Here is a 288,358-nt window from a genome sequence, read left to right as displayed (position 1 = left end):
AATATTATGGAACTGCATCAGGGAGGAATACTATGGTGTGAATACAATGGTATTGTCTTTTTAAACTCCTATACAATTCCTGGGCATACTTTGATAGTTTTTCTGGCTAACCACCTATCTTATAAATCAGCAGGAGGCTTGGAAAGCAGGAGGGTAGGAGGGTGGAAAGGTTTCTTCCTCCCTAAATTTATATATACTCAGCTATTCTTTACTAGTGTCATTCTGAACAACTTAGTGATTTATGGCGGGAGTTCTATAAAACTTTTTGTAAACGCCCTGTATCTCTCCCTCAAAAAAAAAAAAACAACTACCTAAAAACCACACTAAAAATTGAACAACAGTTCCAGAAATTAGGTTCAGACCCCAAAATGACATATAAGTTACCTCTTTTTTTCCCCTCTTTAAACATCTGTGCAGTCATTATTCCTTACCTTCAGGCAGGTAAGGGAAATGCAATGCCTCACTCCATGGGTCAATAGAACAAAAACAGCAAAAAAATTTCTACTGAAGTGGGAAAGTGGCTCCAAAAAAATTTTGGTACCTGTCATAATTCTGCATGTTTCTGCACAGTCTCTCTCACTGAAGACATCTTAGGCTGTCTGTTATGCCTGCTCTCATAGGGACAAATGATGAAAAAGAAAGCATGCACATCACTTCATCAAAGCCACATCACTTCATCAAGCAGGCTTTGAGTACTAAGCCAAATTAAATATTTGTTCACATGCCCTAAAGAGTATTTTGGACCTCTGCCTTTCATTGCTGGAAAGGCTAAAAGGCTTGTCCTTCTTCTAGCCCCCTTCTCAGAAAGGAGGCACTGATAATACACTGGTATAATCCATCCTCTCTCCAAGGATTAGGTCCGATTCTTTCCTCTTCCACAGCAGCAAGGCAAAAGGAACAGAATCCAAAGGCCCTACTGGAGTTACCTTTCTTGCTTTCCATGCCTCTTTCAGACACAGATGGGCTTCTCAGCTGGGTCACTGCCCTTTGTCTACTTTCCTTTCTCACCCCCACAAAAAAAAAAAAAAAAAAACAAAGAAAAAAAAAGGAGGCAGCTGAAATTTAAGTACAAGGGGGGGAAAATGCACTGTTGGTAAAAGTGGAAAGGAAATGACACTGTCTTTCTTTCATAATTATACCAATTCTAACAGATTAAAGCAGGTGCCACTGCAACACAACACTCATTCCATCTAAAGTATTATCAGTGCTTTTCAAGGGGGGAACCAAAAAAAAACAAAAGAGGGAAAAAAATACACTTTTTCAATTTCTGGGCATTTAGCCCAAACAGTCCTCAGTGTTATTGTAATGTGAGTAATAAATAATTATTCCCTCTCCACTGACTAAGAAAATGATTGTTCCCATTTCACAGTTGAAAAAGAAGAAATAAATGACTTCCCATGTCTCTTCAAAAATCTCCTTGAGCCTGTCAAGTGCTGCAGCCACAAGATCTCTTTACTTTAAAAAAAAAAGACTAGTGGCTTTCCTAGTTCCTTCAGAAATAGGGCATGCTACAGAAGGAAGCCACTGAAGAAAACATGACTATTTTCTGCAAGAAATTGTTCCTAGCAAGCACAAAAAGGGCTTGCAAGTTTGCACTTTTGATACACAGAGCAAAGATGCCTCATAGTAGAACAGCAGAATCTCTCTTGTAGTGCTCCATGACTGGGAATTTAAAAGACATGGGAGTAGGAGCATTCCATTACACATGAAGTAGCACTACATGTCTGAGCTTCTTCACTGTAAAAGCAAAGGCAGGTTTGGAGCCCAAAACCTAAACCTTCTTCCCTGTATAAACTACAGTCTAAAGTCAGCAGCTAATTCAGATTTAGAGTACTGTGGGTATTGAAGCAGCTGGGAGCCAACACGAGGGAGTGGGTGAACCAGCCAGAAGATAATGTTGAGAAGCAGCGATTAGTCTGGAAGCAGGGTTAAAATACCCTTAAATAACACCTTTCAAAGGCACTTAGTACATAGAAGCTCAAAGTGAGGTTGAAAAGAATTTAAATGCATCAGATTTAGCACATAATAACTTGTGCCTTTTTTTTTTTTTTTACTGCATTTTGGGTCCACCTCCTCAGAGGAAAATAAGAGACTAATAATACTGCCAATGTGACATATCCCACAGCAACAGAAAAGAACATACTGGGAACAGCTTGTCTGGGCACATCATGGGCAGTAGAGGAGGTCATGTTGTACACCATGTTCCCAGTTTTGGCCACATCCCCAGTAACCAACACACTCCACAGGCTCTGTGCTTCTCTTCTTCAATCAACATTTGATGTTCCTTACCTATTTCAACCTGGTGCCTGCAATGCAAGCAACAACTGTCTCATTGAAATACCACTGCCAAGCTCAGCGTGGCAGAAAGCAACAGAACCCTCCCAAGTGGCTCCCACTCACCTGTGCCTGCTGCATTAAGTATCCCAGCAAGCACCATCTCCAAACCTGACATGCAGCAGGACATGCTCCACTACAACCCTGACCTGTTTGTTCTACCTTTCTCAAGCCAGAGCTGTGGAATACAAAATTGTAGACACAATATTTTGAGAAACAGCTTAATGGAAGTTATCAAGGGATGTGAATCCAACTTTATAAACAGAGCCATGTACCAATTTGAGTTCAAGTCCAATTCCCAGAATGACATTATCTGTGCGGTGTTAATTCTTTATTATTCAAAAGATTGCTAACTGTTCATATGTGCACAAATGTGTTCATGCTTCATTCATTCCAAGTCAATAATAATGGATTCTTAGTATTGATTATACATGAGCCTTTTTGTCCCATCATAATGAAATTTTAATGTTGATGGTCCCCAAACTATTATTTCAACCTAATAACAGTGAGACTTGACAATTACCTCACTCTGAAAATTGCAGATAGAACTAATAAGGTCATCCTTAATAACTTTTTGTTTACCTGACATTTGGTAATTTTATAGTTATTATGTATTATTTTAAAGTCAGAGGAGTGTTTTACAAAGAAATGTTGTCTCCCCATGGAATAAAAAATGATTCTGCCAGGAGGAAGCCTTTTCCTTGCCTACTCCATGACCCTCAGTGCAGCATTCCTGCCATTACCTGAGCCACTCAGATAAAGGGGAAAGGACTACAACTCCATGGCCACAGCTCAAAAACATGATTATAAAAGGGAACTAAAAAGATTGAGAACCTTTAAATCTGAAAGTATTATCTGTAAGAAGAAAAAAATAACAAACTTAACAACAAAACCTTAATTTAAAACTCAGCAAGGACAGGATAGTGAGTTATATGGGTTTATCCTGTTCCAGTGAACTGCAGCATCACACTCTCACTGTGCATACAGAATTATCATGAGAATAGCCTCCAGTGTCATCAGCAGCCTCACAGTTTCAATGCAATTGACTGACAGCTCCACAGCACCCTTCTCATCACCAGACCACAACCAGGGAGTAGTAGGTTAGGTGCCCAAATGGATCTCTTCCCATTATCTGATGCTGCTCACTACCTGGCCTATCACCTTACTCCATTCCTGCCATGTTAGCAGCAGTCTCCCAACATCAGTCCGCTGCCATAAGATCCCCTCTGTCATAGCAGTTGGAGGACCCTGAGACCAAACCTCCACTTAAGCTAAAAGCACTTCTCCCTCCAACAGTGTGCTGTTTCTGATGGGTTTGACTACTATTTTTTTTAATGGCTGCAGAAGCACCATCAGACACAGGCAGTAGGCAAGGTGCTGTCTCCCTTGAGGCACTAACACAGTACCTCTCCACACAAACCTCTAAAGACAGCATTGCCCAGGGCAGGTAGCTCCCCTCAGACAGCTTCGGGGAGCTGGGCTTCCCTCCCAAGAGGGAGAGTAACAAGCAGTGGTCTTGTGGGTACACATCATATGGGTAGAAGCTTTCAACTGAGTGAAACTATCAGCAAAAAGAGCACTGCCTAAGGTTTCAGCAGTGAATGTGAGCTGGCAAAACAGCTGACAGCCTCAGAAGGAGAGTGCAGGAAGAGAAGCAGCAGCTGTAAAGCTCCCAGTCCAACCAGGCATATATATATGGAGCAAACAAACAAATAGGATTTGAACTGATGTTATTAGAGTAAATTCATGTGTAAGCACCCTTCAAGTTATTAGACTATGTGTATAAGCATAGTGACAATGTCATCTTAAGTACCTGCCCAGGACTGGGTTTCCACAAACCAGCCCAGCCCTCTCACTTCTGTGACACCTTGTTTCAGTACAAAATAAGCACTTGTGTGTATGGACCTATCTACACAGCAAGGAAAAGCAAAAACTCCTGAGGAGTCTTTCAATCTGAGAAAGAAGTTGTATGCAGAAAACAGTTTTCTCCTTGTTAGTGTTCCTGTGCTGATGGCAGTTTGGCTAAATCAGGGAACAAGGCTATAAAATCATTTCAGGAATGATGAGGCATCTTGGCAAGAAAGCTGGCAAGCATTGCAAGGTAGTTGAGCAGGATTCCCTAGTTCTGGATGTCTTCCAAGTAAATGGCCACACTTTCTTGTAGGAGACAGCCACACCTGATATCTTTACCATGGCACTTGCACAATTGCCTGGCATTACCCAACTGCTCAAGATGGGTGGGGAGCAGGAGGCCTCATTAAAAACCACTTCTAATAAATACCATTTCTGTCGCAGGAGACCAGAAAAGAAAAAGCCACAGTAAGCATCAAAAAGAGATCTCAGGGCTAAAACCATCATCTGGAGAAGAGGAGGCTCAGGGGTGACCTCATTGCCCTCTACAACTACCTGAAAGGTGGTTGTAGCCAGGAAGAGGTTGGCCTCTTCTCCCAGGCAACCAGCGCCAGGGGAGGTTTAGACTCGAGGTGAGGAGGAAGTTCTCCACCGAGCAAGTCATTCATCATTGGAATGTGCTGCCCAGGGAGGTGGTTGAGTCATCGTCCCTGAAGGCGCTCAAGAGGAGATGGGGCATGGCACTTGGTGCCATGGTCTAGTCATGGGGTCTGTGTTGATAGGTTGGACTCGATGATCCTCGAGGTCCTTTCCAACCTAAGTTATACTGTGATCCAATCTCATGCACAGTGGCTTGATTAACTAGTTTTTTTAGTACTATAAAAATCTGAAATATGACAGTGGTACAAAGGCTGGGAAGAGCTATTTGCAATTGTCACAATCTGCTTCACTTACTGCATTCCTCAGACATACTGAAATAGTTAGGGCTTGGTTTTACCATAACATTCAGCCCAAGGCAGGCAGTTTTGCACACTTAAAGATTGTATCTCAAAGGGGTGAAAGAGGTACCGAGTCCTTAGCTGGGCTTTTGGAACAGGAGCATCCATGTTTACTGCTTTAATACATGCTCCTGGTTGTGCAAATGGAAAGGCAGGGTTTACATTTCCCTAAATTCTAATTTTTTTATTGCTTTATTTTGACTTCTCTTGCACACTGCTTCTTTCATGAAACCTAGGCATTAAACCATGTGATGACATTGTACCGATTCGTTCTGCACAGCAATCCCTACCAACACTGTGATAGGATGCCATACTGCTCAAAAATCTCCCAGGCATGTCTCAAATATGAGGTGCATGCTCCTGAAGACAAGAGGCGTAGCCTTTATACCCCTCACTCTATGTTGCTAGATATGGAAATTAGTGTTTTAGTTATGATTACCCCCACTTCTTCAACTCATACCTTCCTATATCTTTCCAGGCTTCGCCACTGTTGCTCATGAACTCAAACCCACCTGTTTCCTAAAGATAAGGATGTGAGGCTTCGTCTAATATTAAAAAGAATAAACAAGCAAACAAAACCTACACAAAACAAACCAAGGCCCCAGAAATACCCCCAAATAAAGAAAGATAACTCCTACACCATGCAGCAGAAATCTTAAATTTGTTTTAAAGCAGCAAATAAATTTTTCCCATACAGGGAATACTCTGGCTTTCATGAAACGTTCTTTTCTGCTGGAGAACCTCAAATTAAAAGACTGGAAGCAAGGGGTCTAAGTACTGAAACCCTTATTACAAACCTGCAAATGACTTTGCACTGAACCTGGAGTAATGTATGGGGTAAGAATTAAGAGATTGGGGGGGCTGAAGGGGGAGCAGGGAGAGGGAGGGAAGAGTTACAAATTAAATACTGTCTCAACTTCCTCAGGAAAAATGAGTTTTGTTGAACTCAAAGGGGAAAATAATCTACACAGAGCAAGGTTTTCCAGAAATCTGCCTAAGAAATTAGAATCAAAATTCTCAGACTGAAACAAAAAGCACTGAAAATGTAGTTTTCCAGAATATATTTCATTATCTCAAACACAAAGTTAAAACTAAATGAGCTTGCTCAATTCTGATCTCACTGCAAGCTGTGAGGTCGGCAATATACATAAATCACAGCAAGGCCTCTTGCTATGATTTTCAACATCACTAAGTCACAAAAATCCTTACAGTCATATATTGGTGTCCAGGTGTCTGAACTCTCTTTCTTACCTAAGTAATTTTAGAACATTTGTGCTGCAAGCTTCATTTTGTTGTTGGTTTTGAAAGCTATTTGGGATAGCAGGAAAGTCATTCCATGCAGAAGTACATATACTGAGACCCCATTTATGATACTTGAGTGATCAATGGATGAATAAAAGTGAAGAGAGAGAACTCGTTAATTACTACCATTAGCAGAACAAACAGAAAGAAGGAAATGCCACCATTCAAACAATACCAATGCCATATAAGACAGAAAAATCACTTCCTACAGCAACCATTTAACAAGTCAATGCCAAGACACGCATGCGTAGTACGCTCCTTATAGAAACCAGAGTACACCACACCAAATCTACTCCAACTGCAATGAGAGTGAAGTGCCTCAGAAGTAGCCTAATCAATAGCTCTGCTTTTCTACAAGCACACGCTCTGCTAAGGCAGACTTCTAAGTAATAAATAGATACTTAATGCACTGCATTAAAGGTAAATACAGCCACATTAATAAGCGCACTTATTCTCTCCTTAAAGATAAAATGCAATGATAAAAAAACTGCACACATTTAAAACTCAGGAGAACAAGTTCTCATCACAACAATTACACAAAGGCAAGTTCTTATTAAAGTCCCTAATTAGAGGCTCAGATATTCCTGTATCAAAGTAATGAAGTAGTTTCCTTTTCCTAAAAGCTGCCCAAAGTTTCAGCTACAGGAAAAATTTTTGCCTTTTTCATTACATACAGTTTATAAAAGTTACCAAATTATCTTAGATATCAACAGAAGTCCAACCTGCCACAGATGTACACCACCCCACTGCCTGCCCTGTGTCTGCTCACGCTGTATCCTCTCAGAGCTTTGCAACATCTGCCCTAGTGAGCCCCAAACACGAGAACTTCCTTTACATTTGAACATCCACATTCACATCTCCTACAATGAAACAAAATTGATGCCTCTTTCTGCCCCCATCCCCCATTCCCCCCCCCCAAAAAAAAGTGTGCACACTCACATGCCTCTCAGGCATGCTATTACTTGTACCTCATTTTAAAACTCCCCTACAACATCTGAAGGTCTCAGTGCCACCTGTTACTCACAAATTTAAGAAACAAACTTTGGTCCCTCAGATTTTCTGGACATCTGTTTTCACTGCTGGCCTTTGAAGACACCTCTCCCTCTGGCAGTGGGAAGTCAGTCTTAACAACTCTCCTATACCCTTCCATCCTGTCACAGCCCTTCTAATGTTTTATCAACACCTCTAGCATTATTGACACCCTTCAGGAGGAACAGCCGCACAGATATTATCAAGTATATCAATATTATGATATATAAAACAGTCCTCAGTTCCACAAAAGCACTATTAGTGCACAACAATTTGCTTTCCAACTGCCCTTGATCCTCAACATTCCAAGAACTTAGTTTCCTTCTTGGGAAGGTGTGAAGACAACCTTTTTGTGTTGTAACCTAAGTAACTACAGCACCTGCTTTCTACCAGATCTTTCAATTATTCCGTTAGAGAACAATTAATGTGTTAATACTAGGGATTAGCAGTGCTGAAAAAATCTGATATTAGTGGTACTAGGAGAGAATGATGCTCAGCTTTCAGCCCACCTTCTGCAGCACAGTTTCTGGCTCCCAAGTTGTGACATCACGGTAGAACTGTCCATTGGTTTACTTAACAGTTGGTTTGCTATGTTGTATTTTAGTTATTTTGAGAGAAGTATTGTGAAAGGATAACAGAAGGACATGGCAATAAAACAAAGCCTAACAATTAACAATGACAAAAAAGATGAGGCAACTACTGGTGGCCCCAAAGGAGGGCAAAATATTAAGCCGACATGAAAAAGCATCAGATCTATGGATGAAATGCTTTTAAGAAGTTTGGATAAGAGAGATGTTAAGACACTAAGGTGCAAAAAGTAACAGAATAACAAAAGAGGAAGATCCAAGATACTGGGTTGAAAAGGGAAAAAAAAATAATGGCAGGCAGTAAGCATTTAGAAGAATTTGGGGGGGGAAGGGAAGGAAAGAAGAATAAAAGAAAGGAGCCCATGGGAAAAATAAGAAAGAATCCATTTCCTTGTGGGTGAGTGGTTAGATAAACAAGTCAGACTTTGTCATTAAAGCATAAATATTAAAATGAAAGAATGTCTTAGGGCTCACACAATGGACTGGAATGTTCAATTTCTAGATCTGCCACAAACCTGCATGACCTTGGTCAAATCACACTCTAACATTCAGCTCCTGTCTTGGAAAATGAAGATGCTAATGCTTCCTTTCCAATTTACATTTAAATCATAAGACAGCTGTTGAAGTATATTCACATTCCATCACAGCAGCAGCTGTTGCACATGATTCCTTTTAGGTGGGATGTTTTTGGAAGAAACAGCAACTACCCAGACAGTGAGAAGAGATTCCAAGCAAGCCCAGGAAGACAGAACACTAAATATATGGCTTAAAGATGTCCAGGGAAAAGAAAAAAGGAGAGGTGGGGAGGTGAATGACACAATGGAACGAGTGCTATTTTAACAGAAGGGGAAAAGACACACTGCCAAACACTGACCTCCCAAAAGCAAGTAACAAACCCACATACCAGCTACTACAGAGAGTTGTTATATGATGTCCCCTCCAAATGAACTTCTGCCAGACTTGTGTTTCCTTGGAAGCTACTTTTAGACGAGGCAAAGGTTGACACCTGACTGCGGTGTTTTATTTATACTGAGACATAACCTTAACGGGAACTGACAGGTAATAGAGATGCACATCTACATCCCTTCACTCCTATCAAAGCACCAGTTCCACTAGCCTCCCAAGTTAAAGGATCCTCATTCCTCTCAGGTATATCCCTCCATTCAGCACAAGCAAGTTTGCTGTTCTAATACATTTTATGAGCTTGCGAAAGCACATTCTTTAAATCTGGACAAATCCACCTCCACTCAGCACACCATTAACATAGCCCTGCTTGCTGTAAAGCCTTGCTAGCTATTAAAGAAGATTCTAAGCAAAAGAAATCAGACTCAGGAAGAACAGGTATCAACCTGCCTGTATTACTCCCAAACTGGCTGACAGTGTTATTTGCCAGCACAAATTATCTCTGAGTAGTTCTGCACATCTGCAATTTTTAGTACCCACTTCTCCCCCCACCCCCTTCATCCTTATTCCCATTAGGAATAGCCCAGATTCTTTAATTGACAAGAGACTGCCCACAGTTTGACATTTTTATGTTAAACTAACAGTCACATTACTTTTTCATTTTTAAAAGGTACTATTCCTGATCAGCGCCAACACACATATTATAGAGTGCCTTTCAAAGATGGCATTTAAATATTGCTAATGGAATTTCTTTGTAATCAGTCCCAGAGAGTTTAACTCTATCACACAGCAAAGCCTTTCTAGCATCTGCCAGCGACTCAAATACCAGAAGATTCGTAACTAACTCTCACTTCAGTTTTTGTAAACACGATAAAACAAGAAAGTGACTTTTGAAAAGAAAGCTTGTGAGTGGTGCACTGGTAAATCTCAGCTGGAGATGAGAAGTGTTTGGGGAACCTCTGAAGCTTTTTCTGAACATGGCAATTAAAACAACAATTATGCAAGGATCTCAAACCCATTTGGATTTCTTCTCTGTTGTCAGGCTCTTTACTTTGTTGACAGAGATAACTCTATTATTAACCTTGCAACAGATGCATACTGCAGCACTAACAAAAGTGGTTTTCAGGCTTATGTTCTTTTCCTCTTACTTTTCAAAAATAATCTTCTTATTACCCACTATTGAAGTGAACATGTTATTGAAATAAATTCTGGACAAGGACAGGTTGGTGGGTTTATTATAGCAAACAGCCAACCAGCTTCATTTAATCTGCTTTTACTCAAGAAGAGACGAATATTTTTAACATTTCAAGAATCTGTTGGCCTAGTTTGCATAAAATAGGAAACTGTTGGCTTCTTTTGGGGCAAACATTGCTCTAGGGGGTCACAGACCAGTGCCACATAGTTGGCTGTACTCAAGTCTGCAAGCACAGGCTTCAGCATTCCCCTAGTTAATTCTGTCACACATTTGAGTCCAACATGATGGCATTCAACAAGTCCAAGTGCCGGGTGCTGCACTTTGGTCACAACAACCCCATGCAGTGCTACAGCCTGGGGTCAGGGTGGCTGGAGAGCTGCCAAACAGAAAGGCACCTGGGGGTACTGATTGACAGCTGGCTGAATATGAGCCAGCAGTGTGCCCAGGTGGCCAAGAAGGCCAATGGCATCCTGGCCTGCATCAAGAAGAGTGTGGCCAGCAGGAGCAGGGAAGTCATTGTACCCCTGTATTCAGCACTGGTTAGGCCACACCTTGAGTACCATGTCCAGCTCTGGGGCCCCCAATTTAAGAAGGACATTGAGACTCTTGAACATGTCCAGAGAAGGGCAACGAGGCTGGTGAGAGGCCTCGAGCACAAGCCCTACGACGAGAGGCTGAGGGAGCTGGGAATGTTTAGCCTGGAGAAGAGGAGGCTCAGGAGAGACCTTATTGCTGTCTACAGCTACCTGAAGGGTGGTTGTAGCCAGGAGGGAGTTGGTCTCTTCTCCCAGGCAACCAGCACCAGAACAGAACACAGTCTCAAGCTGCACCAGGGGATGTTTAGACTCGAAGTGAAGAGAAGGTTCTTCACTGAGAGAGTTGTTAGGCATTGGAATGGGCTGCCCAGGAAGGTGGTGGATTCACCGTCTCTGGAGGTGTTCAAGAGGGGATTGGACATGGCACTTGGTGCCAAGGTTTAGTAGACCTGACGTCTTGGGTGAAAGGTTGGACTTGATGATCTTTGAGGTCTTTTCCAACCTTAGTGATTCTATGATTTCTCAACCTACTTTGATAAATATTGGTGAATTTGACCTTCTCCCCACCTGTGCAGCAGACAGCAAATCCACTGTCAGTGCAAAATGCAAGTTTTAAATCTAGGGCAAATTTATACATTTACTTCTTTCCAATAGTTTTGTATGAAAGTCAAACTGCCTTACAAAGAAATTCCCACACTGAAGTCAGAACTATCTTCTTGTGACTGAAAGTTGAACCTCACTCTGCACAGAGTGCATCCTCACAAACCAGATGAGCTGTCCCTGTCCTTTGCCTGTAGTAACTACACTAGGGAAAGGGGAAGAAACTGATCTATTGGGAAATTTTCTTACAATGCCTTGCAAGCTGTGTGGATTCAACAATATCCCGCCCCTAGGAAAAGCTATCACATCCAACGCAACTTCAGGGCGTTTTTTCTACACTGAAGTCTTATCCTCTTCTTCTTATTTAACATTGACTCAGTAGAACATGCCATACCAGTGGTGAATAGTGTGTACAGGATTCACTGACCTAAGTCTCCCCACTTCCCAAAACAAAGACTAATTTCATAGTGATCATTGAAAGATCATTAATGTAAATAAGTGTTCTTAATTTTCTATGAACCTCTTATGACCCCTTAAGGAATCTGGTTGCAGCTTCATGTATTTATCCTCTATGCTTCCCCCCCCCCCCCAAACACTCTCACTGACTTGATACTTAGAGTGGGAAATCTTCACCAAGAACAATCTCTTGCTAAACACAAACAGCATCCTGCAGCAACTGATGAGCCAGAATGCTACTGGTGTTTCTGCAGTTCTCATTTTTCTCCTCATCACTTCAGCCACATCTCACTGCTTTCAACATTGTCCCGTTTTGTTCTACAGGATCCTGCAGGTTATGCTTTACAGAGATAACATGAGCCAGTGGCAACACTGTCTATAATCTCCTCGCACTTGACAGTAGAGTTTATCAAGTCACAACCCCAGATAGCCAAACAGGTCAGACTCCACAGGCACTGGGAGGCAGACAGCCAGCAAGTATGTAACATTTAATTCCTTTCGAAATACATTTGAAATTCACTGCAGTCCAGTTCTCAGGACTGACCACAGCATCTAAAGATTTCACAAGCACCAACTGAAGTCAGCCTCTTCCTTCAGCCAGTAGTTTTTGGTGTTGCATCTCTCAGCTACATCTGGAAGGCTCCCCGAGAGACGAACCATTAGCCAGCACAAAGCCATTCTCCAAAATGAACATAGTCCTCTCTGGGATCATCTCATGCTTGAAGCATCCGCACTTCCTAAGACTTAAAGAACATCTTCTGAATTTCACTGAAGCTTTTTCTGTGCTAAACCAAGTTCACTCCAGAGTAACTTTTCCTCTTTTGTTTTATTTTCCTTCTGTCTGCCTCTGCAGAATTGGGCTTGCAGTAAAGGAAGAGTTATGCAAAACTAAAATATATATACGCAGTAACTATGACTAAAGTTCTGATATACCAGTTGATCTAAAATTTCAGTAACAGACAACACACAACCAATCCCTTAGAGGCAAAGGAATCAGAGAGTACAGAGAGCTGACAAGGTTTTCTGACACGCATCAAGTTACAGATGGGTGACAATGATAAAGTAAACTCAAAACCAAAGAGTAAAATTGGTTTTCACCAGAACTGATCACTTTTCAAGCTGTTAGTTTTCCTGGCAACCCTAGTTGGCTTTGAATAATCAGGAATTCTTCTCCTACTCAATGAGTTATCCATCAGATTATTCAGATGTGCTTGAAATTCCATAAAACAAATTTATTTGTATCTGAGGAGCATTTTGGGTCAACTGAAAACACCACCATTATTAGAGCTACATGCTACCTGAGGGAGAACACAGAATTAACAAACAACAAAAATCACAACTCAGGTGAACAGAGATGCATCCTTTGCTAAAGCAGGGCTATGCCATTTCTTTTGCCACATGGATTTACCTCAGTCACATGAGGACAAATAAAATTTCCCAATAGCCAGAAGATAGTCAGAGCCTGACTGAAAGCCCACAGAACCCCTAGAAGTGTTAAGAACCTACAGCTAAACTGCTCCCTGGCTAGCACTGTCATATTAGTTCCCGAAATACTGCCAATATTGTGTCATTCCCACAGGAAAACTAATGGAAAGCTATTCAAAATGAGAATCCTTCCTGCAGGTGGGAAGGTATTTCTTCAATCTCAGGGTTAATTGCATCTTGGCTGTGACCTGGAGCACCCTTGTTATTTAAGTCTACAGCCTCCCAGGAGAATAGAAATCATGCTAAGTTATAGTGCATTTATACCTCTGGAAAATGACTGCTAGATGCTAGCATTGAAACTATTGTGCTCTTATTTGTGACATAAAGAGCACTTGAAAACAAGTTTCTTTCTTTTTCAAGCACAAAAAGATTGTTCACTGACTCACTTCAGCCCTTTTCCTCCCCTCACAATTTTCCCTGAGTTACAAGGCTTTTCAAACACTTAGAACCAGAAGTCATGATTTTCTTCTTTTAACAATAAAATGACAGCTCCCAGAGCCAGGGGCCACATCCTGCTCTCAGTTACATCCAGAGATCACTGAAGTTGTGCCAGGTTTCTTCAGCTGCACTTGTGAAACCGAGTGCAGAGCCTATATACATGGAAAGACTAAGCCCTCTCAATATAATGGACCACCCACGCTTTAATTATTATTAATAATTCTTCATTGATTCTTTTGCTGATAGAAGCTGTTGGGCAGGGCCTTCACAGCATGAATGAAGAAGGGGAAAAGTAATGGAAATTAAATTATAGCCTTCAACCAGGCAGAGATACCTGTGCTGATATTATTCATGGACTCCAAAGTAACCTTGTGGTGAAAGATAGGAAATGTGTTTCAGCTTACACAACCTGCAACTTCATGTAAAACCCAAGGTGATACTTTTCCCTCCTCTGTTTCTATTGCAGTAACCAGCCTCCACATTTTGTAGTTTACACATCATAATCAACAACCTAAGCTCAGCTGTTTCTTCACTTCTACTCAGAGGACTCACTGTATCCTTCAGCATTTTACTATTTAGTTACAAAAAGCATTTCTAGCCCACCTGATTGCAAAGCTAGACTCATATCTTTAAATGTCTCACCAAATCTGCTGGCAGAGCCCAGGAAAACAATCATTTCTAGCAAGTTACTCCACTCTCCCAGTCAGCCTGAACCAAGGTTAGGATGTTAATGTCAAAACCTAATTGCAACCACTTTACAGCAGCCACTACTGAAAAGTCTCTTGCAGGTCCTGCCGAGTCAGCAGGGTCCTGCTGTGCCAAACACCACACTGAAATGGACCTTCCCTGCAGTGCTCGCAGCGCACGGGGCCTGTAGGAACGAGCCCCACACTCTGCAATGATATCTACTTTATATGCTAATTCTGTCACAACAGCCAGCTGGGAGAGAAACTGTGGTCTGGGTTCTAACTCCAGCCACTTTCCAGAAAGAATTTAAGCAAGAACAAAAAGTACACAATACAGCAAGACTTGCTGGTTGCCAGCTCAGTGAACCAAAGCAAATCTATGTCATAGTAATTATATTTATACTGTAAATCTAGGCAATAGCTCTTCAGGTGGTATAAATTGGCATTATCTCATTACAATCAAGAAAGCCTTATTGATTTACGTGAGCTAAGGCTCTTGTATGAATTTCCTATCAGTTACCAACCTAAAGCTACCTCCAGACCTGAATCGACCCATGAAGAGTACACTTCTGGAATGTCTATAATTTCTCTTCACTGTGTAATTTTTATTACTAAGTGGTGAAAGTTTGGCCTATGGCATTCAATTTATGATGACAAAAATGTGTGCTAGGAACAGGTGACCATAACTTCACGTCTCTTCACAGCACCAGCCTTAAAACAGTAAATTACACGATCTCAGGCAAGGCTGTATCAATGGTTCCTAATTAAATGTTTCATATTCCTGAAACTTCAACATGTCCATAAGTTTTCCTTGACAGCAGAGCTTTATTTACAAGCCTGAAGCTGACATTTTATCTGTTTTGACAAAACAATGGAATTCATATGCTCCCATGCAAGCAGGCAGTAACCTGTCAGAAACTGTCTTTTTCATTCTTCTAGCTGAGACCTGAAATCAAGTCAAATGGACATTGGGCATTCCATAAGCCATATCTAAATTATTAAGCTACTAGAATAGGAAATTCTTCACAGAGTTGTTTGCCATTGGAATGTGCTGTCCAGGGAGGTGGTGGAGTCACTTTCCCTGGAGGTATTCAAGAGGGGATTGGACGTGGCACTTGGATCCAATGGTTTAGTAATCATGAGGTGTTGGGTGATAGGTTGGACTTGATGATCTTTGAGGTCTTTTCCAACTTTATTGATTCTATGCCACCAGCACCTGAAAAATGTCTTCTCAAGTCAAAAATCTCACCAGGCTAAGCTCATGAGCCACAGGAAGTTTTCTGGTACTTCAAGTAGCATGTTAGATGTGCAACTTTTCCGGGTGGCTCATTTGCTGCACACACAGAACTTTTGCATGTATCAACAGATTATTTTCTCTCCTAAAAATACACCCTGAAATATTCACTTTAAATGCATATAATACCAGACTGTGTACATGTACCCAGGGCAGAAGACATCCTTCTACTTTAGTGTACCCTGCTAATCACATACCATCTGGTAATATATTATGTATTCAAAGATACACATAATATATCAAAACACATACTGTGGGCCTATTATGGTGTGAGGAAAGAAGGAATATATCAGATGTATTCACACAAGTGTAAATAACTTCTCATCCAAAAGAGCAGAACAGCTTTAAGGTACAATGACATTTTGAAAGATCTGCATTATATCTAGAAATGAGATTTTCAATTTTTTTTTCTTAATGAGTCTGAGCACTCAGTGAGGCATTAATTAAAGACTTCATCTGATACCTATAAAAGTAATTAGAAAGACCTGCTGACTTCACCCAGCTCTGAATCAGGCCAAGTAGTACATTAATTGAGGGTGAGTTTACATCTGCAGCAAGCTGAAATTAGTTCTCAGGACAGTAAATCGTGGTTTCATGCATTAAATACTAATGTACAGTTCATTTTACTTCTTGAAAGATCTAAGTTAAAAAGCATGCATTTCAAAGCTACCCAATACTTAATGCTGTACTACTTAGAAACAGAAAAGCTTTACTGTACTGGTAGATTTCAACTACATGCATAAGCAGGCAGTGGTCTTGACAGACAAATGTAGAAGTTAAATTATTTTATAGATAAGGAATTAAAAGCAGTATCAGTTGGCCTATTCCTAAGAGGGGGACAGGACCCACAAACAAAACCCCCCAAACAAACAAAAAACAGTTGTGATTTTTTTTCCAACTCTGCTCTACAGTAAATACATTTAACTGCTGACTCCTTTGAGATGCTCACAGTGGGGCTGGACAGACACTCAATTCTCTTTCACTGCTGTACCTTCTGCTGATCCCAGCAGATCTTCATTAATATGCAAAGGGCAGTATTTATTCAGCTGTGCAGGATTTTGTTTTCAATTGCATTTTCATTGTCACTTGTTCTATGTCTTATTCAAAGAGGCCGTTTCATGCTTACATAAAAATACAGCATAACAACTTAGAAAAGTCACGTAGGAGTCCAATAGCATAGAGCAGAGCGGAAGCTGTTTGAAGGTCTTTTTAAGCAAGGAATACTGAAGTGAGCAACTCCAGGGGCATCTAAGGGACAAGAGGAAATGGGCCCTTTCCCACTGAAATCTCAGATTTCGGTTTGCATTTCTTCTGACTCTGCAGCTTGCTCTGACATTCTTTGGCACAGATAATAACAAAAGATCCCCAAAGAAACCACATTTACTTCTGTAAGGGAGACAGAAGTATTGGCAAGGATAGAGACGTGCATCACTAAGTTCTGGCCACAGAAATCAGTGTGTAAGAAACATACAGCACACTGGAAAACTATTTCCCAGGCATTAACTTTTGCTGCCTTGTTAGGAGACAACATTTTTAGAACAAACTATATTACTAGTGCCCAATCTAGTTTAAGTGTCCTCCTTGGACAGTTGAGAGAGGGTTGACTTTTAGTAATGTCTAAGAAGTCCCCAGATCTCAGTCCCTTTTCTGATTTCTCATGCTGGCCTTCAAGCATTTTAAAATCACTGTCACTTTAAACAACACAGGCCTATTCCTTTTACATTGCAGCTAATTACTTATAGCAGAGTTAACCCATTTCATCTGCACACCAACAATCCATGCAAATGCTGCCTGCAATTCCAATATCAGGGGTTAGAGATCACTGGTTAGACAATCGTCATATTGTTGTAAAGAATAGAAGAGATCAGAAAGCACAGCCATCCTGCTTTATTTGGGTGACATAGTGGACTGATCCAACTGTATCCATTTATACCACCCTTTTGCATCTATCCCTTTTCATAGGTTCAGTTTCACATAACCTTTGGGTGATAGGGATGCAGTTTCATTAACAGACTAACCTTTGAACGGACATAACCAGCAGGTATTCGATTTTCAAGGAAGGCACTGCACTACTGCAGTAGTTATTTCCTTCTTCTCCCCCTTTCCAACCCCATTTGCCTTCTTACCTGCCCACCATCTGCAGATTCAGTTGTTCAGAGATCAAGTTTTGATTCCTGTATATGCCAGATTTCAGCATCTCTAACTACAAGCAAAACACTCCTACACTCTGCAGGTTGCTGGCTTTCTCGGTAATTACTGTTCCATCATTGTCCCTAAGGGGGAAAAAAAAAGTCTGCTCTTGCCCCATTACCAGCTGTCTTCTGATATTACTGTAACTCCTGTCTCCCTCGAGGTATTCTTGCTACTGTTGACCCTGTATTTTCTGATATAATTTGTGATCTTTTTCATATCAAAAAGATCACAGACATGAATTCGTACATACAGCTCACTCATCTTTAGCACAGGTCTCTAACTTGTGCTCAGGCTGCCAAAGCCTGAAGTCTGTTTCTACCCTCCAGACTCCTCTATATGCTGCATATCCTCCACAAATCTTTGCCAAAACCAATTTTTCCTGTAACTTCAGCCTTATTGTCACATTTTAAAATATGCAATGCATTGTGCTCAAAGCATGCAGCATCCTTTCTGGAGCAAAATGGAGCACAGATGTTCTTTGAATTCAGTTTTTTCATTAGCTCCATTCCTGATTCCTCACCCTTGGGAAAAAAAAAAGTTTGTTACCTCTGATCTAAGGTAAGAAATGCAGTCAATTTCTTTTTAATTTAAAGGCACTCTTTCCCTGCATTCAGTTTTCTATTATCCCCACAGTTCATTCTTAGAAAACTGCCACCATGCTAGGGATGGTGGAGCCCAAAACCTGACAATAGTCCTGTCTTGGTAGCACTGTATGACAGCAAACACCAGTGTAAGAGTGCCAGTCATGCAGCAGGCTATTTACAGCAGGGGAGCCTCATAAAAGCCCAAATGTTTTTCTATTTTCCATTTTGGGAATAGATCAGACACAGCTATATTTGATATCCTAAATTAAAATCTACCCTTAGCTAAGGTCAAACAGTCTTTCAATCTCATCTCTCCACTAATAATCAACACAGGCACTCAGTCCATCTTAAGCCTTCTACATCAGCAAACTCCATTAGTGTGCAGGCCCTGGGCACAAGGGCAAATTTTTATCACTAGTGCAATTAGAACATCGCACTCATTATTTCAGGAGTTTATTTTCCTGGTGCACAAATGTTAATAACCCTGTCTTGTGCTAACTATCTTTAGTCGTCTTCTCTGGTCCTCCCTCATAGGCTTCCTTGGACACTAGCCACATATTTTCACAATCACAGACTTTCAAGCCTGGCCTAGTGAGACAGGGAGGTGAAGAAGTGGGGAAGGGAATGAAACAAGATTGGTTTTCACTAAGCACGTTGCACCAGGCACTTCATCTCACAGTGTCATGTCTTCATATTGCAGGCATATCACAGCACACTCTGCTATACATTGTTTCATTCATATATATGAGAAAGTCGCTTCTAAGCACAATGCAGTGGGAAGGCGGTTGACTGGCCTAAAGGCACTGTTTGTTTTACTGTGATTTCTACTGATGGACACAAAATGCAGACTCAATCTTGTGTATTTTGAAGTATATTATTTAGTACAAGAGGTTTTGCATATAGCTAAAAGAGAGTAAGAGGGGGATGCAGTAGTTTCTCTTTAAGATACTATACCCCTACCTTTCTTGAAACCATTTATTCCTTGTGAAAAGGAGCATGTCTCTCAGTCATGTGCTGTGCACAAGCATGTGATTTGGTCACCCAGGCTTTAAAGAGTTGTTCCTGCAAGTTTTTTTTCACTGAGGTCAAAGTTTTAGGCCAATTATTACAATATCATTAAAGCTCAGGTTTTAAGATTGGTTTAAAGGAAATAAAGAGCAAGGTATCCACTGACTCCCAGCAGTATCATTTTTTCTTGTCCCTTTGGAAAAGCAAGTGAACTTGGTCATATTAAGCTGGTGGACTAACTTTCATGGAACCTTTGTATTTTCAAGGATTTATTAAGCAGCTTTGCTTTCCTATTCACAGTGAACACAGGTCTCCCAAATTCACTGATCAAAACAGAGTGGTACTGGTTAGAGAGAGCTGCCCAATTCATAAACAGCCCAGTATTTAAAACAGCTCAAATAAGGGATTTACACTAGAGAGTTGCTTCAAGACTGAAAGGTAAATGCAATGTAGGTATGAAGCTATGCAAGTGTTACCAAAAACTGAAAGGAGCAAAGTTGGAGAAGATCCTGGATGTGGAAGAGTCTGCAAATATCTCCACATAAGAAAAGGAAGCAAATGGTCATTCTTGTGGGGAGGTGTCAGAATCAGTGTCTACTGTCCAATGATGCACAACAACAAGAAATTGGGTGCCTATATATTTACATGAAATGTCTTGCATGGTGAAACCCTGATCTTGACCACAACCTCCAGATACTGCAAAGATAATGGCTGATACCTCTGAAAGGATTAGCAGCAGACTCAATTTTTTCAGTATAAAGAAAAATGCAGCACCTTATTCTAAGTTATGCAGGTTTATTTCCTGCAAAATTGTAATACTACTTCAAAAGCCAGACATATTTCCCAACTATGAGCCATATTTTCTAAGAGCTAATTAAACTGCTCTAGGACTGCAGGCTGCCTAATGCCAAGAAAACAAGGAAATAGCAACCATGATGGTAAGAGTGTCATACCAAATGCTGATGTAGTAATACCCATACAGAAGTCCACCCCATTTTTCAGCTGCAATACACAAGCACTGCATATAGATTCTTCACTCAGTGCAACCAGTATGCAGTTAGTCCAATTATTTGAGAACTCAGGCCCTTATCTGTATGCAAACTGCTTTTGTTGTGAGTGTTTCTTCATGTTCTCCCTCTCTTCTTAATTAACAGAAAACAGTTATGAATATTAAAGAAGAAATTAGCAACAGTGTAAATAATTTCTGGGTGTTTGTTGATTCCAAATTTAGTTTTTAATTAACCCCCACTGGTTTAGAAAAAAATGTTGAGAAAAAGATATCCTTTCAAAATTTCCCTTGTGTTTAAAAAGGGAAAAGAAAGAAGGTAAGGCCATAAAATGGAAGTTTGGCATTACAGACACCAGCATCATATAAGGATGTTATTCTGACATTATTTCTCCTACATGTAACTTGGTTTCAACAGAACAACCCTGAGACTGCCTCCTTCGTTTAACAAGTGAAGTCAGAGGGTCTGGTCAAATACTATGTACCTACGATAACACAGGTCCATTTTCTACAGAGTTAGAAGCATCCAACTCTGATCCTGTTAGATAAAACCAGCACATAAGAATTGGCCAGCTTCAGAGATCAGCTGAATCCCACATTCTTATCACTGAGCACAGCTAATACCACATATTTTTGAGAAAGATGCTAAAAGCCCTGATGCAGCCATTACAGAATCAACCACTTCATGTCCCTTTGTCATCCAAGTCCTATGGCCTTGAGGATTTTTGTATAATTATTCTCACAGCAATTCTGTATGTCCTCGCTAAGCATTTAAACATCTAATCTTACAGCAGACCTGACCAATCTATCCTCCCTCAACCCTCATAGGCAAGGGAAGGGAAGAAGGGACTCTTCTGGAAAGGAAATTCCTTAGCAATTTTTTAATGGGCCATTTTCCCAGTGTTTTGGCATTAATCTAATGTGAAACTGCATGCCTTGAAGTGAATCACTACCACATAGGCAGGCAATCATCTTCATATTATAATCAGCAAGAGCAATTTACCTCCATTTTACACTTCTTGTAAAGATAAAATGAAGGAAACATTCCCTACTATGGCTCTATGTGCAGCAAGCTCTGTTGAGTCAGTGGGAGTTCTGCATGTGAGACAACCCAAAGACACATATTCCAAGAAATTTAAAGATGCCTCAGGAAAGCTTTAAATTGAACTTCCCAGTGCATGCAATGGGGTAGATCATCTTCTCCCTTGTGCATAACACCCATTAGCGTTAATTTGAGTTATCCATGTTCACTGAGAGGAGAACATGGCCTGGTGCTGCTGAAGGAATTCCTTGCTTTCTCACCAACACCGCTTTATCCCCTCTGCTTCCTCACAGAGCTGCTGTGCACACATGTACTAGAGAAGTGTTCCATGTTCTGTGTTTAGCCTGAAAGCTGCACTACAGGCAGAGATTTCTAATACAGAAACCAAAAAGGTACCTTCAGAGCAACTGAGAGACACTAACGTGCCTCTGTAAAAGCTGAATGACAATATAGTTCCATAAAGAAGATAGAGAAAAAGAGATTATGTATGAAATACAATTTTTGGGTACAAATGCTGTGGTCTTATTTAGAAGAAATACAATCAAGACTAAACCCCTATGAAGACAGCAATCAATGAAAACCCCATAACTCCAAGAAAATTACGACTCACACTGAACCTACTTTGCTGCTTGCATAAGGCAACACTGGAAGCCTATTTCATAACAACCAAAGTGGAGAGGGGCACAGAAGAACAGTCTTCCATGGGGACATAGCCCCACCCAATACTTGAAGTACACCACAGGGACTCCAGTCACCTCATCACAACACAGGAAAGAACCAAAAGCTGGGGCCAGGCCTGGCAGAGGGCATTCACCATGACATTTAGCAGTCTGACAACTCTATCATAAACAGAACACACCTTCTCTCGTACTCAAAAGCCCCTGCACAGTGAAGTGGATGTTCTAAATAGAAGCACCGCATACACGGTGGCTTCAAGCCTTTGCCATTTTCATTGGGATTCACTGATTGACAAAAGCTACAGGTTTGGCCCAGGAAAATAGCACAAGCTCTTCTGTACCAGCACTGGCAGCTGGAAAAGAGAGGGTGGGATCAGGAGGACAGATACTCACATACGTTGGTTTGGTCTCGCACACAAATCTCACCACCAGCAGCACAACTTTACCCTGCCACAGACCTGGCTGATCATGCCTGCTCAGGAGTTAGGCAGGCAGCAAGAACTTGGTGGCAGATGCTCAGCATAACAAGCCTATCCATGGCCAAATAACAGATGAAGTACGTTAAGTCACCTTCCCACCCAGGCTGGTCTTCATGCTAGCTAGGCCATTAGCAATCTTCAATCCCTACACATTAGAAGTTAATCCTGCCTCAGGCAGCATTAACTTACACATTAGTTCTTTTATGTAATATCTACAGTGCTGGAAAAGAGTCATCAGGTACAAATATTTTCCCACATGACTCCTGTCACTTACCCAATTACTACATTCTCTACTCTCTTTTGAAGTGATCTTTAATATGTAGCTTTACCTCGTGAGGCTGGAATTACCTTGGCGATATACCACAAAGGTGCTTTTTCTCCTGTGCACAAACACTTGGATCCCAGTTTTGGGGTATGTCCACCAACACTCACTTGGTGACACACGGGGAAGAGAGCAATGTGACACACCAAGGCCAAACAGCAAAAACTTTGGAGATTCTTATGAAAACCCCTCCATGCAGTTTGCTATTAGCAATGGGGTCACCACAAAGGTGCTATGTATTTGCAAAAACATGCCCAGATCAAAGCATCCTGAATTTCAGGACAAGTGATGATTTATTAAAAAATGCATACTAAGTGCCTAATTTATAAACTATTTATAACCCAGCGAGGCAACAGAAGCTGTACTGTTTTACTCACAGGCTCTCCATGCACAAACTGAAAAACAAGTATTTTAAGAACAAGCTGGATGGATTTTCAACTTTTGTTCTGGTTCTATATGCACAAGTTCTTCTGTACTTATGAATAATAAATACTTTTCCCCCCAGATGATCATAAGGAGATTACATATCTTTCTCTGCCCAAAAAAACAAACCACCAACCAAAAAAAAACCCCATATCTATTTCATAAAGATACTGTCATAAAATAGTTAGCCCAACAGCCTGTTAAATTGTACATTCAGATAACACTTACAGAAATATCACAGGACAAAAAGCATTTATATAAATTAATGCAAGATAGTCACCAGAATAAGAAAGCCAAAATTGTTGTAAATAGGCTTCTGAAACTGTTTCACAGGGAAGTCACTAATGAAATCCTTGGAGAGACTAGGCAACCATTAGTTCAACAATTCAATTCAGGATCTTTTTTCCTTTTCTTTCCTCCCCCTTTTCCCCCCTTTTCACATTTTCAGATGCTCCCCGAGGTGCCTGTGCTCTGAAAGTACCTTTATGGTAAGACAAGTTCAAACACAACTTAAAAGAAAATGTATTTTATGTCATTTTGATAGGGTGAGGTTGTCACCTTATTGTTCAGCAACATCCCCAGCAGATCAACTACTAAAGAACCAAGCAGGTGTCAAGCTGAAACAAAGCTATCTAAATCAAGGTGATAAAGCCTCTTTAGGCTAAGGCACTGCTTCCCTCTTTAGTGAAAGTCTCCTGACCTGGCCATCCACATATTGGAAGTTTGTAAACTCCTTTTTCCATGCAACCTAATCCCCACCTAAACAGGGTACCTCCATCCAAGGCTTATTCCTGTAAAAACTTTGGTTCTCTTCCCCCAAGGCCATTTGACATGCTGCTCTTTTTACTTCAACACAATCAAAGCCCAAAACAAGGACACCAGAGGAGAATATGCCACTAGACCACAGCACAAGGGCAAGACCCTTCCTGCGTGTGCAATTGCTCAGTCACCAAGGGCTTCAAGTTCCTTCATCATCAAGGCTGCCACCACTCCTCTCAGCAGGCCATTGCACATTCTGCTTGACCTAAAGGACAGAATTTCTCCTGTGCCTCTGCAGTTTCATTTCTTTATTTTTACCTGGCTCATGAGCAGACCAGTTGGTATTTCAACCGAGAATAACAGAATCAAGCACCTCACGTAACTCTTCACTGTGATCTACGCACTGCCGAAAGGTAACAGTATCCCACAGCAAGACAAGTACAGTCCATCCATCCTACAAAGTGCTCAGAGCCTCCATTATCACTGGGATAATCTACTGCACTTCTAGCTTAAGAGTACTGTCACGTGTTGATACCTTGCAATTTGATGGGATTTCTGTTCATTAGTAGTAATAAAAGAAGCACTTTTTGTGCATTAAATTATTCTAAGTGGCAGGAAGAAAACCCCACCTTTCTTAAGATGAGCACATGCACAGCTGCATTTTGTTTCTCGTGCAGTTGGGATCACCCCTCTCAGGACATTAATATTGTATTAGAGGATGTAGATTGCTTTTTCATTCTTAATTGGTACTTAAATAACATTCTCTCTAGTGAAAATACTGATGGATTTGGTGTTCAAATGAACTTATTCATTGTAACTGCAAATATCCTGAATACTAAATAGCTTAAAATAACTTGTCATAATAAAGAGATAGGTTGACTATACCTGGGGGGTGGGGGGGGCAAGTACAGTTAAAATTCTGGTTTCATAGCTGTTTTGTAATACCTCTAAATAAGTAATATTACAAAGAAAACCTGAAATGAGTCTGCCATAATTGTGCTCCATTCTTGTGCACTGCCAGCTTTAAGAGGTCAAAAATTATGCAACTGCTGAAGAAAATGGTGATAAAATTATGTTCATTACAGTTTCTTTCCCATTTCTGAGTCTTTTCAGACTCAGTAGTTTCCCTGCATCCACGAGACCTAGTGTGTGGGTTTCTTTAAAAAAATAATGATTGTGTAACAATAGGAAAGGGCAGGAAATTCTGACCTGAATCACATTACCTAAGATAAAAAAAAAAAGAAAGAAAAATAAATAATACTTGGTTAAAATTGGGAGTTGGTTACACTTCTACTTTTTTCCTCCCTTAGTTGAGAGTGTGTTCATCAGCCGCTACAAGTGTGCATGATGGATGCTACCAGGTGTTACAACAACAAAAATTACATGCACACAAAAGGTTCTCATGACTGGCAGCATACAGAGCAAGATTTTCTTCCCCTCTTTAGTGTGCTTCAGCAATCTTCAAAACAGAAAAGGGACAGCACATCTGCATCAGAGGCTGTAAACATTGCTATACCAAGTAACCTGCGTGAAGCTTAACAGCAGTACCAACACAGAAACTACAGAGAAACTGGAAAACCACATGGTTGACATCAGGTCTGAATAAAATACACTGAGAAATATCAACACAGACACTCTCAAACCTGAGCAAAAGAAGGAACATTCAAAACTTACCTGTAGGTGAGCTCTTCTGGCTGGCAGGGGTCTGAGTTTCCTGCAAACGCTGGGGGGCCGCAAGCAGAGACAAAGTTGAAACTGTCCAGGTGAATACAGGCAACTTCAGGGCTGCAGCCTGGGCTCCTGCCACACTCAGGCCCCTTTTCTGGGCAAATTCTCTCGCTCTTCCATATTCCTGCATATCTCTACTGACCAAGCCCAGCCAAGGAGAAGGTCTAAGGATGATGGCTGAGCAGCTCAAGGAGTAAGAGAGCCCACTAATGCCTCTTCATGGGTTGCACAAGGAGCCCAGACTAACCAGGGCAGCTCCCAGCACACCACCCCACAAACAGTCACTGATGACAATTGGCTTCAGCTGACTCCCGCACTCAGGTGTGTTTGTTAGCACTTCACAGTGCTGGTCTAGGGAGGAGAAGCAGGATTAATGCATCTTCATCTAAATGCTATTTATCAGCACAAAAGACAAAGCATGTGATTTATTGTAGGTTCTCTGGAGGTAAAAGTGAAAGGGTAAAAATAAAGATGGCTGAGCAGCTCAAGGAATAAGAGAGCCCACTAATGCCTCTTTGTGAGCTGTGCAAGGAGCCCAGAATAACCAGGGCAGCTCCCAGCACACCAAGACACAGTCTCTGGTGACAATTGGCTTCAGCTGGCTCCCACACTCAGGTGTACTTGTTAGCATTTCACAGTGCTGGGCTAGGGAGGAGAAGCAGGATTAATGCATCTTCATCTAAATACTATTTATCAGCACAAAAGACAAAGCATGTGATTTATTGTAGGTTCTCTGAAGGTGAAAGCGAAAAGGTAAAAATAAAGTTCATTAACATACTACAAGTTTATGGTCCTTAGTATTTCTGCTCAACTCATTTGTCCAATAGAAGCATATATGCTCTTCATGTCACAGCTCTTGAGAGTTTAAAAAACTTTTGTCTGCTTTATTCAAGGTCTACTAAAGCAGAACCAAATGGGTAAAACAATCTACATTTTCTACTCATTAATGATTTGGTTTTCTCAATGTAAAGAGGCTTTAAAACAAATCCAAGTCTGAAAGCCCAGCTTTCTAATGGAGTACCCAAAACTGAAGGTTTGACATTTGAAAGCATAGGCTATATGTCAGTACTTTTTATCTTCATTTTGCAGAAATGAGTTTATTCTTAATGTGACTCCATGTTAGGTTTTATTTATTCATTCCCAATTCTGCTCAGCGGCATTGTTGATTGTTTCATCAGAAGTGGTCACAACTCAGGAGAAGAGGGTTTAGGGAAGTCAATTAACATCACTGTAGAGCAGAGCCCAAGAGAGGAATGGACATATGGCTAAGGATGATGTGCAATTTGCCATTTTTTTATTTCTTAGTAGATAGAGTGAGCCAGAGGACATTCTTGGTTGCATTAAGGTGAAAGACCAACTATAGAGCTTTACTAATCTGGCCCCAGTTAAAATGTGTAGATGTTTTCCATGTCAGGTAACCTAACCCCTTGAAAATATACAGGAATGAGATATTTTTTTTTAAGGGATTCTTTTGCTCTTTATACATTTGTTAGAGTGGGAGAAGCACTGGGAGGCTGAATTTGGGCTGTTTAATGTTAGATACAAAAATGTCCTAAGAGGGTATCAAATTCATATCATTGCACCACCACAAGTTAGACCCATGTTGATTTCCCCCTATGAATCTAGTCAATTTTTATAGCTGCTTCAGAGCAGTCGAGTTCTGCTAATACTAATGGATCCTCAGCTCTAGCATGCAGGTAATACCTGCCAGGGTTTCCTTCTTGAATGAATTTAAAGAGAAGTGTGCTCACAAGTACAGGCTTTACAGGGTACTGGCACAGGTCAGCATCCCATTCTGCAGACCAGTGTGTTGGCCTTCTGGTCATTCAAGTCCACACATGACAGGTCTCACATGGCTCCATCTTGCCATGAGGAGTCAAAAGCAAGCAAGTAGACACTTATCAATTCCTCATAAGTCCTGAGTACAGAAAATGGTATGCACTGCAGGAGCAGTCAACTTCCATTTAAACACCATCGTGGTTTGATTTTTTTAACACATAGAAGCAGAATCAAGGAAGGAAATGAGTACAAAGAAAGCCAAACACATGCAGGTTCAGCTCAGAGCAACCTGAGGACTTTTCACCAGTGAAATGGAAGTAGACTAAATAGCAAGCAGGGCCTATACACAGTAGGTGTGGGGCAGGTATCTGTAGCTATGAAATAATTGTGTTGGCAGTGGGATATCCCTTTTCCATTTTTCCACAGATGTAAGCTGTCACCACTTGAATTTCATTAATTCTATGCAGTGCTTTTTTAAGTCCACATAGGCAGTGCTGTTCTCTTCCTTCTAGTGGAGCTTTTTTAACCAGCCAACCAATCTCATTTTTTACATATGCACTCTCTTACTCTCTTCCTCATAATTCTAACAAAGACAAAACAAACATTTGAAAAAAAAAAAAAAAGAAGTTTTGACCTTTCTGGATTTTTTACACTCTCTTTATCTTTATGAAGTTGTCCCTTCTCATGAGGGCCACCCATTGATCAAGAAGCTACAACAGCAACCGCAAGATAAGACATGACAGTGATTCTGGCAGCTGGAATGAGAAATGAATCTGTCTGTCTCTAGCTGGCCAATTCAAAACCAGGTTAACAGTACCTGAAATTCATCACTATCTAATGTCTTTGTGAGATGAGACTGATGTCAGTTTAATTTAATAGGCCAGGCTGAAAAATGCGACAGTTCAATAATTGATTCATGAGTGGATTAGACATCACAGCCTCAGGGGTGGCAACATCCACCAAAGAGTGGGGACAATGGCCAGGGCAGTGACAGCCTTAGTTGCCTCATTTTGGTTCAGCCTCCAAGTCTGCCAGGCACCCCAGCCTGCACCCACACCACTGCAGAAGTGAGCAGAAGGGTCCATCTCTGAACACACCTTGGAAATAAAAGCACAGCAAACATTACCTATTAGGAGAGCAAGGGGGAACTGGTGCTGGAGATGTCTGCACTGTATACCCTGCTGGGAATAAGCCAAAGACTACAAGGTACAGAGCTGTCAGCCAGGTGCTTTCGGCAAGGGCTGAAATACACTGAATAAATAAAGGGAGAAAAGGGAGATGAGAGTCCTTTTATCTCTCAAAGATGTTCTTGCTGACTTTCCTCATTCAGGATAGGTGCAATCTTCTTTCCTTACTGGATACTTGTAACAGCAGTCACCCTTGTGCTGCTCTTTGCTCTCTGTTCTTTCACCCCAGTTTCCTTTTGTTTGATAGCACGTAGTGATGCATCATCTTTTCAAGTATGTTTCTCAGTTAATTCTAGGAATCCTGCAACAACTCCATAATGCTTCAACAGACAGCCTCACTTCGATTATGACTGCCCTACCCTTGTATTTTTATAGATAACTGGCAAACCAGTTACTTGTGGGGAGGAATCAGGGGGTTTTTTAGCCACCATCTTTTATCTACAGACTCTGAATTGTGATACAGTAATGTTTGCACAATACTTTTCTGAGTGTCATGCAAATTCTAAGTGTAGGCTGCACTTCACAGTATCCACACAAAAGATAAAGTCACTTTTAGCACATATTTTAGTTAAAACTTAATTCAGATTTTGCCAGAAAACAGTAATTATTAGGATCAGCACTGCATCATTTATAGTGCTCCTTCAGATGCTTAATTGGGACAGAAAAGCATAGTAACTCAAACAGCTGGAATTCTAGAGCTGACTGTTGTAGAGCTTTTAGCACTCTAGGAGGTCCCACAACAAACTTCCACCTTTGGAAAGCAGATATTTTTGATGGAAAAGGAGAAGAAGCTTCAGGAATCTTACAGTACCAGCTGTTTTTAAAAGGTCCTATCCAAACCTCAGTTAAACCAAACAAGACAAACTCAGGAAGAGGATTCTCACTTGAACTCACTTCCAGCAAAGCCATGGTCTCATGCAAACCTCAATTCTCCTCACAAGAATTCTTTCCCACCACAGTGGTTTCTCAGCACTCCTTAACAAACAGCAGCTGCCTTGACCAGAGTATCTTGGAGCATCCTGTTCTGATGCCAAAGATCCCTCCTTAACCTGTCATTGCTGGTGCCATCAAAAAAAGTATAATAGCATTTTTTTACTTAATCTTCAGAGGACATAAACATGTTTTTACATTATAAATATGACCATAATATGTTGATGAGAGACTGAGAGCAGAAGCAGAAGAAATTCATGAGCTTATTCTGCTTTTTATTAAAGTAAGAGATCAAAAGTAATCAAACTTGGACATGCTTGAAACATAGAGGTCCAGTGTTTTCAAGCTAACAGTAAGTATTAAAGTGATCCACAACCATTATAAAAAAAAATCTATTCTCTTTTTAAAGGGACATTATCTCAGTTGCTTTTCTCCCTGGAAACAAAGCTGGGGTTAGACTCAAATACGGATTAAGCTTTAATATCTAGACAATGCATAAACAATGTTCATTAACCCCTCCAACTAGAATGAAACAGAGTATACAATATGTGAATTACTCAACAGAAATTTCTAAATCTACAAACCCAGAATCCTTGCTGATGACAACACAGAAACCATACAGTAGGTGTAGCTACAAAACAATAAACTAGTTTGCTTCACAAAGCAGGAGTTAAGCAGTGCTGCCCTTTCAATTTCCATCACTCTGTTACAAAAAAAAATTAGGATATACCTGCATGCCCATGAATGAAGAGTTGCTGTAGCTGGACATGGATTTACTGCCATAATCTAGACATAGTATTTTGAAGTCGTTGGCCACCACAACTATTACTATGATTTTACTGGCCTCAGTAATCTGTAATCTGGCCTCAGGCTCAAACCAGCTCAAGGCTCAACAAGTGCTCTGTAAACTCACAGAAGATGACAGCTGCAACTCTTACTCCCCAGAGCTTACAGTGTTAAGGCTAGCTAGGCAACATCATGAGTTTTTATGGTTTTTAGACTCCAGCAATCTACTGTTCTTTTTAAACCTGCTGGCTGCTGCCTCGATGCACCCTCCTTTTTATATTTGTTTTGTTTTCTTAGTGCACTTTTAGAGCACTTTTTTCCAAGAACATGTGAGGTTCTTCCTAATAAACTTGTTGCTCAAAGGAAACCAGTCTGTTGCTTAAAAAGCACAAAAGTTCACTTGAGAAGTGAACTCTAAAATTCATCTCATGGTGATCCACCTTCCCTTTAAACTGTAAGGGACAGATTCTCACCTGTCAGCATTTCACTGAAGTCCTTGTTATAAACCATCAGAGCATCAAGGTTAGGGTTTGCCTTGAGTCACTTTGTCTCTAAGATGAAAATATAGACTGAATACAGCTCAAGTAAGAGCATTTTTGTACCTGTAATGGTAAATAAAAATATTCCTGCTTGACAATATTTTGTCACAGTCTCAAGCTGCGTCAGGGGAGGTTTAGACTCGAGGTGAGGAGGAAGTTCTTCACCGAGCGAGTCATTCGGCATTGGAACCGGTTGCCCAGAGAGGTGGTTGAGTCATCGACCCTGGAGGCGTTCAAGGGGAGATTGGACGTGGCACTTGGTGCCATGGTCTAATCATGGGGTCTGTGTTGATAGGTTGGACTGGATGATCCTCGAGGTCCTTTCCAACCTAAGTGATACTGTGATACTGTCAATAACAATAAGAGATTTTTGTCTGCTCTCTTATATGTACACGCTGCTTATCTGCTGAGCAAAGTAACAATCCAGCAATGGTATGTGGTTACAGAAGATGTGCAATCTAAATAATGCCAGGTAGAAAGTACAGATAAAGAGACTTCTCAGGGTGCTTCTCTCCATTTTCCATGAGTACACATGTACACCTTGGCAGTGCTCAGGATTAAGAAAACCAAACACTCACAGAGATTTTTAAATTCCAACTTATCAGCAAGACCAATCCTCTCTCATAATAACCAAGTACTTTATGCATTGCAGTGCACACCCAGAGGTCTACTCAGGCAACAAGGACCTTTTTCTGGTGCACATGATGTCAAACATCTCCACTTTCTTTCATATGTATTTAAGCACTAAAATTAATTTCAATAATACTTCTGCTAACAGTGACAATACAGGGAATACACTTCAGACAGGAAATCTGAGAAAAAAAATAACACAGAGGGAAAGTTAAAAAAAATGTATTTTACAAAGCCAAAGCAGTAAGATATGGTGTGAGGATGTATCTCTATCTCTTTATGCAGCCCTTCGGTAAAGGAAATATTTCCTGGTGCCTTGGCCCTGACAATGGCCCCATCTTGTGTCACAGCTATTTTTAAAGCAGGCTTTACACAGTAAATAAGGATGGAGGTAGGAAAGAGAGGGGGGAAAAAAATCCACCAGACTCCTCTTAGGAAAATAAGACTTAATTAAAAAGTCTGCCATTTCTCTGCACTTAATTAGGGCTAACACAGCTGTTAATAAGTTTCTGATTGATAGTAAACCTGATGTCTGCACAGAAAGCTACTTACTTGGTTCAAAGATGCTGATAGCTTCATACAGAAAAAAAGATTCTGTTTTGTAATTGTGCATAATGTTAATATTTGAAACATCCTTAAGGGTGATTGTACCTATTAAAATTTCATATGTGAAATGAGAAATAAATGAATTGGTGTTGCATTTTTAAAGGATCAGATTACTGTTGATTAAAGCTTTGTCTACACTTGAGATTTCCCAGTAGAACAGCTCTACTGGTGGTTGCAATAATAGGAGGACAAGCAGAGATTGGTTGCCAGCAACCACTATTTAAATTACAGTGTCATACAGACCTGATCTGTAATGGGTTATACAAGACTATGGTTATAATGTGGCTGAAACAAGGAATACTGCCAGCCTAGCTACTCCTACTGTGTGTACTAGAAAAAAATGGAACCAAAGCCGGTATAGATCCAGTTGAAAAGATGGTGTTTATCCATGAAGTTGAGGCATGGGTCAGAGTATTTATCCACAATATGGCCAGCTGAATACTACCACAAATTCTCACCATACCTGTGAAGTTATATATTAAGCAATAATAACTTAAGGGGAAGATGAAGTGGAAGGACAGAGCAAGAGAGGTAAAGATAAGTAAAATTATTTTCAAGTAGAGAAAGGAAGCATTTTAGGATGGTAAACTTCACAGAAATAGGAGAAACAAGAAAGAGACCTCTAGAATAAAAGGAGAAATAAGAAATTCCCATGCAATTTTAAATTTAAAAATAATTTTTCAATAGCACTCCTCAATGTAGCAAATACAGTGAAGAGACTAAAGTAAGCTCTGAGGGTTGAAAGGGAAACACAGAGAAAAGCTACATCAAAAGGAGAAACAAGAAAGAGATTTGTGGAAGAAGAAAAGAAATCTTTTGACAAATGAAAAAAAAAATCAACAAGAAAATGTAGGTATTGAAAAGGAGTGAGAAAAAGGCATTCTTTAAAAAAGTGGATAAGGAAGAAAAAGGAAAAATGCACAGAGCTTATTGTAAGAGCTCCGTTTTGTTTAACAAGAGGTTTAACACTAGGAGTCAGTGGCATAATGAAAGTTTCTTCTCCAGCTTTTGGAAAGATGATGCTCTACTCTTCTGCAGCTCTTGCACAAGCAATCTGGCAACATCACCTTCAAGATACAGCCAGCCTGTATTGTAATTCCTCAGCCCTTCTTCCCCTGACATGACTCAACTTTGGTCAGAAGGTAGGTTACAAGCCATGGATCCGACAGGCTGCTGCCCTCTTTTATATGAGCCTCACAGCCCTTCAAGTTTACATCATCAAAATGCACTGGTTGCATTGCATGCAAAGACAATACCATTGCAAGACAGCACTGAACATACATGAGATTTACACAGGATAACACAGGGCATACACCAGATCTGTGGCAAAAGCATGAGGAGATGTGGAAACAGAAATGTACCAGAAGAACAGAACAGTATCAATAATAAATCCAGGGATGCAGAGGAAAGGAGAATGATATCCGAACAGGTGAGATCAAAGTCTGTTGATGAGCCAGCCTCAAAAGGGGTACTCCAACCAATACACCTTAAGATCAACAGAGCTGGGAAATTCTTTAATACCTCAGGATAAGAGAATGCACCCACAACAGGTAAATAGCTCACTCTCTAAAAGTAAATTATACTTACTATGTTCTTCTAGTGCTGCAAAAATGACACAACCCTTTGATGTGAAGTACTGCATTTTCAAGCTTCCTTGGTTCAAAAGAGCAGCAGTGGTGGAAAATGTCAGCACATCTGCTGGGCTTCTGAAAACTGCATCTGTGTTACAGAAAAGTGTGTCTGATAACAGAGTACCAGCACCCTCAATACTGTGCCTCATCAGGGAAAGAAGATTACCACTATGCAACTATGGTGATCAGGTAGGACTGCTGCAAGGTGGGCTAATGATGCAGCCACTGTTTGAATAGTGAGTCCAGACATGCCCTTCAAATGGCAGCCTCACTAAATGAAAAGAATGAGCAGTGTGGGTTAATAGCTGAGGAGATAGTTATTTAGGCCACAATCTGACCTAACATTTTGTGTCATGAGACCTAGAAAGCAGTCTGGACTTTATAAAAGATTTGAACCACATCAAATAGAAACAGTGTGACTATTAGAGCTTATATGTGCAGTAGACTTTGCTACTCTGTAAGTGCACAACAAAAAGAGAAAGGACAACTTCCTCTTAAAGTGAAATTCTTACTGAATTGGCAGACAAGTGTAGAAATCTGTCTCCTTATTCTCGCTGCATTTTGTAGAACACACCTTTTGTGCTCAGCTCAACCAACTTGACATTGATCTGAGACAAAAAAACACAACTAGAAGATTAATACTCCCCAAAATGTGGCTGATTATACAGACAGCTATGTTCTTCAGTGAGAGTGATCTATTACCCTTTTAATATCATACAATATCAAAAAGCTCTTGGTTTACTGTAAATAAAATCTCTCCAAGTTTTCACATATGTACAGAGATTTTGGCCCTGTAACAAAACACTTCAAAGCTAAATAAAATTAAGGCTGTAATGACTGCAAGAGGAAATTCAAGATTATTGTGGAGATCAGAAGATATTTAAGTAGGTAGTGTCTCCTCAGACTGATAGTCTCAATGGACTTGCTTGAATAAACCATAACACAGAATGCATATATACGCAGGGAAATGTTTCCAACCAACCAGGAGTGTATATATTTAGCTCACACAGGTACCACAGTGTCAGTCTACTGGAAAGACCTGTCCTTAGAGAATGGTTTTGGAACAGTAAATCACATTGCAGTTTACACACATGTATCATAAACCCAAGTGTAATAGTAGCTCATCCTTCTGAAAATGAAGACTGATTAACTTGTAAAAGCCATTATCCTAACACCTGTGTTGTTTAAAGGATTTAATCGACACCCCAGAAATTCAGCAGTGAGAGCCACAGCAGTTCCATTGTACTAAAAAATATATTTCCTATTCGCCAAGCTTAAAATAAGTTCTGCTTAAAAATAAGCAGTTGACAGCAACCTAAAATAGCAGTAACAAATTCCATAGACTGAAGCACTTGTGCTATAATGCCTCAAGCAAATTTATAAGCAATTTCCTAGAATGTTCTCAGAGTGTAAAGCATGCAGTTATCAGGAATCCCTATTACAGATTCTGCCTTCATTTTTCCCCCTAAATGTTTGTGACAAAAGTAAAGGAAGTAAATGCAAGTAAAACACAGCAAAATGGATATGTGAAAGCAAACTGCCTTCCTGGTATGGTGCCTATTAGTAAAGAACAAATAAATTACACACATTTCTAGACAGTTCTGTAATTTATACTCTGACAAAAATACTACCAGTGGATGTCTTCTTACAGGTTAGGAGTTCACAATGTTGTTAAATTTTCCTCAGAGCTAAAGGAAAGTTAAACCTTTCTGATTAAAGGGTTCAGGAGAATAAAGAGGCAAACACTTCAGGATGCATTTGTCTATCTTTATATAGTCTGCTCATATGGGGGCAAGCAATATTTGTTTACTCTTAAGTTGTTCAGAACTGATGGATGTTCTATGATTTCTTTTTGGTCTAAAGGTGTTTTCCAAGTACTGGTCATCTCTTTTGCCAGCACAACCCTGCAAGCACTGATGCTACTACTCTCCTTACTGCAGTCAGGAGAGAAGCAGATGATCTTTTCCCCAGAACTCCTTCAAGTATGAATCTCAAAAATGTGCAAGGTAGTTTTAGGTCTTTGCACAAAACTAACAAAAAAGAAAACCCAAAGAGCTAGAGAACTGCACTGAGATTCTTTTCATTTCTCCTGCTTCTCCCAGTTTCTCTATCCATCAGTACTTGTCTATGTTACTGAGCAAATGAACATGCCTAGACAGCACTCCCATTTAACTTAGCCTCATCCAGAATGGGTAGTGCAACAATCTGTGAGTCCAGAAGGAATGGTTTTCCTTAAACTGCTCAGGCTGCTGTACTCGCAGCTCATGCTGAATGATCTGAAATAATTTTTGCTTTGACTCCTCTGGCCATTTGGTAAAGCTAGCAATTATGTATTTCAAAGTTTGGAGAGAAAGGCAGGTGCATGATCTATGCAAAGTTCATAGGCAACTCTGAAAATTAGAGTTGTCCTTCTGTTTATTTTTAAGGGATAATATTTTGTAGTAACAGTACCATCCGCTGATGCTCTTAGAGCTCTTCACTAACAGCAGGGACATTTTTTTTCTAGTATTAATTAATGATATATAATTACTAGATTTTTACAGAATGGCAAACTGTGTCACAAAAAAAATACAATTCTAATGGGCCTTTTCTGGGGTCACACGGTGGATCTGGAGGAAAGAGTCACTCATATCCATCAGAAAGGTAAGTTTCAGCTTTGCCAAACAACCTCATCTGTTGCAAAAGGACATTTACATCAGCAATTCTGACAACTGTGGACATGATTGATGACACACATTTTAACTGCCTCTTTTACATCAACAATTATGTAGTTAAATGCATGGTGTGCAGTGAATTGCACCCACAAAATCAAAGGCTGAGTTTAGGCCTTTTGGAAAGATCTAGGCCTTACGGAGTGCAAGTTAATTGCATACCACGTGAAAAGGGGAGTTTATTTCCTGACAGTTTTAAAGAAAATAGGACCATTTAAGTTAATTATCTGGGTTGGCTCATTTGAACACCTGTTGGGTTTAATTCAGTAGCACCTGGTGCCAACTGTGAGTAAGAGGAGTGGACAGACTACATTGTTTCTGTTTCTTTTGTTTCCATTTAAACCTTTTTTCTGATCAATTTTCAGGAAGCAAACTTTAGCAAGATTCAAGATAAAATGCAGAGATCCCCAACTACATATGGAATTATTTTTTTTAAAGCATTCTTTCCATGAACACATCTAACATGCAAAGTTTTAAGTCTAACAAGCACCTTTATTCTGTTAATCTCAGTGGCACATACACCAATTTAAAAACACCGAGGAGAAGGACAGGTTGAAGTGATAATTTTCAAGAGCTGCTAAAAGCATTAGTCTGAAATATTTTATGTTTAATTCTAGGGTCAAAAGTGTGGCTACCATATTGGAGGGGGGGAAAAGAGATTTTTAGGCAATACCAGTAAACTGAAAGCAGGAAAAACAAGTAATCTTGATTCATTAGAATCCAATAAGCATTCTACCGAAACAGTTAAAGTGTTATAGAGGTAAACAGGAGGATCTTCAAATTAGGTATGATACACAGTAAATGGAAGAACAAAACATCTGGAAATACTAAAAATGTTTCTGATACCATGGGGAAAGTTGACAGAGCCAGAAAAAAGCTTTGATGTACACTGAGAGGTCGTAGAGTTTAAAAACAAACCCAGCGTAACTGCAGATAAGGCCAAAAGGAGCAACTGTCTTGCCTGTACAGAAAATAGATCTGAGACTGATCCACAGAAACAGAAAATCTAAACATAGGATAACCAAGGTGGAATAAACTTACAAAGGACAGTGATTAACTGACCTAGCACAAGCTTTTGCTTCTAGGCATGTTTATACCGTAGATCAAGGCTGGGTCTCATGCATCTTTAGCAAGAAGTCTGATCATTAGACTACCATGCTTAAAGCTTGTATCTCTGCCAGTTACTAAAAGAAAAGTGTGATTTTTACTGCACTCTGTCAGGAAACTGTCTGGTTTAGCTGTAACTTGACTCTGAAATGCTCAGTACTGCCAAGGGATAGAGGTCTAGGTGCACAAAAATATTGAGTTCCAGATAGCTGAGGAAATTTACAATGAGAATAAAAAAGATGGCTTTGTTAAAGCTAGAACTCTAACCACATTTCTTCTCAGAATCGCTGGCATTCTTAGGCCTCTCTGGATCACATTTGTCAAGCCCTCACATAACATTGGAAACAAGCTTAAATGATTTTCAGAACAGGAACACACATATATGTTCTGCTGGACCAACGGATTAAGTTAGGAAGGAGAGGATTTGGGCTATAGGTATTTTGTTTGCTTGTAAAAGTCAATTTGCTCCCAGAAGAAACAAGAAACTTCATACTCTGTAGAAATAAATTTCATATTTAATGTCTTGCTTTTATTCTTCAGTCAAGCATACTCATGTACCTGTAAATTTCACCAAAACCCACAGCAGTAATATAGAATTCTAAACAAGAGCTCACCTCCAATGAGCTTTCAAAAACTCTTCAAGAGGTAAAAAAACCACAAACAAAAACTTTAGAGAAGACAAGAAAATAAACCAACCTCGCTACGTGGAAGAAAAACACCAACTTCTGTTAAATCAGACTTAAGGAAATGCCAAATTCTTCTAGTGGGTAGTGAAGAAAAAGAGGCAGAGTATTCTTAAAGTATTTTGCAATCCATATATAGTATTAAGTAGAAAAATGAGATGGAATAGAGCATGTTTCTAAAATCTAGCTGAAAGTAATTCAAAATTACAGTATCAACCTATCTTGGTGAGACCTCACCTGGAGTGCTGCACCCAGTTCTGGAGCCCCTATTACAAGAGGGATATGGAGGTGCTGGAACATGTCCAGAGAAGGGCCACGAGGATGATCAGAGGGCTGGAGCACCTCTCCTATGAGGACAGACTGAAGGAGTTGGGGGTGTTCAGTCTGCAGAAGAGAAGGCTCCCAGGTGACCTAATTGTGGCCTTCCAGGATCTGAAGGGGGCCTACAGGAAGGCTGGGGAGGGACTTCTCAGGATCTCAGGTAGTGCTAGGACTAGGGGGAATGGAATGAAGCTGGAGGTAGGGAGATTCAGGCTGGATGTGAGGAGGAGGCTCTTCACCATGAGAGTGGTGAAGCCCTGGAATGGGTTGTCCAGGGAGGTGGTTGAGGCCCCGTCCCTGGGGGTGTTTAAGAGCAGGCTGGATGAGGCTCTGTCCAGGCTGATCTAGTGTGGGGTGTCCCTGCCCATGGCAGGGGGTTTGGAACTAGATGATCCTTGTGGTCCCTTCCAACCCTGACTGATGCTATGATCTTAGAAACGTTCTGTTATCCTGGCTGCTTTTTTGCTCTTACTTTTTAGCAGCTGTAAGGAGTTAAATGCGTCTGGAAAAGTTTTAACCGGTATAAAGATCAGTGTTATCAAAACTAGTAACAGAACTGCATTAATTAGTACTTCTGGTAAATAATTAATCATCAGCCCTTTGCATAGCCCCCAGCCAAAATTATCTATGGTCTCAAACTGACAACACATAAACCTCCAGAGGTATACACCAACTTGATACGAGCTTGAGGTCGTTTGCTTAGCTGGAAGTACACGGCAACTTTTAAATTAGAATTTTTATTGTTAAAGTATTGTTCTAGAATATAAAATTGCTGCACCTACGTTTGAAATGCCAGTTTGAATCATACAGAATGACTTGTGACTTCATAAATTTTTGGTACAGATGGTAGGGATTTCCTGGTGGGAGACCATGGTGCCAAATGCATTTATTCCTATGCAGAAGCTCATGTGTCACGTGGCACCAAGGGGTTAATTTTTTGACACGCAGAATTCTCTACATGATAATGCACTTTCATGTTCCCCATCTGGATATTGTAAAATCACAAAGGCTGTGAAGGCACAAGCATGAAGAAGAAACTGGTGTCCTGATTTTCAGTGGTACTGAGTATCTACAACTTCCACTGAAGTAAGATGGGAGCCACAGGTGCTCAGGAGTTCTGAAAACCAGGCCATATCAGCACATCCTCACTAGGATTTGTTAAAGAGCTTTGCATAGGGTCACTGATCACTTTAAGCTCCTGTTTCTTTTCTTTCTTCTCTAAAAACTCCAGGTTTTTACTAGAAATGGGGAAAAAAAAACCACCCAACCATTTAACTGCTACTTTGAATGCTGCAATATGTAATACAGATGAAAGCCATAAGCAGCACAGGAGAATGCAAATAAGACAGGTGGGGGCTTCAAATGAAACGTGCAAATGAAAGGTAGAATGTACACAACAAGAAGGGAGACTCTCCTTTACAGCCTGCCTACTGAAGCTGGGGAATTCTTTGCCACGAGTACCTTTTTATATGACTTCAAAAATATTTGGGCAGAAGTCAACTGATCTTTATTGCCATTACTTTCTTGTGGTTCAGGAAACCCTGAGCAAGTGACTTTATGTACTAAATAAGAGGTGGAATATAAGGTGAAGAAATGGTACCTCCTCAAGACTCAATGTTATCCACTGGGTGTCAGCTAATTTCTTAGCTGTGATTTGGTGAGCAGAATCAACTTTCAGAAGTAGTCTCAATACTTGTTTTGCTAGGAAAAAAAAAACCCACAACTTGATACATCTCATTTCTGCTAACAGCTCAACACATTTTCCACTGAGTGCTTTAATTCAGCAGAGAATATTTCCCTTCCAATGCCATGCAATTAGTTTATGATATCATTTATGTCAATTTATTATTTAACATCAGTTTTGCTTTTCAGAAAATCCATACTAAAACACACCAAAAAAAATTTATAGATATAATAAAATAAAATGCTCCATTTGTGGAATTCATTGCAAGACAGTCAGCATTTATTTTGTGAGAGCATTGTGTACTTACCAGCCTCACTATCTGTTTCCCAGACTACATTTTTAAAGCCCAGGTCTCCCTTTCCTATTAGTTCAAAAAGCTTTTCTTCTAAGCTTGCTGTAGAAGGTGTAAGAAAATTAGGGTCAGTGAACAGATACCTACTCTTTTTCACTGGTGAGGCAAAAACTATGTATTATAGGATCACTGTAAAATCAAAAAGTTCACAGGCCTGGGAAAGCTTCAGAAGAACTCTACAAAAGTGACTCAAGTTCTGAAAAATGTGCCTCAGAGATTTGAAGGGAAAAGGTCTTGAGGTTAAAAGGTGATTTAATCTTGGTCACTAAGTATCCACATAAGGAAAATATCATTGATATTATAGCTTTTTTTTAAAGTAGCAGGCAAGGATTTAACAAGATAGTACTGAAGTAGAAGCTAGGAAAATAATACAACTGAAAATGTAATGTTTTGCTGTTCTGTAACTCGCTTGGCTATCTGAAAGCTAACCTGTTGTCACCACATGCACTATTTCCATCACAGAAATGGTAACTTCATGGTTACCATTTCTTTGATTTCATGTCAAAGTAATATTTTCCAATACATAAGTCAAAAATTCTGTCCTAACAGCCACTACATATCAGTAATAGGAACCATCGTTAACTTCTCTTCCACTGATTTTAGCCTTGTTTCATACATGAAGTCAGTTTAGTCTGCATGTGACCCTAGAGTCCCTACTGCTGCTCAAAATGCTATAAACTGAGTTCCAAATTCTTACAATCTATGAAGTATGTTCGACTCTCAGCCTAAAGTGCTATTCTTAATTGAATAACAGTAAATTAAAACAAGTGTGATGCACGGAGAAAGTAAGTAATGCATAACACACTTACTGCTAAAAAAGATGTATTTTTCAGATTAAAAGCATAGTAGAAAATACTGTGACAAAACAAAACATAATGTTGACATTTTCACTTTATTTCCTAGGATCAAGCTGTATATTCTTTAGCTGCCTACTGTGAACATTGCCTAATTTGGCCTTATCTAAACTCAGGTATCAGTAGAAATAGGATAATAAAAAAGCAAAGATCGGAGAAATGCCAGAAAAATTTTAAGACATACCCACAAGTGTACATTTCAGAGTAGATAGCTTCATAAAATATGCCTTGTCTGCATTCTTGCCCTGTATCTCTTTATATATTTCTTGGGTTTTTTGAGTATATATAGAGTCTGAATATCTATACATTCAGTTTACTCTTTCTGTTTCCTTTATGCCAGTTGTATTCTTAACAATGTGGTGGTATTGTTCTGTATTAACTGCATTCTGTATTAACTGCATTCTGTATTAACTGTATTCTGTATTAACTGCATTCCTAAAATGAAAGACTGGGACAGGTTGCCCAGGAAAGTGATTGAATAACCATCCCTAGATGTATTTAAAAGCCATCTAAATATGGTGCTGAAGGATATGGCACAATAGTGGCTCCGGTAGAGTTAGATAATGGTTGAACCTGTTGATCTTGAAGGTTTTTTCTAACCATAGTGATTGTGTGATATTGTGATCCAAACCCAGTGTTTAGACTTGCTTTATATTTGGTTTCTGTGCCTATTACAGTTTACCAGCAGAAGTAGTAACCAGAAACATCAAGTATAAATATTTATTAGACAATATACTTTGAAAGTAACTATTGCTCTACCTTCCATTGATCACACAAGGAATGAAAAAGAAAAAACTATCATAGGATCTGTTTTCAATCCAAAGTACTAAATCAGATTACCTTTCTAATACCTTTACATCAACAATTGACATGCAAAAGTTACATAGGAAATACTTTCAAGAAAGTAATACACCAATGTGTGGCCTTTTAAAACAGAAAAATAAGGGGCTAGCTTTAACAAATAAATGATTTACATGAAATTGAGGGTTTAATTCTATTATGTAAGCACAGTAGTAGCTACTGAAAATGTAATTGGCACATCGTAATGAAGGATACTTGCCACTTTATATCAAAGTAAAATAATCTGTAGTTTCATTCACATGCCTGTAATTATTTCTTTTTTGAGGTATTTTTGTCAATTTCCCCCAAAACTTTTATTCTCAAAATATCTTGCAAAGAATTGCTATTTTCTTTTATCATTCAATTCTCCTTCCCAATCTCCCTCGGGACTTAAATCCACATGGAACTCAATTTAAAGAACAGAAAATGGGAAGAGTGCATTCATTTCAGGACACAAAACTGTAAGTATTGGCTGGTGACAATGCCTATTATTCTGTTATGCACAGATAGGACTACATTCTCTCCGAACTAAGGCAGTGACAGTCAACAGATAACTTCTGCCAAAGAAATCAAGTTAAGTAGGTAAAACATATCCCATGGAACCCTGAATAATCTGTAAAGATATTGTCTGTGTCTTTAGAAAGAAGCAAAAAATTACTGCATCTTCTTAATAGGTTTCTTATTGCTGCAATGCAGAAGGTAATTTATTAGGCATCCTCGACTTCTTTAGTTGCACAAAGGTTTTTGAAATTATTGTAAGGACCAGAGTGTCTAAGCACACTTGGAAAAATGAGCAAGAAATTCAACAGTGTATATTGTACAGGAAAAAAAGACCCTGACCCTTTTCTATTAGGAAGCAGCATATGGGCCATGCTCTCAGTGTGACAGGCAGCAGGCCTCCTGCTAGTCTACTCTTCCAATGTGCTAACAGACTTTTGTATTTCAATGGATTTTCTTTTTGTTCATTACTATTGTGTATGCTTCTATTAGTATATGTTAAAATAGGAATGAAATGGAAAGTACGAAGTACACTTCAGTTAAATTATATAGGAAAATCCATCAGGCCACCATTGCCCCATTATGCAGAGGCAACCCTGTGCATTAACATTCATGAAAACAGAGTTCATGAGTCACCTCAGGGCTTATGCTCCCCATATACGTAGAGACTGAGCCTGTTGTAGCAATAATACCCTTGGTACCAAGATGGAGCATGCCATCTGCACTGCAGAAAGAGCTCTGGCAGCTTGTGAATTACCATGGAGGCATTAGCTGCAGCCTGGAAGGGTCAAAGTTGAGATGGGAACAATAATGTCTCTAACAGTATCTGTAAGGCCATTATAGGAGCACAAGGTATTGTTCAGGGTGGGAAGAAAAGTAATCTGTAAAAAACAGAATTAAAATCAGAAGATGATCTTATGGCTTTTGTATTACTATTTTCAAATTAAGCAATAAAAAGGAGTGGGAATTGTATTCTATTAATTCATACACGGTATTTTCATTCTTGTGCAGTCAACACAAGGGGTGAATTAATGTTACTTTGTTCTGACACTGTTGTGATTACAAAATGCTAATTTGAAAAAATATTTATACTGCTAATTAAAGAAGAAGGTCAGAAGTTTTAAGCTCTGGCTGCAATCAACACAGTGCACTGTTCTGAATTTTACAAGTTCTGAGCTGTGAGTTGTGCTGATTGCAGGCACTGCTCTGGATTCTTATTAGCCAGTCAAATCATCCAATTTCTACCAACTATTTTATAATCTATTCTATTGTATTATGGTGTGCAAATCCCACTGCCAGGATGCAAACATTAATATCATCAAGCACAACAATAAAACTCATTCTATATCAGCATAAAAAGTACACATGGATTTTAGAAATATAAAAAATAAAGGGATTAAAGCTATGAACAGTTCATCATGTTGACAGAAGAAGAGAAGTGAGCTAATTGTGTAGAAATGAAACTGGGGAAACAAAACAAAGTGGGGAAAAAACAAACAAACAAAGAAAATCCAGAAAAGAGTAGGTTATGAAACTGCCTGCCTGTGTCTGCATGCTCCTGCACAAAGTTGCAAAAGAACTCAGCTGTATGAAACAAAACTAAAACAATCACAGACCAGAAATGTAAACACAAATGAAATAGCACATGGCAATGTTCTAAAACGTTGGCATTAATGAATCTTCTGGGGGGAACAGAATAGAAAGACTGAAAAGTAGGGGAAAACCCCAGGCAAATACATTTAGAAAGGAAAAAAACCAACAAAACCAACCTCAACACACAATGAGACATTTCAGTTGCATCACATGAAGAGTAATTTATGTGCTTTGATACAATTTATTCATAATTACTGGGTTATCTTGATAATGTCTATATTATTGAGGCAGCATAGCCAGGATAAGATTTTTCAGAAGGAGTTGTTATTTTGTAACTAAGACAAATGTTATAAATTCTGAAATACTTCAATAAAAATGGAAGTCTTATAATTGGAGGTAGGACTGAATTCCTTCCTCTAGTAACAGAACACCAATAAACTTTCAAAAGACACAAGCAATCTGTACAGGGAGATCTGGCAGCTCTCGAACATCTCAGTCACCAAGTCACTACAAGCGGAGGTGGGGAAGAAGAGCCCTTCCCCTGACTGCACCATTTGTGCAATCCATTTGAGCATTTGACCAGCATTTGACCTGTAAATCAATAACATGGTTCTCATGTAAAGATCCAGCCAACATGTGAAAAAGAGAAACCTAAACTCTCAGTTTAGTTTTAGGGTGTTTCCCTGTAAGATTCAACAATATTCCATTCTTTTCAGATTGTGAAGTGGTTCATAAATAAATACTCAATTCCTAACACTGCATTGTATCTTTTTCCTCTATTTGCCATGGAAATTTGTAATGTTTACAAGAAATTATAAGACTTAAGTCCTTTGTGAAGTTTTAGCACAGGCTTATTTTTGAGTGCAAAATTGTAAGTGCTTGTATTGTAAATGGGTCTGTACATTTTATATTACTTCTACAAGCTACTTACAGCATGTACATAATGACACCTATGCTCCAAATGTCACACTGTTGGCTCCTAGTTGTAGGCAGTGATAACTTCAGGGGCTGCCAACCAAGCAGAAAAAATAGTATTAATAATAGAAAAAAAAAAGAAAATAAAACTTTTAAATGCTTAAACACAAAGCATGAAGAATGTGCTGATGTGGTATAATTTATTCCCATATGGAAAGAGGAACCAACAGCAGATGTTTAAATGAATAATGTACAGACCTTAACAATTCATGCTGATGTGTCCTCACTTTTATCATTTAGCTGTAAAGGCGTGGTGACATTGTGACATTAGCTGTGTGATTAAACTTAGTATTCTGTTTCTCCCCAATAATTTGTTAAAGCAGTATTCATAGCACATTGACTTCAAGTATTTCAAGACACCTTATAAACTTTCCTTTTCCTCCAAGATAAAAGTGTAATACATGAAGGAGTGGGGGTTTTGTAAACCACAAGAGCCTCTGTTTGCACATATGAGCTAGAATACATCCTATGATGAGCAGAATCAGTGCTAAAAGACTCTAAACAACCATTTTCAAACCTACATTAAAAAGTTACAAATTATAATCTATTCACTAATCACTTTATAATATATATATATATATATAATATATATATATATAATATATATATATAATATAATAATAATGTGTCTGAAAAATGCCTCTTTGGGGCCAACTTGGTGACATTTTATCTATCGTATCATGGGAGATGTGGTTGTGAGATCAGAGCAAAACCTATGGCTTTCACTTTCAGAACCAAAGGAGACTACATACTCGGTGCTAGTAAGGAACAAATGATAACAAACTTCATGAAACACTAGAGGAGATTGACAGAGACTATTTTACCTGGGGGGGGATCCCACCAAACGAAGAAGCTTGTTTAATCTTCATCACAGGCAGGTTTTTAGGTGGGTACCACGCAACTTCTTATGTCAAGGAACTTAAAATGTTTAAATTAACAGTTTGATAATACCATGACTGGTAAAAGAAGACTTTAAAGTAGATTCTTACCCCTAATATTACCAACCCAGTCAAAAACTACAGTATCATCTTATTTTCAATCAACCATTTCAAAGACATTTTAAACCAGCAGTAATTTATGCTGTTGCTATCCTGGAAAAACTTACAAACTTCTAACTTTATCTCTTTCTATGCATATGCTACACAAATCAAAATGACCAAATTGGGAAACTGCTATTGTATTTATAGGGTTTCTTTTTCAAATTAATAAAGCAGTCTGGCTAAATAATGAATTTCCACCTCTTGCACACAAGAAAGAGGCATGTAAAATATGGAAATAAGAACAATAGGAAAAAATAAGATAAAAGGCAAAATTAGAAACAAAATGTGAGGAGCAACTAGCAAGGGATGTAAAGGAAAATTAAATGATCTGTAAGTGTATGAGTAGTAGGAAGATAACAAATAAGGAGGCTGGTATCATGTTCCACCAAGAATGCAATTGATAGATGATGCTCAGAAGGCAAATGTGTTTTATATCTTCTTACATCAATCTTAACCAAAATGTCAACTGCAAGCAGTGGATAGCACCATCAATACCAATGACAAAGGGGCAAGGCCTCATTTTTTTTTCTTTACAGAGGTCAGCAAATATTTAGGATGTTTTAAAATCAGCTCTCACCAATAAAATTCATTCTAGAGTGCTTTCAAAACTGACAGGACTTTTCATAGTTATTAGTTCAAGAACTATTAGGAGAAGGCAGGTAAAATACTTGAAAACTGAAAAAAACCCCATCATGGTATCTATTTGAAAGAGGTTGGGAAAGCTGGCATCAAAGAGCTGCAGATGTGTCCCATTAATTTTAATTGCCAGGAAAATACTGGAAATAATAAGCACCTAGAAGAAAACAAAAAGGTAAGTAACAGCCATTATGCACCTGTCAGGAGCAAATCTCCATGAAGCACAGGCTGACAGGCTTCGAGGTTAGAGGAGGAAGACTAAGTATCACATCTGTCTAGTTAAGTAAGGCTTTTGATATCCTTTCATGTAACTTTTTCATAATAACACCTACATTAAAATATCACAGGAACAATGCACATATGCTTATAAGAAAAGCTTCTCACAGAAAGCAGTTGTAACTTGCTTAGTGTCAAAGTGGAAAGTTGCATCAAGGAATGTTTTGTAGGTTCCTGACCTAGGCTTAATACTCAATACAGGCTTACAACCTGTATGATCCGAGGGAGAGCACACTTCTTAGATCTGAACAAAGCAGCAAGCCAAGAAGGACTGCAGATATATGGAAAGACAAGCTTAGAATACAGCACATGGAGAAGTGCTGGTCAGGCAGCTCGAGGACTGTTGTGACTCACAAACTGGACATGAGTTTATGGGCAAGGCAAGGTTAGGATAAACCTGTCACTTGGGTACAAAAGCCCTTTCTGCATGCATGCCAAGGAGGCTGAAGCCAACACTCCTCCCTTTGTCACCCCCTGCCTTTTCTGAGGAGGCTGAGGCCAACACCCTCCCCTTGTCTGGGTTAGAAGCCTATTCAAATATGCCAGGTGGCATATGGCCTCATTCCTAGCCCTTCTTTTATGTAGACTTCACAGTCCTTAAATAAATTGCAAAAAGATGGTTATTACTAGTGTTTTATACACAAGCCTAAGGTCTGCAGTACATAGAAAACAATCCTTCCCCTCAGCCCAACACTGGTGAGGTTTCCACTGTATGTTGTGCTCTGTTTTGTATAATCCCATTTTGACATAAATAGGTACTACATGGAGCATGGCAAGACAATCACAAAGATCTGAAATGTAGGACAAGCCTGAGAAAATCCCTCCTATTTAGACTAAAGAACAAGAGAGCAAGGGAGTAGTGACATTATATTGCTGAAAATAGGAAAGTGGCTCTCTGTTCTTCAAAACAGATAATGTCTTTCTTTCCAATCTGAAAGCATAAAGCGCAGTTCCATCCTTCCACTTGGCCCCACACACAGACTCCCACCACCTTCAACTCAAACAGTTATGTGGTGGCAGTTGAGTTAACTGAAAATTTATATTGAAAAAAAGTTATTAGATCATGGCCTGGAGTCGCCATCGCTGGAGGTGTTCAGGAGGAGACTTGACAGGGTGCTTGGTTGCATAGTTTAGTTGGTTGGGTGGTGTTGGATGATTGGTTGGACATGATGATCTTGAAGGTCTCTTCCAACCTGGTCTGGTCTGGTCTATTCTATTCTATTCTATTCTATTCTATTCTATTCTATTCTATTCTATTCTATTCTATTCTATTCTATTCTATTCTAGTTTAAGCTGGTTGTCAAACTGAAGGTTTAGGGGAGACAGGAGGAAAAATTTCTAGGAGGATAATGAAGCATCAGAATAGAGTGGCCAGGAAGATTACAGAGTCTCCATTACTGGAGGTCTTTAAGTACATTTTACCCAAGTATTCATTAGAAATTACTTAAGTATAGCTGCTTCTTTCCCTGGACAGAGAAATAAATCAAATTACTCAAGGTCCTTTCCAGTGTTGAGACTTTCTGTTTCTGTCATGATTAGTAACTCAGAAAGTAATATCATCCCACTCACTTAAAGAAGTATTTAATACTACAAGTATTTAATCAATCACAATGTCAGGACTAATTATCTTCCCTCAAAACTATTTCTTTTTTGCTTCAGTTTGTTATAGGCAAGCTGCAAAATGTGTTGCTGGAAGTATATGATGGAGCAAAAGAACTTCATAGAATGATACATTGGGTAATGAAGTGAATTATACTCTAGCATGCAATACAGAGAAAGGGATACAAATCTTTATATCATGGAATGCAAAGCATTTGTTGCTTTCATAGGCAAAGGAAAAAAAAACCCTGAAAAGGGCTGCCTTTGGGCAGGTTACATCATAATTACCTGCTTTTGTGGCTTTTTCAACACCTTCCATTTCAATATCAAATAATCAGTGGCATACACTGGGATAGGACACATTATTTGGATGGAAATTTTCAAAGAAATAAGTTTTATAGAATTTAATTCTACCCCTTAGCAACAGATTTCTGCACTGCGGATTTCTACCCTCATAAGTTACTAAGTAGCATGTACTCCTCGGTGTCTGGAATGCTTCTCAGCATGGAGTTTTCTACCCCAGATAATACTTCCATGATCCAGTAATTCAGTTTCATAGTTTCATTCAGGGTTGGAAGGGACCACAAGGATCATCTAGTTCCAACCCCCCTGCCATGGGCAGGGACACCACACACTAGATCAGGCTGGACAGAGCCTCATCCAGCCTGCTCTTAAACACCCCCAGGGACGGGGCCTCGACCACCTCCCTGGACAACCCATTCCAGGCTTTCACCACTCTCATGGTGAAGAACCTCCTCCTCACATCTAGCCTGAATCTCCCCACCTCCAGCTTCATTCCATTCCCCCTAGTCCTATCACTACCTGAGATCCTGAGAAGTCCTTCCCCAGCCTTCCTGTAGGCCCCTTTCAGATACTGGAAGGCCACAATTAGGTCACCTGGGAGCCTTCTCTTCTGCAGACTGAACAGCCCCAATTTCTTCAGTCTGTCCTCATAGGAGAGGTGCTCCAGCCCTCTGATCATCCTTGTGGCCCTTCTCTGGACATCTTCCAGCACCTCCACATCCCTCTTGTAATAGGGGCTCCAGAACTGGACACAGTACTCCAGGTGAGGTCTCACCAGGGCTGAGTAGAGGGGGAGGATCACCTCCCTCGACCTGCTAGCCACACTTCTCCTGATGCAGCCCAGGATCTGATTGGCTTTGCGGGCTGCAAGAGCACACTGAGAGCTCATGTTGAGCTTTTTGTCCACCAGCACCCCCAAGTCTCTCTCCTCAGGGCTACTTTCCAGCCAGTCACTGCCCAGCCTGCATTTGTGCCTGGGATTGCCTCGACCCAGCTGCAGGACCCTGCACTTGCTCTTATTGAACCTCATGAGGTTGGCTTGTGCCCACCTCTCCAGCCTGTCAAGGTCCCTCTGGATGGCCTCCCTTCCCTCCAGCATGTCTGCTGCACCACACAGCTTGGTGTCATCAGCAAATTTGCTGAGGGTGCACTCAATGCCACTGTCCATGTCCCCCACAAAGATGTTGAATAAGACAGGTCCCAGGACTGATCCCTGAGGGACTCCGCTTGTCACTGGCCTCCACTGGGACATGGAGCCATTGACAGCCACTCTTTGGGTGCGGCCATCAAGTTCTACAAGGTTATTTTAGAAGGTGCTTACATTTTCACAATAACTGCTACTAAACCAGCCAATCAGCAATGGATAATTAACGTTTAATGTATTAAGCATCAAAGAGAACTTTCCCAAAGAAGATGTAAGCATATGGCATGTTGTGTTTCAGTAGAAAATATGTATTAATATCAAAAGACTCCTATAATGCAGTTGTATTTAAATCAAGAAACAGTCTAAATAGGCTTCTTTTTGTTTCTAAGTTACTAACAGATTTACATTAAATTCACGATATTCCTGGTTTAAAAGTGAATTACATCTCACGGTACCTCCTGTCTTCCTATGACTAATAGCTTGGGACTATGTTAATTTAGATCTAGATGAACAAGGTGTGTTTACTTTAAAGGTTTTAATTTTTTTTTTAATTAATCTATAAGTATACTTTACATTTTCAGAAAGCCTTTTTCAGCCATGCCACTTACCTTATAAAACTATTTTTTTTTCCCTTAATAACACCATTTAGTAGCTCATTTCAAAAGCTGCTAATAGATATCAAAGTCAAGTTTCCCAGTAATACCTGGATATTAAAATCAGTTCTTCAGGCAGAACTGCTACAATTGTCATCCTGCCTTTATGCTTAATTTCATTTCATTTGCTTCATCGATGTCACTGCTTTTAACGAAAATGTTTTCCGGTTTTAGATCTCCGTTAACAGTATCTGCCAAGAGAGAGCAAGAAATAAAATGTTGCAGTGAAGATATTCTGACAGAAATGTTTAAAACTCTTTTGACTGAGTAATTTCTTTGAGCAGTTCCAGTAAAATTTACTCTGAACTACTGGAAGCCTAATCAAAAGCACCCTTCCCATTTCAGCCCAGGTAGCAGTATAAGTATTTTCAAATCTCATTCCTCACTACAATCCTGTAATAAAGGAAGAAGTTCTTATTGGTTCAATCTTACCTTTAGTGTCTAGGTGTACTGTATGATCATGATTCACTCTGTAAGATGTTTGCCTCCTGTTCAAGAAGCTTCATAGCAGAACTTCCACCTGTAGTTGTTGATGGCAAATGCATTTTACAAACATTGCAGCATTTCTCTAACCTGCTAAACAAGCCAACATTTAAAACAATTTCTTACTGACAGTTTGACAAGTTTAGAGTATCAAGAGGAAAAAAACACCTGAAGTTTTGCATGAGAAGTTGTGAGTTTCACCATGCAGCCACAAAACTAGGCATGAAATTATATGGCTGCGTTCTTATGAATGTGTGTGACTTACGAATGTGACATAATTCTGTTCCTAATTTATATCTTACTGAAATTTAAAACAACAGCAACACAAAAAAAGCCACTGTTAACTGCACATATTCTTTGATATATTCTTAGTTTGTAATCTAATACAAAAACACCTTTTCAGTTATTCTTCATGAAGGAATAAGGAATGCAAAATTAAGTGATCAGAGAACAGAGTACAAGTATGTCAAAAACCTATGCTGCCTCTAGTTTCTGCTACAGGGATGATGACTAAGACACAAAATAACACTTGAAAAATGAGAGCAAACATATCCATATATCTGAAAAGATAAATTCTGGATAAATTCTACCATCTTTGTGCTCAAACAGAGATTGGAAATAGAAGAATCATCAGATAATGAGAAAACTAAGAATAATTTACAGAAATTCACCCATCTACACAATATTTGCCTTTTTTTTTGCTGTTAACTGTTTTGCTGGTGAATTTATTGCTGTGTTTTACCACCCCAAAGTTGCCTTGGTTTAGTTTCCTTCCCCAAAAAAAAGAGAGATTTCATAAAGCAACAGATAATCATTAAAAAAATAACTGCAGCTTCAGAACACTTTTAGCATAATATATTTACTGTCCATTAATTTAAACTAAATTTTGCAATCAAACATTTCAAAGATGTTTTGCATCTCCTCCTTTTCCACATCACAGATATCACTAATTTGGGATGGGAGTTACTATGCCTCCATGCACTTGAATATAAAGCAATGTGTCTGTAGAAATGCTGCTTGAAAGGGAATCCATTTATGTTAATACTCAAAATAATGGATTTTATTCTGAAATTTGTTTCAGTGCTTCTTTCAATTTTCTTCTCAGATGTACATATAATACAAACTCCTCCAACAAAAGCTTTTAAAGTTTTCAACTGAACAATTTTAAAAGCCTACAATATTAAGGAAGGGATTATGACACAAGATAAATACATCTCTGTCGCCGCGTTAACTACTGCAGGAATGATAGGTAAAGAGAGTCTGTACATCAATAAGAACAAACCTCAGAGAAATTAAAGGCAATCAGCTTCAAATGCTATTCTGTCTGATTTTTTTCACCTACTATCATTAACATAGTATTACCATCTCCACTATTATATAGCTGAGGAGTACCATATTTGAAAGACATCAGGGCTACAAGTGGGTGGTAGAAAACTAGAAAATTGCAAAGCCTGGCTCCTGAAACAAAAGTTTCATTTCTCAATATATGATGAACATGCAAATGTCATCATCTGCAACTGAATGTGTGCATTCCCAGTATTTTTATCAAGCTAGTAGCACTTAAAACTATTCAACAGAGCTATTCAAGCATGTGACCTCAGAGGTCAGTTCCTCAGGAGTTGAGTCAAGAAATAGTCCAAATTCAAGGGTTGGATTAACTAATTGGGTATCACCTGATTATGGCTGAGATGGATTTAGTAGAGTTTTACTTATTTCAACTATATTGTTTTCCCTACACAGTTACCCAGACCTAAATCCTTAGTCTAATTTACACCTTTCAAGCCCATAAACATCATCTAACACATTAGGCTGCTTGCAAGACTAATAAGCTCTTTCGAGCATGTGTTTCTTCATCAGTTTATGCAATGGTAGAAAGATAGATCTGCTGGGAATGCAAACAAGCCTTCTGCAATAATTGATTCAATCTTAAAAATTAAGGCATAATGGCACTAAATGAGTATCACCAGAAACCACCACACCATTTCAAAATAGGATGTAAGACATCCTATTTGTTATATTACCTTGAGGTAAAACAATAGTTCTTAAAAAATAATGCATTTTTTTAAGTTCACTGTTTTAAGTTAATTTGTTCAACACGTCTCCCTATCAATGGATGCTTTTAAACAGTGAAAAGCCTCTGCTGTGTAATTCCTGTCACACCTACTTGATGTAACCACCACTGTCTTTTCATGAGTTTCTTGGAAACCAGAGCTTACTGTGACCACTGAAAGTAACATCAAGTTATCTTTAGGAGCAAGAGTTCAAAAACATTCCCTGTAGAAGAGATTTTCCTCCATTGTATAACACTTTAGAGGATTCATTTGAAAATACCATCCTTGCTTTACTTAAGAGAAATGATCAATAGTAGCTGTAGAATATGGGGGTGTGTGGTATGTGGAATCTCTAAAATATATACCAGGAAATGATAGGTCAAATTCTAGTTTGATTACATCCCCTATGAATGCTGGATCCTTCAAAAGGTGAGGCTACTCATTAACCTTCCTGTCACTGCCTGCTTGGCTGGATGCTTCTAAGGCGCCTCCAAAAGACATTTGGACTTTGTCGCAAAAACTACAACCTTGCTTGGTTCAAATGAGGCTGAGCACCTGGTGCATTTTGTGGTCACCCCTTCACTGCTTTCAGACATCTTTTCAGTCATCTACAGGCTCTGCTCAAATTAAAGAAAATCATAGAGACTGGCAGAAACATGTCCACTGCTTGAAGAAATTGAATAAACCTGAGAGATGAAGGGGCTGGTGGAACGCAAAAGCCTCGTATTCTAACTACAGCTGTCTGCCACACTTAATGAGGAAGTAGATTGGCATAACATAGCATACCGGTTTGGAGAGCAGATCTGCAAGAACAAAACGTAGTCAGGAGTGATATTTTAGCTTGTCTATCTACAGAATGCTGGTTGCATTCAGAGATGGGGGGGGGGGGGGAGGGAGGAATCAAACCCTCACAATATTTTTTCCACAAGATAGAACAAATCTGTAATAGACTTTTTCCTTCAAAGGAAACGGTATACAACTCATTTTTAGAGGATTTCAAAATACTTTGTTAAAACTAGGAAGTTGTTGATCTGGAGTGTCAAATAAAAATTAACTTTTGCTTCTAACTGGTGTCGTGTGAGGACATACTTCAGCAGTACTGCCAAGAGAGTGGTAATGAAAGCAAGTATTTCAGGGTACTCTTGTAATTCCCCTGGAGAACTACTGATTTTTCACATGGTTTCTCAAAGTCTGCTTTTGTCAAGAAAGAAGCAGTGAAAAAAGGCTCAGAGGGAGTTAAAATGCACTGAAGAAGGCAAATTTATCAAAACACTATCAGGCAAGAAGACTGGAACTCAGTTCCTTCTTAGTGGAGAACTGAGAAGAGGCAATACCTTAAACTGTTAGGGGATTAACCAGGGAGCTATTTACTACCTTTAACTCTTGGAAAACTATCTAGTTGAAGATCCCTCCCCACTTTCTGAAAGAGAGCTCTTCTTGCATTCCAGATGGTTGGTGTGCATGAGGCACTGAAACTACCTTTAACTACTGATATTGGTTCACCTGCTGCAGGACAAGAACAGAGTGCCTATGCTTATAGTCATCCCTCACTGAGGTACTGCAGCCCTGCTCAGCTTTAAAAGGCAACATCCTTCATCTCAGGCAGTTTGGGGATTCAGTTTACAGAGACTACAAGGGTGATGGCATTTTAGTAGACCAAGAGAGATAAACAAGCTAAAGGAAGGATCCAAAGTTTTGGCTCAAGCCAAAAGTGTACAATTCATGTCTCTGCAGGAAATGAGGATCAAATTTTCAGTAGGCATTCTGCAAATCTCCTCTGATCCAACACTTCTGATGCACCTCAGACAAACTCAGGTGTCATTTGAACTTCCTTAAGGTTTTCAGTTCCTCTCTATCCCCTTCACAGATCTAGGACTTTTGGTTTTGAATGACAGATGGCTTATTAGAAAACAATAGTACAAAATCCTTATATGTAGGCAAAAACTACTTAAGAGAACATTCTTTTCTGATGTAGTGCTTTTATAATAAGAGGGAACTTCTAATCTCACTCGATAGCCTACATTCTGTAATTTACATGAAATGTGATTAATGCTCTATTTCCATATTTAAGCCTTTGACATATTAGTACTCTTATTCCTACCATCTAAGACATGTTTAACTGTAATATGATCAAATTATTACAATCTTTGATTCTCTGAAACTTACCAGGAATAAAAAATAAAATCAACCAAAGTGTGGTAGCTAGAACAAAGAAGAGATAAGCTTTGATGATAGGTTGAAGTATTTTTCTTCACTTGAAGTTCTGCTTTCACACAAGTCCTCAACTGCCCCACTTGTGTCAGAAAGAAAAATTGCTCAAAAGTAATCTCACATCTCTCAATTCAAATTGGTTTTCCAGCGCAGTCTGCCCAGGTGGTTGCTGAGCTACAAATACTGAGAGCACCCAAAGCATTTCTGTATGGGTGCTGTCACCCTGGGGAGCCTGAGCAGCAGGCTGCTGTGCCCTGCACAGCCAGCACATGAGCTGTAGTTATTAAAACATGTGTCTCTGACCTTCATTGATCAGCACATTTTATTCAAATTTTAAAACACTTAAAAGGGAGATTTTGAGAACCACAAGTAACAAACAGGCAGAGGATTCCCATTAATGGTAAAATAAGGGAGAGAAAAAGCACATTAGGCTCAGCATCAAATTAAGTGTACTTATCAAATTGAAAAATACAAACAAACAAACACCACACTACTGAGGGGTCTGTTGTGGAGAGCCTGGCTTCTGAAAAGCAAGTTTCCACTGTTAAGAAGGTCTTCACTAAATAGGAAACATTCGTGCCTGTGCCACTGAAGACATCTGTGCTATAAAATCTGCTGTGAACAAGCTACATTTCTGTTCTGTACAATTGCCTTAGTCCCTGCTTTGAAGATAGATCTCCCATTGGCAGTATCAGAGTGGAAAAAAATGACTGCAGGATTAGATCCCACATGTCAATGGGTTTTATTTACGGACACTCACCAAGAAAGTGTTCTAGCACTTGTCCAATTACTCCATCCATCCACAGACACTTAAATATATTCACATTGGTTTCAAACTGACTATAAAGTCAGTGTGAAAGCTCATGAATAAAGAGAAAATCTAGTCACAGGCTGCAGGAATCTTAAAGTAACTCTGGCTGTAAGACAATGAAAAGTCAATTAGTGTGTGCATTTAGCGCAGCGACCTGGAGTCATCAGTACAAACACACAGACAGATACATGACAATTTTCACAACTGGTCACCACAAATGCTGTTTGAATGAGAAAGCTGTCAAGAAAGAGATGGGAGAAGCCATTCAACGCTTTTCCATGGTGACTTCTGAATATCATATAATGGAACCATAAATGCAAAGAAATAAATGCAGATCTCATCTCTCTTGAAAAGTTTGTTGTAATTCCCATGAAGTCAATGAAGTTACTCTGCATTTACACTCAGGTCAGTGGGATCAGAATCAAACCCTAAGTGATTAAAATCAACAGAGCACATCATCTGCTAATACCACTGCCCAAAAAATTGCAATAAGCCTCAGGCACACTATTATCGGGTTACACAATTTCACTGTCAGGTTGATGAGTTTGAAAAGTTACTACAAACTGACTGTGGTGGATTTAATTTTCACTGGCAAAGGATCCTTTCTTTCAATTAAAAAGACAAGACCGTGTCATTTAACCAAAGTTAAAACTAAGTTTCATTCTTCACTCATAAAGTGCCACAAAGAAACCTTCTTGCCTTCTATCTTACTGGAAGAATTATTATTATCTGCCACTGCAATGTGAAGAGCAGCAAAGTTTGATTTCACTTAAGCAGGGCCTACGGTGCTTACCATGCAAGATCACCAGAGATCACAAGTCTGTAGGTGCCACCACCGCAGATGGAATAATGCCGTGAAGTGATTCTCCAACTGGCAGAAACAGTGCCCACAAATGTATCAACTTCTCACTAACAGGAAGGTGTAAAATCAGATTCGCATCCTTCCACAGACAGAAGCTTGTCTCAGTAAAGACTAATGAGATTACAAGCATTCTGGCTCAGGAAACGTCTAAGATATAAAGCAAGGTGATGTGTTACGGTATGAGCTCAGTACTCCTAGAAATCTGACAAAGATCTTTCCTTAATTACACCAACATTGAAAATTTATGTTGTTAACCTTTTCATATTTTACTTGCAATTTCCTTTCCATAATCTTCCTAAACCCTTGCTCTGTGCCTTTCAGAGTGTTCAGTTAATTTCTCTGAGTTAGTAAAGTAGACACAAAACTTTGCAGCTTTCTAGCTAAAACAAACAAACAAACAAACAAAATCAGCAAACATGCAAACTTCTGTAATTTGGAAGACTCTTTTTTTAGATTACTTGCAGTTACTTGTTAGTAAAATTTGACAAGCCAGAGGTCAAATTGGTAGTTGTTGGCAAAAGGAGTCCACAAGCACAGACAAAAGGGTCTTAATCTTTCACAACTCTGATTCAAGATTTCTGGCTGCTTTTCTGCAGTCACAGTTGTCTTTCTCCAAGTTTGGCAAGAATACAGGGTGAATGTTCACACTCATCAAGTGCCAAGGCAGCCTGTGAAGCTTCAAAATCAGAACTGGAAGTCTTGTCAGCAAAAGTAATTTATTCTGACTCCATCCAAAACTGGACCAGCCTGTGAGGCCAAATTTAGTAGCCACTACTGACCACTACATTTCAGACTATCAGAGAAGTTTACCAGTATACCAAACATACAGCTAAGCCCAAGGGACTGGAAAACAACTAATAAAATACATGGAGAAATCACAATGTTTGGCAGCCAAGAACAAGAAAACAAGAGTTCAGACTAGCAAAACGCAATTAGTTGTTGCCTGCTGAGTTGTGTTTTAAATTCTTTCCTCTACTCAGTAACTAGAATGCCCAACCTGAAGCTGTGACTGGATAAGGCCTCAGTATTAGCATCCACATCTCAGGCAATTCTGTTTGACATTGTAATGTTCACAGCATTTGTTAATTATCAGCCTAAAAATCAAAACCAACCAAACAAACAAAGAACATTCCATTAACTATTTTGTTTCTAGCAACAAAATAATTAATATCTTCAAATAAGCTGGTCTGTGCTAAGTGCATGATTGCACATGCAGCATGAGTGCCGTTACATTTCACTTACATACTGTTCCCACAGTTTTTGAGATTTTTTTTGAAAGTGCTGTGTTCTCTGTGTGGCACTGCACAGCCATAGACTGCTTGAGGATTAGCTTACTGGGACTAAGACATCAGAGACTGTTGATGCAATTTATTAGGTCCAGTTCTAACATATTCTGGAGATGTGCACAACACTGGCTGCTGATAATTTTCATTTCCTCCTCTTCTGAAAGACTGTATCACCTTTAATAATAAGAAAACATAAGCTTCTCCTCGATCTTTTACTGCTAGATTTTTAAAGAACAACTTTTCAGCTTGTTCCCCAACAAGTCAGTACAGCTCTGTAATACCATTTTGGCTGCTGAAATGGGAGCTGCCCAGGTGGAATTTTATTTAAAGTACACCACAACATAGGAGACAAATCCTTAACTTCAAAGTACTAAAAATGGCTTTGTCCAAAATAATCAGATGCAAAGAAAGGCCTAAAGCTCAGGTAGGATGAAATCTAGCCAGGGAAATCAAGGGGAACAGTAAAAATTTCTATATGTATATTAATGGTAAAAAGAAGACTAGGGGAGGTGTGGGTCCCCTCAGAAAGGAAGCAGGTGAGCTGGTGACGAGTGACATGGAGAAGGCTGAGGTTCTCAATGACTACTTTACCTCAGTCTTCACTGGCAAGGGCTCCAGCCACACTCCCAGAATAATGGAAGGTAATGGCAGGGACTGGAAGAAGGAACTGCCTGTTGTGAGTGAACCATCTGAATAACCTGAAAGGATTCAAGTCCACGGGACCCAATGATATAGACCTACAGGTGCTGAGGGAGCTGGTGGATGAGGTTGCTAAACATCTCTCTATTATATTCCAAAAGTCCTGGCAGTCCAGAGAGGTCTCCACTGACTGGACAATGGGAAATATAACCCCCATTTTCAAGAATGGAAAAAGGGGTGACACAGGGAACTATAGGCCAGTCAGTGTCACCTCTGTGCCCAGTAAGATCATGGAGCAGATCCTCCTGGAGGCACTGCTGAGGCAGAAGAATAACAAAGACATGATTTGGTACAATCAGTATGACTTCACCAAGGGCAAATCCTGCCTGACAAACCTGGTGGCCTTCTATGACAAGGTCACAACATTAATAGATGAAGGCCAAGCAACTGATGTCATTTACCTGGACCTGAGTAAAGCCTTTGACACTGTCCTGCGCCACATCCTGGTCTCCAGGCTGGTGCAGAATGAATTCCATGGATGGACCATTCAGTGGATACAGAACTATCTTGACGACCACACCAAAAGGATGGCTGTGAATGGATCCATGTCCAAGTAGAGGCCAGTGATAAGTGGAGTCCCTCAGGGATCAGTACTGGGACCAGTCTTTAATATCTTTGTTGGTGACATGGACAGTGGCATTGAGTGCACCCTCAGCAAGTTCACCAACAACACCAAGATGTGTGGTGCAGCTGACAGGCTGGAGGGAAGGGATCCGAGAGGGACCTTGACAGGCTGCACAGCTGGGCCCAAGCCAACCTCATGAGGTTCAACGAGACCAGGTGCAAGGTCCTGTATCTGGGTCAGAGCAATCCCAGGCACCAATATAGGCTGGGCAGCGACTGGCTTGAGAGCAGCCCTGAAGAAATGGACCCTGGGGGTGCTGGTGGATGAGAAGCTCAACATGAGCCACCAGTGTGCACTTGCAGCCCAGAAAGTCAATCACACCCTGCATCAAGAGAAGCATAGCCAGCAGGATAAGGGAGGTGGTTCTCCCCCTCTACTCCATTCTAGTGAGACCCCACCTGGAGTAGTGCATCCAGTTCTGGAGCCCCTATTACAGGAAGGATCTGGACATGCTGGAGGGTGTCCAGAGAAGGGCCACAAGGATGATTAGAGGGCTGGAGCACCTCTCCTATGAAGACAGACTGGGAGAGTTGGGGCTGTTCAGTCTGGAGAAGAGAAGGCTCTGAGAAGACCTTATTGTGGCCTTCCAGTATCTTAAGGGGGCCTACAAGAAAGCTGGGGAGGGACTTTATAGGGTGTCAGGTAGTGATAGGTCTAGGGGGAATGGAACAAAAATAGAAATGGGTAGTTTCAGATTGGATGTTAGGAAGAAGTTCTTCCCCATGAGGGTGGTGAGACACAGGAACAGGTGGCCCAGGGAGGTGGTAGAAACCTCATCCCTGGAGGTTTTTAAGGCCAGGCTGGATGTAGCTCTGAGCAATGTAATCTAATATGAGGTGTCCCTGCTCATGGCAGGGGGGTTGGAACTAGATGATCCTTGATGTCCCTTCCAACCCTAACAATTCTATGATTCATGCAAGAAATATGGCTGACTGTATGTACACATAATTTCACTGATAAACGCACTCCAAAAAAAAACCTTTTTATCACTTATTTCAATGTAGTCTTTGATGTGTATGTTTATGTTGCTATACATTTAAAAAAAAAAAGAATCCTAAATTACTTTTTTATCTTTCATTTTGTTCAAATGTTTCACAACTTAAGCCTATCATATTACAAGGCTCTTCAGGAGACTTAAATAGTATTAAAATACTATCTTCAATTTGAAGGGCAAAATACCTGGAAAATTAAGGTCGCATAATGTTACAAAACCTAATGGAGTATGGATTTCTGCTTAAAGTACTTCAACCAGAAACTTCAGTAATCTTAAATCTGCCTCTCCCAGACATAATAAGTTTTCTAAAGTTTGAATGGATTTCAGAGCATCTTCTGTATACCCTGTGGTTTCTGAGCAGGGTGCAAAGCATTAAGTTCAGTTGCCATAGGAAAGGCAAACCTTTCAAGACAAAGGTACTTTCACAGGACTTCATTAGTGTTTAAATATACACACTCACCATAGCACTAACAAGTGGAGGGGTTACAAGGCAGAGCTCAGCATGCTTAGAACATGTGCACAACCACATACAAAAAGCTGTATCTAACAGTTATTTACCTTGTCTTCTTGGATGTTTCTAATGAATTCATCTGGAATCTTTCTCCTGAAGCACTTCATAGACCCCTCTCACTCTGAGCAAGCTGTGCAAACAGTATATATGAAAACTGCACGGTGGTCCAATTGCATTTACTTAGATAATTTATACAGAATTACTGAACAGAAAATCCAAAAATAATTGTAAGCATCTAAGAAAATACATGTTCAAATTCTAGCAACCAGTCACAAATGCATAGAATCTGGTAAACAAGTTGTTTTGCTAGTCTACTGCATCATTTATTTCACCCACAAGGTGGCATCTTTATTCTACCTATTCTTTCTTTAGTAACCTATATAGGAGCAACTTAATCTTTATTAAAAATACCCTAACTTCAGATGAAAACTGGAGGCCACTAGCAAAGACATGTTAGAATTTATATTCAGAAATCCTGAATATTTCTTCCTCTAAGATCAAGCATTTACTGATTTTACTGGATAGGAATCCATTTACAAGTCATGGCATCCAGTTCAGCATTTTTTTCCAATTCAGTTTACCTACTACATATAAAAGACAAATTGCTTTAGACACGATTGCAGAAAATCTCTTGGTATTCTGTGTGCTAATACTTGGTATTCTCAGCATTAAAGCTTCAAAATTGAAAACTATAAACGGGTATAAAGCTAGCTTAACCTGTAAAACTTTGCTTACTGATACTGATTGAAACAGTTGTTATTCAATGCTTACACACAGAGATAATGAGTTTTCAAAGTTATATAAAGTTTATCATCATATTACCTGCCAAAAAGGTATCCTGTGCTGCATGAAGTTACATACTATTACCTATATTACATAGGCAAGCAGCTATATCCTGTCCTTAAATGATAAAACTGCAGGTAATTACAGATTTTAGTGTCTGTGAAAATTCATTGAAGGTAGTAATAATTAAAAAATAATTATAAATAAGGTACAAAAAAAAACCAAAACCCTAACCTTATATAATAGTGAAGCAGGCTTTAATTATATTTACAAGAGGAAAAAGCTAAGCAATATAACACACCTTTCTCCCTAGAAGTTCTGTTAACCCTGCTGTCTTTGATTGCTGTTCTTTTGTGTTTGGTTTTCTGCCATAATCAAATGCATGTATTCCTTAATTCCATACTTTGTGATAGTGATCTGCAAAGGTACCAATTTTTCTTCTATATTAAATGAAAAGGTTTGCAGGAACACAGAGTTGTGTGGACACAAACAAAGGCTAAGCTTAATACTTTATATAAAAGAATTCAAAATGTCAACTATAATTGCAAAGACTGGCTGCCAAAGATTGGAAAGGGGGAAAGGGTACAGAAAGCCATCCCTAGGATCTTCCTGAATATATCGTATTCATGCATTTTACTTAGACCTTTCTTGAAAATAAAAACTCAGTGGCACTAAATTAAACACCACTCTTTTTTATATTGCCATCAACATGCAATTTGGACAGTCATAAACTCCAGAAATCTATCAAACTCGAAGAATGCAAGCAGGAGAATGCAAATTATTTTACTGACTTGAAATGTCAAGAGCAAAAGTTAATTCTTCCAGTTACTTTACTTGCTCCTCCAATACCACTTGCTTTATTCCTTCTTAAAGGTTGCCTACCATTGAGTTTAATGCTTGTCACCGGTTGGGGCTGTCCCCTTAAGAAAGGGAACATGGTGGACGGAAGTTGATAAACGAAAAGAAGGATCTAAACTAATTTCATTGGTAAAGTGGGAGGAAGCACCTTCTGAACTGGGAGTGCAAGAGGGTATAGTGGGCATTCCAGCACTCTATCTTCAGTCTTGCTTCCGCTTCTCCTTCGGGCAGCAGCTTGCAGCTCCTGGGCTTTCGGCCAAGGCTTTGGCCTTGAACTGATAAAGGCCTGTATTAACTGCTTTCCAATTAACACAAACTGCTTCTAACCTTTTTTTCTCTTTCCCTCTCTTCTAACCTACTCTGGGGAAAGGGGGGAGAGAGGGGAGAGCGGAGGTGGGAAACCCCCTCAGCAGAGGGGGGAACTCTCATTTCTGTGTTACTCTGTTGTATATCTTTGTATATATTGTAAATATTGTAAATTTGTATATATTTCCCCTGCATATCCTATACTGCTTTGTAAATATACAGCTCCACTGCTTTGCTAATTCAGCTGTGAGGTTTTTTTTCCCTTTCCCTTCAAATTTTCTTTCCCTTTACTTTACAAGGGGGAAGGGAGGAAGCTTCTTGGCCTTACCCTTCCAACCCTACCACAATGCTCCTGTTCCAAACATCTTCAGTCTGAAGTTTTTCAAGTAATAACACAATTCCAGAAATGTTGCAGACTGCTGTATAAAGAATATTAATTTGCTTCCATAGTTAAAAAACTAATCTAAGTGAAATAAGATATGCTTGGGGAAAGAGTGACCTCTTACATAAATAATGAGGCAATGAAATAGCCTCCAGTAAACTGGATACACCTGTTGTGATGGTTTATTAAAGAGTAGTTCTAATATAATTTCCTGCTTTCCCTCTGAACTTCAGTCTTGGCCAAGAGTAGATGAAGAGATAAATCATCTCAAAGAAAACCTAAATGTAGCATTTCTACACCTACATCCTAACAACAGGAGAAATCAGACAAGTTCAAATCAAGACATTTCTTTTCCCCCTCCTCAGCCTGCCAAACACCATATACAACATCTCTCTTGCTTGGAATTATATTCAAGAATCATAAAACCCACAAGTTTGCAATTTGTCTGAGTGTCTATTCATACCTAAAGGCATCACAAACACCCTCACCAGCAATTTTAATAAATAACCATCTTGATTTTATAAAGAAATGAGACTTTGTTCCCCCAGTCAGGATGGCTCTTTAAAGTAGATACAAAGCAATAAACATTTTTTTTTATATTTTCTATGTGTACACAATGGAAGCTACTTATATGATGAAAAGAAAGATAATAGATAAAACATTTCATTATATTAATCCATTTCAATGAAACAACAATATGACAAAACACGGGTTTGGAAAGAGAACATCATTTGCTCTATGCAAATATTTTGGCTAACAACATGTAGGAATCCATGTATGTTGAGTGTTCAAGAAGCTTAAATAACAAAGAAGACTGTTCCAATATAAACTGTGTATTTATGGTATTTGCCAATTAAGTATGTTCAAAATAAGTAGAGAAAAGCAGAATGACTTCAGCCAGCTGTTCCTTTCACCAATACTTCCCTACACAACTAGTAGACTGCAAATGGTTACTATTTAGAGGATGTGTTTGCTCTGGAAGAGTAGCAAACCACACATTCTTTCAAGAGCAATTATACGTGAGTAGAGTTTAACATTCATGCCATGTGATGTTCTGGAACGTGTCCAGAGAAAGGCCACAAGGATGATCAGAGGGCTGGAGCACCTCTCCTATGAGGACAGACTGAAGGAGTTGGGGCTGTTCAGTCTGCAGAAGAGAAGGCTCCAAGGTGACCTAATTGTGGCCTTCCAGTATCTGAAGGGGGCCTACAGGAAAGCTGGGGAGGGACTTCTCAGGATCTCAGTGAGTGATAGGACTAGGGGGAATGGAATGAAGCTGGAGGTGGGGAGATTCAGGCTAGATGTGAGGAGGAGGTTCTTCACCATGAGAGTGGTGAAACCCTGGAATGTGTTGTCCAGGGAGGTGGTCGAGGCCCCGTCCCTGGGGGTGTTTAAGAGCAGGCTGGATGAGGCTCTGTCCAGCCTGATCTAGTGTGGGGTGTCCCTGCCCATGGCAGGGGGGTTGGAACTAGATGATCCTTGTGGTCCCTTCCAACCCTGAATGAAACTATGAAACTATATCTGCAAAATACAGAAGTGTTTTTCAGTTGTGAGGCCACTTGGGAGCAAAGTCCCACTCTTTCAACTCTCAGTTAAAGCATTGATAGAAGAAACAAGACATGCAGGTGTGCATATGATATGTCACACTATGTTACTGCAGTTCTATGAGAGTCTAAATTTATTAAACGTAGAATTTGAATATTTTTCTTTTCATTTCAGTATTTATTATCACTGCACCTGACCAGTGCCAGGCACCGCTTCTGTAGTTTTTTTTATGAGTTAAGAAGTTAAAAGCATTTGGTATATGGCAACCTAATGGACATAAAATTAAGAACTGTATCCACTATAAAAGTTGAAGCTTTAATGATAATGTTGTATATATATAGAAAATAATAAAATTAACAAATGATGTCATAAAGAGTATCTGAATATCTTCAGGAGAAAAAGCTGAATCTAATGAAAGATTGGGTTGTATTTCTTGGGGTAATGGCTTATCATTCAAAACCCAGGAGCAACTAATGGGCCATAGGCAAATTTTCTGAAAGCTTAGAGGATATATTACACCTTCAGACATGCAAACACAATTTTCCCATTTATGCTCCTAGCTTGTCAGAAATTATGAAACAATAAACATTGAAAACATTTAGAATTCCCACTAGTTCTGGTCATAATTTTCCTCTTCAAATTACTGCTGACAATGAATCTGTTCCTACGTCACCAAACTGAAGTTTTGCATTATGATGATGGGAACTACAATTGTTCTCCACCACAAACAGTCTTAACCTGCTTATATCATTACTGCCATCACAAATGGTCATGACAAGTCTGAATTTCAGGCACTATCCCACAGAAATCTAAGAGGCTGCTCTCCAAAATACAGTTAAGGGGATGAACACATTTACAAATCCAATGTGATAGAAATTACAGAGAACTTGCAAACAAAATCTTTCGGGTTTGAGAGATCATGTTTTCTCAAGCATCCCAAAAAACTGTAATTTATACCCTGAGATGTTTCAGCAAAAAGAAACATATTAGAAGAAAATACAGGACCTCTTCCTTCTTCTAGCAGAAGTGAGTGAGAGTTATTTATTTGAATATAGAATTAGAATAGAACAGAACAGAATAGAATAGAACAGAATAGAACAGAACAGAATAGAACAGAACAGGACAGAATAGAACAGAACAGAACAGGACAGAACAGGACAGAACAGGACAGAACAGGACAGAACAGGACAGAATAGAATAGAACAGAACAGAACAGAACAGAACAGAGCAGAACAGGTTGGAAGAGACCTTTGAGATCATCGTGTCCAACCTGTCATCCAACACTATGCCTTGAAATACCAAATTATTAAATACTAAAATCACCAGTATTTAGTGAGATTGTGCTGCAGCTCAGTCTATGTTTAGGCCAAATAAACACTTGGCTTATATTGGTATGTTAGCACACAAATGTTTTCCGGTGTCAGAAAAGACAAAACTGTCAAAGGAGATTTTGCAGAACACAAAAGTATACTTGTCCAGCATTCCAGGTTGTTCCACAGTGTACTTGGCACAGCAGGCTGGAATTACACTAATACAAGAGTCAACATCAGGAATCTCAGGAACCTGTAATCTCAGCAAACTTCTCATTCATCTACTGATCCCCCAAAAGTTTGCAATTTACTTTAAAAGAAGAAATGTTATTGCCACTATTCAGATAAACAATACTCTGCTGTGCAGCCAGCAGTATTTATAGAAATATGAATCATGAAAAAGTGACACAACAGAAGTTATTTGGAAGTGATTGTTATTTGCTGGTTTTATACACAGGTGGGTACTCTGTTGCAAAAAAGGATCTACAGCAATCAAGAGAGAGGCCTGTCCTTTAAAAGCTCTTTGCATAAGAAATGGTAGTGGGGAAAACTCCATGCCCCATACCACTCCTGCCTTAACCATCTTACTCTACTGTGTATCAGCAAAGCTGCCACGAGCAGATGCTAACACTGTAATTAATTCTTGGGACCCTTTTGTTTTACTGTAGGGAAGGAACGTGAAATAGTTGGGTGAACTAAATTGAGCATCAAGCACATTCAGTTTGCTGATGGCAAATTGATTTTTTCACAGCAGGCTATCAGTACAATTTCAGACAAGCATTTCATTAAGATACAAGATACATAAATCCTTATAACTTTGAACTACCTTCAGCACAACACCAGGATCAAAGAGCAATCAAATCTCTAAGACTATTCTTAAACTTAAAAGAAAAAATAAATGGACACTTGACATCATGGTCTCCAGAGTAAAATTCAAAAAAATAATAAATAGAGAGCTTACTTGTACAACATTTACACTTACTAACACCACCACTGGCATGAACTCTTGCAGTGTCCATCTGAATTTCACAGCATTTTCTTTCAAATATTTTAAACACCCGATGTTGCTTCTAAATGAAATTCCACACAACCCCTGCTTCATTTTTTTCCAAATGGCTTGTCACAGCAGGGCTCCTCTGACAATTAGCTACAGAGGAGAGCTGGCTAAACAGCACAACAGAATATGGAGAAATATTCTCCCAGGTGTGTGACAAGCAGGTAGGTTGTTCCTCTGCACCCTTTATGACATTTGTCATGAGGATGGAAGCAATAATAAAGAAATACCAAGAAAGAGAACTCTGAGAAATGCTACTCACACAGTCCAAAGCCTACCAATTTTCTCCAGCTCATCCCACTGAAAGGTCTTACACAACCCATAGCACCACCTGATTCAAAGCAGGAGGCTGGAAGTATGCTATAAGGATAAAAGAGAAGTGGGATTGAACCAAGGAATGAAGAAAAAGGGATTGTCCAAACCTGATATTGACTTTGCTACATTTAAGTCAAGGGTCAAACATGTTAATTATTTGGTTAGGTTCTAATTTATGTTCAGCAGTGACTGAAGTTGTTACAGATTAACAAAACTTCAAAGTAACAAACAGTTCATGATGAGTCCCTGTTCAAGACCCAAAAAAATGTCAGTATTCCCTCTACATTTCTAGGTTCAGTTCAATTAGCTGTACTTACATAAAAACCAGTGGAAAAAATGCTGCCTTGTTTGCTGTTTCCTTCTAACCTTTCAGACAGGGTTACTGGGCCTCTACTTAATGAGAATTTTTAGTTGAAAGCTCAGCCTTTAAATGCTTTCCAGCTTGCTGACAGAAATGATGCTGAACTCTGTACAGCAACAGGAACTACCAATTTATCTTCCTCCTCTTTTCACTCCTGTTGGATACTACAAGCCTTCTCTCCTCCAGTCCTACACATCTCATGTAGTCTTGTATCATGTGTGCCAAAATTTCCTTTTCTATTCCCATCAAGCACTTCCTATTCCCCTCTGGCACTCCCTATTCTGCTTTCTCCATCTCTTTTGAGATGCATCTTCACAAATTCCAGACAGTCTTTTCCATGATATTTTTTTCTCAACTCCTTCCTTAGCTATCTCTGAACAAATTTTTCATAGTTCTTCATTGCTATTCATTCTCTTTCATCTTCTTGATATCCTCCCTTTGCCTCTAGCAGAAAGGGTGTGATACCCAAGGTATCCAAATTCCAATCCCAGTGGGGGATACCACAAGTACGGGGCCATCTTTTCTGTGCCAGTCTAAACTCAAATCTGGAAAGATTTAGTAGAGTTCCCAGCCTCATGACAAAACTTGTGACCAATAGCAGACACATTTAAAATGACCAGTCAGTAAAGAATATATTCACCAACCTGTACTGGCAGAGTTGAATTCAGCTGTGAAATAAACATACAGAACATTCTTACACATAAAACAGTATCACAGTATCACCAAGGTTGGAAGAGACCTCAAAGATCATCAAGTCCAACCTGTCACCACAGACCTCATGACTAGACCATGGCACCAAGTGCCACGTCCAATCTCCGCTTGAACACCTCCAGGGACGGTGATTCAGGACCACCTCCCTGGGCAGTCCATTTCAATGATGAATGACTCTCTCAGTGAAGAACTTTCTCCTCACCTCCAGCCTAAACTTCCCCTGGTGCAGCTTGAGACTGTGTCCTCTTGTTCTGGTGCTGGTTGCTAGAGAGAAGAGACCAACCCCTTCTGGGCTATAACCACCTTTCAGGTAGTTGTAGAGAGCAATGAGGTCTTCCCTGAGCCTCCTCTTCTCCAGGCTAAACAATCCCAGCTCCCTCAGCCTCTCCTCATAGGGCTTGTGCTCAAGGCCTCTCACCAGCCTTGTTGCCCTTCTCTGGACATATTCAAGTGTCTCGATGTCCTTCCTTAACTGAGGGGCCCAGAATTGGACACAGAAGTAACTTAAGTATTTAGGGTAAGTGACCTGAATTCGGTAGATTCAGTATTCCTAAGGCTGGAAGGGACCTCAAAGATCATCGAGTCCAACCTGTCACCACAGACCTCATGACTAGAGGAGGGAGGACACTGCTGCTCACTGCAGGCTTGAACTCACCACCTTCCCATTAAGGGTCTTATGTACTACCAACTGAGCCACTTGAGGTTAGTGAGCCACTTGAGGTTAGTTAAGCCACTTGAGGTTAGTTGAGGTTAGTTAGAATTAGAACAGAGTATCAGATTCCAACTTCATTTTTATAATTGCAGGAATTTTAGTGTGGTTTTTTTTTTTCCACAGGAAAAAAACCAAAAAAAGGTTAATAATTAGTTAACTAAGAGATTTAGATTGCATGTTTGGCTCATTTTAGCTCAAGCCAATTACTCTGTGTATTTCAGCGTTGTGGGTTTGTTTTTTTTTTAATGCAAATCTGATGCACAAATTATGTCAGTATGGAAAAAAATTCATTATTTTTTTCATCTGAAGGATTTCAGTGAAATATCTTACTGCCTGTGAAAACTCCAAGGACAAATGCAACTAATAAATCACAACCAGAGTTTCCTCAGTTCTGTTACACTTGCTTAATATGATGAAACAAAACGTTACTTTTTTTAATTGGTTGTTCCTTGTTGCTTTCTGTACAGGGCTGCTTTCCCTGAGAGATTTCAAATGATAAGTAACTGAAAATTAGGAAGAGAATTAGTCCATTATTCTGTAGCAATGACACAATGATTAATTATATTAGTTTACTGCCCCTTCTGCTTTCAAACCCTGCAGTCATAAAATGAGTTTTGTTCAGTATTCCAGAAGGGATATGAGAATTAAAATTTATACAATTTAACAAATTCCTGCAGGAAAACCAGACTTATCTCAGATAGTAGATGAATGGATCCTCTAATTTACAATAATATGCAGATGGCAAACCCCTTACTGAGTAACGCACAGATAAGAAAGCTTCCCAAATGGTTCAGAAAAAGAGACTGTGGGGAGACATGGGTGGAAATAGATCAGGCAAGTCTGAGCTTGTGTCCTCCTGGAAAGTGCTCATAAACTTTTTACTGTATTTCTAACTGTACCTAATGATTGTACTTTTTTCTACCTCATTCTTTTAAAAACACCTTGTATTTTAAACACCCAGAGTGTTTTCTAAGCCCTACTGAACATGAAACGAATTAATGGCTACTAGGGGAGGCAGACAGAAGTTTGAAATCACTGCCATATCGATACAAATCCTCCCATCTTTGATGTCTCTGGTAAACAACTTACTTTGGAGAGAGTATTTTTGAGCAACAATGTTCCTGCCACATTTTCAATGTTGGAAAACATTCAAAGGCAATCCTTCTTTCTCACTATATGCCTTTTGAACTACATTATTACATAGATCAATTTTTTTGCTTTTAGTTACCTAGGTTTTTTTTTTTCTCTCTCTTCAGAATTATGAATAATATCAGAGTTATGGAAAATGTGTATATATATATATGTATATATATATATACACCACAAAACAGCACTGGCAACAGAAGCAAGACTCTGTACCTAACCTTTGTGACTTAACTCTGACAGAGACACTGTTCACCATTTTTAGAGTATCAAAACAAACTGAGTGCAAAGCACTACTTCTGTGGTTAAATGAATGACACAGAACAAACCAAAACTGCTATGTGAAGAACACAAGGGCTTTATAGGATCAGGGTCTGCATAATTATGGGTAGATTTGATCAAAGAATTTGAATGTTTGTACAGCAATACAATCAGGGCATAGCTAATTTATTGGGAACAAGAGGGGGGGGAAAAAAAAAAGTAGCAGTAAAGTTGAAGGGTATATTTATAGCCTGATTTAGTAAATGGCAGCTAGCAGACATGTGAGGAAGCTATCACCTGGACAAGGACCAAAACACTCTCTTACTTGAATTATTTAAAGGATGATGCACTTAATTTGGAGGGAGTGTAGAGAAAATTGAAGTCCTAACTCTCACAGTGCATTTTAACCTCCAAGCTCTGGCTCAGCCTTCCCCCACCACAGGGCCCAAGAGTGGCCATCCCCCACCCCATGTTGCCCTGTGAGACCCCCCATGTCCAGGCTTTTGTCAGAGGTGCAGTAGCACCCAGAAGTGCTGGGTGCATGAGCTGTTTTGAGTGGGCCCAGTAACCCAGTAATTAGTAGTTAGCAAATGCCTTATGTCCTGTTCACTGGAATTGCTATTGAGCAGGCAGCAGAGGGACCCACACCCAGCAACCCATGCCCACCTCTAGGCTTCTGCTCATGCCATGGTTTGTGGCAACCTTAACTCAGTTGTGGGGTTTTCATTACTATTTAACTTGTTCCTTCATCTAATATTGGAGGTTTCTGTAACTTAGGGAGCTGCTGCTTGCCCCTCACTAATGCTGAAATTCAGAGTGCTCCCCTGAAGGCTCCCACATGGAGGTTTGCTGCTGCCCAACCACATTTCATCACCACAGCCCAGGCTGTAGCTGGGCTATGGCTGTCCTGTCATCCAGCCCAGCCCTGGACCAGTCCTGCCTGCCTATTATATGTGCACAGTCACCTGCTGTCCCACTGGCATGTTCCATTTATCACTGTAACTTTTGGGTGGTTCTTTGTGCAACTGAACACAGGTGACTATAAAGGAGCAATGACAATTCTGAATAGCTAGGGGAAAAAAAGAAAACTACTATATTAACTTATGGGACTTAAGCAGATGCAAGAGCCAGCTCACACAGCCATCCAGCAGTCACTTCAGGAAGAAGCAGGAAGTCTTCATACAGGGTGGGTGATAATAAAAATCCATAATGTAGTCTAATGCAGAGCTGGTTCTGCCATGTTGTCCCTGGCCAGCTCTCTGACTGGCTAACCGCCTTTTGGGGCTAGAGCAGGATTGCTCTTCTGAAGAAATTGCACATATACAATGTGCAAAGTCCTTTTTATAATCTGTCTATTCAGATCTTAGAGGATTTAACATAACTTTTTCCAGCCCTTCTGGTGGTTGCTCTCAGCCTGCTTGTGCTGTAATTTACCTTCATCATGTCAGGTTCAGCTGACCAGGCTTGTTCACCGGCTCATACAGGTCCATCATTTGTTTATTCCCCTGGAAGCCTGTTCAGAAAAGACACACTGAATTGTCTTCCATTGAAAGGTTCAAGTTCAAACTGTCTGCATACCTTGCCAGGAAAAGGCCAACAAAAGTAAATATTCCTGTCAAATAAAGAGTATCAGTTAATAAAAGAACAAGCATTCAGTATTATGATGACAACAGTAAGGCTAAAAGACAAAAGACATCAAAGCTTCACATAGAAAATGATACTTTCTCACGTTAACGTTTCATTTTTTTAGTTCAAAACGTTAAGTAGAAGAGCCACGTATGAAGAAAGGAACCACTGTGAAAGCTGCTGTGCTCCTCTCAGTCAGTACAAGAGAATCTTGACCTTCATGCCACAATATTAAGCTGAAGTTCTTGAAAGGTGTCATTGTTTCAAAAGCCACATGCTTTTTCAAGGCTGAGAAATGCCTGTTAAACACTGGGTTGAAACCCCAGAGGTCACATTACATTTGACATGTGACATCTAAACTTCTTTATCTGAAAGGGGAATTTTAGGAAGCTATCACTCCTCTCTGCTACTTAGCTGTGCTTTGAAAATAATCCAGCATGAGTGTGTACTAATGGAAACTGGATGGGAAAGCTTTAGATAAGGCTTTAGATATCCTTGCTATGTATCTAAATATTTATCTTGTGATGTGTGAGTGTACCTGCTTCTCTCCTTAGGGCCTGCAGAAAGTTATTTTTTTTCTCAGATAGGCATGGTATTAAATACACAGTAGTTTAAATGGCTTCAGCTATGTCTCCCCCCAACAGCAACACCAGAAGAAACAGTTACCAGAGATGTAACATGATGCCTTTTATCAGAGTAGCATAATTCTAGAAAGACCCCACAGTACAGATTCACAGATTTGTTTACCACCTTCACAATACACAGCACTATAGGCTTATCAGGTGCCTTTAACTAATTGCCATGATAGTGACAATGTGATGTTAAGAGTTCACTGACAAGGGAAAGCATTATTTGGAGAGAGACACACAGCAGTAAATGTTTATTTCAATTTTTGTTAGACACCTGACTTCTCAGATCTTGCAAAGTGCTCCACTTGTATTAATCTCTAAATGCAGGTTCATTCGGGGGTGGAGGGAAACTGTCATAGCGAAGGGCAGAACACAAGAATGTGAAAATCTTGGCCAACTCCTGCGTTAATAGTGCCATCTCCTAGCGACTGGGATCCTTTAGCTCCATCTACTGGTACCAGCTACCTGCAGCAGCCTGCAGTGGGCCCGCCGGGAGCCTACACTCACCTGGACACACCGCACACCATGCAGGGGCAGCTACAGGTAGAATCGCAAGTTTAACGAGATTCTCTCCGGGAAGTTGCTGCTGCCAGCTCAGAAGATGCCCTGTAAAGTGACAACACTGCCCGGTCACAATGTGCTACCCTCTCACACAGTGGAAACTGCCTCGTTCCTAGCCCTCCACAGAGCATTCACTGATTTACCACAGGTGGAGAATGTGGTCAGTCACATGGCAACCGACCACTGCAGTAAGGCTTACTGGTGCATCTTCTCAACCCGAATTCAGTTTACAGCTATCTACCATGCTCTCTTTATATCCAAGAGTTTGATGCAAGTGTGCACATTTTCATGAAAGGCTGTGGGTTTGTCTATTGATAGTAACTATTTAGCTGGCTACAGCTTTATTAGCAAAGTGACCATTCTGTCTTTTCTGTAATTGCTGCTTAAGAGGTAGAGACATTTTGGGGAAACTCTGCTGGTTTGGCACTATCTGTATAAATATAAAGTCCCTTTACAAACCTTTTCAGCTTGGTTTTCTTACATATTTGATTTCAAGCAATATCTTTTTCTAGGTAAAAAGAGAGTGTGGGGAAATTAATTTCCCTCCTTCTCCATAATACCAGATTGAGAGAGATCTATTAAGGGATGTATAAGCACTGACTGTTTCCTATTGGATACTTAAGGGAAACAGATGGGTGCAATTACAATTTTATGGACATCTTACCTAAAATGCTTGTACTCAGATGCCACATCATGGTTTGATTCTTGGTTATAAAGAAATATATAAATCTTTGTAAAGTTCTGTACAGATTTTAAATTGAAGGGGAACATGCAGCTTTGTAGCTACCGCTCCAGAAAAGAAATCGCATTCAAACTAGAAGGCACAAGGCTACTGGAACCTCCAGAAACTAAAGGAGCATGCTCGTTGTTTAAAACAGCTAAAACCATGCTGCAAATCAGCAGAGGGAGCCAAGTGCCTTGTTTTAGAAAGCGCCAGCTCTGCTTGCTACCCTACAGCCTGGCAGCCTGCCTGCCAAAGCTTTATGCTGCTTTACCACAGGGCGGTGGATCTCCCATTACTGGAGATGAGTAGGTTTCTTCACTGTATCATTTGGTCTAAAGAGAATATTGGGAAAAGTTGAGCTTTGCTGCACTGTTAAATTTTACTGACCCATCACCACCTCTGGAAGTAACCAGTAATTAAATGCTTTTGAGGAACCTAAGAAAACACCCATTGAGTTGCAATACCTAACTGGAGGATAAATAAAAGAGTTCTCTTCATCTTCTTCCACCCCTTTACAACTGTGTAAGCATTTTATCTCTTCATATGGGAGGCAGAAACAGTTTTGCTCAAATCAGTGAGACAGCTATACATAGAACTTAACTTCCCTAACAAAACCAGCAATAACAATACTGCAGTGTCACCCTCGTAGTATTGCCCTTTTGTGTTTACTCACCTTTAATTCCTTTAAAGGAATTCTTCTTTCATATCCATACGATGAGACAGTGTAAAACAACAGAGATAACAAAAGGCTGCAGTTTTGACAGGAAAAGTAAAATTAACACAAAAGTCAATGTGATTTTGGATAACTAGTTCCAGAACCACTCGTTTGATATTTTTTCCACAGGAATTATATGAAAACATGTACAAGGTTAAAAGACACAGTCCTTTTGCCCCCTTTTCCTCATGAGATCTATTCCTCTGCTTCTCATCCTTCATAATGGAGAGTTTGAAGGCTAAAATATCTCTGAGTGACCTCAGTTAGATCAATCAGTCTTCAATGAATTTACACTGGCACTCCTGAGGGAACAATTTGATTAGCTAATCATTTCATTACTAACTGCTGAATTAATAATGCAGGAGAAGTTCCCTCAAAATGAGAAGGGCATTATAGGACTGCAGACTAGTTCTAGCCACAGGAGTAAGAAGATCAAGTTCTGTGGTTATCACTATACTGAGACATTTACAGTATTTCCTAATTAAGACCAGAGAAAGGAGGGAAATCATGTATTATCGTTCTATTAAACATCTTCTGCTACATAAGTCACTTACATAGCAGAGGAAGAGTGTAGCTGGAGCTACACTAGTCCCTGCTCAGAGGCTGAATGTCTCCAGGGTGCTCCCACCACTCCAGCATGTGCCCACAGCAGGATTCTTCTCCCCTGCCCACAGGGATTATGGGGCTCAGGCCAGCATGATGCAACACAACACAGCATAACACAGTGCCGGCAGTCTGAGGAAAGCTTTGAACATGATGCAAGAGCCATAACCAAGCAGTGAGAGTGTCACCTCAGACCATTGCTGTGATTTGCCTGTCCGTCAGACTCATGCCAACCGATAGTGCTGTCACCACAGAAATTTTTGTGGTATTCAGAAGACCATAAAGAAAGACAAAGACTTTCATTTTTCTTGAATGGTATGGAATATTACTTCTGGAGAACCTTTATGAGGTTCATTCTCTGCAGAAAATCCATCCTGGTTTTGATATCCTTGAGATACCTTCATTCAGCCAGTGAGTATCATTATAGTAACCACATTGTCCAGGCCACTGCCACAGCTTCTGTACTGTAAGGCAGTGGTAGCTTTGCAGCAGTAGATGGAGCATCGCCCCATTCCCCTTCACTGGAGGTAAGAAAAGCTTTGTGCGATTATCATCACTGCTCCAGGACTGGAGATGCTAACCTCATGCACCTCAAGCAGACTGCCAGATCCAAACTTACCTCCCCTGTAATGAATGGTTTCAGCTGCACAGCTCAAATCTGAAACATCTCACAATATTTCATTTAACCTGCAACCAGATTAGAGAGCTATATTCCATTTCCATCTCTGCCACTCACTTGTTCCATTAGCTTAGCATGCTGTTTTTCACAGTTACAAATGGGAAACATTTTCAAGTACATCACAAACATGGATGAGAGACAGTTTACCAATATTTCTAAAGCCCTCAGAGACCACAGGGAAAAAGAAATTGAGAAGTGTCCAGTGTTGCTTTAAAACACTGAACTTTTTAATGTTGTTTCTCATAAACTGAAGTCCACCTGTACATGTTAATATACTGCATTGCAGGTGCCTGAGGTATTTACACTCAAGTGTAAGATGCAGGACAGGGTTTGGGTGAGATGTAAGGCAGGAAATTGAATTTATTTTTACTTTATCCAAGCTTATATTTTCTCATTATTAATAGTGTAAGAAAAAAAATCCTGCCTGCTGTTCTGCTGCAGTAGAGAACTGCTTAGCTTGGCCCAGTGATCTGTAAATCCAGAAACACTGCACTATGCACCACAGACCATACAGCACAGTATAGGCATGAATAAACTGTTCCTTGACTTAAATGTGGGTCTGCTTTAATGCTGTTGGAAAAAAAATCATTACTAAAATTTACAAGTGTAATGAATAGCAGAAATGCAAGAATTTACAGAATGAACACACTGACTTACAAATTACCATGCAGTCCAGAAATGACTCCGTAAAATATCCCACCGCTCCAGCACCCTAAACTCCCTACTGCAACACAGTTTATCTGTTACACTTGCAATGTTTGAAGATAGCATTGTTCTGCTACTTTTTCTTGGTCACTCTATGCTGGTATTTGCTGGGCCCAGATTAAGTTCTAGGAGTTTCTAGAAGCATAAATCAACATTTGAAACACTATTAAGTGTGCTGTGTTTGTTCACTCAGCTAGAAGAGATGTTCAGCCCCGTGTAGGCAGTCAGCGCAAGAGCTGGCAACCAGTTAAGCCGACAACATCTACCCACAGGAGCAAATCTCAATGTTTCAGAGGTACAATCCAAACATCATCTCTGATTTGAATATTTTACAAAGATTTCACAGGATATCATGGAATAAAGAGCAAGTACTGAATATATACGAGATGTAAGAACCACTCCTGATTTTACTGATGTCATCAGAAGCAAGAGCAGTCTCATAAGCAAAAAAGGGGAAATATTCAAGTATGTTTCATTTCCTGCCCAAATAGTAGTGTATAAAAATAGATTATATTTTTTCTCCATCTAAAGTGAACTCGAGATTGTTAATGAGAAACATTGTCAAAAATTCATTCTAGTGTGGCAAGCAATTAGGTGCATCAGGTGAAGGAGGAATACTGAAATCAAGGACAGATGTCTCATCTCAGTGCAGACCACCTAGCAACAGAGCATCTATGTTATGCCTAAAATAATTGACTTCTCTATGATTTGTTCTGGAAATCTGGATTCCCTCACTGACTTCCACAACAAATTTAATAAGCATTGCCTCAGTATCAGACTGCTTCTGGAATGCTTCCATGCTGACATAATTGTCCTAGGTACTACAATCAAGATCAAGAATAGTATCACAGTATCACAGTATAACTAAGGTTGGAAGAGACCTCGAGGATCATCGAGTCCAACCTATCAACACAGACCCCATGACTAGACCATGGCACCAAGTGCCACGTCCAATCTCCTCTTGAACACCTCCAGGGACAGTGACTCCACCACCTCCCTGGGCAGCACATTCCAATGACAAACGACTCACTCGGTGAAGACCTTTCTCCTCACCTCGAGTCTAAACTTCCCCTGGCACAGCTTGAGACTGTGTCCCCTTGTTCTGGTGCCGGTTACCTGTAACTTACAAACTAACATTCACAGCAAAACATAAATCGGTGCTGTGACTTCCACACAAGTGGTAACCAACCCAAACACTCTCCAAAAGCAATAAAATACTCCCTGACCTTCAGACACTACCCTATTTTCTCTAGGAAAAACATTTGCATGTCTTATCTCCTCAACCTTAAAAGGACTTTTCTACAGCCAAATATACTGTGAGATTGTATGTACAAGGAATCTGCTACAAATTGCATCCCATGCAGGAAGAAGTTCTCAAAAAAGCATCTTTCAAGAACCCCTTTTCAGATATTTGTAACAAAAATGGAGCAAGTGGAGCTAGATAATTGACAACAGGCTTTAACATCATAATTTCTCACTTCCACAGTTACGTATTGCACCAAGTAAACACTTCTCAACAAAGCCATCCAGATACCATGTTGCTACTGTGACATATCTTAATGTAAACTATGGAAGTCTACTTAGCAGAATACCTGCTAGCAATCTACAAAATGTTCTCGTGCAAAGGTACATAACTGCACACTGAAACAGCCTTCCATAAACTTTTGTTAAAGAACAGGAACAGAGAGTGGGGTAACAACTCTCAAAAAAACAGCCACTCCACCTCTCACTTCTTGCTCCTGATCTACAATGACAGCTTCAAGAGATATGCATCCTCCATAGCCCATGACTACTGCCAATCTTTAATTTCCCCCAGATTATCTCACGGATATCTAATTAAAGACAGAGAAACTCAGCTAGCATTTATCTTTGAAGTCCATTGCCTGTATTTCACACTTAGAGGAATCGCATGCCTGGAAGTTTTGCTACATTTCCCTGTTTATGTAATTTAAAAGTTACTTCTGTCTTAATTAGGTCTGAAAAGAAGCACAACTGTAACCCTGAAAAGGTAATTCTTTAACCCTCAAGCCTAAGTAGGCCTCCAGGCCAGAAAGTTGCTGCTGATAGTTTTAGATTACCCACAAACCAAACTGAGAAGAGCCAATAATGATAAACACTTGAAGTGCCCACTTGACTTTTTACCAAGAGTGTTTTGTTCAGCTTTTTGTAAATGATTCCATAATTCACCGATTTCTAGTATTTTCCATTTTAGACTACCTTTTCTGATTCCTTCTGATTAAATACACTACAATAATTTTTTTCAACTCAATAGTAAGTGGTATTTTCCTTGGCACTTTAATGTATATGTATATTTCATCTACAAAACACTTTTTATTACTTGTTCATAGCATGTTTTTCAGCTAATTGAAAAACAAAAAGGGTAAAATATCTACATGGTATTGAAAATTCCAGCAGAAACAGGCAACTGCTTTCCAGTGTTACAATAGCTGCTCTAGTAACCATTTTGCTTTGCCATCAGTAGTTATCAACAACTTAGCTAATAGGTGCTAAATGACATTATATAATCCATACAATAATTGAAGGCAGATGTAATCAAAGCAAAAATTTCAGATTGATGTGCAAAAATACATTTCACATATTTTATTGTTCAGCAAAGCACATTACACATACAAACATGCAGTCATTCGATAATCTGAACTGTTAAACACCTGTTTGCAGTAACTCTACCACTATTCTGCTGTAATGGTACTGGAAGAAGTATGTCTTTGAAATTGCCTGTAGGGGAATGAAAGTCAAATTTGTTGCTGTCATTTCTTCAACAGACCTGTTACGGAAGTGTAATTAGTCTCTGTTCCAAGTGTTGAAGCACAAAGAGGTTTTTCCCATTTTACAGGTAACACATACCTGAAGACAAAAGGAAAACTGTGCCCTTGGTTGCATTTGCAGGAGTGCAAGTGCACTTGATGGGTTTCCAGTGTTCCTGGCATTTGTTTCTGCTATACTTACTTCCAGCAGAAACCTTCTAGGCTTCCTTGGTGCTTCCTTTCCTACACATTCTGGATTGTGAATGAGGCTGTGTGATAGAAGAAAAAGTAACTACATAATCTACGTATCAGTTCTCTTTAGGGCCACATGGGCTGTCAGATTTTAGAAGATAGACCTTTTCTTTCATACCTGTCAGTGCTGCTACCAGTGTGCAATGGGACTTCAACAGAATAAACAGCCCAAGAATTTACAGGTCCTGGTGGTATGGTGTCCAGCAGCAGGAACATCACAAGCTAGCAAGTTTAAGGTAACATCCAAGACGGGCAATGTACTGTGAAGTTGCTGACCCACAGATTTGTGTTTGAAAGTGTGTATAGTTATACCTGTGAGTTCATTTTTTGCTCTGTTTACCAACATGACATGAAGTTTACAAGCACTTCTTTTTAACTGCTATTATGCCTTAGAGAAGCAATCACAAAGTTAGCTTTAAGAGTGTTCAGGACATAGAGTCCTGCCAGCACATATCCAAAGGGTATATTATATATGATGACAAACTGGTACAACTCTATTATTAATAAAAGTATAATACACTCTGGATAAATCTAATTAAAACAAGTATTCTCCAAAACTAATGGAATAGTAAAACTTACAGCCTTTAAGGAATAGAAGTAAGTTCTTGTTGAGTCTGTTCTTCCAGGAAAAGAGGAAGTCATTAACAGTCTTACCCATTTCTACCTTTGCCCCTTAATGAAGGCTATACAGCATATCATTTTTGTACTACCAATTGTAAAAGATATGTCCTTGGTGAAGAAAAGGCGATATCTGTAGCACAGATAAGGGTGATTAATCTACACTCATTTCCTTGTGCCAAGACACTTATTGTTTTGAGACAGGAATTTGACAGAAAGCAAACACATAGAAATGGACATACAGAAAATCTAAAGGCTGTTTCCTCATCTCACGGTTTTCCAGGCAGCTTGTAATATCCAGATTTCATTTCTTCAAAGAAAACTTCAGCTCACTACCAAGTTAATGGCAAACAGTAAGTCACAGATAGTAGAATATAACATTCACATCTTAATATTTCATATAGAAACCTTTACTTTAAAGTGTTATCTAAAATAGCATACATAGTTTACCAGACCAAATAGCCCTTATAAACTATGCCTGAAAAATATCATCTTTATTTACAGGAACCAAATTGAAATTAATTTTCCATGTGTTTGAGATTTGCAACAACCCTGCTCTCTCAGAACCAGACCACAGCACAGCTTGACACTGCTGGGCAGAGCTCCAAGCAGGAAGATGCCAAGATGCTTCTCAAAAAAAGGCATTGGTCACACAGAGGTCTGGCTCACCTGCTTCTGGAAGAGGTGGGAAGCAGCTTGCAAACCATCCCTTTCTAATCAGGTGTCATGTCTTGTTACCTATCCCACCCTTCAGGGTTTGCAATTACATGCTACCCTTTGTTCAGCCAAACTCTAAGACTGTTCTTCTGGGTCTGCTGACACACTGCAGAATATAGGAAAAAAAATATATGCTTAGACACACTTTCACTCTTTTTGAGCTTCTACATATACATGTTATCCTCATCTTCTAGCACTGTTGGCACTCACAACTACAAAAATAAGCAAAGAGAAAATCAGGAATATATTATGTTATTTTATAGGCACTTCTATAACCATGTAATTTGTTTCATAGTTAATTTATTGAGTTCCAATATCTGTTTTAAAGACAACCAAATGGTTTGGCTTGTATAGAAGTGCTACCTTTGATACCCAAGAAATCCCACACTGTTTTACCAAGTATGAATTAAACACCAGAAGAATCATTCCTGGCAAAAAGAACATCTAGTATGCACTCAGAAACAGCCCACACAGAGCCCTCTTGCTAGCACTTGTTCTTTTGTGATTTAATAAAAATGTTCTGCTTCAAAAGAAACAGTTAATCTGATAACCACATTAGACTGCATCTCACAGACCTTGAGCAGTCAAGCTCCCAGGAAAATCATTGAGAAAACAACAGGATTACGGATTTTATCTCTACGTGGTGTGTTTATCACAAAGCATGGCCAACATTCACACTGACATTGCAAGATCATTACATGGTTACCTGTGCTCTATAAAACAGATTATAAAATGGTACTGCAGTATTAGAGATTATTAGCATGTTACTTCCATTATTCATCATAATTACCTATCACCAAAACATTAGCACTTCAGTGTAAACACTGCAAAACATATACATGATTTAACATATTGAATATTGACAGATTCAGACACTTTGGATGTGTTATCTACCCACAAGATCTAGAAATAAGGCATATGGTCAGCAGATTAGGAGAGTTTAATAGACAAACGGCTCAAGTGCTTCGCTTTCCTCCCACACACCTTAACTCTGTCTGTTATGCTGCAGGATTCCTCATAGCATATCTCACATCTTGAGGAGGTCATACCTGAGGAAGGCTGTTAGCTGGCTGAGACATCATTCTTTAATTTTTTTCACTTTCCTGTGTACAAAAGAAACAAACTGTGAACAGCTAGAGGGCTTAGTCTTTTTCAAAATCTTGACAGAGTTTTCTGTTAGGAAGATAACTGTGTGGCCTGAGAGACTTCATCTGTTCATGCTTATACATTTATACACAACTGACACTTTATTCCATTCAGAGGATCTTGACATAAAATTGTGGAACTGATCACATCCCTGTGATGGAAGCTTGACAGTTTTCCCACACAGCCCTGTCAAAACTTCCCATCAGTAGCTGTAAACAGAATTAGCAGGGTGGCCACTTGGCAACAAAATTCTTTTGCTTTTGCAGTCTTACAGTGTGGCGCCGCCTCCTTTTGGGCTGAATGCACTCCTGTCCATATGACGGCCACTGGAAATCTTGAGGTGGCATTTTGCTGTTCTGACTCTCTGCTTCTTCAGCATCAGAGTCCTCTTGTTGCATTGAAGGAAAATTCCTGTCTGGATAAATCTCCTTCAGTTTGCCCTCAAAGAATACATCTAGGCATCGTCCAGCTTCGGCAACCTCTGAATCTGGCTGTAAAAGAACAACCATTCAGTGTTACCACACACAGAAATCATCAAGGATCAAAACCAAATGATTACTCTATGTTCATGTCTCACCTTGGCTCTGTCTGCTCCATCTCCATTAGTCTCCTGCACACATTCTATAGCCCATTAGTCCCTCTGCATTTACAATGTAAGTAAATAACAGACACTGCTATTAAGGAACATGTTTCTGTACCTCTAAGAAAAGGAGATGTGCAATGATCTAGAAAGAATAGCAGTCATCATTGCTTAGGAATGTCTATGTACCTGAATGTTCCCTTGCTATTTTGCTGGCTATGACTGGCTTCTCTCAGCAAACTCAGTATCATTACAAAAAGTTGTCCACTAAGAAATCTCACTTAAATTTCAGATCCAACTAGATGTATCAAGTTCTCAGATTCATATATAGCTCCATTTCTGTCATTAAAACTATATATATATATATCTCATTTCCAAAGAGTAAAACTGATGAACACTTTTGTTTATCCCAATTCCATACCTGCTGTCAATTGAACCAGTAGTTACATCAATGATAGTTTGAAAGAGCAGCCCTCTCATTTATAATCCCTTACCCATGCATATTAGAAACCTACATAGTTGAACTTTGCACAGTTCCAAAACATGAGACGCACGTCAGTCACAAGTTCCTCAGGTGCAGAGTAGTGGGACTTGCTCTTTTTTTGCAGCTTGTTTCGTATGATTGACAAATCCATTGGCCTTTTGATGATCTGGTAATAATGCCGAGCCTGTACCAAGACACAGGTATGTAAACAGGTATGTAACCTTTGCTATTAAAATATTTTCTCTGCAGTGACTTTCATCCAAGTTTGGACAGATGTTACAGCAGAGGATATCTTTCGTCAAGGAAGAAAGCTCTAGTCTTTAGGTGCCTGTATTTCCACATCATCTTCCTGAGTGCTTTTTGGTTTAACTAAAAAAAATATTTGCTTGCAAGCTGAGTCTTGAAAACAGCACACTTCAGCGACTGCTCTGCTATTTGCACTTTCTAAGTTTATCCCTAGGTAAAGATGTCATCATTTAACTATAATCAATAATATATGTAACACTGACAATTAGTTACAAAAGTAACAAAAACCCAAAGTACTGAAATAAGAGCAGCTGATACTGCAGGAAGTAGTCTGCCAGGAGTGACTGAAAATATGCTACTATGCACTCTTTTGAAAGTTCAGCAAAGGTCTTTTGCAATGGGCACCAGCATATTCCATTCCTTAAATCTTTCTGCATCAAACCCTACTTGTTATGTAATGTGTTCTGTAAGTTCATTGCAGGCTTTATTGGGTGGAATGTTTTTATACTGGTATTTGGAATAGTCCTCTTTCGTGTTTGTTTTTTTTTCCCTCTCATTCTCCTGCTCCAACTTGTTTCACATTGTATTCTATATCGTTACAATAGCTCTAATCAATATTTTCCTTACAATAGCAAATTAAAATTGCAACTGTTGAGTACATGGATGAAACAGCAGTCTCTGCTTCTTCCCCTGAACACAGTCATATTACCAATTTTGCAAAAGACCAGAACAGAGGGAATCCAGGATTATTTCTGAAGCAGACCTCTCTTAAGTTGGTGCAACATCTTCCATGTATGCAGCAAGACAATTTCCGACCCAAAAACATTGGTCAGCATTTACCTGCCTCTGGCCTAGCACCTTCAAAGCACTTACAGGAGGGAAACACCTACCCATCCCCAGGAAGCAATACTGTTCAGGAAAAAAGCTCATTAATATCTTTCAAGAAGACAAAGGAGAAAGCTGTGAGGTGTGCCAGAGTACTCTTGGATTCCCTCAGACACATGTGTATCTAGTACTTACCAGTGGGCTGACAGGTTCATGGAATGGGAGGCTCATACTACTGCAGAACAGGGAAAGCACCAGCTTTTCACACTTCTGTAGAAGCCAAAGTAATACATTTTCATTTAAAAGGAGTCTGTTTCATTCTTGCCTTTAGTTAATCAGTCATACTAGCAACAAGGGGAGTTTGTGCAGTCTGTGCATTTCTCATGCAGAAAGGCACGGTTCACTCAAGCCTGGGAGACATTTTGCCTCATAGCATTTTCACAGTATTGAAAATTAAGATAGTCAAGAAATACAAGAAAATAAATAACATGTAAAAATGCTTGTATGCATGCATCTCTCCTGGAAACTTTTGGGAATTAATTGCTGTCACTATTTCCTTTCTGCACTCCAGGTCTATTTCTTGTCTCTTGATTAATAGAGCAGCAGCAAGAACAAGAACAATTAGCGAGAGCAAGAACAATTAGCAAGAACAGCTAAATGGCAAATATTTCACACTGTTTACATCCATTCATACAAGTGGATATAAGTAATGTGGCTGGTAATACCATATGAAAACAGTTCTGTTTATTAATTTTTAACTTTGATTTTTTCACTGAAACAAAACCAAAGGATGCTGAGCCATGTTTGCTCACAAGCAATAGAGCTTCCAATCAGCTTTATTTCCTAAACAGAACCTCATTAATCAAGACCCAGAGCCTAACCATTTCTGGCCAGTTGTACCCAGTCCAATGAAAACAGGGATCATATCAACATTAAGAAATTATGTCCAGCTCTTCATGGAGAGTATAGCTCAAGTATAGAAACAGCACAGATGAATTTGAGCAGTGCTGTGGTTGTGCTCATAGGCCCTGGTAAGGAGTCCCAGTGCTCTAAGAACCACTGCTGTTGCCTTTATGTATGCTGCTCAGACTAGATCAGTGCCTTATTCCAGGCTTCATTCATACAATATACACAGGACATTTATTTGCAACTTGTAGCTTATAAGTACCAAGTGGATTTCAAGAAAAGGCATTTTTTTCCATGTGAGATTGGGTGGAGAAAACTGGTAATGGGGATGTAAAAAGAAAAACTTTCATGCAGGCTGAGTTAACAGTGCCTGAATGTCATCTTCAAGGGGATGAATGGTACACATGAAGATGATTTCAATCCAACTGAAAGTCAAAAACTGTCCATGTTAAAAAAATGGCATTGCAAGTGGCCTAAGTAGATGTCTGAGAAAGTGCCAAGTCTTAAAGGCAAAAGATTTAGTGGCAGAAAGCCAGGCAAAACTGACTCAGGGAAGCTTGTTCTACTGCTGAGTGCAACTTGCCTGTTTAAAGGAGAAAAGAATTCCAGACCTGTCTGTTTCATCTTTCTGTAACTCATGCTGAGATCACATGCCCTTTTCTAAATAGCACAATAAATAGTTATCCCCACCTTCTGGTCACAGTCATCGAGGCCATATTGTGCAGGATAGCTGTGGCCATAGCGTGTGTTCTCACAGTCATATTCTACCTCCGGCCTCACCGGATTACGGCAAAGGGTGCACACCCATTCTCCCCTGCAACACAAGCCACAATATCGTGTCACATTTTGTCAGTGACATTGTCAAACACCTAAGGAATCACTATGTTTGGAAACATTTCTCATCCTTAAATAATTTTACAATAGCAAGCAATCTGAAGCCCAAGGAACTAAAGTTCTTTCTCCTAAGCTGTACTGTCCAAGTAACTGCAGAAAGGGCATGCATGGCTGGAAACAGTTCTGGTTAATAATTCATTTAGTTTCTAATGTGCAACACAATTCTTCCCTTTGCAAGAAAAGTAACAAAAGAGGCAAGTGAGAGATGCAGTTTTTGCCCTTGTGTAAGACTGACATATCCATCCCTGAGGATATGTTTTGCCCCAAGGCAGCAAGCAGAAACTGAGCACGTTAGCTAAATGTCATACATACTCACACTGGAAAGCTGAGCAGGGCTGGGACATGGCAGGAGAGATGGAAGACCTTGGGGCAGTGATCACAGCACAACAGTTCTCCTCCATTAAGACACACAGCACAGAAGTCCTCATTTTCAATTGGACTGATTTCCTGAGTAATGGGAGACCTTTTTGTGATGGAGATGCCATTGTTGAGCTTCTGATCAGCAGACAGAGTATCTATAGGAGCAGGTTGTGTCTGTCCTGCAGCCTGGGATAGAAGAACTTTCCTGCCCTCTGAGTTGTCTCCTTTGGATGTCAGTCCTTCATGTGAACTATCTTCATTTATCTTGAAAGGAGAAAAATCTAGAATCACACAATCATCATTTTGATACATAAGCATGTAACAGCAGTGGTTATCTGCTCAGTCTCAAGCTGCGCCAGGGGAGGTTTAGACTCGAGGTGAGGAGGAAGTTCTTCACCGAGCGAGTCATTCGGCATTGGAACGGGTTGCCCAGGGAGGTGGTTGAGTCATCGACCCTGGAGGCGTTCAAGGGGAGATTGGACGTGGCACTTGGTGCCATGGTCTAGTCATGGGGTCTGTGGTGTCAGGTTGGACTCGATGATCCTCGAGGTCCTTTCCAACCTAAGTGATACTGTGACCTTAAAGATCTGCAGACAAAAATTGTTTCTCTGCAGTGAACTCTACTGGACAGAACACGGGGGTTCAGCAGGCACATGGTCAGCTCAACTTCTGCCACTGGCTGGAAAGGTCACCTCGGTCAGGTAATTTCCTCCACATACCACAATGCAATAGCACTGTGAGAAAGCTGTACAAATTTCATATGACAGATAAAAAAATCAGGCTACTTTACAATGTTATTTGCAGATTTTACAACAAGTCAAAAAAAAGGCAAACAAAAAGAATACAGTTTTTGTTCCCACCAGAAATTCCCCTTTGCTTCTGTTGAAAGAAGTTGACAATCAAGATTCCAATGAAGCAATAGCATACAGGGCTTCTAAAAAATATATTACACTGTGACTTCTGGAATGAGGTCAGTTTTAAGCTTTTTTAAGTTTTATCCTGTATCTGTAATTAGACAGACAAGCCAGGCTGATGTCTGTAACACAAGAACACTACAGCTATACAATCCCAAAGACTCACTTCTCAGAAATGGAAGTATCAGGAAGCTACACAGCAAACTAAAAGCTACATTCTCTATTACGTCAACCCATCACAGAAGTATCCAAGGGTGAAACAAATCAACAGACTTGTTTAGTGTGTAACTTTCAGAAATTGTGGGTACAAGACAGTGGGATAAAGGGGAGAAAGCAAGTCAAGCCTCAAGGAAATTACTCTCACCTTTATAGACATACTTGAAGACTGGTTCCCACACTCAATTATCAGGAGAATTTTGCCCTCCTGCTCATTGTGCTGTGGCTGGAGCTTAAACACTGGCAGCTCCCCTGCTTCTGATGTACCTATTCTTAGGCGTTCCAGTCGCACATAAGGGATCTTCTTCTCCTTAGGGTCAGCTCTACAAAGGAAATGACACATGGTTAAATTCAGTGATAATCCACAAAAGTCTTCTCCCTACTCAATTTCAGTGGGTTTTATGTGCTATTATTTGGGCTCCTCTTCCTTTTCAACTGTGACTGCTGGCTAAATGCTGAAGATTTGGATGTTTCTTTTAACATGCTGATTCTTTAAGAAATGCACATGCAATCACTTCAAATTAATCACATGTGTAAGTGCACTACTAACTTCTAGGCTAAAACTTTGCCCTGCTCTGTATATTTTTGTTTTAATTATTCCAACATAAGTCATGATTGATGCTTTTCAGTGTGACTGCCTGCAAGCAGGAGCACAGCACTTAACTACTGGAAAGTAGCCCTGAGGAGAGAGACTTGGGGGTGCTGGTGGACAAAAAGCTCAACAGGAGCTCTCAATGTGCACTTGCAGCCCGCAAAGCCAATCAGATCCTGGGCTGCATCAGGAGAAGTGTGGCTAGCAGGTCAAGGGAGGTGATCCTCCCCCTCTACTCAGCCCTGGTGAGACCTCACCTGGAGTACTGTGTCCAGTTCTGGAGCCCCTATTACAAGAGGGATGTGGAGGTGCTGGAACGTGTCCAGAGAAGGGCCACAAGGATGATCAGAGGGCTGGAGCACCTCTCCTATGAGGACAGACTGAAGGAGTTGGGGCTGTTCAGTCTGCAGAAGAGAAGGCTCCCAGGTGACCTAATTGTGGCCTTCCAGTATCTGAAGGGGGCCTACAGGAAGGCTGGGGAAGGACTTCTCAGGATATCAGGTAGTGATAGGACTAGGGGGAATGGAATGAAGCTGGAGGTGGGGAGATTCAGGCTAGATGTGAGGAGGAGGTTCTTCACCATGAGAGTGGTGAAACCCTGGAATGTGTTGTCCAGGGAGGTGGTCGAGGCCCCGTCCCTGGGGGTGTTTAAGAGCAGGCTGGATGAGGCTCTGTCCAGCCTGATCTAGTGTGGGGTGTCCCTGCCCATGGCAGGGGGGTTGGAACTAGATGATCCTTGTGGTCCCTTCCAACCCTGAATGAAACTATGAAACTTTTAAAATACCATTCAAGCAGTAGCTGAAGACAACATTTTATGTAATTGTTTACACAGCGTCAATCCTGCTCCATTCCATTTTTCAGGTTTAACTGGGGCTAAACAGTTTCTGACTGTTCAAGTGACATGAGTTTGTAAAAAATGTATTCACCCTGGAAAATTACACAGATTAACAGAAATAGATGAACTCACCATCTCTTTTGAATTGTTTCTGACTTTTAGAGAGTCCTCTACAACTTTCAGGATTACTATCTAGAACGAATCTTGAGCTCTTTTTCCGTTCTCCGTTATCACGAAGGATGACAAATTTTCTAAATACATGCATAAAATTTCATGCCCAGTGCTTTTGTGGGGAAAAAAAAGACTCTTGTTACCTGACATTCTGATTGCTTTTCATATCCATTTCTAAATGTTCCTTTTCACAGTTATTGGAATCTGGGACAGAAGATAAGAAAATGAATAAAATATTTATAATATCAGAGTCAGATTAGGGTAGAAAGTAGTTCAATATTCATGTACTTCTGACTGCTGTGTAATATGATATTGTAAGTGAATTATGGAATCGTTTCATCTATATGTATAGAAAACGTGTAGCTATTTTCTATTCTGGGATACAATCTTTGTCTTTCTGTTCTGAATATGAGCAGCTTTTCCAAAACATGTTGTCAAAATGGTTACATTCCTGGAAAATTATATATATGTACATAGCCATGCCACATTCATCCATATACATGGAATGTAAGTAATCCTCTTTGCTCTGCAGCCTTCACTTGAGAAAAACAGGCCTGCTGAGGTCAGAATCCCTGAGGATCAGCAAGTCTCTGCAGTCTCCTGCTCCATGCAAAGAAGTTTCACTGTATGATTCCTTTCTATTCTCCAATGCATATAACATATAAACATGAATTCAAAACTATCCATTATATAAGCAAGTAACTGTAGCTCTTCCCTGATGCTAGACACAAGGATAACCAAACAATTCTGGAGAGATGGGAAAGGTGCATTTCATGTCGGTCCCAATGTGCTATTCACTTGTGATTATTGCTTAGATGAAGGGTAGTAGTGGTGGCTCAGGACAGAACTACTAATGGATGATGGCACACTGAGCTGAAGAAGCAGCTCTTGTTGCAAGCTGTCAAACAAGAGGATGCTCAGTGATAATGAGTTCCTAATATTAATCGACTTTTCCATCAGCAACATGGTTTATGAAATAATAGTACCTATAAAATCACTGGAAAACACCAAACCAAAGAGGTTGCAAATCCTGTGGAAAATGCTTACAATTTAAAAATTATCTTAAAATTTTAGAGAAAAAGAAATCTCCTAAATCAGTAAGACTGAACTTAGACACCTGAGTATTGAGTCTATTTGAGAGGCATCCCTGCCCATGGCAGAGAGGTTGGAGTAGATGATTATTAAAGTCCCTTCCAACCTAAGCCATTCTGTGATTGTGCATATGAAGGATCAGATTAATGTAATCACAAAGGAAAACAGCTGACTAGGGAACAGTTCTGTGGAAGGAACTGGGGGTTAATGTGGACCATTCACTGCATGTGAGTCAACCACATAATGCTGCTGCTGCATAAAAGGCAAACACCATTCTGCAGCATATTACCAGCAGTAAGGAATGTAAAACACAAGAAGCTCTGCATGGCACCCCAGAGGCCTCGACTGCAGCACTGCCTCTGGCTGTGGGCAGCACTCCTTAATTGCAGAGAACCCAGAATAGCACAGCAGGAACAAGGTGGTTTTAAATAATCACAACCCTGAACCATGAGGAGAGACTGAAACTATCAGATTTGTTTAGTCTAGAAAAGAGAAGGGAAGGGGAGGGTGTTTATGCAAGTCAGGATAAAAAGGAAAGTGGCTGTAAGATGGAAAATGATGAAATTATGCACAATTTTTACCACATCCCTTTGGGGATAGGATAAGAAATATTTTCTTATAAATTAAGCTGAAATGTTTAGCTTTAACATTACAAGGGGATAAGTCACTGGAGATAAACATCAGCAGCAGTAACACAGCACTCCTAAAACCAGTAAATCCGACTGAGAGCTACCAGCAGAGATACCCTTGCCTTTGCAACAGCATTGATCTCTCCCACCCAAGCACACGACATGCAGCAAACTTATCTCTTCAATTCCCCCTCACCACACACCTTCAAACAGTGAGAGCAGGATGGGAATTGTGCTCACCCATGTAAAAGGTGCAGAATTAAACTTAATGTTCTAAGTCTTTCCAATCTCTTGCATGACAGGACCCATGCTTTACACAGAGGAATTTTGTAGCATGTTTTCCTTGTGTGGTGTCACAGGACTCAAACCACATACTACAAAGCTGCTCCTCTCATAGACACTTAAGCCTGACTGAAGCACAGCTTTTTAGGGTACACCTGATTCATGCAATTCACACAATTTGTTTTGGCTTAATTGTCACAATTTGGTGTAGTACATATAAGAGAAGACAAATACATTTCCTTGGCTCACTGAGCTAGGCCTTCTTTGTACTAATTAGAATTCTCAGAATAAAAATACAGCACAGAGATAGAAATATTAATTCATCTTTTACAGAGAAAAGCAGCCAAATACTGGCATAAGCCACAGGATAACAGCTTGATCCTGCAATCCCTTGCTTGCATGAGTAGTCTCATTGACTTTTAGAGTTTGCAGTAAGGAGGTTTTACACTGTAACACAAGGATGCTGGCAATACGCCCACAAAAAGAGTTGGTCTAATTCTCCATTTAGGCTGGAGAAACAGGCCTTGGCTGAAGGGAAGGTTCTCTGTTTCACAGTACACAGAGCCAAGCAGAAGCACAGACTATCCAATATATTAACCCAAAAAAAATTTGCTGTGCTACTGAGGTGAAAGACTTAGCAGAAGACACATTACATCTCAGATACAGTGGGGTTTTTTTAAGTGAACTTGGACTCTTCAAAACAGCTCTTCAACAGTCATAACTGCAAGTCTCATTAACAGGAGTGCTTCCAAGAGAACTAATACTCCTGGTAATTCACATAAACACACTTGTTTATGGTTCATAGATGAAGGATGTTACAAATTCAAGGCATATCATTTCCATGTTTTTCCTCCACAAATGAGATCAAACACATTTTTCCATTGGATTGAGTACTCTAATAATATATTTGAAGCTTCCTGGGAAAGCACATTTATATGTAAGTATATTAATAAGCATGCTGCTTCACAATGCTCACAATTACAATGTTGAGAAAGAAAGACCAAAACCCTAATTGAAATAATAAAAAGGCTGATACCTTCTTTGCCTCCATGTTGTCTCATGCTGGCATTCACAGGTAGGAAAGAAGTGTTGCTGAGGAGTTCACATGAAGAAGTACAATGCTGAGATTTTTTGAGGGAAAGATTGATTGGTTCTTCCAGCACTTTTTGCATAGAAAGAGTTAATTCATTAACTACATCTTGCCCAGCAATAGCCAAGCTGCCTTCTAGAGGATGAGCCACAGTACTGAAGCCTTCATCTTCCAGCTTCAGATGGGAGAAAACAAAGAAAAGAAACAAAAAGGAAGCTTTATTATTAGTTTTCTTTCTTTACATCTTAAGAAAATAATTTGCAATCGGTTTTCAAATGCCAGATAAGGAAAGCTTTACTTTCTGAAACAGCTGCCTCTCACTGACTAACAATAACATATGCTATCACTAAAAACTAATTTCCTTACAGTAAAGGAGTTTGAGCAATTCCTACCTTGCACTTAGTGCTGCCCTGGATTACATCACCCAGTGCCAGGCCAGTGGCAGCCCCTGGACTCAGATCACTTGGAACTCTGCCTGATGTCAAGCTGTAGCTGGGCACTGAATCTGGTGAAGTATCACAGTCACAAAGAGCATCCGATGATGGGCCAAGTGTTACAGCAGTTGCACCTTGCATCTGTGGGTCGGCCAAGCTAGATAACCTTGTTGAAGGTAATTCCATTTCTAAACTGTTTGAAAAGTCCACAATGCTTATGGATGCTGAACGCTGGGAAAATAAGTTTAAAACAAACAAAAAAACCCACACCAATACATTAATGAGCTTTTCAGCAGCAAAATGCTACTACCCTTTCTATACTGGATGAGATACCCTGTCAGCTACATGTAATCAACCAGTTGTGTCAACAAGGGCTTGAAAGCATCTTGTATTCTTAAGACTGTTTCCCAAAGCTTTAGAGTGCCCACCATTAAAACTGAAAACTGGAATGGGAGACACCCAGGTTACTCTTCTGTGATTTATGAAATCTGTCTGTCTTTCATCAGCCCAAGGGATGCTGGGTTTTAACTCTCTACAATGAATGGGAAATCCCAGCATGTAGAATGTTTTACTAAATCAACGCTTAATATAAACCCTACTAGCTTCCTTTAAGTTAGTCCAGAAGAAATAGCATTCAGATCATAAAATTTAGCATTTCATTCCAAAATCATCAGGTCACTTTCTTCAGAAGAAAGATGCAAAATAAATGGGGGTCAGATCTGACACAAGTGGATGAAACCATCATACTGTCAATGATGCTGAAATTTTTATGCTAGTTAGCGAATCTGTCCCATTAAAACTTAAGGCACTTGGCCTTTAAATGTCATAGTGTAAATCCAGAAGCATCCTACACATACTAAGGCGGAAAGGATGTACATGTCTGGTTTCCAGTGAAAGGGAATATTTACCAAAGTCTGCAATAGTTTTAGCAACATACATTTTCTCTCTCGTGATTTGTCACTGTCAAAACTACAGAAATACTCTTATGCAAAACAAAGCAAATCCATCCATCTAGGTGACTTCCTTAAGCTGCCTTACATCCAGGAATGGGTACTGAAATCAGGACTCTTCCAGCATGCATATGAAGCAAATATAAGCAGTCTTGAGAAGGATGAAGATCTGTGTCATTTGCATATACAATTTTCCATTCTTTTCATCATAGTTCATTGTTGTTTCATCCTTGATAATTTATGAAATAAATTCTTTTGACTACCATACAGTAAGCAGCACTCATTGTAGCATAACTCAAAGACAAAAGAAATGTGTTGATTTCTTCTGAATTAGGGTTTAATTTCATTGTTGTACTCATTTTTCTGCTAGGGGGCTGTGACTTAAAAGTGAAGGTGAGACAGGGCCCATTTCCTAGATTTAATTAGTATTTTTCTCAACTGCTACTCCATTTTGGATTTTGATGTCTTTGACCGTCTTAATTCAGCAGTGGTAAACACAGTAGCCTATACTGAGCTGTCCATTGTGCCTGGGAAGATCTTACATAATGCCAAACAAGCCAGTCCTCAATTCCTCTGCTCAAAATGAATATTACCTATGTGCTAAAAGAATACTGTCAACAGATACTAATTTCCATCTAAAGATATGCTTTAATTTCTTTTAGCTTGATCTGCAATAGACACCACAGTAGGAGCCTTGTAGGAACAGTCACATATCCAGTGAGACAAAAAAAACCTGCATTTGAGGCAGAAAGAGGTCAGCTCTTCTGCAGTGATAGGTAAGATTTGATACATTCTACCACACAGTGCTCTAGTAAGTCTGTTTTAAACAGTCCTTTCATACTGAAGAAATCCCTCAGAGTACTGGGTCTCTGCTGCCAGGGCCATTTTCCTCCTTTTGAGCCAAATATGTCCCTGAATCGAAGCTGCCTGAGCTATAAAAACTTCCTGGAGCCAGTTGGAATCAGTCAAACACATTCTTCCTACCTTATATTTGAGTTCAAATCTAGACCACAGCAATGAGGAAATGCATTGGTGGAGGCACAATTTTCCATACTCTGTTTGACAGAGCACTCTAAGAATGGTCAGGTTTCAAGTCAAAGGAATATAGGTAAGCTCAGAAAGGAATCCAGTTGTCATGGTCACATATCCTAAAGAAGTCCACAAAGATCAAAAATATTCATTTGCTTGCTTGTGACAGATTCCTGCCTATTGAGTACACAAGCCTTTTTCAGGTGACAAAAGTTAACTTTTTTCTCATAAAAATAATAAAACAAATGAGCAGAATTGGTGCTTGACCTGCACAGCTGGACTGCAACCAGTTTGCACTTCCCCATATTTCAAATTCCATTGTGAGCATTAAGTCCCTGTGAGATAGTTAAATATTTATTTAGCTAGATTCTCAAAAGCATGAAGCATCCCCAAATGCCTGAGTCAACAGGAGCCACCTAATACTGTGTGCCATTGGAAATGGGCACACTGAGGCACACACATGGTAGGCACACCAACCAAAGCTGCACAGCAAATGACTAGAGACCTTGTGGCAATTCACTTCTAATCCCCACATGCATCTTTCTACACTTGTGTTTTGAGAGCATGCCATCACCTGCTACCTACTGAGACCTGACCCTGTGAATACCCATCTGTGTGTAACTCTATATGCTGTGGGCGAAATGGTAGCCTGGCTAAGATGATGGTGGGATAACATCTGGCTTCAGTGAGACAAGTTTACTTTGTGGGAGTCATCTCTGGGACAACTCCTACTAGGGAAAAAAGATGCATGCATAAGATTTTGTTATAACTAAAATTTTCAGAAAGGTCAAATTCAATTGCATTATATGGCTATATCTTTTTTACTCTTCTAGTTAGCATCAGTTTCTTCAGAGATCTTCTTAGATTATATAAGCCAATATAAAACCTTACTCTTGTTAAAAAGAGAAAAAAAAAGAAAAAAGAATAATGAGGCCATCAAACTGCCATCTGTCTTTCCCTTGGGGCATAAGTTAATTTTGTGGTTATTTTAATGATGAAGCAACATTATGATCTTTCAGTGCAAAATATTAAAACTCACAGTTAAGAACAGACACATTCCATTCTGATCCATGGAGCTGCTGTCAAGTGTGAAGTGAACAATGCACTGGGAACAAGGCTCATTAATAGCCTATTAATTCACTCCCTAAAATAATCATTTCTTTTGCCATTAGCAAAAATTTCTCTTTTCCCTTGACAGTTCAGCTAGTTTTTGCAAATGGGATGCCTTTAAAGAATTGATCTCTGTTTTATAAAAGCTCTATTGCTTTTACATTGCACCCTTTGAACAACAAGAAGCATTAATTATGCTCTTGGGTAGAGGGTGGCTTCAGCTGTAGGTTAATTTTGAAACTTTTGACATTTTAATGCACAACCTGGCAGATGAAACTACATTTGTGTCATCATAAATGGAATTCTCATTGTCTCATAATTAATTTTGGTCTGATGATCCTTATAATATAATGGCAGCAATATCACCACCCCAAAACACCTTCTACCACAAATTTCATAGCTATGGTAGAGAAAGGTAAGGAAAAAGAACATGCAAAGTGCCTTCAGAGAACAAAAAATAAACAGATTGTTCAGATCAAATATTTCTTTGATGACTGTTGCATTTAAAAAAAGGTCCAGTGTAAACATGCAGCACTAATACAGAAGAATTCTGAGAAGCAAATACTTACCTTAAAACACTGGGATTAGGATTTGTTAGGATTGTTTTGGCAAAGTCTCAAGGCTGTTGACATTAAGTGTCACAGATAAAGCAAGCTAAAACTAGGAACCGCCAATTCTCTTTGCTATAAGAGAAATAACATGCTGCAAATGGTTGCAGAGTAATGAACGGCTGCTCTTAAGTGGAGCAATCCCCCTGGCAGCTCATTATGCTAGGAGGTTAAACAAATGTACTACTCCAATCCAGTTGTTTAACTCACCGCACACAGCAGCACTGATAACACAGGCTACACATGCTTCCTATTCCTATTTCCAAAATTTCAGAAGAGAATCCAAGGAATTTCCTTTCTGTCTTTATGAGAAAAAAAGAATCCAAATCTTCCTTAACATTTTGTCTGAACAAACTGGAGCCGGCTTAAAGCGGAAGGCAGAAGGAACTGTACGGAGCAAGCAGCAGCATGTTTTATTTATCCCTTTTTCCAGGTCATGGGAAAAGGTTTTGTTAAATTAACATTCTGGGAAATGTACCTAATTGCATTAAGCATGAGCACACTTGTGCTGCAAGCAACTCAATTCTTTAAAGTAAAAAAATACTTGAAGTCAAAAAATACTCTGATACTTAGGAATTTGCAGGATCCTAAATTCTAGGAGGTTACTATTATTTCCTTCACATTTAACACCCTAACATTAACAGTACTTAGGAAGAAAATAAAATAAGATTAAAAAAAAAGGTGTGGGGAAAAACAACCATAAACTTATCCTGGTCCCAAGCTCAGATTCTAATTCCTAGGGCCAGGTATTAATTTATTATTACTTTTAGTCGCTAAGTAATAACCACATACTTAATGCAATACAAAGACACCACACAAAAAAATCTGTACTGTGCCCCCCCAACCCTTTCCCAAATTTCACACGATAAAAACAAAACAAAACAAAACAAGACCCACAAGAAATCAACAGTTAAGCACTTGCCACTGAGATGGAAGAGCTGTCACTAGTAAAGCTTATGATAAAAGTGTTGGGGCAAATGTGCAAGAATGCCACCTCCAGCAGACTGAGAAGCAGCTGTTGTCTCTGATAATCCTGTAGTAACAGCAGCACTGGCATGTCAGAGCCTAGAAATTGACATGCACCAAGTCCCAGAAGAGGCTGAGAAGTTCTGCCATGAACTGTCATCGAGTTAGTCTTACATGAAATGCCTCCATTGCATAAAACTGCAATAAAGCAAAAGACTCTCTCAAAGTGCCCTCAAGAGTGCTCCTCAGATGGCATGGAATATTTTTGGGGATTTTTCCTGTTTCAAGTACTCAGGTACTTGTTGAGACAAGCAGAGCTCTTGACCTAAGGAGCTCAGACTTACTACAAATCAAAAAGAATGGTACAAAACAATCAGTGTTACAGCACCACATAGAATTTCCATGGGCTTGCACCTCAGTCACTGTTTCTGGTCACCCTGTCTCAAAAGGTTGTATCAAACCACAAAATACAGGGGGAAATGGCCAAAGATGTAACAGACCAAAGAACAAAATTGCTTCCTTGGGGGAGAAAGGAAAAAAAATAAGAGACTCTAGAGGGACCAGCAATCACTTATCAGCTACAAAAAGCTGACCTATAAAGCACAAGTGTAACGAAGGTGGTGAACACCGAGTGATTATTCACTGGTTTATTAGTAATAATTGACTAATACAGTGCATGGCATATTCAGAGAGTTATTTTAAGCAGTAGGTGAAATAACATCTCAAGGGGAGAAACCCTCAAATGTTGCTAAGAAACATAACCAAGCCTGAGTCTGACAAACACTGCTCAGTCTACGCACAATTAATCAGTGTCCCAGAAGGCAGAACCATGAGTGGCCAACCCAGTTAGGTGTTTAGGGTGAGCACAGATGGTACAGACTGTTCCACTGCCTAGGACCCAACCTAACAACTGGACAAGAAAGTCAAAGAATTCTCCTTCCCAAAAGTAAAGGCCCTGCTTCCAACTAGAGAAAGGGGTGAAGGTGTAGTCTGAGATGTCCAGCTGGTCCTGCAACAACACCAATGTCGGTTGCAGTAGTACCTGAGGTTCAGACTACAGATGTGTGCTATAGATGTTCAATAATTATGGCTAGGTACATCCTTTAGACCTCTTGCTCATCACAGTCACAAATGACAAGTAGGTACATGTAAGTAAAATGTGGATTATAGGCCCTTTTTTACTCCAGAAAACACAATCAGGCCAAAAATAACTCATTATTTGCACCTTTGCTCCAGAACAGATAACCTCTCCAGGCCTGTGCACAAATTAATAACTCAGTATCACACTATGTAAAAGCAACAGGAGGACTATATCATTGCAGAAGGCTTGTAACCCTTCCTCACAAAACTGATAATCTAATTGAGTTCTCATTCCTCCACACTGCAACTTAGCAGTTCAACGGCTTGCAGAAAATGTTGGGCTAGAGCTTGGCACCATTCCCCAGAACAAAAGTGCAGGTATCACAACATTTCTTCTGAACTTTGTCCTCTCTCTTAATGGAGAGGCTGGGTATTTGGCAGTCATGGAGATGGAACTACTCTACAATCCACATGGGGCTACATAAGTCAAATATATCCACAGGAGAACATGGAGAGAAAATTGTATCCATTTTGCACATAGAAAGAAAATTTCCATTTCTAGTGTTGCGTTCTCACGCAGGTACTAATCAAGCCCAAAGTTATGCTAAGTGCAGTACTTGACTTATATCAAACAATCCATGGTCCAAGTATAGAAAGATTTATTCTGCACAAAAAATTCAATTCACAGAGAAATAGAGGAATACACAGGAAGACAGAAAGTCTGACATAATATATCACTATTAATGCTCCAAAATCAGTGACATGAATGAAAACAAGCCCATACATAACTGAAGTTACATATTTAGAGTCTATACTATACACAGGCATACACAGCAGATGGGCACAGATTAGAATTGCTCTGAACTTTAAGACAGCAGTAGCCTTGATGCCAATGTTTCTGATTGACACTAGATAGAAAACCCTAATTTATAGGACTGGAAAACCAAAATTCTGTCTGCTCAATGAAGCTAGACTTAATGTTTGTCCTGATGGTAAAATGTAAACATGAGATTTTACAAGTACATGAAGTGTTTCATTCTTGCTTCTCTACTTCTGCATATCAATGTGAGGGACAGAAAGCAGTAGTCATCAGAATAAGCTGAAGAGTCATTCTTTGAACTCAGAGGCACTCATATGGCTTACAAGTGCCTCTCACCGTGGTGCAATGACTGCACTTGCACTTGTCTGGGATAATCTGAATAATGTACTTGTGGTTTCCCTCTTTGAGAGTCATGTTGTAATCCCAAACTATTAATAGCATCTGTTCCATATTGCTCCACGCATTACTATGACCCTGCATGCAAACAATTCATCTAGTTATCAGTCACTAGCATCAAATGTAGGCCACAAACATGTTTAAAAAAAATCAATGCACAGATATTTGATTACGTAAGCAATCAAGCCTCCTTGCACTCCTCCAACATAAAAGAAACTACTGGGCTAATGGAAGCTTTTATTTTTTGACAGATCTTGGCAAGCATGTAACTAAACAGTCAGTTCTCAGTTTTGCTACATCACACTGTTTTCACTTTAATGAAAGAATCTCATCAGCCAGAGAATTATCTACTCCACTAGGAATGCTGTGCATCAATGAAGGCTGACAGAGTTCAGCAGAACCACAACACAAAATCAAGGTAGACAAATATCAGCAGAATACAGTTCTTCTCCAGGTAGCAAAAGGTTTCTCTAGCCATTTTCTCTATCATATTTTCCAAGTGTAGCATTTTAGACTTCTTCACTTTCTTTTTTTTTCCATGTCTTCAGAAAACTTGAGAGAGATGAGATGTTCTGAATACAGGCCATATAGAAGTAAAGCCTATACAGAAACTTTTGTCTGGAGATGAGTGTGAAAATATTTAACCAGATAAAACAGAAATGAGAATGAACAGACACATCCCTTTGTTCTTGAAGAGGAACCGAATGCCCATTTAAGACCAGATTTAAAGTAGTTGTCAGAAAAATTGTCAGGCCTACAAGAAGGCTGGGGAGGGACTTATGATACCAGGTAGTGATAGGACTAGGGGGAATGGAATGAAGCTGGAGGTGGGGAGATTCAGACTGGACGTGAGGAGGAAGTTCTTCACCGTGAGAGTGGTGAAGCCCTGGAATGGGTTGTCCAGGGAGGTGTTTGAGGCCCCATCTCTGGAGGTGTTTAAGACCAGGCTGGATGAGGCTCTGGCCAACCTGATCTAGTGTGAGGTGTCCCTGCCCATGGCAGGGGGATTGGAACTAGATGATCCTTGTGGTCCCTTCCAACCCTGACTGATTCTGTGAGTCTATAAAAGCAGGTATCTTTAAACAGCATTCATCCAGAAAATATTTCAAGGGTTTCCTTACTGTGCTATATGCCTTCATTATTTCTAATTAGCCATTGCCAAAGCTGCCAGCACATTAGAGCTTCATTCCAAACAGCTCATTACAAGACATAAATACAAGCCAAGATGAGATACTGTAACTGTTGAACATCCATATTTTTTGCAGAAGCTCCAGAAATACAGTAAAACAACCAGACACCTATGCTTTCTGCACCAAAGCATACACATCTCAGCACCATCAGAAAAATCTCCTTTTTCTTTTCCTCTTCTCAGCTGGTGCAGCAATGAATCAGACCTTCTTTGCTTTTTTCTCCTCCTTTTCCCATCAGACTACACTAATCTCTCTTGCACATCTGCTTCCATTTTCTTCCCTCTTTCTGACTTTTCTTCTTGGAAGTATCATTTATTTACAGGATCAGGAAACAAAGGACAGCTTTTCCAATATGCAGGTAGGAAAAATCTCTGAAAGCTAGCTCATAAGCATCACCGTTTGTTTTCACAAATAATTTTGAGGGTATGTCTACACTACAAGAAAAGTGTATGCTCAGGTTCACAGTCTTGCTCAGACTTTAAAGACACAACTTTGATTTTTACAAGTCATACCCTAAAGGTAACCCTATCCTAGAAAATTTGCATAGCGTTCCTCTATCCTGTGCTTCTGTCTTCAGAGGCTGAGGGAGAGCGGCTTCTGCGTGTACAAGTCAGGAGTAAAGAGATTCATCTCAGAATCTTGGGATGCCATCAACCAGATCCAGCAATTCCATCATTTCTACAGGATTAAGTTAGCAATTGCAGATTTGTGGCTTTCACAATTCAGTAATCATTATCTTTCCATGTCGTTACAACTCCCAAAAGGATCTCCAGCTCTCTGAATGGGTATTGCATCATAACTATGTTGGTTCAACAAAGCTATGTGCTAAAGGAGGATAAAATCACCTCCTTTTGTGGGGCTAGTAAGGAAATACAAGTTCTTCCACAATACTCCACACACAAATTTCAAGAAAAACCATCCACGAAAGACAGAAGTGGTACAAATAGATTTGAGTTTGGAATGTTTTAAACTAGCTGTACAAAGAGGTTAAAGGCAACTTCTCTGCCTTATACACATAGGCAATATCCAAGGCCAGCAAGGAACTACTGATAAAGATAGGCTTTCCTGATTTTGTTTATGCTGCTGCTTCAATAGTTAGTGCCTCCTAGTAGGTGGAATTATCAAAGCGTGGCTGTAATATGCTAGATATAAAGAAATCCATGATCTTTCTGCTTATACATGAACAAGAAGAAGGAGTATAACAGAATAATATCCCTTTCAGACACAACATCTTCAGTTAAAATTAGTGTTGTTATTTCTGAGGCAACTATTTTGAAGGATGTTTCTCAGTCTTGACTTCATCAGATTCTGACTCTTTCTTTTTGATCAAAGTAACTGCTGTTAGTGCGGTAGTTAGCAAGACCTGGTTGTAACATCCATAGGGATAGGGACAGGGCAGAATTTACTCAGTGAAATACTCTGTTTATTTACTATCTCATGCTTAACAATCATGCCAGCCAGATTTAAACACTACCAGCTTACAGAGCAGCTGTCAATCCTGACCTCAGCACAGTGTGTGGGCATCTTACTTGGAGATGCCCGCTAGTTTCAGTTATGACTGTCTTCTAAGATTTTCCAGGCCTTTTGATGACTTTGACTATATTTTCTTTTTTTCAATCTGATTTCAAATTCCAATGCTATATTATATTTGATACTAGCATGTTTTCTCTTTAAAATATGTTTTAAAATAAAAAAGTTCCTTATACCTTTCTCACTGGATGGAAAGCTGACTGGTGCAATGTGCTCTGAGAGGAGTGACTGCTGACACTGGCTTCTTCATCTAGTGACTGTGACAGGGAGGGACCTCCACTTTTGTCAAGAGTAATTACAGGCTTCTGGGCATCAAGATCAGTGGAACTCTCAAAGACCTACAAATAACAATTAAGAATTTGTGGTTTCAAAATCTCAGAAAGAAAAATGGTAACAAATTCATGTCAACTCACAGCATACACAACATGGGAAGACTGGTAAAATCTCTAAACCAATAAAGATGTTCAGATAAATGTACAGAGAAAGTTTTCCCTCAAAAAATAATGGATTATAAATAACTAAATAAAAATGTGAAATGCTGCTGTAATGTGCAGCTATTCCAAAAGCCTACAGTCTGTCCCCCACAGGTAAGTCACTATTCAAGGTGGGAGCTCCACAGAATTTACACAATGGGAAGTCCCAGCCACCTTTCTGATGCAGTCCCCACTGGTGTGAACAAGTTTCAAAGTCACCTTGTTGTGGATCTTATCTGCCTTGTAGTTTGGATGCTCACCACCAAACACTGTGCCTTTTTCTAAAGCAGGTTTCTTACCACCAGAATAAAAGGAGAAATTAGCTGTGCTGACAAAACTAACAGACCAGCAAGTATCAATACTGATGAAAGTCTTAAGGGACATGAGATAGCAGTAAGAGCAGTTACCAGTGGAATGGGAAATACCTCCCAGAGACAGAAAATAAAAATAAGTTGTTCTTTGCTCTCTTTTCACTGATCATTCAGAATCAAAAGGAAATATTTTCTAGGAATTCAGAGCTTAGTTTCCAGTAAAAAGGAGTTAAAATGGAGTTTAAATGAGATTGGTGTAGTCCTCCATTATATGTTCAAGAAGGAGGAATAATGATGATTTTATTCTCTCACCTGCTGTTCACCTAGTCTACTTAAAAATTCTTCAGGCTCCAGGTAATGCAGCACTTGACAGAAAATTTTGACCTAATCTGCATGAGGCATGAAGCCTCTGCTGAATACAAATATAGACAAGACAACTCAGAAAGTTCAAGCAAATACACGAAATTGCAAAAGTGTCTCCCATTTCTGAGCTTACATTGACTAAAGACAATAGCAAAGAATTTTTAGAGAACTTACCTCTTCTTCATCTTGGATTTGTTGCTGAACTGGGGCTGGCTGCCTCACTATGTAGTTGATTTGACCCACTATGGTCTGTTGAACGTGCTGAGGTGGCTTGGCTTGGTTCAGCTGCAAGCTGGGCTGTCCTTGGGCCTGCAAAAGAAGCTCTAGATCCTTTTTCATCTCCTCCAGTTCAAACTGGTGGTGCATTATGTCCAGGCTTTGCTGAATTACTTGTTTGTGGGTGTTCTCATTCTGACCTGATGGTGGCGATGCTGGTGGATGCTGCTGCTGCTGCTGCTGCAGCTGCTGTGGTGGCTGCTGCAAATGGTTAGATTTTATCTTCTGGGGATTACCAAGTTGCACTTGCACAGTTGACGTCTGCAAACAACCTTCTGTGCGCAGTGGCTGTAGATGGCTGGTGTGAACTTGCTGAGCCTCATGCGATACAACGGCATAACCCAGGGGTGCAGTCTGATGCAGCTGCTGGGCAGGTAAGTGCTTTCCCATCCTCCCGGAGACAGTCTCTGGCTCTGACCGCGGCTGCTGTTCCAGCCCAGGCTGTGTTAGTTTCAGAGGCTGGGAGGCACCCCTGCACTCTTTTTCACGTTGCTGCATGCTGTACTGCAGAGGAAAACGCTGCTGGTGCAGTTCAGAAGGTTGTCGAAAATTGTGATGGCGATTTGTGTCTTGGTAAGAAGGCTGAGCTTTGTTTGGGTGAGGTACGCCGAGGCAGTGTGAGCAGCACACAGGCACAGGACACTGAGCTGCAGCTGGAAACTGATGTAGCTGGCTATTCACAGGTCCCAGCTGTGGAGCTGGTGACCGCTGCCCCTGAATCAAGGAGGTCTGTAATCCTTGCACACTTCCACAGAGTACCACATCTGAGTGAGAAAGGTGTCCACCTTCCATAGTGAAACCCCCTGGAAAAAACAGTAGATTTGCTTCCTCCTACGGTCTTGGCAAACTTACAGAATAAAAACTGACCGATGGCTATTTCCTTGCCTTCATTTCAAGTATAAAACATCTTAAAATATCCTATCTAAACAGTCCTTCAACATACTGTCAAGGCAAATTTATCAGGATTTTTCAGTAATCTAAAATCACAGCAAACTCCCACTGATGTCAGTGGAACTCATGGCTGAATGACCAGCAAATGCTTTGAAAAATTGACCTCACCTTACTTTAACTGATGGATGTGGCTTATACTTTCATTTTTTACTGAAGTATGAGCATACCTGTGTATGAACATATCTGTGATCCTGTGATATCTTCTCATCTATAAGCACAAGTACAAAAGAAGGCTTCCAGGGTGAAAGTAACAAAAACTAAAAGAGACTGACGTTATGTAGGTGAGAATCTTAAAAGTTACAAGTGACCCAGATTTCATCCATGCCTTTAGTCAAGAGATTATTCCCTGTAATATTGTTATAGTGTTTTACCTCATCTGGTTTTTAATAATTTAAAATGGGAAGAGAACCAATCTTTTGACCACTGATCTGCCCACTGAAGTGAATTTACTGTAAAAACCCACTGCAGCTCAAAAATTGATAGCTGGTGGGAAACAAAGTCACAGTATGCACATTCATTACACCAATAACACTGTATTTATTATACAGCCAATGCCTTACAGTAATTTTTGTGCTCATTAACTGTGTCTCAAGCACTGCTCAGGTTTTTTGGCCACTAAGATAGTAAAGGATCTGAAGCATGGGCACAACTGAGCTCAACTGCCCCCAGGTAAGGCAGAGGAACTAGCACAAGGCCCACTGAAGATATTCCATTTCTCCTTACAGGACTGTTATAGTGTTGTGCAGAGCTATTGCTTGCTGGGATTGAACAGAATTTCAAACACACTGAGCAAATTCAAGGGTATTTGATGGCCAGTAACACCATATTTTATGTCATATCAGTCAAAAGCTATCTGTTTAGTACTGTACAGTGTTTCCACTAAACTATTAGATGTATTCTTACATTGAGCTTTTGTAAGACCATCAAAGATGATATTCATAGAGTGTATTTCTAAGCAATGTTTATAACGTAATATCTATATATATTATGATGTCTTTTAAGAGGTGACTTGATAGAACTGGAGGGAAAAACAGGCAAGTTCAACCACACTGGCTTTTCTTCAGAAAATGACAAACATTACCAAACTGGAAGTCAAAACAAAAAGAGAGCACTTTAGGGAAAGTACTGTATGTCTATATCTGTCTTTGGGAACTTTCCTAATACAGAACAATATATTTGTCTTACCCAGATTGGACAGTTGTTTAGTCCAGTAGGAGGGATCCCAGGTAAATCTGATCTTTAGAGGAGGACCTAGGTCTGTGTTACAGTTTGTCTCTAACAAGCGCTGGATCTGAAATACAATCTGATAACAACCAAAAAATGATGATTTCATTCACAATCATGAAAAATGTTTTCACTGAAAAACATTAAATCCTCCAAATAGTTCTCTCATTTACTGCACTATTTCAGTTTACCAAGAAAATAAGCACTGCTCTTACCAGTTCTTTACTGAAGAGAAATGGGATGCTGTTTTTACTGCACACTGCCCAGCTGATAAAGTTCTGCACATGTTCTAACTGTCTGCTTAAAACCACAACACCTTGCAGTTGTTGCTCCAATTTCTGCCTCCTTTCACTGGTGACTTTCTGTTAATTTGAATCAGCAGAAGATAGTGGTCATTCTTTAGCCACATAATGCATGCCATCACTGGCATCACATTATGCATTATTTGCAGCAACACTGTTATTCAGAAACTCTTTTAAGCACCAGTCATGAAAAGAAAGTAAATCCTCTTCAGCAGCTGTGTCTGAACTCAGGAAGAACAATGACTTCTCCAGGATCAACAACCTACATCATCATGACCTGTGTTTAACAGAATAATGTCATCCAAGGAGGCTGTAGAAGATGGATCAAATTTGCACCCAGACCACTTTCTTGTCTCTTGTAATACACAACAGGAAAGGCTCAAGAAAGAATATAAAAAAAGGAAGTATGCAATATTTCTTCAGAATGGTTCTCCAGTCCCCAGCAATTCATGACTTAGCAACCACACAGACAGAGGCTACATTGTTACTATCAGTATATTTTTCTATGAATTTTCTATGAATTTGTCTAACTCCATTTGAACACATGCAAAACGTCTTGCAGGAAGGAGTTCCACACTTACTTACCATTTATGTGAAGAACTATCTGCCCTTGCCTACTCTAACTCAGCACCCCCCTACAGGCACTTGAACAGAGATCTGTGCATAGATTTCAGGTGTGTGTGCAGTTCCGTTGTGGTTACGGATGACTCAAACACTGAAACATTGTTAAAACACTTAAGCACTGAATTTACTTAATGTTGAATAACACTGAAATGAGAACATAGGTTTCTCTTTTTTGCTTAGCTGAGTAGCCATATTTGAGTCAAATATGTAAGTTCAAAGGTAGCCAGTAAGTGCTGAGTGCCTTGTCTTTCCAATATCTGCTAAAATGACCCAAGAATAACATCTGGTCAGACCCAAGAGCATTTTTAGTGCTTGGCACATTTCAGAATAAAATCCTATGTACTTCAGCTGGACATCTGAAAGCTGAGGAGTCAAAACTACAGAATCTGTAACAGAAAACAGACCAGAGGGTCATTTTCAAAGCAGGGTATTAAATGTGCTGCTAGTGGTCTTCTACAAATGCAACATTACAGCCAGAAAGTAAGTTTTCTTGCTACTCAGAAGGGGCACACACATGCTCTGTAATTGCATTGGAAAATGTGGTCAGCTCAGGAGAAGCAAACATTTTGGCACTTCATCCTGAATCTTTGTCAACCATTGATTCCACAGAAAATTCTAAAACAAAAAAATAATAATAAAGTATTTTCAAACATAAGCAAGGGAACAATAACTCTCACAGCCTATATTCTTTCCATTGGCACTGGCATTATATGTAATTAAGCTCAATTTCCAAAGTTATCAAAGAAATTAGTCTTTCTTACTTCAAGTTGTTCCAGAAGGATGTTTGTTCGTTTATTGATTTCACTCATCAAAACCATCTTGGCCATTTTTATTTGATTTTCTACCTTCTTGTATAAATGTTTTACTTCAAGCAGCCTGTGGGTAAGAGATACACATCTCTGGATGAACCAACTGGTATGTCATTTATTCAGAGCTTAGTAGTTATTTGTCAAAAGAACTGATTTAACCATTAACAGAGAACTTCAATGAGGGTTGCACCATTTCCCATTAGTTGTTCCATCTTTCTCTTCAAACACAGAATCACAGAATGCTTTGGATTGGAAGCAACCTTTAAAGGTCATTTAGTCCAACCACCCTGTAATGTGCAGCAGTGTCTGCAACCAGAGAAGGTTGCTCAGAGCCCATCCAACCTGACCTGGATTGTTTCCAGGAATGGGCTTCTACCACATCACTGGGTAACCTGTGCCACTGTTTCACCACCCTCAGTGTAAAAGATTTTTTCTTATACTTAGTCTGAATCTGCCCTCTTTCAGTTTAAAACCATCACCCCTTGTCCAGTTGCAACAGGCCTTCCTAGAAAGTCTAGTCCCATCTTTCTTATAGGCTTCCTTTACGTACTGAAAGGCCGCAATCAGTCTTCCTTGAGCCTTTGCTCCTCCAGTATGAACAACCCCAACTCTCTCAGCCTCTTAAGAGAGGTGCTCCAGCCCCCTGATCATTTTTGTTGGCCCCAACAGGTCAACATCTCTCTTGTGATGAGGACTTCAGAGCTGGACGCAGTACTCCAGGTGAGGTCTTACCAGAGCACAGGGGCAGAATCACCTCACTTAGGCTGCTGCGGATACAATTCTTTTGATACAATTGGTTTTCTGGGCTGCAGCTGCACACTGCTGGCTCATGTCCAGATTTTCATCCATCAGTAGCCCCAGGTCCTTCTCCCCAGGGCTGGTCTTCATTCCATTATCCCCTAGCCTCTCTTGTACCAGGAGTTGCCCTGACACAGGTGCAGGACCTTGCACTTGACCATGTTGAGCTTCCTGAGGCTCACATGGCCCAACTTCTCAGGCTTGTCCATTTCCCTCTGGATGACATCCTGTCCCTCTAGCATGTCAATCACACCACTCAACTTGCTGTCACCTGCCAATTTGCTAAGAATACACTCAATCCCACTGTCTGTGTTATTGATGAAGCTATTAAACAGCACTGGCCCCACTATGGACCCCAGAGGGAAACCACTTGTCACTGGTTTTACCTCTGTTAACCTACATTTAAGGAAAATTATATTTTTACTAATCATTCACTTTCATTAAAAAAAAGAGGAGGAAAATGGGGGCATAACATTACCTGTCTTCAATCTGTTTAGTTGAAACTTGAATCCCACTTCTTTTGTCTTCCACTTTAGTTATGACATTTTCTAGGATCACTCTCTGATTTTGCAAAGCTTCATCAAGATGTCTGAACCTGTGAAAGAAAGGGAACTTCTCACACCATGGTCTTTTTCTGTTGGTAAGTAATCAATTTACCAGGTGATAAGTCTAGGGGTCAATTTGTCTTAATACTTGTCTGGATGTGGTCCCCTGCTTCTTTTCTGCTATGAATGTTCTCTCTATCAGCTAAACTTAATTGCTCCTCATGTAGGCAGGCTCATCTTACAAGTGTTATTCTACAGACAGTTCCTTACATGGCTTACACAATTCCACTGGCAAGCAGTATGCTGAAGCATTGGTAAGTCTGGTCCTGTACAGTCATGATGACTTTGATAAAGACCAAACTATTTGACCCATGCTAAGTTATGAGTTCAACTTTTGCTTTTGAGGACAATCTCAGGAAGCATATGTATGCATGCCTAGTGTCTGGGCAGATAATACAATGAGGAAGGCACATGCTGCTGGGAGCAGGGAGTGAGGGCAGTGACCCCTGTGTTACACTTCTTGCGCATAAGACAACTGAACTCTGTTTGCTGTGACTTTTAAGTCCGCAACTTCAGCTGACAGGAAACAGAGATGAACATTCCTAAACCTAAATTAGCTAGTTTTAGATAGGATTATGATTTAGCAATGTGTGGTACCTGTGCTCCTTATGCTCTGTCAGAAGGCAGCTGCGGCACGTAAGGGTATCACAGGTCTCACAGAACAGCTTGAGTGGCTCTTGAGCGTGCACTGGACAAAATACAGAAAACTTGCTTGCTCCATCTGCAGTTGCTGAGGAATACAAAGCAGTGTTGCCATTGACAAGGATTAGTCTTATAGTCCAGGGGAAAAAAAAAAAAAAGAGTTGCCAAATTCTCACCATTTTATTGGATTTCTCAGTGCTATTTTTAAAATAACCAGACTTTGGGACCATCAGATTATATGAACCAGAGCTCATCAATATTTTTTTCCTGGCCTTATACATCCTACAAATTGAGCACATCAAAGGGGTTCAGAAACAAGTAATCAAAACAAATTCTTATTGTCCTCAAAACTCTCATGAGTTTTAAATATCTGTCACGATTTTGGACACCTACTTTATAACTTTGAATGCCCTGGTCTGGTAAACCAGTTAATAAAAACTATATAGTAAAACACAGAAAAGCAAATGCAGAAAGGCAAGGAAGTCCTTGGTTCCTAAGAAGTCACACAAGGAGCTGTTTTCCAAACTGTTTGTTGTAAATTCAGTACACAAAATTCAGCATCCAGGGGATATTGATATTAGGCAGTAAAACCCGTTGCTAAAAAGATTTTCTAAGGAGCAATGTGATGAAGAATAGACAGTGGAAATGCAAAGGGGACACATCGCTCCAGTACCATTGATTCTTGTCTTCTGTACTGGACACAACAGAACTGGTTTAGGAACAAGGAACACTGCCAGTGAAAGAATGTGAAAATAAACCACTAAACCATAGACATTCACAGGTACATCCACATCAGTAGTTAAGGCAGGGAGGGTGAAGCTCTTTCCTTGGACTTTGAGAAACACAGACTCTAGAGCTTTATTTTATTAGCCAGTGTAAGGGCCACCCATTATTATTATTATTGATTGAAATGGTCAAAAATCAGAAGCAATGCTAAAGCACAGTGACAGATTTATGCAGGTCAGTGTTCAGATGCCCTGTCCATAAAACCACCCATGTTATCAACATGTAGGGACATATATGGAAACAAAAAAAAGAAAGTACATGATTGTATTTTCAGGGCCAATTATTCTCATAGTGGAATTGTAGTCGAAGCTCATCTTTTCCTCTCCGACGGAGTCAGATATTATATCTTTAAAGAAAAATAAAAAGCCCATAATAACTATCTCAATTTTCATGACTTGGTAAAGCTCCTCTAAGTATCCAGCACCTGCAGAGCACACAGGCTGTTTTTCTGAAAACTCAGGATCAAATTAGCCATATTAAGCTTCAACTTATAATGAGATGTGGTCTTTACAGTCCAAGTATAATGAAGCTTAATCACAATCATATACAATGATTTCTCCATTTTTCTCTCTCTGAAGGGTTCTCAGCCTTTGGGTGATTGTAATCATCCCAGAGAAATCTGTAGGTTTTTAGTACTGTGTTAGATATGAGACAAGAAGATTTCAAAAGCACACTAAGGATAAAAATCAATGTTATCTAATTACACACAGACTCCCAGCCTCTGCCACTAGTAATTCCCTGATTCAATTGATGTATCAGTGAGAACTGCCACTGAGCCATGGTATTCTTGACCTACTTTATACTCAGCTCAAAGCTACACTCTTCAGTTTTAAAATAAATTGAATTCTTACAAATCAGACACTAAACAAGGACACAAGCCTGTGCATTCTAGGAGCATCTTCACCACAGCTATCCATGTTACCTTCTTGAAAAGAAGCTCTCTTGAAGAACAGGAAAAGTTTAGTTGCCCTAAATTCTGAATTAACATCATCCAAGTCACCATTTTCTACAGCCTATATTTTCTATATCTCAGGTGGGTCTCTTGAATAATTAACAAAAGTTTTTAAATCTTTGTTCCTACAACCAGGACTTAAAAGAACTCCATTTATGGCAAAGACAGTATAGGCTTCTATAAGCAAAATGCTAAAGCCAAAAACCAGAATAATATTAAAAGCATAGTCAGTAGGCTACACCTACATTTATCCCTTGTTCTGTCCTTCATCTTCCTTATGAAGAAGTGCAGCACAAACTCTAGCTATAACTTCATACGTGAGCGAAGTGTAAATTTAAATCATTGTATAATATTGCAAAACTTATTTCAGGTTACAAATTGCTTACCTAAGTTTAGGTTAGCATACTCATCAGCAGATTTCTGGCACACAAGCAAAGAAAATGAGCAGTAATAGCAGCTGATAATCCTTTCTTTGCATAGGGTTGAGACATTTGCCAGTGGGTTTCATTTGTGCTTGCTGATGACAATATAAGTAGTCACACTCAGGAATTATATTTTTCATCCCAGGCTTAGAAAAGGAACATCCTATAATGATTACAGCTTTTTCTGTCTGTGACTCTCCCTCCTGTACCTTGTTCATACGCACAGGAAAGCCTTTACAGTAGTTTCCTTCAGGAAACTACCTAAAAGAGGACAGAGATACTGAAAGGGAAAGATCAGCTCCTACTAAACCCCAGCCCATCACTCCACAGACTGAAAAGGCATGTGGGAAAGACAATTTCTATCAAAAAAATACCCAACATCTTTCAACTAATATGTAATTTTTTTGGTAATGGCTCTAAAGATACCGAAAAATCACATCTCTCATTGACACACACATATACTTCTGAGTCATACAGCATGGTGTCTGTGGCACAGAGCCTGCAACTGCTTCTTTTTCAGCTGAATAACTGATATGAGAAGAAACCAAATTTCAAAGTGTGTCTTCAGTACCTGTGCAGCCCTTCAGGGATACAGGTAGGAAGCGGTCTCCGGTTTCCTTGCCATGTCTATGTTCCTCTGTACATGAGCTGCACAACCACTTATTGCAGCTTGTACAGAGACTGTGAGCAGGTCGCTTCTCTTTACACGTAGCACAGCTCTGAGAACAAAAAGTGCAAGGATACACATGGATAAAAAATTAGCCATACAAACTACGATGTTTAATAGACTATGATTCAGATTGGTAAGGTTAACAGAGTAATGCAATTCATGTGATTTTAAGAGTCTGGTTATTGTTGTAAAAGAGAATAGAATAAAATCAACATTTGAAGATCATAAAGCAAGCTGGTTGTCCTGTGCTCCAGCACAATCAAGCATAATTATGCCATGATGCAAGAATTACTCAGCAAAATTCTAGGCTCCATGCTACCCTTGAAGTCAGAAGAAAAATCATAATGGTTTGTGAACTGAAAAGGCAATGAAACTATGAAATAAGGCTTGCCTCATTTCAGTTAAGGAGGGTTAGTTCTGAAAACAAGTGGTGGTGTGCTTTGTAACCTCTTTCTGTTAGTGTTGTACTACTTAATGACAGCTTTAACACATCAATTGAGCAGACATTTTACTTTTATTATCTATAAATATATATACATATGTATATGTAGACATATTTTCTACCTCAGAAAAGATACTCTAGGTTGACAAGTAAATATTTGAAATAGAAGAGTCAAACATAGGCTATCAGCAACCCATGAAGGGACAGCTTAGGGAACAGGTCAAAAGTTGAGGGATGCTCTGCTTTCTCTGCAGTAACCAGAACTGCTTAATCACAGGTTTGCCTGTAACACTTCAGTTGTCAGTCTGACTACAACTTACATCGACACTGTACTGTGTTAACATTACTTACACTAGTTGCAGAGCACAAAATGTTCCCAGAGTTACATTATTTATCATCTGGAAATGGGCTGTTGGGCAAGAGATTCTGAATTGCATAGTTCTGGAAATCCTGCTGGTGGTATATAGCACATTCTATCATTAATGCATCACTGTCTTACACACTGAGAAACATTTTGCTTCCAAACACTTTGTTACAAGCCTTGACAGATTCCCATTTGAACATATTAGGAAAATTAAGAAAAATTATGACAGTTCCTTTGTGTCTCAGTTGGATGAGCTGGGGCTTCTTCTTTTTATATCACTGATGCTGAAGCTATGGCTTTAGTTTTGGGGGAAGGGGTTTAAAAGCAAGTATGCAAGCTTCACTGATACACAACTATCAACAAAAAGAAAGTAAGCTAAAAACTCAAAGGATTGGGTTACACATCTTTTTAAAAGTGGAGAAAATGAAACACAGAAACAACTAACAGGGAAGAATTACAGCCCCACTAAAAGCACAAAAGAGACAGAAAGTGAAGTCCAGTATGCCTGCTTCTTTGTTATTCTTCCCTTGCTTTGGTTCACCACTTGGTTAACACAATCAGCAGATTACAAAATAGTTTTAACAAGGTTTCACCTGTTTTAATTCCCAGCTACAGGTAATACTACTTCACTTTGCAATCACTCTTATTTATGCAAATAACACAACACTGTGTTGTAATGGAGGGGGCAGAAACACACCTTTCTCTGGCCATCCTCATGACCCAAAGTAGTGACAACTAAAAAACTGTGAAACTAGTCCTGGCTGTTGACTGGGTATTTAATGAATGTTAATACCATCTATGTACAGTGTCAATACAAGGCCAAGGTAGCATCTTATGCCTTCCAATTGCCCTTTGTTTCCATTCCCCGATGGGAAACTGAAATATGATGTAACCTTTTCTATCATTAAAACAATCAGAAAATTATACTTGCCCACTGGATCTAATGGGTAATCTTGGTGTAACCATCCAGCCAATTGTCTGCTTCTATTTACTTTGTGTTGAGAGCAGAAAGGGGACAATGAGGTATCCAAGTGTTTCACTATCTTCCTAGTACACTGATGGTCACAGATCCACTTCCACACCACTAGTACCAACAATTTTTAATCACTCAATTGTATTTTAAGTATAGAGTCTAACTCATTCTTCAAATAAAATTTAAGCACTATGGCAGGCAATATGCCAACCTCTAGGAGGAAAGTAATTACAGTGCTGCACAAGCAAACAAGACAAGAGTGTGTTATTTGACATAGTTTGCTCTGGTTTTAAACAGTGTCCATCTGGTAGTGTTTCAGCAATTCACAAGGCATCCACCTTAGTGGTTTTGACTTACCTTTGCCATAGCTGAATTACCAGTGGGAAAGTCCTTGATAAAGAAATTTTCAACTACATCCCTTGCAAAGCAGGTCTGTTTGCACACAGGGCAGCAAAGGATACCTGAATTTTTAAAAGGCAAGAACACCACAAGTAAGACCATGCACACCAGCCATGTGAACCACAAAATTAGACAAATCACACTTCAGTATTCCTGCCTCTTTCATTTTTCACATCACACTCAATCTGTAGCAGTCTTTTAAACTCTTCTTCTACTTTGCATCTGTAACATAAGGAGTGCAGTTGAAAAGATAACATTTTTAACTGAAATATTTGTAGCTAGTCACCATCATATCTTACACCTCTGGACAATAGAATGTTTTTATAATAGTCACACTGAAACATCTCCACGCTTTCCCAGAGTACAGTTGTGTGTGTGTTTTAGGTATCAGTTAACAATTTGGTCCCCTGGAGAAATATAAAGACAGTAGAAGCACTGCAGTACCCAAGATGTGTTATACAGACAGTGCCCTCCTACTCCTTGTAAATGGTGCATACAACTAACACCAGTGAATTGTAGTGCTAACTCCTAGAAGGTGAGTCAGTGTTCAAATTTCCTTGTGAGCACCTTACAAAGCGACACATTTTTAACAGCAGTAACAATAAAATGGCAGACACATTTTGATTTAAAAGCTAGGAAGCAGAATACCTACTTTGCAAGCAGCTTCTCAAATAAGTCCCATGGGTCATGCTCTAATTCTTGGTGCTGTTGATAGGAAACCATCTACTGACTTTACAGGGAATCGCATCTAGCCCTTTGAGACTTTGAACCAGTTTCTTACTCTCATAACAGCATTGCCCAAGCAGTGCCAGCTCTTGATCTGGCTAATACAGAGAGAAAACCTCTATACAATATGCCACAAACTGACCAAAGGGGAAAGTATCAACAAGTAACTTTCTGAAGAAAGAAACGCAGGACTCTCACAGTTGTTCCTTCATCTACACGTGCCATTCAGGTGAGCACACAAAAGGTTGCTGGGAACAGTTGCTTATTGAGAAACAAAACCATCCTCTGCTAATTACTTTATTATAGAGAAAGAGGAGTGAGAGTCTCCCATTTTACTAAATATCTCCTTCACTGGAGCAACTCAAAACTCACCTGGACACAAACTTGTGGAGTCTGCTCTGAGTGAACCTGCTTTAGCAGAGGGGTTGAACTAGACTACCTCCTTCCAACCCCACCATGCTGGGATTCTGTGATTCTTTGAAATGCAGTGCTCAGAATTTTGCCATAGCAAGAACAACTTATTTCTACACATCACATAAGGTAGAAAAAGTTAATATTGAAGTTACTGCTTTACTGCATTACAACACTATTCAGTTAATGCAGAATGTTAAATCAAACTATACCAAGTGAATGATATTTATGCTCATGGCCTCAGGTACCTTCATGTGAACTTCAAATTCTGATAATTTGTTACAAACCAGTGAAGTATAAAATATATTGTATAAAGAATACATTAATTCAACAATTAGTTAGACCATCCTTTTAAATGTATTTAAAGAAAACATATATGATGCACAGATTTCAGTTCTGCATAAAAGCCTCCTTACATATATTGAGAAATGCAGTGGTAGTAAGAAATATGGAAGAGCCATGATTTTGGAGGTAGATGACTTTACTGATAATTAACTTTAGGGGATATCTAAAAGTCATGTCCTGGATGCCATGGGACAATTTTTTTCCTCAGATTTTAGATTCAAGTTATTCTCCTGAAATCAGTGTTGTTCCAGAAATACACATGGAGTGAGTCACATACATGTAAGTCAGAACACCACCACAGACCATCAAGTAGGGCTTTGATGGTGTAAACGTCAAAGCGTGTCTCAAATATCCAAGTAACTGTGAATTATAATGATTTAAAATCTAAAGCTCCCTGGAGATGAATAAAAGACATGTACAGCCCTCAGCTTAATTTAACCAAAAGAAAAAAATCAGAACAAAGAGCATAACATTTAACAGGAAATATAAAGGGGACACCATGCATGGCAACGTTTTATTGGAAGTAGTCTCCCACTTATAGAAGGACTAATAAGTAAGCACCTTTTCCCCTGTCCTAATACTGAATTCTATATTTAAAATCAATCAAAGCACAAGAGATGATTTTGCATCTTACTAAAAGACAGAATCCCTGAATGTGGTAGCTTCAGAGATCATAACTTGCTCAGCTAATTAGGCTTCTTATTTGATTCCTTTTCAAATCTAATAAAGAACTGCTCTTTGGAAATGCCTAATCTTATTCAATATAAATTCCCAAAAGAATCTGAAGATAACTTAGCATAACAAACACACTACAGAATGGTTTGTGAAGCACTTACCCTGAAATTAAGCAAACCTTACACATTTATTTGCAAATAGCCACAAGCAGCAGCTACTTCAACAGTAAAAAGGGAGCGCTGTGCTCATGCTCAGAGTGCAAATCACCAGTAAAGTACAATTTCCTAGAAACCCCTTACCTGTCTTCTGGATAACTAGTCACTCAGAGAGCTACACACTCAGTCACTTGTGTCAGAGTGGGTGGTTATTAAGCAGGCATGCATACACAGCACGCTCCCTGGAAGCGAGCTCAGCCATGCTGCAGATTGAAATCACATCAGACCTGGGGCTGCTCCCCCTCCTTCAGCCAGAACTGCTGACAAATCACCAGGGCAGAAAGATGGAATGGGCCACTTGACAGCTGCGTATTTTTTTCTCTCTTGCCTTCTTTCTTGCCCTTGCCTCTCAGACTCATTCAGGCCTCTGTTAACTTGCCTTGGTTGTATTTTTCCTGAAGCAGTAGAATAAAAATCCCATAGAGAGAATGAACAGCAACATCCTACTTCCCTGCTTGCCTGGATCTTCTCTCAGTCCTCAGAATAACCTGGAGCAAGCATGCAGAAGGAAAGAGAAGAGCTTTTCTAGATCCATGTAGTAGCAGATCTCACAAAGCCATTCACTCCCACGTTACACTTAGCAGACCATTCCCTAAACATTTTTCTTGCCTCCTACTTTATCACTGCCTCTAAACAACATTGTTAATTTGAGAACCTGTAGTCTGCAGACAGCTCATTTAAATATATCATTATTACAGCACTGTGGGTGAAGGGAAGAGTCATCAGAAGCCCTAGAGACTCAGTGTTTGTACGTATGAGAATGATGCAATTTCTGCAACTAAACAGCAATTCAACGTGGAATTACATGATTCAAACAACAGTTTTCATATTAAGAGACCAGGAACCAAATTCAACTGTGGGGCAATCATGATACCCAAATGAAGTCCACTATTTTTACCAAAACCTTCAGATGTAGCAAAAAGCTAAGAGAGCTGTTGACATGCTCTATCTTTATATGGAAATGATATTGGTAGGAAGGAAATAGGAACATCTGCACAAATTAGTTTTTAGAAGTTCATTACCTCCTGCTGTTTATCATTTGAAATCATTTTTTATGGCATCACTTTTCACTGCTAAAGAGATGACCTAGTAAGCCTAGCAATGATCCTAATATTGGATTTAAGCCCTGTTTCATTGTGGTATACAGAATAAAACCCTATTTCAGAATTATCTGCCAGATAAACCACGTATAAGCTATCCTCAGTGTATTTGAGATATCAGCTAGAATTGAATAGTCACTGAAGACCACATTGTATTGAATAAACTCCCACAAAGTTTCGTCACATGAGGGAGTTAGAGGCATAGTCCTACACCTACATCCTGCCAAGGTTCCACGACTCCTTTGACTACCAACCACAGTAGGCTAATGCACCTGAACACCACTACAAAAGCCACGAGCACTAGAAAGTAGCAGGCACACACACATATCTCTCTGTGTGTTATGTTTATATACAGACATCTCTGAGCCCAAAAAAGCTTCAGCAGCTTTGAGGAACTGGTTTGCAGACCTCTTTCATCAGTCATATGTTTATTTTCACTCTCATACTCCCATCAGCAATGGTAACTAGACAACAGGTATGGGAAAATAAAAATTCAAAGGCATCAGATTCAGTAGTCAGGCACAGATACTCAGTCTGGACTCTCCAGCTCTACACCTAGAATATCCAAAATCAGCTTCTAAGAAAACAACAAGGTTCTGCCATAGAACATTCAAGCCCTAGTTCCCCACAGGTCAGGTAGCTCACATCCCACAGCACTTTCATTTCTGCTAATGAAAGCTGACACACTGCACTGGACCCAGGGAATAGTAAGCAGACACCAAGGCAGTGACCCTCATACAGAGTGTTCCTTTGTAGAAGCATGGATAACAAAAGAACTAAAATTTCTGGATGCTTTCAAGTTTCTTACTCCACCTGTACTATAACAAACTCATTTGTAAGTGATAGAGCTGTGGATAATTTGCAGCAGTCCTCTCTGAAAGTGCAAACTGTAACCTCTCCACCACACATGGAAAGTGAGTACAAAGACAACACTAAAAGCCGCAGCTCATGGTTTTGTTTCGAGGTCTCCCAATATTGTCAGATTTAAATAGAAAGAACCCTCAAGATGGTTGTCTCAGAAATAAATCAATGCAGGTAATTAACCCATCACTATCATGAGAATTGATTAACATAAAGAAACAAACAGTGGAGCTATCGTACACACCACATTTATACTAGCTGTCCACATGTTGCACCTTTTCCTCTGCTCTTTTGCCTCCAACAACTATCAGAATAATTATTCTCGGAGTGCATTAGCTACAACTCAAGCTTCAGGCATAATTTACACTTCCTTGGAGACCCAATTATAGGTTATAGGAAACAGTTCTGAAGACAACCTCCCCCTCTACTGCTTCCTATTTATATAACGAAACCCACCATTGTTTCACTTGTCTTTTCTATATGGCCACTGAAGAACAGTGAGAAGGGCTGACTAACTTTAAATTCTTTTAAAAATTACTAAATATATCTATGATAAACAATTTCCCTCTTCAGAGTTACCTTTCTACTTCCATTTTTAGAAATAGAACATGCATTTGGTGTTAAGTGGATCCAATTAAAGCAAATGGGTGTTCTTCAGAATTACTTGATGTGATACATTGCATCATTTGCCTCACACGATTTCATCAAAACAAGATTATTTGGGTCCTGGAGATACAAAAGCTGTAACTCCAAAACAGCCAAATTCTACTCCACTGTAAGGCTAAACAGTGTTTAAAGAACTCTGTAGATGTGCATGTTTTTTTGTTGGAGGTTTTGGGGTTTTTTTACATACAGACTTAGAACAAGATAAGGCACTGTGTGTTGACACCTGAAGTCTCCTTAGCCAGTACACCATCCTTCTCATGACAAAACATCATAATGAAAATGAGCCCAGAGCCAAAGGAGTCCTAGAACTCAATCTTCTCCTTGAAATAAATCCCCTTGAATATATCTCTGAACACATTAAATGTTAAGTGTGAGCAATGCTTGGCTGAGTTTTGCATTGCCTCACTAACTAGTACCCACAATTAGGGAGCCCTGATTATATACCACACATACCTTAGAAGCTCAAGAGAACAGTCTGTTTTCAGTTGTGAATAATAAAATACAGCAAGTGAACAACTGTCAGCAGTTCATCTGACGTCACCTTTGCACTCTTTGATAGTCTGTTTTCTTTCTTTCTTTCTATCTGATCAGTTGGCATTTCTCTAATATATAACCCTGTGACATTTCTTGGTATTTAAGAAGGGTGCTCAGACCTTCTCCTGCATGTGGGAAGCTAACATGATGTGGACAGGTTTTGACTGCGGTACAGAACATGGATAGACATTACACTGTCACATTCCATGGTTTTTGTTATCCAAGCTAAAGATGCATAGAAGGACAAAGCACATTTTAAAAACAGAATTTCAGGGGAGAAAAAAAATATAGCTCAATACAAAAACATAATACAATAAACCTACCACTTGCCAAAGCAATTTACAAAGGTGGGCAACTACTAATCACATTTTACAAACATAAAGTGTAACTTGCAGGTTAAACAAAATACTCAAAACGCAAATAATACCAGGGCTTGATACCAGTTAGCAGAAATCTGCAAGGCATTCCCATGCACCTTTCCTGATCTGCCTTGTTCTCAGAGCTCTAAATTACCATTCAGCAATGACCACCTATGACTTCTCTTATTTTTTAAGGGAAAAAAACCTCCAGCCCTTAAGCTGAGTAAGTCTCACAAAAACACAAACTTCTCACAGCAATGCACCTCCACTGAGCTTCATTTAGCTGCTTCTGAAATTAATCTTATTTAAAGGACTAAAGCATATTAAATAGTTCAATTAAATAATTTAAATCATTCAATCAGCAATTTAAACCCCTGAACATCTTACAGAGAGGAATATTTGCAGATAAAGAGCAACTTATTTTGGCAGCCATCACCAATTCAGAAAGGAGGAATAAGCGCCAGAATCTGGATTTGACCGTGTTCAGAACTCAGTGAGAAAGAGCCAGACCCAAGCAGCCAAGGCACCATGCAAGACCAAACCTGTATGCTTTCACATTGCACTGAGTGGCAGTTCACACATGCAGGAGGCTGGGAAAGTCCTCATCTGAGAAATTTCTATCTCAGGAGATGAGAAAATTTTCTCTCTCTTTTTCTTACCCACTCTCTCTTTAAAAAGCATGCAGATCTGCAGAGGAGAATGTGGATCCTCTGTTAGACGAATAAAAATAGGAGACTGGCACCTGCCTACAGAAAAAGAATGACTAAGAGTTTTAAAGTCCCCTTCATATAAGAAGGATGTGCAGGAGCCAAACTTGCATTTTATTTCTCCACTCAAATTACATCCAAACTCTCAGCTCTCAGAGCTTTAATAAATTCTGATATGTGTGCAGCATTTCCATAAGAGCTCTGGCTATCTCAGAGCTTTTGCTAGAGTCATCTTAAACACATAGAGGTATAAAGGTAAATTTTCAGCATCAATCCTGGCAAAGATCAGGATTACTTACCGCCACCTTCTCAGCCATATTAATACATCAATAATAAACTAGAAGAGAGCTTTATGTTAGTACAGTGCTATTTATGGTAAAGCATACCCAACCCCACAAATTCCAGTATGCTTTTGTAGCAAATGTCAGATTGATTGCACCTGGAAATTTGTTCACTTTTTCCATTCTTCTGTCTTGCTTAAAGAATTCAGTGAGTAAGGAACACATTTTACTTACAAGCAGTATTTCACATTTAGTCAGCTAAACTGGTTTAGCACTTGTATTTACAGTTCATCATTGGGACTTAGATATGATTGCACTTAAAGATAACACTGAAAATTGAGTTGGTATCATACTGCCCATAACTCAGCCATCAGTGCAGGTAAGACAGGCAATGTTTAGCATCACAAATTTATCTTGCTTGACCTACGGTGGTTGCAGTTTCAGTCCTTGACTTAAACAGACACAGATGTTTGGGATTTGCTGCCTTCCTTGCTCATATATTAACTGAGTCTCTGCACCTGGTGTCTCACTTCATTTACTGGGTCACCAGTGTTCTTTATTTCTTTAATCTTGCTGTTTCCTGTAGAAGTTTCCTATCTACAAGAGGCTGAGGAAGTAAACAGAGAAACCTCAAGAATACAGAAATAAACTAGTATTTGTTCCAGTCTTCTACAAACAAATCATTCCCAACCTACTCAGCTTTAAGAAGTGACCAGGATTTTAACAGCTCATGAGAAACTCTTGCTGCACTTCAGCCAAGATCACCAAGAGGTATAAGTTCACTTTTCCACCTGGCAAACAGAAACAAGGAGGATAAGGGAATGGCTTAGATGTCAAATGAGAATACATTGAAAGTAATAAAGTGGTTGTTTTCAACAGTATTTGATTATAAAGTAGCTCCCTCAGACTTCAAGTCTACTATGACTTGGCATTCAAAATTTTTAAGGTGACATTTACTTGAAATTACTCCTTGGCTCTATTTGCCTTCTACCTTTATATCTTTTTCTGTCTATACCCTACATATGAACAGCCTTTCTTAACTTTGCTCTTAAGTTATTCCCTTTTCCTTCAGTTTTTGTGTTTTGCTAGCCTTTCAATGGCCACCTCCTAACACTCCCTTTGTTCTCAAACCTGAACTTGTCTAGTTTATGTTATCTCATCAATTCAGATTACCATCACCTCATGGAAGGTATCATCTATTCCTACATGTTTCTAAAATCTGCCATGGAAGAGATAGCAAGTGATGCCTCTTATTCATTCAGTTAAAATTACTATATCCTGTGATTCCAGTCTTATTCCAAACAAAGTTTCATACTTTCTACTAACATCACAACCAAAAACTGTACAAATAACTTCAGATTTCAAAAGCCACTGCCACAAAATGTTTCTTGTCCTCACCAGTTCAGTCAGCTTGTTGAGTTACAGTACATCCTACAGCCAGAGTGGTTCAGATAGAGGGAAACCACAGTTATAATCAGATAAAAGTTTCAGTGCATCGCAATACACATTCTAATAACAATTATTATGACATCTGTTAGGAACAAAGAACTGGATGTTTTTGTTGGTGTTTGGGACAGGTAAAGGTGTGCAGAAAGGAAAGAGAAGGAAGGATAAAAATATGATCCAAACTGGTACCCCTGAAAGGTCCAACATGTCCAAAAGCTTAGATAAAACTATAGCCTAGAAACCACCTTATGGCATCTATTCCTATATTGAGCCAAGCAACTCAAATATTCAGAATGTCACACATGGTAACTGAACCTTAGCCCTTTCTGAAAAATATTAAATGTTGCCCAAGAGTGCCATTTCTCTTCAAAACATGGCTGTTGGACGAAAAACATAATGAAGGATGCTTGTTCCCAAACCACCCCCTGCTCATGCAAATCTTAAATCCCATACTTTATTCTTTTAAAGCAGCGCTGTAGAGGAATACACTACAAAAACACTTCTCAATCCATCTGTCTTTGTATTACTGCAATACAAAAGAGTACAAGCCAGAGTACAAGCCAGAGAATCTTAAGTATTACCTTCATACAGAACTTCACAGTCAGTAGGAATACAGCTATATCCTTGAACCAAATCTGGAAGACAGTCCTTACAGAAGGAATGAAGGCAAGGTAACATTCTGGGGTCTCTCCTCCACAAGTCCCATTTGCACACCAAACAATTCCTCAGCAGATCCAGGGTCTCTATTTCTTCTGGCTTCATGAAGTTTGACATCAAAAACATGATGACTTGCAAAATGGCTAATGACAACCCCTTCACTTAACAAAACCCTTGACCGCTAAAGCGCAAACTAGAATGCAACAGCAGGATGCACCTTCTTAAACAACATCTCTTTAAGTCCTTCCAAAGAAAGAGGAAGCTCTTTGCAGCTGAAAATCACATACCTGCTTTTTTCTCTTTTAAAAAAAAAAGACTGTCTTAGCAGATTGTTGTGCAGGAAAGTGTGGTTTAAGGTTTACAAACCATGATCCCACTACCTCTCTATAGTACTTGCAACTTCTGTGAAAACTGAAGAAATCTGCATTATTGATCTACTCACAGAGCTGTTACCAGGCTGAACTGTCACATGCCACACATTTCCTGCTAGAAGCACTGAAACTGCAATAAAAATTATGGTATTTTTTGGGCTGCTTTTACAATTTCACCTCAGTATTTCTAGTTTTCAGGTAAAGTAAATAATAAGCATAACCGCTCATATGTCCACCATTTCAGCAATTAATGTGAGAAAACTGTCTTAATAAATGTACAGCATCTTCTGCCAATCTTCCTTGTAGAAATCAAATTAGAGACCCAACCTAAGCTTTCCACAAGCAGGACACTGCTCCTTCTGCCAACCTATGCTCCCCAAGGTCAATTGAAAGTTTTGTAGCTCATGTTTCCCTTTCACTTGAACTTAAGGAGAAACTGCTTTACTCTGAGGGTGGGTGCTGGAGCACTGAAACGGGCTACCCAAGGAGGTTGTGGAGTCTCCTCTGGAGACTTTCAAAACCCACCTGAACACATTTGGGTACTTGCCTTAGCAGGGAGGTTTCACTAGATGATCTTCAGAGGTCCCTTTGAACCCCCATCATTATATATTCTATCCTCAATTATGAGATTTGAGGAGATGTTGATCAGTTACAAACTGCAAAGGGAAAATTTTGCAAGCTGCATCAGAGAAGAAAAAGTAAATACAGTCTCATTTGCCCTGGAATCACACTTCCAGGTGACCAAAACTCCATGGGGCCACAGTCCCAAGTAGATGCTGATTGCCTTGGCAAGGTGACCTTGCTACCAGCAGTACACAACTTACAGCTATGATCTTCAGATTTCCACAGCACAGAAGAGCAGCAGCTCTAATCTTTGGGCTGTGTATTCTCTTGAGGGATCTCATCTTCATCAACCATCATTCAGAGGCAAATGTCATTAGAGCAGCACAGCTTCTCAGCTCACTTCACCTTTATTGTTTCTTGCCCCTACTGTTGCTAAGATAAACCAGCAGCTACAAAAACATGTAACTTCTGCAGTAGGAAGTTGAGGTCTTAGGCTACCACATTGTTCAAAGAGAGAATCCACAGCCCAGGACCAGAGCAGGGGAAGGATGAGAGTGATAAAAAGCATTAAAAATTTCCTGCTGAGGCAGGTATGGGGCCTGCCTCAGGAGCAAATAATCAGTCACAGCCTTGGGAAGGCAAAGGCAATCCCAACACAGATCCAAGAGAAACACCCATATATCACAAGCCTGCATTCACAGTAAAGCTTCATTCTGTTTACACAAAGGATGTCAGTAATGATGCATTCTTCTAATTTTACCATTTCTGTGTTTTAGGGATAGACCCTCTGGGCAAGGCTTTCAATTTCCTGTGCTCCTTTTTTTCAGGCATAGCCAATTATTTTCCTTGTAACTTCTTCCATCAGATGTGGATGTTACTACGGGAGGCTCGTTACGTTTTAAAATGTTGTGACATTAACTCTACCAGTTTTGTCTGCAATTGCTTCATTAGCAGCATTGTAGCTTGCCAAGAATTCGGGAAACACTGAATACAAATAAAATATCCCCATCTTCCCAAGTATGTTTATCAGCTAAAAAAAAAACAAGTCAGAACCAAGAAAACCCCAAACAAACAACAGAGGAGAGGTTTTACATTGAAGAAGCTAGCTGGCGCTCATTTAGCATCCTCATTTTTCCTGATTTCATATAGGGAGAAACCTTTATTTGGCCACTGTGACAGCCATCCTTAGGGGCTTGCTGTCAACCCTCAGTTTCTTGTTAAGCCGGTAAATGCATCCCCTTAGCGCAGTATTTTACCCCAAGAAACGGCAGGCGGGCCGGCGGGCAGCGGAGCAGCGCAGGCAGGGGAAGCAGCGCAGGCAGCGGAGCAGCCCGAGCCCCTCACAGCCGCCCCGCCAAGCACGAGCGGCTCCCAGGGCGGTGGCTGTGAGGGGAAGGCGCGTGCACAGCGGCTAGGAGTGACAGCCGCGGGGCGGGGCTAAGGCGGCGCTGGAAACGGAACCGCGACACCGTAGCAGAAGCGGCCAGCCCGTGGTGCCGGTGCCACGGAGAGGGAAGGCCGAACGCCGCTTCCCGGAGTGTTCCCAGGGCTTATGCCCGGGCACGGCACTTACGGTAAGTTTAGACTGGACATTAGGTAAAACTTCTTTACTGAGTGGTAAGGCATTGGAACAGCTGCCCAGAGAGCTGGTGGAAACCACCATCCCTGGAGGTGTTCAAGCAGCATATAGATGTGCCACTTCAGGGTACAGTTTAGCAGTCCTGGTAGTTGGGTTATGGTTGGACTTGATCTTGAAGGTCTTTTCCAACCTTAACAATTCTATAATTTCTACATGCCAAACGCTGGGCCCTGGAGGCAGGTAATTTCCAAAGACAGTGAGAAGCAGTCAAGTCACAAATCAAAACCTACCAGAAATAACTAAGCAGGAAAGACTTTAAGTGTGAATAGTGCCTAGACAAGTTCAGAAAATTTAAAAAATAATAATCAGAAACTTGAATAAGTCAGCATATTTTACACAATGCCTTTATTCAAAAAATTTGAACAAAACAAAGGCGCTTTTTTTATGCCACAAGTACACAGGCACCACCAACTTCTTTGATCTTCTCCTCTGCTCTTCTACTGAAGAACTTTGCTTTCACAATTACAGGTTGCTTGGGCAGCTTCCCTTTGCCCAGGACTTTGTAGTAGCCCTACAAAATGAAAACATGTTAAGTGTTTGTTATCAGCTTGCAGGTTCCTGTATTCAAACCAGTTGTCTTTTAGCATGCACCAGTGAAGAGCCGAAACAATCACCACAACCCCATCCAGTATCTGTCCCTAACACAAAACTGGTACAAATGAAAGAAAAGACACCCTGCACAACGTAGCAGGGTTGCACTTCTTCAGAGAAAAGTGGAAACTGCAAACACTTTTCCTGCAATTCAGAAGCTGGAATTCCTCCCCCTTCTCCCCACTACTCCCTCTACACAAAACACTGTTAAATGTGGTAGAGCTCACCAAATTTTCCCCACTTTTCTGAAGGGAAGAGCAGTTAGCCACACTTCAAAGACTCTGGTCAGTGCTCTTGACCAGTAAGATAGCCTCGCACTTCTGAACAGAACACCTTTTAAACATACAACCAAACCTTTTGCAAGCTTTCACAGCAGCAGCTGTTCTCTACCACTGAAACCCTTGTTTATTTTCTGCCCCCTACATTAAAAGAAAAACCACAGTCTAAGGTCCACAAATGCTACAGCTATTGAAGTCATCACTCATTAGAAGCACGGTAACTGGTCAACACAGGTTATCCTACTTTGGGAAGCAGAACATAACCACTTGGCAGACTAATCTGTGTCACTGATTCGGTGGCTGGCTGAGATATGAGACATCACAGCCAGTGAATAGAGATCAGATGTTCATGTCCGAGAACTATAGCACACCAAGACAATCAAACATGTTAAGATGTGACTCTAGTCTCGATATTAGAGGTGACTTTATGTAAACGCCACATTTTTATACATGATTTCAGCAAGATTTAAAGAACCTTTCACCACCTCCCCAAATATGGGATGTCCCTGTCCATATCACACACAAGCATGAGAGTAAGTTCTTATAAAAGATGTAGCAGCTGTGTAACTACTTATATGCCAAGATACCTGTCCTGTGAAGTTTACAGCTAGTCAAGTTCTATAGCTTATTTGCAGTTCACCATTTTCCTACTTGGATATGCAAAGGTAAGTTAGACATTAAGTGACCAGGAACTGCAGGTTTGAGTAGGAGCAGAAACTTACCGAGCGCACAACATCAATGACTGGGGCCAGGCCAGCCTCGTTTTTTGCATAATTGAGCCGAGTCTGTTCACTGACAAGTGTCCACAGCTTATCCAAATTGACAGTTGGACAGAACTTTTGGTTCCTCTTCAAGTGATAGTGTCTCATGCCTACTTTTCCAAAGTATCCAGGGTGACTGTGAAAGAAACACATTCCTCGTTAGATCATATTTTAAAGTCATCCTGAACAAGCAGCACTACAAATTAACAGCAAAGCAGGCCTCTTACTTTATCAAAGCAATCAAAATGTCACATTTTACTTTTATCTGTATTAGTATGTGCAGTTTTAAGTGTAATTGTCATGAGTGTCTCAACCAAGGAAAACTACTCTCTTGAAGTTTGTTGTTCCTTAAACTCACAATTCTCTTCACTGCCAAGTCTCTAGTAGCACTGCAGTCCCAGGGCAACCCCAACTCCGTGAATCCAGGGAGGGCTGCACTGCCTGAGGAGTTTCATCACTCTTGTCACTAACCCGGTGACTGACTGAGTCAAATATGGTCACAGCCAGTGAATATAGATTAGCAGTTACTCTTCGAGTACTCTAGCACACCAGGACAACAGGCAGTGTCCAGATGTGACTCTAGTCTCGGCAATAAAAGTAGACAACGTCCCTTACCTTCACAGTACGCTATTTAAATAGAATACAGTTTGGATTTAATGTGACATTTTAAATTTACCCAACATTTTGTGTGTGCATCATTAAGGGACCATACTGTAACAGGCAAGTTTGGTCAAGTTTACCAAATGCTGCAGAGAGCTCTTAATGACAAGTCACATGGTTGAAGGGGAAAGGCATTTGATTTTAGAGTAACTGGGGTCGTGAGCTGCCTGTAGCTATGATGCCACACTTCACATTAAATACCTAGAATTACAAAGAATTTTGTTTATTCACATACAGAATTTAGTTGTTTCTACTTTAAGATTATATATTTTGCTAGTATACATTAAAAATGTAAGCTTACTATTTATCAAAGTTAATCCTGTGATGGTGCATACCACCAGCATTACCACGCCCACCAGGATGCTTCCTGTGTTTGCCTGAAATGAAAAATTCAAAGTTTGTTATACTAAGACCACTACACATGATGCTTAACCTTAAAGGCATGTGCAATGCCAGTTTAGGCTAATGATTCTGATTCTATCCTCTCTTTTTTAATTGAGATTAATTCAGAAAATGAGCAAACTGAAAACTAACTCTGCAGAATTAAAAAGAAACCATAGCGTGCCTCTGATTATCTTACAGGAGTACATAAAGGCATGAATGGGAGCACACATGGGGTGACAAGGCAAGAATGCTCAAAGAAACACAGCACTGTCCCATAAACCACTGTAGATGTCACACAATCAGTATCTATTGCCTGAGCAATGCAAAGTTAAAAATCCAGCGAGGCCTTAAAGAACATGCAATACTTTAATCAGTCCATCACTGTGGCATCTGGCACCACAACATGCGCGTCACTCACACGTGCTGTGGCCTTCAGTACTGCTCACTACCCGGTGTGCGTGGGATCCTGCACTCAGTCACTGTTTTGTGTCCCGTGAGGAGGGCAGCACCCCGTCACCAGCAGGGCGGTACCGACGAGCATGCACTCACCGACTCGGCCATGGCCGTGGCTAACGTGTCCTCTCAGCTTCCGAGTCTTCCTTAGTCGGGATGGCTGCGGAAAAGTGTAAAGAGCAGCTGTGAGTAGAACAGAGAACACGAAGCAGGCCTAACCCCCGCCCTCCTCCGGGGCCGGCGCTGCTCCGAGGCCGCAGTTTCCTCAGCGGCGGCGCAGCCAGGCGCCATGCCGGCCCGGCCCCAAGCGGCCTCACCGCGCCGCTCCCCCCTGCAGCCTCCCCAAGCAGCCGTGGCTCCGGAGAAGCACCTTCTCTAACTCTTCCCTCTACTCCCCCGCCGCGGGAACGAGGGGCGGCGGCCGCACCTCCCCCAAGCCCGGCGCGGCAGAGCCCCGCAGCAGCACCTACCATCCTCTCGGCGTGAGCAGGGAAGAGAAAGAGCGCGGTGCTCGCGAGAGCAGGGGAACGCACCGCGGGGGTGGCCGCAAGGCCCAGATCTCGCGAGACTTCACTGGGGCACCTGGAGCCAGGGCTGTCTCGCGAAATGGGCAGGGGACTGAGCCTCGCGTCTCGCGAGATCTGCCGCGAGGCGTGAGCGCGTTTTCGTGTGCTGGGGTTGCGGCGTGTGCGGGACCGCGGGCAAAGGCGGAGCCAGCTGAACGGCGAGCGGAGCCGCTCAGGGGAGACAGGGGCGGGTGGCCGGCCAGTGTGGGCTGCCAGCTTTTCAGGTGTTTTCTAGCTTTGACTGTAGCGCCAGCACCGCTTGTCGATCACCTGCGGCTTCCCTAGGGGACACACCGGCCTCTGGGCTGCGCCCACCATCTCCTGCTGCAGCTCTGCCGGGCCCTCCCGCCTTGTGCTGAGCACGGAGCAAGCGCACCTCTAGACAGCCGCTCCGGCCGGCGGGGAATTTGGCAGGCAGACCGCGTTAAGTACTGCTTCCTCTTAACTACAGCTATAACTAATTTCCCTCTGTCATCTGTAGCAGGAGGATTTAAGAGGAACTGCGGAAAATGCACATGCTTGGTGACTTTATTAAATAGCGGTAACAACGGGAAAATAATCTTGAATACAACTGTCTGCCACACTACAGTAACAGTTCCTGGGGCCTGTTTTTTCTCAAGCGTGTATTTTACATTGTAAGGCTTTAAACAAATCTTTACCAATTGAAAACATGGGGCTCAGCACCAGGTTTGGGTTTCTTAAGGATTTCTGTTAGATAGTGCAACTAGTAATGTGCCATGTTCAGGAACACCATTTGTTTTAACCGTACAGAAGGCAAAATAGTACACTGATCCTTTCAAACGCAGACCTGAGAGTAACACAAAAATTGTTTTATATAGGCAGAGAGAGGACCAAGACACTTCCTGAACCGTCTCACCTTGTCCAGTCCTCTCATTCACATTACAAGAACTGGAAGATGTTGATGAGTAATAAAACGTTCAAAACATTTCTACTTAGATTTTTAAAGTGCAGATACAGGAAAACAGCTTTGGTGCGGGAGCTAGGTGACACACCCTTTTATATCAGCATTCCGTGGCTTTTTCTTGGCCTTTGTAGCAACTTCGTAGCACTTCAGATGATGATGCTTTAGCCATCGTTGAGTATACTTCTTTAGAAATGCATTTCCATGTATATTTTCCAGCAGGTATTGTTTGTTAAATGGCCAGAATCCGCCTATACAAGTGAAGTTATTACTTCCACTCTAAAGAACTGTATCTGGAACTCACTCCATATAAACTCTCAGAAATTGACTGATTATATGTCCATTGAATCAAAAGCACTTGCTATCTCAGATTCCATGTACACTTCAGAAGTTTTTGTATATGTATGTGTGAGGGAGTTGCAAAAAAAAAGGAAATTACTTCACCTCTTTAATGAATAATCCCTCAATTTTACTCTATGAGGCTGATAGCAAACCAGAACCACTGTCAGGTTAGGAATTGCGCAAGCCTCAAAGCCAATGTAAATCATGCTGCAAATGAAGTGTTTGTCAGACTGTCCTCCTCCTGCTGTCAGACTTGCAAGTATACTCAAGAATTTTACATTTTCTTCTTCAGAATAAGTGAAAACACAGAATCTCATTGATTAATGTGGTACTTGAGAAACGTTCCCAGCAGTGCAGAAGGCCACATATGGCAAAGTAACCATTCCTTTCTTCACTGAAGAGTCTTCACAGAAATGAAAGAATCTCCCCTAAACAGACTGCAACTACTGCAGAAGCAGATTGATGACATGTAGGTGACCATCTCATCAAGAATTTGGGCAGAGGCTGTCTGCTGCAAGGTCTTCAGAGTATTCTATTCTGATCATGCAACCAACATAGTGCAAAACCAAGCTGACAAGAGCAGTATCTATGATACAATGACAGAAACTAATTTGCTGCTTACCTATACAAAGTAATATGTTTTCAAAGATGCTTCTGTTAGGATAGAGTTAACACAGCAAGGATACAAAATGCTTTGTCTCAGCCCCAGTGAAAAATGTTGGAAAAAAAAATATCAAACTACATGTTGTGAAATAGCAAACCTTGCAAAAGTCTGGCTCTCAATAACCAGTTTGTATTTTAATTACAAATTCATTTTAATAGTCACAGGAAAGTTATGAGTTTTATACCTACGCAATGTCAGAAACTGAAGAGACTTGCAATGAATATAAACAACCAGGTGTATTTACAGAGTTTATTAAAAAACATACATACATTAGGAAAGGATGTACTGTACCTACTCGCTGCAGCTTGCATGTCAAAGAACTGAGATCCCCTCAGGTTTAGCAGTCTTAATGCAGAATGGATTACAAGTAGTTTACTGACCAGAATTCAAACCCAGTGGTAGTTTTGTATTGTGAACCAAGTACCTTATTATCAAGTTACTTTGTTGTTTATCTTTCTTTTAAAATTAATCAGGAAAAGAAACAAAAACAAAAACTCATGACTCTGGCACATGAAAGCAGCCCCCATGTGTACAACCTCTCCCACATACCCGAGTTCATTCATCCCCCGCAGTATCCAGGCACCAGTGTAGCTCTCACAAACACCCCCTCAAGTCAGTGGTTCTGCTGAGACAGTCAGCTGCACATAATCAGCTGTTCATTTTTGCACCAAGCATAACTCAATTCATACTAAAGAAAAAAAAAAAGCACCTGTTATTCTCAGGAATATACAAATATTTACCACAGTTTTCCTTGCTCATTACAAAATCAGTTACAAAAGCTTACAGCACATTATGTACAAGTTCTTTCCAAACGGAGGAGCCATCATTGGCATGCTAACAGCGTCGGTCGTCACTTAAAGCCACCATCAGCTTGCTCCACTCTCCTGCATCCAACTCTGAATTGCTGCAGCTGTCTCAGGTGCAGCAGCATACAGTCTTTGGGTTGGTTATTTCAGCAGAAAGCAGTTAGTTCTTCTTGTGAAGGAACTTCATTTTGTTTCCTAAAGAGAGCACACCATCAGTCTCTACTATCTGCTGAAAAGCCAAAGGCAATCAAAAGTTACTCCATAAATGGGTCTGGTTTGTATTGTCACTGCTGCAGAGTAACTCTTCTAACTTAGTGCCAGCAGGGACAGCCAGCTAACAGAATACTGAGGGCAGCTGCCTCCCTTTTCTCCTCCTTGGTTGCCTTGCCCCCAAATGAAAGTGTTAATAGGGATCATAATTAAATCTGGGTTTGTCATCTTTAAGTGTGCTCTCACTGTTTTCGTATTTTCTGTCACACTGCAACTGCCTATCTAATTTCACCTCAGGTAAGGCTTGTTTAAAAAATAATAATTTCAGAAATACGTCTAAATAATTTCTCACCAAGGCCTCGCAGAAATTTGTTTACTCCACTTTGTTCTGTGTCTGGAAGCTCCTCCAAGTACTGTTCAACCCTCTGCTCGAAGAGCCCTGTAAAGAGAGGAGACAAGGGCGCTGAGCCGGGCTGGGCTGAAACTTCTGCCCCGGCACTTTTGCACAGTCTCAACTTTGTACTTTTGCAGCCCCTTGTCTCTAACACTGTAAATCCACTACCGCAAGGGAGTGTTCCATTTCGTGTGGCAATAAGGCAGGTACGCGGGCCCCGGACGGTACGTGAGGGTAACTGATTTGGGGATGGAAAGCGAGAGGTTGCGGGCGGGCGGCCCGCTGTCCCCGCAGCACCCCGGAGCGCAGGGCCGTCCTCGCCCAGGCCTGCTGCCCGTTCCGCCCGCCCTCCGATCGGCCACGCCACCCGCTGCACCGCCTCGGCTCCGGAACGTGCCACTGGGCCCACCGCTCAGCTGCTGCAGCGCGGAAAACAGCACGCCGCCGCTGCTGGCCCAGCATGGCCGTGACACCCCAAGCCTCGCTTCCCGCTCTCGCCAGGCGCGGTCACGGCCGCCCCTCTATCACGGCCCTACAGCACGGGTCACCCACCGAGCTCCGGGGCGGGGCAGCGCTGAGCTAGGCCGGACCTCCACCGCCGCCGGTCCTACAGGGGGCGCTGCAGCGGCGGCCCCGGGCCCTGGCTGCGGTGCGGGGCGTGGCCGCTCTGGAAGCGTTTGCTGCCTAGGTATCGGGTTTTGTTCAGCGACCTGGCAGCAACCGCCGAGCGGCTTCCCGTTGGGGATGGGCAGCACCGTTCCCATCGTGTCGAGTGTTTCGAGGCGCTCAGATGTGAATATTGTGGCTAAATCCTTGGTGTACCCACCACCACAGCCCAACTGAAGCACACAGGAAGCGGACAAAGTGTTGGGGAGATTTGTCAGCCACGGCAAACTTTGCTGTCCCTGACAGTCGAGATCCTCAGCACGGGACCCGTGCCGGCAGGAGTAACCACCACACGGTGGGACACAAACCCACCCTCACCTTTTGCCCTGCATTTTCTCAGCTCTCTGTCTTGGATGAAGCCAGCAAACATTTGGGATTCCATGAAAACTTCCAGGAAGCGACGGATACTCTTGGAGGCCACAGACTTACGGAAAGCCTCCCTTTGGAAGGCACGCTCTCCTTTGTCATTCTGGGTTAGGAACAGGGAATAATGGCCAATTGTCTCCACAAAGAATCGGATAAAAACCTCAGACACTAATCCGTTCAGGGTGTTACATTCTGCAAAACAAGGCAACAATAAGATACCAAAATCAGCTGCTACGCGAGCTGTCAGCATTGTCATCCACGTGGGGACAGGTACTGACATCTAGCAAGTTAATGTCATGCAATGACTGAAAGCAGTTGTACTAGCTCCCTGCAGACTGGAATATACATTCAAGAGGATCACAGCTTTATCATCAGGAGCACCAGTCTACATAATTGGTGTCTGATATCCAAGAGCCAATAAGAAATACAAGCCTTCAGGAAAGAGCTCAGCATATTAAACATTTTGTGGGTGCTTCATCAGAATTATATCTCATATTTTCACTCTTGAGTAAGTTTTCTTGAGAGGCTTCTGAATACTTAGAAATAAAAGTTTTTTTCTGGGGATAATAAGCCTTTAACAAGAAGAGATCAAAAAGGGTATGTTATAGAATTTAGGGTTTCATAATTCCTGAGATGTTAAAACAGTTTTACATGTGTAATGCTAGAAATTAATTTCAAAAACTGAACAGGGGCCTGTTTCATACCATTTAACCACAGGCATTTACATTCACCCAGGGCAGTTTGCATAATTGCTTGAGAGAAACATGAACCTTCAGAGGTAAGCCAGCCCCTCTTGCACTGAAACTATTTTCCAGAGGTACCTGCTTCTCTCCCCTGAACACACCAAGAACAGCTCCAAATTCAGACACACCCCAAAGCACATGTAGTTATCTGGATTGAATCAGAGCCAAGTTAATTGCAAACTTGTGCATAAAAGTGTAGAGGTATTTATGAGAGTGCATGTCATTTACAAAGAAATTAAAACAGCTGACAGTGGGTTACTGTGGGTTGATGCTATCGGTCCCCTTCCCTCTGTGTTCAGAGACTATCTTTGATGGTGCAAAAACTATTTGAGTACTGAAGTCCCATCTTTATTTCTCATGGATGGAAAGTCAAAATACTGCCTACATGTGTGTTTATGCAAGTCCCCATTTCCAAATGAACTTACCATCATCTGAATCACTATCTGAATCCTGATTTATGAGCTCATTCTTTCTCTCTAGAGCCTGCTCCAGAGCAGCTTGCAATTTTCTAGGTAATAGTGTGTCTTCATCATCCATCTGAGAGAAGAAAACAAAAGAAAATATTTAGGTCACATTAATCTGTGCAGCAACTACAGCAAATACTTCTGCAAAGTTTAAAATCCAAAGTATTTCATATCTACTATGAAAAACCTATGTGCAATTGTCATGTATTTCTAAACAAAATTTGTCATGTTTAATGAGATTAAAGTCAAGAATGATAATCCAAAGAGCATGGTAAACATATATAATCTTGGAATCAGCTCTTTCCATGACAGAGTCCAAATAGCTATTTTTCACTAAATACACATTGTGCCAAGCCTAGCTACATGTACACACAGCTGCTCTAGTTGGTGTTAGGCAGCTTCTTTGGTTCTGTACAATTGTATTCACTTATGTTCTAGCATATCTTGTTTTCTGGGTTTCCCCTTGTTGCTCTTTTCATGTTATTTAATGCTGGTTCAGCAAAAGCAAGTAGACACAAGAATTTTAGCTCTGCAACCAGTATTCACCAGCTGTGTCTTTGGGGAATCATACAAGATAGTTTACTCATCTAACCTGCAGATTGTTAACATTTTTTAAAGCATTTAGTGCCCCATTACTATCAGGAGATGGTGAACCTTCATCTTCCTATTTACAGGGCTTCTGCTTTTCCTACCACATTAAACTGATTCTTTGCCTCTCCTCTCTCACTCAGCAACTTTTCACTGTAATTTTTGTTCTCTTCGCCTCCAAAAGTGTGAGTTTTCTTGCTAGCAAGACTTTATTATTTTTGGATGATATCTTTGTGCTGCCAGTAAGTTTTTGACAGTCACAGCCTGGGTCGCTTTTGCATATGAAATAGAAAACAAGCACTTCTTCCCGCCCCCCCCCCCCCCCCCCCCATCTCTTTCCCACTGCATAATTCCTGCCTAGCATCTCTAATCAAATAAAGCTAATCACACTGTAAGATTAAACAGCTTCTTAGACTATGTGGTAACATTTTGAGCTGTACTTTACCTGTCTGATGAATCGATCAGATCCCAGGTTAACCATCAAAGCCTAAAGAAAAGCAAATACTATAGTGAAATATATATGAAGAGACAGAAAACATTCATTTGTGTCTGCCTTTTAATAGTGAAAGATCATCTGAATGGTCCCAAGCCTCAACTTGAATCAAATTTCTACTGTGAAACAACAACTTATGTAATTTATAGAACAAGAATGATTTTTTTTCTTTAGAGTTTAGCATCTATATTTATCACAGGTAGATACAACAGATAAATGGTTAGGCAGGCCTTGTTTTCTTAAACCCTAGCAAGTTGTTGCAAATCATTTTTGTAAAGGTGCAGATGAAAAATTTCAGAGGGGGTTAATGAAAACAGTGTCATCTGAAGCAGCAGAGCTTCCAGAGGGCAAGGGTGTCAAATATTCATGATGATGAAGCAGCAAAGCTGAGAGACAGAGCCGGTGTGAGGAAGCAATGCTAGGGAAGTGTGAGGAAAACAGAGCAGAGATTCACATGGGCCAAAGGCACAGGGAGCCTTGAAAGTGAGCACAAGAAAACTTTATTCAAAAATTACTTGAATATTTTGGTGGCATTTTCCTGGAAGAGCTGATGAAGTACAGCTCTCATTTCATTCCCAATGTAGTATTAACAAGGTCTTAGAAAACCAACAAACAAACAAAAAACCCCAAACAACAAAACACCACCAAAAAAAAGCCTTAAGGATTTTATTTTCTGTGCTGGTTATGGCTTCACACAAACTTCCATTAGCATTAATATTTGTCTTAGCAGATGGCACTTCATGTCATCATCTTCTTATTCCAAGCACAACAAAATCAGAACAAATCAGCATATTTACATTGTATGTATTTACTGACCAGGTTAACACCCACTCTCTTTGTCAAGGTGCCATGTATGGGAAGAGGGATGAGACAAAAGAAAACTAAACCTATTACTGTGGTTTTACCAAGAGGCAGTTGTCCATGAGAATTAGGCAAAGAAAAAACAAAGAGGCAGATTAAAAATTAAAGATGTGAGAATTTATGTGTGAGTGCAGGCCCTCTCCAGGGTGAGGGCAGCTTTACTTCAGGCAAAAAATTCTGATGCCAACTCCTACCTCCTCTACAGGCAGCTCCTTCAGTTTAGGCAGAGAGCTGGAGAGCAGTCCCACCAGGAAAGGGGTTGGGCAGCACACGATGTCAATCATGGATGAGGGCAGAACAGGAATGAAGGTGTGCTGCCAGGAGAAGGGGTACAGCAGGGCTACTACGGCATGCGAGCAGCTTGAGAGAGTGCTGGAGAGAGATGAACAACCACGTTAGCCAAGGTTCTTACTTTTTTTTCCAGAGCAACCACCACCTGCTGATAAAATTAGCAAGCACTTGAGGGGCACTTCCATCACTTCTAACTTCAGGCAGCCAGGGTCCTCTTTCACTCCCTTCCACTCTGTATTTTACAGTGTGGTTTCTCCTCCATGCTTCCCTCTAGGTAACTTGAAAATCAAGCCCAAAATCTAGAATCAATTTGTTTCATTATAGTAGCGAGGAGACCCTTTGATCCAGAAGACCAGGTTTAATGTTGCAAACAGTACTCAATAGCAGACACTTTGGATGATGCTTAAAATCCAAAAGCAATTCAATTCTTCAATTCTTTGTTTTAAACATGTCAGTAGTAGAATTGCATAATACCAATGTTCTTATGTCAAGCTCTAATGCACAGAAGAAAATTAAGAAATCCAAAAGAAAACCTCCTCAGACATGGAAAGAAAAAACAAAACAAAACAAAAACTCACAAGCAACCCTAATAATCAATACTTACTCCAAAGAAAGTCTGGTAAAAGCAAGACATTTTAAAAAGTTTGTGTGCTTTTACAACAGCAGCAATGTTTTATCTGGGCTGTTGACCAAGTCTAGTGATAAAAGGTATTAACCCTGCTCAGTAGAGTACTCTGAAATACACATCGGTATTCCCTAAGCATTAAGGCTTGATATCATTCATAGAAACTGTCTTGCATTCATTGTCCTTCCCTTGCTGAATCTGATTCCCTTTTACAGTCACATGGTCTCCAAATGTTAGAAATAAAGGAGCATCATTACCAAGCTAGTTTTAGCATCAAGAGAACAAAGGCAGGCCCTCCATTTCAGAGCTTTGATTTTGGACTGAGTTACAACATCTGCTTTGTGCAGGCTGGGGTTGACAGAAATTTGGCTTTTCACCCAGTCTAGCATGACTGAGCTGATTTTCACAGGGCAAAGTTCTGCTGTGCTTAATGTAGCCACAAAGAACTGTAACTAACTAACCACTTTAGAGCTGTTACTGAGTGAGTACTGGGTAAAATGTCGATTTTTTTTCTCTACTGCAACACTTGGTGGAGACTTTAGGTGGCATCAGACCTCCACTAGAACAACCCTCATGAGCATTTTTAGTTGATTATTCCTAGGCCAGGAGAGGTTTCACCTGTATGTTCCTGTCAGTGATTAACCTTTGAAGCCTGCTGAATGGGAAAAGTGAGAAGTAGAGGACAAGGAAAGAAAAGGTTGGTGAAGGGCAAATGGTGTCTTTTACTGCAGATAAATTATTGGGTTGTTTTTACTTGACATTTCCTTTAAGAACTATCAATCACAGCATGTTTTTGTAGCATATGTTGCCTGACACGCATTTCCTGTAAAATTATGTACTTCTCCAAGAGTTGTTTGGGGTTTTTTTTAATGTCAGGCAGCAGTGCTGTCATTGCCTCTTATTTTGGTCTCGAGTGCCTATCATAACAAGCGCAGTGGTGTGTTTCAGAAGAGCTGTGGAGCATGGTACAGACTCCCAGCACTTTCTCAAGCTGACATTAATAACTGTGTGGCATTTTCAGCTACTACAAATTCAGTCATCTTTGCTGAGTGACTAAAAAAAGGGCCACATTAAGCTAAAAGCAGGAAAACAAACATTCTTCTGATATTCAGTTAGTGCTCTTTTCCTTTCGATAGAATGCCCTTTTGTAAGTTGTTGTTTTACACGCGGTGCTGTGACGTAAATCAGCCCCTGCATCCTCTCCTGTGTGCTATTCCCACGCTGGGGGATGCTTCAGTCTCCAGCCCAGGACACTGGTTTCTCTTCCAGAGTTTTTCTGGGAGCTGGCTGGGGCAAGGCAGCAGCCGAGCACAGCAAGCAGCCATGCAGAGGGGGTCTCCAGCGGCAGCAGCCTGCTCTGCTCCAGCAGCATCCTGTGGGGCACACTGTTGCCCCTGTCCATACCTTGACCTGTGCATTTTAAGGCTCTGCACACGTTTTTCAAAATTTACCCTCAGGAAATCTTTCCCTATGAGACATCCCAGGCTGACCCCCATGAAACACTCACTCTGAACTCTGGGTGTCCAGAATCACCTGCTGCCCTCCCTCCCAAGCACTGCTTGTGCAGAGGGCAGCCAGAGTCCCACAGGCTGTTACCAGCTCCCATTTGTTCAAAGTGCCTGTGTCTCTTTCTGTAGCTGGAAAGATTCATATTTAGAGAGGATACACATCTTTCACATCAGTGTGAGGTTTCTGCATTCTGTAAGGTAAAATTCAGAGGTGATGGATGTAAGGGAATCCCAGTTAAAATCTCTAAAGTACGGCTCAGATTCTTTTAAAAGGATATCATTCATGAGAGTTGTGTTTGGTAAATCTGAAAAGCAAGCCATACCCTGGCAGACCAAGTCTGCTCCAACTTTTCCTTTCAAGATGTGCAACCCATGCATTGTCCCACTCTTCTTGTCTGTATGCAATGAGAAGTAAGGGCAGAAGATTTCTTTTCTTTCAGGTGTGTGAAGCACACAAAGTAAAGCAACAGAGCAGTCACAGAAATTAGATTTCAAAAATATTTTCACTTGTAATGGTCTAGGGCAGTTTTGGTAATGCAGAGAGCTGGTTTTGAGAGTGGGCATTTTCATTTGGTCTGTGCTGTTTTAACAGGAATTCCGCTTAATGTTCTAGCTGTCATTCTACTGAAAACCACTTTTATATTACCCATAGGCAGGTAATTTTATACATGGGCACAACAAACCAAACTAACAAGGAGCATAAACCATCACTTAGCTCAGAGGAGAAGTGCTGCTGAAGTCATGTACTAGTGGGGTACAAGCTGTGATGGTCCTGGGGCCCTGGCCACCCCCATATGGCCTGGGGCCAGCACCACACTGGTGTCTGTGTCCCTCCAACACATGGGCAGTACCACTGCCCAATGCCCACAGCACTAACACCCAGCTCTCATCCTGCCCCAGAGACCTGGACTACTCTGCTGGCCTGTGGTGCTCTGGCTGCTGAAGTGGCCTTCTGCCTAAAGCCAGCAGTACATCTCCTATCTGTCAGTTACAGGCTGTTCTGCATGCATGTCAGTGTACACACAAAGTCTACCAACAGTAATTGACTGAAAAGGTGGCTGTGTTTGCAAGTTTTGTGGGCTAAGAGAATGGCTATTATCTAGCCATACTACATGGCCTACACCACTGAACTCATCCTATTAGCCTGTACTCATCCCAATTGCTTGCTACAGCAGAATTAGTGAACAGGTGCTAGAAAAACACCCAGTTTCAATTGATTGCAAAACACAGGCAATCCACACCACTTCTTCCAGCTTCCTTTTTCCCATGGTTGTAATTTTGTTTAAAATTATTTGCAATTTGCTGAGGTTTTCTTCTTATGCCTCTTATTCATTAGACTGAATAAAAAACCCAACCTCAGTGTTTGATTTGAAACGTGAAAAAGAAACACGAACCGAGGGCAAAGAGGCTGGGATGCAAAACTAAGGGATGAGACAATCACTGACTGGTTGCACTGAATGACACAAGCATCAAAGAAACCAATGGATACAGGTAAACCAATGGAGAGATAGCTAAAGCTCTATCACACACATCTGAAAAGACAAGTTTCCTCCACAACAGTTATATTTACTTGTATGCAAGAGACTGAATATTATGATCAAACCAAAGATCAGCTTATTGCTATTCAACCCATATTAATTCCAATGCAATTTCATCTGGACACTGGTAGGAAATAAAGTACTTCTGAGGATTACAGAGCAGCAGGAATTATAACCAGTTCATGCCTGGCTTTGCCAATTAAAACAAAGCATGAGGGGACAGGCGAAATGCCGGGCTGGGCTTTGATTCAGCAAAGCATTTCAGCACGGCTTCATTATTTCATTATTAATTTCAGCACACTTTCAAAGTATTTCATTATGGTGAAATACTCTGCTGAAATGAAGCTTCAAAGACCTTTTCTTTTTCATGAAATCAGTCTGCAAGTACACCCACAAGACATGATAGCCCCTTTTGAACTGTGAGTGCCCTGCCTGCTCTCTGAATGGCTGGAAAGTCAGCCTCTCCTCAGCAAGGCATGTTTCAGCTTCTGAGATTTGAATAATTCCTCACTTTTCTAGAAGCCCTTTGTGGTGGGTGGAAGGGCAAGGCCAAGAAGCCTCCTCCCTTCCCCCTTTGTAAAGTAAAAGGGAAAAAAAATTGAAGGGAAAGAAAAACAAAACTCGCAAGCTGAATTAGCAAAGCAGTGGAGCTATATTTACAAAGCGATGTAGGGTTTGCAGGGGATTATTTACAAATTTACAATATCTACAATATATACAAAGATATACAACAGAGTAACACAGAAATGAGAGTGACCCCCCTCTGGACAGAGGGGGTTCCCCACCTCCGCTCTCCCCTCTCTCCCCCCTTTCCCCAGAGTGGGATAGGAAGAGAGAGAAAAGAGAGGAAAGAAAAAAAAATGTTAGAAGCAGTTTGTGTTAATTGGAAAAGAGTTAATACAGGCCTGTTATCTGTTTTTCTCTCAAGGCCGGAGCCTTGGCAGAAAGCCCAGGACAGAAAGCTGTTGCCTGAAGAAGAGGCGGAAGCAAGACTGACTGAGAAGTGCTGGAAATGTCCAGTATAGTCCCAGCTCAGAAGTGCTTCCTCCCACTCGTCCAATGAAATTAGTTTAGACTATTCCTTCCGTTTACCAACTTCCGTCCACCATATTCCCTTTCTTAAGGGGGCAACGTCAACCGGCCACAGTCCACCCCTTCTAAACAATTTCATTGGCTGTTCACACTGTCCATCCAATCCAAAATGATATTTACAGTTCGTGAGTAAAGTTCATAGTCCATTCCGGCTATGCTCAGATGTAGATGATTCAAAAGTCCAAGAAAATCAGAAAATGAGAAAAATGGAAAACAGTTCATTTCTTCACCGACGAAGCGAAGAAAAGGGAAACAGGGATTCTCAGGGTCTCTTAGTTGACTCAGGGCTCTCAGGGTTCGTGCACCGTAGATTCCTCGTTGATTCTTCCTCTGGACGCGATGTAGCTGTACAACAGTTTGAAATTAACCTCTTTCAGCTAAAGTTAAATTTCTTTGTGGAACACACTGAATTTCACCATTCTCTTGCATTACCCAATAAGTGTGACCCGGACCTTCAGCTGAAACCACCCCTCGGACAGGTTTAGCCTCCCCTGAGGGTGAAAATACCCAAACAGTTTTACCTAACAGATTCTTTTCTCTAACAACAGGAACTCTATCACCTTCTACTTTCCGTAGCAAATCTGAATGTGCAGGTCCAGCTCGGTTCACTGAACCTCTACTATTTACCAGCCAGGTTGCTTGTGCTAAATGTTTTTCCCAGTTCTTCAAAGATCCACCTCCCATGGCTTTAAGAGTGGTCTTCAACAAACCGTTGTAGCGTTCAATCTTCCCTGAAGCTGGTGCATAGTAGGGAATGTGGAATATCCACTCAATACCGTGCTCTTTTGCCCAACTCTTTACAAGGTTGTTCTTGAAATGAGTTCCATTGTCTGACTCAATCCTCTCCGGAGTTCCGTGTCTCCACAGGATTTGTCTCTCCAGACCAAGAATGGTGTTGCGTGCAGTTGCATGTGGAACTGGATAAGTTTCCAACCATCCAGTGTTTGCTTCTACCATAGTAAGCACGTATTGCTTACCAGAACGAGAACGTGGTAGAGTGATGTAGTCAATCTGCCAAGCTTCACCATACTTGTACTTGGACCATCTGTCACCATACCACAAGGGCTTAAGTCGTTTTGCCTGCTTAATAGCAGCACAAATGTCACAGTCATGGATGACTTGAGTGATAGCATCCATGGAAATGTCTATGGATCTGTCACGAGCCCATTGGTATGTTGCATCTCTGCCTTGATGTCCTGACGAATCGTGAGCCCACCGAGCTAAGAATATCTCACCTCGGTGTTTCCAGTCGAGATCAAGATTAGAGTCCATGTCTACTTGAGAAACTCTTGCAGCTAGATCTGCCTGATGGTTGTGTTGCTGTTCCTCAGTAGCTTTGCTCTTAGGAATGTGAGCATCGATGTGTCTCACTTTCACTGGAATTCTCTCGATTCGATCAGCAATGTCCTGCCACAGGTTGGCTGCCCAAATGGGTTTTCCTTTTCTCTGCCAACCACTCTTCTTCCAGTTCTTTAGCCAACCCCATAGAGCATTGGCTACCATCCATGAGTCGGTGTAGAGATAAAGCTTTGGCCATCTCTCACGTTCAGCCACATCGAGAGCTAGCTGGACAGCTTTTACCTCTGCGAACTGACTGGATTCTCCTTCTCCATCTTTCGCCTCTGCAACTCGGCGTGTTGGACTCCACACTGCAGACTTCCACCTTCGCTTGTTTCCAACAAGACGACAGGAACCGTCTGTGAACAAAGCGTATTTCTTTTCATCATCAGAAAGGTCATTGTAAGGAGGAGCTTCCTCAGCACGAGTTACTTTCTCCTCTGGAGGTTTGGCACAGTTGATACCTTCAGGCCAACTTGAGATCACCTCCACTAGACCAGGTCTTTCAAGATTTCCCATTCGAGCTCTCTGTGTTATCAGAGCCATCCACTTAGACCATGTTGAGTCTGTGGCATGATGTGGTGTGGATCCTTTGCCTTTGAACATCCAATTCAAAACTGGTAATCTGGGAGCTAGAAGAAGTTGTGATTCAGTTCCAATCACTTCAGAAGATGCTTTCACTCCTTCATAGGCAGCTAAGATTTCTTTCTCTGTTGGAGTATAATTAGCCTCTGAACCTCTGTAACCTCGACTCCAGAAACCAAGAGGTCGTCCACGTGTCTCACCTGGAGCTTTTTGCCACAAGCACCAGGTTGGACCATTGTCACTTGCAGCCGTGTACAAAATGTTCTTAATGTCTGGACCATCTCGGACAGGTCCCAGACCCATTGCTTGAATTACCTCTTGCTTTATCTGGTCAAAGGCTGCTTGTTGTTCAGGTCCCCAATGGAAATGGTTTCTCTTTCGAGTCACATCATACAGAGGTTTCACAATCTGACTGTATCCAGGAATGTGCAGTCTCCAAAATCCCACTATCCCCAAGAAACGTAGGGTCTCTTGCTTGTTTGTGGGACTTGCCATGGTGGAGACTCTATTTACCACATCCACTGGAATGTGTCGACGTCCATCTTGCCACCTCACTCCCAGAAACTGAATTTCTGTGGTAGGTCCTTTCACCTTGTCTCGCTTGATGGCAAAACCTGCATTCAGAAGAATGTCAATGATTTTGTTACCTTTCTCGAAGACTTCCTCAGCAGTTTTACCCCAGACGATGATATCATCGATGAACTGGATGTGTTCTGGAGCACCTCCTTTCTCCAGAGCATCGTGGATCACTGCATGACAGATGCTTGAGCTGTGGATCCAGCCCATTGGCAATCTGTTGAAAGTGTACTGGATTCCTCTCCAGGTGAAAGCAAACTGAGGCCTGCATTCCTCTGCTATGGGAATAGAGAAAAATGCATTAGCAATGTCTATGGTAGCATACCATTTGGCCTCTTTGGATTCCAGCTCATACTGTAGTTCCATCATGTCTGGTACTGCTGCACTCATAGGTGGTGTCACTTCATTTAGGGCTCGGTAGTCTACCGTCAGACGCCAGTCTCCATTCTGCTTCCGCACAGGCCACACTGGACTGTTGAAAGGTGAATGAGTTTTGCTGACGACTTTCTGACTCTCCAACTGACGAATCAGATTCTGAATGGGCAACAAAGAGTCACGGTTGGTTCTGTATTGTCTGTGATGCACAGTCTGAGAAGCAACCGGCAATTTAATGTCCTGTATCTTATGTTGTCCCACAACTGCAGATTCATCAGAAAGCTCAGGTCTGGCAGACAGCTTCAATTTTTGTCCATCAATTTCTATTGAAGCTACTCCAAAAGCCCATTTGTAACCTCTAGGGTCTTTGAAACGCCCTTCTCTCAGAAAATCAATTCCCAAAATACAAGGTGCGTCAGGTCCGGTCACAACTGTATGCTTCCTCCATTGTTTACCAGTTAAACTTATATTAACCTCTACCTTACTTAACTCTTGAGATCCACCAGTGACTCCCAGAATAGTTATAGACTCTGATCCCTGATAATTTGATGGTATTATGGTGCACTGAGCTCCTGTGTCAACCAAGGCCCTGTACTTCCGAAATTGTGAAGTGCCAGGCCACTGGATGTACACATCCCAATAGATTCTATTATCTCTGTTATCCCTCTCCTCCCCCTGGCGGGAGGCAGGGCACCCCTAGTTATGGGGAACATGCGCACATGTGCATTGCACGTAGTTTGCAGGGTTATAACTTTGCATGTTATAACTGGAGCCACTGTTGGAGCCATAAGAGTCGTTCTGGGGAACTGTGGAAGTAACAGCTACCCTTCTGGTATTGCTACCTCGGGTTCTGCCACTTTGCAATTCCCTCAGTCTCCTGAAAAGGTTAGAAGTTGGTTGGCCATCCCAGCGGTTCATATTCTCACCAAACTGATCACGCAGAGTTATCCAAATAGTTCTACGTGATTGCCTTGGTGGTCTGTTTTGGAATGACCTGTTTTGGAATGACCTGTTTTGGAATGACCTCCTTGGAGGACGTGTATTCCTCACAGATGAAACTTGTATCCACCTGGAGGAAGAATTGAAATTATCCTTCTGTGCCAATTGGTATATGGAATCTTTCAGATCCTTCATGCAATTCTCAATCTTTCCAGACAGAGTTTCAATGGCTGAAACCAAAGAACCACGTGTCATGCTATCCTCCAATTGTCTCATTTGATCACTGAATTGGCCAACCGTGGGAGAAGCTCCACCATAACTTCTTGACACAATTCTGCTTGCCAGAATGTTTGCATAATTGGAAGGAGCAAGTTTGATGATCTTTTTAGCAAGACCAATACCCACAGGAATGTCATCAGGATTCAGAGTTTCATGTTCACCATAGAGTAGCTCTCTAACAGCAAATTCTCTCAAGCGCTTAATTCCCTCATCTATGGTAGTCCAGGGTTTAGGATTCCAGGGAAGATCATCTCGGGAAGGGTATCTCAGGGCAACCGCTATTAAAAGGCGTATCCACAGATTAACCTTACCGAGAGCTTCGCCTAGATGTCTATCTATTCCATTGTCCCTTGAGAGAGTTCCTAACTGAGCTGCTGACTTGTCTCCAACTGTTAGAGCTGAAGCACCTGTATCATAACACCTACTAAGCCAAGCTAGAACTGGCTCCTTATCTGCCCTGGTGAAATCTTTACGGACATTACGCAATTCCTCCCGTGGTGACGAACAGTCCGTAATATCATCTTCATCTTCATCTCCCTGAATTCTTTGCCCGTAAAATCCTGCTGTCATTCTCCTAAGGATCTCTTTAAGCTGAGAACCACCTTTGCCAGCTGCCTTCCTAGCTTCATCTCTATCCTGCTTTGATCTCACTAGGTTAGCTAGATCTTTAAAACAAACCTTCTCTTCCTCCTGAGCAGGATCTTTTACAGTAGAGGGCCCCTCACCAGGATCAGTCTCCTCCTCTTCTTCTCCATCTTTGCCCTTTCCAGCTCTAGTCTTTAAAGGAGCCACCTTAACTGGAGCTGTGTTTGAATTTACAGCCACCTTAATGGAAGCTGACAGGTCCTGAGATAAATCAGCTGCCGGGGCAGTGACTTCCGGTCCCACTGAGGGAGTGGGTGGAAGTGATGTTGCTCCGTTAATGGCCGACGGAGAAGAAGAAGAAGGAGAAGGAGTGGGAGAAGGAGTAGGCGCCATGTTGATACCAGCCGATGCCCTTGGCTGCTTGCTAGAATCAGCAAAGTCATTTAGAGCTGCTTTACCAATTAACTTTTTAGCCTTCTTTTTGACTGACACGGGTTCTCCACAGTCCTCGTCACTAGATGACTCTGGGACTGATCGAGAGCCACGGCATTTTCTTTTTGATCTAGTTTTAATAACAAAACAAGCTCTGGATAACTTTCTCTCTCGCCGCAGAGAGAACAGTAAATATGCAATTACCATCACCAGCAACAGATTTATACACATCACATAAATCACCTTTGGATCCCAGGCATCACCTAAAGTTACTGTCTCCTCAGGCGGAATCTTAAAACTCTTTATCTCAATTGGGAGAGTGGTGGAGGTAACATTCCTGTATCTCACTGGCCATAATAAATTAATACATTTTCCATACCATAATTTAACTCTATACATAACCCACATATAAATTGTCCGCACCAAATATTTACCCAGGTAATCCAAAACCAAACCCAAACAATACCTGTAAACCAGAGCCCCAAAAATTGAAAAGAATAATCGCTCCACAAACCACAATACCTTCATGTTTGCTAATTCAGCTGGAAAACACTAAATCAATCAAATAATAAATTAAACTAATTATCTGCCGCACGTTGGGTACGCCAATAAAATAAAAAAAAAATGTGGTGGGTGGAAGGGCAAGGCCAAGAAGCCTCCTCCCTTCCCCCTTTGTAAAGTAAAAGGGAAAAAAAATTGAAGGGAAAGAAAAACAAAACTCGCAAGCTGAATTAGCAAAGCAGTGGAGCTATATTTACAAAGCGATGTAGGGTTTGCAGGGGATTATTTACAAATTTACAATATCTACAATATATACAAAGATATACAACAGAGTAACACAGAAATGAGAGTGACCCCCCTCTGGACAGAGGGGGTTCCCCACCTCCGCTCTCCCCTCTCTCCCCCCTTTCCCCAGAGTGGGATAGGAAGAGAGAGAAAAGAGAGGAAAGAAAAAAAAATGTTAGAAGCAGTTTGTGTTAATTGGAAAAGAGTTAATACAGGCCTGTTATCTGTTTTTCTCTCAAGGCCGGAGCCTTGGCAGAAAGCCCAGGACAGAAAGCTGTTGCCTGAAGAAGAGGCGGAAGCAAGACTGACTGAGAAGTGCTGGAAATGTCCAGTATAGTCCCAGCTCAGAAGTGCTTCCTCCCACTCGTCCAATGAAATTAGTTTAGACTATTCCTTCCGTTTACCAACTTCCGTCCACCATATTCCCTTTCTTAAGGGGGCAACGTCAACCGGCCACACCCTTCAGGGCTAAAGCAAAGTACAGAGAATCCTTCAAGCCTTCATAAGGTCATTTGGAAGTAGAGATTGTAATTTTTTAAGCTATTAAGTAATCTTAATTTAATTTTACAATATTATTAACATATTTATTAAATTTATATATACAGTAATATGATTTCAAATTAAATAATTAGATTTCAACCTCCTGGATTGAGAATTGCCTGTGGCAGAATCCTTCTGTAAAGGACTCATCTCCATGCAGGGGTAGACAGGGAGGAGGATTCCTCTGCTACTGCCAAGGCACCTCTTCTGAGCTGACCTTTGGGAAAATCTGTGTAGCTGCAGGAAGTTCAGGATGAAGAGGCTGCATATGCTACTTGAAAGAAGTTCTGAACATTCTGGATTCCCTGTCCCTAAATCTGACCTTCCTCTAGAATAAGCAATGAGATGTTTAACATCAAAATAGCAGGTACACATTACATGGAAATTTGAGAGAGTTTAAACTGTAAAAGCCAGAGTAATATATTGCATTGTGATTTAATTTTTTTAAAGCAAACAATTAAGTATGAGGTAAACTAAGAGTCGTGACACAAGGTCATTAGTAGCTGTCCTACAGTATGCAGCTAATACTGTATCTCTGAGCATCTCTCTATCTGACATCCTTCTTTTGGAAGGATTTGTCCATCTTTTGGATATGGACAAATCTCTGTGTGTATATTTTAGGCTGCTTTTTCTCTGGATGTCAGGGAGACCTGCCCATAGAACACTCTGCTCCTGCTGTCTAAATAAAACAGGGAATTCCCTAGTGTAAATGTGATTGTGGCTGAGCACAACACGCGTAATTCACAGGAGGATCGTGATGAGCCAAGTCCATTTGGGCCAACTGAAATGCAGCAGCCAGTTCTAAACATTTCATAACTTAATCATTACACACACACTACAACAAATGGTGCTACAAATGATCTCTGCAACTGGGTAAAGAGCTCTCTACAGCACAAATGAGAAATCTCTCCCGTCTACTATGGACTGAGCTAGCAGAGCTAGCAGAAGGAGCCAGGGAGCTGCACAGTTTCCCTATGTTCCATGAGGCGGTAGTTGGAACTCTCCTTAGCAGCTTGGATCCCCACAAGTCCATGGGACCAGATGGGATTCATCCTAGGGTGCTGAGAGAGCTGGCAGATGAGCTGGCCAAGCCACTCTCCATAATTTTCCAGCAGTCCTGGCTCACTGGCGAGGTCCCAGAGGACTGGAAGCTGGCCAACGTGGTGCCCATCCATAAGAAGGGCCGGTTGGATGAGCCAGGGAATTACAGGCCTGTCAGCCTGACCTCAGTGCCAGGCAAGATCATGGAACAGGTCATCCTGAGTTCAATAACACAACACTTACAGGATGGCCAAGGGATCAGGCCTAGCCAGCATGGATTTAGGAAGGGCAGGTCCTGCCTGACCAACCTGATCTCCTTCTATGATCAGGTGACCCGCCTGGTGGATGTGGGGAGGCCTGTTGATGTAGTCTACCTGGACCTCAGCAAGGCCTTTGACACCGTCCCCCATAGCAAACTGCTGGCCAAGCTGTCAGCCCATGGCTTGGACGGGAGCACACTGCGATGGGTTAGGAACTGGCTGGAGGGCCGAGCCCAGAGAGTGGTGGTGAATGGTGCCACATCCAGCTGGCAACCAGTCACTAGTGGTGTGCCCCAAGGATCAGTGCTGGGCCCTGTGCTCTTTAACATCTTTATTGATGATCTGGATGAGGGCATTGAGTCCATCATCAGTAAATTTGCTGACGACACCAAGCTGGGGGCAAGAGTTGATCTGCTGGAGGGTAGAGAGGCTCTGCAGAGAGACCTGGACAGGCTGGACAGATGGGCAGAATCCAACGGCATGAGATTTAACACATCCAAATGCCGGGTTCTGCACATTGGCCACAACAACCCCATGCAGTGCTACAGGCTGGGGTCAGAGTGGCTAGAGAGCAGCCAGGCAGAGAGGGATCTGGGGGTGCTGGTTGATGGTAGGCTTAACATGAGCCTGCAGTGTGCCCAGGCAGCCAAGAGGGCCAATGGCATGCTGGCCTGCATCAAGAACAGTGTGGCCAGCAGGAGCAGGGAGGTCATTCTGCCCCTGTACACTGCACTGGTTAGGCCACACCTCGAGTACTGTGTCCAGTTCTGGGCCCCTCAGTTTAGGAAGGATGTTGACTTGCTGGAACGAGTCCAGAGAAGAGCAACAAAGTTGGTGAGGGGTTTGGAACACAAGCCCTATGAGGAGAGGCTGAGGGAGCTGGGGCTGCTTAGCCTGGAGAAGAGGAGACTTAGGGGTGACCTTATCACTCTCTACAACTACCTGAAGGGAGGTTGTAGACAGGCTGATGATGGTCTCTTCTCCCAGGCACCCAGTACCAGAACAAGAGGACATAGTCTCAAGCTGCGCCAGGGGAGGTTCAGGTTGGATGTTAGGAAGAAGTTCTATACAGAAAGAGTGATTGCGCTATGGAATGGGTTGCCCGGGGAGGTGGTGGAGTCGCCGTCATTGAAGGTGTTCAGAAGGAGACTTGATGGGGTGCTTGGTGCCATGGGTTAGCTGTTTGGGTGGGTTGGATTGGTTGATGGGTTGGACACGATGATCTTGAAGGTCTCTTCCAACCTGGTTTGGTTTATTCTAATAAAGGTATTCTAATAAAGGTTTATTCTAATAAAGGACTGAATATGTATTGCCCGGTCTTGGCAGTGAGCTAATGACTCACTCTTAATCCCTCACTTTGCACAGAAACTTGACAAAGAAAAAATATTATTCAAGAGATAAACATGGCCTAGGGTGGACAACAGATTTAGCAAACCAGGAATACTGCTGTTGCACCATTCTCATCAGCCTCCAGAGCCAGGCTTCCCTGACACGACAAGCAGCATCCTGACACAGAAGTGAGAACCTGACTGTTCTTTTGCCAGGGGTGAAAGGCTGAGCAAGTCACAGTGGCTGTCCTAATGTGAATGCTGACACGTTTGCTGCAAGCGACCTTTGTGATAGCTCAACGGAGTGCAAACAAGGCCTCAGCGATAGCACTAGTGGGGAGAGGGGGGCACAGACTGAGGGGGAAATGCATATTTTCCACATCACATCAGCCCAATTATCAATTATTGTCTTTTGCAGAATCTATGCTTACAACTCAAAGAGCGTAGCTACTTAACCCTCAGACCCCTCAATGGTGGTTTTTTCCCCTATGAAAACAAGCCAAACCCAAACCTTGTTTTCCAAGAAATGAGTCACACTTCAGGTTTTATCTGGTGCTTTCTACAGTGCAGTCTGAGAAAAGCCAAGCTTGTAAAATTCTCATAAAACAATTTCAATATGGCTTCACCTGTCTGCTGAAAGCAGCGCTGCTGTTCCTTATCAGTGGGACACCAGTGATGCAGTTATTGTGGGACACAGTCCAGTGATTGCTGAAGGTGAGTTTCAGAGAGCTCAGACACCAGTTCCTCTGTGCTATTGGTGGTGCCAGGCAGGAGACTTCTTTTATGATAAACACAGTGGTTACAACCCAGTTCCTGGACTTGTCAAAGTAATTCAGATTTTCAGTGTTCTATAACTCATTAGGGGATGTTATCAAAGAAGTAGTGCAGGGGTCATGTTGAATATACAGAAGGCTATTTTAGGTTTGTTTTTAATCCAAATATCACAAAACAAAATTTATGCAGTTCCCCAAATGTACCATAACTTTACACAAATTAGTAAATTATGTTACTTCATTAAGAGCTGCATTTTCTGAATCTAGCTCCTCCCTTCCTGCAACACCAGAGTGACAGACAGTCTGAGGTCCCACAGATAACCTGCAAGCCACAATCCTGGCTCATGGCACACACCAACACAACACAGAGCTGGGAGATGCAGACCAGAGAATGCGCTGTCAGATCTCTCTCTTGGAGAACAACTTTGAAGTATTTAATTTTAAAGAAAGCAGAGTTGATTAAAGAGGAATGTGGTTTTAACAAAGACATTAATTTTTGCTTGAGTAATATTTCTGTGTAAGAGGCACAGGAAAGTCCCTGGAGAAAGAGACATGCAAAGTGCCCTTCAGAACAAGGATTTGGCTTTTCAAGGAATTGGCATTCAACTGTACTTTCCAGAAAGCTCAAGCAAATGGGATTTTTGGCAAAAAAGTCATTGCTTCCACACATCAGCCACCTGCCCAAGCTCTGTGAGACTGTTACAAAAATAAATAAATAAATAAAAACGAAGTGGAAAGTTATCCTTAGTGCCCACAGAGTTACCCAGTTAGTCCTACAGGACAGACTCTTAGCAAAAATCTACGACAAAAGTGGTTCTGGCCCAGGTGCTCCAGAGGAATGTTAGTGACTTGTTCTTTCCACACTGGGACCTTTGGTCCCACCAGCCCTTGTTAATGTTCAGACTGGTGGTTTCAGATTTGCAGGCAATCATTGCACTCTTAACAACATGATAGCTGTAAAGTAAGAGGAAGAATTTTTCTAGGTAGTAACAAAGGAGGAAAAAGCCAATCCTTACCCCTAATCCTTCTCATTCAAAAACTGAAGAGAGGGAATCTGTCTAAATCCTGTTGTACAGAGTTAGAGGAAATGTTGCAACTTACTGTCTTATGGTTAGTGTGCTAATGAGCAATCCAGAAGAGAATTACTGAACAACATGGTCATCATCTTATCCCATTCACTTCCATGGGAAAGGGGAAAGGAGAGGGAATTCTGTTGCACAAATCATAAGTGGAAAATTTACTTTTTCCTGCTGTAGAGCCCTGGCCAAAGCCTGAAGTGACATGAATAAATGCCACTGGAAAAGATGGCAGGAGGAAAGAAGGGAAAAAAATCAGACAAAGCTCTACCCTTTTGTGGTATGGCATACTAAAAATGCCAGTGAAGGTTATTGCAGATTAAAAATGTCATTATTGGTTTGCTTTTCTCTGAGACAGCAGAATCTTAAGCCAGAGACTTAGAAAGTTCATTTTGTTTCTTGGGCTCTGTCTTCTGCCTGACATTTTTCTGCTATCTATGTACAGCTCCTCTGTTGGCATAGTCATCAGTCAATCTAAGTGCCAAAGAAGTGCAATCCAAGTGGTACAAAATGTGAGACTCTCTTGAGAGGGGGGGAATAAAGTACAAATCTTACCTCAAAATTCTTCAGAGGGAGCTCTGCAAGTTACCTTAAACCACCAGTTTCACATCACATTGAACAATTCTATCATTCAGGCCATAAGACAAAGCACTCAGCATCTTGCAGCACTGGGCTGCACACAAGTGTCCTACTCAAAGACTATGAGCTGTGTTTGGCCAGAAAGAAAGAAGCACAATATGAAGAAATTGCAGCTACATCAGGCCAAATACTCAAATCTTACAGAAGGTTTAAGTTGTTTTTTTTCCCACTATGTATGTTTCTACTTAGTGATACCTCATGGTGCAGTTGGACTGAGAAAAAGTCTCACAAAAGGAAAGCACTGGGAGGCAACAGAGACTCAGACTCCAGAGAATGCTGCTTCTATGAAAGATGAAGCGAGCTGCAAGCTGTTCTCCTGTAGGTAAAGCAGGGGGGGTCTGAGGTTCGAAATCACTCAACAGGAGCTGATCTGTCTCTCACTGGAGGAATGGAAACTCTGGTTACTTGCATGAGAAATGGATGTTTTTGCTGTAGACTAAATGGTGTCTTCTAGGCATGGTTACATATTGGATAATTATACAAGGACTCATTCCTTCCTCTGCAGAAACTGATGGAAGAAATTCTCCAGCTTATGTTCAGCATGTCAGACCATACAAGTACAAGAATCCTGACAGTATCAAGAAAGCACTGCAAGATCTTTGGATGAAAAAATACCAGAAGAAATGTCAGCCATTAATACTTCTCTTGAGTTTAGATCTGGGAGCTGTTACACATCCCACAGGTACAGTAGCTTGCATCTCTAAACTTCTCCCCCTTTGATGCACCTCTATTAACTATAAAAAAAGCTTTCCCTGTGACACAGAACTGGACTTGTAGCTCAAAACAGGGCTGTGCCAGATGTGACCAAGAAAAGACATAGTTGTGTCTCCTGCAGTCTGTGCTCGGAAACTGTACAGACCAGTTACAGACCGGTAACAGTAAATTCTCCCTCAAGTTGTTTTATGGCAAGTATTTGTTGTCAAATTTCTCTCACCTTTTTTGTGTGGAGGTTTCTGTGACAGGGGAAAGTAAAGGAAACCTTTATTAGTGGCCAAAGTTCAGTCTGTTTACTGAGCATACATTCTCTCTTTGTTCTAACACACATGTTTTTATCTTTTAAGCTGCAGGCTGGCAGATTTTCCAGCCATTACAATAGGTCAGACTACTGGAAAGGAGCATTCCCAGGCAGCAGGTGAGTGTAGTTAGGCCTATCTTTGCCCTGATTATAAGCATTATATTCTACTTTTGTTAATAAAAAATAAGCCATAAGAAAATAGGGAATGAGCTTTCCCTTTAGCAATCTGTTGAAGAGTTTATCTACTCTTGCCTTTCCACTTGACCTTGCTACAAGGCAGAGGAACAATAGTTTACTCTTACTGCTAAAACACTGCTACGTACCTCCTATTTAAATCTGCATGTTTTAACTTGAGCTACAAGATCATGCTATGATTTTGTCTGCTAGATTAAAGGATCCCTAATATTGTTTTACTGGGAAGGCACTGAAGCTGCCTTTCAACTGCTAACTGTGCTGCATTCTAGCATGGCCTCAAGTCCCAAAACAACAGAGTCAAATGTGAGGACAAACATCAGCTCTCCCCAAACATCCTGGGCATAACATGGACAGCCTTAAACTGTCTCTGTCCCCAAGATTAGGGAAATGCCTTTGTTTGTTCTGAAAGCCTTTGCCCTTGAACACAAGTACACTCTGCTCCCCTTTTGCTCTGCAAAGTTAACAGAGACGTGCCTGTGGGATGACTTCCCCCAGTATTTACATATTTATGCTTTGTCCTGCATTAGTCAATGTTTCTGTCTGGAGCCTAGAACCTTCATCCAGGCCTGGGATCTGCCTGGACTTTCTACAGTTGTACTGGAAGATAAGATTCCTCCTGGCCGTCCAAAATACTTTGGGGAGGGTTAGGGATGTGTTCTGGCAGAAGGGCAGAGAAACAATGAGGGAAAAACCTCTCCTTGGGTAGACAAAGTCATCTGTGGTCCTCCCTAAGGGAGGAAGACACTTAAATGCAAGAACTTTAGCTGCACTGAAGTTTATGGTCATCTAACATTGCCTCACCCTCATTCCCTTAGATCTCCCTTGCACACAGGTGAAAATTTACACTATGTCATGAGATCCTGTGAATTCAGCTGGCTCATACCTAAGGATGGTGCACAATAGACACCTTTCAGTGGCAACACCAGCCTGAAGTCTGCCCATCTCAATGCTCCTGCCCAACTCCAGCCCCAACACCCTGCTGTACCCCTCTCCCGGGACAGGACCTTCATTTTAGGGTACATTTCCAAGATCACCTATATGGTTTAGGAGCATAAAACCCACTGCTGTCAACTGAGAGACTTTTCCCTTGAGGCTCATCTCCTGATTCATCATAAGTAACTGAAATATGTCATATAAAACAAAAATTCACAACAATTAAAAACTGCTTTGTATTTTACCAGAGTGGGGACTCTACAAAAGAATTTTATGGCCCCATAAGCTTCAGGAAAGGCCACTGAAAGGAATATTCTAAGAGTTAAGACCCACAGCAAAAGACAAAACTCATCCAAACACTCCCACTGACTCCAGCTGGTGTTGGTCTTGACCTACATGTGAAATATAAGCAAAATATGCTGAGTCCTTCACAATACAGTGAGTTTTATTTATGAAAAATGGGGTTATAACAAAGGGACACTGAGATGCCCAAGGTCTTCCTTTCCTCCCCTTCAAAGATTCAGGGGAAAAGACAAAGAGACTTTGCATCACCTCCTCAGCAAAAATGTCCAACCTTTTTTTTCCCTAGCATAAAACTAAAACAAGCACATAAATATTTTTCTTCCAGTGTTTGTTTTCTATTTATTTTCTGTTGCTACCTTTGTGCCTGCAGCAATGCCAATGTTCCCTGAGCCCCAGAAGCCAGTGGGTTTGCATCTGCTGCCTAGCCTTGCAAACCCCAGAGGACTGCACTAGAGCAGCTGGCAGTCATGGGACTGTTTCAGGGTTGAGGTGAACAGGAAAATTGGTGGGAATATAAATAGGGGCTCTTGGATGAGATGGGGATTGGAACTGGGATGGGACATAGCATCTAAATTGTCCTTTAAGCAGATGTTTAAGGAATTGAAGCTTTAGGTTACATCTTTACTACTATTAATTTGTTGTCTTCTTGACCCGTAATGAAAAGGGTCTTAACTTCAAAAATTAATTGGAATTTGCCAAATAGAATCAGGGATTTGTTCACCAAATTTCAAGTAGAAAAAATATATAAGCAACTTACTGGGAAAAAAAATCCCCAGGCCTAGCCACATACCTACCCAAGGAAGCCTCACAGTCCTGTCACTCAAAACTTTACTACTGCTTCCTCATTGCTGGTAGCATCACTTTCTGTCTTGAAAAATGGCAACTCTTCTGCACAAAGATCAAAGACTATAAATCTTCACATTCTAGGTACTCTTAGAGCCATAAATAACAATTTATTGAATGAATCTCACTTCACTGGGCATGACTTACCCAAATTTGTACAATGTGTGAAATCATTTATTGCTTGGAGACCTGTTAAACAGGCAGCCACGAAAGCCCATTGGATCTCATTGTTTGAAGCCTAAACCTCAACATCATTTATTTCTAAGCTAGTTTTTGGGTACATGCAGAAATCAAAGCCTTGTAAAATCTTTTTAATTTCCTGCTCTCGTTCTTTGAGCCCACAGAGTGGACCTGTAAGTTATTTCACTTCTTTTTTTTCTCACCCCCACATTACTGGTAAACTTCAGTTTCAGCCATGATGCCCATAAACAAAATCTATGTCAGACAAGGCAAAGGGTCCAAGACAGACAGTTATTAGCTCAAAGCCAGAGTGTTTCATTTTAGACTTCATCCCCATTTAAACCATGAAAGCCTCAGTAAGTATTGAATTTAAATCCTCTATCAATTTCTGCAGGCCTTTGTCAAAGGACTCATTATTAGTTTCTGTTTTACAGTACCTCCTAGATCTCCATGCTGAGAGGGGCCACACGGTACCAATAGAGCTGTATAAACACACAGAGAGCAAGAAGCCATCTCCCTTCTGGAGCATTCAGAATCCCAGACAGATCAGGCAAAACATAAGAATGAGGAGCTACTTTTCCAGCATGTTTCACACAGCAGGTTGGAGGGTTCAGAAGGAAAGCTCAGGATTCACAAGTCTTAATCCAGGGCCTTACCTACCACATTGGATTTTGTCACATTCTTTTTAAAGAAAAGAAATTATGTGTATATAATAGAGGGTACATAGAGATATAAAAAGTATACAGCTCTAAGCCTTTTTATAAGAAGGGTCCTGTCCCTTATTACAGGAACAACCATGGAACTTCATAAGCCCCTGGATCCACCTGAATCCTCTCCCTTCTGAAAGTACATGCTGGTGGCCTCTAACCAGATGGGTCACCCTCATCTCAACAATAAGAGCTGTTGCAGGAAAATGCAGTGCCTGAATATGTGCTCACCAAAAGGGATCTTCATACTTTCTTGTTCATCTGGTCCTGGTGCCCTATTTCTGTGTGCCAAAAGGGAGAACAGCAGGGCTTTGCCTGTAGGCAGGATGCTGCCATCCTCTGCTCTGAGGCCTGTAGGATTAGTCAGCCATCAGGAGAAAGAGAATTGCCCAGGCAAGTCTGAGCTCTGAGCTTTTAGTCAGGCTTGCAATGTGTATAAAACCCTGGTTGCCTGATGATGTCCTGGGTTACCATGAGCCCTCAGCATTGATAACTTAGCTATTTTCCAAGCCAAGCTGTCTTGATTGTGTCCAAGTGGGCTTAGCGTTGTTTGCTTTCTCCAAGCAGTGCCCGGAAACACAACATGTCATGGTCTAGGCCAGCGGTCCCAGAGGAAAGTCCCAGGGAATGTCTGTTTTCTGTCCCAGCCCTCACAACTGAGGATAACTCCTACATCAAGCCATCCCTGGAGTCAAGCCTGCAGTCCATGGATCAGCGTACTTTGCCAAACCACAAAGGAGTAACTGAGAACTCTGAGGGAGTGCAAGAGCTGGTGGCAGCATGGCACAGCCCTCATTTTCTCTGTACCACTTCTGTGATTTTATACTCAGATCACTGTGCCATTTGAAGGAACACAGCCCTGTGTCATTCTGAGTCACAGTCAGACTTATGGGTGCCACTAATTCTGCAAAATGAATGGTAAAACAGAAACAGGGTGAGGCAATTGAGCATGCTGTAGGAACAGTCAGATGGGACACACCAACTGTGTTTTTAAAAGCTACCTGCCCCTTACTCATAGTGTAACCCACATGCCTACTAAAGTACTGCAGAAGCCCTGGTCTGGCTACACAGGCATTTATGGGAAATTGAGTCATCCCAAATGGTCATTCAAACTAAGAGTTACTGACAGGGAAGGGAGGAAAAAAAAATAAAAATGTTCCTGTCATTCTGAACAAAAAGGACAGCGAAGGAAGTAACTTTATAACCTGTGAAGGGTCTGCAGCTTTAAGAAATTCTCCCCTAAAGGTTGTAAAGCTTTTACTATGCAAAGTATTTGTGCTATTATATACACTGGCGGCCACTAAGGGCAGCTATTATTTCTGGCAGTCATTCAGAGAAGGTCGGGGCTGATAAAGTGTTTAACAGAGTTTGTTTGGGTAGATCCATCTGTGTTTTTAACCACCCATACAGTCTTTTGTGTCCTTTTAAAAGACACTGGATGTTCCCAAGTCTAATAAATTACAGTCTTGATCTGCCATCTTTTACTATTTAGCTAAGAATGTGTTCTTTACGATGTCCACACTTTTCTATATAGATTACACAGGCCTCTAAAAAAGGCATGATACTTTGCTGCAGCCTACAAAGAGCTCCCATTTCCTTGGTAAGGACCATATGGACTTGTGACCTGTTGCTTTTACTCCTTATACCTTGGGATAAGTTCTTGCCTCAGAGAATCCAAAGTGGGGAGATTGCAATGGAAGTGCAGGGAAGCAAGAGGCATGTTGAAAGGATGTAGCAAGGAGCCCAAGATGGAGCTTGGAAAGCAAACAATTTCAGGTCATGTGAGCATAAGGAAAAATATCCTAACTAGTTGGGATGGACCATAATAGCATTCTTAACACTCCCACTGGAAGGGTTTGGTAGTGCAGGATTTGAAACTTAAGCCTATTATAAACTCTCTGTATCGTGTGGAGTAAACCAGGTGAACTCTCAGCACCCCAATTCGCTGCCTGGCTGCACTGCATGACCACAAGTTGAAGCACCTCTGTGACAAGCTCTGCTATTATTTATGAGTACCCTGTCCAAAACCTGAAATTAAATATTGGCAGGACTATATTGCTTCAAAATGCTGTGCAAACATTTGCTGACTATGAAGCAGGTGAGTGTTGGTATTGCCAGGAGAGTAAGAGCAAGAGGCTTATATCTAGTGACAACAAACAAATGCGTGCCACACCCAAGGCAAATCACTTCCATTGATGGAACAATTATCCCCACATCTGACAACCAATCTGGACATATCATAAAGTCATATCATATGCAGCGATAGCACTGTCCAAGCATGTGCTTCAGGTCCCTTTGCCCCTTACCTGAGCTTATCTGCTACAAAAATCACGCGGCGCTCCAGCAGGAGGGAAGCAAAGATCCTGATGATCTGACGAACGCTGAGACACTTGAAAAGGCATTCAAAGTCCACGTGTTCCAGGCGCGAGTCCATGGGCCGCCGCAGCTCAATGACCTGAACGTGTCCAACAAACATCAGTCAGCATCACTGGTCGGGGCTGTCAGCACCAGGGGCACCTGGTGCCCCAGCCCTGGCCCTCTAGCACCATTCCATGCTTTCCTGTTGGGGGAACAAATAGAAAGATCCCCATCCTCTTCTGCAAACTGAGGCTGGAGGCAAAGGACTCCACAGAAATGGAGCACTATACAATTTGCTATCGAGTCATTCTGCTTGCCAGAGTACAGCGGAGTGCATTAAATCTGCTGTCATTTCCAAGGGAAACATAACACCTTGTCAGAGGTGTAAAGCTTGGCTGAGTCAAGCATATGAAGCAAGGAACTGGAAGCAGTGGAGCCAGAAGCTTACCAGATTAAAACGACCGTAAAGACAAAGCAAATCTGGTTATAAACTTGGTTAGCAATTCAAATTCACATCTAGATAGGAGTCAGGGCCTGAACTTCGAGGCCAAGCAAAATTTAAACCAAATTTATTTCATTTTCACTCCTCTGTGATGCATAATTCACTAGATAATATTGAAAACATTTTTGTTTTTCATAAAGATATGTACAGATATATACTTAACTGGGGAGTCAGGACAAGGTCTTAGATGGTGACTTGTGACATCCCTTTAAAGTCTAATTTTCGTACTTCATCCATGACCTCAGGCCCTCTCCTTCCTTTTCTCAAATGCCTTTTGCTTGATTCCTGTATTATATCTTCCTTTTACTCTGCAATTGACATGCTCAGATGTGGAACTTGAAGGCAAAGGACAGAAAAAAGAGGAGGGAAAAACCACATGAAGAAGAGAGTAACAGAGGGAGAAAAATATGAAGTGCAAGAGAGCAAATGATGAACTGCTGAAGAATTTGAGAAAATAGAAGGGAAAAGGGAAAAGTTGGCCAAATTGAAGCTATGTTGAAATCTCTGAAGACATAGTAACAGGAACACACACACACACACATATATATATATCTCCTCCTTTCCATATGCCTAAAAATAACTGTCACTTCATTGGTTTAAACCACTTTTACATTTTCATGACCATGACACCACACTCCATGAGCAGACTGCACTGGTTTTAAACTGGGAGAGCCCTTTACACAGTTCCTCACAAACACACTGTTTTAAGGATGTTGTCAAGACCACAGGGTCTGGAAACAAAACTAGTTCATACCAGTTTAGTTGCAATATTGTTTGTGTTCAGTAACACAAGACTGTAAAAAGAAAATCATAGTTAGAACAGTATTTGTGTACAAAATTGATTTCTTTTAAGCCTGAAAGGCAGAAACATTCTGGTGCCAGAGTATTAGACGCCCATCACTTGGGTGTTGCCTCCAACAGCAGTTTGTGGAATGATGGCATACCATGAGTACCTCCTCACAAAACACTGCCTGCCTATCTCTTTCTCACATTCAGGAAGGTGCCCACTTCCATTCCTTAGCACTGGGATTGCAAGCTCAGATCATGCTCATGTGCCAAATCTTAAGAAGCTGGTTTTACTGCAAAACTTCCAGCACAAAAATCTTGCTGTGGGGTAGGATCCAATGCAAGTTATAGCAGCTTTTACAAATGCCATGGATGTTTTCTTTTGCCTGGCAAAGCCTTCTGCTTCAGTCTGCTCATCACAAAGAAATATACTGTCTACATCCCAATTAATCACCATCTTTGTTTAGGCCAGAGGAGCCACAATGGAAGGACAAGATTCTGTTCCTAATTAAGCCAGTGCATTCCATTTAAATAACGAGTTTGTACTAGCATAACAGAGAGCAAAGCTCAGCCAGAAGAGCTGTTTGTTTGTTTGGAATTATCTCAATGTTTTTCTCTAGGAGAGTTTAGAAACTTGAGTAGTGAATAGAGAAGTTGCAGATCCATGGTTCCCAGATATATTCAGAACAAAAAAAAAAAGCATTATCAGATCTTATCACTGTTACTGCAATCAGCCTTTCAGTTTTCCTTTGCTTCTCAGGAAGAAAATGCTCATGACTTAAACATGCCTTGCAGGTCACTTCTGCAAGGAACCCTTTACTTTTCAAACCAGGTGATGTTACAAGCCCACTCTATCAAAGTCAGTATACTTGGAGAGAATATGAGTCAATGTTAAAATAGTAATAGCACTGTAAAACTAACCTGAAGGAGTGTAAAATAACCCTAGAGGGGATTTTTTTTCCTGCTTTCACTAACTGGGCCAAATTCTGTCCCTAGAGCAATAATGTATTTCCTCTATATGCTTGTCTATCTGGGCGGAGCTAATGCCTACTTACATGAGGACACCCAGAGAGCAGAATTTGACATGGCAAATGACTAGCAAGCCTCCAATTACAAAAAAGTTTTTAGGCAAGGCACCAATATTGCCATTTTCCAGGAAGGCTTATGTTGTACAGTGCTGGGCTTCTGGCTCCTTCAGTCATTAATAAAAGGAAATGAAATCTATTATATGTGTACACACACAAACTTTCATGACATGCTTTTCCAAATATAGTCTATTTCTTTGAGGGCCAATTAAAGGGTATTTATTGCCAAAAAGAGCCATTCAAGCACTGCTGGTTACTCCTCTTACTAATGCCAGGACCAGCAGTAATGAGATTTGCAATAACAACAAGCTGTTGAACTATTCAAGTACAGTCATCATGGAAAGCTTGTACTTGCTTCTTATCTGTGCGATAAAGCCCAGCAGCACTGTAGTCTCTTAACTACAGCAAGCCAGGCATACTAGGACATTAGTGTTATGGCTTTTTTTGTTAAATACAACTTATTAATAAATGCAAAATAATAAATACATAACAATAAACTGGCCTATAATCATCAATGGGAGCTATCACTAACATAGCAACACCGCTGCAGCTCCTGCACTTCTCAATTTGAGGGTGTGCCACCTTACATGCCTTCCTCTATCTGTGTGTCTCCTCCTGTTTTTCTTTTGCTGTTTGATATTGCAGTGGTGAGGGGGAAGCCTCCAGCTTTTAATGTTTGCAGTTGATTTTTACCTCATTTCCAGCTCCAGGCAGAAAGGTTTTGACTTTGATTGTCTTTCCCGGTGCAGGAAAAGGAGATTCCATCAGACTCCTCATAAACGGATAAACCAAGGCAGAAGATATTCCCCTTCTCCTTTCAACCTCATCCAAGATCTAATCCATTAGTAAGACATAAGAGACAAGGAGACAGAATATGTCAGCACCACATACACTTTTGAAGCATCTTTTGACCCACATGTGCCTAAACACATGGCAGATCTAAACTTAATTTTTCTTTGCCTTGCATATCTTCACTACTGGTAAAATCTTAAGATTCAATCACACTCTAAAACCAGTACCTGTTCTAGTTACAGAATGAAGCCTGTTTGTGGGTGCAGTTAACACAGAGACAAGATAAAAATAAAAAAATCTGTAAAGGAGAAAGACTCAGCATGGTAAAAGGGATCTACATGGTTGGGATTTTGCTTGAATAACAGTGTGAGCTGAAGGAGACAAAGATCAAGATAAATCCCATGATCACAGGCCAGGTCAGCATCACATCCAAATGTTACCTCTTGAAATGTGTATTAAGTAGAAGCTCTTCCATTTAAACTGAGAGACCAGCAGGAAAAACTCTGCCACATGATGATACCAGCAGAGGTCCACTAGGAAAGTGCTCCTGGAAGAGTCCTAGCCATGGTAGCTGCAGTCACGTTGCAGCCTGTATGCTGAGCTGGAGCCAGCCGTGAGCAGCCTCATGAAGCATGCCCAGCTGTTTAGACTGGGTGCCTGCATTAAGGTCATTTGCTGTTTGACATGATTCAGAACAAGCAATCTCGTTTTGAAATAAGCAGATGGAACTTTTTACAGATAGAGAGAACTGTTATTTTCTTCTTTCTTTGGTCACATCAGCCAACATAAATTATATCACAGCTAAGTTTTCCCACATTAGACAGACCATATAGATGATAAACCTAAAGAAGATGAGAAAGCAAGCTTCAAAGAAGTTAGTGGTTTGACCTGAAATGGTGATCTTTTAACCATCACTTAAGAGGAAAAGGCCATACAAAAGTTAGTGGGTCTGAGCCAGGCGTTTTCCCTTGTTTCTCTTGGAAATGGTTTTCATTGAAACAGAACATTAAAAGATACTTGAGCACAGGCTGGTGACTCACAGTGATAGCTAGTGACACCAAGTGCCAACAGAGGCATGCACTGGTGCATAGTTTCCCCTTCCTCTTGCAACATAGTAAAGATCTAACTAAAGAAAAGCTGACCCCATGTAGATAACTTGCATTCCAGTCCCTGGAAATGGCAGATAACCATAAATGAAATTATGAATTTCATTCTTGATGTAATTTGCAGCATAACGACTATCCCCACCAAACACAACCAGTTGCCTTGGCTCTTTACTACTTCCCATTTGGGCAATTGGTTGTAACATGCCCAACACAAATTCCTTTTTCTGCAATCATCGTTTGATGCTTTATGTTGCTGGAGTTGGTGGCCATGTATGTGTCATATCCCTGTCCCAGCAAACTTCACAACACATATGAGAAGGAGCACTTAAACTGAATGAAAGTTGAATGGCAGAGGGGGTTGGAATTAGATGACCCTTGAGGTCCCTTCCAACCCTGACAAATCTGTCGTTCTGTGAAGGTACAATTGAGTGTTAAAGTTTTATCTAGAAAAACTTGAAACCTGCTTTGAAGATACCATTCTGTATGATTATTAGATCATAGAAACTCTAAGATTTTTATTAACACCAATGATTTGCATGTTCTTTTCAACTGTATTCCTATATAAATGAACAAGAAAAATCTGTGCGAGTTCTGTAAGATTTATCCTATCTGAGTGAAAATCTCAGGCAAATTAAGACAACATTTCTGTGAGCACTGTACTGAAATTGGAAAAGGGAAGGCAGCCATTTGACATTAGACATGTCATTGTTCTCCACAGATCACCAGGAAATCCTATACGATACTCTGAATGCTCACTGGATTTTGCAGGACATGCTCTCAGAGGACTAGGAAGCCCTAACATTAATCAATCAGAAATGTGTTAATAGTTAATTTTAATTTTCTTTTTATTAAAAAAAAAAAAAATAAGAATGCTTGTGGCTCTGGAACTGACTGGCAGTTAACTGTATCTATGGCTATTCAATCCCTCAGTTTAGCTGCAGTGTGCTCATTGTCTCAAAACTCTTGTCAAGAGTTGTATCAGCTGTGTAAACCACAGCAGCGTACCATGCATCTTTGGATTCTTTAATGCAGAGACCAATTAAAAGTTTATCCATGCTTTCCTAGCCTCCTAGCAGTCAGTAGAATTATGCATATAGAATTCACCTATCAAATAATCTTTTTTGTCTTAACCTCATCATTCCACAGGGTATTGCAGTAAAAGTGGTACTGGCCCATCATTCAAACTGTGGATGCCAAGAATTACAGCTCAGCACAGAACAGCTTTAGAAAACAATGGAAAAAACTTCAGTCAGCCAGGTCATACAGACACCCAGATGTTCTTTGAATCAAGTGCTGCCTCGGCCACAGAAGTATTAAGACATTCTTTGATAAACCCAATAATAGGGATATCCAAAAGAGCAACTGTAAAATACAGTTGTCTCCCATCAGAGGCAGAAATTCTTCTCATCTGGTTCGTCATTGTGGATACCTCAGTAAACAACTGAATTAAAAAGCAATATTGGAAAAAACAAATTAAAATAATCTTCTTACCTTGGAAAATAAGTCAAAGCACCCCAGGCGGCTGATGACACAATAAACTTCAGGTAGGCGTGGGCCTTTTCCACTTGGCTGATAACAGCAAAAAGGAGATTGAAACTGTATGTTAATTTGGAGCCACACAGAAATACATTTCTCTCTCTGGTCACACAGTTGGCCATCATGTGACATCTTTCGCTATCCATTTCTCCATCAAAATATCTCTTCTTGGAAAAGCATCTTATTTCTTCCAGAAGACAGGAAACTAAGAAGTGTAAATAGTGCTTATCCAGTTGGAAATCACAGCACATTGGAGCCGTATTCCAGTATCACTCCTGCACATTTCACATAAAAGCACATTGCACTCGGACTGGAACTCATGCATGTGCTATCATTGTCCTCTGCTTCTGCTGCCGCATGAGGAGTGGGGGCCACCCTGGGGCCATGTGCTAGAAGATGAGAACTACAATCCTAAGGCAAGTTATGACAGCCTTAGTTCCTCACTTCTTGATATTCAAAGAGAGTTGAACTTTCAGAAAGCAAGATCATAGACCTAAACAAAGGCAAGCTGCATGAGCTTACTCACTAATTTCTTCAGATCAAGGCATGATAAACCTGAGACTCGTAATTAACACAGGTATGGATACATGTAGTAATACACACCCCCCTCACTCTCCTCCCTGCCATAAAAAACCCAAAAAAACCTATGAAGACCATACTCTACAACAATCCTGTTGAAGGTGTTTCCTAGAGAAGCAAATGGTTTAAATGGTCATAACTGATGTCCCTCGTAGGACTTTGCAGCCCTGCCTGCATTACTTCAGGGAAAGGCCTGTCAGTGCTGTATGTGAAAGAAGGGTACCACTACTTACTTACTGGGAAGTAAGTAGAACTAAGCCAATGTTGAGCATGTTAGAAAAAGCATCCTCACCGGCAAGTCCTGAGTGCAGAAAGCTGTCTGCCTGTGTACCATGTGTGCAGATGGCAGTGACATCCATGCATAGCAACTTCCCACTTCGTTTCTAACAAACTGCAATGCAGCATTCCAGTTTTGTGTAGTTGCAACTGATTTTTACCAGATCAGCAGGCACATGCTTCCTAGGGACTTTTTAACAAAGTAGCTTATTGACTTCAGACCAAGTCATTTATAGACCCAAAACACAAAGCAAGGAAGTCCTGACACTGCATCGTCCTGGAGCTACATCCATCACGTCCAGATAGTAGCTGCAGGTACACAAGCAAACCCCAGTACCCCAGCAGCTAAAAGTGGAAGCTGGGCACTGAGACAACAGGCAAGGCTGCCTACTTCCCTCCATCTCATGGAGTCAGCTGTGCTTGTGCTGCATGGAGTGAAAACGGTCTGTGAAAGAGTCTCTTGGTATCACTTAACCTCTTTGCACAGCTGTACATTATTGATATGCAGCAGTGACAGAATCATCTCTATTAATCACGACTGTGATAAAGGAGCTCACTCACTGTTCCATCAGCTTCTACCCACTTGTACATTCAGCCAAACTGGCTGATCATCTTCTCTGTATCCACATAGAAGACCAGTGTATTTTCATCTTTGTCCCATCATCGGACTCTGCTGATACAGTGATTAACTTCCCCATGGTGGGTTTGACATTCACCTGCCACATAGACATCAACCAAGAGAAACTGAGGGGTAGATGTGCTTTTTAAATCTCAATAATGCAATCTAGACTTGGACAGTCAGCAGGTGCCTGCCTGTTATAATAAAGACCACCAAAAAAAAAAAAAAAAGAATACCAAAGCTAAGTGAATACAGATGAGTCAGTCTATTTCTGGATCCAAACCTGCTCACTACACGTCACATCTCTGAAAAAGCAGAGCCTTTTTTGTCCATATTAGGTATAAAACCCTTTCTAAAAGCACTGAGTGATTATATCAAGCATGTGGGATTTTGGTTAAAATCATTGTGTCAAATCTGCAGGAATGCCGAGGCCATGCCAGGAGCCTTGGACAGCTCCCAGCCAAGAGCTGTCTCACTGAGTGCCAATAAAAACATCACATTCCTGGGTCATCAATAAGACCAGAAACAATAACTGCTCAGTGCTTACTCAAAGATTCTCCTTTATGAAGTATCATTGCTTTCAAATGTCTTAAAGGCTACATGTCTGTGAGAGCTGGGATTCTTCCTTCCTTGCTTGCACTAATCATATAGAACATCCTTGTCTGTTATTTCAGAGACTTTTTCCTGCAGACATCGGAGCCTCACAGATGCACACAAATCATCTGTGAAAAGCAGCAAGCAAAAGCACCTGCTTATTGTGCTTCAGTTTGCTTCTTTCCCAGAAAATCATTGTTTAGGACTTGACACTCCTCCTTTCTCTGCCTGGATTCATCTCTCTTCTCCAGGGAAAATTTGGGTACTGGGTCTGGCCAACAGTAGTGGTTTAATCTCCCCTCTTCCCTGAAGACAGTTCTTCCAAGTTGTAGGCTGTCCCCTCTACATGGTAGATAACAAAGCCTTGGAGTCATGCCCTCCAGAGCTCATTCTTCTACACAAGGAATAGGTCCAGTTCAGGGAAGCTGGTAAAGTAACACAGCTGAGAGGCATCTGAGCGACTCTGCCTTGGTGCACTGGAGAGATAGAGGGAATGACGTTTGGGTTTGATTTGTTTTCCATTTGTTTTCATGGAGCCCAGGATATTTTCAGCCATAGTGCAGTATCACAAATGAAAATGCTAATGAGTTTTGTTGATAACAAGACTGTTTCCCAAGAGGATGAACATAAACTGACAAGAACTTGGCAATGAGACTGGGGAGCTGAGATCTGCACTAGGGCTGGTCTGCAAGTGGCTCAGACAGTATTTTGTATAGTGAGTTTAATCTGAATTTTACTGAATACCACTCCAAAACCTGCTTTGGCAGGAGAAACAGGAGGGTTTTGCTCCAAAAAATAAGCCTGCCATTTTTTTCTTTCAAATCACACCTCTCTGCCTATGTGCTTGAAATCTAAGAGAGCCTTCTGAGATCTCCTCCCAGTCTGGCACAGTGCTGAGTCTCTCGCACACTGCATATGCCTGCTTTCCAAGCACAGCAGGCTGTCCCGGCAGTGTGCATACTCACCAGCCCTTCAGACACACAACTCGGTGGTTTTGGGTGTTTAAGTTACTGAAAAGGCTGTGGAGTGTCAGGAAAAATCCTGATTTCACAGCCCCAGAAACAATTGGGGAATGCTAGTCCTAGCATGTTGACATCAGAGGAATCAAAGCAATGGGGGCTAAACAAGTTTTCCCTTCTGCACTTCCTCTCCCAGGATAGGCAGCAAAACCAGACCCATCAACAGCAAGAAATAAGCACCACAGTCCTATCTGCCATCTCAAAGAAGCAGAAGTGCAACAAAAAGCAGACTACCATCAGACTGAAGGTTCCAGGAGGGCTGTGCTCCTGCCTTCCAAAAATGGGACAGGACATCTCACCTGAGATCTTCTAAATAACTCCCCAGATAACTTTATTAGGAAAACTGAAGGAGGCACTTAGGCCTGCCCCAAGGCCAGGTGAAAGAGAACCATCACAAATGCAGAGCAGCAGCTGATTAGTCTGAAGGAAGTAGCCTTTGCAAAACATGTGCATAAGCCTCCTCTCTCCGTGGGAGATCAGAGCTGTAAATGCTTCAAATTGCAATTAATGGTAGTTAAAGGAAAGCTTGTGTAACAGATAGTACATTAAAATGTTGAACTCCAAGCAACAATGCAAGTGCCATTTCCACACACGCATTTTGGAATGGTTATTCCCTTCCTCAGGAGAGCGAAGAGGACACTTTTCATTCTACCTGGCTCTAGGACTGTCTTGATCTCACAACGGTGAAAGATGCAGACTCAATCTAAAGCCTGAGCAGGGAAACATGTTATTTCTGAACAAACCTTCCACCACATCTCTCCTGCTCAGTTATGTTGGAGCCACACACGAGCTGACGGGATGCATCACTTAAAATTGTAACATCAAGAAGATAGAGGAGATGCTACCTATGAACATTTCTCTGCATCTATTGGGTAAGGCTTGGCAGTTTCAGAATGAAAGGCATACTGAGAATCCTGCAAAGCTCTTTCATGTGAAGTTTGCTGGTTTATTGCAGGCTTAATTTAAACAATGACAGACCTACAAATGTAGAGTCTGAAAAGTTAGGCTTGTAGAAACCAAGTTGCTGTGTCCTGTCATATCACCACTCACCCAAGCCTAATGCAATCACATCCTCATGGTCATACAAGCCCTAGCCTCACCAGCAGACCAGCATATCCAGAAATAGGGGTGTTTCTCAGTGGCATCAGGAATCCAAATATTGGGAGACCCAAATGAATATATCAGTCACCAGCCAGCTCCTGTGCAGCTCTTGATTTCTTGTTAATGCCAATCCAAACTTGGACTATGAGAAAACCGTAGGTGTTTAAAATCCAAAAGCTTGTCTTCAAGTCATCTTGTTATATATATGTGAAATGTGAGCTTCTAATGCCAGAGGACCCAATGAGCACAAGGCTGTCATTGGTGCTTGAGGAAGGGCAGGATGGAGGAAAGGTGGCAAAGGGAAGAGAAGGTCTTCCAGGGAACCTTTTTCAGCTCCATAAACATTGGTTTGCATGCCACAAAAGTTGCTTTCACAGTGTAACAAAATCCCCTGTCTCAGGAAAGGGAGGATGACCTAGCCCCACCCTACTGGCTGTATTTCATGTTTTAACATACACACTCTATGTTCAGGCATCTGCTCCTCCACTGACTCCTGGGCCAGCTTGTCTTAGCTTAGAAAAGTGCTGGAAGAGCATTTTGTACATGAAAGGGAAGAGAGAGGTAGAGAGGGTAAAACAGGGCTGTGACTGGCCAGGTGAGGCCAAGCCTTCAGCAGATGCTGCTCAAGTCCACTTTGCTGCTGACATGTGGGTATCACAGTGCCACAGCCAAGGAACTGCTCTAGAAAAGAGCCTAGCAAGTTGTGAAGACTCATGATCATGAAAAGAAAGTTAAGTTAATCACTGTTATTAAAGAAAAAGTCTTATGTGCAGGTAAATGGCACAGTAGTGAGTTGGTACCTCTACTAAGTATTAGCCCCTTTCTTTCTGTGTGAAGATGCATGCTTCTCACATCACGTCAGTAAGAGAGCTGTTACATGATTGACTTGGAGGTAACAAGATGTAGCTGGAAAACTTCATTCTGTCTATGGAAGTGCAGATTATTTGCTGTGGTACAATAGGTTACATTCCATTCTAATCCTGTTCCAAAATGAAACAAACTAACACAAATACATTTAAAGGGGATACTGTACAGGATTTGTAATACAAACAGAACATAATTGTCACTGTATCCCTTGAGGTGGTTTTGGCAGAGTTTTAGCATACACACCCCAAAAAAGGGTCTGGAAGAATCTGAAATCTGAAGGCAGAAAAGCACAAGTGGAGCAGTTTGTTCATATCCCAACATGCCAAAAGATAACAAGGCTGACAAAAAGTAGTTGTTTCATAAACAAGGGAATCAGAATGCCAGACCCTGCAGAAGACACAGACAGCTGTCCTCACAGGATCACGCCGGTTGGGCTATCGTGCTATGAAGCCTGCTGCTGTAGAGTGCCAAACACTCTAGGAGGTGTGAGATGCCTCTCTTACAAGAGCATCCCTCACCAGGACAGCTGGGGAATATTTTCTAAGCACTTAGCCTTACAGCAGTTGGTTTGTCTTGAGGCAGAGAAGTTTATAACAATTTTAGTTTTCTTATGGTTCTATATTACACAGGAATGTTTGCCAAAAACTCTGTGTAGTTCCCAAGTTACAGTCATTACATTTGACAGAACTTGAGTCAGAAATGGGATTAATCAGAGGAGATGTGGTACACTCCTCTGATATAAAAAATCCATTTTAGAGCTCAAGCCTCTGGCATATAAACAGTGACTGCAGAACTTGCCCGCTCCTTGTTGCCTGTACAAACTTTGTGTTTGCATACCTCAAAAGAGAAAGGAGGCACACGACTGTGAATAGAAACACCCTGAGGTACACACTGGCGAGGCTGCTCCACCCGTGCTCTGACATTTGCAAGGAACAAGAAATGGTTAGGCTTTGTGAGCACTTCCGAACCATAGGGAGAAGGCACTTCAGGTACTGACCCCAATTCCACAATTTCTTCTAGCAAGACAGAAGGAGATTGCAGGATTCACATAACAGTAGATCTCCACTAGATTTACCAGGTCCCCAGACAGAGAAATACTGAGATGGCTCTCTGCAGCTTCCAACATCCTCTTTCTAAGCCCCAGACCATGACAGTTTTGCTCTCAGAAGGCACAGAAAGGTACACATTGGTAAAGTACATTGGCATCACTCCACTTTCCTATGCTGGGTAGGCTGTGCCAGAGAGATGAGGCACATCAGCTCCTATATGTCAGGCTTTGGAACCAGATGAAACATCCTGAATCAAGTGACCTAATTATTAGATTAGCAAGACAGTATTTATTTTTCCCTTTTTAAAATTATTTTTTGCTATCTGGTTGATTGATTTTTGCCATAGTCAGTGGAGAATAAAAACAACTCCAATGCTGTCCATCAGAATACCATTCATATACAAGTGTGTAGTACTGACTTTAATTTTGCTCCTGGTATTTCCTACTATGCTAACCTGTCTTCTGCACCAGCTGAAAGTCAGTGTTCTATTTTTGTGTTGCTTTTAATGCAGGGTGGATTTCACTGAGCTGTGTAAATAAAAAGCCTTCATAGACAAATTGATTCAACATTTGTGTGTATACATCTTTTTTGTTGTGGCTGATGATTTCACTCTCAGCCTGGTCCAGAATCAGCTGTTTGGCATCTCACAAATATGAGCTCTGCATGTTTCCAAACTTGCTAACCTTTCCAGAAATATCAAAGTCTTAAGCTACCCCTACCTGGTAGAGTGAAAACATTCTATAATTTAATTCTAGCCAACATTTTCTAAGGTTTTGTAGGGTTTTTCCCCCAAATATACCTTATCATCCTTTGAAATCACAACACATTACAAAGTAACTGAATTGTACTGGTGCCCTACATCTTGTTATGCTAATTTTCACCAGCAAGAGTACCTTCTAGGTGCTCCACTCATTTCCCTCTGAATCACTCCCTCGCCAGCTCTAGATTTAGTGCAGCACAAGCCTCATTGACATTTTCTTTCCACACACAAACTCTGTTGTGGCCCACTGCTGTGTTACACAGAGCGAGTCTCTGCGATGCTACCTATGGCAAATACCACCCACAGAACTGATAAACAAGGTTTCTCTTCTGTTAGTTTAAAGGAAATCTCTTACAAATAGAGGAACCACACACAGCAATACCTCCCAGATACAGCATCTGCTGTCTGCACGACAAGGAGCTTTCCCATAGACAAAGAGCAGGGTAAGAGCCAGGTCAGGTACAGGCAGCATGCAGGATGGAGGGAGCTGTTCTAGCAACAGCAACTTGCTCTATCTACTGGAAGCCACTGAAAGCTACTGAATGCAGGTGTTCCATGCTTGGAAAGATGGGAAATCATGCCAAAGAGGGAAGGAAGGGGAAAGTTCAGAGTCCCTTTCTCACAGGTGTACCTCTTTCCAGCTTTGCAACGTTGCTCCATTTTGCACAGACAGTACACGAAAGGCTCCTGCGGCATCCAATATTAATATAAGCTCTCCAACTGAGTGTAGGCAACTGTCATTTGTCAATGACAATGCAATTTATCAGGAGACCAGTGATTTTCCAGGTGATGAGACAAAACTGCTTGATAGGCTGAGTCTGGTCCCCACATCACCACTTGACCGCTCCCAGTCACAAGGACTGAAAAGGAGCCTGGGATGCAAGCTTGAACCAATCAGCTTACTGCATGGTCCTGAGCAAATAGTGCATGTTCTGCACTACTGTTGCCCTCCAACTCAGCAGGGTGGCTTATTTACCTACATCACAGACCTGCTGCAGACTACTCAGTGCTGGCAGAGCACTTGGGAGATGTAAGCAGCTGTCCAAGAGAGAAATGCAACTCACAAATGTTTAGAAATACCACATTTGCCTTTGTTTGCAGTGTTACAGCATTTTGGATTCTGCTTGAAAGCACGTACTGTAAAGAATTTAAAAAGTAAGTGCATGCACAAGAAACTTTCCACATCCTTCGGAATTTCCACGAGTTGGGATCTGTTTGTTTGAGAGAGGCACTACAAGTTCTTATTTCACTTGAGCTCTGTACAGTTCCAAATTTCAAATGGGTAACTTAATTTTCTTTTAAAACCATGAGAGACACCTTCAAAGTTCAGATTACATCTTTGAGTTATTGTATAACAGAATTCTGCTTTTTGAGCTGAAGGTGATGTACTTACCAACAGCCTCCTACAGTAACCAAACCGCCTGCTCCCATCCTCCCCAGTCAGCATGAAAGAGAAGGTCTCACTAGAAGAAAATAAATTACCCAGATCTTACTCTCAGAACTAAAGCATAGCTAGGAGGTAGATCATTTAGAAAGGGATACTGTCTTATCCAGGGAGAGATTCTACCCACTGGAAGGTCTTCTTTCCCCCTGCCCATCATCTGGATATGTTCTGTGGACAAATTCCACCATCAGTACAGAAAAAGTACCCACACAGCTGTGGCCAATCCAGCTGTCTTATTGTAAGATGAGATGAGTGCCGAATGTCAGGGACTTCTCAGTCCCTTTCTGTTGCAAAAGCAACACAAGCACCAGGTTTTGAGGGCAGTGTCCAAATACTGTATGTCCCTTATTGAGCCAAATGAGGAAGTATCCTGCAATTTTAGACAAGCACTCAGGGACAAGCACCAGGACAGGTGCTGGGCAGGGCCCTGTCCCTTTTGAGATTTATTTTAAATAATTCCATTTATGCTTTTGGGTTTAGCACTGAGAGGAACCTTCAAATCTCAGTGCCTCAGCCACCTCAGCCTGTGAGGCAGGCAGAAGAAGGAAGAAAAAGAATACAACACTTCACCAAAAAAAATAAAAAATAAAAAAATTAAACCCAGCTGCTTGAGCCTGAAGTGGCCAAGACTCAAACTGCTACTTCCTTAATTGGGCATTGGCAAGCCTGCGGCTGCTCCAGATGCACTCCATCAGCACTGCAGCAGTGGAGCACCAGAAGGTTTACCTGTTGTATTCGGAGACAGGGAGCCAGTCCTTGGCATCAGGAAAGCAGAACTGAGGGATAGCCTTGAGCCGCTCCTCCGCTTCACGCATTTGCTTGGTTGGTCTTTCTAGCTGCAGGACAGGCAAGTAGGGGTTCAGTCAGTTCCTGTTAGTGACAGCTGCACAGCACCCCTCAGGAGAGGGGATTACTAATGAGCTCTGAGGAGCAAGGGGCCATCAGCTTGTCCTTTATTTGTGCTTGACAGTGAGGTATGACCCAGGACAGGTTTATGGATGCTACTACAACAGAAGTAATCACTGCTGGGTTTATAAAAAATAAATGAAATATATATTTAATTGCCCCAAACTCTCTTGTTGCACAATGGCCACTTAAAATGCTCAAATTCCTTTCTACTGCAAGAGCACAAGAGACATGCCATAGATCAGCAAAAATCTTTCCACTGACTTCAGTGAGTTTTGGAACAAGTCCTAATATAGCCAAAATAAGTTTAAAATGAAATGCTTAGAAATTGAATTTAGACACAGTCTTTATAAAGCACCTACTGCCATGCCAAATTCTCCAGCACTGGAAAAGATAAACTGGCAAACAGGGAAATCTTTCAATTGCCTTTCCTATGGTCTTCACTTTGTAACAGAACACTTTGGAACAATTAGGAATCACAGAATGTTAGGGGCTGGAAGGGTCCTCAAAAGATCCTCCAGTCCAACCCCCCTGCCAGAGTAGGATCACCTATACCAGAGCACACAGGAATGCATCCAGATGGGCTTTGAATATTTGCAGAGAGGGAGATTCCACAACCCACCCTGGGCAGCCTGTTCCAGTGTCCCATCACCCTCACAGTGAAAAAATTCTATTAATTTTCACACTTATTCACTTATTTGATCTTACAAGATCAGGAATTTTCATTTTACCTTGGGAAACTGATATGTCACTTCTGGGAGGTAAGTGTTTTTAGAGGGCTTCTTTTTCAGTGACACTACCACAAAATACTCAAATAACTCCCGTTCCTGCCATTCAATCAGCTCCAGTTCCAGGGTTCGGTAACTTGGAGCCCTCTTCAGCATTGACTGGATGTGTACTAGACGCTGAGTGTGAGCTAGCATTTTAAAACAAAAAGAAAAAAAGAGACAGATCATTACCTGAAACTGTAATATGTAAGGCCACAGCCATTCACAAGGCCTTTCAATTCATTAGTGTACTATTCCAAGCATGTTCTCCTTTCAAAAGCAAACCTTCATACTGTAGTCTCCCTCACTAATCACACCCATAAATCAAAACTCTGTCCAAGTATTGAAGCGATGGGACAGTAAGTCACTGAAATAATTTGCAGTTCGTAATTGTTACCCTGCCAAAAGTCTGCTTTTTCCTCACATGAGGAACTAGATTGTCAGCCCTGATGTGGGTGTGCACTGGGGCCTCCAGGGTGACACATCTCGGGTCTGACTTGAATCTGGTTTACACTGATGAAAAACATTGATGAAAAACAGTTCTGTGACCTGTCCTTACATGGCACAGCTTTATGCTAAGAACCACTGAAGGTGTGTTTTCTCCTTTTCTGCAGCACAGGCATTGTTCCATGGCTTGTACAGACTATCTCCAGGGAAGGGGAAAGGAAAGGAATGAGGTAGAAATTGCCTCCTCTGAGATTGCTTTGATTGTGCCAGTTTGACTGAGGGACAATCTTAGTTTTATGGACATGTCGAGTCCTGATTAAAATATATGCCTTTACTCAGTGACTTGTCACTAGAGGTCAATGGCAACTAGTTCAGTAACACCATTACAAGTTCTGGCAGACCAATAATGGGAAATAGCCAAGTAAAATCAGCTTCCTGTGTGCTGTTCCCCACCTCTTCACACCAGGATCTCTGTGCAGTGGCAAATTCATTACAAGCAGCACGTGTCAGTCTTTTAAAGGCTATATCCACTGACACTGTCCACAGTCTGCAGAAGGCAGACTGTCCCTTGTGGCAGGGAAATATGCCACAAGCACTTGATCACAGCAGTAATTAACTGACAGAGAGAAAAGGAAACCAGCCATCATACAATTGCTTCAACACAGAAATTTAGTCTTGATAGAACACTTGGGGCTTGGCATGAATGCACAGCTAGGAAAGCTAAATCCCAAGAAATAACCTGCCTTGTCCTGTCTTGAAACAGGCACAGACTGATGGCCAGTGCTTCGTATTTGCAAGAGGTGAGATCAAAGAGCACCCTCTACCCTAATGGGTGAGAACTCAGTGAATCTTGTCATGCTACACGTGACAGCTGGATCTTTGGCTCGGGATGCCCTGAGAGCATCAATGTAACTAGAAGGTCACACAGATGCAATTGGTTAGGGAGCCATCAGAATGAAGATTCTCTATTCCATAACAATGAGGGGGAAATGCTTCCCAGTTTCCAGTGACATCAGAATATCCTCCCAATAAAAAGAGAGAGGCCAGGCCCTATCTGCCATAGGCTATGAGTGCGCAAAAGAGACCCTTACATTTTTGGACACAAAGAGAAATAGATCTGAAAGAGCTTTTGGTCTGGTACCTGGCTACAAAAGAGCAATGAGTCTTTTTCTACACATCACTGTATAATGTTGCATACAGCCTGTTTTGGGTGGTCTTACCAACACCAATCATTTTCCTTCAGACAATTTTTCCAGCAAGTTTTGCTGCATGAACAGTAAGCAGGTGATATCTGCAGTAGATAGAAAAGCTTGGCCCTTATCTTATAACCACAGTGCAGCACTTATGGGGTTTGTCCCCCCTTACTACCAACACAAAAGGTTTTTAGTAATAAAATCTCTTGTTGCTGCCTTCAGGTTTTTTTACAGTTCTCTCTGTGTCTCAGGACTCTTGAAAAGGAAGGACTAATGCATTGGCCTGGCTCAAGCAGAGTTTGTGCAGGTGCTGTGCGCTGATAAAGGAATTTCTACAATTTGGAGACTGCAGACTTATAAAAGAGTAGAAGAATAACTACACTGGATTAGACCCAGAGTCTTGCCCCCAATAGCAGCTAGCAGTAAACACTTAAAGCAGTGCATGAGTAAGGAGAGAGCATATTTATCCAATCTCATCCCTCTAAGTCTGCACCCAGTAGTCAGTCTGGAAAACATCAGCATCTGAGAAATGGCTGACAAAGCAAATCTATCAAAGGTCCTGTTCTTCATTATATGACACAGTTGCCAAATCCTTGTTAGATCCTCACAGCTCATTTTGTCCTTGCTTTCCACATTCATGCTCCTGTGCTGGAAACCATGAGCTCTGCAGTAAGGAGTTAGTATAGTTCAGGCATGAAAATAAAGGCCATGGACAGGGACAACATGCAGTAGGAGGAGAATGTACTTTGATAAGGTCTGTGACAGTGGCTGACTACAAGTTGTTGAAGGCTGATCCCTTACCTTTAAACCTGTCATCTGAGTCACTCTCACTCTCGCTGTTGTCATCTGGAGAGACAGAAGGATCAGTTAATGCAAAACCAAAGCAAACAAACTTGGTTTAGTGTGGTGCAACTGGGAAAAATCGAGTCTCTCACTGAGCCTTGCGATCCATGCATGCTCTCTCCTCAGTTTTAAAATATCTTGGAACAAGCAGTTCAAATAGCTCCTTCGATTGTGTTTTGCTTGGAATAAGCTTCCATTTTGCTTAGACTAAGGGCTTTGTTTTGATGAAACTGCAAAATTCATTCTCCATTAGAGCAACTGGTTGCACTGAACCTCCCCCCTCCCCTCCATTTATGCTAAGCTACAGAGATGAACATGACATTTGGAAAAAGGATTTTAACTCTCCCACTTTGTTCGCAGACTTCATTTTATTTTTTTTTAGAGAAAACAAAATAAACCAAACAACACCCCCCCCCCCCAAATAAAAAACAACCCACAAACAAAAACATTATGCAGCCCTTGAGAAGCCAGTGTAAACCTTATCAGCTTTGTCTCCCTGGGCGACTTTTTCAACCACCAGAGCTCACCAAAGTGAATGAGAATAATATGCAAAAGTAATCTTCTGACAAGATGTATTACTTGCACTCAGGCTCTGCTGTAGTCCTATTAGAAACATGGCCTGCATTTCTTTTTGGACCCTGCTTTTTCAGTAGCAGTCTGAAGTGCAGTTTGAGCTATGTTCACATGCCAGAACAAAAAGCATGAATTAATTACAAGGTCAAGACTGTGATTTCTGGACAAAACTCACAGTACCAAATTACTGAAAGGGTGAAATAAAGAAGCAACTGATCATGGGATTGGTTGCACAAACAATGCTGTTACTCTTCTTCATTTTAAGCTCATCCCCATTTTATTCTCCTGTAGACAGAAAGTTTTCACTGTCCTCTGAAGCAAGTTCTAACCAAAGTAGAGCCTGGTGTAGGTGTGGAGGAAAGAAGGGATTCTGTTAATAGTGTGACATTCAAGTGGATTTGATGATGCGACACTTGTGTCATACCTCGTAGAGATGCTGTCTCAATATTTGACATAGAGAGTTTCTTCAGTCGTTTTTTTCCTCTCTTTGCACTGTAGATGGAATTGATTCTTTGGACAAGCTGCAAAATAAGAAAGTGAGGAATCAGTAAGACAAAACACACCTCTACCAGGACACTTTGAATTAATCTACCCAAACAAAGAATTTGGCCACAGATGATAAGCCAGCTAAATCAACCAAAGCCTTTACTATTTCCAAATGCATTTCTTATCTCTCTTATTTTGAATCCCATTTGTTTGAAACATATTTTGAATCTCAATCCTTTACCTATGGATATTTTGTTTAAAAAGCTCAGAAATGTAAATCTCATTTTCAAAAGTCTTGTCAGTATCTGCAATAAAAGCATGAGCCTGAGAATTTGCAGGTAGATGTTATCCTCTACTACCTCATTCTTCTCTCTCTGTGCTGTTTTTCGTTTGCCTCTTACTTGCAGCAACAGTAACCCATTAGCCATATCCAATCTTGCCACACTCTCATGGACCTTAAGACCATATTCTGAATTTGGATATAAGATTAACATGTGTGTTAGCACTTCTCTTGAATTGAGATTTTAGTGTGTTCAAATAAGCACTGAAGCAAGGTCTTTTGCACAGGTGCCCTATCCTCAGCATAAGCCTGATCACCTGCCAGTACCTTTGGGATCCTCCTGGCCCGCCGTGTAGACAGCAGCTCACTTGCGGTACTCAGGCTGTCCTCATTGAGGCTGGAAGGGGAAGAGGGAATGCCAAGCTGAGCCAGCAGCAGCATGTCATCATGGCTGTGCCGCTTGGGCAGCCGTGGTAAGCGGTGGCTCTTCCTCTCTGACCAGTTCCCAATGCGCAGAGACTGACTGCTGGGCTTCGAAGGTAGCTGCAGGAACAAGAACAGCTTGAGCTCTCTCTCTAATCAGCAACACTTAGTGCAGAAGCAGCTCTCTGTGAGTGGTGGCCTCACAAGGACATTAAGCCAGATGAGCCACCGCTCTGCAGGACATGCACTAAGAGATGGTTTAAAATCAAGATGAAGGGACAAGGGTCACTACGTAAGGCTTGTTCTAAAACAATAGAATGTTTGGCTTTGGTGCATTCCTGTGCAATTACACTGAAGTTGCCATTTTATCCTAGAGAAAGGAAGTAGAAAATCGAACTTGCTGTATTTCCTTGGTATTAAGATATTCTTAGATCTGCCAACATGCAGAGGCACAGTTACAGCTTTGTCCTGCATTCCCAAAGAATTCCTTTTGAAACATGAAACTGTTTTCATTGCAGAGGGAAGGAAAAGTCTTATTAACAAGATTAGACACCAAGTAAAAGCTACATTTAGAAAATGGGAGATCTTTTGGAGCAGTCCTTTGAGCAGCTCTGTCCAGCTCTCAGGAAGGCAGACTGGCAAGGCCAGGTCCCTGCCTTCTCCCAAACACAAACGCTGTGAGGAGCTTAACCAACATGTCTAGAAAATGCATTATGTCAAATAGCTGTCAATATTCTATCAGCAGTATTACAAGCTGTAAACCTGGAGGTAATAAATGTCCCATTTGTTCTGCTTGGAGGGCTTACCTATTACAGCACCACTATCTGGGGGTAAGCATAGGAGTTTCTGTATGCATTTTGCATCACAAATACAATGTCATCAGTAAAACTGTCTTTTTATCTCTGATGACTTCAAAACCTGAAAATAATGAATGGGAAAGGAGAAGATACAGTGGAGTTCAGATTGACCACAAACCAGTGTTTCTGAGGTCTCTGCTTACCACAGGTTAGCATGCCAGGAAAATCTGCAGCAGTCTATACTTTAATGAAATCGGTTCTTTTTGAAGATGATTGCTGCCACTCTGCTGACCTTCTGATCTCTTCCATCTTGTTTGTCATCATCCATGACCAAAAAGTCATGTTGCTAATCCAGCTATGTTGCTATGATGGAAAAACTGGGTGATAAATCATTGCCAAAGCTCTCATTCCTCAGGAAACTGAGAGTTTTCTATTTCTGGTCATTGGAGAATTACCCAGGCCCATAGCTGACCTGCACTGAGTGTCTCTCCACTTTAAATATCAGCACAATGACAGTGCAGTTATGGCAGGACTGACTCCTGGCAGGAAACTCCTGGCAATATTTCAAAAACAGGCTGCCAGAAAAGATAGCCCTGTTACAAAGATACCGGAGAGTACTTATTTACTGAGCAATTTTAAAGAAGTCATTTTAATCTGTATATTCTTCTGTGTTTTACAGTGAACAGTGTTTTCCTATGGACCTGATTGTTTCCTGCCCTGGTGATATATACTGTTGGATCCTCTAGATGCTACACAATTCCTTTTAACAGCCAAAAGTAATAGTTATGCATAGTATGTCTTACACTAGGAGATCATCTTCGTGGCTGCAGTTTCTGTTTGTCCTTACTCTGCTGGATTACTGATTTCCCCTTGTTCCCTCTTCAGTACCTTTGCTGAAAATGCTCCTGTTTTACAAATTATCTACTAGGTGTACACTAAGAATCCTGGTGATATTTCTCTTGTCTCTTAGGCTGTGATGTTCACATGCACACAAAAGCCAGAAGATATATTCAGTATTGCTCTACATCTTTTTACAAAACAAAAATGTAAATTGTTGTGACCTCTTGTTCAGCTGCAAACTCCCTGTTGATTCCATGCAAAATAAAGTTCCTTCAAAAATCACTCTGAATCTCAAAATTAAGTATGTGATGAAACATATTTTTCCTTATGAACACAACAGTCCCGTAAACAACAAAGCAAGCTGGTGTTTCACAGCATTCACAAAAACCAGACTGCTGTGGAAAATTCACCGCAGAATGGAAAGTGTGCAGAGTTCCTGGTCTTTATGTTGTAAACACAAGGTATACAGCCTTGTTAAATGCAAACACTCAGGTTTTTCTGATTATTTTATTATTAATTTATTTACTGAGGGGAGCACTCTTGGCTATCTCCATTTTACAATAAAACATGACAGGCTATATACTTCACAAGAACAAAGTCACAACAGGCCTCACGTAACAACATGCTGGCAAGAATAAGCAGCTTTTTTTCTCCCCTCCTGTCCCAACTAAAAGCCCAGCAGCAAACACAGAGACAATTCACAAGGAGATGCAGCCAAACAAATAATTCAGGGTCAGATCCAGCTCACAAACAACCGGTGGAAGGATTCTGCTTTAAGTCATCAGGCCATAGCCAGCACAAAGAGGCCACCAGGTTCTGCAGTGCAGCGCTGAGAAGCCGAGCCACAGCTGCCAAGAGCACCGCCAGCACTGATTTATGCATTTGCTCACTCTTTTATACCAGATATTCCTCCTCCTTCAGCAGGGCTGCTCTTCCTCCTATGCTACGGCTGATTTTCTTGCTAAAGCTTTACACAAGCCTCAAGCACCGAGAGAGAGAGAGGCTGTGTCGCAGTTACCTGGGGAGGTGATGTGTATTTCCTGTCCTGCGGTGTCCACATCCTGTGCAAAGAATCTAGGGAATTCTCGGAGAGCTGATGGGATTTTCGGCCCGCGTGACGGCCTTTCAGCTCCACATCCTCGTACGGGTTTTCCTTGGGTGACTCGCCTTCACGGTTTGGGTTTTGTTTTTTTTTTAAGAAAAGAAAAACAGACAGGAATGTTAAGTTAAAAAAAAAGAAAAAAGGAAAAGAAAAAAAAAAAATCATGTGAACCAAGTGAAAGGCTTTTAGAAAAGCTCCTCGGCTTTCAGCATGACTCATCCCTCTAGCTGCAGCTGGAAGTATTTGGAGAAGAACTTGGCTATGAGGTCGACAAGTTTCTTTGGGGTTTTTTTCACTGCCCTTTTTTTTTTTTTTTCTTCTCCAATAAAATGCAAAGGTTTCACAAGATGTGCTTCTGAGCATCCACAGCTGTGGAAAATTTATTGATATATAAAAACTAAGGCACAGAACTACTTTAAAGTGTATCGCTAGATTTTATACATCTAGAGCAGCCACTCAGAGGGTGAAGTGCACAGCAATAAATGTTCTCAACATACCAGCCTTACACACAATAAGACAACTTTTATTTGATGCTACCTTCGTCTTTTTCTTCCCCTGAAAGAATGCAAAGAAAGAATAAACACTTCAGCTCAACAGTGCCAGGAGAGAAGATTGGAAATGTAAAAGAAGAGGGAAGAATTTCTGCACCAGCCATACCACATCCTCAAGGCGGTCTTTAAAACACATTGTGCCTTCTAATTAAGCAGCTATCCATTTCAATTTATGTACAACTAATATCTCCCAGCAGAATCTCATCCTGCCAGTAATACATAAAGGCTTGAACAGTCAATCACCAAATATGATATAAATTAATAGTACTTCAAAAAGAAGACTGCAGGCTTTGAAAATTTAGCATTTGAAAACAAGAATGAAAATGGAAAGTCCAGATTTAAGTGAGATCCAATACCCTTCAGCAGCCTAAGGACCAGTGGAATAACCCACCCTCTTCTCAAAACTCCTAAACTCATTAAAACCCTCACTGAGCTAAGAAGCATGAAGATGAATGAATGCTACCAGTAAAATGAACATTTTGTGTGCATCTCTTCAGACAGTTCAGAATCACCAACCAGAATCACATGTAGAATTTGAACACAGGGTTATCCCGGTTTTTCTACCACATTACACAGAAAATTATCCCAAAGAAAGTGATCTTCTCAAAATCAAGACCTGCATTTGCAGAAACCTGAAACATGAAGGAAGTTTAAAGCTTTTGAACCAACTTGCTTTTGGTTTTATGTCTAAAGATGACTCTAAAGCTTATGGCTTTAGTGCAATACATATTGCAATACAAGCTATTGAATACAAGAAATTTGGATTTTACTATGTACTGTGTCATTTAAGAATTGAGGACAGAAAGCTCTAGCATGGGGTTTTATTCACACTGTTACAGAAAACATTCACTGCTGTTACAAAGATGACAGTTCAGGTGTAGGTGTTTTAAATGAAAGCAAAGCCTGCACTAATGCCCATCTTGTTGGACTGATTTTGTTTTCTTGGGGTAGGGTGGGGAGGTTAGACAGTGTCTTACATTTCCTCATTCTACAAAAGAAAACAAAAGCAGCTTGTGTTTTTCCTTCATTTTTAAGCCTGGAAGCATGAGACTGGTTGATTCATTAATTCTGGTGACCAGAGCTTTTGCTTAGCAAGCTCACATATTCACAATACGAGTGAAAAATGCAGTTTTGCTTCAGTAGGGCATCATACTGAGATTTCCAGGCAAATAAAAGCACAGGAGTGAATGTTTCAGCTTTGTTTTAATTAGAAGCCTGAACAACTGCTGCTCTTGAGGAATGTTTGAATTGGCAATCCCCACTTATTATTTTATCCAGTGGGAATCTGAATCTAGAAGGCTGCACTATCATTATAGTCAACCCACAAGTCACATGGAGAGAACACCTTCAGGTGCATGGGGTACTGAGAAGAAAGAGCTTTTGATGAGTACAATGAACAGGATACAGCTTAAGCAAAAATTATTACTAAAAACTAAAAATGCTGCAAATGTCCTGGGAGGACTATGGAATTGATTGATTCCCTCTGTAGGAAGAAACATAAACAGGCATTGCACACTAATTCTGTTTCTCGTAAACTCCAGAGTTCTAGATATGACAACCATAACAACAGTAAATAGTCAACTTTGCAAAATGCTGTTACTGACTCTCAGCTAATTGGACTGTACTAGCACAATAAAATTTCTTGTAAGCCCCAGTCAAGTACAGGTCAAGCAAGCATTTTAGAATGGATTAATAGATTTCAAAATACCCAGCTACAGAGACAATGCTTAAACATATGCTTCCTTGTGAAAAGAGGTCTGCCTAGCATCCAAACTCCTGAGAAGAAACAAGTCCATCAGTTGAAAAGAAACCTTTTTCAAAATGTAAAGCAATTAAAAGTTTTAGGGTGATTCTCTTTCCAAGACACAAAGTAAACCAAAATTGCTTGAATCCAGTTAAAAGTCAGCACTACTAATACTGACCTAAAATATTAAGTACAGAAACAGGACCAGAGAAGTCTTGGATGAGAGAAGAGGGAGGAGCGAGGAGCTAGGAGCAGAGACTGCTTTTCTGACTCATATTCTCTACCAAAAGAAAACTTGGGCCAAATTCCTCTTCAGTGTAATGTGGAGGTCAGTGGAGACACTACAGCAATTTTAACCCTTTCCCTAGAGCTGAGAGAGCTTCTTGAGATGACTGATTTTCTGTTCAAGAACACTTGTTTCTTTTATTTTTCTCATTTGCTTAAATATCAGATAGTTTCAGGGTGGGCTTGGGGTTCTTATTATTATTTTTTAAATAATGCCTTAAGGCCAGCTATGCCTCAATCATTCTTGTTCTTTTTTTTTTTTTTCCCCAAAGTATAATCTCCTCCCCAACAGATCTCTGATAGTGAAATTGTTTGATCAATCCAAAACAATCTGGGCTTGCTGATTTGGCATTTGAACCGTGTATATGGTTCAGTCAATGAACTAGATGAGATTATTTTTGTAGGTCTTCAGCAATTTTCAAGCTTTGAAAGCACCATTTTTTAGTATGTATGTTCCCCCTGGTAGATAAGCCACAAAAGACCAGGTAAACAAAAAGTGTATTTAGACAGACCAGACTAGTTCCTGTAGAAGTGACAAGAAACCAAAGACATCAAATAAGCTAAAGAGATGTGTGAAGATAGCCTGAACTGCCTTAGAACAATGTTTAACCCCATCTGGCTGCACAGTGACTCTCTTCTGTGACAGAAAGACCTGTGAGCTAGTGGCCACCAGCAGGTGAGGATCCTACACCAGAGGAAGGCTCTGGAGAAGTGCAGCAATGGCAGCTGCTGCAGCACAAAACTGAGGAATATTTCTGTATAGCTGGGCTGACTCAGAGACTCGCAGCTTTGATCACTGCATTTCTCCACAACACCATCACTTCTCAAGTCTAAAGCAAAGAATGATCACCATCTGCAAAGCTAGAGTGCTTTTGCATTTGTTTGGATTTGCTGTGAAGGGAAAACACATTTACAATGAAAGAGCAAGGAAATATCATTGTTACTTCCATATGGATGTCTCTATTGGAAGCCAAAAGAAAAAACATTACACAGTATAGAGGCCAGACTTGTCTTAATGACACTGGTCTGACTGCCACACAAGACAACAACAGACTATTGCTGGCTTCAAAGAAAGCTGAATTAGACCCTCAGAATGCATATGGTCACATGAAATAGCAAGTCTTTAGCAAATACTGTCTCTGATCACCATCCCAGCTCCCAGATCAGTTCTCTTTATAAGCATGCCTTCCAAGTTTCCCGTTCTCTTGAATTCTATCTGCCCATCTGCCGAGTTCTCCCAGGACATTTACATACAGGCCATTTATCTTCAGAAGACCTCACAAGCAATTTAATGATTGGCCCACAGGGGAAAGAAAACAAAAAGAAGAAATAACTAGTGATCTTCAGAAAAGTCCTGAGGAATGCAGACCTTGAGCTTAAGCATCGATAAGTCTCCTTCAGCAGTTGCAATTCCTTACACTGTGATGCTCTGCAAGCCAGGCCCACTGAGGCCTAAGGCAGCACACAATGTTCTCTGCTCAGCCTCTAACACGTGGCAAATGGGAAGCAGAGACAGGCTCAGCAGCCCTGTCTCACACTGAGAAAGGAGAGAAAAGTAAAGCTGAGGGAAAAAAAGTAAAATGCAGGCAGACACTTCCCTGTAAAAGGCAGAAAGCAGGGGAAATGCATAATTTCTTTCTAGATAGAAGAAATAATTATCAGAGGACTGAAGTGATTCCCTGACAGCTGATTATAACTCCTGCCTTTTGCACTGCCAGAAAGTGAGAGGAACTCAACAGCAGGTGTACAGCCAGGTAGGCAGAATCTGGACTGAATAACAAAGTAGAAACACTCAAGTGGGTAGTCTGTAAAAACCTCTGACGCTGGTGGCACCTATACCCTCACCATTTTGCAGTGTTTCTGTAACAGACGCAAGTCACGATATCAATTACTTTCAACGCATAATTCCTCTGGACTACCATTTTTGTGCTCTGTTCATTTCAACCCCTAACATTCTGTGTTCTGTGATATATATAGATGTAGCCCAATTCCTCCAACTCACACACATTTGATGGACACAAGGCCCTGCAGAGGATTAAGATAAAACAGAAATGGGCAAGGTACTTCAGGACATGGTTTCATGACCATGATGCTGTTAAGTCAGTGGTTGGACTTGATCTTAGAGGTCTTTTCCAACCAAAACAGTTGTATGATTCTAAGGAAGAAGCCAGCAGAGAAGGGTGGTTGGCAAATACTGCTTTTGCTGCTGTTGAAGAGGAATCAATGGGAATGAACCTCTGAGTGCAAGCACTGCATGAGGGAACAGCACAGCATTCATGTGGTGTGCAGATTTACAACTTCCCAGCATCTCTGGGCACTGAAGTCCAAAGAACTGCAGACTGATGGGAATCCAGGTGTGCTCATTGCAATGCATGTACATTACTCATTCATTTTATTCATAAAATTACACCAGATTCACACCACCAGTGCTGGGGGAAACTCAGCCACTGGGATGTTTACGAGCTTGTTCAGATCAAATGGAAGAAAACCACAAAATCTCCACGCTCCCATAAAGTATCTGAGCTTAGGTCTTTAGTACATCTTTCAACATCAAAGAAGCTGCAACTGCATCTGAGCTGAGGAATTTACCCCAGGAATCTGTAGAAAGAGGAACTACTTCAATATTAAATCACAGCGAAGATACGTTTTAGCTGCTTTGGAAAGCCATTACACTCTTACAATCCTATCAGCTTAGTACTATGTTCTCAGAAAAGTAGAAGAGCATCTGCAACATGCAGAGAGAGAAGTCTAAAATGCAATCAGCCTTTTGAGTTCTGGTCCATGGAGTTTGTAGCCACTATCCTACATTTTTTTTCTGAACTTCTACAGTTGTGCTTTACCTTGCAGTAAGTGGAAGAAGCACTACAGATACTTTCATCTCCCTGCTGTCTGCAAGTAATGCAAGAGCTTTGAGTTGTAATCACAATGAAGTATTAGATGGAGAAGAATTAACGTGGCTGATAAATGAGTAAGACATTTCATGCTTCAAAGATCATGTGTGAAAACATCTGATGAGCATCTATTAGCACACTACAGCATCAGCATGCCTAAACTACTTGTGCTTCACAGAAGTTTAACCCTGCTGACTTCAACAAAGTCTCCGAATTTAAACTAGAATTTGGGAGAGCAGTCTCATGGTCATTCTTCTGTTTTACTAACCCTGCAGCATTGACTAGGAAACCAGGCAATAAAGCTGACAGGCTGTCAAAAGGAGCAATAATGGATGGTGGGACAGACTCTACAGAGAAAAAAACAGGTCTAAATAAAGCATGAGATAATCATTAAAAATAAGTGAGATCCATGTATCCCAATGAAGCAACAAAGCAGCAGGCTGATGGTCTATAGGATCAGACAGCTAAGAGATTTGCCCTTTTTTGACAGGCCCATGTGGATGCTGTTTCATTTAATGTGCTCTGGCTGCCATTAATCTACAGGATCTATTATTAAGTTTGTCACTTTTCAAAAACTCATGTGCCTTTTAGACTGTGAGAAACAGACTGGGGGTGTGGAGCATATGTCTCCTTGATCAATGCCTGCACCATTATTTTATATCAATCCAAGCTCTGTCTGTGGCTGATGACTACCCAGAGACCTCCTGGTAAGAGTCTGACAGAAAACCCAAAATGTTTTCAGAGTAGTTTTCAGAGAAGTAACTTACACAACACTGCTGGCAGAGGTGCAGTCTCCAAGTTTGTTTCAGCCTCACAGCAGCCCAGCAATTCCATTTTCCCCCAGATTTGTACAACTCTTGTGATGTGAGATGATAATGTAACAGACAATATTGCGATACAAACGCATGACAGGCGATAATGTGGCACGTGATGATGGGATTTTACTGGAAAGATCAGCTTGCTCTCTTTCTAACCTTTTTTCACATTTACTGGAAAAACTTTGTGAATGTTCTAATTTGAAAGCAATGTCAAGCTGCAACATCTTCCAACTGGACCTCAGTCATCATTTCTGAAGTTCTTGGCACGCACAGTGGAAGGTTCAGTAAAACAGCTAAATCATCCCATTTGTTACATGACATGCACTATGTCCCATTTACATCAGAATTCAAAAAGACTAATCAGATTAGGAGAAAAGAGGTGCCTTACCAGGAGGGATAAATGGAGTGACACACTGTTGTGGGCTCTACAGAGAAAGTTATGTCACTGACATTTCCTCCATGCTCAGGATTTTGCATGTAGGTCCACACCTACCTATTGCAACTGCTCAGGCACCCACTTAATAATACTGATTTGAGATTTATTGCTCCGTTTCCTCTCTTGTGAAAGAAGCAGTTGTGCCAGTTACCTGAGATGTACACTTTTGACTGTTTCTCTCCTGCCCAGGTTATCTGTCCCTCGTTCACATCTGTCCAGGTTCACATTTCAGCTACTAGAGTTTCCTGGAGAGCATCCCCTCAGCCAGTGAAGATTTGATGGACTCCATCTTCCACTGCATATTCCAAAATGTCAGTTGAAAAAGTACCTGGATTTAATTAATAAAGAAGCCCCAAGATGCTGACCCTATTATCCACAAGGTAAAAGGAGGGACATATGGCCCAGTGATCTACACAGCAATGGGACCTGCCACCAAGCAGTTCTAACAAGTTTTGGCACTGGGACCTGTTGCATCTTTGGCCCTCCACCTAACTTCTGGCATAGACCAGGCCTGGCTATACATAACATGACTTGAAAAATAGCAGAGAAGCAAGACCATGTTAGTCACAGATCTTCAGGGGGGAAAAAGCATTTTAATCACTTTCTTGGGGGGGTGAGGTTTAAATAAGCACAGCAATAAGAGTAAATGGTTCTTGCTTGGACAAGGCAAACGGACTTGTGCAACATCAAATTAAACATTCTCAATCTATGATGCAACATACAGAGCCCAGCAATAGGTCTCCTACACATGTCTGTAGTGTACCCTTTACAAAAAGTCTCCACCTGTTCTTCTGCATCCAGCACTCTGAGAAGTTACAGAGCAAGAAGGTTGGCCTTGTCATGGGCTAGATTTAATTTCTGAACTGTAAGTGCAATTTCTCTTCCAAACACAAACTATCATTTACATGGTTTTACTAGGTTTTCTCATGGTAAACTTCATATTGTGCCCTTAACCTTGGCTTCACATTACTCATTCAGCATTTTTTGGTGATGATAACAAGTGCTTTCTTCTAAATGTCAGGTGAAAAATGCCTCAGAGACAGCAGGCCTGAAATAACAATGTAAAATATCTCAACTGCATTTAGGGGAAGAGGCTGGAAAACTGAAACCATGTGGTGCATGTGACAAAAAATACTGCTGTCCACAAACACAGCAGAAGCGACCGTCTCAGACAGCTCTTAATACTATGATAGTTCCGTGAATTTACACAAAGCCAAGCATGGTTTCCCCAACTGAATTCATAAAGCCACATCAATTTTGGTCTGATTAAAAACTCATTCAAAACCACAAGAAGCAAAACAATGTTAAGTTTACTATGACTGCCACATTCCTGTGAGTGCTAGTACAGAAGATGAATGAAATCTTCATGGCTCCTTGCACAAGGAATACAGCGCTGATTACTGTTAGGAATATGCACCCCTTTATACAGCTGCTTGTTGATAAATGCAGAATGGATAATTATGTTCCAGTCCAATCCCTGTCCTGAACACAGATATTTCATCTATCAAGGAGCACACAAATATTACAAAAATAAACAAAGCATTTGGTTTGTGATGCCACTGGATTTCAAAGCACATTTATTTTTAATCAGCTCTCGATATATCATAAACCAGCCTTAGCAGTTCGGTTCATCACCATCCTGGTCATTAAAAAAGGAAACAGGTGGAGGAATGCACAGGTTTAGTGTGGATATGCTCCACATGAGGAGGTCACATAGTAAGCATAACACCAAGGGCTCTAGTCCTACTCTTGTGTGCTTAGGAGCTGTATTTTGATCATTGCCCTAATCCAAGTGAGAGCACTCAGTACACCACCACCTCTAGAGCAACTGCTTGCAAAGAAAACCCAAAGCAGCACTAACAAGAGTCCTTTACGGCTTTGAAGCAGATGTAAATCTATAAACTCACTCTTATAGACACCTGGTTCACATGAGTACAAAAGTGCTACTTAGGGACTGGTCTAGCACTACTGGTATAAATTATGGAGATGTGATACACAAAACTACGACAGTTTCTTTAAAGCTGGAGATCAAACTACTTTGGCTTGTCTTTAATCATGCTTGACAGTTTATAAGAATTAGACTGTTTTGGTATTCCCCCTACACTGGCTGCATTGAATGAAGTGCTTTGGAAAGAGGTTGTTAAAAAGAAGTACAAAACAATGAAGTTTTGTGTTTGTCCACAGATCTGAAATTTTGCGTTCTCTTCCCACTGCCCTACCAAAATGGCCAAGTTACAACTTGCAGTGAGGTGGTTTATAGTTCCCATGTGAGAGAGAGGAGCCCATTATGATTTTGTTTTGCTGAACCCAAGATTTCTTCTCATTTGAGAAAGCTTCTTACCACTCCTGCAATTTTATTTTGATATTTAACAAACCAAAGCAAGGAAAAGAAGCATTGCCACCTAACATCTGTCAATACATTGACAGGTCCTGAGCAGAGATGAACGCTGTAATTAATGCACAACACTTTTTCATATGTAAATGAAATGCTGGTCTGTGCTCATTTAGAAGGCTGATGATCACATAAGGAAGTGCTCCAAAGGGGTGAGGGGGGTTGTGGGGGGGTGGAATTAGTAGCTATATAAACTCTCATTTTTATTAACACTGAACAGCAACAGCATTTTTTGGTGTGTTCTGAAAGTGTTTTTTTAAATGACATAGTGGAAGGATACCGCTGAAAATGGAAAGAGCAGACTCCTATTTCCACTGAGGCTAACAAGCCAGAGACAGCAGTTGGGTGTAAGGTCAAAGAGTCCCCACACTGCAATTTGTGATCGTTGCTCCTTGCTGTATCAACTGATGATGAAGAAGAGTTTTGTTCTATCATCTTTGTTTGTCCTTCAAACAAGTATTACAGTGACTCTGGTCCTCCTTTTTACCAGACTAAACAAGACCAGCTTGTCAGTGTCTCTGCAGAAGACATGTGCTCTAGGGCCCCTGACTATCTTGGTAGCCCTCCAGCTTTCAGCAGATAGAGATTCATTGTCCAAAATAAAATGAAATAGCCTTTGTATCTGTTGTAATAATACAACACTGAAAGAGTTAAAAACAATGCAGATATTCATCACTTCTTTGGAAAATCTCTGCTCTGAAAGGCTGCCCAATTTTTGATAATTATAAAAACCTTTTTGATGTTAAAAGAATGTATGCATAGGCCATACATTTCCTTCTAAGACCAAAAGAAACATGTTTTTCTTGTGAAGCTTAATCAAAACAGCGGTTTGGTTGCACATTCCTGATGGCTGTATAGCTAGAGGAAATTAATTTCTCTTTAACCAGCAACTGGGACTCAGGGGAGACCAGAAACAGTGCTACAAACAACTGCTTTGGGCAGTCCACACAGGAGCCCTGAAAAGCTCAGGCTGACTACACATGGCCTGTGAGGTTAATCTTGCTATTTGATGGTTCTATAAACACTATCTCCAGTTCAGTTCTTTATATTTTAACACTAACCAAGGCTTCAAGCCAAGGCCTTGATAAAAAAGAGTGATCTGGTTCTTGGAAAGCATGGCAAGAAGCTGACCAAACAGTCCATTTCCACTACCACCCAATGAAGTCCAAAGGGATCAAGACCTCCTGCATTCAGACTGAGGCTTATGTTTGCACTAATGCATCGAATCCATTTACCCTCCACTTAATCCCTCTGTACTGACAGCACTGAACATTCTTGCACAGGGCAATACACAGTCTGACCACAACTGCTCAACATCCCACTGTGAGCTACATACTGCAAAATGTTCTTACCTACAATGTCTTCATAAGCATTTTCTTCTAAAGTGCTCTTGGATCCAAATTTATGTTGACTCTCAGTCCCATTTTCAGTTGGGGAGGAAGGGTACAGGGATTGAAGACTTGATGCATCCTCAAACTCAAAGGATTTTCTAAAGTTTAAAACAATATATATTTAGTAACTAGAATTCAAAATGACTCAAGTGTTTAGCTGAGCATTTATTTGCTAAGAAATCTGTATTAAATGACCAACTGAAAAAAAAAATTCCATCATGCTTTCAGGACTTTTAGAGGACCTCAAGCCCTGTGTTCACAGCAGTCTCACAGCAATCTGTGGCAGTTTTATGAGGTTGGAAGTATTGTTATCTCCATTATGTGGACAGGGACTGCAGAGGACCATGAGAATGGTTCTGTGGAACAGTGCTCAGCTGTAGTCCCATGCCTATCCTGGGACACTCCTGTACTATGTCTGTGCCAGAGAAGCTCTAACCACTAGGGAATACCCAGGTCATATCAATTTGAAACATAAAAGCTGCATGGGCAACCATGTCCTGTGAATACAAACTGGCTCTGTGCTAGGAGGGAAATATGAGAGACTTCCTCCATTTTACTTTTGTCTAATTTAGCCAAAGAAAATCACTGTTTTCAACCACAACATTAGAGGAATAAATATCCACAGTCCATTCTCATGACATGCCACTGTGTGCAAATGACATGTATGCTCAGTCTGAAACACACAACCACGAGCTGTAGACATAATGAATTCTGTCTGTTCTCGAAAAGAGGATGGTTTCAAGACTGAGACTTCAATAACTTACAAAACCACTGTTATTCTTAGATGATTTGTATGGTCTCAAGCTCCTGGTAAATGGTGGAATTCTTCTTACAGATAGTAGTAAAGACAAAGCTAAGATTTCATAAAAGCAAGCCCAGGGAAATCACTGAACTACAGTAGGCTAAAGCTGTTACAAACAAATGGAAACCTACCCTGTACAACATCAAACTGATCTGCAAGGCTCATCAGGTACACATTGTAACATTGTAAATTCTACAAGTTATACTCCACTCATCACAACTGAAGTTGATAAATATTGGATTTGTTTTGGGCTCCTACCGACTGGCCCCACCCAGGACTGTAGCTCCATTGTTGAACTGTGCTGTCATCTAACGCTCCACTGTGATGGGAAACTGAACCTGCAGAACAGTAGGTACAAGCTGAATTGTACCTCTTCTTGAAAGAAGTTTCAAAACTTCATCTCAGAAACTTATCATTACAAATTACTGTGGTTCTCAGATGACTTACATGGTCTCAAACTCAGAGCACGCATGTAATCAGAGACTGACTTGGATCAGTTAGCTGCAGGTCACACAGTGGTTCTGTGCAAGAATTAGCTCTTGCCATTCACTCCTGTCCACACAATACAGATAATTTTACCACTTGCCCTTTAATTTTCCAATAAAGGACATCTTTTATAGTAGAACATCTAAAACTTATTGTTTGTCTTCTGCACACTGGAAACACTGTGCTGAACAAAATGATGTCAGGTTTATTTCACAAACTCATGTTAAAAAACAGATTTACTTTCTCTGAGATTATGGCCATAACTCAAAGATAAGCACAGCTAATCAGACTTTGGCTTGCTACACTTCACCCCCACGCCTTTCTCAGAGAAGCAACACACATCAGCAGAGCTGTTTGATCCATTTCAGGAGCAGGTGTCTCCTGGAAGTAAAGAGCAGAATCTGAAGACTCCTCTTCTCCTTTTCCTGCCCCAGCATATTTCAGGTCAGGTTGTGCTGACATGAACTTTTAATTAATTGAGCCAACATTGAGCACCAGATACTGAACTGATAGAATGTGGCTGAGATGCTGTTATTTGCAAAGTCCATCACTAAATATCAACAGCACATGTCTATCACACACAGGCACAGATAGATGAACTTGTTAAAAATGCCCTCCATCAAATGCTTACCAACAGCTATGCCTATACTTTTCTAAGAGGTGAGCAGGATGAGTTTTACCATTTCCAAAAGTCAAGACCAATCATGTAACTGAAACACATCAAGCTCCACAGACTGCTGGGGGAAAATAGCCACAGAGTCTGCTCATCATGAACTCAGGAAGGACATAAAGGTCTTTTTTTGCTAAAATAGAATAGAATAAAATCTCACCATTAATCCTCTACAGCTATTATAGCAATGTAAACATTTCTAATCACTGAATTAAAAAAAATAAATCACCAACATTCCATAAAACTGACCACACTGCTGCAGGAACAAGCCTTGGAAACACGGGTATGTTTTGCAGTGAACAGGAAAACAGGACTACAACAGATCAGCAGATCATGCTCCATTAAAAATCACAGGTGAGGGCATTTGTGTCAGAATTAACAGGAAAACATTTAGCAAACATGACCTAAAGCATTTTCTGGGGATCAAGGAATACAGGTTGGAGAACTCCAACGCCACAGACACGTAAAGCATTGAACCAGTGCATCTTATCAATGCAGTCCAGCAGAAAAAAATGCTTGTCTTGCACACAATCTCTTGCATTTCTCAGGTTAAAAGCATTGCATTAGAGTGAAATTTTAAAACACTGTTACTAAGACAATACAGCAGCATTTAGTTATTTTAAGACCAAGCACAAGACATTTCCTTGAATTTTACCTATTCTGAGATTTTCTGTGAAAGCGTGACTCTTTCTTCTGTCTTCTGGTCACAGGTGGTGCAGGGGTGGATGGGAGGGGAGGAGGAGAAGTAGCAGGTGTAGGAGATGGAGGTAGGCCATTGCTTGGTTTACTTTTGTGGGTTTTGTCTGCCTCATATTCAAAGGTGCGTTTGGGTTTGGGGACGGGATTCACTGCGCTGTTATCTGGGCTTTCAAGGAGCAGTTTAGGACCAGCTGAGTTTGCAGTAATCCCCTGTTTTGTCTTACTGCTTTTCTCAGCCTCAGGCGTCTCTGGTTCACTCCCCAAAATAACACTCCCTCCTTTGCTATCATTTAGGCTTTCACTCAGTCCCTCCACAGTACTCAGAGTCAGAGACTTTTTCCTCCCTTTGTCAACACTGTAACAGCTACTTGGTAACTGGGGGAGGCCTCTGCCAGGCTGCTCTTTCAGCGCTTGCTCGATCTTCTGTATTCTGTTGAGTACAGCAGAGGACTCTTTCCTCATGTGGCCCTTCAGGAAAGCAGCAGCAGGAGGCTCACTCCTGCCCAGCCTCTTATCAAACCGATGGCAGGAATCCCTGTCCAGCAGTTCCTCCTCCTCTGTTTCCGGGTAAGAGCACTCAGAAAATGTTCGGCTCATTCTTCTGAGGCCTTTGAAATCAAATGTCTTCTCACTGCAGGGAGAGGTCAGAACACTGGGGCAGCTCTCACTGCCTGACCTCTCCCCAGCATCCCTCTTGTCCACACAAGTGCTCATCCTGGGGGGCAGCTCCCGGCGGCACTCCCATTCTGTGATCTTCTGCCGGATATCGAGAGCTTGGGAGCGGACGCTCGACCGGCTGAGGGAGAGGTTCCTCAAATTGGTTGCAGTGCCCAAGGACAAAGTGCTCCTGGCTAGTGGATGGCTCCCTATTGCATCCCCATCCTGAGCCTCCTTTGAACTCTCCTGCTGGTCCTCGGCCTTGAACACAGACAGCCTTTTATCCAAAGCACCCACACTGACGGCTTTGAGAGGGTGGCTGGGGGAGTCGGTGTCTGATGGGCTCGTGGAGGTGCTTTGCAGTGTGGACGTGCGGTTGCTCCAGTCCTTGAGACGCAGTCTGGAGTTAGAGACTCTGGTGAGCTGAGCAGAGCGGCAAGAGTCCTCGCTGTCACTGAGAGGGTAGGCTGGGCTTCGGCGTGGGGACAAGAGAGGCAGTGGAGAGACTGACTGACACCTAGAAGCAGAAAGAAATAAAAAAATCAAATCAAATGCCGAGGGAAACCAGAGTAATTTGCCAAACTTTCCAATTCTGGCTGCAGGTAAAGCAGAGGATAACTGCATACTGCAAAACCTTCCCAAAGCATCACTAAGACACCAAATACCATTCAGCCACAGAACCAGAGGGTAGATACAGACCCTGTGAAGAATCCCTGCAGAATGCTTTAGCATGTTCAAACTTTATTTGTATTGACCATAGCAAGAATAAAACACAAAATGCCTGGGACAGTCAGTAATGGAACAGCAGAGGTGAAGGGTGTGCTGGCAACCCTCTCTGCCTTTGGCTCATTACATAGAAATACCATAGACATAGGTCAGTGGATAATGACACAGTCCTTCTCCAAGAAACCTGCTTCTGTTAGAATAGTCTCTCAAAGGCACAATAATCCCACAGACTTTAAAACTAGTATTACTGGGCAGAGGCAGATAATTAAAGAACTTGCAATCTTCAATACAAAGACTGTAAAGGAAAATGCTTTTGCTTCATACACAATGATACTTGCAGCATCTTACAAAGCACATCATTACATACACTTTCCAAATGTGATGTATAAACAGCATAAATAAAGATTGGGGAATTGAATTTATGTTTCTTAACAAGTTCACTTGAAAGGCACCTTCTTTCTGGGCAAAAACACTTCTTTGAGAGCATCATCATTTTACAAAACACATTGGAATCAGTTGCCCCAATTGCCTGTCTGCTAAGGGTACTCATCCAACATGCTGCCTTAGGAGTGCAGCTCTCAAACCATGAGCAAATCAGCAGTGAATTATCACAGTATCACACAGTATCACAGTATCACTTAGGTTGGAAAGGACCTCGAGGATCATCGAGTCCAACCTATCAACACAGACCCCATGACTAGACCATGGCACCAAGTTCCACATCCAATCTCCCCTTGAACGCCTCCAGGGTCGATGACTCAACCACCTCCCTGGGCAACCCGTTCCAATGCCGAATGACTCGCTCGGTGAAGAACTTCCTCCTCACCTCGAGTCTAAACCTCCCCTGGCGCAGCTTGAGACTGTGTCCCCTTGTTCTGGTGCTGGTTGCCTGGGAGAAGAGGCCAACCCCTTCCTGGCTACAACCACCTTTCAGGTAGTTGTAGAGGGCAATGAGGTCACCCCTGAGCCTCCTCTTCTCCAGGCTAAACAATCCCAGCTCCCTCAGCCCCTCCTCATAGGGCTTGTGTTCAAGGCCTCTCACCAGCCTTGTTGCCCTTCTCTGGACATGCTCAAGTGTTTCGATGTCCTTCTTAAACTGAGGGGAATTAGTCCCAAAGGCAAATCACCTGCCTAGCAGCCCACAATGTCTTATAAACACGTCACAGACTCTAAAACTACCTTCCCAGTGCACAGTGCAGGGAAATAAACAGAACCTGAGAGGTGGTTTCTAGCTCTCTAGACAATGCTTAGCTCTGCTGCTGTGAGTTTTAGCTCTCCTGAAGTGACAGGAGTGACTCTACAGATCATCCTGTTCTGAGGAAAGACAAGCTGGCAGAAGCTGTTCAGTGACCTTTCAGTTTAATAAATCCCATCTTTCCTGCTTAAATCAGTGCTTACAGAATAAAAAGATGCTTTGGCGCTCTGATCCAGGGAATTTCCCAGTTCAACATGCTCATGCTTGGGAGCCCGTTTACTGAAAAAAAAAGAGCAAGAAGCACCTTGACAGAAAGATACTGGGTCTTTCCAGGCTCCTGGTGATGAAATCCTGTAATTTCACATAAAGACTAATGTCTGGTGAGCTCACACATAGTCACACAGCACTGTTTTTATTCCTCAGGACTTTCTCTCCACTTCTGCTAGGAAAATATTGCTTTCTTAGTACTTTATGTGGGCTTTCTGCTTATCTCTGATTTTTCTCAGGGCATTCTGCCATTTCATCAGGACATCCTAACCTCTGTCAGAGTGATGATAATGTCAGAATATGATGATAACCATAAGCATGTTACTGAGCAGCTTTGGCCCACCCCACAAGACTAGAGACTTCTTCTTGCTCTAACCAGTATTTAAAGAGATTTGAAACAAAAACAGCAGAAATGCAACAACAGCAAAACTAATTTTTCACATGGGCACTAAAGCTATCCTGATTTCAGATAACTGAGAATGAAAGTTCAACATTCTCCAGAAATTTGTAAGAAATGCTCAGATACCAACTTTCTTATTATTTCATATGGCATTACAAATTAATAATCACAATAATGATCTTCAGGCCTTTACTTAAAGGAGGTCTCTGAAGCTAAAGACTGCACACAAATGATCATTTGAAACACTAATTCAGATGTGCAGTGCTAGCACTCCATTGGAAAAAGTGGCAAAGCCCACACCTTTCTGGAACCGTTAATCTTTTTGGCTACTTAACAAAACATATGTGCTCAGACTTCAGAATGGAAAACTGAAATTATCTTTTAAAATAAAGGCTGAACCCCCCCCAAAAATCCTAGGGACTTTAGTGTGTGTTCACGTGAGCTTATCTGTGTCCAGACCTTCAACAAGTATAAGCAATAAGAAACTCAGAGAATCAGATACAACTTCTTGGATTCTTAAAAGGATTGTTTTCTCCCTTGCAAGTATAATTTCTAACCACATGAAAAAGCTATACTTGCATTTTTGTATTCAGATTAAAAATGGATTTTATTATTGGTTATACCTGATCCATAATTCAGGATGTAGAAACAAGTAGGAGGATGTACAGGTTTTTTAACAGAAGAAGAGGCAAGACAATGTCCCCATAAAGCAAAAGCCTGGAAGAATCAGACTGGAACAGAGAGATTCAGCAGCTCAGAACAGTCCCTTGAGTAAGGAGCAGATCCTACTTCATGCCAGCCATTGTGAGTGCAAATACTGGAATCCATCCTCCTCCCAGAATGAGGGCGAAGCAGACCCTGCTCACCTGTTAACAGGAACCAAATGCACCATGCACACATTGATGCAGTACTACTGAGAACAGCTATAACGGCTTGCTAGGACATTCATTGTGCTTCTGCTCAATTTGACATCATAGGCAGAGGAAAAAAAAATGTGGAAGAGATCAAGAGAAGCTCAAATTAGAACTAGTGTTTGTGTGCCACTACTTCTGTGACCTGGACAAAACAATCACTTTTGATAGGGTTCAGTACTCACAGCTCCTTCTAACTAGTACAGTTTCATGCTACGCTAAGAGGGCTGCTGCCAGGCAACCACCCAGAAAACAAACACAAAAGCACTCTTCTGCCTCAGACACTTCATGCTTGTGAAAGCTCCTGGTACCAGTCAATACTTTTGCACTAACAACACCTGAACACACTACTGCAATACAGCAATCTTCCAGCTGTATCTCTAAACATGCAAAGTAATATGAAGGCAGCCAAAAAACCCTCAACAACTTTGAAGCAATGCTAAAGGGCACTTCCCAAAAAATTGCTTCTTCCTCTCTATACAAGAACTAGGAATAATATCCTCTGTGCTTTCCTCCAAAGAGCTATGAGAAGTCCACTTTTAGCTGTCAAGCATCAGCAATTATGCAATTAGTTGCATTTTGAGATGAGTTATGAAACAAACCATTAGACAGAGAAGCAAATACTTGCTCTCCTTTCATTTCTTCATCCCTGGCTACATCCTCATCAGTGGGGACAGAAAGGCAGGAACAGCAATTGCGAAGCACTCAATAAGACATTACTGTAAGGAAGCAACAGGGAATGCTCAGGGGCAAAGGCAGGGAGTCAGACTGGTCTAAACTGGGTAACAAGGTGACTGGCATGAGAGCCAAATGTACAACCATCACCAAAATACCTGGTCTGAAATGGCTTTTTTGCTTAGCTGAGATGGCTAAAGTCAAACCCATGTATTGATGCTTTGAGTTTTGTCATTTTCTTTTGAAATACAAATGAGGATATGGGCTTGGACAACTGCCCTGTGCACTCCACCAAAGATGACAAATTGCATCCTTCATTGTCTTAGTTGTTCTAGGAGTTTTAAATCTATGTTATTGTTACTTCTTGGAACTAAGGAGTAGAGGAACATTAAGACCAGACAAAAGGGACCTCCCACACTACTAAATCTAAACTTAATTTTGTTTCATTTGTGCATTTTTCTTTCAAAATATGCACTCTGCCATACCTTACAGTATTGTAATTTTCTAAATAACTCAAGTAGGTAACTACACATGACAGCTAATTACTTTAAATCTACATAACAGCTTATGGTGAGTAAAGGAGGTGAACTTTTCACCGTGGGCACACGGTAGTAAGGTGTTTTTTGAGCTGATTCAGCTTGGTAATGAAACAAACAGTACAGCTTGTCACATCTTGCCTCTCTCTTGGAAAGCCAAATGATGTAAGTGGCAACAGACTAATCCCTTTTCCACCAGACCCTTTGTGATTTTTGAGGTCTCACCAGGAGTATGGCTCAAAATCCCCAAAAGTGTGCATTCCAGATAACCTCCTCCCTTTATCGTTAACGTTGGGATTGTGACAAAAACAAGACAAAACTGAAAAGTGAATTTGCATTATAAGACTGCTCATTGTCATGAACACATGCTAGTAATGGAAAAGTCCCAGTATTTAGAGAGAGTGAAGCAATAAAATCAAAGTAGATGAATATCACTAAATGTTTAAAGATAGAACAAAAATAGAAACACCAATCACTTCTAAATTTTTCCCCTGAGGAATTGTGATACTTTCCATTTACAGAGAAATTGAGACCATAACAGAACTACTTACAAAATGATGACTGTGAAAGAAAAGAAAGATCAAGCACTGTGTGCCCTTTGTAAAATCTAAAGTTTCAGTGCTCCCAAGATGTACCAAGTTAATGATAACAATTGTGGAGTGCTGGAGGGTGCTGTGGTGAAAACCTGCATACCAAACCCCTACAGAGCTCTGGGTCCTTGCAGTCTGTTCATGATACACAGCTGACTCCTGCTGAACTGTTTTTATGGCTTAGAAGCAAAATGTGTGATTTACACCAGTGATATTCAGGGGTTATTCTGCCAAAGGAAACTACGTGAAGTGGCAACTATGCTCTGCAACTGGGGAAAAAAAAAGGGGGGAAAAAAAAAAGAGGGTAGATAAATCAAAGCTGATGACTGAGATTCTAAATACTTGAATTAGGCTGGATCTGTAAAGCAAAGACAGCAAGAAGATCTGACACTGACAAATGACCACAAAATAAAATGTGATCCATCAACATGCACTAGGTAAATGCCTCTGCCAAAAAATTTCTGAGGGTGAAGATAAGAAATTGTGACATTATCTACACTGAAAGGGCTGCATTCCCTGCCACTCCAGATTTATGGCAGCCTTCTGCTCTCTCAGAAGGCAAGTGCAGGGTAGTCTTTACTTCATGCCATGTGTAAGCCTTTTATCACTCCATCTTTTCAGATACAAATGACTACCCAAAGCACAGAAGATGGACTAGCCTATGCTGTGCCTTCCATCACAGTGATCAGAAGCTGGCTGCTCACAGGAGAAGGAAAAACAAACAAACATGCCCTGGTTTCATAGGACCAGCTCTCATTTTCTCCTCAGAAGAAATAACAGGGTCCAAAGTTGAAAAATGGAGCCCTCCCTCACAGTTACTCTTTTCCTATTACATGTTCTGAATAATAATTTATGCAACAGATATTTCACCATTATATCTCCAATGTTACCTATTTTTATGTGTTCTTCAGCATGCTTTGGTGTCACCTGCTTTTCTTAAGATCTTGGGAGTTTTGTTGGAGAGTGGCAACACAGCAAATGATAGCATTGTCTTAAATCAGGCAGGATACACAAGCCCTTATTTGTCTGTTTTAGAACTGCCAGATCTTGAAACCTCTTCTTTAGCAGCATGTCTAAACATGACTGTTCAAATTCCCAGCACACATGAAAGCTCTCAGCTTTGCTTTTTGAAAGCACAGGTGATCTTTCAACACGCTTATTTATCTGCCCTGGAATCTCAAAGCAGTAAACTCTGGCACTAATTCTGCCAGAACTTTGCAAGTTTTCTACACTTAGAGGAACACAACTTGGGAAAGGTCAAAAGTGTCTTTTATAAATTGTGATGCTTAGGGTTTTTTTTAATTTATCTCAGACCATTCTGGGTTTGGTGACCTTCAGTTCTGGAATTCTGGTTTAGAAAAGCTGTTGTAAAATAGGTCCTTCCCTTTTCTGCTCTGACAAGTCAGCAAACCTTGGGGTCCCTGTGTATACTTTACTGAAATAACCTATACCCAAAGGGAAAAGAACTGATCTAGAAGCCAGAAAGTCATGTGTTGTAGCTAAACACTAATCCAGAATACAGACAAGCCTACTTTCTCTGCTTTACATATAAATCAACTTCTAGGTCACACAAAACCTCACCAAATAGACCTGAGAATTCATATCTAATAGGAACAGAAAAATGATGGGAATTCAGGACTCTGTCCTATCTTTAACAGCAATTTTCAATCTCACCCATGGAGAGACACCTGCTTCCAGAGTACATGCAAAATCAGTTCTTTTTCTCTTCTACCAATATCCACTTTTTTCTTCCACACCCACTAGGCTCAGCTCTGGTCCCCAACATGCTGACAATGTCCAGGGAGGTCTCTCCATAGACATCTGCTCTTTCCAGTTCTCTGGTTTTGTAAAGTATTTTATTTAACACAGTGAGAATGTTTCCTAGAAGAGCAGGTTATAAAACTGAAAGCCATTATCCATCTGTCTGCTATGAAACAGACATTTTTAATTTCTGTCATCATTTCAACTACTAGTATCACCATCCAGCAAGACTGAGGCCTGAGACATCTGGAGAAAATACAGTCTGTCACAGCAGGATACCACCACAGAGATTGAAAAGATCTGAATGTGTCTGTGCTGCTTCTGGAGTTATTGCATTGCATAGGAAATAAAAATCCAATAAACATTAAAGTAAAAATAATATAAATCCAAATAAAATAAAATCCCAGCAGAATAGAAGCTCCTGCATTATGCCTGTGCATCCAGAACAAACTCAACATCAGCCCTGTCTGAATGCAGCTTCTCTAAACCGACTGTGACTGCCATGCACTTGAAGCTCAAGTATTGTGAAGACAGTTAACAAGTAACATGGACTGTCTGAGGCAGTGGAAAAAGAGTAATTCTGATGCCACACGTTGTCTAAAGAGTGCTCTGAGGGGTCTGATCTCTGACCAGTAGCTGGATGCCATCCTGTCATTAAGTCTAACTGCCCTGGCTCAATTCAGCTTTCTGCAAACCTCCCCAAGGTAAGCAAAAAGCTGAAGCAATGGCATACAATCAAGTTACACAATGCTAAGAAAGCTTCTTTGTCCTCTGAAGGGCACTTTTCCACCTGTTTCATTAGTAGTCTGACCGCTTCTTGTTTGTTACTGTATTACTCTTAGAACAGTAAGGTAAGAAAAATGTACTCTGGTTCTTCATCTTTAGCTTCATTCCATAAGTTTTACTGTCTCTACTTTGTCCCTTAGAAAAATGGATTTCCACCTGCCTAGATCTCCAAAGATCTCTGCTTAAAACCTGGACTTTTTTTCCCCAACATAATAAAGGGTATTATCTTCCTCTGAGAACCTTCCAGTCTCTGGTTATGCAATTGCACCCAACAGCCCTCTGTGTCTCACTCATTTGTTGATATTCATTGCTACCCTTGAAGATATCTTTAGTGAGCAGAAGGGTGGTGGCAAGTTCCTGCGTATGAGTAGAAAGCCCACCTACTGCAAAACTGGTTAGAGGAAAGGACATGGAGCTCAGTGCTGTGGCACTTCATTCTTTTCACTTCTGCTTTACTTAGTGTCCTCCTTTCATACCTCTGACAAGCACACAACTATAGGTTACTGCATCTGCTTCAGCATACCAATCCCAGACTTACTCAGAAGCTCTTCCCTCCTGGAAAGGTGCAGAATGGAGACGAAGAAGTTCTGCTCAGCCCTGCACACCCTGTCGCAGCCTCCACACCTCCTGAATGCTGCCTCTGCTTCACTTTCAAACAACAAATGACACAGTCTGAGCGTGTTTGTCCAACCTCTGTCCCTTTGTATGCGTAAAGGGAGGAAACTGGCATTAATGTTTAACAAAACTAACAGTAGCAAAGCCTTTCTCTGCAATCTGACAGGCTGGCTTTGAAACGACAGGTGTGTGAGAAATCTGGCAAGCCAGAAGTTTCCTCCAGGTTGATCGTGGCTAGGGGAAAATCTGGTTTTACTTGGGCTTTTATTTTAATGTTGCAGAGAGCAACAGTTTACAATTAATTTCCAAACCTCTAAACTGAGGTAATCCAGCTGGCTGTTGCTAAAGAAATCAGAACTGTATCAGGTACCAAACCACATGCATGCAGACACAGTGAACAGGCCTGCCAGACTCAGCACCTATCTTGAAGCCCACATGGGTGACAATGCTGTTTGACAGGAAAGGGAGAGGTTAAAAATCCACATTCAAATGCTTTCAAGTCTCTGCCAACAGTTTCAGACAGACACAGGCTAGCTGCCATCTACCTTGGTCACCTCTGTTGATACAGAGTGGTTTTCTAAATCAGCAGCAAGTGAAGAGGTTAGAGGTTTCACATGAGAGCAGTGTGATTATTGGGCATCTGTTCACTTGTCTGTACTGATAAGTCCCCTTTTGGCCTCAGCAGCTGCACAGGCACACAGCTGCAGGGTTCCCTGGACAAGCATGCTGCTGCTGTGCAATAAAATTTAAAAAAGTAAATATGGGTCAGCTGGTGCAGGTTCTGACAATCTACGCTGTCAGAACAGGAGTAACCAACACTAGTTATACCTGAATACCATCAATACTTCGCCATACCAATCCGCAGACACTTCCTGTACCAGCAGTCCACCTGCCTGCCAGCATGAGCTGAAAAAAGGTAGGCTGAGGTTTTGAAATACAAAGCACTTCCATGACACTGCCACTGCAATTAGCTCAATTTTCACAGTTCCCTGGAAAAAGATTACTTCTGAGAAATCCAGATGCAAAACAGCTACATTCCAGGAATCCAAAATGCAAAATACCATTTCCATCTATTAGCTGCTGCTAATTGTTTGCCATAAAGGTGTACAGCTGTACAGCCACAACACTGTGGACAGCCTACACTGGAGAAGTTGCCTTGCTTTGCAATCTTAACATTTTCTTTCTGCGTGCTGACAGCGACATTAGAATAAACCAGACTGGATGTTCCCCTGCAGAGAGCTCTCACTGACATCTCTCCTGATCTGTCTCCTGAGCACCACAGGCGTGTTTGCATGTATACATCATAAGGGCACCTACATATTTCCATTAGCTCCTATTTTCCTGCTTGCAGGAAAATTCTTACTATTTCATTAGTTTTTAAAGGCCATTTTTTGTTAACATTCTGCATGTGTGAAAAAGGGTGACACTCAATGTGGAAACTGGATCAAGCACTTAGCTAATTCCCAGCTTCTGTACACTATTACCTGGGGAATAGTTGTTATGCTATTTAGAGGATAAAGCCTGTGACTGTGAGGATGCTATGCCAATGCTTTGGCTTTGTGGACAATTCTTTTTTTTTCTGATCAGGGAAAAAAAAAGATAAATCATTCATTCACTTATCTTTATTTCATTATGTTCAGATCTTCCTTGCAATCTTACTCCTTCTATTATGCATTCTTTCATTTTCTGTTCTGCTTAAGCAGAAAATATTTATTTTAGTATAACTAAACAGTGCAGGAAACTAGTAAGAGAACACAGACTCTTTTATTTCTAAACCCCTGACTCAAATCCAGACTGATTAAGGCACAGAACAGAAATTGTTCTCTGGTACTGATAGCTTTTCAGCAGCTCAAGTGCAAAGCAATGAGGGTCTTGGACCAGCTTCCTAATGGACATGAAGCATCATTAGTAATGCTCATGACTTCTGTCTTTGTTGGTCTCTTCAATGAGATTGCCAGCATCTTCCTGTCCAGAAGGCAATAGATTTTCATTGCTAAGAATGACTTGCTCCAGGAAAAAGAAATGTTTGTATTGTGATGTAAAAATTGTTTTGCACATAACTACTATGCCATATCCCCTGTGGGCTTGCCTTGTTTCTTATCACCATCCAAAAGAATTAATTCACATAAGACTCCTGCTCTGATTTTCTGATGCTGTGTTGATGAGGAGTCCTGTACATGTTTTAACAAGTATCTTGCTCTTTGCTTTTATTCACTACATTTCAGTGCAGTAAAAGCATTAGCAAGACATCAAAAACATCTCCAAAACCATGCTGTTTTAATTATGTTCTGCAAAACATGTAACAGTTTGGTTCAGGCATTAGTACTACTGAGTATCCTCATGTAAATTTAGTTATTAAACAAATAAAGATTGCAGCATTAGTCTAAGTAATCTTTGTACTGGAACAGAACACAGTTAACATTAAAAATGCGACTTTTAGTCTCACCTGTGATCTACAACTCTCTGCTTTTTAAAAGACTTGCTACTTTACATGTTTTAGTTAGTTTCCAGTGGTTTTGGCAAATACAAATCTTAATAGAAAAAGGATTATTTCAATGATGGTATCTGATTTGCTGCACATAAAAGTATTAAGCATTCAAATTGCCATGAGAATTATAATGGGAAGTGATTTGTCCGGCTGCATTCCTGCAGACTCCAAGTAATAATAAAGCAAACTTGATCCAAAGCTGTCTAAAGCAAAATACAATCAAAATTTTAGTTGTGTTGTGGTTTTTTTTCTCTTTAAGAAAAAGTTATTTGCTTGACTGACAAGCACATAGTAAGTGATGATTTTTCATAAACAGACATCTAAACTTGAAGTGAAACAAAACAGTCAACGGTAGAAATGGAATAGCAAAATTCCCTGCCCCCTACCATCAACTGTTTGAGGAAGACCAAAAACTGTAACCAAAAGTCCATTTCTTCAGTTCTATCTCTTGGTCTAACTAGAAGCTGTTACCTCCTCCTACAAGACACTCTTCTCTTACGTCACTAGACCACTGTGCTTACAAGATTTCTGCAAGCCTGCTAAAGAGATTCCAAGTGATTCCAGAATTCCCTCTGATCCACCGCCCTGAGGTCATTGCCAAGGAGAGCAAGGGAAGAGAACATCATGCCTCAGATCATCAGAAATCAGCATCCCACTGACACCACGTTCCCAGATAAAGGGCAGCAACAAAGTCAAAGCCTGTAGTCAAGCTCTTCCCAGTTTCAGAGTCATTTGAATCAGTGCTTGGATTTGTTCACACTGCTGATGTTTCTGTTCCAGATGACAGTGGGTGCCCTCCTACCTCCCACAACCCTGAATTTTGCTGCCAGAGCTGTGTGTCCCAAACACACCTCCAACCTCACAGTGTAAATAACAGCTTTTATCCTTTTGTGAACTAAATGTAATCCTGCACTGCTGGGAACAGAACTACTGAAAATTTGTCAGCTGCACAGCTCAAGCTGTTTCTGCTTTTAAAGGCGTACAATGTTTATCACAGATTTCACATCACTTATTCAATTTTCCAAGTTGTTTGGCTGAAGTGTGTTTGTATTGCTTTCTAAAGCTCAATATTAAAACAAACAAACAACTGAAAAAAAAAAAATCCAGTGTCACATCATGGCTCAAATAGCTTCACAAACTGCTTATTCCTAGCAGAATTTTATTGAGCTACTACTCTTTCTATTCAAGCTCACTGTCAAAATATGAAAATCTTAATTCTTTTTTAAAGTAGCAAACATCTATGGGGTTTGTTTTACAAATTCATAAAGAACATAAGAGATTCTCACTAGTATTTCTGAGCAGTAGGCAAATTCTTTTGGCAGCAAAACACATCTCAGCAGTTCAGTGAGGGCACTGGTTGCCTCAAGCCAGGTTTGGCTGCCAGAAGCTTTCCCACAGCAGAGGCGAGCAGTCTGGCCTGGCCTCATCTGTCACAGGGGAAAGGCAGCTGGGAGAGGCAGGGACAAGTCCAGAGTACATGAGCTGAACTCACACCACTGGCCTTTTGGTGCTCTAACAAAGTCCCCTAGGACTGCTCTGACTGGGAAAACTGGGAACTGTTTTAGCCTAGACTACCCCACAATGGATGGAGCAAGACTTTATTTTAAAACGTGTCAAATGAAGGCTTAGCTTCCTGCTTCGGTCATATGTAGCTCACTCTCCTTTACAAGCTGGTCTCACTCCTCCCCTGCCAGAGTCCCACAGAAACAAGAACTCGTACACCCATACATACATGAAATGGCAACCACTGAGCTGCCAAACCATGCACAAATCTCCCTGAAGCTGTGCAAAACCATCACCCACTTCCAGACCCACTGTCCTCGTAAAGCGCTTGCAGTGAGCTTGATTTCTGTTCACTGTAAATGGTATACAAATATGCTTAAGCTTTCAAAAGCTCACCAACTCTTGATTTGTGAAGCCCATATGCACTCATTTTCCATTTGTTCAGGTCTGTAGGAAATTAGAGGACAGTCACCTTTGCTTGCTTTTCAAGAAACTGAGAACAACTGTAATGACATTGTTCTGAGACATCTTATAAGCACACATACTGCTTAATTAATCGAACTATCTTCCTTGTCTGGGCTACATCAAATATTCCATTCACAAAAGTAAATATTAATGTACATTTTTTTTTTTTTTAAACAGATTACCAGAAATTCAGTCAGAAGCTATTAAGCAAGAAAGTACTTCAAACCAATGCCTAAGTAATTGTGCTTGCAGGGATACAGTCTGTGCTTAAGCATACCCATATTTTTAACTATTTTTATGTCTATAATTTATTTCTGAATCCTATCCTACAGTAAAAATGTGCCTTATGATATTTGTTCTCTTTCTCATCACAACGCTGCCTGTAACAGGGCAACACAGCCTAGCAGGAGCACAGTTCTGCTATCTCCAGCTTGGCAAAAGCTCACAAGGTGAGACTTGTGCATCAGGCAATGCCTGCACCACAGAAAATATTGGAGGTAAGGGGAAATTCTGTCACTTGCTGTTTGACAAGATAATGGTTCATTTCCCAGCTTCAAGAGGTCCCTGTAAAAGTCCTGCTACAGATCAGCTGCCCAAATAGACTTTCCTTTGCTCTACCAAGCATTCTTCCACCCCCCCGCCACCTAAAACAACAGGAAGGATTTCATGCCATCAGCTATGCACCAGGGGTCCCCCTGCAATGCATAAGATGCCCATACGGTCACCCCAACATAAACTTGAGCCCCAGCTACCAAAACCAACAATGCCCAGATTTCCATTTTCACCTCTCCATCTTCTCCAATCCAATCTGCAGAGTACCCACAGCAACCATCCTCTGCTACCAAGAATGTCCCAGTTTGAAGGCAGATCCTCCCTTGCCTCCCACCAGGGCAGAAAAATGAGACTCAGACAAATGGATTGCAGAAGTGATGGAAAGTTTAAATGGAAAAGCAGTGAATGTTTTACAGAGAGCTACAAGCACGGTGACAAAAGAGATCCCAAAGTACAGAGTCCCTTATAGCATACCCAGAAAGCCTCCCAAGATTTCCCTTCTCCCTACCTGAGGATACACCCCCAGGGCTCTTTCTTTCCTCCCCCTTCACTGTTAGGCTAAGCTCAGCTGGCCAGATCTGAGATTGCCCTTCCCCCTTATCCTCCTGGCATTAGGCCGAGCCAGACCCAAGAGGCCTTGAGATAACTCCCCTTCCATTACCAGATAGGGATCATCTCCCATGGGAGCAGCAAAGGAAGAAAGAGGAAGTGTGAGACCTTGCTGATAGATTTATAGGGAGCAGGACATTATGGGAATGAAATACGCAGCTTCCTGTGTCCATCCACCGGGCTGGACACCCAGGGCACCAGAGGTGCACCCCATGTGGCAGCAGCAGGAGGCACCCAGCCCAAACTGCCACACTTGCTCACAAATACATAGCAAGAAGTCTGTATCTCCAAATCCTGATATTATTTACACATCTCACACAGTATCCTCAGATTAAAAAAAAGAAAGAAAATCTAAATCAATAAGCTCCTCTAAAAACAAAACCCCTCCTGAACTCCAGTAGTGTACTGCAGCAGGTGAAAAGGTTCAAGTGTATAAAATGCCTTGAAATCCTGAGTTAGGAGATGGCAAATTAGCCAGAGGAATGATTTACAGAAGTTATGTAGCCACACTGACTCTTGGATTCAGTTCTGGACTGGTGCTGATTGCATCTAGCATCTCAAACCAAGCTGCAATTTTAAGGTATAATGATGCATTAATATATAACTACTTTGAACAAACACAGGATTAGGACAAATACTTTATAAATTAATTCACTAATTCAAATACAGTTTCTGCAAAAAAATACAACAATTCCAGATAAATACTAAATCACTTGCTAAGAGAAAACAAGCCACATTGTAAGGAGAGAGCTACAAACACCATTATGCCTTTTTTTTTCCACTTCTGTTCTCCTAAGATTTCCTCAGAACTACACTGATGCTCTTAAGCATGGTGCAATCAGGCCAAGTAGTCATTTGATGCAAAAGAGTCATGCACTAGTTGCAAGCATTCTAGGGGTTTCTTTGTTGAACACTCAGTAAGATTTCACAGATCTGCTTCCTGCCAGCATTGCTAAGAGCTGGCTTTCAGTTACCCTTGAGGTGCTTTCCTAACCTCCTATTCCTTGGTGTTCACCTCAGTGACTCACAAGGATTAAAGTTCTGCTCTTGAAGTTCACCAAAAGGCAGAAAGTCACATTTCGTAAGTGTATGACAAGCCTTTTGTAAACTCTCTTACACTTGCTTCCTATAAGTAAGTCCTCTTCCAGATGATATCAGAATGTCCCCACTGGCTAGGACCAAAAACCACTCCTAGTCCACACTCTGGATGATGCAGTGCTATTAACCAGCTTGCAACAGTCTGTTGACTCCAATTTTTCTTCTGTGGCTAAAAGCCTTTGATAGATTTTTCTTCCATGAATTTGTCTGATTGCAACATCCTTTAGCAGTAAGTTCCACAGTTAAAAGAAATGCTGCAGAGCAGTATCTTCTTTCCAACTGATTTTCAGTTTGCCATTTTCTAGTTTCATTTGATTTGTTTTAGTTCTGAATTGTAAAAAGATATTTTCCTTATTTACTTTCGTCATAGGCAGCCACAAGTAGCAATAGCTTGATAGAAATACACCAGAAACAAACCTTTTCCCATACTTCTGTTCCTCCAGTCCCTACAAAGCTCTCTGTGTGTCAGAACAGAGGTCACTTACCTTTGAACAGATTTTGTTCCAAACACAGACAAACTTTTCACAGAATCTACAAAGCCTGCAGTTCACCACTTACCTATCCAGAGTGTCCTGAGGCACTTTACTCCCTCCAGCTCTGCTGTTGACACTGGCATTCTTGTTGGCAGTCATGGTCATTTCTGCTTTCTAGAAATGTGGATTTCTGCAAGAAAAAAAATCAATTAAGCTTCCACAAGCCCAAATAACTGCAAGACTATATGCTGTAAAGAACTCTGCTTTTCATTCTATAAAATGTAATCAGTCTACTTATGATCCTCAAAAACCTAAACCCTATCCCTCTCTGCTGCTCTTTCACATCCACAGCCACATTTATCAGAGCTGAGTGCTATAAAGGGAAATATCTTATGGGAATTAGGTGTGTGTGTCATGTTCGGGCATGTCTGATGAAGCAGGATGGATGATACCAGGTTCACAAAATGTCACAGGTTTGGTGGTGTTCTTCCATCCATCAGTATATGTTGAGAACACAGTAACTGCAGTGTGTGGTACTTGTAGATACTGTGGCTATGACTGGCATTTTGGCCACACAAACAGCTATTCCAAGGAATGAAGAAACTATTCTCAATTTTGAAGTGCAGCACTACTGTAGCAATATTTTCTACTGTAGTAGAATTACTGTAGTAATATTTTCTAATTCAATGGCAAAGGCACTGAATATCATTTTCAAATCTGCTTGTGATATGAAAATATCCACAAATGGTGTTCTCTATTGGTCCAAATTTTCTTTAAGTAAATTTTAGGACACTTAAGACCTTGGGTAACATAAAGAGCCATTAACAAATCCCAGTTATTTCCTAGTAATTTGATAACAACCCAAAGGTTATAAAATTTAATTTCAACCATGGCAAAAATCCTGGGTATAGATCCAGTTAAGCACATGAAAGATGCCTTAGTTCTGGAACACTGCTGCACAGTGGCAATGAAAAAGCCCAGCAGCACAATTTATTTTGTCTTCATTCCATTATCTTTGCATGAATGCCATGCTGTGACTGAAGGGAGAATACAATGATAAGGATACCGGCCAGGACATAATCTAAAGGATGCAAAACCTTAACCTCTCACATGGTGGCCCTTTGTTGACTATATCCCATGTTTCTCTGGTTTAGAGTGCAACTCCTCATGGTAATTTCCTCTGTCACTGTAATCACTTGAGAAATATTTTGCAATATGAGGGAGAAAAGTATTTTCATGTCATGATAAGATTTCTAAAATGCCAGCAGAGTCCCTCGTGCAAGAAATGGAACAGTACTTATTCCATTTATTTTATAGGAGTTACTCATCAAGGATTCTGTGGCTCTGCTGCCCTGTGCTTTCAGAGATACTCCTTAGTTTATAGGCTAAATTATCTACTATGGTTTGCAGCTCTGCCACCCAGGATATGACCAGAACTACTTATTTTTATGACCATTAATGGCATAGGTAATGTCAAAAGAAATGAGTATTGCAAAACATCTTGTTTACTCAAACCTGCAGTAAATCCAGACTGCCTGAGAAGAGTAATGTGACACTGAAAAATAATCTGGGTACTGACAAGACACAAAATCTTTGTGCTAAAAGACCCATCATGGTGAAGAGGACATTGTCTAAAAAACACTTTATTCCAAACAGTTATGCCACAACTAAGGTCAGAACACCTCCTGCAGACTGCAGCACCAGAGGCACAGTCAGTCATACTAAGCACACATCCTAGGTCTACTTGTCCTCCTTCAATTTGCTTGCATGCATCAATTTTCCCAGATCAGGGAGATTTTTTTTTTCTCAGTTTGTAACATTTTTTCTACACTGAAGCTCCTGAAATTCCTCCAGTGTCTTGTTGTTATTGTTAATGTAACATTATCAAGATAACAGGACTGTAAAAGAACTGCCTGTTCCGACTGAAAGGGCTCACTTGGGACAAGAAAGGAAACCCACTGATGCTGGCCAAGCTTTCTAGGACTGCACATTCCACAGGGAGCCAGCAGCTTTTTTAATGTTTTCCATTCACCAGTTCGTTGCTTCTACTGTGCTAAACCTGTCTAAATCACTTATTAGCAATTAAGGAGAGAAAAAGAAGAGATATAAACATGGCTATAGGTAAATAACTGTTATCATGGGTTTCTTTTATATTCAAAACCAAGACAAGATGAAGGGACACTACAAAAGATGGGATACTGACTTGCAACTTTATATATATATATAGGAAACAAGAACATAAAAGCACACTAACACTGATTTGTTTTCAGCAAGAGGAGCTGACAATTTCTCAAGACATGCCAAATTTAGTTGCATCAATGTTTCTTCCCATGAAGTTGAGACTCTTGTGTATATGGTGATATCAACTGACTTTTCCATGCAATTTTTCTCTATTGCCTATTTTGCATGAATATTTTACTGGAGGTAATACTGGTATCATTCCAGCACATGAAGGGAAAATCCAAGTAACTTAAACACGGCAGAAAATCAGTCAATCAACAACTTATAGAAGTATATCAAAGCAAGGGCTTAATGGGAAAAATAAAACCAAAAACAAACAAAAAAAGCCCAAAACAAAACTGGAGACAGAAAAACCAAACTACATTTTATGGTTGCGTATCAAGTTTTTTCACTGCCTTCTAATGGGTCTGACAGCCCTGCAAGTTTATATGAATCACTGTGCCACATCTCTTGGGCTTATGTGAGAGTATTCTCCATCACAGTATTTGCAAATTATTCTTCACAGAGCAATGAAAACAATCTCTCAAGTATTGTGACATACTGTCAAGAACAAATCCAAAACTAGTCACATCACACAGATTTCACGTTTCCTGGTTAACCAGCTGAATGCACTTTGCCTAAAAAAAGTCAGAAAAGTGACTTCTGGTTTCCTTCTGCTGCACTTGAGTGTCAGTCACAATCTGTCAAGTCCTCTCAGCATGCCCTATAGTAAATAGAATGAACACTGATTTGCTGAAGGCCTTCAGTAATCACTTTTTGCAGTGGCATATGTACTTTGGCCTTTGCAACACCAGCATCTCCCTGATGACCAGTCATCACTCCCACAACAGCCTACTTACAAATTGTGCCTGCTATATGTCACAGTTCCTTGGTATTACTCTTCCTCTGTCCTTTCCCTTCATCCTCAGGAAACACCTGTGCAAGTCTCAGGTGCTCACCCACTCCTGTTGCTTATTTCCCAGTGAAGTCACAGTCCTCTAACTGCAGCATCACCATCACTTGCACAGCAACGAATTGCTTCCTCTGACACAAAAAACCCAGATTACAATTTTGCTAAGGAATGAGAGTATATTAGCTTTAAGGAACAAAGATTCTTTTTCATGAATATTTTTTGCATCATAAAGAGTATGAGAACAGAGAAACAGTATTCCTGTATTCAGTATTCCTACAGGGTATGACCAGTCCCTAAAGCCATGATAATACAATTCATAGAACAGGCCACTGCTTAGTGCAGACTGCCTGGGAGCACAGGCTGCAGGTGAGACACAAAGTGAAGCAAGCAAGCAGAAAGTCTTAGTGAAAGGAAATTCCCTGTTGAGCTGACACTGATGACTGAACCTTTTTCACCCCAAGACTGACTGACAAATTCTGCCAGACAGCTGAGAAACATCCTGACTTTGAAACTATGGCAGGTCTTGATGCCTTAGAGCATCATGAGAGGCAAAACATGGGTCACAGCTACAACCAAGAGCTAGCTGCTGTTCCCAATGCTGTTAGCATCTCCCTCCCTTACCACTAGACACAGGTGGCTCCCACTCAGAGCTCCACCAGAGTGCAAACTCAAAATGAATAGCAGTTATATGGCTTGTACAAGGCTATAATAACAACTGATAGGAGGAATGGGAATCTTGATGCAGCTGCATAGAGAGGGATTCAGGCCTTTTTTTGCCATATATATGAGTCACTGGGTAAACGGCTTCAGCTGAGCTGAGCTATTTCCTGACTGCTTCTGTCTCTGGACATCTTTTCTACAAGCAAGCTATGCTACCCAGGAATGTCTGAAGCACACTCAGCCAAACAGAGTGTGGCTTAGCAAGATCTCTATTGTACCTTAAACCTGAATTATCTTTCCAGTGTGGACAAATTACTAATTTTCCTTTCTCAATTCTTACCCTATGTAAAGCAGAAACAAGCCAGAACTTCTCTGTGTACAGAGACTTTACAGCATCATGCAGATGTTCTTAGTATGGGTTTAAGGTCTGTAACACTTTCCAAATTACCTTGTATAAGGGCATGCTCAGGAGTGAGAATACAACCAGTGAATTATTTCGGAGCAGGCAATGAGCTATAAATTAGTAACTTGGCTTCCCATTGCCAGCACAAACAGACCCTTGAGCTTATTTACCCTCATTTCCCTGAGAGACTGCAGTGAAATTGACACACTCAAAGCTTAAAAGCCCTAGAAATTGCCTTTCCTCTTGAACTGAAATAGAAATGGTGCCACTGAGAAAAGCATAGAGATGGAAGGGTTGAAATGCCCAGCTTGGCCACTGCAGCTGGATGCACTATTTTCATCTGTTTTCAGGCAGCCACGAAATTTCTTTTAGATTGTTTGCCTCAGACTCCTTCTGCAGAGCTCTTCTTGAGAGCAGACAGAAAGACACCAACCAAAGACCAGGATTGCCAGGGAGACACTTTTCTAGAGAAGCAACTATTAATTTGGATGGACTGCCTCAATATGATGATATAAAAGCATCCTGGGAGGGTGAGGAACTGGCTGGAGACCTCATAGATGTAGAAAGAAAATATTAGCCAAAACTGTCTTGGCTTGTGCAAAGAAATTAGAACAACCTTGGGTTTGTCTCTTTTGCTCCTGGCAGTTACCCAGGGAACCTGTAGAAATACACAGAGATCTTCATTTCCCTGTATCCAAAGTACATCCAGAAGTGACACTGGATGGGTCACAGAAGCAAATGGGCTGGCAAGGAGGTCTGCTGTTTGTATTAGGGATGCAAAAACCATTCAGAAGAGGTATCTGTTTACATTTAGAAATTATGTCCTTGTACTTAAAGCAACATCTGCAGAACGCAGGAGCTCTGAGCTGTGTTTGAGTTCTTGACACGGATTTCTTTTGTAGTCTTAGGAAAGCTGCCTAGAGGCGAGATCCTCAAATTAAATGCCAGAGAGTAAACCTCATCGCCCACATTCTGGAATCTGGTCAAGTGGCCCATTTTCCCAGAGCTGCTATTTTTCCTACTCTACTTCAAAAATCTATGGTTTGATCTCTCCAAAAATTACTGCCCTGCCAATGAACCACGAGTAACTTCATGACTTAGCTCACACACAAGCAGTGAGGACATGCTCCTTATAAAATTCAAGTTCTCCAGAAACATGATGGGGCCCAGACATGTGGCTATCACTAGCAGTAAAATGGAGCCAAGCCACTTCTTACCAGCTTCTGCAGCCAGCAAAACCACCCTCTCCCATCTGCCATGCAAACTGGCATGTCTCACGGCAATGAGCATCTGTAACTCTTTTGTGCACAAAGGTTTTCTGATACAGTTTCTTTTCATAGTTATGAACCTCTTGGATACTGCCTCCATCTTCTTCAAACTCTACATATTCTAAGCCAAAGCAAATTAAATCAAGCCTTCTGTGCTCCCAGGACAATTAACCACAGCAGAGTGCGAGGAGGCTAACTCAGAGTGCATGCTCCATGTCCTGCTGCCATCTCAGACTACTGAATGGACAGAAAGAAAACAAAATGAGAAGCTGAGAAGCAAGGCACCAGCAAAATGAGTGAACCTCAGCCTTCCTCCTGGCCCTGCTGCTGAAAACAGATGAAGCACACTATGAAAGAAACAGGGAAGAGGGGTCCTCACCCCAGGCATACCTGAGAAGAATTTAAACCTAGTAAAGAAAAGGTAAGAGGAAGAATAGTTAACTTTATCAGAAAAACACAGGTGAGAAACCAAGAAGTTAAGAGTAGAGAATTTCAGAAGGAAAGCAGGGCAAGAAGAAATGCTAGGAGGGAAGAGAAATATGCTCCCCTTCTTCCTCTCCACACTGGGAGTGCACTCTCTGTCCCCTCCCATCTTCCCTTGTGTTCAGGGATGTTTTCTTTCCATGGCTGAGATTTTCTTCATGGAAAACTTACCTCATGAGAAATGTCCCAAAGATACTTCAGGACAAATGGATCTGCAATACTGTGTTAACATGACATGAGACTGAAAGGGACAAACTCTTTCTGTACTGCAAAGTGTGCATGACTCTATCAGCATGGGAAGTGTCCACACTCTAGGTAGCTGCTTATCTGGTACACAAGGTGAAACTCAAACCCAAACTCCAATTCTTAAGTTCCTAATTCATGGGTAGAAGCCTCAGCCCTGACACATACACAGCCCTGGAGTAACTGCGAGACTAGCAGTTCCCTGACTCCTGCAGTTTCTCTAGAGAATTGTCTCTAGGAGGAGAAAAAGAGGTGAAAGGAGAAAGGATGGAGAGAATATTGGCAGCTATACCAGAATCACAACAGCATAAACTAAGCACAGCAAACCACTTCTTATTGCCTTTGTTAACAAAAAAATTGTAGTAGCTATAGCAACTGAAAAGGGCAGGGGGACAAAAAAAAAAAAATTGAGATTTCAAATCCCCAAAGAACACAGCCCTTCTAATATGGAAAAATCAGGATTTATTGAACCAGCAGCTTCCCCAAGGCAGGGCTATAGTAGTGCACAATGGTTTCAATTAAAAGCACAAATCATTAACCAGTGCAGCTGGACTTAGCAGCTGGCAGACAACATCATCTCTTGCAGTGAGCCACAACTGAACTATCTCCTCTTGCTGCATGATGTGCCCTTCAGCCCTATTTTCTGATGGCTTTACCTCATATCCTCTGTCAAGCCCTGTGACAGTGACTAATGGCACTGCCCAACACAGAAAATCAGGGGAAAGGCTCCTGTACTCCAGTTCTTGTCCACACACCCACAGCCCTTGCCAGCAGTCACACCAATATCCCTATGGGCACCACCTGAGGCACAGCACCCCACCTCACACTCAGCTAGCACCCCAGAGAGAAAAGCCTTTTGGTCCCTGCTGCCTGTGTGTATTTTCCTTCTCAAACACACACACTCAGAAGCTCAGAGAGAGAAGGAATGTCTGGCACTCCTGCGGTGACTATCTGGCAGAAGCACCACTCCATTTTCTGGCAACTGGACCAGGATCTTAGAACAATTACTTCAGTTCCTGATTCAAGCACTGGAGACAGAAGATCAAGTTACATTTCTCTCTGGCCATCAACATTAATTCAGTTCTCACTAAGTCAGCCTTGCTGGAATTTCACTCTTCCACACTAAAACAAAAAGGGAAAAGTGTGAATCGACGCTGAAAAGCCATCAGAAGAAATGTAAGGAATTTCAAGAGCTGCCCTTCCCAAATGTAAAAAAACCCAAAGAGATGCAGTGGAGAAGGAGCTGCTCCTTCCTAGAACAGAGATTTTTGAAAGATAATATGATGGAGAATTGTATCTTTTGCAAAGAAAATGGTACCATGCTCCTCAGTTATATCCACTGGCTTTACAACTACCGTGTGAATGAGTTTTCTTCCTTATCACTACAAGCTGGTTGGTGAATTTGTAGAGAGCATCTTCCCACCTATCACCCAGTCTGCAGCCATCACAAGAGACATGATTCTCAAGAACAGAGTTCAGCTGCCACAGCACTGACCTTTGTCATCTGCAGGAAAGGAAAGTTTCCACAAACTACTACAAGTGTTATAAATCTCCTTTCATCAGGCCTCCAACCACTAGACAGTGAAACAACTGGAAACACTTAAACCTGTTTTAGCATTTCTTGTAGTAAGAGGCAGCCAAACACTCACACACCTACCCACCAGAGCCAACTGCAGCCACCTAACCACTATGAACTGTGGCTCCTGCCAACAGAGGGTTTCTGTTAAGTCTTCCTGAAGCAACAGGTGCTCTAAGCAGAGCAAGGTAGCCAGGCAGCAGCCACAGATGTGCCAGCTCTGTTCCCATGGATACTGCATTCAGAGTGGCAGAAGGGAATGAAGTGGATTTGGACTGAAACAAAACAAAAACAAACCCACAAACCAACCATAAATGACATGAATATCTTTTAAATCTTCCCAGGCTGTGAGATGACGATGATTTGAAAGAGCTTCTCCTCTTCCATTTTATGAAAATGATTTACACACTGCTGTGTACATGACATGTTAGAGACCTCTAGGGAGACCAGCCGCTGTTCCAAAGAATTTGCGCTTCTATGATAGGAATTTCATAAATGAAGGCACTAACTATCTTCCCAGATGCAGGCCTGAATAGACCCACTGTATGGGTGAGTTCTGCTGAGGGAACAATCTTTCTTCACAGTCTGGAGAGCTGGGTAAACCTGAAGCAGCATTACAGACTTAACCATTTCACTTTCATCAGATAGGACTAAGACCCACAGGAGCAGTCAGACAAAGGCTATCACCTGTGAGCCCTGCAACTGCCTCATGCACTCTGCATCTTGAACAGGAGATTCAGGCTTTCCAAACCCCACTTCTCTGCTCACACTGCAAGTCTTAACAGCTGTAATGGCAGAGAGGGCGCAAGAGTATGTAGCCTCAAAAACATGTCTGGAAGAAAGCATGCCCTTTCAGCCAGCTAGATGTGTCCAGAAAGAACAAGTGCATTCCAAAACAGATATCCCTTTCTGGTTTTCAGATTGGCCACACTGCTGTAATGTGCTACTGCTTATATCTAAAAAATATCAAAACATGTAACATGAACTTGAAATATTTGTGTGAAATGATTAATTTTATCCAGACAGGATTTGGAGTGCCATTGCAGCACCAGCATTTCTACCCAAAGTTTTAGCACTGGTGTTCCTACTTTAACTCAACTCAAAACTGAGTAAAATATCATTTAATAACAATTTGATTTTGCAATGACCTCACTGAAAAGGCACATCCAGCATTGCCCTTGCAACACAGAAACAGCCACAGAATAAGCCTGAGGGACAGAAATTAACACTCAGATCAGATACAATTTCATCTCCTTCTCCTTTGCAGGGAATGTTTTGGCCTCTTGCCAAGCAGAGAGCATTCCACGCACAGTAGGTTAAATTTAGTACCGCACCCTTATGGAAATATTTTCTTCAAGACAAGGCTAAGGTGTAAAAACTATTACCTGAACACATGCTCTCTCACTCCCAAAGTGAATGACCCTACAGCAATGTTGGACTCAAACTTTCCCCATCTCATGGGAGGCCATATCTGAGCAAACCTCCAAAGGGTAGCTTGGCAATGAAGCTGGCATTCATCTTCCCTTTCTCTTTTCTTATGGATTTAACCTGAACACAACAGAGGTCTAATTTAGATCTGCTCCCTATACCAGATCTGTTCCCTATACTTTGTCTCTTCTAAAGTGTGATGTTATATATAAGTAGCTCTGCATCAACCTGACAGAATTATAGCTCTCTACCCCCAGGAAAACTTAACAAACTGTCAAAATAGATTTAGTTCTGGTCAGTCATAAAATTCACTAAGCAAAAGGGCAAGTCTTATTTCACAGAGTTTATGCTTATGCAGTTGTCAGCCAAACTCTGGTTTTAGACACTTCTTTGCTAATATTCATAGAGAATATCAGAAATTAAATCATACCTCTGACTTCTCTCCTGTCTCCTATTTCTTCACTGTTCCTCCTTCAGTTCACTTGAACACACACTGATCTTTCCACCAACTGAAAACGTGCATCTACAAAGAGCCAAATTATTACAGGCCTAGAGGTGCAGTTATGCCCAATAATATATGCACAATACTGCACACAATTAAGAAATTCACAAACAAAACTTGGCTTCCAGTAAACTAGCTAGAAAACAGAACAAAAAACCACATAATGCTTTCCTATTAACAATTTCATCATCATAAAACAAATACAGCCTTTGAGGCTTAGAAAAATCTTCAGTTTGAGCTCCGTGTGAATATATTTCTTCCTGGGTTTGATTAACAAACAAATCTAAACATCCAAGGGAAAAATAAATCAGTTCTGTCTTGCATGAATCTGCATTACCATACTTCACATGGTTTCCAGTCAATAACACAAACTTGGACAAAGTTTAATCAAAACTCATTCCTAGTCTTCCAAAAAGTAGGTAAATACCTGTGAAGCATTTTATGATGCCAGGACAGTGATGTGGATTACAGAGGCAGACAGAATCATGCCTGTGCCTAGAACTCAGTGGGCAAAAGCTGACTAATAGTAGATTTCTTCCTGCTGGAACAAAATAAATGCCTTTTGCAACTCCGAAAGGTAGTGATTTACGATATTATGAGTACACTTCAAAGATCTTTTGTGACTATCTGATGATTTGGGGTTGAAGTATGTGACAGATAATTTGCATTGAAATTTGTAGGTGTTATGAATACACCAGGATTCACAGGTTCCTACAGAGCATAAATTCCTGCCATTTCCTGAAGGAATAACTGCATCTCTTTTCTGGTGTGAGCCTAATATCTGTGATAATCTGAACTCCTACTTCATTTTCCTCATACAAACCTTTTCTTATTTAACCTGAAGGAAGAATGCACAGTGGGACATCCATATACACCAGGTTTTCTTTGCCTTATGATGCAGATGCAAGAGTCATGCTAGGGATCATTTTTCTGATCCTAGGAAGTCTAGGTGTAAATAACACAAAATTCACTTCAGCTGAATCTTCACAGTAGCTATACTCCAGCTGGGATCCTAAAGAATATACATGTGTGAAGACAATTTGAAGTTTGAGGGCTTTCTTTCAAACTGCATTTTTAATTTAATGGCACAGTTTCAAGGTATTATCCTTGCTCTCTCAGGCATCTGCATTTTCTTAACCATTTGACCAGTCTTCCTATTAAAAAGCCAGTACAGCTGGAATTTCTGAGAAGGATAAATTCATAGAATGGTAGCAGTCAGGAGGGGCCTCTGGAGATCATCCCCTCATGCTGTAGCAGTACAACAAAAACATCGAGCAACTTCTCCACTCAGTTCTCACAGGAGCAAGATTTGGACCTTCCAGTTTTAATGAAAAATCTGGAGCCACAGCACAAAATATGAGAACCCTTTGGCGAGGCAACCACACCCTACTCATACACTGTGCCCAGTATCCTGCCACAGATACACAACAGAGAAATACCAGCTGCTGAAGCTTTGCAGATGGCAACTCCAATATTGTGCCATTTTGGACTTTCTCCACAAAGCATCACTCCACACAGATTCTTTCATCAAGCTGGGGTTGCTTTCCTTGGGGGGATAGATATTTGGAAAATAGCTGTGGGCACAAACAATGGGGAAGTAGTTTTTATAAACTGAAATAAAGTCAATTTCTGGAAACAGCTGGAGGGAGGAAGGAATCTTATGAATAATGCAGCTGAAACTGAACAGCCTGTTGACAGCAAGTTCTTTCAGATGCTAACTACAGCAACATTCATACAGGACAGCACAACTCTTAAATCTGTAACTAAAGCTGATTAAATGCACAATGATATATCCAGCATCTTCTGTTTTACTCTGCTGAGATCAGTTCATCCTTTGCCTACACATAATTTTTAGGGAAGAGATGGTCTCTTTGTCTGCATGTTATTTACGTAATGGTGATATACTAGTGCTAGAATGAGCATTAGTCTCAATGCTGTGTGAGTGGCACAATATATCTGTGCCAACTACAGGTGCCCCCCAAAAGAGATGATCCTCAAGAGTAAACACATACTACCTGGAAGTCTTTGACTCATTGATACAAACAGAACAGTCTCCATGCAGGACAATTCAAAGGCAGTTTTGCAAAGGAGCAAATGACCCTTCTGTACAGGAATTACAGCATGGGCTGAACATCCCAGGAGTCACTACAGCAGCTCAGTATCAAGGGAATGCATGTGGGCATCTACCTGCCTACAGAGGAAGTAGAGACAGGCTCCCCTTTTTACCTCCTCTACGCTCATTTGAGTTGGTGGATAACATCTGTTCTGCTGAAAATAAGATTCCCACCAGACAGCACTGCTCCCGGCAGCTACAGAACACTGTCTCCATACAGTTCTCAGAAACCCTAGCAGATGCTTATTCCCATGCTTAGCAATAGTTTGTGTAGTCAGGAGCCAAGGTATCACTGAAAGGCAATAGCATGCAACTGTGTGAATCATTCAGGTGCTTCCGAAAAGGTGAATCACCATAACCACAGCTCATACAGACTGGACGTTTTCTGCTTTAAGCAGGCAACTCAGTGTGATAGTATTAAGCTAGCAATCAGCCCAGCATATAGTGATCAGCATCTTTAGGGGAGCATCTGCTGAGCCTCATGTTTCTCAAAATGCATTTTTCACTCCCACCTCACAGAATGAGGCTTTCGGCTATCAAGAAGGAATCACACTTCTTACAAGAAACAAGAGGGAGTCTTCAAGTGTATATCATTCAGCAGACCACAAAATGTCTTTAAACTTACTGCAGAAATTTGTCAAAACACTGCCAGCAGGGTACTTCATTCATGTGATGGAGAAACAGAAACTTTTCTTTCTCTCATGGAAGAAACAAAAGCTATTTGCTAGCTAAATCCTCAGCCATGCCCCATTATTCATTGTTCTGTTAGACAGCAAGATTGCTTTGATGTCAGCGAATCATACAGAAGATTTAACACAGTGATCTGTCTGAAAAATTCAGTGGTAAGGTCAAAGGTAAACTACTGTAAAAAGTGTTTATCCAGTTCTAATTTAGTCAAAACCTTGACTTGTTTCATATAAACCCAAGAAGTTTATCAATTTCTGATTGTTGTTTTATCTATCATTACGTACTGCAAAACCTCTGTCTTCTGTTATTGCTACTGCCTAACTTGCCCAGCCACCTGGAAACTCAACCACCTAAGGAAAAACAAGACAGAATCAGAAATAGGCTTGTCTAGAAATGGGCTGTACAGAAGGCATCTGCTCAATCAGCTATTGAGTAAGAGTACAGGTTCATGTTTCACAAATCAACAGCTACAGAGATATGAAGATGGGGTAAGGACATGACCAGGAATACAGAAAAACATCATGCCTAGGGAGTGGGAACTACTTGATTTTTAATGTACAGAATTGTCCCTGCTCATAAAACTGGCAGTCCAAAAGCTTGGTGACATTTCTGTGCTTCAAAACTGGCCTAGCAAAGCCAGCAAGAATGAACACAGACATAAATATATCCTTAAAACACACTTAACCTTTTCTGAGACAAAGGTCAGCATTTACAACAGTCAGAAAAAAAAGTTAAAATCCAGTTAACAAATGTTAAAAAAAAAATAGATAAATCACACCTCAAATTTTTTGCCCAGGCTTTTCTTTTTGCATCTCAGTTTTGTTTCTGTCAACATTATAACGTAATTCATCTGAGAGGTTTAAAACTAAACAGTTTTAAGCAGTGGGTGAAACCACAGTATGTTAACTGACAGGAGGATTTGGCTGCCTCTCCATCTTTAAGCATCTATTTCTCAGCTGCCATTTCTCAGCAGTAGTGACAAGAAATTTTAGACTTCAGTCCAAGACTCCAATTTTCCTAATACATGGTATTTAAGCATGTTTCCTTTTAATTTGTTTCTTTGATAATTACAATGGTAATGTCTTCCAGCTTGTCCATCTGAATATAACCAATACTAATTCATATTTACCACAGCTAGTGGCTTTCTAAACATCTGATTGTAACAGATGATAGTAAGCAGCATACACAGCTGTGATGTTATCTAGCAGAGCTACCCCTGTGTGACAGATGACAGAGCTGATGCAGAGGTGGTGACCATAAAACAAGATAGAGATAGTTAGAAACAGAGGTAAAGCAGATATACAATTGTGATAGATTTGAGCATTACCCAATTCTCCTTCAGCCAAAAATAAAGCTATTTCCAATATGTAAACTGCAGACAACAGTTACCTGTTCCTTCAAAAAAATGCAATGTTTTTCCTATGGCACGTACTCCACAGCCATCTCTAGCACAAGAGACTTCATACTTGAACAATGTGAACAGTGGAAGAATAAAACCTTATAAAATACATATCCTTGGCTATGTTGGAAACAGTACAATTCCAAACCAGAGACTAATGCTGAAATACAATCCAGGGTCTATGTCTCCATTCATAAACTGTTCCATTCGAACACAGGGTCTGGAATGAATTTTATCCTCATGTTCAACCAGAGAGCCACAATTTATTATAGTGCTGCACTTTTCAGTTTCAAAACCATATCCTTAATATTTTTTTCCCTGTCAAGTCCAATGGAGATTAGCAGACCTCTCAACTAGGATCATCCATAAAGGGAAAATGCAGCAGAATCCAACTGCCCAGAGACACAAAAAACGCAAGTCCAGTTATGGCCCGCATGACTAAAGGAAAAGGAAACCTACTGCATACACACAGCGTCAATTGCTTAAGCTGGAAAGTCATCAGAAAAGTCCTTTCATTAACAACAGTGTAAGTGGGGTCTCAAATGTGCTTCAGCTTTGCCTCTCTCTTACCACTAGACTGTCTATACATCAGTCTAGCTCCACCACTGCTGTGTAACATCAGAGTAACGCTCCCTGACAACCTCAAACCTCAAAAAAAACCCACCCAAAAAACCAGTGCTTCCCGTTTCTTGCATGTTCTGCAGCCAAGATGCACCACAAAGGTATAGAGCTATTTACATTTTCAGAGCTGTCTCAGGAGCCTCTCCAAGCTCTCAAGGGAGTCACTATTCTTCAATGTTCAGTTTGGTCAGTATGACCAATTTCCATCTCTAGGCTCACTGCTTTTTGCAGCATGTTTCCAGTTCTACACAGTGTCTTAAAGCATTTCTCTGGTAAAAAGACCATGCCAAAAATTGCAATAGAGCTGACAAAATTTTCATCAACACTTTGGGAGTTTTCAATCAATAGACAACTTATTGTACCTGTCTTTTAACTAAAAAAATAATGAATGGCTCTTTCAATTATGTGTGCCTTTGGGAGATCTACAGATAGAAAAATTCAGTATTCTATTCAGTTCCACAGTGATGCTACATAAACAAAATCAAAATATTATTCTCATTGTAGTTTCTCTTCAAGCAGCCTGACCTTTACAGTTTCCTTGGTTGATGAAACAATCAAAAAAGCTTCCTGACAAATGGAAAAAGGCATTAATTCATCACTAGTTCAGTCCCATGGAGGAGGTACTGTAAAGTACAGAGGAATGCAGCTAGAGCTAGCTGGCTGTTCATATACAGAGAGTACAACCAGTCAGTAGCAAAGAGCAGGAAGAAAAAATTTCTCTTCTTATCCATATGCTTTCCTGGCTAGGGCCAGCAGGGGATTTGCTGATAAAACACAGCTTTGCCACATTTGTCAGGCTGTCATGGAAACATAACTGATGTGACAACCATTAATGAGCCACTGTCACAAGGGCAGCCTGTCCAAGGTGACAGATTTGCTGCTCCTGTTCAGTAGTGGGCAGCAGTGAAACAGCCCAGCATGCTCTCAACTTCACCTCACCACTGCAAGCGTTCGGGGAACACCATGTGTCCATATGACCAAAAAATTATTTCACAGAGTTCCCAGCCTACAAAGATGAGTGGGTTGGTTGGTTTGCTCTTGAACCAGATTGCAAATAAATGTTGAAATTATAATTGTTACGCTGACCCAGAAGTCTGGGGGTTGACTTTGCTCCTCTTCTGATGATCTTTGAGGTCTTTTTCAACCTTATTGATTCTATGATTCTTGATGAAACCAACCACTCATCCAGAAGAATAATTACCTTTTAACTTTTTTTTTTTTTCCTTTTCCTGCTTTCACCAATAATCAACAGCCTTTTGTTTTCTGCACTGTTCCCCCAACCTATTCCTAGCTACTCAGGAGTAGCTGACTGTTCCTTTACTACCAGTAACAGGTTTCACCTTTTCTCATGACAAATCTTTTTTTTTAATAGTAAACACTGTGATAATTCCACAGGCCAGCATACCATTTGGCAGCAGGAATTCATCCTGCTCAGAACCAGCGGCAGCTCACATTGGAGTCCGTTACAAAGGGCGCGTGTGATGCCAGCTCTCACAAGACAGTAAGCCCAAGTGCATTGCTACTGTAGGCAAGGCCATACATCTGTCAAAATTACATCACACCTGAAACAACTCAGCAAGAGGCCAATGCACAAGAGAGCTTCACCTGCCTGGTTTTGAACATGGAAGTTTTATTAAGGCGGAGAAAGCCATGTGACCATTTGTTCAGGACATCACACAGCCTAACCTGAGCAGCCATCTACTGACACCTGAAATCTCCAGATAAATGGCCACTTAGCAATCAGTCTGCCCTATCTAGGACATGAACTGCAGAGATTTTTCAGAAAAATCATGGGAACCTTTAGCATAATTCCACTGGCTTCATCTTCCTCTACCTAAGTATCTGGCCATACTTTTAAAACAGGTAGGTACACCCACATTATCAGAGCCATCAGTGCCACAGGCACAGGAACTGCACTGGGATCTGCTGACAAACTGCTGCAGCTGACTGCCTCAGGCTACCTCTTGGACACTTTGTTCCTCCAGATGGTCATAAATCTCCAGCAAGCATTCTGTGCTATACAGTGCACAGAAATTAATGAAATTATGTTGTAGTACACAGCACCCAGTCATGTTTACATTTATTTCTACTGCCCATGCATATCAGCCAACAGTAAATAAAACACAGCAGGGACCTTAGCTCTTGATGAGTCTCAGCAGAAAACTGGATAATGCCTCCACAGGAGAGAAAAGCAGACCTTAATGCAAATGCCAAACCTGACAGTATATTATACTACCCACTGAGTTTGGCACAGGAGGGATTATAGCCTGCTGCCCATGGGGTTCTCTGTACAACCAGCTCATATAGCAGCTCCCTCACCACACACAAACAGCTCCAAACATGTGGATGTAAAACCGAACATTTCTAAACACAATAAGGTTCAACATCTGCCTTCACCCAACCTTTACATTAAGCAAATTTCATTTCCAGGGAGACTTCTGCTGAAATAAGAACCTGGACTCAAAGGCTGCATAGAAAATTAAAAGGCCCCACTCTCATTGCTACCCTTTTCTTGTTTCCATGCTCCCTCAAGTGAGGAGGAGGGCGTAGGCAGCACATGGCAACAGGCAGGGTCTGTAAGGACCTCCATTCTGCATGTATTTTGGGACTATCCCCTCCATCCTTTGGCAGCAGCTCTGAGGTGGCTCAAGGGAACAGTGTTCCTGCCCAGCTGCTCACCCAACCACTCCCAAGGACTCAAGCTCTCTGCACTGAAAAACATGCACTGTCCTCCCAGCCCATGGTGGCTGGAGACATTTTAGCCTTCTCTTCTAGAGTCACTCTTTGCCCTCACCTTTTGTGACTCCTGCCCCCCAGACCATCCCAATCAGTGGCAGAGGGAATAGTCCTATCCAAGCAGTTAACATTTCAGCACCATGGCAAAGGCTTATTATAAGAGACGAAAGACCTAAATGGACCATCTTACACAGCTTAAGGAGCAGGACTGACTCTCCTTCACTAAAGCCTCAGATCAGGAAAAGCAAGCAGTGCTTCAGCTGACCAGGCTCAGAAGGGGGCCTTGCTTACAGGTGAGCAGTCCTTTCCACAGGAAACAAGAGAGGTGGCCAGACAGCCACCTGCACTTGTCTGAGGTGATATTGTTCAACTTGCAACCTACTGTAATATGCCACTGCCAACAAATGAGCGCAGAAAGCAGCATTTGCAGTTAGGTCTTCACAAACTCCCAAAAGCCACTCTGCTGTCCCAAGCACAAATGTAGCAGGGCCAGAACAGTGGTGAGACCCAGCCCGATGCACAAAGGAGCAGCTCTAGTCCAGAGCATCTACTGATTACACAAAGTGCATCCATTGTCCAAAAGTGGTTTGGTTCTTTTCACTCTTCCCTCTGATACCAACACGACTTTACTCCAAAAACCAGCAGCAGAATGAGTCACTTAAAAGTAACTTTTCAGGCAGGTTTCTGAAGACTGAGTTGGGATATGTGCCTTTCCCTGCAACAATGTGCCAGGGAACACCGGGGGAGCTCTCCCAGGAACTGCTAACAGATGAATGCAACGGGCTGAGCTGTTCAGCTTCTCAGTTCCCCCAGGTCAGGTTTGAACATGTTGACAGCAAAGTGGTATGAAGATGGCTTTGCCCCCTACAAATCTTTTGGATAAACAGGATTGTGCTCCACATCAGAGGTTTTTCTTTAGACAATACTTTCTTGGATTGCCATTCTCGACAACTCAGACTAAAACAGCTCTCTCTGGAATACGCCATTCAAATTAATCTGCTGTCAGCTATTCTCCTTTTAAAACTAATAATAGAAGGTCTGCATGAGCCTGTGAGAGGCTGAAACATGGGAATGTCAGTTGTTCAGCTGAAAATGTTTCCATACTGCTGCAGATCTCAGCTTGCTTTTTGCAGTGGAATCACATTGCAGGGAGCAGGTTTTGTATTGTTAAAGTTTTCTAACCGTCCTCAGCATGTCCATAATGTACCACTTAGCAATGCCTTTTAACTTTCAAGTATGCTTTAGAGAAAGAAGGGATATTCTAGTTACAAACAACAGACTCAGCTGGACCAGGAGCACAAATAATTTGATGGCTTGCATCCTTTGGATGCCAGCTGCACAAGGGATGCCAAATTGTGCTGTTGCCATTGGCAGAAGTTTCAGCTTGCAATTCATCTTCTTGTCATCAAACTGCAATAGGATGGGATAAAAACATTTAGGGGGGGAGCACTGCCTCTAGCAAGGTGGGAAAGTGGGACTGCTTTGAACAGCTCCTTGCAGCTTAGCTCCAAGTGGGTGAAGTAAGGGTTGGATAAGCCTAAGAGCTGGCACTAGAGGAAAGCCAACTGTGCAACAACCTAACTGCTTGGGAGACTCTTGTCGTCATGTGAAACAACTCTGTTATCACAAGGAACAACCAGGAGGCTATGTTAAAAAAATGCTCAGGATGGAAGCACATTTTGCAAAGCATAATGTAGGAGCACCTGCCTCTTCCAGGTCTGCCTGCAGTTAGTATTGTCTGGGGACTTGCCTCTAGGTTCATTTTCATTCTGAAAACTATTTTTAAAAGGCTCTCAGGCTTTTAAGAGGAAGAAAAAGTTTAAATCCCATACCGGAAGCTTTAATTATAACAGATTTGTGTGAAAGTTGCCAGATCTCCCCCTGCTCTGTGATCAGGGCTGTGCCAAGAGTCTGCTTTGTGTCACTCCAGTAACTGTGTTAAGTTCAGCAAAGTAACTGGGTCAAAGATGCAGACACAGAACAGAAATCACTGATTAGCACTAATGACAGTCTGCTCTGCAGAGCAGAATGACAGTGCAATCACTTCAAGGTTCTTGCTGTAATTAAAGGTAGCTACATAGCTACTACGCTCTAACACAGCATGAGCTGCTCAGAGCAAATCCTTCTTCGTGTCATATTTTACACCTTGCAAAGTCACTTAGAATCACCTCAACTAGAAAGCAGCATGAGAATAAATGTCTGTGAGAACCACTTGTTCATACTGCTGGAATTGAAATGAACTTACTCGTGTATAAAATAATTCTTATAAGGAAATAGTTGAGCGTACTCAAGAGCAGCTCCTCTAAATATGCAGCACTGTTGTTCTTAATCAGTTAATTCTATCTACTGTGAACACAAGGTTACAGACAGAGAATACTGATCTCACATTCAAGAACTTAATGATGGATCTGTCCATGACAGTAACATCAGGTGCTCTGAAAATCACCTGACCAAAGAAAACAGCAGAAACAGACAAGTATAATGTTTTTCAAAGGGATTGGAGTTGTTCTAAAAGGGAGTAAGAGTAGAAACAAGTTTTGAATGACACAAAATCAGTCCTAGGCTTCTAGACAGCTTCAGCTCATGAGCAAGCACAGTGGTGTATTTCCAAGTAATAAAGACAAATATGTCAACATAGCAATTAACTTAGAACTCACTGCAAGAGACAACAGAGACACATATGCTGCCAGCCTACAGACAGCAGAAGTACCAGCAGGTAAACACAAAAGATGATTTTATGCAAGATAAAACAAGTTATTAAAACACTGTAACTCAGAATACAGAAATTACTCATTAAATAGTCAAGGGAGTGGGGAGGGATGTGGGGTGGAATCAATCTACCATGTCCTTTCACTTTCCTTCTAAATGCAATGAGACAGGACACAACTAATCCTAACAGAAAACCACACGAATCTCCCTGGAACATTAAGGCCATTGACTGTCCACAGACAGAATGCCACTCTGGCAGAAACATAATGGGCACATGGGACCAATCAGGAGATTTATGTCAGGACAACAACATAAAGCAGCCCTCTTTAAGCTGCAGAAATGAATACACTCATAAAGTGACAAATACATCAGGCTGCAAACAGTAGGCTAAGGACCTGTCCACAGCAGCTGTGTGGAGCATGAACTGCTACACGAACTTCACATGTGCTACAGAGTATAACAGCAGCAGCCAATGCATACATGTTGCTGATTACATTTCTGCACAACAATAGTGGTCAGCTATAAAATACTTTGCTGTGAATGTAGTTATAAATATGTTCTGATGTATTGATCTTACTTTTCATTTCCTTCTGATAAGGTATACACAGTATAGAACATATGCAAATCTCATTTGGAACTGGACCTATAGAAATTACATTAAAGGACTAGGAGACTGATGCCTTGTACCACTTTTCAAGTTAACATGTAAATACTGCCACACAGACTATTATGGGAAATGCCACTCAGCCAGAAATACCAGGAGAGAACTCACCAGGCTTCCTGCTGGTGCATCACAGCACACAACCGATTAACACCAAAGAGCAGCTGTTGCCTTTGGAATGCCTAGTTTGCAGCACCTTGTGGAGACCTCTTAGAAGTCTCAAGCTGATCATCTATAAAACGTAAGCACTTACAAACAGTAGTTCTGAGTTTGGAAATCATAATCTGTGTCTATTGCAGAAATTTCAGGGACTAACAGTGCTTTCCCATAAACAAGCCTTAAACTTGGGCAAACATCACAGTGTTCTTTCTTAAGAAGGAAGATGTTTCAAATTAACACACCAGCTCTACAAATATTTCATTTCTAGTCAAGAACAGCACAGGGATTTCTTATTAAACTGCTCCAAACCATCAACTGGATGAAAAAATATTACTTTTTCCAATCACTTAACTAGGTTATTTATTGATATTCACTAATAACAGTATTTAATTTATAGACTCATGCTAGTCAAATCTGGCAGGCAAGAGGGGGATGCAAAATGTTATACTGCGCTGTCAGTTCTGTAACCCTGTGGACAGCCTCACAAGTGCTCTGCTGGCAGATCAGTGATAGCAGTGTCTTCCCCCTGTAGACCTGAACTCCTCCCTGAAGCACAGACAATATTGCCCTTTAATCAAGGAACAATTTGCACACCCAGACACACATAGTCATAAACAACAGCCGTTTGTGAGGAGGGGAGGTGGGACAGAAGGATCCAATTTCGATTCCCTGCACTTTCCCCCCTCTAGGACAATTTTAGGAGAAAGCAGAAATAAACATCACCATTATCTCCAGCATGTGTTAGCAGCCAGCTAAAGCCAGTCAGCAGCCCTGGTATTGTTTGGAGGAACACAAAAGACTTTCTGTTTGGAAAGTTCAAGAAGGAAAGTGGAAAGCCTGTGGCCCGGTCCTGCAGTCAAAAGACCAAAACAGAGATTGAGAAGTTCTCAGGCAGAGGCTGATCTGAAGCCCTTTGAAGTTGAAGGAAAGCTCCAGCAAGCTTTGGATCACGTCTGAAACACACAGAAGGGAGCAAAGCAGCAGAAAAGCATCAGCTAGTCTGGAGTTTAAACAGTGTAGGGGTAACCTGCTCTTCTAATCATGGTTACTGGTACAGTGTACTTTCGTGATGTTTGAGGAAGAGGGACCGTATCCATCTTCTAAGTCGTTTCATTAGGACACAGCAGTTGTATGTCCATCATTAGGTGTTTTTCCACTTAAAATGCTCTGCACACTACCTTAATGTTGAGTGTTGAATACAGCAGTTGTCAAATATCTCTGAGGGAGGGGGGAGAGGAGGAGGGAAATATCCTGCTGTAATTATTAGATTTCTGCTTTCTTCTCTGCTGCCCTCCCCAGAAAGACGATTTAAAGCTATTATAAACCAGTCCAAGATTGAAAACCTTATTAAGAATAATGCTGCCAGCATCACGTATTCATAAGTAGCACTTTCAGACACAGCCCAGCCCAGGAGAAATTCTTCAAAGCACATTCTACAAACAATTGCTAGAGGATCCCAAGCACATGGAGGTTCCAAATCCTCTGCTTAATTATAGTGCAATTAATTTTCTCATTAAAGAGTAATACAGGAGCACACAAGAAGAAATGTCTTCTGAATTCTGTAACACTTTCATAATTATATTCTTGCATAGAAGAGTGAATGTTGAAGAAGTTTTAAAGCCCTAAATGACAATTTTCTGGGAATTGATTTGTTAGAAACTTTTTCTTTAAGGCACTTCTTCCAGCTTTTGCAAAAGATTCAACAAAGAGCCAAAGTATCTTCTTTATCCTTTTCTTTTCTTTTTTCATTTTCTTTTTTTTTTTAATGCAGGATGTTTCTTCTTTCCCTGGCTAATAGAATCCAACTGTTGCCACATGACATCATTCCCCAGAGCTAGGGAATCCAAGCTCACTCAGACGCTCGGCTGGGAGTAAACACCACAGGGAGGGCGAAAGAAAAATGAAGGGGAGGGGAGGAATAAAAAAGGCCACCAAGCTTTTAAATGGGAGGAAATAATGTTAAAAAGTCAATATTTGTTACCTGAAAGTTGGAGCATTTCCCTTTCCACTCCATTCTCAGATTTGTTTTTCCCAGACAAACCTCTGTTACTATCTGAAGCAATCAGAAACCCAGGCGTTTAGCGTCTAATACCTGCTGTGCTTCCCACAGCTCCTTCATATGACCTCTCGCAGCACTGACTCCAGCTAAAATGATTGCAGAGAACACAGAGTGGCCAGGCCAGTTGTCATGGAGACCTCGCTCTCTCTTCTCCTGCGCGCGCATACACACACACACAGATTTAAACAATTCTGGGAGGCATCCACCAAACAGCATGCCTTTTCATCAGCTACGTGTTTGAAGCATTCCACCCCTCCTCCAAGCTCTGCCTAGAGTCAGCTCAAGAAGCTCAGCTTTGGTCATGAATCGATTGTTGAAATTAGAGCTATTGCCTATTTGAAAGAGAAAACTACCACAGAACTTGTACTTTCCCCCTCACCCCACCTCCCCGCCCAGGAAGGAAAACAAGACAAGTTTGCTTGCCAGATCTTTGAACTTAAAGTAAATCTATTGCATTCAAACCTGCAGGCTGTTTGTCTTCACCCGACTTGTTATGAATTTGATATCTGAAAGCACTAAGGCTTTGTTGAAATACAATCATGCAGATTACAAGAAATGTTGCCGGCATGGCCTGACTGCTTACCTTGCTGTTCTCCCAGTTGTCCAGCCAGTGACTTAATTAGCACAAGTATTCGTGGTCATGCAGGACTTCCTGTATTCTTTCATGTTTCTGTAATTAAGAAGAAAAATGCTCAGGTCAGGGACATGCAACTCTGACAAACAAGCAGCAAAGAACAAAAAAATCACCCAGCTAAATAAGAAAAAGCAGATACACTTGGAAGTTTTCTCACACTGACTAAGTTTACGTGCCTCCTGCCCAAAATTCACTATCTCCCAGTTAAAGGAGAAACCCATTTCAGTGACGTTTGCAAATACAAGGACTGATTAATTTACCATATTCGCTGGCACCATGGTTGCAAAACAAAACTTTTTCCAAACATAAAGACACACAACATTTTTTCCCCTGACAAAAGAAAAATTTCTAAATTAATCCCTAGCAATGTCACATAAGAAAGCCTGGGCTGATAAATCAAGAGAACAGAAAATACTTTCTATAAAAAAAGACAGAAAAAGAACATTTAGTAAGCACAGTCAGAAAATAAGTTTGAACTCGGACAAAAAGCAAAGTTTTTACACTTGGGGAAATAAGTTGAAGACCTACTCTGCAGAGGATTTAACCAGAGTCAGTCATTCAAAGTTTTAAAACTTCATAAAAGATAATAAAGGGGCTGCAGGACTGCTTTCTGCAAGTAGAACAAGCAACAGTCCCTCTAGTGGGCATCAAACTGCAAAGCCGACTATGCCATATTGAGTAAGAAATCAACACCTTGAGTCCTGCGTCCAGTTCTGGACCTCTCAGTTTAGGAAAGATGTTAAGTTGCTGGAAGGTGTCCAGAGAAAGGCAACAAAGCTGGTGAGGGGTTTGGAGCACGAGCCCTATGAGGAGAGGCTGAGAGAGCTGGGGCTGCTTAGCCTGGAGAAGAGGAGGCTCAGGGGAGACCTTATTGCTCTCTACAACTACCTGAAGGGAGGTTGTAGCCAGGTGGGGGTTGGTCTCTTCTCCCAAGCAACCAGCACCAGAACAAGAGGACACAGTCTCAAACTGCATCAAGGGAGGTTTAGCCTGGATGTTAGGAAGAAGTTCTTCACAGAAAGAGTGATTGGCTGCCCAGGAAGGTGGGGGAGACACTATCACTGGAAGCGTTTAAGAAGAGACTGGATGAGGCACTTGGTGCCATGGTTTAGTTGATTAGATAGCATTGGGTGATAGGTTGGACTCGATCTCAAAGGTCTTTTCCAACCTCGTTAATTCTGTTCTATTCTAACTTCTTTTTTCTATCAACCACTTGATTGTGGTGTTGTGATATTCTGCCCCTGCATTACAAATATCAAACAAAATTAGCATATGCAACCCTTTATATGTTATTTAAGGAGCTGACCCCAAGAAAATGTGTAGCTACATTACATAATCAACACAGACCTTGGTGTATAACGGAGTTAAACTCTTAGCAAAACTCAACAAATTCATGGTGAATCAGTCTCATATTTTCTATAGAACCCCCATTACTAGTTGCACAGGAAGATGTACCAACCCTCTGCATCATGTCCCACTTCAGAATTTATCATAAGGCTCCATAACCCTTCATGAGGTTCCCACTTCTGTATACATGGCAAGGATGTCAGGGGAGCACAAAAGCTCAAGTTTATAAACAACTGAAAGCGCTCATTACATTACATATACACTCAGCTACAGTTTGAAGCTCCAAACAATGCAACTGAAGTCTCTAAAAATATATTAATGCTGGCACAAATAAGTGATTACAAAGCACAGTAATAAGACCAGGTTTAGATCTTGGATAGGTGACCACCACAGAAGACCCCAGATAAGGACATGCCTAATCTAAGCCTCATGAAGATATTCCTAATCAATTCCTCACCAAAAGGTGAACTATTTTGCTCAGACTGGCCCCAATGAAACAAGAGCCATCCCCACCTTTTACTTTTTTCTCCCTGGACTTTTTTATGAGCACATTAACACCTCAGAACACAATGTAGGATGAGGACAGAATTTGGGATCATAAACAGCATACAGGCTGAAGAGCTGATACTGTGTAACTACAATGTCATGATTACAGTGTGATCGAAAAGCATTAGAAGATGTATCCTCATGGCCTGCAGAGAGCCAATCCGTTACTCACACACAGCTGATGTTTAGTTTCTTATTTCCCATACACTTCCCAGTTCTGACTGGTTGAACTCGTTCCTTTCTGCGCTCTGCGGTCACAGGCACAGGAGGCAGCAGCCACGTGATGCATGCAGGAGCAGACATGAACTGCAAAGGATGAGTGAACAGCAAGAGAGCCCTCTTGCTCCCTCCAGGACACACCTGGAGTCTCTGCCCTTGAGACTGGAACAGGAAATATGAGATGCTCTCTTCACAAGCTGCATGGTCTGAGGTTCTTTACTGAACTCTTTCCAAATCAAGCAGTGATCATCAGCAACAAGAGAAGAAACAAAAATCAGATTTGCTCCTGAATAACTCAAAAAAAGTTCATCCCATTCAGTACGTGAAAACAAAACATCAGCATTGGGATTCAAAAAGACAAAACTAGAGATGAGCTACAGACTAAGCTGCCCACAAAACCAGCACAAGTATCTGGTAGGCACAAACAAAGATTAATCACTTTGTCAGTTTCAGTAATATTTTCCTTTGCATTTTTTAAAATAAAATAAAGTTCCACAAAAAAATACTCATCAAATTATTTATCATTTTTTTCCCCTCCTCAAATAACTTTCTACCTTCAGAAAGGCTCCTGCCCCTTTTCCCTAGCAGATGGCCACCTTATTTCTCTTCCTCTTGTCTCATCTCTACACCACAGTTGCTATCTCTCCAGGGACCTCAACAGATAAGTATTGTTTCAAAGATAGATAAATTTAAGAACCAACAGCAAAAAGTGAAGCTTGAGTATCCTGTCCCAGTACCTTTTTAACCCAATCCCATGGAAAGGCAAGTGCCTGCAGCTCATGCTGAGCTCACTGGGAGAGGCAGAGAGCTAAGCAGCAGCACTTCCTCATCATCATGCAGCAACTTGCAGAGGTATGGAAATAAGGGAAAAGACCCAACCAGCTCAGAGTGTAAGCTGCTACAAAAAGTGTGCTCTTCACTCTTTATTTAATGGAGTCCCAGTACTCCATATGTTTGCACAGGGCATTCTGTGACTACCAGGTGAGACAAGACAATGATGCATAGGACAGCAGCCACCATATTCTGAAGGAATCCTACACTACCACTGAGTTCTGTGAATTATCAGTGCACAGCACTGGCCTTTGTTCATTACACTCCAACATAATGGCATAAGAGCACAGCAATAAAGCAAGTGGTGCAAGATAACACCTCTGACTCAAAAATCATTGTTCAGCTGAAGAGAATAAAACTTCCAACTACTTCAGTGGCACACTAATTTCAATTTTGCTTCACTGCACCATGCTTTGTTGATTGTACTGTAGCAGTTGTTTAAAAAAGTATATAGTAGTCCTGCAAGCAACAGCAAAGAAGTTGACCCAACATGTGAGCTCCCCAGCTGCAAGGGGACGGCACAGCTGTATGTCTAAGATCAGTCAGCTCTGAACACATTTTCTTCCCCCATTTTAGCATCAGATCTATTGCTCACATAATTTCCACAACTCTCTCTTCTAGCAAGAAAATTAAAAATTTCCATGACCTCTTTAATAGCCCAACAAAGATTATGTTTGAAGCACTGTACTGATTTCAATAACCCAGGGAAAAGAAAAAGGGGAAAGAAAAACCCCAAGTGTGTGCATATACTCACACACATGCTATAAGTATATAGGAAATGACTAATCATAGCTGTGCACTCTTTGAGATGCTGCCAATCCCTTCGTGGCCCTATATCCCATTTCAGTTTGATCTCATTCTGCAAATGAAAGCCTGCCATACTTGGATCTGACCCTGACATCTCAACTGGGTGCAAGACAGCAATTTGCAGAAGTTGCTAAGTGACTCCATGAAACTGTGAGGATTCCTATACCCATGGGGTTGTGACAAGAAGCTAACACATTCAATTCCCGTGCAAACATTCAGAAATAAAGTGGCTTAATTTTGTGGCTATTATTGTTTTAGGCCCTGATTCAGCAAAGCACTTTAACATTGACTTCAAAAGAACTTAAAATGTGTTACAATATTTTACCAAAGTGGTGCTTTAGTAGTGTAGTATACTTCATGAAAGAGGGACAGAACATTTTTACTTGGTAATTAAAGCTTTAAGATGTTGTTTGGTGATTTAACCAGGTTTGCTCCCCACAATAAACCTCTTAATGAGGTTGGAAATCTGCTGAGCAATAAGCTGAATAGCTCCTTAATAAAACAAATTTAAACCTCAGCAGTGTAGAATTAACTCATGTAAATGCCTGGTTTGAGAATTATCCATACCTATGGTCTGATTCATGACAGGAGACACATATTACAGCTCACCTTGCAAGGAAAGCACTGCAAAGCCAAACAAGCCATACAAACTGGCTCCAGGCCCAAGCAGCCAATTCAGCCAGCCCTCAATATCCCAGCGCTGCAAATTGTGTCAGATGGCACCAGGCCAAGACACAAGCCAAGCCACAGCGATAACCAAAAGTGGGAACTTCATGTAAGTAAGTCCTTCTGCTCCTTAACCCTCCAGAGACAGCCCTGTCTGCAACCCATCTGCATGCCCATCAACACTCTTCTGTGCCTGGCTGTGCTGTATCTCAGGCATGCCTGAAAAGGAAAGACAGGAAGCTGTAGGAACAAAATCGATGGAGGGAAGAAGCCCCTGTGAGGGCACTATTTGTCCTGTCTTCACCAAACAAGACAATTTTTCCCTTTATAGGCATCAGTCTCTTCCTATACCTCTTTTTACTGTATATGTCTCCATCAAGCATGGATTTATGCCCTAAGAAGTGAGGCAAATGAGACAAGCAGGCTTCTCCTGGGAACTAACCATATCAGTAGAGATGTCAATGAGTTACTGGAAATTCCACAGGAATTCTGATTTGACCCTACATGAATGTGAGATATCTCAATTTGTCTTAGTTCACTATTTACTTCCAAGTAAAACCCCGAAGGACAAATTTCTATTGCCCTTGTTTACAGTATACATCCTGTGACACAAGATGCTCTACATGAAACTAGAAGACAATTTTAAAAAACCAAACAGATCCCCTCACACCTGCATCTGCAATGCAAGTAGGATTCAAGAACATAACTCTGGCAGGACTAAATCTTGTGTGCATCTGATCAAGTGCTGCAAAGTTCTGACTTAGTGAGAACAGAGGAACAGAATCCTTCTCAGAGCACAGATCCTTTAAGTCAAATTCCCACCTGAAAAGGCTCTTTGCAAATTATTGTTCAGGCAGCTCCTCCTGTACTTGTATTTAGATAGTGGGGCAAAGAAAGTGTTGCTGTTGGGAACCCTCTCTATTGTTACATTGGCTTTACAGAGCTAACAAAGGGAAGAGAATCTCTTAGCAAAGCAATAGACACAAGGACAGGTACATTCAATAATGCAGTGCTGGTTTCTGAAGTACAGTATGGATGGTGAATAGATTTTCTCCATTTTTGCCTCCACTGCAAAAGAGCTCTTAATTTTAAATTCAAAATGGAAAATATGAGGGTCTAAGGCTGAGCATCCAGTATGATGTCACCTTGTTTACATGAGAAGAATCACAAGCAGTAGTGCTGTGCACTCTTGGAACTTCTGAATAAATAAATAGATAGATAAATAATGACAACATGTCTTGTGATTTCTTTTGATCATCAGCTATGAAAGTTCACAGGAAGTTTATGCAACCCCCTCTGACTGGATAGATCTTATCTTCTAAAGACTATTAGCCAAGAGACTTTAAGAAGACAGTGTCAGCCTGATGTTCTTTTGGACAAAAAGCAATGACTTATCTGTGTGCTAACTTCTGCAGTTGGCTTCCTTCACTTGAACTGAAGGAGAAACTTCTTTGAGGGTGACAGAGCACTGGAACAGGCTACCCAGAAAGGTTTTAGAGTCTCTTCTGGAGACTTTCAAAACCCACCTGGACACATTTCTGTGCAACCTGATCTAGGCAAACCTATGTTAGCAGGTGGTTAAACTAGATCACTGCCAACCTTCCAACCATACTATGATTCATGGCTTTACAAAGCCAAGTGAAGGTCACTCCTGTGCAGTTGCTTGGAAAAGAGGAGTTAAGTGGCTTTGTGCATGAGGCCACACAGCCGCACCTCAGAAACCATGTGATCAGTGGAGCTCCAAGCACCAGGGTCTGGCTACCTGCCCTGCTATCATAGTTAGGACATGGAAAGCCAGCTGAACTCCAAGGGAACTTTTTTCTTCCTGGCAAATAATTTGGGCATGAGAAACAGCTGAAATTAAGCTTTCCATCAAGCTGTTTTCCAGTGCCACAGAGGAAAAGAAAGTCAGTGACAGCAGAGGGACTAGGACGAGCTTGTGCAAAACAAAGGAAATCCAAAGCCAGCCCATGCAAACAGTTCAAAAACATTTTGTGAAACTATATTAGTTTCTCAGTACCTCAGTGCTTCCTGGGTTTAGAAATGGAGTGTGGTACAGAGATGCCCAAATGAGTCACAACCACGCTAACTCCAGAACTGGAAGCAGCACAGCCCCAAGAGCACAAGGCAGTGCTTGAACTACTGCAGCTGTATTGTTTTGGAAGGGTTTATGCCTCCACACAGTGCCCCACTGTGCTGTAGGGCCATGCAGACCTCCTGGAGTCAGCTTCAGGGCTCTCTGTGCTGAGCTCCATTGTGCAGCACACATCCCCTGAGCAGCATACTGCAGACCACAGAGGAAGCCAGTCCCAGTGCTGGGAATTCAGCTCCCAGGCCCAAGATCCAGATGAATGCCTTAAAAGCAAGGGTATTCCTCCTCCTCCAATTCTCTGCACTCTTCAAAACAGAGTTGGAGGAAGCTTCTGAAAACAGCTTCACATCCTTGGAAGAATTCTCCAGACACCTCCTTTTAGGCTGTTGGGAACCCACATACCTATCTGACTCCTCTTAATTACACTAATTGTAGATGCTATGATTGAACAAAAAGGGGGGAGGGGGTGAAGGGGAGGAGGGGAGAAAAGGGGGGAAAACCACCACCACAAAACCAACCTCATATTCTGCTTTACTCTCATCAAAGTAGATGGCTCAGAAACAAGATTTTACCTCTTGCCATGCAAAAGCATGATTTCTTCTTTTAATTAAATTATTTCCCATTTTAGAGACAAAAGAAAAGCAGACATCAACTTCTTTATCTTTTTTTGGGGTTGTTTTGTTTTTTTTCATCAAACTGAAAATGATGGAACTTGGGGAAGTACCAATGCTTTTCTTCTAAGTCTGGGAAAACTATACAGCTATTACAGATATTTTTTCCAATAGACAACTGGATAAGGTCCATGTAGTCACATGATGTTCCTCATTGCTGTGTACATTGCTTTAAGGGGATGGACAACTCCCTGGAAATGCTACTGCTTGCTGTTCCTCCTATGCAAATGGTGAAATCCCACAACACAAGTTGAGTGTTAGCAGGCAAAGACCACACACCAGAAAGTCTGCAAAAGACCTTGCTGCCAGTGAAGAAGTGCTGGCCAAAGCTCTTCTAAAAGCCTTGATTTCTAGCTAACCCCAATTTGGCCATCACAGCACAAGCATGAACACTGCACCCACATCACCACCTGAACGTCTACAGGGGCTGGCCACTCACAGCTCATTGCAGAGTTATGCTGAGATTTTAAGATGGAACTTACAGCTGTTGTTACCTTTGCAGCTGGGTGTGTGTATGTTCACTGCAAACATGAGTTAGTGCCTACAGTGCTGGAAGCAGCTTATGGAAAGTCTGAACCATAGTATTTAAATCATCAGGAGCATGCATCATAACTTGCTTTGGGGAAAATTCCCCATTCAAGAACAGACATGCTGATTACAACTCCAGTTTTCTGATTTCCTGACACGTGAAATTCCCTTCAGTAAATGTGAGAACTCTGCGATTACTGAAAGCATAAAGCAACACTCTCAGTTTGCCAGGAAGAGCTGATAGGGCTGGGGTTTGGGGTTTGCTTGTTTTTTTTGCACATAAGGTTGAAACTCTCTACTCTGCTTCCTGTGCAATGTGGCAGGGCCTAACAAGGAGCCAGAAGAATCAAAGGTTGTTCTTGATTTTGACGCCATCCAGTTATGTGACCTTGTATAGCTTTCTCCGCCTAGCAACACGATACCTGCTTGGCTCTCTGAGGCGCTGGGAAATCAAAAGCAAGCAGGATTTGAAGAATGCAGTAAGGTGCAATCTCACCATAAACTTCAAACACTACACATCTTTGATCATGTTATACAATTCTGCACATAAATCAGTCTCCAAGGCTGTTCCCAGCTTCTTCCTGTGCTTCACATCTGTGCATTTTTGATGCTCACTCCAGCCTGAAAAAGTCCAAACATGAAGAGGGTTTCTTCCTCATCCCAACCACTGAAATTAAGAGTCTTAGAGTACAACAAACACAAATGTAGTCCTGAGCCAGTGAACTGAGCCTGATTTTTCCTGCCTGTGTATGACAAAGTCAGAACACTCAAAACTATTAGATACCTGCTAAAATTTGTAACAGTGGCCATTTTAAATCCTCTCCATCCAGCTGCATTCAAAACACGCTGCACCACACCTGCCTTGCAAGAATCTCCACAATGGTTACAAATTCCACACACAATCTCATGGTTTATCACTGGTTTCATCTCTGGTTTACAAGGGTGTGAACCTGGAGCAAATCTTAGTAATTCTAATACCTCACATCTCCTCTAGAGTGGCTCCCAAGTGTAATTCACATGGCTTGTGAACCAAATGTAAAATGAGCAGAAGCTTGCCACCCCAGGTCCTAGACCTCTGAGACACTTATGGAAAGCCAGCAGTGCAGCACAATCCAAAAGACAACATTTTGTAAAGCACAGTGCCATCTTACATCCATTTGGAATGGCACTTCCATACTTCAGGATATATGGCCCTCCTCTGCATGAGCTACAGGTAACTGAAGCAGCTTTCTGCCTTGGTTTCCTTATCTCTAAAGAGTTAATAATAATTGCATCTATCAGAAATAGAATAAATTCATGAAATTTCACAAGTTTGCCACAGGCTGCTGCAAGGAAAGCATCACTGCACTGAGAGAGAGGATGGTTGTATCTCTGTTTAAATTTAACCAGATTCCCACTACTAAGCCAATTTAGGAGGCTGCATTATATAATCTTCAGAAACACTTTCACTATACAATTTTGAAATCACAAGCTGAGCTAGGCAATGAAAAAGAAGTCATGCACTGCCATGCACACACAGAGACTAAGAGTCAGCTGTTTGAATGCTGTCTACTGGATGAAAGAGCACATCTGTTAAACAGAAGAAGGTGCTAAAAACCCCCATAGGTAGCACAGAGCACCTCGAAAAGCCAAAAGAACTACAGGCATTTGAGGTGGAGAGTGGAGCAAACCACTATGAGTCATGGGCTAGAAGTCTAGTCAGTGAAAAGCCTGGCAGAGGTGTGCTGTCTGAACATCCCAAGAGATTTATAGCTGCTTATTAAATCATCTGTTCCTGTTAAAACCAAAGAACCTGTATATGTTCCACTGGATTTCACATCTGCTAGAAAGAGCCATTAATAGAGAGCAGAGGTTTCTTTCTATTGGGTAAGCCATTCAAAAGATTCGAAGACATCACTTGTGACAAGAAGTAAATTCTGCACATGGGACAAGCTGCAAGAGGGTCTGAAACCTGTGGCCTTAGGACAGCTTTCCCTCACCAGTGCCTCTGGTCAGCTTGGCTAACCTTCAAAACCAGATAGGGCTTTTGGGCAAGAAGTAATTTCTGCAGAGGAAAGGAAAGGAAACAAGTACTTTCTAGGGAAGAAAGTTCTGTTGAGGAAACAGTCATGTCTTCAGGAAAAAGACTTCTGTTGCTTGAGGCAGGGTTTGTGGAGCAGGTTCATGGAGTGTGCTGACACAGGCATAGTTGGTGCCAAAGGGCTTGTCAGACTCCTTCACACACAAGTTGCTAAGCTCAGAAGCTGGAGGGAAAACACCACTAGCTTTGCAGTTCATCTCAAACCCCAAGGAAAAGCAGATGAGCACAGCCCTGCTCCACACCTGAACACGGCTGCTTGAGCACTGGTTAGTTCACAGAAGAGTGCAAAAGGAGGATAGGTAGGGCTGTCACTTCAATAGCTAAGCAAGCTATTTTGTTATCTAATAAGGCTCCTTAGGGCTTCTCCACCCATACACTTCACACATATCCATTGAAAAAAAATATCTGTGCAGACAAAGAACTTTGCTTCTCCCATCTCTCCTCCCCTTAATCTCACTTGTTTTTATTCTTTCACCCTTAGGCACATCCATGACTTAACTCTCCAAGATAACCACCTCTCAACGGTAATGTACAAAGATCATACTAAACAGAAGCCATTTGCTGAGGTATACATGGGCTGAATGTCCTCAATTCCCAGAAGGTAGGAAAGTTTGACACTTTTTTAATTAACCCCTTAAAATCATCAAAAATCCAGGCAGACTTGAAAATACAGAAATACTGTATCTACAGCTATCTTAGTGCTGACACTGGAATACAGACATACTTTAAAAACAGGGTCAGACCAGTGATGCATCTAGCTCAATACTGCACCTTCAGAGGCAGTGAAAAGCAATGCTAGTCAGGGCATGCCCCAGCTGCTTTCAGGCCGTTTTCCTTTGTCCATCTGAGATTACAGGCTGTGGGTGAGCAGAGCTGAAAAGCAGCAAGAGCTGCAAAATGTTGCAGAGAGCATTTGCCACTCTCCTTGTACCAGTGAAATGCTATTTACTCTGCAAAGTGAAAAACGACAGAAAGCCAGGTCCCAACTGCCATAATTAGCTAAAAAGTCAGCAACCTGGGAGTCTGAGAACACAGTAATAAAATCAAAACCCACACCAGCTTCCACACAGGATTCCCAAAGCCTGCAAATGAGGGAGCCCAGTGCCGCTAGACCCGTGGGTGCAGTTGTGACAGATTTGCCAGCGCACACTGGATGGGGGGGCAAGAAGGGATGGGTTGTTCAGCACATTTCTCTTTCATGATTTTGAATTGCTGCTTTGTAAAAGTCGATTTGCTAAAAAACATGACAAGATAATGGTAGGTCTGCTGAATCTGCACAGCTGTGTTATGCCAAGCTGATTTCTGCAGTAAATCATGTGCACTCTCAAAACACAAAGGCAGGGCTGTACAGCTCTGCAGAATCATTTAAACTGTACATTCATTTCCACCCAAAATGACAAAATGTCTCTCAGCCCTTGTTTCTTCTCTTTATCACCTCTGTATTGAACTGTCTTCCCTTCAGCATGCTGAATCAATGCAGAAGAAACAAACATACATGGTGAGCCTGATCTCCCAGCAATCTGTGAAAACCTGAGTCAGCACAGCTACGCTCAATAGGCTGCTGCCAGGCTCCTACCCTACTGCTGCACAGAACCCAACCATCAACAGAGCCAGTAACTAATTTTCTAGTTGGTCATCAACACATTGAGGCTGATTTAGTGGTTTTCCTCTTAAAAAACCACTATGAAACAAGATTGGACCAGGGAGGGGGTGGAATAATTATGACAATATCCATACCCAATACAGTAATACCACATCTCAGCCCATACAGGGTGAGGCATGGTGAGTAAGGCTTATCATCCCTGCAAGCAGGCTGCCTAGCAGGCTTGGGAGTAGTCACATGTTACAAGTCTCAGATGGTGGCATGGAAAATCAAGAGCATTATTCAGTCCTGAATAATCATATTCATATCTTCTGACTTGGCTCTCCTTCCTTAACAAGAGGCAGCTATGCTGGTTAACGGAACTTCCTTGCTCCGTGTCAACTTTGTCCCCAGTGCCACGCACACAGCAGCACCACAACTCACCATAACCTGTGAACTTTGAACAAACTGCAATTTGGGCCAGCCTAGTCCAGATCAACACCACTGTTTCAGTGGATGTCGCACACACACAAATACCTCCTCAGTGATCCAGTCACAAAGTTTTTCCTTAGCATTGCTAGGAAGGAGGAGTGATCACTGCATTTCACAAGCACTGGAAGTACACAAAAATTGCTGTCCACTCTCACCAGAGGAAGTATCATATGAGAACAGTTGTGAGGACTCCAGCAGCCTTTCAGACCAGCATGAAACCTGAGCAAACCCTTAGGCAAGCTGCTGAAGTCAATGGTAGGCTTTCAAGCACATGCTCAACTATTTGGCTGAGCTAGAATCATTTTCAGGTGTGGGATGCAGAATCCCACTCAAGAGTTGCTCCAATGACAGACTAAGAAAGTATTCCTGATATCTAATAATGCAGGAGTTTATGGAGGTGCATTTTTCTTCCTTTTCCAGAACCACATACTCATCTATTTTTTAAAAGCAATTGTTTCTTAAGTGTTCCTGTGCCCCTCATCTGCAAACGCTGAGAGAACAACTGCCTGCCACAATAGGAAAGGGTTTACACTGATTGAAAGCATTTCTGAACCCCCACCAGTCCTGCTATGTAAGGAAAAATATAAACAACAAAAACACTCCAGTTTAATGAAAACCCAAGAGAATTTGATAGTCTTTATTCTGCATCTTCACTGAGAAGCAAGGATCTTTGCTTTCTCTTTCAGACCATCCTGTTATTCACACAGTGAATTACAGACCTAACCAATTCTATAAATGGTTGCTCCCTGAACCCATGGTTTAAGTTCAGGTCAAAGGAAAATCATTTGCATGTGAAGCATGACTCTTCTTTGGCAAAGTAAAGTCATTCTGATTCCCAGCAATGTTACATTTAGCTTATTTTAACTGTCCTGATCTGCTGCCCCTTTTCCTCAAAATCTTGGAGTGTTAGATGTCAGAAGAAAAAAGATTCTGTATTTGGCAATTAGAAAGAAAGGTCACCTGGAGGTGAGCTCAGTGCCAGGAGCCAGGCACTGCCATCCCAGTTCTCACGCAGCTTGCACTGCTGGCCCACAGGTGCACATTGCATCAGTGCAGGTGCAGCCTGTTGTCTGCTGTCAAAAGCATGGGCAGAGTAAGACCTTCCAAACCCTAAGTGTCAATGTTAACTAGGTACCACCAATCTACCAAAGTCACAGCAAAATCTCCATGCAGGATTGTAACTCGTTTGCCTAATTCATAGGATAAGATAAAGTCATAGTTATTGATAAACCAAATCATTACCATTTGTAGATGACTAATGTTCTTCTGATGCCCATAAAGTTGTGACTACTAACTGCAGACTAAGATCATTGCAACTACTCATGCCCTGTAAACGTTTTTTGAAAACAAAACAAACACATCTAGGGCAATACAAAGCAATGCAAGGGAAACCATACCAGCTCTCTACAAAAATAGAAACCTATCAAATACAGGCTAAGCAGTTAGCTAGGTAGTATCTAGCTTTGAAGTCACAGCTCATGGCTACAATTAGGCAAAGTTTTAGGTGCTCAAGTACCTGTTTACACCTGCTAACCAGGTGCTGAAATGACAGACAAGAAATTCTACCCACAGATACTTGAAGGCAAAAGATTGTTCCTGTTGTTAATGTGCCCACAAAACCACAAGGACCATATCAGCTGCTGGGTTCCAAAGCTGACCCAGAACATGCAATCATTTAAATATAGACAGCATCCAGGTAATCTGCCCAGTTTTAAAGCTGTAACAATGCAGCCAAATAACAGGCTATCCAAAAACCACGCAGCAGAGCAACTAGTTACACCCCACACACACAGTTATTACTGATGCAAAGACCTTCCTCCTTCATGCCTTGCTGCCTGCATTGGCAGACAAGTTTCTATGAAACTTCAAAACCTGGATGGGCTTTTTGGGGCAGGGGGCTCAGAGGAGTGCTGGATTTTTTGTTTGGTTGTGTTTTAAAGAGTTCAATATTTTCAGCCTGCTTGCATTCTATCAAAAAAAAACCAGATAGACATTTGATCAATCAGACCTTCAAGGGTCTGAAAATTAAACTTCAAAAAAATTTGTTCCCAATTAAAAACCTCAGAAGCAAATTAAGACTAGCCTCATCTGGGTGGCTGGCAAAAGGGGGGGTGGGAAGGAAAAGGGGAAAAAAAGAGAGACCCTATGCAGAATCATATCTGATTTTCTGCAAAGCTCTGCTCTGAAAAGCAGGTGCTAAAAGAGGGGAGTGGCTGTGTAGCAAACAACGCTGGTCAAAAGATCTCTCTTCACCTTCACTGCTGACTTTATTGCAGTTACTGGAACATGAGCAAAGTGGAGAGCAGAGTCATAAAGCTGTACTATCTTGATGAAGCAGAAAGTTTCCAGCTTCTGAGTTAGACTCTCATTTTTAAAAGAACACAAACGCAGCAAGATTCTCTCTGAAAAGTGATTCTTTTTTTGTCTTCCCCCTTCTCCCCCCCCCTGCTTCTAGTAAGATTTGTCTTTAGACAAATTGCATACAGTATGTACGGTCCTACTTGGAAAAATTTGCTTGTTATTAAAAATCAAATGCCAAACAAACAATAAAAGAAATCCAGTTTTGATGGGTTGGTTTGCCATGCCAAGGCCCCAAGCTTTCATTCTCAGGGATTTGCAGAATTATTTGTTTATTCACACAGAGCTGGAAATATTAACTACCAGATTCTCTTCTGACAAGATCTTTGGCCATGCTAACAGGTGGTAGCAATATTAAATGTATTTTAAGTGACATCAGCAGGAAAGTAACTGTGCTGTAAAGAGTAAGGATTATGGGTTGGATGGTCTGTTGTAGATACTTCTCCCAGTTAAGAGTGTTGAAGTGGCCAGAGCACCATCAGTCCTGGATAATCATACAAGGGAGGAAGGTGGTAAATCATCCACTCAGCTGCAGAGAGGTTTACCCTGGGACTGCAGTGGACACCAACCTGCAGGAGACAGCAGCTCCAGCCCATCAAGACCAAACCAATTTCTCAGTCTGCCCCTCAGGAAGTGAAATGTTGGCCTTCCCCTTGCTTCATCTTGGGTACACTCACAATTAGGCCTTCAGAAAGGAAGCCCTACTGCTCCTTACTTGCACTCAGTAGCATTCTATTCCCTGAGCTGTCTCACAGAGCCCAGAAGGTCTTCTTAAACAGGAATTAAGACATGCAGTCAGCACATCAGTGTCTGTCCCACAGCAGAGCAGCCATTCAGATCCCTAACAGCCCTTAAATTCCCTGATCAGCTTGACCTGAGACCTAACAGCTGCTGCCCGAAGGATCAGAAGCACAGTTTAAGCTCAGGCTGAGACATGCTACAGGTTGGCCCACCCTCACCCCTATCCTTGCTGGGCATGACTTGAACTTGGTCTCAGCTCTTTCCTTTGCATCTGCCCATGGATCACTGGGCTGCCAGTGAAACCTGTCACTGTCACCAAACAGGTCCCACTTGGGCATTGTGGAACTGCACCACAGTCAGTGAAAGCACTGTCCTGCTTGTGTAGTGGTCACCCTCAGCTCCTAGCTCATCCTGCCTCAGAGGACAGCCCTTGCTCTCTGATCCCAAATAGTACTACACACTCCACATTCTGTTCCATTTGCTGGTCATGCCCCAAGCATCACAGGATAACCAGCGGGGGTGGCATTAAAGGTGAACTTTGAAGCAAGGAGAAGTATCAGAACATCTTTTCCAGAGACATTCAGCACATTGCTTTTGACCCATGGAAGAGCTTGAGCTGCAGCAGTCATGCTGGTATCAGAGCAGTTCTGGGGAACTGGTTTTCCTGGTGATGAATTCCAGGGTAAGATACTGCTCTGGTTCAGGCAGAGTTCAGATCAACCCTGCTTACACAATCAGATGTAGTGAACAGGAAAGGCACTTTTGCAAGCTAGCATCTTTCCTTCAAACAGAAATACTGCATCACAGAAACGTGAAATTTCCTGCTCACAAAAAGGACTAAGATGTAAATTCAGTTATTCACACTTAGGAAGGTTCTCAGCTATGCAGATCTTCCTAGCTAATCCAAGGGCAAAAACCAAAAACTTTTAAAATAAGTCTCCTATCCCCATGGAAACAAATTACCAAAAGCTTCTACCATTGTCACCAAATGCAATGTGGCAGCAACCTTCTTCACAGCCCCACAGCATCAGTTACATACTTTCATGACTGATGCCCAGCTCCTTCAAAGAGCTGAGTTTCTTCATCTGGAGAAGCCAACAGGCCATTTGTTCTCAGGATTTTGATGAGCAGTATCCTGAAGTTTTTACAAAAACACAGACCCAGAAGGAATGCCTCTCTGAATCTTCTGCTGGCATTAGCCTTGCATGAAATGAATCAAAAAAGGTTTTCCCCAGACATGCTTAAGAATGAGAACAAGAGTTACAGCAGGTTTTGCTCTCTCCCCTTAGGCACCCTTAGGCCTCATGCACAACAGCTGAGACCCACTAGCTGTAATCTCTTTAAAACTATTGCTGTTGATGCGGTTTCCTTTGACCAGGGAGGTCAAGGATATTTTTTGGCCAAGAACTTTAATGACCTAACAGCACTATAGAGACAAACCTTTTTTCAGCTATTTGTCTGCATTCTTTGGCTATGAGGACATGAAGAGGGGGAAGCACTGAACTATGTAAAGCTGTGAAGGAAAGAGAGACATTCCTCGCTGCAAAGCTGTTCAAGTTAGCATTTCATTTATATTCTGGGATATAAACATAACTTCTCTCCTATATGCAGTGAAGATTCCCATACATGATTTTTTGAGACAATGCTGGATAAACCTGCTTAGATCGAGCCCAGTCACCCCACAACCTTTGAAAACTTTTAGAGGGTGACATATTTCACCACTTTTCAGTAGATTACTTATAAATGGATGAAGGTTAACATGCATTTCTCTACCTCCTGGCCACTTCTTAGATCTGCCTTTTTCCCATCAAAAAGGGACATTTGTTATTGCTTACACATACATAGTTTATGCATGTAGGAAGACCATGAAATCTGGCTTTGATCACTATTTAGCGCTCAAAGACAACACTGGATTATGAGTAAAGGTAATAAAAATCAGTCAATGGAAAAGACATACAAGGAGACCATGGACTTATCAGATAGCATAACAAGGACACTGAAGATGGGCATATGAGACAAAATGCAAGGAAAAGCAGAAGATTAAGTAGGAGGGCAGTATGCTATCCAGATTCCTGCCAATGCCAATAGGAATGAGAGAGATGGATTAAGATAGCCAGCCAGGCCTATCTCCAAGCTAAAATCTCCAGCGTTCCCAAAAGAAAATAGAAGTGCATTTCTCTGTCTTATTCATGCATACTTTATAGGTCTCTGGAGACCAGAGTCTGTAACAATAAAACAAAAATGTCAAGAGAACAAATAGGGCATTGCATCTCTGCTGTTTGTTAGAGGAAGGCCTCTTTGAACTTGAAGGCAGCACTGTGTTTTCACTTCATAAACAGCAAAGTGATGCAGAGCAAGCATTGTCTCTTAGAAACACCTAAAAGAAGACACAGTATTACTTGGCTTGGATCAGTTCCTCTCTTTTGAGAACTTCTACATGAAACCTATCCTGCCACATGTATATCTTAGTATTTTCCTTCCATCTATTCTGTAGTGTCATAACAGGTACATTGCTAACAATACTAAAAAATAACAGGAATACATTTTAGTGTTTATAATATGAGAAAATTAATTCCACCTCTGCTCCCAAGCTCTGTTATAATCCAATTAAGTCAATTGATTATTTATCAGCAGTGAAGAAGTTAATGTTCTCATTTACAGTGCAAGTGTTTAAAGCTAAACAGAGACCTATCTTTCCTTTTATTTGAACAGAAAAAAATTCACTGATATTATTTATCTACATGCTTTGTTTTGTTTGGAACTGTAAGTTTAATTTGTGAGAGAAAATAATAGTGCTTATGCAAAATGGTAAAGCAAGTACCTTGACTGAAGTAGCTCTTTGTGGCCTGAAGACTCAAAACTCCAGCTCCATTTTTGGCATATTAGCCAGTTCTAGTCAAGCAAACAATTTTATTTGTCTCTCTTTGATTTTTTAATCTACAAAAAGGAGATACTGGCCAATGTCATTCAAGGACAGTATGATATTCATAGTTTCGTTCTTTTATCTAATGTCTAAATGAAACCAAAAATGCCTCTGTTGCACAATAAGCCAGTTGTGTGTTGGCTCATAAAAAGCAGTTACTTGGTTTGATTCTGTTTCAGTTGGGCCTCTAGCCCACTCTGGCTCCTTAGGAAGCTCTCCTAGCATCCACTTAATTCCACAAAGTGCTCAGCACCACCAAAACAGAGTATTTTAAGCATGTTTCATTCAATAAAAAACTTCCAATTAACTCTAGTAATGGCTCCAATCAGCTTTGCCAAGTGCTCTGAAGAACTGCAATGAAAAGCACTGAATTAGAGCTAGGTAATATCACTTGTGAAAAATATGACCTGAAGTCTTCAAAATACATAGAGAAAACTTCCTTATGCCTTTGCTGACTCAAATACTGCCCTGAGTCATATGGTATTCCTCAAGGAAGACTTTCAAATCATTTAACAATAACCTTGTAACATCTTCGAAAAACAAATCCTGAGAAGTAGGCACTCACAGAAATTGCTTTACCTAGTACTCACTTAATGGTATAAAGCCACAGAAGTGTAGAGGGCACAAAGGAAAAGACTATTGTATCCATTTGGAGCAAGAAGGGAAGTTTGTGGAGGCAAAAATGCAGTTAGTTAAACCAGAATTTAAACAGCATCCTGTGTTTGATGCCAATTTGGTCAGAAATAAGACATGTTCCCAAATTTGGTAATCTTCCAAGCAGGAGTCAAACCCAAGAAGTTTCTGTAGGGGTTGGTAAAGGCAGAAGGGAAGGCTTTTTCTGGTTTGATTTACTAGCTAACTTAATCTGTACTGTTTATGATTGTTTAATAGTGTTAGTGGGCTGAACTTGTGTTCTCTTTTGATGACACTTTAATGTTGCAGGGCAACCATTATTACATTCCTGTGAGCTCAGAGTGACTAGAATGGTTGTTTATATCTAAGAGATGTAGTAATTCCTCAGGCAGACAGACACAAGTTAAACCCAGCACCTGATCCACATCTCATTTGAGAACCATAGTCTTCCACAAGGCTGTACCCACAGTTCCTTGCTGGAGCACTGATACATGTCTTCTCCAGTCAGGGGATAGATGTCTTACACAATCACAGAACCAAACATCCTCTTGGGAGGTCTCCTACCCATGTAGCAAGCCTTTCCCAGTACTGTTTAGCTCATGAGAAATTGTTTAGTCAGAAAACCTTAGAGGACCTTGAAAAAACTAGTTGCATATCACACGCCTTGCTTTGCCAAACCCAGCAGTCCTAATTCAGAGGCAGATTCCACACTGCATCTAATCCTGCTGAAAAATGTACATTCTCCTGTAAGCAAGGGTAAAACACTGTCACACTCAGATTTTTTACATCCTTTTGTATTCAGTGAAATAAATACTCTGAGAAGCAAGGGAGTGGGATACAGCCTACTTTTCTCAATCAGTCTTTCAAACATGGTTGCAGAAAAGACAGATTCAGCCCTCCAGTGACACAGACCACTGTAGGTGGTCATCACAAATTCCAACCAGGAATGTTCTCCTTGCAGTACAGCAATCCTCCAGGAGCTGCTTTTTAGACAAAAGGAGCAGAAAAGGAGCAGAAAAACAGTCCTTTAAAAGCAGTGGTTTTCTTACAACTGTACTTCCAGGTGGACAATAACTGGGCATTACTCAGCCTTAGAGATGGATATATAACCCTGATCTTGTTAAGTATCAGCCATGGAAAAACATGTGTTTGCCCCCCCCTTCTCTTGCTGTTGCTACTGAGTGCAGTACAGAAAGCAATCAATGAATCAGGTTTCTGAATGGGAAACAAAACCACTGGGAATATCTAGCTTCCTTTTCACCTTGTTGGAAAGTTTTCTCCATTTCTTCACTGCCCTCTTCTAAGAAACACAGAATCATGTTGTTTGCACGCACTTTAATGCACTTGCATTTTGCTGAGATAAGTCAAGTACTTATATAGTTTAAACTTCTATTTCCCCTGTTTTGAATAACATCCTTTTCAAAATATAAAACACAGACATTTTCAGGATTTATTCTTTTTCTGGCTCAAAAGAAATAAAGAACAACCCACCCCAAACAAAACAAAACAACGAACAAACAAAACCCAACAGATGGGGTTTCAGTCCCAAATATGTAATTGGCATTTGGCCTGGTGTAAAGACATGCCCAAACCGCCTAAGGATGGTGCAGCTGTGAGGCCAGGGGGCAGGTCATAAACTGCCTAAACCAAGGAGACTTTGCAGGAGTGATTCCCTCAGGCCAGAGAACAGCTCTGAGGAAAACAAGCAGCGAGTATACTAAAATCACCTTCATTCCCTCTCACAATGCACAAGTTGAAATCATTTTCTGTCCCTTTGGTGTTCCTTCTTTCCCCCTATCTGAGCCAGAAATTGCCACCCAGCCTGTTCTCTTGCTTAAACCATCTGCCACCACTGCTTACAAGGCAAGGACAGTTTCTAGTGTAGCAACAAATCTAACATGGTACTGAAAGAAACTTTTGGTAAATAAAGTGCTGCCATTGAAAGATCACCCAACTCAGCTTGCGATCCAAGCTCTGTGGAAATAGTATCATAGTATCATTCAGGGTTGGAAGGGACCACACGGATCATCTAGTTCCAACCCCCCTGCCATGGGCAGGGACACCCCACACTAGATCAGGCTGGCCAGAGCCTCGTCCAGCCTGGTCTTAAACACCTCCAGGGACAGGGCCTCGACCACCTCCCTGGACAACCCATTCCAGGGCTTCACCACTCTCATGGTGAAGAACCTCCTCCTCACATCTAGCCTGAATCTCCCCACCTCCAGCTTCATCCCATTTCCCCCAGTCCTATCAATAGTCCCCCTAGTCCTATCAATGGCTACATGAATGTAGGAAAGGTACAGAAAAATTACTATGAGAGGAAAAGAGAGCAGCTCACTTGGCCATCCTGCATCCCCTTCAAAGCAGAGGGGACAAGACAAAAAACTTACAGCTGTGGTACCATGGGGAAAAAGACACTGAAGAAAGCAAAGTACAGTTGATGATGTATATAAGGCTCCTATCACCTGCTTATTCTCCCCCTCCTGTATTTTACACATAGTTTAAAACAAAACCCAAAACCTGACCCAAGTGTAATCCATTTACATTGCACAAAAATGTATTTTAAAAAAAAATTGCAGTGAGGCCTGCTACAGAGGACCTTGGCTCACTCCGGCAATTTAAACAGGCAGCATGTGTAAAATCTTCAGAATCCAAGGGACTGAGAAAGACGGGGGAAAAAATGTTATTTGAAAGCTTTTTTCCAGAGAATCTGTTATCTAAAACTCAATTTAATCTAAACCTGAAAACTTCAGAGCCCAGTAAATGTGCATGAGAGACCTATACCCCATTTCCTATGAGGCGGCTGCCAAACAAATCTGTTATCTATTTAGCAAACCAGTAAACTAAGGTATTTACACAGCATGATTAACTGTAAACATATCTGCAATATCTTCTTTAAATGAAAGTGTAGCCTGATAGATTCTACATTTACTGGGCAATGAGAAATGTGATGAGAAAAACACAATGATCTTGAAGGTCTCTTCCAACCTCGTTTATTCTATTCTATCACAAAACTAATGTAACAGTGCCCTTGCACAGTCCTGCCTCTACAGGCCTGTAAGATCTACATGATTTGAGCCTTTAACAAGAAGGACCAGCTGGCACCTGGTAAATTTTCAGCTGCTTTGGAGGTCCAGCTTTGAGGAAGTAGTCTTGACTACTCTTTTTTGCTGGGTCATACATTATTGCTATTCCTTCCATTTAGGGCTGCACCTTATTTTTGGCAAAGGAGCATAGCTGCAGCTTCTTCCAACATCAACACCTTTTCTTTGCTTGGCAAGAGGTGTCAGTGCAGAACAAAGCACTGCCTTCCTAAGTTCAGAGCCCCCCAGGTCACACACACTTCTAAGGCTCAGTCTTCTGTCATTGAAACTTAATAGTAAAACTGCCATCACCCTTCAGAGTGCACTTTTAGCCTGTCACATCTTTTCCAGGATAAGAAAGAAATGCAAGAAACTACAAGGACACATATCATAAATAGCTTAACAAAACCTTCTAGTAACTTTTGGTTCTTTAATGTGCAGAACTCAGGAATACATAGAGAAAGATCAGTTATCCCTTTACAGATACACAGAGAAACTGAGGATGCAGGTAATGGAATGACTTAGAGGGCCTCTGAGCAAGTGAACAGCAATGTGGGGAACAAACAGGACAAGAGACTTGCAAACTGCTATCTCTTTACCTGGGTTTACATCTTTCCATAGGCATTGTGCTTAATAGGAGTTGCTTCTGAAAAAGAAATTATTCTCTTTTGGAGAAAGATGAACATCCTCCTCTTTGTGGGCAGTTATTCCCAGAGTGGATAAAAATCAAAGGGATAAGAGTACAAACACATTGTCATTACAGAGCAAAGTTATTTCCTTCTGAGTCTGAGAACAAAAGTAAAGCAGATATTTTAGGGTAAAACTGTTTTAAGAAAGAGGTGCTTTTCTCTTTCAGCAGAGATGTATACAGGCATGTAGAAGTATCTTTAATAACAAGGAAAACACTGAAACAATAAGTTGCTGACTTTTGCTTGCAGTACTTAATCACATTACTAATGTGAAGACCCTGAGTCCCCTCTGCAAAGAACATGTGAATGTTTTGTTGTTAAACAATTAAGCCAAAGCCACACTGAGGATTTTTGTATCTGGCTCAAACTGACTTTAATGGAAACTGAACATCTAACTCTCATAAGTGACTTAGAAAATCTCAGCAGGGTTGTACAAAGAGCCAGAGCATTTTTTTATTCTATTCGAAACTAGCTTGGTTAAAGCTTTGTAGAGAGCTGAGAAGCTATAAATAAAGATAGGAAATGGTGCAGGCAGAAAGTGTCTTTGTCTCCTCCACTCCCTGGTCAGAATGAAGTTTAGGGATAACTGAAACATATGCTCTGCTAACTTGTGTATCAAGGCTGACCTCCATTTACATCAATAAAAAAGGGGTTTACAGCTACTTGAATCCTCATACAGAATATGTTGCTCAGAGTGCTTGTGAAATTCTATCAATACATTATCACTTGAATAGTTCTGATAAATGCACTCTACATAAGATGTAAACTTGGGCTGCACATTGATGGACAAGAATGTATCTTTGCCTCTCAGAATAAGCTTATAATGGGGGGGTGCCAGAAAGATGGCAGGGACGGGGAGGAAAATAGTAGATACAAAAAATAACTGTCATTCTGTAACCACAAATAATGGTTATGACTAAAAAGCTCAAACATAAGCAGATAGCAGAAAGGATCATGATTTTTCAGGATTGAGAAAGAAAGAAAAAAAAAAAAAGGATTAACATCACATCTCTGTGTAATTAGTCCATTTATAATATCTCAGATTAAGTACTTAAGAAACATGGTATTAAAAGCCTAAACCATCCTGCCAGTCTCACCAGCTAATCCTACAAATTTTGAAATCAACTAACTTCACTTGAAATCACCTCCTGGCTGAAATAAAAGCCTTTTGAAGCACTCAAGTGCAGCAGCAGTATTGTTGTCTCAAAACCATTACTCTGGGTACTTATTTACAGTTTAAGATGAAAGAAAATATTTTGCCTTGCAATAGATTTCTGATTTGTCTAAAACACTAAAAACTGAGAGGTTTGGTCTGTTCCCAGGATTAGCTTCATGAACCTTCTCATCTGTACTGATGTTTCCCTCATCTACCAATGCTACATGCTGTCTTTCACTCATTCACATTTTGTTATATATACACAAATGAAAGATGCTGCACTGCTGCAGTATCTCATCATCTTCCTGCCATTGTCTGAATTCATCTCCTGGCTTTATATGATAGACCATAGAGATTAAAATAACATCTTTCCATCAGCCTCAGGTACAGGATTCTGGCATCCAGTTTTTAGAAGTCCCTTTGTGGTGCATTGAAAATAATTTTTAAAAAATAAAATTAATCTTATTTTCCTCAAAAATAATGGATTGAAAAGTCTCTCACTGACTATTCAATATTCAGGGCCATGCTAAGCCTCCACAAAATACTTTGCTTTAAAACAGCTCTCAATATACCTTTTACTCCTTGCTTAACTGGGGTAACAGGGAAGAGCTGGCTTCAGAAACCATTTGAAAAGTCACAGCCAGACATAAAGTATCAGGTGAGGAACAGTTGAATAGACACTGCCTATGTGCTTTGATAATTGACCTGGCCCAAATCACTCTTCTTTGTGTGGTCTCCACCTCAGCTAACCTGACTACATGTTTGTCTGGGCTGGACAAGCAGATGTGGTTGCCAACCTGTGCTGCTGCAGGGAAGGGAAAAGAATCTTTTGGTCCAAGATAAAGCACTAAGCTATCCAGGGCTGGATTCCTGCTGGTTTAGCCATTATCCATGAGCTCATGAATATGCATGTCCCTCAAAATGCATTACTTATTTTATTACACGAATATGCCACTGCAATTAATTATTCTGCTTCCAGAGCACACCTCCAGCCCAGTAGCCGACTTGTTTGGAGGTCAGATTCTTTCAAGTCAGATTCTTTCCTCTATCACATCAGTCTATCCAATAGTAGCTCTGGATCAACACTAGTATGCACAAAATTAGCTAGGTTCATCTCATACTCCCTGTGCATAATCGTGTTCTCCTTGGTTTTCTTTGCATTACAATTAAACTCAGGATATTTACTCATTTCCACAGCTATCCATAGAACACTAACAGAGAAATGTGCATACAGACCTAAAGGTGTGTGAACTGCATGGACGAGTACTGAATGCTGTTTTAATGGATCTGGAGATCATTAAGTGATACTTACAAAAGGCCTGAATGGAGGTTTGGAAGATTTTAGGCCTCTTCTTTGTGATCCTTTTCTGTCTTTGCCTATTCTGATCTCACTTCCCTATCAAGTCAGCCATCTACACAGTTTGAGTGGCCTGGGGGATGTTCTGCTCAAAGACTAGAGTTAATAATATAGCAGGCAGTAAAACACAAGCTGTGATGCACAATTTGCAGTTTAACAGTGGAATCAGAGCCTGTCATTGCACAGATTTGGTAAGCTTTTGTACTTCACTGATCTGCCATACCCTCGAAACAATATTCCCAGCTAATAAAGCTCATTTGAACAACACAGGCTAACAGGATCTTGTGAGCCTAGAGCCAGGATTAAGAGATGAGGCAAACTAGAAACTCCAATCATTACAATCCTGTAGCACAAATGAGACACATTTTCACCCACAGGGAGTCAATATACCCCCTTTTTCTTTAGCACACTGTGCCCAACAGAAAGAAACACAACATTGGGCCCTTTCCAGTGACCCTGAGCAGCAAAGTTTCCACTAGGACAAAAGATCAAAATCATTAAAGCTTCTCATTCATTCCAACCATCTTGCAAAAATTATTTGCACTCCCTCAAAGAAGTAACAATGTTGAAAGCAAAAATGTGGAGAGACAGATCCATCTCCTGACTTGAAGGACTTCTCAGAAGAATAAAAAGAGTCCATGTTTGGAACATCTGCTCCTCACTGAAGAAGGACTGTGAGATCTTCTGGGGCAGCTCTCCTAAAGTACTTTGGTCTCTGCCCTAATACTTGAAAGAGCAGGCCATGCAGTGCTAGCCAGTTAGCATCTGTCCCTGTGATTGTGACTGGATGTCCCAATGAAAATGACTGATCTTAAGGGGAAAAAATGCAAACCAGTATGATGACCCCTTCAAAATGACAAACTGAATAGCAGTATTAAAACTTCACATGGCAACTGTTTTAAATAATGTGGGACATAGATAATAACATTAAATGTTTGAACTCAAAGACCTGGTTTCCTGTGTTGGCACCAGTGGTAATGCTAAATGTTCATACATCGAGCAATTTTACATCTTCATTTTAAAGAGAAATTAGGATACAGATCCTTAAACTGTAATAACACCCCATTCCTCTGTGTGTGAACACACACAGGGTGCATTTGCAACAAACTCACAGTGCTTCCAGTGTCTCCTCCAGGACACACTGAAGCCTCAGCTACACTGCAGCAGCTGGCAGGTTTTCAGCATACAAATACAGCTCAAACATAGATATCTTCAAAGAATTATGAAAGGTGACATTACAAATTAACATCTACTCTTTTTCTACAACCCTCAACCTAAAAAACATCTCCAAAGTCAGAAGCAGAAGGTATCTAAAGCACTGGCTACATGAATTAAAGCATTCATTTACCTGAACAGTTCTAACTATCTGATATATGCTCCAGAAAAAGAACAAGTTAGGTTACTCTAAACATGTTCAGTATGGATTAAGATAATACAGTATTCTTCCAAACTAGGTTGGCTATGAATACAAAATTACAGACCTCAGATGATGAGTAGAAACTCTTACTGTAACTCACTGCACCTCAGTCACCCCTACTTATAGTCTCCAGCTCTCTGCAAATAAACTACAATATCTAATTTCAATTTCTGGTTACCAGCAACTGAACCAAACACCAAACAGGAGGATGGTTTGGTCATGAGGTGTTAATGTACTAGCTGATCTCTATCCCTACAGTTTGACTTCAGAAAATTCAATTGCTCATGTAGAGTAAATCTTTCAGGCTCAGTCCCTGGTAAATAAAAAGTATCTAAGAAAATCTGACAGCCATTCAAAGCCTATATGAATGAAAAGACTTTAATCTGAGACTCCATAAACCAGCATCCCCATCATTAAAATCAGTCCTCAAGCTTTATTTCTGCACACCCAAACAGCAAGGACCAGAAAAACAGTGGCTATGGAGGAAGGAAGATTTTCACCCCAACCTCTCTCTAGCAGGACAGAGCTCTTCCATGTCATGTATTTGACACATCTGACCAGCACAATGGGTTTCTACATGAAAAAGAAACAAGATAGAGGAAAAGGTTTTGCAGTCAGATTAGGGGTAAGAACAGCAAGTACCAACTCTCAGCTGATATATATACACCTGAAAAACATACCCAAAACTCTTCCCAAAAGGGAGAAATTCAGGTCTAGCAGGGTGTGACTCTCCAAGGCTTGGCAAAGCCATGTATAACCTCACCAAAGTTCAGTATGACTATGAGTGTTTACAAGCACAAAAACTAGGCCAAATTGAGAATGTAAATATTTGGATTCAGATCCCCAAACTTGCCTCTATCTGAACTGCCAACTAAATCCCAACTGCAGACCAAAAAATCTGAAAAGCAACAGTTGCATACACTTTGCAGCACAGAGACAGAACTAACACACATGGCACTCAGCGCCAGGGGGTAATCTAAACTGAACTGATACCAAACATCAATGAAGTTTGGACTGAAACTTGATTTGACTCAGCTACCATTTGGTACATTCTGAAAGCCTGATCCATCCAAATGTTGGTCCTCTGCCCTGCAAGAGACTGGGTTACACTAACAGTGTCTCAATTACTCAAGACCCCACAGATGACATGATGGATCTAGCACACAGTGGTTACCTTGAACCACATTCTCTTCAGCCATCAAGAGCAAATGCTTCTATTTTCCTGACAGACGAGTTGCGAAAAGTTTTCCCTGGATCCAAAGTAATTTATCTATGAACTTCAGTCACATATTCAGAATTAATTTAGCATCCCAAATCACCTTGAGTTCTCAACACCCATGTGGGTTTTCCTTAAGTTTTACCACAGTTCTTTTAGCGATAGATCAGAATGGCAGCCAAAGATCCATTCAAGAGAGTTGTGACCTCCCAGAAACACAGATCCCAAGGGATACACTGTACTCTCAGCTGCCAGTTCCCAGCCCTTCTCAGGAAGTATTAAATGCCTTCCAGCCCTGCGTCTCCCTTCTGGACACTCACTGGGGGGAATCAGACAGGTAGGCACCTCACCAAGTCCAGCATTTTAAATCTTTTTGTATGATAAGTATTTGGGCTTCCTTACTCCCACTACTGTAAACCAACAAGAAGTCCATCCTTTCCCTCTTCAGTTAAGTGGGAAAAGTACAAATCTAGTACTTTAGCATTACTCATCTGTGGGAAACATGGGTTTGCTTTCCAGTTAAAAGCAGGCTCTTCAGCACAATTCACAGTGACCTCTTCACAAGGGGCTAGTATCATTTCTTTAAACCCCCCTATGCTAAAAATAGTCCCACTTCCTAAACATGAATGCTTAGCAGTTCCAGGCATTCTGAGAGCCTGCATACCACTTTATTTTTTTTTAAACTGGCAACATTTATTTAGCCAGCAATTTAAAACCAAAAAAAAAGGCCCAGCCGCCCCAGTGATTCTTCCCAGAGGGTCTTAGATGTTTATGAAATACAATGAAAACAATAAAGTGGATAAAATCATGCTATTCCATCAAGTCCTTGGCAAGACTTCCCAACCAAGAATAAATTGGCATGGTACATTACAGTCAACAGATTACACAATGGTTTACAGGGTCACCAATAATAAGGGGTCACACACTCCTTAAAGAGCTGCAGTATATGTTAAAAGTCACTTGCTTAAAGGGAAACAACCATGCTTGTTCCTGAGCTCCTTGGAGCAAATTCTAGCAGCCATAGCATAAATGTGCTGTAGGGGTAGGAGAGGACTGAAGGCACCTCTCTTCTCAGCACCAGGAAGGCCAGTAACTGCACTGAGCAAACTGGCTGGGGGAGTTCAACACCCTGAAGGGAGCAGAAGGAAGCCAGGTCAGGGATGACTCTTATTTCTGCATAGAAGAGAAGAATGATTGCCATATACTCTTTGAAGCAGAAGAGTCTCTGCCACTCTGTCACCCCTTCCCAAGGAGCCCTGCTCCTTGTTCCTCCATACTCTCAGAGGAAATTGGTTCCAGCTCAGAAATAAGATGGCAGTACCCTGTCAGTCCAGTCACTCTTAACAGTATATAAACTGCAGCTAGCTCTAAAAGGTGCTTGACTATATTCTCAAGCAACCTAATAAGGTAATCATAATTGCTTAAATGTGTGGCAGTTTTCCTTTAAATGACTAACCTTAAAGCAAGAGAGAAATGGCTACTAGCTCTAACTCAGTCTCATCCATCAACCTGGTAACAGATTTCCACCATGCCACCTACATAACCTGATCATCAAAATGGAAGTTAAATTTTGACATCCCTAAAACACACAGAACTTTCTCAAATCTGACCTTCAATACAAGATACTTCTATGTTTGCCCTGTTAACTCACCCTTCCACTATATGGAATATTTTATTCTACTGACTATATGTTGAACAATGTTTTCTTTATACATATCAAGTCTTAAATGCAACTCACCCTCACTTCAATTCATTCTGTCCTGCATCATCAGAAATCATATCACAACTAACAATTTCATCCCTTGTCTTCACACAATTTTTAATCCTTCTCAGTGGTTTTTACCACTCAGGAGTAAAATGAGACAAAACTTATTTCCCCAAAATCATTGTAGAAAACACTACTGTTGACATTCTCCATGCAATAATACTACGCATCCAGCTTCATTTAGCTTGACTATTAAAATTTTAAGTGCATTGGAGTGATAAAACTGAAGTAAAAATAAGAAGGCTCCCTCATATGTAGCTGCTACTTTTTGAGTGCAGTGACCCGCTGCTCCTCAGTAAAGCTAACACTTGGTACCAAGTCAAAAGCAGTACATCTGATTTTCCCACCAAGTGAACTGCTAAAGCAGCTCCCTTAGCTCTTCAGTTAAATATTTCCTGGGATCCTAAAGTCTTCCGTCATGAGTCCAGGTGGCTCCTCTACTCTCTTCAACACGCATGCAAACGTTAGAGCAGACTGGACAGACTATGAGAAAGTGGGCGCTGGAAGGGACAAGGACCATAGCTCCCCCTCTCTCTTCAGATGAGAGCCCCACGCTCGGCGGGCTGGCTCTCCAGGCCGGTTATAGTTCACCCGGTCCCGCCGTGGTAGTCTCCTGGGCCCCATCCCTCCGAGGTGCCTGTCCCCTGCCATCAGCGCGGAAAGAAGCGTCTTGGTGGCACGGGGCTCTCCAGCGCGGGAGCAGCGACTACCCGCTCCGCCCCCGAGCAAGGACCCCGCGCCCACCCGCGCTCCCCACGGGCAAGGCAGGAACCCCCTCAAGGATCGCGGAGCCGACCCCTGCCGGCACGGCCATCGGCGTCTCCGCGGTCCAGGGAGCCGCAGGGCTCGGGGAGCCCTCGCCGCCGCGCATCCCGGCGCGCCCCGCTGCAAGGAGGCGGGTGGCTCTGGAGGCGCAGGGACGGCGAGCCACAGCACGATCTATCGTTTCTTTCCCCAGGACTGCTCCCCTGCTCGGGGCCCCCCGCGGCGACCACCGACCCAGCAGCGCGACTCCCCGGCCCTTACCGAGGCGCGCAGGGATGCGCTCCCTACGCCGAACGCCTGCAGACCCCCGTCCTGCAGCCCGGGCGGTTGTAGCTTTTTGGAGAAGCTGGGAAGAGGGAGAGAAAGAAAGGGGGGAGGGAGGGAGGAGGGAAGGCACTGAGATCGAGGGAGAGAGAAGTATGCAAAGGCAGGAAGTGGAGACGGCCACGGCCAGTGCGGGAGATTAATGGGAACCAGTCACCCGGCAGCCAACAAAGAAAGTTGCTCCCCCAGCGCAGCCCGGGCCGGCCCGGGCAGCCCCGGGCGGCCGAGCCACTGCTCCAGCCGGCAGCGCTCAGCCCCGACCCTGCGGAAGGGTGGGCGCCGCCCCCACTTCGGCCCCAAACCCCAGTCCCGGCCAGGAGAAAGGGAGGGGAGCAGGACCGAGCGGTCCACAGGGAGATGAGATGGGCAGAAGAGGTGGGGAGAATGGAGACCCCCGTCCAACCTCCTTCCTCCTCCCTCTGCCCAGGAGGAGAGGTACCGCTTATTTTTTTATTGAAAAAGCCGCGGGTGCCGGGCTCCTACCGGCGCGGAGCCGCTTGCCGGGAAGAAAGGAAGGAAGGAGAAGAGCGAGCAGCCGCTTCCTGCGCTCGGGCGCCGAGCAGATGGTTTCCATCAGGGCGAGGGGATGGGCGAACCTCGGGCGGCCGCGCTTCCCCAGCTCCCCAGAGCGGCTCCGGAGTAACGGTACCTGCGGGGAGCGAGAGGTCTCTAGAGGGAGGCAGCGGCATGGCCCTCAACTTCACTCCGGGTGCCTCAGTTCAATTCCAGTCTGCTAGGACCAGCTAGTGACAGCGGTTCTGAACCGCTCTGCTGCCTCCACACCCAGGATGCGGGACAGCCTGCACCAGAGAGTGAGGACAGTCCGTGCGTGGCACAGGCAATGGATACACACGCTTCACGCAGGCCACAAACGGCACGGTACGGGCCAGCTCCCTGGCACGCCCCTCCACGTGCTTCTGCCGGTTTAACAGATGAGAAACCCGCTCAAGTGATTTGATAGAACCACAGAAAAGAGGCCGGAGACTAGCTGTTAACAGAACAAACCGTGCCTAAATCCTGAGGCATTTGTATAAGCGTTTATAAAACAAATCACAATATATTAATCAAATTATAATAGGAATGGAAGAAAACTAGAGAAGAGTAACACGTGTATTGTGCCACTGGAAATACAAATTCCAGCCTTACACATCGTGAGTTTTTAGCACATGCTTACTTTCTTTCCACTGACTGAAGCAGAATTGAAATGGTGCTCAGAGCTAGGGAAGTCCTTATGAACTTTCCTATACAAGCATACTTCCCTGAACCCAGAGCTGAGTACTCCAGATAAACTGTCCATGCCTTTTGCCAACTCATTAACAAAATAAGACATATTGTCCTGAGATATTCTGCTCTGTCATGCCACAAGGAAATCCAGTATGAAGGTCCAACATTTTACAAAACTCTAGTGTGGGGTGTCCCTGCCCATGGCAGGGGGGTTGGAACTAGATGATCCTTGTGGTCCCTTCCAACCCTGAATGAAACTATGAAACTATTATATTTCAGAAGAGTGAATGTACAGGAAATAAGGGTAACTCTCATCTGGATTCTGATGTGAACGTGTGTTCCAAAGCAAAAGCTATTTCAGCTGACAGTCTTCTAGGAACAGAAGTATTTACTCAGCTGCAAAAGGGGTACTCTGTCACCAATATCAAAAAATGGTGGGAGTTTAAATTTCAACACACAAGGAATAATTTACCTCCTGCTTGTACCTACTGCTACAAGTACCTGGCAGGAATATAAAGTGAATACAATTTTGTTTCCCCATTACAAAAGTAGCACAGGAGGGCTTTTTCAAGTATATTTCACAAACAAGACAAGGCAGCAAACTCATCAGCCTCTCCAGGAGACCAAGGATACAATCACAGAAGGAATGAAGCTCAAAGATCCCCAACTTCCAGTTAAGCAGGAAGCAGTCCATTCTGGCTGTTTTGCCAGCACATAAACAAACATCTCAAACATGCTAATATTATTTTTATCAAATAGCTTTTTTTCTCCTCCCTTTACGTTGCATTCAGACACACAGACCTCAAGTACTCCAGGCAACAGCCTAAACTTTCTTTTGATACAAGAAACCAAACCTAAAGTTGAGTTTCAACACAGAACTGGGGTCTTCAGTGTGTTTTAATGATCTAGCAGCCTGTGAAGAGCCTGTTTATCACAGGAGCTGGCTGCTGCTCCAGCTCAGCAACTGGAAGATAACAAAATCTAAACTAGGAGAGGATTATTTTTCTTCTTGGCCAAACAGAATACAACTAGCAAAGATCCACAAACAAGAATGAAGGACCTGAAAAACCGGGGGCTCCTTGTTAACATTGGCTATACCACACTCAAAGTTTCTGCGCTTATTTTGCCCCTTCTACTATCATGTTAGCGCAAGCCAGGTTAGCAAAGTTACAGGGCGAGTCTAACTCACAGGTAGCCACAGCTGCTTTCCAAGCCCGTGTGGCGGCTGCGAGCGCTGGCTGCATCCTCCCGCGCTGCGGGGCAAGCGACCTCTCACGCACACGCTGCCCTGCTAGAACACCCTCCTGGGCCTGAAGCAGCTTCCAGGGAGCAAATGTGCTGATTTGGCAGAGGTTGTTCACAGGAGACCAACGTGCTCTCTGCGCGCAGATGCAGCAATAGGTCGCAGTCAGCCGGAGCTGGCTACTCTTCCCTTACCAACACCCGTTTCACTCGCCCAGCCGTCGCTGCGAGCTGGGACTGTTGCTTCGTACCTCACAAGTTTAACGACAGCCCCCCTCCGGGAGTGCTGCTTTCCACTACACAAACCACGGGGCGAAGCTTCCCAGGCCCCTTAGCACCAGTCCGCCGAGCCATGGCTCGGCATCCTCCAGCTTCTATCGCCGTAGCCCGGCGGGAACTGCCTCAGAACAGCACCCGGGCACTTCAGAAAACCGCCGCCGCTGAGGAGAACTCACAAACGGTCTGTCCTGACACGCCTACTCCGACGAGGAGCAGGGCATAGACATCTGACGAAAACGCACACCTCTCCACGGGACTCTGCCCAGCGGGCCGGGACATGCTCCGGTACCACAGGAGAGGGGCGGGGCGGGGGCGGAGCAGCTCAGCACCGGCGGGGTGGGGGCGCCCCCTAACGGCAGCAGAGGGCGGGGGCGGCTGTGGGCGGAACGGGGCGGTGGCGCGTGCGCATCGAGAGGGCGCGCGGCAGCGTCGGGATGGAGGGCGCGCGCGCGGGGCGGACGGCGGGTTTGGCGCGCGATGTGCTGGAGCGGGCGCGGCGGCGGCGGCGTCCGGCGGGGCGGGTCCTGCCGGCCTCGGCCCCGGTTAGTGCTGCGGCGGGGCGGCCGTGAATCGCCCGTGTCTCGCAGAGGCCCCTGTGTCTATATATACATGCGTGGGGAGAGCCGTGCGTGCGCGTCACCCGCCGCAGGCGTTCTACAGCACGCAGGGCGGCTCCACATTGGTGCTTCCTCTGTGCTTCGTCCCGGCAAGACCAGTGCGGAATGGACAGGGCTCGGTACAGAACGAGGGGAGGCGCGGTCAGGGTGCCGGTGCCTCTGGTGACCGCCCGGGCATAACAGGTGCCTCGGTGTGCCCTGTGGAAGGCCGGGGCACGCCGCAGCCGTGGGCCACAAGTGACTGTTTCACCCCAGAGACAGCCACCGGCACCACCGAGTATTTATCACCTGGCACTTCTGCCGCTGAGCAGCGATCAGCTCGTTATCAGTCACAAACTGTCCTTAATTGCAGGAAGAAGATTCGGAACGGCTCAATGCAGCATTCGCTTCCATTGTGAACCTGCTGAATCAAGCCACAAAGGAATGTGAGGTGAGGTTCTACCCCCAGAACCGTGCACTAGGGTACATGCCTGATGTACCTGGTGGAGGCCTGTCTGAACGTTCAGTCTTCCCATACTACAAAAATGAGACATGGGGCTTGCTCTTTGCATGGCAAGAGCTTAGCCAGTGGGTCTGTGATGCTGGCCTAGACAAGGAAACTTGAGGCATTAGCCTAGATGGTAGGCTTCATCAGTGTTACCTGACCAACTGGTACCACCCTGGGTGATAAACACCACTGTCAGCATTTTCCATAGACAGTACCTTTAGAAGCTGGCCTCTCCACTTCTTGGTGGAAAGGCACTACGTCAGAGAGACAGAAACAGTAGGTAACAGCACAAGATACCTTGTGTCAGCCAGTGCAGAGGCTTGTCACATGTACAGAGTTCTTTCCCCTGCTGGAGGTGCTTCTGTATCTCTGGTGTTGAGTGGCATTATGACACAGTAACCCTTTGGTTTCATCATGCCACTCATGGCTTCCAGTAGGGCCAACTGTGTTCTGAGTGACTGATGTAAAGGAGAGTTTGAATCCTGAGGAAAGAAATTGCACCAGGTCATGCACTTGCTCTGAATTTAGAACTAACCACCCCAGTATTGTTTAAGCAAACTCAATTTGAGATGTTGCTACTGGATGAGTGTGGGTTCAGTTCTGAGCAGCACTGTGTTTTTATTTGTGACAAACAGAAGTTGAGAGGTACAACCTACAGCTGCCCAGCTCCACCACTTTCATGTTGGCTCTGGCTGCTGGGTGTTATTACTCTTCTAGGTAAGCAGACTGGGAGTCTGACTCTGCCTGCTCTGTCTGAGCTCCTCCTTGTGAATGCAGCCCTGCAGCCTGACTGCAGCATCAAAGTCTCTGAACAGTCCCATCAGCTTACGTCGCTTGTGCCCTTTGGGATCTGTTCTCATACCGCAACAGGGAGCCCATTGTCTGCAGAGTTAATAACTCACTAAGTGCTCAACTAAATGAGGGAAAACAGTCATTCAACACACACCAGCTGTTTAGCTCTTAAGCAACGCCTTTATCATTTCAGAGCACTGCATACACAGTACCCAGTTAATCCTAAAACTACTCAGGCAGAATAGAATTTCACACAAGACAAAACAAAAATATAACTATAAAGAGTCATCCTATGCCCTGTTAAGAGTCTTAGAGTTGGAACAAGCAGTGAGTGACTTCCACTTCTATACATCAGCCCAGACAGTACTACTTCAGTCATCTTCTGTGGATAAGGAGAGTCATGAACAGAAAGGGAAGAGGGAATCCTGTAAATCCACAAGCTCATAGAGTTTGCAAACATCTACAGCCAAACATAACCATTTAGGCACTTGCACACAAATTAGTAAAAGTGTGATTTAAGATGAAGAGTTACTTAAGGGACCAAAGTTTACTCACATTTCTTACCAAAAGTTTGATTTGATTTCTTTGATCAGTGGCATCATGTAAAAGAATCCAGCTCACCTCCTGTAATAGAGATGCTCTGTGAAGTGTTACCAAATTAGTCAGAGCACTTGAAGTATTTTGGCTCATAGCTCTACAGCAAGCCACAATACAAGCAAACAAGTCTTGTTGATGCATGCATAACCAAGCAATACAGCACAGCAATAGATTTGGAAAGAAGAAATGCTGTCAGCTTACTTTTGTAAGTTTAGTCTTGACAGTTGGACTGAATGATCTCGAAGGTATCTTCCAACCAAATTAATAGGGACAAATAAAAAGAGACAAACCAGAAGTGGAATGAAATACATATTTTGGAACTTGGTTCCTGTGATCAAGAAGGTAATCCTGGGAGGAGTTCTTTGGTGACAACAGATGGCAGCAGAGCTGTACTCAAATTTGCAGTGGGGACGATTCAAGTACCTTTACTGTGGAGCCAGAAAGCGGCTGCCATAGACTTAAATATAGTTCTCAAAAACACTATGCTACTGGTAACAGCCTTCAAGAGACTTTATCTTCTTCACCAACCCATATCTCGGTATTAATGTGTTCTGCTTTTAGGCTCCTGCACTTGCTCTGCAAAACCAGTCTTTACTGGCTGGGTTGCACCTAAACCTGCATATACATCCTATTAAGAACCTATAGACTATGCCATCTTCCACCACAGCTTTTTTTGAGAGCCTGATCAGTATGTGTTTCCAGAGCATTCCTTATGATAGTGGCATGAATTCAGTTCTGAGGTATCAGAGAGTCGCTATGTATTCTGTCAGGAGACAGGGCTGATTTGTCCTGTGGATATGCAGGCATTGTTTTCATCCTCACACAAGAACAAGCCAGCCAATGAATACAGGTCTGTAGCTGTGCAGTTCCACTTTTATCTGTTTAACCTGCAGTAGTTGTGATCACAGCTTTGATGCTTCTCTACACAATAGTCTCTGTTTCTGTTGTTGTCCAGAAGTACTACAGCTTTGTGGCAGCCTGTAAATACAAAGAACATGAAATCAAACACATCTGCAGATACCATGGCAGGCAAGCACATGAAAGAGAGCTGGCATCCGAAGAAGAGGAGGTAAGTATGAGGGTTTGGGCTTGATAGAAGGTTATTCCTTCTCTCACCATGAGACAATTATTACCTATCTAGTACCTGTGACACTTGGTTATGTGGTTTGATATCATGGGCATATGGACACCTGGTCTGATGGTGATGTGAGCCTTCTGGTGGCACCAATCAGTGTCATATCAGTCCTTTTGGAGAGGAAAAAATTTCATGGGTATAATGCATCCCCTCTGTCAGGGGCTGTGTTTGCCTTTTGTGTTGTATCATCAGAAAACAATATCTTTTTCTTTCCAGAGGACTGAAGCCGCTGTAGCACCCAGTCAAGGTCAAACTTGCCAGCAACATGTAAGTTTATAGAATACTTTTTTTTTAAAGCAAAGTACAGCATTTGTTTATCATTTTGCATCAGGCTGGACAAAATTTGTGATTGGGTGTAGAGACTTTGTGATGGCACAGAACATTTACCAGCAGTGCATTCACAGTTCTGATGTACACCTAGGTGGGCAGTGGAATCAGCATGCACAATGAATTATAAACCAGATGGTGGCATTCTGGCATGTAACCAGTTAAAAGTCTACTTTGTATTTTTGGACTGGTACAGAACATCAAACACTGTGATTAATCTTTAGGCTCTTGTGAATTGCATCAGTAACAATAATCCAGCAGTTCACTCTCACCTCATTTGTGCTCCTGACACATTCCCTGTGCAGAGGAAAGGCATGCAGCAGTTCCTTAGCCAGTTATGCTTGGCCCTCATACAGCCTCTCTGAAGACTTCTGATCCTCAAGGAGGAGAAAACTTCATTTATTTTTCAAAATCTAACTCACCAAATCAATTTTGGGAATGTCTAAGCCACAAAAGATGAGAAACATGAAATCTGTACCATAGTACAAATTAGTGGGAGCAGCCTTACATGGACGGTTTCCAGGTTTATGTTCAAAACCATTCAGGTAACTTTCAGTTTCATGAGGCAGAGATTACAGCATGCTGATTATTTCTGTTGACTGAAACATTAGCAAATATTCCATCAAAGTATTCTATCTTTTGCATTGACAGAAACATTGTACAGTTCTGTCCATACTACCTTTATATTTTGAGAAATCTTAGTATGCTTACATAGCAGCTGATACTTCACTTGTTTTACCCAATTCAAACTTTTGGGGTTTGTGGGAAATCTGAGATTACTAACCAGTAATGAAACCTTCCCCCTCTGTCTCCCTAAAGCCCAGACAAGCTTCCGAAGACATCTACATTGAAGTTTCTCCTGGCACCTACTCTGTCACAGCAACCTCAGAGGACATGGTGCAGCAGACTCATGTGGTGGATGTCAGTGCCGGACAAAGTATTGATCTAACTTTTGTTCTATGATGTTTGCTGTCTTCTGGCAATCACAAGAATAAAATACAAGGCTGTATTACTGCATGTAACAAACTATATATTCTTCTTCTTAGCACTTTAATAGTATCCTCTTTGGGACTCCTTTTTTATGGCCTGTATATTTGTTTGCTACTCAATGAATGCAATTATATGCAGCCCACTTTGTACACTGATTTTATACATACCTGTACACTGTATGCCTTAAATCCAATTATGTGACTGCAGTTCCAGGGTTTTATGCTTTAAACAATGAAAGATCCAATGGAATAAATAAAATCAATTTTATTCCAGTAGAATAAAATACATAATTTAATCTTTGTGCTGACAGTGTCTTTTACATTATCCTCAGAGAGTGTCCATGTCACACTCATGATCACAGAGAGCATGATCCACATGGTATGAATATAGATGTACATTAGCTTCTGTGGGCTGGCACTGATTTTAGAGCAGCTGACTCACAATGCACCTCTCCTATCTGTACTTCTGTTATTGTGATACAAAAATAAAATGCAAATCAAATTTACTGTCTAGGACCCTAATTCAGGAAGGTGCTTGAATATGTGTTAGATGTTCAGTATCGGCACATAAACTATTGACATTGAAGTCCTGTCTCTTTTCAGGATCTTACCTAGGCTAAACAGCAGTCAGCTGCCTTCTTCAGTAGGCAGTTGGGTACCCTGAATTGTCTGCTATTTCCTGCAGGGAAACACTGCTGAGCAACTGCACATTGCAGCTTCTGGCCCAGTCCATATGCTCTTAACAGCAGTCCCACCAATGAGACTCCCTGGACGCATAACTCCTGCAGGATCAGGTTCCACAGTTAGTGACATGACCTATAGATATATCTGTAACCTTTTTGTAGCTGATGCTATTAAGGTTTCTGTTAATTTTCACAGGAATATAAAATTCAATTACTTTAAGCTGGGCTTCTCAAGACAGCCAGAGCTTGTGTTAACAGCACTGTCCACCACACTACTCTTAGTGGAGAATGGCTCCAGGTCCAGCTCTGAATCAGAATAGCGGGGAGACACTGGTACAGCTGCTATTGCTTCTTGTTTTGGGTCTTTTGGATCTAGAAGGCCTGGAGAGGGCTTGCTGCTGGACTCTGTCTCTTCAGTTTCACTCTGAAAGACCACAGATCTGGATGGAAGAGCCCACCAGGTATCAACATGGGGGTGGCAGCAGAAAATACACCTTTTATATGCTGATGAACACCATATACCATCACAGCAACAGTGGAAATGTGGCCAGCAGGGTGAGCAGGGTAAGCAATGCTTGCCAAGGCTATGTACAGCCCAAACAGGAATCAGGGCTGGTTTAGGACTGCAGGGAATAATACAAGATTTGGTGTCCAGACTTTCTCTGGTCTTCACCCTGCTGGTGAAGGGCATGTGGATCATCTCTACAATCTTCTCCCAGAGGCTAGGAGGGATCCACAAAGCAACACCTCGTGGGAGTTTCACTCTCTTTCCATTCCAGAACTGGACCATAATGTCTACATCTTCTGAGGCTATTGAGAGAAAAGGGAAGCAACCATCAGCAACTGGCCTGCCTAGGCAGTATATATACAGGTTTTCAGCTTCACACACTGCTCCTGGCAAGAAGTAGGATCAGCTATCACCCCTCTTTTGTACTACCTCACAGAGGGTGGAGTGGGCAGCTAAGGCACCATCACTGTGACAACAGACCTGGTAGCATCTTTCCTCCCATTTCATCATCAGACGAAGAAAATGTTGACTGAGTAACTTTAGTTGTTACTGCCCAAGTCAGCACTAACACTTTGAGAGCAGTATTTTGGTAAGTCAGTGGAGCTTGACTGTCAGACATGGGGAGAAATGAAGGAGCTGTTGAAATCTCCTATGTTTGAGAGAGAAAAATCACCCCCAGGTGTACAACTTGGTACAATCGTGATCATTCAGGCTTGAAGAGTGGGTGATTCCTAAGAGCTGCCTTACTTGTGTGCCTCATGAAAAGGGCCCTGTCCTACACATGGCAGAGACAGTCTCGTAAGAACAGACAGGAAATAGGACCTCCACAGACAAGAAAGATGACATTTTTATGGGTCACAATTTCCTTAGGGACAGAGCAGTGAGGTGACACTCAGATATGCACCAGCAAGTCCCACCAGCTCTAGCAAGCTGTAAGCAACCTGAAACTGTTGTCTGCACTGGTGTTTCTTGGGCAGCAGCACTATGACAAGTGTTTATCATGATAGTCTCACTCATTTTTTGGAGAAAGAGGAGGAGGAAGAGGCAGCATCTTTCTTACCTCGTAGGGGGTCCCTTGTTTCAATGCCCATGAGGATGGTTCCTGGGCCATACCTGGCCATATCTGGCTCCCAGGGTGCCAGCACTTTGTCTCCAGGGAGTAAGGAGTGTTTCACCCTGTTCACATATTCCAGGATGTCATCCTTTGCTGTTTTTTGCACACACACCGGATGCCTTCCTTGTGACACAAGCGGTTTGGCAAATTCTACCAGGAACATGCCTCTTTCACTCTGTTATCAGGAACAAAACCATAATTTCTCTGAAAAACAGCCTATAACATATCAGGTCATGTAACCTTCACTAGGAGGCCATGCTGTAGCAGACCAAGCAAGTCTGAACAGTAACTAAGCAGTGTGCGGTGTTTGTCCAGCACTGAGACAACCAGAAGTACTTTGGTGAGGCTCACCAGAAAGCAGACTGAGTGAAGCACATATACAGATTCACTGCTGCTAGGACCTCTATTTTCATCCCCAAGAGAAAAAACTGTAGATGGAGTGCAACTGGATTTCAAAACCAGCCTGTGTGCACCAGATAAAAAGAGACAGTGAAGCTGTTCAGGCTATTCTTTGCTCATGTCCAAGTCTTTCTTCACTACATCCAACACTAGTTCTGCTTCTTGGGAAGGGTGGTTGAGGATTTTTATTTTCTTTTAAATTCAGGCCTGTCAAGAGGCTTTCCATCAACAGTGAAATGAGGTACTTCCCCATTCTTCAGAAAGAATAGGCTCTTTTTGCTGTTAAGTTTGAAGTGCTAACAAACTAATGAATAAAAGCTTTCACTAACATTTCTGAAAAGACACCAAGCCACTAGTCTGTAGCTGCCTCAAGCTGGAAGTGTGTACATAAAACACTAATGCTTTTCCTGCGCTGTTGATGGTTATGTGTCTGCACACAACAGTGTGTACTGGTACACTGCTCTCACTCTCCATCTGAGCCTGGCTCAATGCCTAGAGCCAGCAGAAGCAGAGGGCCTGCTCTTGCAAGCTGCACAACACTGCTCTCACCAGGAACCGGAAGTTTGGAGGGTGCCCATCTTCTGCACAAGATGAGGATCCCTGAAACATGTCAGCTCACTCCTAGAAATGGACTCAGTAAAGGCAGCTGAGCAGAGGACAGACCTGATCAGTATTAGTTTACTGGTGTCTGAGGCTGTGCTGCATGCAAGCAGCTCACCCAGGCAGGCAGCAGAAGGTGAGGACAGCCTGGAATCAGGCACGTCGGGAGCTTTATGAATCAACATAACCACAAGCATTAGCTGTCCTAAAGATCTAGTCCCTAATTCATGCACCAGATGAAATCAAAACTACTCAGGAGGTGCATGAGGCCTGCTGATAGACTGGGCACCCTCTTAAACATACCCATGACCACTGCACAGCAACAGTCACTCACCTCTTTCTCCTCTTTTATTGTACCACGATAATAAAATCCATCCTGTTCCCCTCGCACTAACACAGGGACGTTGCTGCCTAAGCCCACTGAGCTCCCTAAAGTGCTCAGCCTCTTCTGTGCTGGGCCAGGAGAGCAGAGACAGTGGCTAAGCCATTGGCACCTTGAAGAAAAGAAAATGGGTCAGCACTGAGAGAAACACCTTCTGTAACTCATTTTTAAAAAATTATATATGTATCTATCTATATATCAAGATTTAAGAACTGAATCACTCCACCTCATTTTGTAGCAGTCCCACAAATCAAAGCACATGGAAAGAAACAGAACTTGCTTGTGCTGAGACAATTCCTTTCTCTTGGGGAAAAATAAACAATAAACAGTGCCTGGTTTTACCCAAATTTCTTTGGGTTTGGGTCTAGAGGAAGTGAGGCAGGAGTACACTGGAATCCTGGGCCAGCATTACCTGCACTAGCCCCTTTGCTGTTTACACTGCAAGCCAACACAGCCTTTAAAGTCACGAGAAAGGACACTGCGTAGGTGCGCTCGAGAGCACTGCACTGATGGTTTACAGTGGGGCATTCAAGGAACAACAGAAGAGTAGAAAAGCAAACAACAAAATTGCTGGCTGACAACAGGTTCAAATTCAAAACAGGAAAAATAATCCCCTGTTACAAAGCATTAGAAATATTTCACAGAAGACAGCTGCAAATGCAAGATACTTTTATTTATCCAAATAATACTAAAGGAATGTTTCATAGGAGGTTTACTCAGGCTTTGCTTTTCATAATCTCCAGGGTAGCAAATCATTTTAGTTAATACTATCTCCAAAACTGCCAGTGCAGGGGAGGGGAAAGCTCAAATGATGTTCAAGCTGCCAATTTATTAATCTGACACACCAGCCTATTTTATCCTATTAGATACCATGAAAAAAAGATGAATCACAGACTCAAACAACTTGATTTTACCTCTGCAGGGTGAGGGATTTGGTGATCCAGGAAGGATGCACTACAGAAGAGCTCCTGCAGCAGGGGTTGACAGCAGGTACCACGCTGGAGCATGAGAACTTGTGCAGAGCTGGAATTGCACTGCAATACTTGTGATCCATCAGCAGGAACCCTCCCAAATGAGCCATTCCTGCAAAAGTGCTACCTGCAGGACTCTCATCTGTTGGCAGAAAAGAGACAAACACAGTGGCATTTTCCAGCACAAGTAAATGCTTTCCACTGTGCCTGAAGAACTCAGTAGGTTTTATTTTTATTATAGTGCAAAAAGAATTAATTCAAAATATCCAGACTGGTATTTGGTCAGATTGAACCAGTAGCACTGACTTTAGTGATCTTCAGTCACTCAAACCCAGACCTGGCAAAGGGACAGAAACACCCAAAGAAACCGGAAATGCTGTGAAAATTCCCGGGAAAGCAGTAACCAAACATTCCCTATTTTACAAGCTGAGACAGAAACTACAGCTCAAGTCGACAAGCTGAGGAAACGTGAGTTTCTGAACGTGATGTTAGACTGCAGCTGCCTGTTACTTGTTTTATTTATAGTGATGTATTAAGAGGAAATATTTTGATCTTTGAGCTGTGCTGTCATGTTTTCTCACAGCAGGATTATGGCTTGCCATGAGAAAGAATTAGATGCTTAGATTTGACAAATGATAACTATTCAGATGCTGTCATACTAGGATTGATGATGTGATGCTATCTCTAGTAAGCTGACAAGAAGTAGGCAAGCTGACAAGCTTCCTGGGTTTTTGGTGGGGTGTTTTGTTTTTTTCTCTTTTTGTAACATTGCTCAGAAGTGTTTGGCATGCTCAGGGTAAGTGTCTAATTTACTTTACAAAACATAAGCATTAATAAGCATTCATACCAGGTTTAAACAATATTTTGTCTCTTTTTCTACAAGAGATGATCTGGGAGTAATTTTTAGGAGGGCTCACAGGTATACATAATTTTAGAAGACTGGCACACCAAACCCAGGAACAAGAGTGGGTTAACTGCAGCAAAATGTGGGTTTAAGTCACGACCCAACACAATGCATTCACTTGTTTCACAGCTACACAAGCTCTCCTGCTCCCCTATTATAAACCAAAACGAGGTGGAATCCGTAATACTTTTTAAAGAAATGCAGTATCAATTCTACCTTAAAGCATACTTTAAACCCACTCAGTGCTGTTACTGCTGACAGATCTCCTCTATTTCTACACAAACCAGGACACAACACTTTGAGAAAGTTTTTCCCTGAGTAACTTCAAGTATTTTGCCACAGCAGCATTTCAAACTTACCAGCTATTGATACCACTGCATCTGGTGGATTTGGACTTAGTCCCAGTGCAGACATCTTGCCCTTTTGCCTGCTTGATGCAGGAAGCCATTTGCAACCAGTGTTTCCTAGTTGCTATGGAGGCTGCCAGAGTTATTACCACCAGGATCACACATTCTGACCTTACAGTTCAAAAACAGTGGAACGTGACTACAGAGACCAATTGTCTGCCATGCATCCGCTCAGTTTTCAGCTCACCATTGATCTAGATGCTGTGTGGAAAGGTTGCAGGGGCAGGGAAGGGAGGGTAAGAGGGCACAGTGTCCTCTGGGCTTTCTGCCTACTATTGTAGGGCAAAAAATAGTAGCTCAGATTTAGAAGTAGGGAAAAAAAAAACCCACAACTGAGGTGTGACTAATAAATTGGCTTGAAATGTGGACAGAAAGGTTGTAGCTGAGACAAACAGAGATCAAACTGCTTTAGAAAATTTTCCTTTTCACGATAAAAGGGAAGGATTGATGATTTTTATCCTAATCCTGCAAAGGACATATCAAAAACATGCCAAAATACTACACAGAAATCTACCTGTCAATCTCTACTGTGATCCCTAATCTTCATTTTCTCTTCAACGAATGTTAAGTCTCCTCTCCTTTTTGGTTGTTTCAGTTTGTTGTTTGTTTTTGTGGGGGAAAAGAACTTAATTGCATTTTGCAGGCATTTCTCAGTTCACTGCTAAAAAAACAAGAGATGACTGCAGTTAGGGAGGATACAGCACTTAGGAAGCTTGTAACATTTGCTCTATGTTCTGATGCACTCACAGACTACCTGCTCTCCTGCTGTCAGCAGAACTGTTGTTCGATACCAGTGATAAAATTCCCTTACATATTGCAAATGTCAAGAACAATTTGCCAGTTTTAAGCTTAACTCTTCACCATCTTCATGCGAATCTATTCTAGACCATTTAGTTGAAACCATCAATAGTACAGAGGAACAGAGAGAGGTCAGAGACCATCCCAGACCTCAACCATGACCAGAGAAAGTCCTGAAAAATAATCCATTGGAGGATTTTTTTTTCCCCCAAGGCCAAGACCTTGCCACACCCCCCTTTATACTGTGCACTGTATGAGCAGTCCTACTAATTTTTAAGGGTGCTGATGGCTAAAGAACACAATTTTCAACACAAACTGGGCCAAGTCAACATTTGTTAATGGGATTAAAATGCCTGTAAGAAAAGGATGCAACAGTCATTTCAAGAGATTCTGCTCTTCCTATGTTCAGTAACTCTGGTTTAGAGAGCCGACACCCCCCCCTCTTGTTATTTTCCCCCTTTTAAACTTAGTTATCCTTTCTGCAGGCATATAACAGCATTCTTGAAAACCTTTTAAAAGGCCTTTTAGGGGAAATGTTGGCAACTAAATGAAGCATATTTTAAGAAGAGTAAATCAGTAACATGGCAGAAAAGGAGAGAAATCTCAGTCCATCAGTGGAAAGCTTTTATTTTAAAGCATGCAGGTTGTGAGGATACGTACAGCCACTTCACACGTACAGCTACTACATTTTTGGTCTGGTGACAGTTCCAGAAGTTAATCAGCTATCTTAGGGCATTCAGATGAGATTTTCCCAGTTATCTTTTTGATATTTAAGTGGAGCTACTATCTGCAAAATGAAAACTCTTTTCTGTGGGCTGATAGCGATGTGTGCTATGATCCACTCCCCAGACACGCCAGGAACATGCACATCATTACTAATACAGTGGCTACTTGGCTCCCAGACAGGATACCTTTTGCTTGGTTTGGAACTGTTTAGACAGTCTTTAAAAACTGGTTGTGTTTAGTTGCTTTAGGTGCTTGGCTTGGCTCCACAAGGCTTTTCTCTGCCGCCACAGAGTCGCTGTACAGAACAGACTGCAGGTAGCTGATGTATTTTATTGCAGCACGGAGCGTCTCCACTTTGCTGAGCCGCTTCTCCAAGTACTCCTTGGGCAGATGGTGCCTCAGTTTAGCATAGCCTTCATTGACACATTTAACCCTCTGTCTTTCCCTCTCATTCCTCTTTCTGATAAAAGCTGGCCCATAGGAGTACTCACTTCTGTGGTAGCTAGAATGGGGCATTTGGTAAGGAAAGGTGCAGGGCTCACTGTAGAAGTTCTCCCTGATGAGGTGATCAGACATGAAAGGCAAGAATGACAAATCTTCAGAGCAAGTGACCTGGTTTGGTGTTTCTGGATACATGTGAAATGTGACCACTGTGTCAGCACAGAAAGGCCTAGCCAGCTGTATGTGCTGAGTCTCGGCACAGATGGGCAACTTCTCCATGAGGTTGCTGTAGCTTTTTCCATCCATCAGGTTCTGTATTTACCCTGAAAATGCATAACAACATCATAGGTTTAGCAACTCATACTGAAGAGTAAAAAACACTCACACGGACTTACCAACATTTGGCATTGCTGCCATATTTCAGGAGAGACTTCTAATGCATTTTCATAGAATTATAGAATCAACAAGGTTGGAAAAGACCTCAGAGATCATCAAGTCCAACCTATCACCCAACACCTGATGACTAACAAAAGCAAGGCTTCAAGTGCCACGTCCAATCCTTTTTTGAACACCTCCAGGAATGGCGACTCCACCACCTCCCCGGGCAGCACATTCCAATGGCCAATCGCTCTCTGTGAAGAATTTCTTCCTAACACCCAACCTAAACTTCCCCTGGCACAGCTTGAGACTGTGTCCTCTTGTTCTGGTGCTGGATGCCTGGGAGAAGAGACCAACCCCCACCTGGCTACAACCTCCCTTCAGGTAGTTGTAGAGAGCAATAAGGTCTCCCCTGAGCCTCCTCTTCTCCAGGCTAAGCAACCCCAGCTCCCTCAGCTTCTCCTCATAGGGCTTGTGCTCGAGGCCTCTCCCCAGCCTCGTTGCCCTTCTCTGGACACACTCAAGTATCTCAATATCCTTCTTAAATTGAGGGGCCCAGAACTGGACACAGGACTCAAGGTGTGGCCTAACCAGTGCTGAGTACAGGGGCACAATGACTTCCCTGCTCCTGCTGGCCACACTATTCCTGATCCAGGCCAGGATGCCATTGGCCTTCTTGGCCACCTGGGCACACTGCTGCCTCATATTCAGCCAGCTGTCAACCAGTAGCCCCAGGTCCCTTTCTGCCTGGCCCCACTCCAGCCACTCTGACCCCAGCCTGTAGCACTGCATGGGGTTGTTGTAACCAAAGTGCAGCACCCAGCACTTGGACTTGTTAAATGACATCATGTTGGACTCAGCTTAGAAATTGAGAGCATCTACTTTTATGCATTCCACATAGGTTTAGCTTGCTCCAAATTAATCAAAACTTATCTCTCTACAACCATAAACAAAGCAGGCCAACATCTGAGGCATTCTCTCCCTTCCCTTTTCCTCCCTGGAAAAAAATTAAAATCTGCAAGTTGTGCAGGGAATGCATCTCAATCTAATTTTAAGTCTGCCAAGTACTGCATCCATTCTACATAAAAGGATTTACACAAAGTATAGCAGATGAATTTCTGCTGCATGTAGCATCTCCTTGGGTCCTTGTGCTCCTTTTGCACTCACCTGCAGATTAAACACAGATATGAATACTAAATAAAATCCTGCTCAGAGAGGATTATTAAATGATTGATTTATTAATGGGAAAAATGCATAACAATAATGTTCCTCCAACTATAAATCATTTTACTAAGGAGGGATTGCATGTAGTTATTGGGGCACTTCTAGAAACCCATAACTCAGCCTGGCCTACTAAAACCACATTCCCTCTCTTCAGAGCAGCATTACAGCATCCTTAACTACTCAAATCACCTTTACACATTTACTAGAAAGATAATCTTGCAGTACTTTATATGAAGCTACATTACAGTGCTTTCCCAATAATTATTCAAACACCTAAATATCAGCACAACTGTAATGACTGTTATCTAATATTTACTTTATAAGCAATTAAAAATGGCTAGTTATTTTAAAATAATTACTATGATGCATCCTCACAGACTTCAAGCAATACTTGCCTGCACAGAACTTACCAAAAAATGCTCTTTATCACCAACCACTTCCATACATAGTTTCATACATTGCTGTCTAACACATCTGGATGATATTTATAGCCTCTGAAGTAGAAAACGTACCTGAACATTAACCTAGGTCACTAGAAACATTTAGATTCCACATTCACAAAAACCTTGCAAAGCTTCAAATGTTAGGACTACAGTTCCATAATATAAATGAGATCTCCTTAACCCCATACCCTTGTGAAGGATTCTTTCAGCATTTTCTAATGACTTCATACCTGCCACACTTAGTACAGAAAGAATTTTTCCACAGTATGAACATATTCTCTCAAAAATGCCTCTGTATTCTTCTTGTCTTTCTTTAATGCAGATAGATCTCACAACAGAAACCCTGTGAGCTAGGAATTTGTTTACAGCAGGTACTTCAGTGAGTAGGCTAGAAGCATGAACACACATCCACTTTACATTAATATGCATGCAGAAAATCAGAGGGGAATATATACACTCTAGCAGACAGCCATCTTTCCCTTCTCTGCTTTCACACATTGGGTTATGTTCTGAAAACATTCTACTGATAACAGTTTACAAACACTGTCTGAAGGAAGAAAAGTCTATTCCATAGCAAACCCCCCCCACTTTGTAGGAAAACACTCCAGAGTGAGAAGCCAAAACCCATACAGACCCTTGACATACTTACAGTATTTGTTGCTTAGTACCAAGACTTCTGCTGCATAACAGCATTACACAAACCAGTTACCTGCTCCTTCACTACCTGCATGAAGTGCAAAATGCAAGTGTTAGTATCATTTTTCTTTTAGACCAGAGACTCACCAACTTTCAACTGAAAGGAAAATCCAAGGAAACAAGATGCGCTATTTTAAGATTGATGAACAATACCTGAAAATATCTGAATAATATTTTACAAGAAGAAGGTCATTTTCATTTTTTCTTACACTTTGGTAAGTAAGTGATCATATCAAACACAATTCATTCACAAGCTAGAGAACACTGCCACTTAATAGCTGGTAGAAGACATTTCCAAAAAGACTGATATTCAGTGAAGATCTGTAGCTAGATACAGCAATACCCAAGCCTCTTACCTGACTAACGTAGCCTGTTCCGCTGAGCCAATGCCTGCTGCAATTTATAGTCAATTGACAACATGCAAACTAGCTTACAGTTAGATCTGCTCATTTCTGGTTTGGCTTTTCCACCCACACCACAGCTATGATGGCAACAAAACTTGGCAGTCAGGGCTAGAAACTTAAAAACTGTATTGAACACAACCAATTACCTGAAAAAAAAAATAATAAGTGATCAGGAATGTACTTTGTTTACTTCCTGCATGTATTCTGTTACACTTTACTGAAGTACTATTTTCTTTTATTGGCATTCTGTACTTTAAATGTCCAAAGAGAAAACTCAGCTGAAATGTCTTTAAACGTTTACCATCAAGGCATAAACAAAGTAATTGTCATAGCTTCACTTTGAATTTATTAAGTTTGTGATGGGTTAGTCTCCAGATTACAGGTAGGACACACAGATTAATATGCTCAAATATAATCTTCATTATACATTCCCTTCGTGTTAAAAAGCGTAGCACTATATAAAAGGACTCTGCTAATGCACTTATGGAAGTAAGACAAAATTTTGTTTAACCTCAGGTGTGTAGTATGGAGCAATCAGTCTGTATAATCAAATCTATAGAGGTGTATGGGCTTATCCAGTTGTACAGGTACAACAAAACAGAACACAGCTTCCAGACTCACACAATTTATGAGATTACCTTGACACTTTAGGCTGTCTCAAGAATAGACTAGAATAGGAATAGAACAGAATTAACCAGGTTGGAAAAGACCTTTGAGATCAAGACCAACCTAACACCCAACACTATCTAATCAACTAAACCATGGCACCAAGCACCCCATCCAGTCTCTTCCGAAACACCTCCACTGATGGTGACTCCACCACCTCACTGGGCAGCACATCCCAATAGCCAATCACTCTTTCTGTGAAGAACTTCTTCCTAACATCCAGCCTAAACTTCCCCTGGGGCAGCTTGAGACTGTGTCCTCTTGTTCTGTCACACACTGCCAGGGAGAAGAGACCAATCCCCACCTGGCTACAACCTCCCTTCCGGTAGTTGTAGAGAGCAAGGTTTCCCCTGAGCCTCCTCTTCTCCAGGCTAAGCAACCCCAACTCCCTCAGCCTCTCCTCAAAGGGTTTGTGCTCCAAACCCCTCACCAGCTTCATTGCCCTTCACTTTCCAGCAACTCAATACCTTTCCTAAACTGAGTGGCCCAGAACTTGACACATTAGGCCCTTCTATAGATCAAAGTAAAACCACACACAAAAATAATCCAAACCAAAGCCAGTTCAATTTAAAGCTTTCGTAACACAGTGTAAGGTTAGAAATACTTGATTTGCTACCAAGAGAGCTACATAGAGAAGCTCATTGATAGGGCTTTAAACTGGGTTCAAAGGGGACAAAACCAAGCTCACTAGAGATGAGCCAAGGAATGACGTGCCCATGTCAGGGGTGAAACCAATAGTCCAGCTCAAGTGCATCTATACCAATGCACACAGCACAGGCAATAAACAGGAGGAATTAGATGGCATTATGCAACAAGACAGCTGGGACATCACTGCCATCACAGAAACATGGTGGGGTGACGGTCATGTCTGGAATACTGCAATGAATGGCTATAAGCTCCTCAGAGCAGTAAGATCTCCTCTGAGCCTTCTTTTCTGCAGACTGAATGACTCCAGCTCCTTCAGCCACTCTTAGTATGACATGCACTCCAAACCCATCACCAGCCTTGTTGCTCTTCTCCAGAAATGCTCCAGGACCTCAATGTCTTTCCTGTATTGTGGTGCCCAGAACTGAACGCAGTACTCAAGCTGTGACCTCACCAGGGCCAAG

At 41.4% G+C, this 288,358-nt stretch overlaps 6 protein-coding genes and 2 non-coding genes across 13 annotated transcripts; 1 reads left to right on the top strand and 7 right to left on the bottom strand.

The window, feature by feature from the left end:
* Positions 1-80,366: 80,366 nt before the first annotated feature.
* Positions 80,367-125,159, bottom strand: TRIM66 (tripartite motif containing 66). The gene is made up of 19 exons (XM_068148036.1): positions 124,809-125,159; positions 115,860-115,963; positions 113,625-113,772; positions 110,849-110,981; positions 110,125-110,241; positions 108,801-108,915; positions 107,329-107,475; positions 107,075-107,192; positions 104,837-105,741; positions 103,692-103,853; positions 93,795-94,067; positions 93,349-93,577; positions 90,453-90,513; positions 88,860-89,034; positions 87,538-87,845; positions 87,018-87,141; positions 85,617-85,691; positions 84,382-84,534; positions 80,367-83,777 (listed from the first exon to the last, which is right to left on the bottom strand). The coding sequence occupies exons 1-19, from the start codon at positions 125,008-125,010 to the stop codon at positions 83,508-83,510; spliced, it is 3,819 nt and encodes a 1,272-aa protein (XP_068004137.1). The 5' UTR covers positions 125,011-125,159; the 3' UTR covers positions 80,367-83,507.
* Positions 125,160-127,786: 2,627 nt separating this feature from the next.
* On the bottom strand, positions 127,787-131,240 carry RPL27A (ribosomal protein L27a). The gene is made up of 5 exons (XM_068148034.1): positions 131,056-131,240; positions 130,682-130,745; positions 130,050-130,125; positions 129,050-129,224; positions 127,787-127,969 (listed from the first exon to the last, which is right to left on the bottom strand). Exons 1-5 carry the CDS (start codon positions 131,056-131,058, stop codon positions 127,841-127,843), a joined length of 447 nt encoding a protein of 148 aa, XP_068004135.1. The 5' UTR covers positions 131,059-131,240; the 3' UTR covers positions 127,787-127,840.
* On the bottom strand, positions 128,608-128,739 carry LOC137446253 (small nucleolar RNA SNORA3/SNORA45 family). The gene has a single exon (XR_010988599.1). It is a non-coding gene; the product is annotated as a small nucleolar RNA SNORA3/SNORA45 family (small nucleolar RNA).
* On the bottom strand, positions 129,547-129,678 carry LOC137446252 (small nucleolar RNA SNORA3/SNORA45 family). Its single transcript, XR_010988598.1, has one exon. It is a non-coding gene; the product is annotated as a small nucleolar RNA SNORA3/SNORA45 family (small nucleolar RNA).
* Positions 131,241-131,661: 421 nt separating the features above from the next.
* On the bottom strand, positions 131,662-270,661 carry DENND2B (DENN domain containing 2B). 5 transcript variants are annotated; one of them, XM_068148029.1, is made up of 22 exons: positions 267,754-268,016; positions 237,478-237,564; positions 236,817-236,980; positions 214,140-214,244; positions 197,704-198,921; positions 195,052-195,188; positions 184,499-184,647; positions 181,748-181,963; positions 181,079-181,175; positions 180,040-180,084; positions 177,563-177,747; positions 176,652-176,761; positions 175,875-175,944; positions 167,573-167,650; positions 164,877-165,017; positions 161,759-161,907; positions 138,865-139,042; positions 137,762-137,803; positions 136,690-136,801; positions 135,474-135,713; positions 134,448-134,534; positions 131,662-134,080 (listed from the first exon to the last, which is right to left on the bottom strand). In XM_068148029.1, exons 4-22 carry the CDS (start codon positions 214,217-214,219, stop codon positions 134,046-134,048), a joined length of 3,369 nt encoding a protein of 1,122 aa, XP_068004130.1. In that variant the 5' UTR covers positions 214,220-214,244; positions 236,817-236,980; positions 237,478-237,564; positions 267,754-268,016; the 3' UTR covers positions 131,662-134,045. The 5 variants fall into 5 exon arrangements, with proteins under 5 accessions (XP_068004130.1, XP_068004133.1, XP_068004131.1 ...); XM_068148032.1 differs by lacking the exons at positions 236,817-236,980; positions 267,754-268,016 and adding an exon at positions 270,534-270,661; XM_068148030.1 differs by lacking the exons at positions 236,817-236,980; positions 267,754-268,016 and adding an exon at positions 268,466-268,638.
* Positions 270,662-270,976: 315 nt separating this feature from the next.
* AKIP1 (A-kinase interacting protein 1) lies at positions 270,977-275,768 on the top strand. The gene is made up of 5 exons (XM_068148033.1): positions 270,977-271,103; positions 271,531-271,608; positions 274,010-274,123; positions 274,406-274,456; positions 275,336-275,768. The coding sequence occupies exons 1-5, from the start codon at positions 270,996-270,998 to the stop codon at positions 275,477-275,479; spliced, it is 495 nt and encodes a 164-aa protein (XP_068004134.1). The 5' UTR covers positions 270,977-270,995; the 3' UTR covers positions 275,480-275,768.
* A 39-nt stretch (positions 275,769-275,807) lies between these two features.
* CUNH11orf16 (chromosome unknown C11orf16 homolog) lies at positions 275,808-280,272 on the bottom strand. The gene is made up of 4 exons (XM_068148035.1): positions 280,106-280,272; positions 279,144-279,303; positions 277,757-277,985; positions 275,808-276,998 (listed from the first exon to the last, which is right to left on the bottom strand). The coding sequence occupies exons 1-4, from the start codon at positions 280,270-280,272 to the stop codon at positions 276,400-276,402; spliced, it is 1,155 nt and encodes a 384-aa protein (XP_068004136.1). The 3' UTR covers positions 275,808-276,399.
* A 2,619-nt stretch (positions 280,273-282,891) lies between these two features.
* Positions 282,892-286,743, bottom strand: ASCL3 (achaete-scute family bHLH transcription factor 3). Of its 2 annotated transcripts, XM_068148592.1 has the most exons (3): positions 286,133-286,155; positions 284,913-284,983; positions 282,892-283,761 (listed from the first exon to the last, which is right to left on the bottom strand). In XM_068148592.1, exon 3 carries the CDS (start codon positions 283,742-283,744, stop codon positions 283,205-283,207), a length of 540 nt encoding a protein of 179 aa, XP_068004693.1. In that variant the 5' UTR covers positions 283,745-283,761; positions 284,913-284,983; positions 286,133-286,155; the 3' UTR covers positions 282,892-283,204. The 2 variants fall into 2 exon arrangements, with proteins under 2 accessions (XP_068004693.1, XP_068004692.1); XM_068148591.1 differs by lacking the exon at positions 284,913-284,983 and having other exon boundaries at positions 286,133-286,743.
* Positions 286,744-288,358: the final 1,615 nt, after the last annotated feature.

The sequence above is a fragment of the Melanerpes formicivorus genome, unplaced genomic scaffold (genome assembly GCF_026170545.1).
Source record: "Melanerpes formicivorus ecotype bairdi unplaced genomic scaffold, bMelFor1.0.p_v2 SCAF_16, whole genome shotgun sequence".
Taxonomy (NCBI): Eukaryota; Metazoa; Chordata; class Aves; order Piciformes; family Picidae; genus Melanerpes; species Melanerpes formicivorus.
Note: the sequence above shows the minus strand (reverse complement) of the source record. Positions and strands in the feature narration are given on the sequence as shown.

Coding starts and splice junctions, on each gene's coding strand:
- TRIM66 (XM_068148036.1), bottom strand. CDS start 125,010: ATGTTTTTGATGTCAAACTTCATGAAGCCAGAAGAAATAGAGACCCTG. Junction 105,742..107,074: donor TAAACAACTGTCCAATCTGG/GTAAGACAAATA, acceptor TGTTTTTTCCAG/GGGGTTTCACTATGGAAGGT. Junction 85,692..87,017: donor TCGATGACTGTGACCAGAAG/GTGGGGATAACT, acceptor TGGCTTCTACAG/AAGTGTGAAAAGCTGGTGCT.
- RPL27A (XM_068148034.1), bottom strand. Junction 129,225..130,049: donor AGGATTAACTTTGATAAATA/GTAAGCTTACAT, acceptor TTTCTTTCACAG/TCACCCTGGATACTTTGGAA. Junction 127,970..129,049: donor TCATTGATGTTGTGCGCTCG/GTAAGTTTCTGC, acceptor TTCATTTTGTAG/GGCTACTACAAAGTCCTGGG.
- DENND2B (XM_068148032.1), bottom strand. CDS start 214,219: ATGACCATGACTGCCAACAAGAATGCCAGTGTCAACAGCAGAGCTGGA. Junction 184,648..195,051: donor TGCTTATGAAGACATTGTAG/GTAAGAACATTT, acceptor CAAACCGTGAAG/GCGAGTCACCCAAGGAAAAC. Junction 134,081..134,447: donor CAAATTTCTGCGAGGCCTTG/GTGAGAAATTAT, acceptor TGCTCTCTTTAG/GAAACAAAATGAAGTTCCTT.
- AKIP1 (XM_068148033.1), top strand. CDS start 270,996: ATGGAGGGCGCGCGCGCGGGGCGGACGGCGGGTTTGGCGCGCGATGTG. Junction 271,104..271,530: donor TCCTGCCGGCCTCGGCCCCG/GTTAGTGCTGCG, acceptor CCTTAATTGCAG/GAAGAAGATTCGGAACGGCT. Junction 271,609..274,009: donor AAGCCACAAAGGAATGTGAG/GTGAGGTTCTAC, acceptor GTTGTTGTCCAG/AAGTACTACAGCTTTGTGGC.
- CUNH11orf16 (XM_068148035.1), bottom strand. CDS start 280,272: ATGGCTCATTTGGGAGGGTTCCTGCTGATGGATCACAAGTATTGCAGT. Junction 279,304..280,105: donor AAATCCCTCACCCTGCAGAG/GTAAAATCAAGT, acceptor CTTTTCTTCAAG/GTGCCAATGGCTTAGCCACT. Junction 277,986..279,143: donor CAATAAAAGAGGAGAAAGAG/GTGAGTGACTGT, acceptor TCCTGATAACAG/AGTGAAAGAGGCATGTTCCT.
- ASCL3 (XM_068148591.1), bottom strand. CDS start 283,744: ATGGATGGAAAAAGCTACAGCAACCTCATGGAGAAGTTGCCCATCTGT.